This window comes from Anolis sagrei, chromosome Y (assembly GCF_037176765.1).
Source record: "Anolis sagrei isolate rAnoSag1 chromosome Y, rAnoSag1.mat, whole genome shotgun sequence".
NCBI classification, from domain to species: Eukaryota; Metazoa; Chordata; class Lepidosauria; order Squamata; family Dactyloidae; genus Anolis; species Anolis sagrei.
Window position 1 is genome coordinate 64,909,944 of NC_090035.1, and position 288,358 is coordinate 65,198,301.

Below are 288,358 nucleotides of genomic sequence, written 5' to 3' on the forward strand. Positions count from 1 at the left end.
ATTCTGTCTGTATTTTCATCTACCTTATTGTCATACATGCCTAATAGGAATATTTCTGCTTCCCATGGCAATTGTATTTTTAACATATTTTGGATCTCCTTCTGTATTTTCCTCCAGTATTCTTTTGCTTTGTCACATGTCCACCACATGTGGTAATAGGAGCCTTCTTTTACTTTACATTTCCAGCATGTTGTACATGTATTATTGTAATTTTTCCCCAATTTGTTCGCTGTCATATACCATCTTTGTGATATTCTAACCCAATTTTCTCTCAGATCCGTTGCATACATATATTTTATTCTCTTTTTCCAAATTTTCTCCCATTCTTCTTTTTTAATGTTTCTCCCGATATTCTTGTTCCATCTTTTCATATAGTTTTTATGTTCTTTGGCTTCCATAGTTCATTCTAATAATTTTTTATATATCTTTGTTATTAATTTATTTTCCGTTTCCATAATTTTATCCCAATTTTTTTCTTGTGTGAATCCTACTTTTTTTATCTAATTTATATTTCTCTTTTATTTGCCAATATTGTAGCCAAGAAATTTTTTGATCTATAGTGTTTAGTTCATGTTGTGATTTTAGTATTAACTCTCCTTGCTCTTTTTTCAATATATCCCTATAGACTGGCCATACATTCCATCCCATGTAATTTTTCTGTCCCGCTTCTAATGGCGATAACCAGAGTGGTGTTTTACTGTATAATTTCTTTTTATATTTCTCCCAAATTTTTAGAATTCATCAGCTGTTTATAGTGATTTTTAGAGATTCATCAGCTGTTTATGGTGATTGTGTTGATGTGAATACTGTGTGTTGTCGGGTAAGTAAGTTTAAAGATGTTGAGGAGGGAAAATCTGACTTGCATGACAAACAAAGAGTTGGACATCCTGTGACAGCAACCACCAAGTTTCACTAGTAAAATGTTGACAGATTGATTGTCGTATCACTCAGAGAGAAATTTCAAGCATAATCAGCATTTCACAAGAACATGTGGGTCACATTATTGCTTTGCTTGGCTATCAGAAGATCTGTGCAGAAATAGAGTGTTGACTTCTTCTGTGATGGTTTCAGAAAACTTGTTCATCGTTGGCAGAAATGTATCCAATTGTCTAGTGATTATGTGGAAAAGTGAATAGTGGTAGTTAAAGAGCACATTCTAGGGATTATCTCTGCATTTGATTTATTAAAATATTTCCATCCAAAACCAAGTAATGAATGTGGAGGCATTAGTTTTCATTCAACTCTCGTATTTATTTCCACTGTCTTTTCATTTGAACTTGGTCATGTAATGTGGTCCCCTGCAGGCCGTAGCACAGTGGCAGATTGCATAAATGTGCTCTGAATACAGAAAAGCTTATTTTGGAATGAGTCAGACCACTACAGTATTCATTGTCTCCATAGACTGGCAGCAATTCTCTAGCTCAGTGTTTCTCAGCCTTCCTAATGCTGCGACCCCTTAATATAGTTCCTCATGATGTGGTGACCCCCAACCATAAAATTATTTTGTTGCTACTTCCTAACTGCAATTTTGCTACTGTTATGGATGGAAATGTAAATATCTGATATGCAGGATGTATTTTCCTTCACTGGACCAAATTTGTCACAAATACCGGATACGCCCAAATTTGAATATTGGTGGGTTTGGAGGAGAGTTGTCATTTGGGAGTTGTAGTTGCAGGGATGTATAGTTAACCTACAATCAGAGAGCATTTTGAACTCCACCAGCAATAGAATTGAACCAAATTTGGCACACAGAACTCCCATGACCAAGAAAAAATACTGGAAGGGTTTGATGGGCATTGACCTTGAGTTTTGGAGTTGTAGTTCACCTACATCCAAAGAACATTGTGGACTCAAACTATGATGGATCAGGACCAAACATGGCATAAATGCTCAAAATGCCCATATGGGAACACTGGTGGAGTTTGAGGGAAATAAACCTTGACATTTGGGAGTTGTAGTTGCTGGGATTTATAGTTTACCTAAAACCAAAGAGCATTCTGAACTCCACCAACAATAGAATTGGGTCAAACTTGGCACAAATATTCAGTATGTCCAAAATGTCAACACTGGTGGAGTTTGGGGAAAATAGACTTGACATTTGGGAGTGGTAGTTGCTGGGATTTATAGTTCACCTACAAGCAAAGAGTATTCGGAACCCCACCAAACTTCCCACACATAACCCTCATAACCAACAGAAAATACTGTGTTTTCTGATGGTCTTTGTCAACTCCTCTGACACCCCCCTCACAACTCATCCAGGGGTCCCAACCCCCAGGTTGAGAAACGCTGATGTACAGTGTTCAGAAGATAGTTTACCATGCCTCCTTATGGGCAGCATTACAAATGTTATCTATGGTGGTGCTGAAACTGAAGTTCTGAAAACTTTTACCATATGGAAAAATGAGGTGAATGCTATCATATGGCGAAACCCTCCAATACTATAGACTCGTGAAGAATACTTGGTTTCAAAGATGTGGCAGGATTAGGACTATAATGGCCTGGATAAAAGTGTTTTGCGTGATCAATGTGTGCCTTTTCTGGACCTATTTATAAACTCTTCATTGGAGTCCATGTCAATATATTCCAAATTATGCAATGGATGGAAGCTCTTCTACATTAGCACTCTATCTCTTTTTATCAATGTTATTTTTTCAACTGATCTACCTACAGAGGCAGGGCTTGTGCCAGGCTTGAGTGGGCACTTTGTGTAGTGCCCCCAATTTGTTTCTTTATGGTGCCACTGCTGACAGGTCTTCATTGCACTACAGGATGGGGAAATGAAGATGGGCGTCTTCCCAGAACCAAATAAGAGTGGTGTGTCTGCTTGGCCCAAACAGAAAGTGCCACACTGCTGCCAACCATAGCATTTGGCAGCGTGCTTCGACCTAGCAGGGAAGTGATAGCCTGGCTTGGTCTTGCCAGGATGTGCAGTTCCTGGGAACTGTAGAGTGCTGAGTCTCTCCAGAACTTTCTGACTTTGCTGCTCTGTCTCATTCTTCACATTCCCTGTTCAACTGCCTTTTCCACAAATATGGCCAAAAGGAATGAAGGAACATGTAGAGCAGAGTTTCTCAAATGGTGCTCCTCCAGATATTTTGGACTTCAGCTCCCACAATTCTTAACAGCTGGTAAACTGGTTGGAATTTCTGGGAGCTGAAATCCTAGAGTTGAAGGCACACAACAAGCATTTCAGAAATGTCCCCATCTTTTGGTAGGCTTCTAAAAACATGGTCACAATTCATATGAATCAATTATACTAAAGGTTTTTGTGACTGAGGTGCAATTGCTAGTGGGGATGTGCTGAGCAGTAGGCTTTGATAAATAGTTGATTTGGCAAAACAGTAAAAATAAAGTCAGCTCTCCACATTGGTTGGATTTGGGGTCAGGACCTCTATGAAAATGAAAAACTGTGAATGATACCCCACTTTAATATCAGGGCATAAATAGTGCTATAAATAGGCACTACATTGTTTTTTTCCAAAATGCAGCTAGGAATTTTTTTTTCTTTCACCATCCTCCACTTTTCTTATAGTTTCTATTTGGGTAGCTAATCTATGCATAAGTCTGAATGAATTTTATTGTGATTGGCTTGCCCTAGAGTTGAAGGCACACAATAAGCAATTCAGAAGTGGCTTCTACAAGTAAATGTGGCCACCATTCAAATCAATCAGTTCTACTGAAGCTTTTTGTGATGGAGGTGCAATTGCTAGTGGGGATGTACCGAACTGGCCCAGTGATTCATGAGGGTTGGAAGGGTACATTGGCTAAAGTGTTCTGATTACCCAGGAGAGAAGAATTTACATGCCCAAGAAGCCAGCAGACACCCTTACACTCTCACCAAGAAGAAATGCTGAAATCTTGTTCCTGTTAAAACAAGGGGCTCTGGGTGGTGCAACGGGTTAAACCATTGAGCTGCTGAACTTGCTGACCTGAAGGTTGGCAGTACAAATCTACAGGATGAAATGAGCTCCCACGGTTAGCCCCAGCTCTTGCCTACGTATCAGGTAGAAAACATGCAAATGTGAGTAGATCAATAGGTATCGCCTTGGCGGGAAGGCACACAGGCACTCCAAGCAGTTATGCTGGCCGCTTAACAAGGAGGGCTCTATGGACAACACAGGCTTCTCAGCTTGGAAATGGGAGATGAACACCTCCCCCAGAGCTGAAGTTGAGCACTGCCTCCAGAAGCCAGAAATGAAAGGGGAACCTTTTGCCTTTGTCTGTGAATTTCTGTTCACTGTCTGTGAATTTCTGTTCATTGTATCAAGGCATTGAATATTTGCCTGTGTTTGTGTTTGTATATATGCTGTAATCAGTTCCGAGTCCCCTTGGGGAGATAGGGCAGAATATAAGTATTATTATTATCTTTATTTTTACCATTTAGAAGTACTTTACCACTTACTCTTTTATGAATTGCTAGGGTTCATGTGTATTGTGGAGGCAGGATTCTCAGGACTCATCTACAGATACAAAAATCTGAGGCCAGTCTGGAGCAGAAATGTACCAGATTGATCCATGGAGCTGTTCAGACACTCCTTTCCTACTAACAGAGATAGCAGGAATAAATCCAGATGATTTAATTGGTTCAGCTCAACTGTTAACTGTCCTGTTGCCTCTGTAGCTGCAGCAGCTGGCAGGAGAGCTGCAATGGGGACCTTGCTACCAAGACCGGAAAAGTGGATGGCAGCACTGGCCTTGTGGACAGCAGACTGGTTCACTTTGAAGCTGGTGTGCTGTCCGCACTCAATATAAAGGTGGGGCTGCTCTGGAGTTTTAGGTAGATTCCAGAGCATTCCCTAACTTTGCTTAATGCAGGTTTAAACCTGCTTGGCATGGTTTATCCCCTTGTTAAGTATTGGAAATCCCTGGACATTGTCTAGATATCCAAGGTTGTATTCGGTCCAGCCTACCTGGATCTCCACGTTCCCCCATACACTCCAGGTCGAGTGCTGAGATCTAGCGGAGGGATCCTCATTACTACTTGAGCCCTTTCCAACATGTACTTGGATAGGACCAGAGAAGCCTCCATCTCAGGAGCAGCATCAGAACTTGGAATTCCCTCCAAGAAGAATTAAGAGCTGCCCTGTCCCTATTAAGCTTCCGGAAAAGGGATCAAGACATTTCTATTTAAGAAGGCCTTTAACTGAGTCACTGGAGGATAGGATGGAGTTTAATGCCTGTATATAGGGGGCTTATTCAGGGGAGGCGGTAATTGATTTTATTGAATATATGCTTTTAACATGTTTTTACCTTTGTATCTATATTTTAATGTTTGGATTGTGTGTTAATACGTTGTATGCCACTTTGAATCCACTTGCAGGGAAAGGCAGTTTACAAATATCTTAAATAAATAAAACATTTGGGTCCACTTTGAATTTACATAGATGTTTGCATTATAGACAGCCATGGCTTGAGGTGTGCCAGGTAAGTTCCTGTTCTTCAAAATGTACTACTAGACTGTTGCTGCATTTCTTGTCCTCTAGCCATCTCTCTTTGGTCCCTGGAAGCAAAATCCCTGAGTAGGTACCTGCTGTTGGTCTATATGTTGTGCTTTTGTGCCTATCTATATATAGGTGACTTCGGATACACAGGTGTCTTGTTATTAGTCAAGTTCAAGTTCAAGTTCAAGTTCACTTTATTACGGTCAATGACTAGCTCATCTGTTATTAGTCAAAATGGAGAATTTTGTCATTTAAACTCTTGGTTGCTGACAGTAGAGTAATTATATTTTCCCCTGTTATATTTTTTCAAAAATATGGCATTTAAAACAAGCAATCCAAACTATTACCAATTGAGATAATGCATCAGACAGAGAAAAGAGAACCAAATAAAGATGGAGCCTAAGCAGTAAGGCTGGAAAATAGAGCAATTCAGAGAAAGCCTGTAAAATGAGTGCAAACTAGAGGAAGAATTTGGAATTGGGCAGAAGGGATGGTTACACTGGGTAGGTGATCTCTCTTTTCAGTGATTGAAAGGTATGGATCAAATGTTGATTTATTTCAATCATGGTATGTTGACACACCATTCTTGATTTAATGATTTTTCTTTGGTTGGAACAACTAACAAGTTTTACTGCTTTTATCTCTGGCAAATAATGCAGCCATGAACATGAGGACTGTCCCTTTACTAAACAAGGCAATGTTTTACATGTGATCTTTGGAGCCTCCTCCTGATTTTCTGGTTTTGGTTTGTGCTATCTGTGTTCCATTTTGAAGGTGAATCAAATACGGTCATCATTGGATGGGGGCAGTCCATCTTTCAGAAGGTCGGTGTTTCATGCCATCTGAAGGTTGCATTTGATGCTGGACCAGCTGCCATTCACACATTGCCAATTTTGTATTTGGTCATCAAGTCAAGTGTACGAAAGTCATGTGGATGTATGTAGCAGCTCATAGCAAGTTTCTTTCTGTGGATAATGGTTCAGAGAGCATAATCCCAAACCTTGGCTTCTCTGTCTTGTATATCACTGATGTTCCTGGGATGGAAGGTAGGGTATTTTAGATGGAGGGTTTTATGGTGGGGTTGGAGGTTCAGGTTCCTATCTGGTTTGGAATGATCTTGGGACTGTTGGTGGCTCAGTTTCTTATCTTGGTAGAATTGATCACAAAAAGAATGATGTACACAATCAGAAATGTAAGGCCAATCCCTAATGCAGTGTGAGCCAGGTTGCGTGCCAGCCTTGAATTCTTCTGAGCAGATATCTTGTTTCCAACACGATTGGCTTCTTGAGTCTGGGGAGATAAAAAACAAGATAGGTAGTGGATTAGGAGACCTGGGGAATGGGAAAGCTGAATAACATCTCTGGCTGGGAGAGATACACAACGATGCACAATAAATCCTATTGACTCGGCTGTATGACATTTGCTACCAGCAAACCCATTGGCCTAAACTGAAACCTTTGCCTTAAGCTTCTAGAAATCCCCAGACTATGGGACTTGCTTTCAAGGAATAGATCAGGGGAGAAAAGTCCAAGGGGCTGTGGCGTAGTTGGCTAGGAGTCAGCTGCATTCAATCACCATTGACTGAAAGGTCATGAGTTCGAAACCAGCCCGAGTCGGAGTAAGCTCCCAACCATTTGTCTAGCTTGCTGTCAACCTTTGCAGCCCGAAAGACAGTTGCATCTGTCAAGTAGGAAATTTAGGTTCCACTTATGCAGGGAGGCTAATGTAACTAATTTAGGATGCCATAAAAATCTCCAGCAGGGGGTGAAAGAATGAGGAAGTACTCCATCAAGAACTCGATGTCACAAGTGGATTGTAAAGCAACAGCTCCCCTGGTGGCCGGAATTTGAGCATACCCTCATGAAGCTTAAATTGCCTCTCTGCTTGTTTATATATGTGCAATTCTATTGTCAATGTTTTAGTGGAAGTTGACCATAGTGACATACCTTTGGTGTACTTTGACCAACTTCCTTGTGTGATCAGAGTTTGCCAAAGTCCATCAGAAAACACAGTATTTTCTTTTGGTCATGGGGTTCTGCGTAGGAAGTTAGGCCCAATTCTATCATTGGTGGAGTTCAGAATGCTCTTTGATTGTAGGTGAACTATAAATCCCAGCAACTACAACTCCCAAATGTCAGGGTCTATTTCCCCCAAACTCCAACAGTGTTCACTTTTGGGCACATTGAGCATTTGTGCCAAGTTTGGTCCAGATCCATCACTGATGAGTCCACAGTGCTTTCTGGATGTAGGTGAACTACCACTCCCAAACTCAAGGTCAATGCCCACCAAATTCTTCCAGTATTTTCTGTTGGTCATGGGAGTTCTGTGTGCCAAGTTTGGTTCAATTCAATCATTAGTGGAGTTCAGAATGCTCTCTGATTGTAGGTGAACTATAAATTCCAGCAACTATAACTCCTAAATGACATAATCAACCCCTCCCAACCCCACCAGTATTCAAATTTGGGCATATTGAGTATTTGTGCCAAATTTGATCCTGTGAAGGAAAATACATCCTGCATATCAGATATTTACATTCTGATTCATAACAGTAGCAAAATTACGGTTATGAAGTAGCAATGAAAATTATTTTATACATAGTTTTATTTTATATGTATTTGGGGGTCACCACAACATGAGGAACTGTATTAAGGGGCTGTGGCATTAGGAAGGTTGAAAATACATCCTGCATATCAGATATTTACATTATGATTCATAACAATAGCAAAATTACAGTTATTTTTTTTATAAATGCTGTTTATTGAGTTTTAAACATATACATAATAAAAGTAAAAGTAAGTACAAAGAAAAAAGAAATACAAACATACACGATACATAATAGAACACTTCCTTCCGAGCAAAATTACACTTATAGCAATGAAAATAATATTATAATTGGCGGTCACCACAACATGAGGAACTGTATTAAGGGGTCGTGGCATTAGGAAGGTTGACAACCACTGTGCTAAACAATTTCAACAGGAAAAAATGCTTCTCTGATATTGTTTTGAATCCAGTTTTGAAAGTCAAAGGCTTCACCTTGGAGCAAATATTCTTAGAGCTAACATTTGGGAAGTTACATTAATTGCCTCATTGTCTTATATAGTTAAGAAGGAATAGCTCCACATTTCACCTTGACATGGAAACAGCCCTTTAGCTAAGATTTCTGCCTTGATGTTCAAACAGGAAATTATCTTCTTTTTCTGTGTGAGCTTGAATGGCAAGCTGTGAGAAACTCTGGTTGCTCGTTGATGCATATCTCCAGGGAAGCCCCCTGTGTGCTAGACTTTGGTCTCAAGAACCAAGGGTCTGGGACAATACTGAACGTAAACCGTATCACTTCCTGTTTTACAAAAATGTTCATGAAGAAAGGCTTTTAATAATATTCTGCATTGGGTTTTTTTTAAAGAGGTTTGTTTTAAGAATGCTTTTACTTCCATTTATGGCTTTCTTATCTCTTAACTTTTCCATGTGAATGCTTATCTGTGCTTGCTAAGATCAGTTACTTCACTGAATCCCAAGGATGCAGTAAAGCGGGTAGAATATAAAGAAAACAAAATAATAATAATAATAATAATAATACTTTATTTGTACTCCGCTACCATCTCCCCAAGGGACTCGGTGCGGCTTACATGAGGCCGAGCCCACAATACTTAAATTAAAGCAATAACACAACAATAAACAATTAAAATAAAACTCATAAACAAAAAAGCAATGACAATAACAGTAATACAACACACATTTTAAAATCTATGGCTGGGCCAAATGCAATTAAAAATTTAAAAATAATGCTAGGCATGAACAAGGTAGGAGAGATGTGGCGTTGGTGAAAGCATACAACCAATCCTAAATCAGTGTAAAGTGCATTTAGAGGACATAATTCTGAGGGTTCATTATTCTGGGAAGGCGCACTGGAATAACCATGTTTTCAAGCTCCTTCTAAAGACTGCCAAAGTTGGGGCATGCCTGATGTCCTTGGGGAGTGAGTTCCAGAGTCGAGGGGCCACTACTGAGAAGACCCTCTCCCTCGTTCCCACCAATCGCGCCTGCGATGGGGGTGGGAGCGTGAGCAGGGCCTCTCCAGATGATTGAAGAGATCATGTGGGTTCGTACACAGAAATGCGGTCACACAGGTAACCCACAAGTTGTTTGATTATGGACACTGAATACAAACAATTGTAAAATAAAGTTACATAATATTTTCTGATACTTAAGCCCCTGTCTCTGTGGCTACCTGGTTTCCAACATGTTCAAGAAGATTCCTTTATAGATCTCTTTCATTGTATTTTCCACTAAGATGTCAAGTAACTCTTTTTTTTAACAGACTGATGCCGAAAGCAGGCTTAATACCAGCAGAAAGTGAAGTTCTGCAAATAACTTACATTGAAAAATATGGCTGCCTACCTCTTGGGAGCAAGTTCCATAGTAGTTTAATTTCTATTCTGGCTATAGGATTGCAGTTGAAGGGGAACAACAAATGTAAGAAAATAATAAAGGCACAACTGCCTGCATTACTCAGAGTTACACTAGACTAGTGTAATGCCTCAATGAGAGCCAGTGTCATTTGAGCGTTGGGCTAGATCATGTATGGGTAAACCCAGGCCCCCGGGGGTTTGTGGGCAGATACGGCCCTTTGGGCTCTTTTCTCAGGCCCTTCTATCTTTCACCATCCTATCCTTCCTTCCTTTTCTCTTTCCTTCCTCCATCCCTCCCTCTCTTTTTGCTTTTCTCCCTCCCACCTACCCTTCCAACCTTTAGTCCTTCCTTCCCTCTCTTCATCTCCTTCCTTCCCTTTTGTCTTTCCTTTCTTCCCTCTTTCTGCCTGCCTCCCACCTTCCTTCCTTTCCATCCTTTCATCCTTCCTTCCTTCTCTATATACTCTTTCTTCCTCTCCCACCCATCCTTCCCTCCCTCCCACCCATCCTTCCCTCCCTTTTGTATTTCCTTCTTTCTCTCTTTCCTTCCTTTTTACCTCCCTCCCTTTCCTCCTTTTTTTCCCTTCCAACCTTCCACTCTTATTTATTTATTTATTTATTTATTTACGACATTTATATGCCGCCCTTCTCACCCCAAAGGGGACTCAGAGCAGCTTACAAGTAATATGTAAATACAATATATTATATTATTAGCATAGTACAATATTAGTATTCTGTATTACTTTATTGTACTGTACCATTATACTGTAATATTATTAGTAATATTACATGTAATATAAAATATATAATTATAATATCATATTATTAGTATTATATTGTATTACATTATAATATTATCAATATTATCAATATTATATTATTTATATTATATTATATTATATTATATTATATTATATTATATTATATTATTAGTACAGCACAGAAGACATGGTGAGACTGTCTTCCTGGCGTTCTCTCTCCACTCTGGTCCCAGAGCAGCAGTTGGTGCTGTGGGTGCTGATGACACCCTTTCATTCTTCCTTCCTTCCCTCTTTCCTCCCTCTCTCCCCCTTTCACCTCCCTCCCTCCCTTCTCTTCTGTCTTTCATTCCCTCCCTCTTTTATACTAGCAAGGGAAGCATCTGGCATGTCAGATTTTCACAGGGCCCTTCTATAGGCAGGCTCCATCCCTCTTTTTGTCTTCCTCCATCAAATTTCTGGTAGTGGTAGAGCAAGAGCTCCTTGAGGAAAAACTCATCTTCTGCTAGATGTGTGACTAGCTCCCTTTCCCCTATATCCCTCATTCATCATGTGCATGGAAAGACAAGTAATCCATACACATACAGGTAAAAAAGAGATTGAACAAGGGGTACTCAACCTGTCTCCATCATTGTGGAACTGACTATTTTCCAGTGTTTCTGTAATGTGAGTGAACAGAGTTGCAGTCCCAACTAGAATAGGCCCATTGAATCACTTGTTGAATGGTGAGTCAAAATGTAAGTGAATTCACTTTTTTCAGTGTTCACACTGTTATTATTTATTGTCACACTGTTACTATTTAATTGTCTTTTAACTTTTGTACTGCACTTTTTAAACATGTCTAGTGTGGATTGTTAGCTACCTTGAGTTCCCAAAGGGAGAAAGGTGGGGCATAAATAATAATAGTAATAATAATAGTCATAATAATAATAATAATAATAATAGGAGGAGGATAATAATAATAAAATATATGAGGATTTACAGATTGAACTGCAAAGACTCTGGCACAAGCCAGTAAAGGTGATCCCAGTGGTGATCAGCTCATTGGGTGCAGTTCCTAAAGACCTTGACCTGCACTTAAAAACAATCAGCACTGACAAAATTACCATCTGTCAGCTGCAAATGGTCACCCTATTCAGATCTGCATGCATTATTCACCAAGACATCACAGAGTCCAAGACATTTGGGAAGTGTCTGATGTGTGATGGAATACAAAAGCCAGCATAGTGATCTTGTTTGCTGTGAACTAATCTTGTTGTGTATCTAATAATAATAATAATAATAATAATAATAATAATAATAAACAGGATTGCAGAGAAACAACTGGAAAAGTTGACATGATATGAGGATTTAAAACTCAAACTGCAAAGACTCTGCAAACCAGTATAGGTGGACCCAGTGGTGATCGGCACACTGGGTGCAGTGCCTAAAGACCTTGGCCTGCACTTAAACACAATCGGCGGTGACAAAATTACCATCTGCCAGCTGCAGAAGGCCACCTTACTGGGATTTGCATGCATTATTTGTCGATACATCACACAGTCCTAGACAGTTGGGAAGTGTCCAACGTGTGATCCAATTCAACAGCCAGCACAGTGTCTGCTGTGGACTCATCTTGTTGTGTTTCAAATAATAATAATATAACCATTAGCTCAATTCATTAGTCAGACAATGGCCCAAACAGTACAAAGTTTTTTATATAAGGGAAATCACAAACCTATAAAACACCGGAACCCTCGGTGGCACAGTGGGTTGAACCACTGAGCTGCTGAACTTGTTGACCAAAAGGTCATCAGTTCAAAACTGGAGTGTGTTCCCGCTGTAAACCCCAGCTTCTGCCAACCTAGCAGTTCAAAAACATGCAAATGTGAGTAGATCAATAGGTACTCCTCTGGCAGGAAAGTAACAGCACTCCATGCAGTCATGCCAGCCACATGACCTTGGAGGTGTCTACGGACAACACCAGCTCTTTGGCTTAGAAATGGAGATGAGCACCAACCCCCAGAGTCAGACACATTTCCCCTTAATGTCAGGGGAAAAGGTTTACCTAACTAAAACACTAACAGAACTCAAACCCATATTTCACTTTACTATCTTTTGTTACACTGTCTAAAAGTCATGAACCCCTTTTGTGAAATGTAATAAACACCAGCAATCCCACAACGAATGCCTTGCATCAGAGAGCACGAGTGCATGTGAAACCATAAAAACACATTCTATCAAAGGCTGACCAAGATTGAGAAAGTCACAGATCACATGTGTCAAATACAGAAACTGTGTCGGCAGCTTAGTGGCCATTTTAGTTTTTTTTTTTGTGTGTGTGATGTCTACCCAGTACTGAATTTTGTTTCAGTGCATTGTGTTTGTGTGTGCAGGAAGGCGGAGGACTCCACCATGTGAGAAATATTCTGAAAATATTTCTGAAAAGTGGGTTTCTATTTCAAGTGGGGAGGCTGGGAATTGAGCCAAAACCAGAAAAAAACCCTCAGAAACACCCAGAAAAAAGTATCGTAAGAAATTTCAGCACAATAACAATTTATTTCCTACTAGCTGTATCTGCCACGCATTGCTGTGGCCAACCTTCCCTCCCTCAGAATTCCCCCCCCCTCTCCTCCTTCTTTCCCTTTTTTCTTTCCTTCTCTCCTTCCTTCCCTTCCTCTTCCCCTCCTTCTCTCCCTTTTCTTTCCCCTTTCTCTCTCCCCATTCTTCCTTCTCTACATATTCTTGGGCTGCAACTCCCAGCAGTCCTCCTTATCGATCTATCTACCTACTACCTATCTCTATCTAATCTATCTATGTGAAGGATTGCTGGGAGTTGCAGTCCAGGAATAGGAAATTAGAAATATGCAGGGATTGGGATGCTCTCAAAGAAATCCAAGGAGAAGAAAGCTTGCATCTTGGAAGCAGTGCCTGGTCTAGGGGATGCTGGGAGCTGTAGTCCGGAAGCAAGTGTGGATATGCTATTGTGTGTTTTGTTTGCCAGGGGAATCATTTTTGTACATGCTCTGTAGCATCTTTTTGCTATTTTGGCTTTTTAAGTCCCTTCCACTGTGTTTTTCTGTGTTTTTCTGAGTGATGGTCACCCATTGGCCTGATAGGTGTATTGTGTCCAAATTTGGTGTCAATTTGTCCAGTGGTTTTTGAGTTATGTTAATCCCACAAACTAACATTACATTTTTATTTATATAAATGTCCTAGAACAGGGGTCCTCAAACTAAGGCCCGAGGGCAGGATACGGCCCTTCAAGGTCATTTACCCGGCCCTCACACAGGGTCAACCTAAGTCTGAAACGATTTGAAAGCACACAACAACAACAACAACAACAACAATCCTATCTCATCAGCTAAAAGCAGGCCCACACTTCCCATTGAAATACTAATATGTTTATATTTGTTAAAATTGTTCTTCATTTTAATTATTGTATTGTTTTTAAGTGGGGTTTTTTGCACCACAAATAAGATATGTGCAGTGTGCATAGGAATTCATTCATGCTTTTTTCAAATTATAATCCGGCCCTCTAACAGTTTGAGGGACTGTGACCTGGCCCTCTGTTTAAAAAGTTGGAGGACCCCGTCCTAGGATATACAACATCACTTACCTTAATATTCTACTCTTTTACTGAAATGAGTCCCTAGCATGCTCTGAGAAATCATATTTTGAATGTTAAAGTATGTGAAGCGAGGGGTGCTAGAACATAAGGCGCGTGCACACACTTACCTTTACAGAGTAGACCAAGGCAGCAATCCCTAGAGGAAGACAACAGCAAAGAATAGTGAAGATGGAGTAAGCCATGTAATCAGGTTCAGAGATGGTCTGACCATGGGTGATGACAATGGTCTGAGAAGACTGAAAGCCTGGTTCACTGTTGATTCTTGCACCAGGTGGATTATAATAAGGCTGATACTGGGGTGGCATAGGCCCATCAGAAGCCTTAGAGTATGGAGGTGGATTCAGAACATCAGAAGTATCATCTTCCATACGCGTATACTTTGGATGACTCATGGTGCAGGTTTGCTCTTCTTGCTTGGTCTTTCCTCTTTTCTGAGTTTTCCACAGCCCTCTTCAACTTCACCCTTTGTCTACAGTTGGATGTCTTGACTTTGATGCCTTCTTTGCCTTCCTTCTTTGATGAAACTCAGGAGCCAACAAGGGCAGCTCTTCTTCCCCGGGATGCTTTCTTTTGCAATGCAACTGTTCTGTTTAAGAGCTCAAGGGACTCTGAAAGACTGCTGTGGCTTGTGAACAGAATGATTTCACTGTGCTTCGCAGCCTGGAGGAATGAGGGGGTAGAATGAGGAATTAGGCAATGAGTAACTCTGACCAACATGTTTGTACTGGTTGGGGGAACTCCTGCAAGAGCTTAATACACAGACAGGCATTTATCTTCCACCACATCACAGCTAGGCCAACTTAATCCTGTAATTTTGCCAAGGATAATTTTGTATATCTTGTCTTTTCTGTAGTTGAAGGCTTATCACTGCTTCCTGCATGCATTGGCCCTTTTAAGGGTAATTTCTGGTTGAAACACACCAAGAAGTTTGCAGTTTGTTCTAGGACATACTAGAAAAACACCCCTGCCCATTGTCCTACAATGTCAGTTCTTGAACAGAGGCTCTTAGCAATGTAAAACATGAAAAAATAGTAAACTTTGTCCAGTTTTCATGCAGCCTTAGTGCTAATGTGGCACTTAAATAGCTGCTTTGAGAGTTGGAGGTCAGCTGTGACCAGCAGTGCTGTGGAATTTGGAGAGGCACGAATGGAGGGAGAAAGAGAGAAACGTGCCAAGAGGAAGGCCAACTATGACAGAGACCACCTTCCTCCTGGAAACCAATGCCCTTACTGCAGGAGAAGATGCAGATCAAAAATAGGGCTCCACGGTCACCTACGGACCCACCAGCACACTGATCTTGGAAGACTATCCTACTTGGACAATGAGGGATTGCCTAAGTAAGTAAGTAAGTAAGTAAGTAAGTAAGTAAGTAAGTTTGAGGGCCCTTCCACATTTTGTCAATTGGGAGTTGTAGTTGCTGGGATTTATAGTTCACCTACAATCAAAGAGCATTCTGAACCCCGCCAATGATAGAATTGGGCCAAACTTCCCACACAGAAACCACATGAACAACAGAAAATACTGTGTTTTCTGATGGTCTTTGGTGATCCTTCTGACACCTCCTCGCAACCCCTTCAGGGCTCCCAACTCCCAGGTTGGGAAATGCTGTCCTAAATCATCTTGCTTCATCCTGCCTTCTGTCCATCCTTGACCATTGAAAAGCCACTGCAGCCCCCCAACAGGGCTTGACATCTGCCTAGGGATGGAAGTTTTGGATGGAGTTCAATTGACTTGTGATTATCAACCTTCCATTCCATCCTAAGCAAATAATAATAATAATCATAATCATAAAAGCCGGAAAAAGTTACATTGAATGAACATGCCAAACTTCTCTGGGACTTCTGGATTCAGACAGACAGAGTTTTGGAGCATAATACTCCTGACCTCACAATCGTGTTAAAAAACAAATTATGGCTTGTCGATGTTGCAATCCCAGGTGATAGCAGGATTGCAGAGAACAACTGGAAAAGCTGACACGATATGATGAATTAAAAATTGAACTGCATAGACTCTGGCACAAACCAGTAAAGGTGGTCCCAGTGGTGATTGGCACACTGGGTGCAGTGCCTAAAGACCTTGGCCTGCACTTAAACACAATCAGCGCTGACAAAATTGCCAGCTGCCAGCTGCAGAAGGCCACCTTACTGGGATCTGCGCATTATTCGCCAATACATCACACAGTCCTAGACACTTGGGAAGTGTCTGATATGTAATCCAATTCAACAGTCAGCAGAGTGTCTGCTGTGGACTCATCTTGTTGTGTTTCAAATAATAATAATAATAATAATTATTATTATTATTATTATTTATATCCCACCACAATCTCCCTGAAGAGATTTGGGCGTACACTTAAACCTAAGTTATATTACTTAGGGTTAAGATGCTTAAAGGAGGCAGTTGTGAGACCGATATGTACTAACAAGATTCTAACCATTATGTATAACTTAGTATCTTATCCTTCCTTGCTAAGATACCAAAGTAACTTAGGGCCCTGCCACACAGCCCTATATCCTAGAATATCAAGGCAGAAAATCCCACATTATCTGAGTGCGGACTCAGAGCCCTTCCAGACAGCCATATAATCCGGAATATCAAGGCAGAAAATCCCACAATATCTTCTTTGAACTGGGTTATTTTAGTCCACACTGTCATATATTGTTCAAAGCAAAAAATGTGGGTTTTTATTCAGCGGCAATGACACTGTTCTTCTTGTTCAGATCAATTGCAACAAGGGTAACAAGAAAGGAGGGCTCTTCCATTATCTCCTTGTTTATGAGTTTCCTATAGACTTCTGACTGACTGTTTTTGGAGGAGAATTTTGGACATGTTCCTAACCTGCTTATAAACCTCTGGAAGTGACAGATTCTTATCTGGCATTATGCAAAAGATCTGTTCTTATCATGGCTGTTACAAAATATGTTTTTCCAAACCCAGGGTCAAAGACTGTGCTGTTTGCATTTTTTTTAAAAAAAATTACCAATCACAAAGCTCTGGGATAAAGGTGGGGAAGTGATGCTACGAGATGACAAATGAGGATTTGTCAAAAAGGAACTGTTTTTCCCCACCCCCAGATGTGGCAAGTCCGGATCTTTTCAGGTCAAACCTGAGACTTTGAATCATTACAAGCCAAAGTGTACAACTTTCAATAGTATCTTTATAGACCTATAAGAGAGATAATAATTGTGTATTCAGAGGGCTATTACATACTGGTCCCCAAGAAGAAAATTCTGACCATTCAACAGCCCACTGTGAAGAATTTGCATAGCACTTTGCAGATAAAGTCACTCAGATCCAAACTGACTTGGATGCTGTTATTGATATAGTTCCAATGGATGTAGCCCTTGCTCATGCTTGTCCAGTGTTGATGGATACCTTTCAATTTGTGCAGCCTGGGGATATGGACAGAATCCTTGGAGAGGTAAGCGCTACCACATGTATTCTAGATCCTTGCCCTTCCTGGCTGATCAAACAGGCCAGAGGAGGATTGGCAGAGTGGGTGAAGGTGGTGGTCAATGCCTCCTTGGAACAAGACAAAATTCCAACTTGCTTAAAGGAGGCAGTTGTGAGACCGATATTTAAAAAGCCACCCCTGAACCCCTCTATAATGGACAACTATCGTCCAGTGTCCAACCTTCCCTTTCTGAGCAAGGTTTTGGAGCAGAGAGCTAGACAGGGGAATGTGTCCCTGTTGGTTCTCCCAGACTCCTCAGCAGCTTTTGACACCACTGACCATGGTGTCCTTCTAGATCAGTCTTTCTCAACCTGGGGGTCAGGACCCCTGGTTGCCAAAAGACCATTAGAAAACACAGTATTTTCTGTTAGTCATGGGGGTTCTCTGTGGGAAGTTTGGCCCAATTCTATCATTGGTGGAGCTCAGAATGCTCTTTGATTGTAGGTGAACTATAAATCCCAGCAATTCCAACTCCCAATTGCCAAGGTCTATTTTCCCCAAACTCCACTAGTGTTCACATTTGGGCATATTGAGTATTTGTGCCAAGTTTGGTTCAGATCCATCATTGTTTGAGTCCACAGTGCTCTCTGGATATAGGTGGACTACAACTCCAAGACTCAAGGTCAATGCCCACCAAACCCAGTATTTTCTGTTGGTCATGGGAGTTCTGTATGCCAAGTTTGGTTCAATTCTATCGTTGGTGGAGTTCAGAATGCACTTTGGTTGGGGATGAACTATTTTTTTTTTGTCGTGTCTATAAATCCCAGCAACTACAAATCTCAAATGACAAAATCAATCCTCCCAACTCCACAAGTATTCTAATTAGGGCATATCGGGTTTTTGTGCCAAATTTGGTCCAGCAAATGAAAATACATCCTGCATATCAGATATTGACATTACAATTCATAACAGTAGCAAAATTACAGTTATGGAGTAAGAATGAAAATAATTTTATGGTTGGGGGTCACCACAACATGAAGAACTGCATTAAGGGGTTGCGGCGTTTGGAAGATTGAGAAACACTATTCTAGATCATCTCACTGGGATGGGACTGGAAGGCACTGTTTCACAATTGTCCCATTCCTTCCTGGAGGCCCAGAAAGTGAGTTCTGTTTTGTCCCCATTCTGTTTAACATATACATGAAACCACTGGAAGAGGTCATCTGGAGTTTTAGAGTGTGGTGAAACCTATATTGACACTCAGCTCTATTAATCCTTCCCACCTAAATCCAAGGAAACTGTCCGGACCCCAGACCAGCATCTGCCATCATAGAATCATAGAGTTGGAAGAGACCTCATGGATCACCCTGTCCAACCACCTGCCAAGAAGCGGGACAATCGTGTTCAAAGCATCCCCAACAGATGGCCATCCAGCCTATTTAAAAGCCTCCATAGAAGGAGCATCCACCATACTACGGGGCAGAGAGTTCCAGAGGTGGTTCTGCCAGCTTCTTCCCCTGAAATAGAGCCCATAACATCTGGCATTGGTAGAGTCATAGAACCACAGATTTGGAAGAGACCTCGTGGGCCATCCACTCCGACCCCCTGCCAAGAAGCAGGAAAATTATATTCAAAGCACCCCGACAGATGGCCATCCAGCCTATTTAAAAGCCTCCATAGAGGGAGCCTCCACAACACTCCGGGGCAGAGAGTTCCACTGCTGAACAGCTCTCACAGAAAGTTCTTCCTAGTGTTCAGGTGGAATCTCCTTTCTTGTAGTTTGAAGCCATTGTTCTACATCCTAGTCTCCAGGGCAGCAGAAAACAAGCTTGCTCCCTCCTCCCTATGACTTCCTCTCACGTATTTATACATGGCTATCATGTCTCCTCTGAGCCTTCTCTTCTTCAGGTTAAACATGCCCAGCTCCCCAAACTGCTCCTCATAGGGCTTGTTCTCCAGACCCTTGATCATTTTAGTGGCCCTCCTCTGGACACATTCCAGCTTGTCAACATTTCCCTTCAATTGTGGTGCCCAGAATTGGATACAGTATTCCAGATGTGGTCTAACCAAGGCAGAATAGAGGGATAGCATGACTTCCCTAGATCTAGACACAATATTCCTATTAATGCAGGCCAAATTCCCGTTGGCTCCCCCCCCCCCCCCCCCAGCTGCATCATATTGTTGGCTCATGTTTAACTTGTTGTCCATGAGGACTCCAAGATCTTTTTCACACGTACCCCTCTTGAGCCATTCATCCCCCATTCTGTATCTTTGCATTTCATTTTTTCTGCCTAGACTCCCATTGATGCAGGCCAAAATCCCATTGGCTTTTTTTGCCACCACATTCTATGTTCCTATAATATGAGTTGTGCAGCTTTCGATGACTTTCCTTTTACCTTTATCAACAGTTGAATGTCCTTTTAATTTGAGTTCAGCTATTCTATTATTGTTATTTGATACAAAACAAGATAAGTACACAGCAAACAAGATCACTATACTGGCTTTTGTATTAAATCACACATCGGACTCTTCCGAAGTGTCTAGGACTGTGTGATATATCCGCGAATAATGCATCCAGATCCAAGTAGGATGATCTTTTGCAGCTGACGGATGGCTCTTTTCGTTCTGGATTGTGTCTTCTTTGACAACTAAAGAAATGTATAAACAGATACTTAGGAAATAGAAGTCGGTACCAGGTGGGAGATAAGAACAGAGAAACATATAATGGGGCTGCAGCCCATAAGTTGGTAGATTTTGAGCTTCCATAAACTAGATATAATTTTAAAGATGAAAATCACATCCAAGAAGAAGATTTTAGTATGGTAACATCCCCTCTACTGATTATTATGGTATGTGAACATTAATATACATGTGTGAAGATATATGAGCTTTTAGCAATGGTATGATGTAGGTGTAAATAAATAGCTGTTACAGTTCTGATAATTTTTAAAAGAAAATATATAAATATCTAGCTGTTGTTATGCTGACTTTATGCTGGCTTTGGAAAATTCCCTAGTGCTTTATTCTGCACAGAGAGAAATAAAAGTGAGGCGGATCTCCACTTTGGTGTCTTTTTCATTGGGCTAAACCAGGCATGGGCAAACTTCGGCCCTCTGGGTGTTTTGGACTTCAACTCCCACAATTCCTAACAGCCTACTGGCTGTTAGGAATTGTGGGAGTTGAAGTCCAAAACACCCAGAGGGCTGAAGTTTGCCCATGCCTGGGTTAAACGCACCGCGCCAAATAAAAGGTGATTTTTGACATCAGTAGTAGTTTAGTGGGTGGTTTTGTTAGATGTAATGTGTGTTATATGCTTTGTTTTTGAATTGTATTTGTGTCTGGTTAGCTTTTCTCAAATGTTGTTTTATATGCCAAAACCTTTTTTGGGATGATGCCCTCAGAGAGGACCCCCCAAAGCCTGTTAATATTATTGAATGTGATAGGTTCAATCTCAGTAACAGTTGCTTAAACTATGCCATTGAAATAAAAAGAATGTCTAACAACTAAGTAGATAAGTAAAAAATAGGGAGCTGGTGTGGTTAAACGTTGTCAAGAGACGTTGCCCAGTATGTTTGGCTTTTCATATTTAGCGCAGAGCTCAGAAAACATACTTTTTACTCTTTTTATCAAGTCAGAAGCAACTTGAGAAACTGCAAGTTGCTTCTGGTGTGAGAGAATTTGCCGTCTGCAGAGATGTTGCCCATGGGACATCCGGATGTGTTACCATGCTGTGGGAGGCTTTTCTCATGTCCCTTCATGGAAGCTAGAGCTGACAAACAGGAGCTCACCTGATTTGACCCGCTGATCTTCAAGTCAGCAGTTTAACCGGCACAAAGGATTTAACCAAATGGTTCTCAACCTGGGGGTCACTAGGTGTTTTGTCCCTACAACTCCCAAAAATCCCAGCTAGTTAACCAGCTGTTAGGATTTCTGGTAGTTGAAGGCCAAAACATCTGGGGACCCACACGCTGAGAACCATTGGGTTAAACCCTTTGTGCTGGTTAAACTGCTGACCTGAAGGTTGGTGGGTCAAATCAGGTGAGCTCCTGTTTGTCAGCTCTAGCTTCCATGAAGGAACATGAGAAAAGGCTCCCACAGCATGGTAACACATCAGGGTGTCCCCTGGGCAACGTCTCTGCAGACAGCCAATTCTCTCACACCATAAGCGACTTGCAGTTTCTCAAGTTGTTTTGGACACGATAAAAAAGGGTAAAAAGTATGTTTTCTGAGCTGTGCACTAAATATGAAAAGCCAAACATAGTCCAGTTTTTGACATCTTTTGGAAGGACTTCTTCAAAGAATAGATTGGGCCATTAGCCCCAAAGGACATTGTCTGTTTTGAGCAGATTTTCCCAGCTCTATTCTTAACACTTTCCCAAACCACTATTTTTAACAGCACATGGAAATTTATCTAAACAAGGCAAGTTTTCTAAGTTCTGTTTTAAACAGAAAAAATAGTCAAACTTTATTTTATTACATATCAAAGCACTGATTTTAACAGACACAAAAAACCGAATTAATAAATCTCTGCTTTTAATGAGTTGCTCAGAGATGATGATGATGATAATGATGATAGGCCTAGATGATAAGACTAGCAACAAAAATGGCAATGCTATCTGTGCAGGCCAGTTAAATTTCATGGAGCTTACAACTATAACATGCTGGGAATCTAACATATCACAATGATGTTTTCAGGATCTTCTTCAGGGGTGAAGAAAGGAGAAAAAGACAAGGTGGTGAGGAGAGATAAGATTATAACCTTCGCAGGCATGACTTGTGGGGATGAGAGACAGGGCCTTCTCAGTGGTGGCTCCTTGGCTGTGGAACTTCCTAGTGGGATTTGATCAGTCCCTTTCCTCCTGTCATTTTGCAAACAAGAGAAACTTGGCTTTGGGAGCAAGCATTTGGCCCAGTATAATTGATGCAGTGGGTTAAACCACTGAGCTGCTGAAAAGTCTGAAAAGTCGCAGGTTTTCTGAAAAGTCGCAGGTTTTCTGAAAAGTCGCAGGTTTGAATCCGGGTAGTGGTGTGATTCCGGGTAGTGGTGTGAGCTCCTGCTGTTGGCCACAGCTTCTGCTAACCTAGCTGTTCAAAAACATGCTAATGTGAGTAGATCAATAGATACTGCTCCAGCAGGAAGGTAACGACACTGCATGCAGTCATGCTGGCCACATGACCTTGGAGGTGTCTACAGACAATGCCGGCTCTTTAGCTTAGAAATGGAGATGAACACCAACCTCCATAGTCAGACATGACTTAACTTAATTTACATAATTATCTGTGCAATACAGATGTGTAATCAACATCTGGTCTGAATTTGGATCATGTGATTTTAATGTTTTTAATTTTTATACTTAATGTTTTAATGTCCTATTATCTTATGGTGAACTTGTCCTATTGCATTTTATGCTTAGTCATATGCTGTTTGATTTATGATTTGGTTTATATATGTAAGGCATTGAATTTTGCCATTATTTTTTGTAAACTGGTTTGAGTCCCCACAGGGGCGAGAAAAGCGGTATATAAATACTATAAATAAATAAATCTCCAACTCCCAAGCAGTGCAATGGCCATATTGGTGTTCTCCTAAACATGGATGCTGCCTGGTTGTCGTTGTTGAATGTTGAGTCAGGAGCCATTAAGTACCAGGCTTGCCACTTTCAACAAATGGACAGATGTATGCTTAATCCATATATATCACCAACAGAATTCTACCTATAATATGTAGAAAAGTATACTGGAGGTGCAGTAATCATGGTACAGGCTAAGAAGAAAAGAGTCCCTGTTTTCACATGTTTCTGAGAAGGTGGACAGACAAAAGGAAGTCTGGAAACTTAGGTCGGAAAAGAGATGGCTGGTGGAAGGACCAGGAAGGATCAGTGGTCAGAGTAAAGAGAAGAGAGTGGGCAGAGAGGAAAGATGCACCTAGCATGGGCTGATCTAACCATATAGCATCATTTCATAGTCTGTGATTGTAATTATTTTGTGAAAATAAGTCCCCAAAAATGAAAGAATGCATGTTGCAGTCCAAAAAAGGACTTTCTCAAGCTTTGTCATCTTTACAGAAGGGTAATAATATAGTTCCATTGACAATGCCAAGCCAATTAATAACTGTGCTGTTCACTCATCAAATATACCAGTGTTCCTACTTGCTCTTTGACACCAGTTGGGTTGCCTGCACCTGCTGTATTATTTTAGTCTGAGATATATACGTATTTGACGTTTATCACTTGTCACCAGTTTTTAAAGATAGTCCTATATGATATCAAATGCAAGGCTTGGCAGCATACATGTCCCGTTTCTGGTCCTTTTGCCTCCTGATGCGTTTAACATGTTGGAACAGCCTGCTGCATGCCCCTTTGCTGAACAATTCCAAGAGCAGGATGACAAACCAGCATTCTTCAGACTTGTACCTTGGAGGAGCAGGATCTTCTTGCTATGAATGTTAAAGGGCGCATCCTCAGTCTACCCTTTTAGCAACAGTCATTTTCAAGAGGAGGTACACAATCAAAGCCATGACCCCAAACAACACGGCTAAGTTGGCATAAAACAGTGCTCGCCTGGAGTTTGTTCGTGCAACTGTGGTGTCCCCAGCACCGACGGCAGCACGTGTCTGGAAAGGAAGAGAGAAACACATGATGGAGTCAAGAAAAAACAGAAACTGGAGGAGATTTCTGGCAGGAAGAAATGGGGCTGCTTGTGTCATCTAATCATGGCCTAAATTATATTGCTTTGACAAGAGTATGCCTATTAAATCAATTAGATTTCTCTGTTTTGACTCACAATGCAACAATTGGTTGAATTGGATAGTATAGTCAGATTTATTAGGCACTAGCCATCCCCTGCCACAAGCTGCTGTGGCCCAGTCTGTGTATGTGTGTTTTGTGTGTGTATATGTGTGTGTCTGTGTATATATATATCTGGTTTTGCGCATGCGTTGTAATGTATATTTGGGGGGGGGGGGGGGTGGCTTTTAAAGTCTCTTCTGCTGTGTTTTTCAGTGTTTTTATGAGTGATGGTCGCTTGTTGGCCTGATAGGTGTATTGTATCCAAATTTAGTGTCTATTCATCCAGTGGTTTTTGTGTTAGGTTAATCCCACAAACTAACATTACATTTTTATTTATATCGATTTACCTAATAATAAGTCTAGGCTGAATTGGCACTGAACTGGCACTAAGGCTCTAACTCAGGGCAGTTCCAGACATCCCTTTATCCCAAAATTATCTACATTAAAAAAATACGGATTTTTTTGGAGTCTGTCCGCACCCACCTAAGAAAGCATGCACTTTCTAGGGTGGGTGTCCACACGTTCTGTCGGGACTAGCCCAAGAGAATGTGTGGAGGCCCTACCCCACTCTCCCAAAGCCCCCAGATCACTTAGAAAACTAAGAAAAACGTACGTAGCCTCCATTAAAAGCCCCGGCAAGCTCTCTTGGTGCATAGAAATGACGTGCTAGGAGGGGGGGGGGAGCGATTTTCTTCCCTCCTCCCCTCCCCTTCTCTCCTGGTGCATCATTTCTACATGTCGGGAGAGCTTGCCAGGGCTTCTAATGGAGGCTATATAAGTTTTTCTTAGTTTTCTAAGGGATCTAAGGGCTTGGGAGGAGGGAGGTGAGTATTCTCACAGTTTACCGGGTTTATTTAGCCCAGTAAATTGTGAAAATACTGTCTAGACTGCAGTATTCTGCAGTCCAGACCTGAAAATAATACATTTATCCTGTGCCTTCCAAGAAGGCGTGGAATAAATGCACTATCAAATTAATTCACAACAAACCAGGGTTTTCCTGGTTTGTAATGAATTAATGTGGGACTGTCCAGAATGTTCCTGCAATAAAGGGCCTGTCTAGATGGGCCCTGAGTTTTACTGCTGTTGCATTATTGCCCTGGTTTGACCCTTTTATTTGACTCTTCATATTTAAATATGTATGACAGGGTAGAGTTGAGTTGGATGAGCCCTGTGAGTCTAATATGAATTCATTGGTTTGGACTTTAAACTTTGGCATAGCAGCAAACAAGCTGGTTTCTTATACGAAATGACAACCCTTCAGTTCTTTGAAGATAGTAATTGTATCCAACAGTTGTATCCATCATCAAGCCATTTCTTTTGCATGGTAAATATGCCCACTTACCTCAACCTATGTTCTTCATAGGCCTAGTTTCTAGAGCAGTGCTTCCCCAGATGTTTTGGCCTTCAATTCCCTAACAGATGGTAAACTGGAAATAGTAAACTGGCTGAGATTTTTGGGAGTTGTAGGTCAAAACACCTGGGAACCCAAAGGTTGAGAACCACTGTTCTAGAGGCTTTCCCATCTTCTGCATTCTTCTGAGGAAATCTTAACTTTTCCAAGCAAGGCCCTGATCAAAGACAATCTGGAAATAGAAGTGTATGACAAATGGGGAAAGAGAGCAGTGGTACTACCTGAGCCAATTTGGAACTCATTATTCATTACTGCTGGATAATTGCCTAACATATTGCATGCCTGGTGAGAAATGGTGATTCCAGAAACTTTGAGAGTTCAATGTCTGCCAAAGGTTGCATTAAAAATTAGACCACTCAGGAGTATAATGAGTGCTGCAGAGATTGGAATGCCATTTGACCATGAAAACAGGGAAGATTCTAGATTGAAGGGTGGGGAAAATGGCCTAACCAGGTGATCCAGCAACTTCCAGATTCCTTCTTTATATTGCAGTGTCACATGTACACAAACTTTATCCAAGATAGTGGCATCTCTTACATGGCAACACTACTCAGAGGCAAACCGATAAGAGATATTCGAGGAAAACCACTGATCAAAGTACTGGCGGTTCCCAAGTTACAGACATCTGACTTACAAAGCACCCCTAGTTAAGACAACAGGAAGTGAGAGAAATCTACCCTTAGAAAGGGAAATCCACTCCTGAAAGAATTATCATGGGGAAAAGGTGTCTCCACTGAAGCTTTCTCACCAATCCTTGTTGCCACAAGAAGTCAATTTTTTCAACATCCAATTCTCACAGGGACAGAAAGTGCAACAAAATCTTCGAAGAAGAGGCACAGACAGCAACACAAATGCCACAGGGAGGTTAACCTTTTTCTGTGCTATCCAAAGCTCTCTCTCACACACACATGGCTGGAACTACACTTAAACTATTTATATGTTCTGACTTACATACAAACCTACGGAACTCAGAGACTGCCTGTACTTATTTTAGGTGGAGAAATGGTGGAGTGGACGTTCATAGGTTAGGAGTTGGGCTTGGAGCAAACCTTCCTTGCTTCAAGAAAAATAGCACTTCGATCCTAGGGTTTAGGATGCATATGTTCACCAACCAAACTATAGGGTTGCACTCAATCTTCCTTGAAATGAAAACCTAAGCAGGAGCAGGCTTTATGAGTAAGCCAATGGAGAGTCACCAGGGAAAACTAGGCATTTCCAGGTAGGTCCATGACCATTTACAGCAGTGGTTCTCAACCTGGGGTCCCCAGATGTTTTTGGCCTTCAACTCCCAGAAATCCTAACAGCTGGTAAACTGGCTGGGATTTCTGGGAGATGTAGGCCAAAAACATCTGGACCCCAGGTTGAGAACCACTGATTTACAGCAATGGTTCCCAATCCGTGGGCTGCGAGACCTAAAATAAGGTCAGTGGCTCTAGATTATTAAAATGGTTTTCTGTGGGTGAGCAGATGGTGACTTCTGGATGGCATATGTTCTGTATCAGAAACTAGAGCTGATGTGCTCTATCTAAAGTTATTTTCTGAATCAGCACTCCAAATAACTAAATCAAATCTAAAGTTGACCAAAAACAGATTTGTAACTCTTTTGGTACTAATGTTGAAGAGTGGTCCCTGGTCAAAAAAGGTTAGGAACCACTGAGTTAGAGCTCACAAGACTGTGTAAGGTGGCCTGACTCACTGCAAATGAGAATCACTATACTCTAGTGATTCTCAATCTGTGGGTCCCCAGATGTTTTGGCTTTCAACTCCCAGAAATAAAACACCTAGTAAACTGACTGGTATTTCTGGGAGTTGTAGGCCAAAACACCTGGGGACCCACACATTGAGAACCACAACTCTATATTGTAGCTTGGCTAAAACACTAAAGGGGATTCTGAGAGATGAAAATGACCATCACCAGGGCTACCTGGAAGGAGTTCATGATGGTGTCCTACAAAATAGCACCTGCTCGGTTTGTGTGTGTACCATTGAGCCCTGCCCCAACCCAAGCATCCTGCTTGCCAGAGCGCCTTCCACTTCCACATGCAAGTGACAAAACCTTCTATGAGGTATTTTGTTGCCACCTCAACTTTTTCAGAGACACAGCTGATGAATTAAATAATCAGTTGTGTAATGAAATGCATTTCAAGCTTAAACCTTGTCAGAAACCTAGCTAGATGGGACTGTCTAGCTAAAAACCTGTACAGAAGTGCTCTCAACCTGTGGGTCCCCAGGTGTTTTGGCCTTCAACTCCCAGAAATCCTAACAGTTGGTAAACTGGCTGGGATTTCTGGGAGTTGTAGGCCAAAACACCTGCCGACCCACAGGTTGAGAAGCACCGCTGTACAGCCTTCCCCGAACAGCCAAGTCATTCTACCATACAAATGGTACATGGGCAAGAGATATTTTCCAGCTAGAAAAGCAAAGAAAACCATCAGGAAATTTCCTGCTACAGCCCTGGGCACCAGAAACCCATTGTGTATTCACAGTTTTTTAACAATAAAAACACTGTACTGTTCCATTATCCGGGTGGACTCCAAACGGAGGCCTAGATAGAAAAGGAAGATACCAAAAGACTCTTGCTTGAATTTACTGCAACACTCAACCAGCTAATCAACTCTCAACAAAGGATTCCCCCAGGCAGGAAGAAACCACAACTTGAAAACTGCTAGGCCATTAAATGCTTATCAAGGTGGCCAATTGACACAGCCACACCTACCTCCAACAGACAAGAGTTCTTTGTCCCACCCTGGACATTCCATAGATATATAAACCCAATTTTCCTAGTTTCCAACAGATCTCACAATTTCTGAGGATGCCTGCCATAGATGCAGGCAAAACATCAGGAGAGAATGCTTATGGAATATGGCCATACAGCCCAAAAAACTTACAGCAACTCAGTGATTCCAACCATGAAAGTCTTTGACAATACATCAGACAGCTAACCCTGCAGATGGCTTAGTTGTGGCCATTTTCTGCACCCCACCCCCATTTTGTTTTTGTTTTTTTCTTGCCAACAGACCACTTCCTCAAACACAGGGGAACTCCAGACAAGAAACAATCAGGAACACATAATCATCTCTCAACAAAGATGTGGCTTCTTACTTCTCAGGCAGTAACAAGCCACACCTAAAAACTGTCAGGCCATCAAATACTAATCAAGGTGGCCAACTGAAACATTCACACCTAACTCCAACAGACAAGAGTTCTTTCTCCCACCCTGGACCTTCCAAAGATGTATACACCCAATGTTCCTAGTTTCCAACAAACTTCACAACCTCTGAGGATGCCTGCTAGAGATGCAGGTGAAACGTCAGGAGAGAATGCTTCTAGAACATGGCCATTAAGCCTGAAAACCCTACGACAAGCCAGACCACTTCCTGTAGCAATCCTCTTCACACTTAAGGCTCAGGAAGGAAACCTCAAATGAAATCCAAAAATCTAGAGTATATCCTCTGCATGTTTAACTACATCCTTCTCCAACACATATTTTTCTCAAAGCTGGGGAAAAGTAGGTTATCACAAGGGGTTCTACCGCAATGGCTTGCAGCTGAGGCAAGTAAATGCTCTAGCTAAGTTAGCATAAATTTATTTATTTATTTATTTACGACATTTATATGCCTGGTCTTATCACCCCGAAGGGAACTCAGAGCGGCTTACAAGATATATATATATATATATATACACACACACACACACACACACACACAAACATATACATACAATATATTATATTATTAGCATAGTAAAATATCAGTATTATATATTACTATATTGTACTGTACCATTATATTGTAATATTCTTAGTAATATTACATGCAATATAAAATATATAATTATGATATCATAAAAGAAAGGCAGCAAAGGGAGTTTCTCTTCTCTTTTTTTAGTTTGCAGTGACACTGCCTCTTCCTGGCAAACACAGACACTTACCAGCATAGAATAAACAAAGGCAACAATGCCCAAAGGAACACAGCAACAAAGCATGGTAAAGATGGAGTAGGCCAGGTAATCAGGTACATAGGTAGGCTGGACCGGTGTGATGAAGACGGCCTGCGGCGGATGAAAGAGCACTCCCTCGCTGGGTCCTACCACCCCTGGTGAACTGTAATAAGGTGGACACTGACTCGGCAGAGGAGGCACTGCCCCATAACCCATAGGTGGTGGGGCTGGCCCCGAAGGAGGTTTCAGTAGATCAGGTTCTTCATAAAGCTGATATTCGGAGTATGGAGGTGGAGTGTCTTCGGTCTTCTCATTATTTGGGTGACTCATCATGCAGGTCTCTTCTCCTCCTGCCTTTCTTTCTCTCTCTTTGCAGCTCTGCAAGTGCAGTGTTCCTTTCCTTTTTCACTTCTTCATCATTCTCTTTTCAGCTGCCTGCATTAGCTTTGAGTTCCCTGCTTTTTCTCCTTTTTTTTTGCCCTCTTAGTCCTTTTCCTTTCCTTCCTGCACTACCCAGATGATCGCTCACAATATTCTTTTGGCTCAAAGCTTCCCTTGCAAATCAGGCTACTCTGTTCTGCTTCTCTGCAGAAGGGATGTGGTTAAGAACTGCTTTGGCTCATGAGCAAAACTACTGGGCATTACATCAGAGAGAGAAAAATGACTGGGTAGAATTTAAAAGCTGGCAATCAATAAAACCCCGATGAGCTGCTGGATGTTCTGTTTTCTCAGTCTCTCTCTCTCTCTCCTTTGCCCATCCTTTGTTGCCTTCTTCCTCCCCTGGTGCATTCCTCTGCCTGCTGAAGCTCCTTTTTTCAATTTAGATGCTTGCTTTATAATGCAGGTCACTCCAGTCTTCTGTACTTAAGGGACTACGGTATTATTTATTGCTCTTGATTTAGGCAGAATGACATCACTGTGTCTTAAAGTCGGGAAGAATGACTCAGGTGGAATAAGGAATCCACCAATGAAATCCTCAGATGAATACCTACTTACCTAGGTGATCCCTCGTAGCTCAAGGATGATGGTCTTCCAGATGTAGTGTCTTGGTGGTGGGTACATAGGTGGCTGTGAAGCCCTATTCTTGATCTGCATGTTCTGCTGGAAACATTAGTTTCCAAGAGGAAGGCGGTCCCAGTCAGGGTTGGCTTGATGCGCCTTCCTCTTGGCATGTTTCCCCCTTTCCCCCTCCATTTGGTCCTCCAAGGACCAAGGCAGTGACATCTCCAGCCCATCCCTTGTTTGGGTATCAGCCAGCACGTCAATGACTTAAATCAAGAAATAGTTTTCTATAAAGCCCTAAACGACTCCGGCCCTGTTTACCTCTCCGAACGTATTCTCCCCTATGAACCATCAAGATTACTAAGATCATCTGGAGAGGCCCTGCTCTCGGTCCCACCAGCCTCGCAAGCGTGGCTGGTGGGGACGAGGGACAGGGCCTTCTCGGTGGTGGCCCCACGACTCTGGAACTCTCTCCCTCTGGAGGCCAGAACCGCCCCATCCATCCTAACATTTAGGAAACGGGTGAAGACGTGGCTGTGGAGTCAGGCCTTCGAGGAATGAGACAACACCATAGGACTCTGGATGGAAGTGGATATAGATCCATCCTATTAGGACGACTGACCACTGTAGTTTTATATTTAGTGTTTTTAAAGTTGTTTTGTAATTTGTGATATATGATATTTTAATGAATGTATATGTTTTTATGGCTGTAAACCGGGCTGAGTCCCTCGACAAGGTTGAGAAGCTCGGTATACAAAACTGTGAAATAAATAAATAATAAATAAAATCTACAGAGACACTTGCTGGAACACCCCAGCAAGCGAGAGTCCAAAAGTGGCAAGCTCAAACCCAGAACCTCAATCAATGGCTGATACCAAATGAGAGACTCCTCCCTGGGCACACAGAAAACTGAGCGACTTGGAAGGCGCTGAACAGACTCTGCACCACGAGATGCAGAGCCAATCCTAAGAAATTGGGCTACAAAGTGGAATCCATGACATGCAAGTGTGGAGAAGAGCAAACCACAGACCACCTGCTGCAATGCAACCTGAGCCCTGCTATATGCACAATGGAGAACCTCCTTGCGGCAACACCAGAGGCACTCCAAGTGGCCAGCTACTGGTCAAAGGACATTTAATCAGCTACCAAGCTTACAAATTCTGTGTTTTTGTCTGATAGTTTGTTTGTTTTTGTTAAAAATGTAATACAACTGTCTGGTTGCTGATGACACGATAAAAAAATAAATACCCTCCATTTGTGCCTCTTTTAATTTCGCAGCACTGCTGGTCACAGCTGACCTCCAGTTAGAGCACTCAAGGGCCAGGGCTTTCCAGTTCTCTGTGTCTATGCCACAGTTTTTAAGGTTGGCTTTAAGCCCATCTTTCAATCTCTTTTCCTATCCATCAACATTCTGTTTCTCATTCTTGAGTTTGGAGTATAGTAACTGTTTTGGGAGACGGTGATCAGGCATTTGGACAATTGTGAAACTGAATCCCATCATCCTCATCAGAATCATTGACACTTTCACTCTGTGATTCCAGCTGAGTCACAACATTGGAATTGGCTGGTGACTGTAGGAAAAGCACTTTGGTTTTCTCAATGATCAATTAGAGGCCGAGCTTCTCATATGCTTCTACAAAGATGTTTAGAGTGGCTTGTAGGTCTTCTTCTGAATGTGCACAGATGATGTTGTCATCAGCATACTGGAGTTCTATAACAGATGTTGTTGTGACCTTGGTTTTGACTTTCAGTCTGCTGAGGTTAATATTAGTATATTGATACCGGATGTATCTGTTTTGCAAGAAAAGATTGTTGGATTGACATTCTACACTGCCAGATAATTCAGGTTGTCAGAACAGAAAATCCACATTATCTGATTTGAGCTGGATTAGCTTAGTCTACACTGCTGCTTTATAATCCAGTTCAAAGCAGGTAATATGGATTTTATACAGCTGTGTAGAAGGGGCCTATGATATCACGCCAGGACTTTCTCTCACCTGCAGAATTCTGGGAAATGTAGTTTGGGAAGGCAAGGACCTCTGAGAATTCAAAAGATCTATCCCTAAACTACATTTCCCAGAATTCTGCAGGTGGCAGAAATGTGGGGCTGCCCACTTAAAAACCCTGGTGTGATAATGAGGTTAGAGCAGTGGTTCCCAACCTGTGGGCCACGGCCCACTGGTGGGCCGCAAGACCTAAAATATGGGCCGCGAGACATGTGGGGAAAAATGGTGCTGGGGGTGTGTGCTGCCGTTGGAGGAGAGTGAGAGAGAGAAGGAGAGGGAGAGAAGAAAGAAAGGAAGGAAGGAGACAGCATGTTGGCCTTGCCAGCACTTTCTCAACTTTGGAGGGCTTCCTGGGCTATGGTGGAGAAGACTAATCCGGTGGCAATTTTCTGCAATACAGTTTTCTGAATCAGCAGCACAAATAACCAAACCAAATCTAAAGTTGACCAAAAACTGATTTGTAACCCTTTTGGTACTAATGTTGGAGAGTGGACCATGGTCAAAGTGGTCCCTGATCAAAATGGTCCTTGGTAAAGTCATTCCTGATTTAAAAAAAAAAAGGTTGGGTTAGAGGATCTGATTCTGGAGTCTGACTTCAGAGCTCACTGACTTGAGCCAGGCACTCTCTCTCAGGACCCTTTCAGACAGGCCCTATGTCTCTGGATCTGGTCCCTGATTTGCTGTTTATCCCAGATTATCTGGTAGCGAGGACTCATATAATTCAGTTGATTGTAGTGATGTCACGAGACATCATCTCACCAAAGCGGGAGTGAAGGAAGTGAAAAGAGAGCTGCGAGGGAATATTTGTTGCTTTTCCCCATCATAGTGAGTTGTAAAACTGGAGTCTTCTTTCCATGACCAAAGATAGCATCCTATTTAGCACAAGAAGTTCAGCTTGCTAAAAAAACATGATGAAATCCTGTCTCAGAGATTGGTGTTGCTTCAGCAGATGGAGAGTCATCGAGGAGACAAAGAAGCTGAAAAGACATGGCAAACGCAAGAAGGTGATGCAGCTCATAAAAGAAATGTAGTACTTTTAGCTGATATCGAAGCAGCAGAGAAGAAGCTACACTCACGAGAACACTTACTTATCCACCCTGATATTGTTAATCTTGAGACTCTTTACTGGGCAAAAGTAGAAGAAGCAATTCCAAAATGGGAGCCATTTTTTTTAAGACGGACACAAGCCCCTGTTGGTGTTAAAACTGTTAAGTTGGCAAAGCAGGACGCAAGTCCCCAAAAAGGATCAGCACCAAGAAAGCAAAAATCTGACTGGGGTCTTGAGGAGGATTTGCACAGGCCTCCAAATATTGGGTCATAAAGTGGCTTTGTTAAATATTTGTTTGATAAGCACCAATAATTCTCAAAGTGTGTTTAGTAGTTCTTCCCCAAAGAGCTATTGTCTATGTGGAAGTGACTTTCAGATCAAACATGGATGAAACACTACAGGAGGAGAATTCAGCTGTTCATCTGCTCTGCTGAGATGGAGAAATAATGTGAACTCTGTTACTCATACTATAATTCAGTTTAAAGCAAAAAACCTGGGATCGGATCCTGAGATATAGGGCCTGTCTGGAAGAGCCCTCAGTGGGCCCTTCCACACAGCCCTATATCCCTGCCCTTCTCACCCTGAAAGGGACTCAGAGCGGCTTCACAGAACAGACATATGGCAAATATTCAATGCCAATTATGCAATTAACAAGGACAGACAACATGAACAGAGGTATAGGCCGTTTGTCCAGTCTTATTTCTGGCATCTAGGAGGCTGTGCTCTACTCTGGCCACGGGGGTGCTGTCGCTCCATCTTCCATGTTGATGAGCTTTCCTCCGATGATGTCCTTAAGGCAGCCTTTATTACCTCCCCACTAAAAGCAATACCTATTTTTCTACTCGCATTTCTGCTTTCGACCTGCTAGGTGGGCAGGTGAGCTGGGGCTAATGGCGAGTGCTCACCCCGTCCCAAGCTTGAACTGCCAATCTTCCTATCGGCAGGATTTTTCTGCAGCACAGCGATTTAGCTTGCTGTGGTAAGCCCAGCCCCTGAAAGTCTTCAACAACGCATTCCAATTAAATTCATAGGAGGTTAAAGGCAGAGGTTTTCCCCTGACATTAACTCCAGTCGTGCCCAACTCTGGGCATTGATGCTCATCTCCATTTCTAAGCCGAAGAGCCAGCGTTTTTCGTAGACACCTCCAAGGTCATGTGGCTGGCATGACTGCATGCAGTGCTGTTACCTTCCCGCTGGAGAGGTACCTATTGATCTACTCACATTTGCATATTTTCAAAGTGCTAGATTGGCAGAAGCTGGGGCTAACAGTGAGAGCTTACATCGCTCCCCGGATTCGAACCTGCAACCTTTTGGTCAGCAAATTCAGTAGCTCAGCGGTTTAACCCACTGCACCACCGGGGGCTCCCATCATGGAAGGTGAAGGTTACATTTTACTTTTTAGGGTGATTAGAAATGATTGTGTGGCTGTTTTTTTTCAATGGAGCTACATCTTATTTGATAAAATTCATATTATTGGTGGGGTGTGTGTGTGTGTCTAATTTTTGATATTGTCTGTGTTAAAACTGCAAGAATTATAATGAAATCACTTGATGAATGATAGTCTAGCTTTACTTTAAACTGTCCTTAAAACATCAGGAGAACGTTCTCACGTCTTTTTAATGTTCCCTAATTCTTCTACAGAGCATCAATTAGTTAACATGATTCTAATTGTCGAAGGCTTTCATGGCTGGAATCACTAGGTTCTTGTGGGTTTTTTCGGGCTATAAGGCCATGTACTAGAGGCATTTTCTCCTGACATTTCGCCTGCATCTATGGCAAGCACTACCTCTGAGGATGCTTGCCATAGATGCAGGCGAAATGTCAGGAGAAAATGCCTCTAGAACATGGCCATATAGCCTGAAAAAACCCACAAGAACCTAGTGATTCTAATTATTATAGGTGGGAAAAAATAATTAATTATTTAATTAAAGAGCCTCATTAATTTTAAAACCATTTATGATAGGTGGAAACATGTTGATAAACTGATACCTTGTAGAAGAATTGGGGAGTATTAAAAGTACATGGAAGTGTTCTGATATTCATTGCAAAAACTTGAAATGTAAACTGTCCAAATGGCCCAAAAGTTCCTGTCCAAAAATTACTGTTCCTATAATTAATCTGTTTGTATAAACATATCCTTGCCTGTATCAAAAGATCTCTGAACAGGGAATAATGAATGAAACATTTTGAAAAAGAGAAGTTATTATAGATGTTAGAAAGGTCTACATTTAATTTACCTTGACTCTGAGAAAGATTTTGATTTTTCAGATTAGGATAATTTTCCATTCATTAATACAGAAGCTGCGCAAAGAGCCAGTGATAGACTTTTCTGTGGTCTACTTTATGAATGTATAGTAAATATGAATTGGTTGCGACATTTAATGGCTTATGAGTGCAGTCCATTAAACTGTTTCCTGTAGGTCAATTTAGTATTCTATAACAGTTCAATAAGAAATAAATTGCAGCTAGAAAGTGCAATTGGCAATAGCAACACTGAAATATTCACCAAGACACTGGCTTTTAAAGCATCCATAAAGCTATCTGTGCTCTCTCATTTATTCCATGTGAAGTTATTCAATAGCCAGTGCCAATTGTCAATGAATACATCTGGACTAATCATTGTTACAGACTGATGCAACCATTTTAAGTGCACTGATATGAACTATAGGTAAAGGTAACGGTTTTCCCCTGTCATTAAGTCCAGTCATGTCTGACTCTGGGCGTTGGCGCTCATCTCAATTTCTAAGCCGAAGAGCTTGAGTTGTCCGTAGACACCTCTAAGGTCATGTGGCCGGCATGACTGCATGGAGCACTATTACCTTCCCGTTGGAGCGGTACCTATTGATCTATTCACATTTGCATGTTTTCGAACTGCTGGGTCGGCAGAAGCTAGGGCTAACAGTGAGAGCTCACACCGCTCTCCGGATTCTAACCTGCGACCATTTGGTCAGCAATTTCAGCAGCTCAGCGCTTTAACCCACTGTGCCACCAGGGACCACCGATATGAACTATGGGCCCATCTATACTGCTGTATAATTAGATTTGCATTATATGGTTAGTGTAGACCAGGCATGGGGAAACTTCGCCCCTCCAGGTGTTTTCAACTTCAACTCCCACAATTCCTAACAGCCTTCCCAAAACGAAGAGGACGGGCAAAGAGATCTTCAGCCTTCTCTGCAAAAGGGGTTCCTAAGACCATCAGAAATATGTATTTTCTGATGGTCTTTGGTGACCCCTCTGAACCCTCCCTCGCAACCCCCCCCCCCCCAGGGTGAGAAATGCTACACAAAAGCCAGTTTAAAACTGGTTGCTGACTTCTGCAGAATTCTGGGGCTTGTAGTTTAGGGGGCCTTTAAACTGCTCAGCCTGAGAAGTCCTGGACCTCACTAAACTACAAACCTCAGAAGTCTGCTGGAGGCAGCAACCGGTTTTAAAAGCAGTGATCTATAGAACATGGGCATTAATTTCCCCTTGGTTTTTGCATACTTTCAGTTAAAGAGAGTTGTATAGGCCAAATTCTTACATCAAAGTGTGCAAGGTTTTACCTGCTTCTTTCATTTTAAGATAAATGTCAAGCACTAGAGTGCTGCTGTGGTCATTTACTTTTTTTTGAATTATAAATTTTTATTTGAGAAAAACATACAGTTATATAAACATATACTATACATTTCCCTCTCTCTTATTTACATTCACCCCTGTGCTCCCCTTCTCCAGAGGACTTTTCTTCTAAAGTCCCACCAAAAATTCAATTCTTCATTTGGAGGTAAATTTCCATCTTCTTTTTCCAATAGTTTTTCTAGAAATTTTCTCCAAATACTTTCAGTCATTTTTTCACATAATCTCTTCTTTACTTTTAAGTTTGATGCTAGCTTATCATTCAGTGCCATTTTCCAGACTTCTTTATACCATTCATTATTCTGTATTTTCATTTCCCCTTTCCAATATTTTGCAATTAATAATCTAGCAATTATTTTGCAATTAATAATCTAGAAACATCAGGAGAAATGCCTCTAGAACATGGCTCTATAGCCCGAAAAAACCCACAAGAACCTAATAATCTAGCTGCTGTTAATAGTATGTCTATTAATTCCCCCCTCTTATCTTTCCCATTCTCTTTTCTAATTAAAAGTAATATTTCTACTGGATTCCACCTAATTTTTATATCCATAATATTTTCTATTTCCATTATTCCCAAAACCCTTTTACATATTTGCAATCCCACCACATATGCATGTAGGTTCCAATTTCTTGGCACCTTCGCCAACATTTTTCATTATTATTCTTATTTATAATGTTTAACATTCTCGGTGTTAAATACCATTTCCAAATTAATTTATAATAATTTTCTGTTATTCTAATTGACATGTTTTTCATTGTCTCGCTTTCCATATCTCTTCCCATTCTTTTTCAGTTATCTTTATGCCTACTTCCTCCTCCCATAATTCTCTTAATGTTAATCTTTTCTTTTTCCTGTGTCTTTAATTAGTATTTAAGAAGTATTTATATATTGTCGAAGGATTTCATGGCCAGAATCACTGGGTTATTGTAGGTTTTTCAGGCCATGTTCTAGAGGCATTCTCTCTTGATGTTTCGCCTGCATCTATGGCAAGCATCCTCAGAGGTACTGAGGTCACTACCTCTGAGGATACTTGCCATAGATGCAGGCGAAACGTCAGGAGAGAATGCCTCTAGAACATGGCCATATAGCCCGAAAAAACCTACAACAACCCAGTATTTATATATTTTATGTATTTTACTGTGGTCATTTACTGTCTACTCATGGGAGGATATAGGAGAGCCTGGCTGAAATTCTGCAGCATTGAGAGGCGAACTCTCTTACATTCCAGTGAATTGGTGGATCTCCAGGAGTCTCACCTTTCTTCTTCTTCTTCTCCTGGTTGCAACATTACAGCTAGGGTATGCACTGCTTGGTTACCTTATGGCTATGGAAGTATCCTCAAGGATTGAGAGCAGATTTGGGGATGGGCAAATTAACCAGGTATATACATGAGCATAGCTTATGTTTACCACTGGGACCAACAGCAAGCTAACATTGCACAATCAAAACCTGGGGTGGGGGTGGTGTAGCATTCCAGAGAGCACTTGGATATTCCAGGATTTGGAAAAGCTCAGATATAAACCAGTCCTCGTCTAGGTGCCACAATAAATCTGTCTGCTTTACGATGGCTCAATACTCTGCTTGTTTTTGCTGTACCTGGAACATGTAGCTAAACTATTCCTAATTTAGAATAAACAGTACAATCTTTTGAAAGCTTTACTTCCAATACTTCTCAGCAACAGGTACTATGCACTAGGTTGTTCTTTTGGCTTTACTGATCCCTTGTTCAGCTTGGTGAAGAGAAGACTGAGGGGTGACATGATGCATTCTTAAAGCACCCCAAGGGCTTTCACAGAGAGGAGGATGCAATATGTTTTTTCTGCTGCCCTAGAGGATAGGTAGTAAAGGTAAAATTTTCCCCTGACATGAAGTCCATTTGTGTCCGACTCAGGGAGTTGGTGCTCTTCTCCATTTCTTAGCTGAAGAGCCGGCATTGTCCGTAGACACCTCCTAGATCATGTGTCCAGCATGACTGCATGGAGCTCCATTACCTTCCTGCCGGAGTGGTATCTATTGATCTACTCACATTTGCATGTTTTCTTTTTTTTTTTAATAGTAAATTTTAAATAACATTTCTATTCATTTAGTTACCATTTTGTTTTACAATTTATATAGTTGCTACCTGTCCTCTGCCACATGTTGCTGTGACCCAGCCTGTGTATATGTGTTCTGTGTGTATATATATGTGTATATGTGTGTATATATGTATTTGTGTGTGCATGTGGTTTTGCACATGCGTTGTAATGTATTTTTTGTTTTTTGGCTTTTTAAGTTCCTTCCAGTGTGATCATCACTTGTTGGCCTGATAGGTGTATTGTGTCCAAATTTGGTGTCAATTCGTCTAGTGGTTTTTGAGTTATGTTAAACCCACAAACGAACATTACATTTATATTTATATAGATTTCTTTTCCTTTCACCCCATTTTGCTACCTGCTGTGCTCCCCATCTCTGGGGTCCTTTTTTTCCTTATGATCCCATCAGAACCTAATTTCTTCTGATGGGGATTGGTTCCCATCTTCTTTCTTTAATGTTTCTTCAACATTTTCCCCCAAATACTTTCAAAATCATTATACTTCCTTAGGTCTTTTTTTAACCTTTAGATTACATCTTAATTTATCATTTATTGCTAATTTCCAAATTTTCTTATACCATTCTTCTATCTTAATTTCCACCTCTCCTTTCTATTTTTTTGCTATTAGTAGCCTTATAGCCGTTAACAACATTGTCACATTCTTTTCATTTTCATTCCATTCATCTGTATTTTAAATAGATAACAGTATAATATTTGCATGTTTTCGAACTGCTAGGTTGGCAGAAGCTGGGGCTAACAGCGGGAGCTCACACCGCTCCCCAGATTCAAACCTGCAACCTTTTAGTTAGCAAGTTCAGCAGCTCAGTGGTTTAACCCACTGTGCCACCAGTGGCTCCTAGAAGATAGGATCAAATGTAATGTTTTGACATTACAGAAGAGTCGATTTCAATTGAACATTTGAAAGAACTGCTTGACAGTAAGAACAGGTTGGCACTAGACCCAATTGCCCAGAGGGGTGGTGGCAGTGCCTCAATCTCTGGATGTCTTCAAAAAGACAGTTTAGCTAGAGATCCTGCATTGAGCAGAGGTTGGGCTTGATGCTTTAATTATGGAGAAAGAGCGTCTTAATGAAATCAAGAACTTCCCTCCCTTTACAATTTCCTGCATAAATGATGGAAAGAAGGCTCCTTGATGAAATTTAAAAATCCAATTCCCTTATAATTTCCTACCATGAGTCACTATGAGGCTACCGAAAAAAGTAAATGAGTACTCTCGTCTTCCTTCACTGCACCATATTGCCCCATTTCAATGTTTTCTTTCCTATCCATTCGACCATCTACCCACCCAACAAGGCTCTCACAGGCTTACCATTTTAGAGAAAAGGAAGGCGATGCTACCCAAGAGGAAGCAACAAAAATATGCAGCAGTAAAGGAGTAGCCCAGAAGGAAGAGGGACCAACCAAGGGCACGATGGTATCCTTGAAGTGACTAGCTTGACTCTGAAGGAGCTGGGGGTGGTGACGGCCGACAGGGAGCTCTGACATGAGCTGATCCAGGAGGTCACGAAGAGTCGGAAGTGACTGAACGAATAAACAACAAAGGAGTATCCCATAGAGTCCAGTTCCTCACTGTCGTCAATGATGTGGTGACAGTGGCCTGGGGAGATGCAAGGCTTTCCTGTTGGTGAAATCCAAGTAGGTTATCATGGTACTTTGATGGTACTTTTATGGCTTGCAGAGAGGTATCACTTAGCTCATGGATAGCAGGAGGTTTGGGCATATCGGATTCATTGTTAGGGTGGTTTTCAGAGTAAGAGGGTGGATTCTGATAGTCAGCAGGCACATCTTCTATAAACTTCTCATACTTTGGTTGGCTCATTGTGCAGCTCTGCAGTCTTCTCACATTTTCAGTCCTGCCAGGTTTGGCCATTTCCTTCTTCCTTTGCTCTCCTGGTGATTCCAGGTAGCTACTGGGATCCATGCTCTCTCACCTCAGTTGTCCCTTCAGTATCTTTCCCTGGACTTGCTCCCTGTGCGGTGCATTTCCTTGCAGCTGGATTTATCTTCCTGCTTACAGTAGAGTCTCACTTATCCAACATAAACGGGCCAGCAGAACGTTGGATAAGAGAAAATGTTGGATAATAAGGACAGATTAAGAAAAAGCCTATTACACATCAAATTACATTTTGATTTTACAAATTAAGCACCAAAACATCATGTTTTACAACAAATTGACAGAAAAAGCAGTCAAAAGGAAAAGACATTATGTACTGTAGTAATTACTGTATTTACGAAGATAGCACCAACAGCTTGAAACTGTATTGAAACAGCTATGGATCTGGGCAGGAGGCAGACTGTGCTGGATAATACAGAATGTTGGATGAGTGAAGGTTGGATAAGCAAGACTCTATTGAACGGGGGGTTGAATGAAAAGTAATGCCTCCATCTTTGTTACTTGGGTTTGGATAGGAATATTTTAATAAATCAAACACAGAAATAATCCTTAGAATGTGATCTTTAACTACCACTATTCACTTTCCCACATAAACACCAGACAATTGGATATATTTCTGCTAATGATGAACAGGTTTTCTGAAGCTGTCATGAAAGAAGTCGACACTCTGTTTCCTCAACCAGCATCTCACAATTCCCTCAACGTCTTCATCAGAAGCATAATGATGACTCTGCAGATCTTCTTTAATTATCGGGAACGGATGGAAGTCAGATAGTGCTAAATCTGGACTGTATGCAGGATGTCATACAGTGGTGAGATCCAGTCTGAAGTTTGAAGTCTGTGTGCTTTCATTTCAGGCATCAGCATCCTGGGTACCCATCGTGCACAGATCTTCCAATAGCCAAGAAAAGCAATAATGTGACCCACACATTCTTGTGAAATGCCAATTATGCTTGAAATTTCTCTCTGAGGGATACGATGATAATCCTGAATCAATCTGTCAACCTTTTGCTTGTGAAACCCAGTGGTTGCTGTCACAGGATGTCCAACTCTTTTTTTTGTCATGCAAGTCAGATGTTCCCTCCTCAACATCTTTAAACTTAATCGCCCAATGATGCACAGTACTCACACCAACACAATCACCAACAGCTTGCATTCTCTGATAAATCTCCTTTGGAGTGACATCTTCTGCTGTCAAGAATTCAATGACTGCACGTTGCTTAAGTTGCATTGACCGACCATCTGCGCAGGGTTCCATACTTCACACTTTAACAACACAACTGTTCAATGCTAAGACTTCCTGCCAAAATGAATCTGCAGAGGAGAGTCTACTGAACAAGCCATTACCTGCTGCATACCAGTACTGCCATCTGTTGAGGAGTTACGAAGGTGGAGGCATTACTTTTCATTAAACCGTCATAGGTAGTCTTTTCCAATTTACCACTTCCAGTTCTATTGTGATGAGATGTTGGCTTATCACTGAACTGCTTCATGCACAATGTCTGGCAATTGATCTAAACTTCAAATCTATCACTAGGTCAAAGTTTCAAACCCCCAGATATAGCTTTAGAATGGTGGTTCTCAACCTGTGAGTTCCCAGATGTTTTGGCCTTAAACACCCAGAAATCTTGACAGTTGGTAAACTGGCTTGGATTTCTGGGAGTTGTAGGCCAAAACACCTGGGGACCCACAGGTTGAGAAGCACTGCTTTAGATGAAGCACTCTACAGCTCACAAGTTCAGTGTATCTGGACAAGAAAACATATAATACTGATGTGCAATAGTCCCCACCACATCCCTTTATGAGGAGGTTCAGTCAGGAAGGCATTAGTACATTACTTCTTTATTTTGTGGATTAGTTAGGAGGTCTCTTCAGGTGATGAATCTCAGGGCTCAGCTGCTGAGACACCAAAAGCAAAGTGTAAAACTGACATCACTATGATAATACTCAAAGCAATGAAAAAGAGCCCCACTCCAAGGGCTGTGTGGGCCAAGTTGCGTGCCAGACTGGAATACTTCTGCGCAGCTGTGAAGTCTCCCAAGCGGTTGGCTTTCCGGGTCTGTAGAGAAATAAAAATAAAGAATGACTTTGTGAGTATTTGGCAAGAAGATATGGGTAGTTCTAAGGAGTTGTGAAGCAGTCATGCTTTTGTTGGATAAACACATGTATACACCAATGAATAAAAAAAACTTTGTCTTAATATTTTAATTACTTTTCACTAACTGTCTTGTTGACTATGTGAGTTCAAAAAAATACAGCAACATTTGTGAATTGAGCATTGTGCTGCTCTGATATAAACATACATTGACCATGGAGACATTTGCCTGGATACTTGCATACTCATTACCAATGTGTATGTTTACCCTAGTCAGGTAGATAAGAACTGTCCATAAAGCAAAATCTGGAAACGTTACTTTTGGATCATGGCTCCCAGAATTGCCCAGCTACTGATTCAGGGGTCCTGGGAGCTGCAGTCCCAAAAAAGTAACCTTCCCAAATTCTGTTGTGAAGGTTGAAATTGCTGGACTTAGTAAAGGTAAAGATTTCCCCTTGACGTTAAGTTTAGTCATGTCTGATTCTGGGGTGGTGATGCTCATCTCCATTTCTAAGCCGAAGAGCCAGCGTTGTCCATAGACACCTCCTAAGTCATGTGGTCAGCATGACTACATGGAGAGCCATTACACTTTGAAAGCATTATCAACAGCCACAACAACAAAACCAGGAGCATTAATTGTTCCTTCTTTCTTGGCATCCTGGCCATCCTTGAATAGCCCAAAGCGACTATCCGCCAAATTGTGGCCTCTGAAGTCCCTTGGAGCACCTGACCCTCTATTTTGGAGGGAGCATGTGTCATTTTCTGACCCATCCCCTACTCAAAATAGATCATTACAATTGCCAGGTAATGAAATTGGTGGTGTCATTTATCATGTTGGGTGCATCAATATGGCCCAGGGGGATGCAGAGGAAAAAAATGCCTTACGCCCAAAAGGATACCAGCCAACTATTTTCATTTTGGAAAAAGAGAAAATAAAACATGAGTTTATATGTGTAACCACAATGGCAACTTTGGGGTCCACTGGCCAAAAATTAGAACTAATCACCTTTAGCAATGTTTGAGAGCTCCTCTAGATGTAGCAAATGGGTTGGAGGAGGTTACAGTATTTATTTATTGCTGGAGTTTTTGAACGTTTTAAAACGTGACAAAACAATGTTACTGTGGACTCTTTTCTGGTGATTCCTGGCACCAACTGCAACATTTGTTCCCATCCTCTAAGGCAGGGGTCCTCAAACTAAGGCCCGGGGGCCGGATGCGGCCCTCCAAGGTCATTTACCCGGCCCTCGCTCAGGGACAACCTAAGTCTGAAACTACTTGAAAGCAAACAATAACAACAACAATCCTATCTCATCAGCCAAAAGCAGACCCACACTTTCCATTGAAATACTAATAAGTTTATATTTGTTAACATTGTTCTTAATTTTAATTATTGTATTGTTTTTAAATGTTTTTTGCACTACAAATAAGATAGAAATTCATTCATTTTTTTCCTGAATTATAATCTGGCCCTCCAACAGTTTGAGGGACTGTGACCTGGCCCTCTGTTTAAAAAGTTTGGGGACCCCTGCTCTAAGGACTTTATTCCTAATTCTGATATATTTCGCAACAATGTCTTCCATTCTTTTTTTCTCTCTTTGATTTTTTTTAAAGAAAAACTATTACAGTCATTGTTAATATCATGGGATTTGAGTGGATAAAAACTCAATATGCATCTCTCTGATTCAGATATAGATTTTAAAAAGTAGCATTTTCCAAATGGAGTCACTATTGTTTTTTTCCCATTGTTTGCATACACATCTCTAACTCCCAAATGAGCCCCATTCTTTTAAATTCATCAAATTTTGACTCTGGTATTATTTGATATAGTTTTGAAGCTCGCCATTTTGTTTCATTTATGCTGTTATTACAATACGTTTGAAATAGAGTTGCTACCTGTTCTGTTTAATTTGGCCTGAAAGGAATTTATTTGCATTTGTTGCAAACATGATGGAGCTATTGGTTCAAGTCTATTTTTAAGTTCTTCTGATTGACATTTTCTAGATATGAATGAATTACTCTAACTGGAGGTCAGCTATGACCAGCAGTGCTGCAGAATTTGAAGAGGTGCGAATGGAGGGCAAAAGGAAGAAACGTGCCAAGAGGAAGACGCGTCAAGCCAACCCTGACCCACCTTCCACCTGGAAACTGATGCCCTCACTGTGGAAGAATATGCAGAGCAAGAATACTCCACAGCCACCTAGAGACCCACTGCCAGGACACTACACTTGGAGGACCATCATCCTTGGTCTATGAGGGATCACCCAATTAAGTAAGTAATTGGTTCAAGTCTACTTGTAAGTTGTTTTGATGACATTTTATAGATATAATTTAAATATTTATTTTAATCTACTTATTTGATTTTTTTGTTCTTAACTGTATTATTATAACTCTATTGTACCCTGCTATCTCTAGAAGGCCACGACGTCCGGGTGGGCTGGCACTTGTACATTTGGTATGAGAGAGAAAAAAAGAGAGAAGAAATTCGGAAATCACTTTGTAAGATCTTCATTATTAAAAACTAGCTGTACCCGCCACGGGTTGTTTTGGCCAACATTCCCTTCCCCCTTCTCTCCTCCTTGCGTTCTCTCTCTCTTTCCTTCCTTCCCTCCCTCCCTCTTTCCTTCCTTCCTTCCCCTTTTTTCTTTCATTCTCTCCTTCTCTTCCTCTTCCCTTCCTTCACCACCTCTTTTTCTTTCACTTCCTCTTCTTCCCCTTTCTTACTTCTCTACCTATTCTTGCACTGCAACTCCCAGCAGTCCTCCTGATCAATCTATCTATTTACCTACCTATCTATCTCTATCTAATCCATCTATCTGGAGGATTGCTGGGCGTTGCAGTCCAGTAATAGGAAATTGGAAATATGTAGGAATTGGGATGCTCTCAAAAAAAATCCGAGAAGAAAGCTTGCAGCTTGGAAGCAGTGCATTTGGATCACCCTCCTCTCCTAAAGGGCCTGGTGTAGGGGATGCTGGGAGCTGTAGTCCAGAAGAGAGTGTGGATATTCTATTGTGTGCATTGTTTGCCGGGGTGAGTTATTTTTGCACATGCGTTGTAGCATCTTTTTGCTTTTTTGGCCCATTAGGTCCCTTCTGTTGTGTTTTTCAATGTTTTCATGAGTGATGGTCACTTGTTGGCCTGATAGGTGTATTGTGTCCAAATTTGGTGTCAATTCATCCAGTGGTTTTTGAGTTAACAAACATTACATTTTATTTATATAGATTTGGCAGAAATATAAAAAACTACTTCTAATTCTAAAACCCTGCTATGGCAATCCCCCATGGAGGCCAACCAAAGAATGCTATTAGGTTGGTCTAGATGACCAACCTATAAAGATCTATTGACAAAGGGCTCATTCACTCTGAAAACACATGAGGAAGTTAAACAAAACTTTGCCAGCACAGGCTCCATTATTTACAAATTAAGGAGTACTATAATAAAGATAAACAACTGGGTTTAATCAGAGAGGAATTTTGGGATAAAATTTTAGAAAGTGAAAAAACGACTATCACAAAAATTTATAATAAATTATTAGTGTGGTCAACAGAAGGGGAAACAGTGAAAGCCTGCATGATTAAATGGGCAGAAAACTTGAGAAGAACAGTACCACTATCAGATTGGGAACTAATTTGGAATAAAAAACTAAAATATACATATGCCGCAGACCTGAAGGAAAATTTGCTAAAGATGTTCCACTGCTGGTACATCACACAGAGGAAATTAAGTCTAATGTATAAAAATACGCAAAAGAACTGCTGGAAATGTAATGATCAAGAGGGTAATTTTTTTCACATGTAGTGGACTTGTAAAGAAGCAAAAAAAAAATTGAGAGGTGATACATGTGGGATGTCAACACATTTTAAAGAAAAAAAATCCTTAAAAAATGGACTATTACCTATTAGGAATAACCGACTCAGACCTATCATTAAATTTAAATTATGATATTCTGTTTACTTATCTGACCACAGCTGCTAGGATTAGTTATGCAAAATACTGGAAGCAAAAGGAAACACCGGATATAGACGAATGGTTATACAAAGTAAGCAAGATTAAAGACATGGACAAAGTAATCTTATTATTAAGAAGAATTTGTGAAGTCCAATTGCTTCCTACCACCCCAGGCAGGAAGCAGCCAGGCTTTGAAGCTGCAAGGCCTTGCAATGCTAATTAAGCTGGCCAATTGCAACATTCACACTTGCCTCCAACAGACAAGAGTTCTTTCTCCCACCCTGGACATATATAAACCTCACTTGCCTAGTTTCCAACAGACCTCATAACCTCTGAGGATGCCTGCCAAGTGAAATGTCAGGAGAAAATGCTTCTGGGACATGGCCAGATAGCCCAGAAAACTCACAGCAACCTATTATTATTATGTTTAATTCTATTTTGGCATCTCAGTCAGGGATAAAAGGGGAATAATAATAAATATTAGATGAACAGATTGGTCCAAGGTAGAGGAATGCAAAAAAGATGAGAAAATAAAAGAACCATTAAAAGACAATGTTTTTAATGGAGAAATAAGAAGAATAGATTCATTTCACTCTAAAGAAAAGAGTTTCTCACCCATTATTCAGAACACTATAGAACAGACAAGTTTATAGCCGCAAAGGACTAGATAGAAGTCACCAGTTTCTCTCTCTTTTCCTTTATGATTATTAACTCTTTCCTCTCTTCGCTTCCCCCCCCCCCTACTTTTCTTTTGCATTATTGTTCTCCCACTTTATAGGTATATGAAAATATCCCTTCTTGTCCTCTTTTTACCCCTAATAAAACACTATTGGAAAATGGAATTATAACTCTATTGTACCCTTCCCTGAACTTTGGGGAGAGACAGATAAGAAATGATAAATTAGAACTAGCAGCAGCAACAACAGATTTATCTTTTTTTCAAAAAAAAAAAAAAAAAAGGAGAAAATTTGCCCTAACCTGTATATTTTTGTATTAATGTGGGCCAGTGTAAGGGAACGGGAAAGGACCATTTTTTTACTCCTATCCCTGTAGGTCGCATCAATGTGTTGTGGTGAACAGAAGCAGAAATGATATAATTACCATTTTAAAGTCCAAAATAGATGCTAGAGGTATGAGTTTACGTGCAGCGAGAAAGCAAAATGGTTGCATTTTTGGACAATTTCCTAGCATTTGGGTAAGAAAAGCAGAAATAAATAAAGAGAATGGTTTTTAAGGGGAAGGCATTGGAAGCCACCAAGGAACACTGTCACAAATCCCCAACCCTGTTGCTTATGACTGACTTTGGCCCAATCCATTCTTAAAGTGCTGCTAGAGCTTTCTACAGGATCTTTTCCACATTGAAATTTCATCTTGAGTACACTACACAGTGACTCTTTCCGTATCTCAACTCCATGAAACAATACATGTGATAATCTATATAAATAAAATGTAATGTTTGTTTGTGGGATTAATATAACTCAAAAACCACTGGATGAATTGACACAAAATTTGGACACAATACACTTATTAGGCCAATGAGTGACCATCACTCATAAAAACACTGAAAAATACAACAGAAGAGACTTTGAAAGCCAAAAAACAAAAAAAACCATTACAACAATGCGCAAAACCACATATAAACACACACACATATATACACATATACACAAATACACATATACACACATATATACACACATAACACATATACACAGACTGAGCCACAGCAACGTGTGGCAGGGGTTGGCTAGTAATCTATCTAAATAAAATGTAATGTTCATTTGTGGGATTAACATAACTCAAAAACCACTGGACGAATTGGCACGAAATTTGGACACAATACACCTATTAGGCCAATGAATGACCATCACTCATAAAAACACAACAGAATGGACTTAAAAAGGCCAAAAGGCAAAAAGATGCTATAATGCACAACTCCCCCTGGCAACCAAAACACACAAGAGCATATCCAGACTACAACTCCCAGCATCCCCTAGACCAGGCCCTTTAGGAGAGGAGGATGATCCAAATGCACTGCTCCCAAGATGAAAGCTTTTTCCTCCTTAGATTTCTTTGAGAGCATCCCAATCCCTGCGTATTTCCAATTTCCTATTCCTGGACTGCAACTCCCAGCAATCCTCCAGATAGATACGATAGATAGATATATTAGATAGATAGAGATAGGTAGGTAGATAGATTGATCAGAAGGACTGTTGGGAGTTGCAGTGCAAGAATAGGTAGAGAAGGAAGAAAGGGGAGAAAGAAGAAGGGAAAGAAAAGGGGAGGAAGGAAGGGAAGAGGAAGAGAAGGAAGGAAGGAGAGAAGGAAAGAAAAAAAAGGGAAGGAAGGAGAGGAAGAAAGGAGGAGAGAAAGTGAGAGGAAAGGTTGGCCACAGCAATCAGTGGCGGGTACAGCTAGTATATTAATTAAAATAGCTATTACTTAGTTTTCCTTGCACAGTCGCCTAACTAGCCTGTCTGTTGTTGGGCTTCTTTTTGTCCTCATAGCTCAGCATGCCCCACTTTCAACTAGAGTCTCACCAGTACAGAGTAATACACAGCAGCGATGCCCAGGGGTATACAGCAGCAGATCGATGTAAATATGGAGTAGATCAGGTAATCAGGTGCCTCAGTGGGCTGGATGCTTGGGATGATGATAGAGTGTGGAGGTTGTGCAGATGGGCCTGGACTGAATCCTGGACCAGGTGGAATATAGTAAGGCTGGTACTGGGGTGGCATCGGCAGAGTTGTCCCATAGCCCAAGGCAGGCGCTGATCCGGGTAGAGGTTGTAGTGAATCAGGCATTGTGAAGGGCTGCTTTCCATACATGGGAAGTAGATCCTTGGTCTAGGTTTTCTCTCCTCTCCTTTGTAGTTAGGAGTTTCTACTCCTTTTTCAGTTCTCTGTCTTCCTTTTTTCTTGTCTACTAAGCTGTTGTGTTGCCCAGTTTCACTCTTTCTGTGTTATATGCTGAGTTTTTCACCTTCTTTCTTCTACAGTGCTCAACCAGCTACTTCAAATCTTCATTTCGGTGGATGCTTCCTTTAGCTTCTTCTCCACCTAATCTCTCTTGGAAAGGTGGACTTCTCTGTCCTTCACAGCCTCAGACCGGCTCTAGGACTGATTGAATTACTACTTTGGCCTTCACAGCCCAGGAGAAGTGACCAAGATATGGAATGAGGCAATGAATAACCCAGGCAAACAGACTGATTTGGGGGTAGCAACCGAGATAAGGGAACAAGATATTTCTGAGGAGCCAAGACCTATTATCTCACTGTCACAATCCTTAGTATTGTTGTTGTGTGCCTTCTAGTTGTTTCAAACGTATAGCAGCCCTAAAGAAAACATACAATGGGCTTTTTTGGCCCATGAGAACAGGGCCTTTGTCTCCCTCTGAGGCTGAGTGTGTCCTGTTTAAGGTCAGTCAATGGGTTTTCATGGCTGAGGAGGAATTTATGTTCAGGTCTCTAGAGTTGAAGCTCGGTGCTCCAACTACTAAGCTCTATTGACTCTAATTCTCACTATGTATGGGGAAAACATATTCAATCACTCTACTCTTTGTCACTTTCACCATTTTACAACTGAGAGCAGGCTCAAGCTTCTGAATTTTTAAAAAAGTGCTCACAGAAAAGGTTACAGGTTAACAAAGTAGATTCCTGGTCACATGGTACCAAAGGCAATAATAACTTGGAAAGAATAAGTAAATGTTCCTTATTGTTGTTGCTGTTGTTGGGTGCCTTCAAACTACTTCCACTTTTGGCAACTCCAAGGTGAAACTGTAACATGGTTTTCTTGGCAAGATTTCTTCAGAAGAGACTTGCCTTTGATTTCCTTTGATGCTAAGAGTATGACTTGTCTTGGTCAGATCACATCTGGAATCACACTGTGTCCAATTCTGGACACTGCAATTGAAGGGAGATGTTGACAAGCAGGAATGTGTCCAGAGGAGGGTGATTAAAATGATCAAGGGTCTGGATAACAAGCCCTATGAGGAGTGGCTCAAAGAGCTGGGCATGTTTAGCCTGCAGAAGAGAAGGCTGAGAGGAGACATGATGAGGGCCATGTATAAATATGTGAGGGGCAATCATATGGAGGAGGGAGCAAGCTTGTTTTCTGCATCCCGGGGACTACAACTCGGAACAATGGCTTCAAACTATAGGAAAGAAGATTCCACCTGAACATTAGGAAGAACTTTCTAAGTGTGAGAGCTGTTCAGTGGAACTCTGTGCCCTGGAGTGTAGTGGAGGCTCCTTCTTTGGAGGCTTTTAAGCGGAGCCTGGATGGCCATCTCCCGGGGGTGCTTTCAATGTGATTTTCCTGCTTCTTGGAAGGGGCTTGGACTGGATGGCCCACAGGTTTCTGATTCCAGGTGTGGTCTGACCAAGGCAGAATAGAGCGGTAGCATGACTTCCCTGGATCGATAGACACTAAACTCCTATTTATGCAGACCAAAATATCATTGGCTTTTGTTGTTGTTGCTGCATGCCATTGTTGGCTCATGTTTAACTTGCTGTCCACAAGGACTCCAAGATCTTTTTCACACACACTGCTGTTGTCCTCCATTCTGTATCTTTGCATTTCATTTTTTCTGCCTAAAATGAATGTCTTGGTTTTTTAAAAATCACTCAGCACTCAACTATAACAGTCTAAATCTAAATGAATACAGTTATCTGAGGAATCTGTTGAAAGACATGGGCTCAGTCCCTGAAAACCTGAACATTAAAGGTTAACCGGCACATACTGAGATGGGGTGGGAGTGGAGAAGCCTTGGGAATTCCCTAGACCCACATCCTGTCTCTGTTTGTCTTTAGTTCCTTCCACTGGCAGGGTTTATCTGCCTTATGCTGTTAAGCATGCGTGCTTTAGTTCAGGAAGGCATCTGTCAACAATGTAAAAGAATTAAATCTTCCATCTGGTCAATAGCTATTTATGCCCAAAAGCCATTTTGAAAAAAAGAATAGCACACTTCATTTGATATTTATATACTGAAATAACCCTGTCTTTAACTGATGGAAAAATGGTGGCAGTAGAGACAGTGGTTCATTTAAGGTTAGCATTTGGCTTTCCAGATGTTGTGGTGAGGTGGGGAATCCAAATGATCTCCATTGCTGATCAGGGCTGATGAGACTTGTAGGTCAACAACATCTGGGGAGCCATAAATAGTCCACCTCTGATTTCAGCGTATGCTAGGAAGAAGAATCATTATTTCATATTGCTATTTGTTAATACTTTCACTTGCTTCTTTTGCCCTTTATTTTATGAAAAAGAATCCTATTTCAATAATTGTAACTATGAAAGATTTAATCTATGTGGAGCAGATGGTAATGATGTCCCGCACTGTGGCTAATATCTGCTTTTAGTCTCCTTGTGGAGAGAAAAAGTGGGGGTATAAATAAACATAAACATAATAATAACAATTATTATTATTATTATTAAGCACAATACTCACATCACAATCATGGAAAAAATGAACTATGGATCGTCGATGTTTCAATCACAAACAACAGCAGGATTGACAAGAAGCAACTGGAAAAGCTTACACCAGCATTTCACAACCTGGGGGTTGGGACCCCTGGGTGGGGGTCACTAGGGGGTATCAGAAGGGTTGCCAAAGAGCATCAAAAAACATTTTCTGTTGGCCATGGGGGTTCAGTGTGGGAAGCTGGTGGAGTTCAGAATGCTTTTTGATTGCAGGTGAACTATAAATCCCAGCAACTACAACTCCTAAATGACAAAATCAACCTCTCTCTCCCCCCAACCCCACAAGTATCCAAATTTAGATGTACCAGGTATTTGTGCCAAATTTGATCCAGTGAATGAAAATACATCCTGCATATCGGATATTTACATTACAATTCATAACAGTAGCAAAATTACAGTGGTGAAGTAGCAACAAAAATAATTTTATGGTTGGGGGTCACCACAGCATCCTACTTGGATCTGCATGCATTATTCACCAATACATCACACAGTCCTAGACACTTGGGAAGTGTCTGACGTGTGATTTAATAAAAAAGCTAGTATAGTGATCTTGTTTGCTGTGTACATATCTTGTTGTGTATCAAATAACAATAATAGAACAGCTGGTTTCAAATTAAAAGGGCATTCAGCTCTTGACATATGTGAAAGGAAAGTCATCAAAAGTTGCACAACTCATATTATAGGGACATACGAGAATATAGGGACATATGTAGAATGCAGCAAAAAAAGCCAATGGGATTTTGCTCTGCATCATTGGAGTCTAGTATTTAGATCCAGGGAAGTCACGCTACCCCTCTATTCTGCCTTGGTTAGACCACATCTGGAATACTGTGTCCAATTCTGGCCACCACAATTGAAAAGAGATGTTGACAAGCTGGAATGTGCACAGAGGAGGGCAATAAAAATGATCAAGGGTCTGGAGAATAAGTCCTATGAGGAGCGGCTTAAAGAGCTGGGCAAGTTTTGCTTACAGAAGAGAAGGCAGAGAGGAGACATGATAACCATGTATAAATATATGAGAAGAAGTCATATGGAGGAGGGAACAAGCTTGTTTTCTGCTTCCATGAAGACTAGGACGTGGAACAATGGCTTCAAACTACAAGAAAGGAGATTCCATCTGAACATTAGGAAGAACTTCCTGACTGTGAGAGCTGTTTAGCAGTGGAACTCTCTGCCCTGGAGTGTAGTGGAGGCTCCTTCTTTGGAGGCTTTTAAACAGAGGCTGGATGGCCATCTGTCAGGGGTGTTTTGAATGTGATTTTCCTGCTTCTTGACAGGGGGTTGGACTGGATAGCCCATGAGGTCTCTTCCAACTTTATGATTCTATGAATGTGAGAAACATGAAGTCAGACAGACATAGTAAAACAAGAAATGAAATATATAAATATTGCTGTACTTGGGATGAGCAAGCTAAAGTGAACAAGAATGGGACACCTTGAGTCAGAGAGTAACAATGTTTTACTCAGGAAATGAAAATCTGAGAAGAAATAGGGTGGCAGTAATAAACGGAAGAGAGATGCAGCAAAAGGAGTCAAAGGATCAAATAATATCATAAGATATCAATATCACTGTAATCCAAGTTAATGCTTGAACTACAGAGGAAGAAGAAACTGAAAGATTCTGTGCTGGAACCCAGGAGGAAATTGATCATAGTTTGGCTTCAGATGAAGAAATCAAGCAGGAGAGTTTCTGACTTAATATTGTCAGGACAACCATTTTTTCATTGCAAACACATTTTAAGTAATTTGTTTGAAACTAATGAGCATGCAGAAGAGTTTTCCAACCAGTCATGAGTCTATCAGATGGTGTTATTATCAACAATTAATGAGTTTCCTATGCAAATATAACATAGGGGTGTTTGGCCAATGCTTTGATGAGATCAAGTTAAATTATATCCACAGTATACCTACCATCCACTAATCCAATAATGTAATCAAAAAAGATAAAGAGCTGTCTGGCAGCATTTTTAAAAAGATGCCCTTGTTAATGATTGCTCTGTAATCTGGTCACAAATCTCGAGGTGACTCGGGCAAGTTGCTGAGCCATTGAGTAAATCTCAATCTCTCTTTCTCTCACTCTCGTCAATCCATTCACCTTAGAAAACATGTTGATCTAGGAAAACGATAAATGCATCCTAGTAAAAAAATAGATTCTGGCATGTAAGTGCAAAGATTGGGTTGCTCAATAGTAGAACTACAGGAATTTGATTCAATTCCTGGACATTGCTAAAAGATTTCAAAAAGCAGGGCTGGGATTAACCTTTGCCTCTTGGAGATAACACTGAGATAAATAAAATTGCTCTCTGCTTTTGCACTAGGGAGCTCTATAGAAAACTGAATGTTTTGCTACCTTGTTGAGGGTCATGGCTTGAAGAGAGGAAGGCATGGAAGTCTGCACTTCCAGAAAGATCCCAGAAGAGATACTACATTACTGCAAGAACTGCATTATATTAAAGGTCCCATTAGAAATCTGATAGGAAGGAAAAGTATGTTCTGGGATACTAATGAACATCAGCAACACAGTGTGGATCCAAATCTCTCTGGCCACATCTCTGCCACCATGTGACATGATTTTATCACAAGGGCCCACATTGGGGTGAATCCATAGGCTCACAGCAGGGGACATGGAGAAGCTGGTGCTCCGTGCACCACATCGCCTGCCTTACCTCCTTCTTCATACCACCGGGGGGGGGGGGGGGGGAGCATTGCTGCCCAGCTTCTCCCCATTGAAAGCAAGGCAACACAGGAAGGCTCCTGTGTTGTCACAGTAGTGGTGGGGTTCACCTCCCTTTTTGGCATGGAGCCTGGCCGGGAAGTCCCTTTATGTTGTGTGAAGAGCTAGCTCCGTACCAAAAAGGGAGGTGAACAGCATATGACAGGGGAAAAGCTCCATCTGATGAGGTGGTAAAAGACCTTATCCAGTGAGTGGGGGGAAAGTGGGGAAAAGCAGATGGAACCACCTTATTTCATTCCCTACCATTGATGTCCATGCTCTGGGATGGTCATCCCTCCCATGTTTTTTCCTCATCTTTCTCTGCGTGTTGTCGAGTGCTAAGCAACTCCTAAGTATGTCGTATGGATTTTGTTTCCATATGCTGCGGAAACAGAGTCCCACTGAAGGTGCCCTTACGTCATGTGATGGGTCCCATGGGACTCTGTTTCCAAAGCAAATGGAAACAAAGGCCAGATTTTCATTTATAAGGGAATAGATCAATAAAGAAATATAAACAGAAACAAGCATTCATTGAGATATGGAAAGATGATTGAAACTGCAATGAGTCAGACACTGAGCATTGGATTAATTCAATAAAAAATTAAACATATTAGGACCAGAGAAACACAAGGGAAAATGGGTTGTTGTAGGTTTTTCCGGGCTATATGGCCATGTTCTAGAGGCATTTTCTCCTGACGTTTCGCCTGCATCTATGGCAAGCATCCTCAGAGGTAGTGAGGTCTGTTGGAAGTAGGAAAATGGGTTTATATATCTGTGGAATGACCAGGGTGGGACAAGGGAAAATATTGGCCAAATGGTACAGAACCCCACTTCAATTAGCCCATATAACCAAATCATTATCAAAGCTATGTTAGCACAAATGCAACGAAATCGGCTCTTTTATACATATGTAACAAGATTAAAATTAATAATAAAATAAATAAAGAGATAGAAGAAGTATTAGGGTGAAAAGTAGAGCTGAATAAAAAGGTTTTTGTATTCAGAAAATTGAGAGCAAGAGCAGCACAAATAAATGAGCAGATACCATAAAACATATGATAGAAGCGGTCTAAGCAACAGTAGCCTGTGGCTGGAAAAAGCAGGAAAAATGGGAATTAAAAAAATGGTTTGAATACTTAACAGACTGTAAGCCGCAGGATTATATTTTTGAAAGGAGCTTGAAACAGGTGTATTTCAAAGGGAAAAGAAAATATAAAGAACTAAATCACATTCTCTTCACAACTGATCATTTCAAATTGAAGTTACAACTGTTCCCAGTGGATGGGGGGAAAGAAAAACATTAGACACAAGAGGTAGGTAAGTGTCGAACTGGGACTGTTTTTTTTGTCATGTCAGGAGTGACTTGAGAAACTGCAAGTCGCTTCTGGTGTGAGAGAATTGGCTGTCTGCAAGGACATTTCCCAGGGGACGCCCGGATGTTTTGATGCTTTTACCATCTTTGTGAGAGGCTTCTCTCATGTCCCCACATGAGGAGCTGGAGCTGATAGAGGGAGCTCATCTATGCTCTCCCCAGATTCGAACCTGTGACCTGTCGGTCTTCAGTCCTGCTGGCACAGGGGTTTAACCCACTACACCACCGGGGGCTCCTTACTGGGACTGGTAAGGATAATGCAAGTAAGATGCATTGTATTGAGAAAAATGTAAGTGGAATTTCATTATTGAGATTTGTATTACCCTACTTGTGTTCACAATTAATAATAATAATAATAATAATAATAATAATAATAATAATAATAATGGAAAAAAAGTCCAGACTATGTAGAATGAGGTCCTTAATGTGGCCTTCAAACCTCTCAATGCCCATGTGTCAGGCCTGCTTTTAAAATTCGGGAGCACCATGTGAATGATAGAGACAAATGTTCCACCCCTTATGTTTTCTCACAACCTCCCTTTGCCATTTCCCCAAAGTTATCTTGAGGAGGACATTTTATTTACCATGTCAGAAGTGAATTGGGTACAGTTATAATGTATTTTAAAACAAAGTTAAAAACTTGGCATTATACTAAATGTCTTTTGACCATAAGATGGCTACTTGGAGTGCCTTTGGTGTCGCTGTGAGAAGATCCTCCATTGTGCATGTGGCAGGGTTCAGGTTGCATTGTAGGTGGTCTGTGGTTTGCTTTTCTCCACATTTGCATGTCGTGGACTCCACTTTGTAGCCCCATTTATTAAAATTGTCTCTGCATCTTGTGGCGCCAGAGCACAGCCTTTTCAGCACTTTCCAGGTCATCCAATCTTCTTTGTGCCCAGGAGGGTGTCTCTCATCTGGAATCAGCCACTGATTGAGATTCTGGGTTTTGGCCTGCCACCTTTGGACTCTTGTTTGCTGTGATGTTCCTGCAAGTGTCCCTGTAGATCTTAGGAAGCAGTTTCTTGATGTAAGGCACTGGCTTGCTAGCTGATATCTGAAGAGAGGATGGGCCAGAGATGTCAATGGCTTGGTCCTTTCATTACAGGTGGACATAATTTGCCCCATATCAGAATAAATCCAAGAACGGGTTTTTTTGTTTTGTTTTTCTTAATTAATCTCAGACAGCCACTCAACCAGCTCCAGTTTAAACAATGCCTAGGAAAGTTATTTTTGGTCTCTTATTCCTAGAATCTCATGTTTGCTGCTCATATTGACTGAGGAATTCAGTCAACATGGGGCAGGGGGGGGGGGAATTCCAAACTCTGGAAACTGTGATTAGCAGATATTTGTCATCTTAGTGTCCTTGATAGACTGGAACTGTGACCCTTGGCAGGGATCAAACAGATATAATCTGTAAACTGGGACACAATAGGTTAAATGTTAACTGAATCCTATTGCTAACTCCCAGTTAAAGCAAGCCCATCAAGTAAACTGTTGAATTGGGAGTCAGTACATAGGTACAGTCCACTGATTCTATGTGCGAAATTTGCCGCAATTCTATTGTTGGTGGGGTTCAGAATGCTCTTTGATTTTTTGGTGAACTATAAATCCCAGCAACTACAACTCCCAAATGTCAAGGTCTATTTCCCCCAAACTCCACCAGGGTTCCCATATGGCATATTGAGTATCCGTGCCAAGCTTGTCTAGATCCATCGTTACTTGAGTCCACAGTGCTCTCTGGATGTAGATGAACTACAACTCCAAAACTCAAGGTCAATGCCCATCAAACCCTTACAGTATTTTCTCTTGGTCATGGGAGTTCTGTGTGCCAAGTTTGGTTTGATTTCATCGTTGGTGGAGTTCAGAATGTTCTTTGATTGTAGGTGAACTATAAATCCCAGCAACTACAACTCCCAAATTACAAAATCAACCCCACACAACCGCACCAGTATGCAAATTTGGGTGTAATGGGTATTTGTTCTGAACTTGGTCCAGTGAATGAAAATACATCCTGCATATCAGATATTGACATTACGATTCATAATACAGTCACTTATCGCGGGGGTTACGTTCCAGGACCTCTTGCAATAAGTGAAAAACCATGATGTAGGGATGCTATATTTATTTTAATATTTATACATTATTTTAGTAGTTATACACTATTTTAAGTCTTTATAAACCTAAAATAAAGTGAAGGAAAGGAAGGAAAGACCCTTCAAGGCTGGAGGGAGGGAGAACTGAGGAGGGAAAGCGCCTCAGAAAGCGATGGCGGCAAAAATCCACGTAATAGCAAAAATGCTGCAATATATATTTTAAATTAGCCGTCCCCTGCCACACATTGCTGTGGCCCAGTCTGTGTTTTGTGTGTGTATATATGTGTCTATGTGTGTGTATATATGTGCACATATTTGTGTATTTGTGTGTTTATATGTGTACATGTATATTGTGTATATGTGTGTGCTTGTCAATATGCATATTTGTGTGTATATATATGTGAATATCTATATGTGTGTGTGTATGTATATGTATGTGTGTGTATATGTGTATATTTGTATGTGTTTGTGCATATAAATATGTGTGTGTATGAATGTGTGCATGTGCATATGTATATGAGTGTATGTGTATATGTATATATTGTGTATGTTTTGGGTTTTTAAGTCTGTTCTGCTGGGGTTTTGTGCCTGTGTTTATGGGTGATGGACACTCGTTGGACTGTTAGGTGTATTGTGTCCAAATTTCGTGTCAATTCATCCAGTGGTTTTTGAGTTATGTCAATCCCACAAACAAACCTTATATTTTTATTTATATAGATTAATATTTATTGAAAACCACGAAATAGCGAGTCCACTAAAAGTGAACCGTGAAGTAGCGAGGGAACACTGTAGTACAAAATTACAGTTATGAATTAGCAACGAAAATTATTTTATGGTTGGGGGTCACCACAACATGAGGAACTGTATTAAGGGGTCACAGCATTAGGAAGGCTGAGAAACACTGTACTAGACATTTGGTTCATTATCATATTAAAATCAGAACAGAATGCAATTTCTACCCCATTCCTTCTGTATTCTCTTCATTACAAAAGTGGCTGCTTTAAAGGCACTTTCAAAAGAGCACAAATAACCTATCATTTGACCCTGCAAAGAGGAGCAGAATTTTGAAGAAGGCCAGTTCAAGCAACTCACACAAACAAAAGATTAACCAGGCATTCCCCTTTCCCATAAGTAAACACGAAGAGTAAGGGTTATGGGGGATGCAGTCAGAGGGTTTGTTCTTGCACCATTGGAACGCATACTCATTTTCAATTTATATATGCATTTTGCTTGTTTAAAGATATGTCTGTGCTGTCCACTCAAATTGTTCTTGGGCTGTTTACATGAAAAAGACAGCATATAAAAGACAAAACCATAAAAGCCAGATGCGGCAGAGAGCAAGTAAACATAATAAAACTGGGGCTGCTCCCAGAAATACACAAATTCTAAACTCTGAAACTGTTTGGGAAATGTTAAACTTGAGGAATTAACAACTCCCAATAATGCTCAGAGAATATGTTTATTGCTCAGTTCTTGTGGGTTTTTTTGGGCTATATGGCCATGTTCTAGAGGCATTTCTCCTGACGTTTCGCCTGCATCTATGGCAAGCATCCTCAGAGGTGAGGTCAGACCTCACCTCTGAGGATGCTTGCCATAGATGCAGGCGAAACGTCAGGAGAAATGCCTCTAGAACATGGCCATATAGCCCGAAAAAACCCACAAGAACTGAGTGATTCCAGCCATGAAAGCCTTCGACAATATGTTTATGGTTGAGGGATTCTGAGAGTTACGGTATTGGTGATCCCAATTAATGGAGACCCATTGAATGAATGGGATCTTCATATGCGTGGACTCAAATATTCAACATTGGAACTTTAGTTGAGACTAGCCATACAATTCAGTCGGGTTTTTTTTTTTTTTAAAAATGGTTCTACTGAGGGTTCAGGTTTGAATCAATCTGAGATCCATTGAGTTATCTTGTGATACGGTAATTTATTTGGCACTGGACCTCTCTGAGGGTGCATCTATATTGTAGAAGTAATGCAGTTTGACACTACTTGAACTGCTATGACTCAAGTAGTGTCAATCTGCATTACTTCTATAGATGCACTCTATATGCCCAATGGTTGGAGAGGGGTCGGCAGGTCTCAGAACAATGGGTGTAAGAATGACTCGTGATGGAGTTAAATCTTTCCCAACTTGATTCGGAGAGGAGACATGATAGCCATGTTTAAATATGTGAGGAGAAGCCATAGGGAGGAGGAATAGGCTTGTTTTCTGCTGCCTTGGAGACTAGGACAAAGACCAATGGCTTCAAACTACAGGAAAGGAAATTCCACATGAACATTAGGAAGAACTTCCTCACTGTGAGAGCTGTTCAGCAGTGGAACTCTCTGCTCCAGGATGTGGTGAAGACTCCTTTTTTGGAGGCTGGATGGTCATCTGTCAGGGGTGCTTTGAATGCGATTTTCCTGCTTCTTGGCAGAATGGGGTTGGACTGGACTGGATAGTCCACGAGGTCTCTTCCAACTCTATAATTCTATGATTCTATGAAATAAGCTAGTCTAAAAATTCCATCCTCTCCAATTAACAGGGGATGATGGGTGCAACAGTAAAACACATCTGGATGTCAGTTTGAGGAAAGTTGTTCTATCCACTACATTAGTTGGTTTCCTTCATGTCAGACATTTTTCTCTCTCTTTCCATAACAATTGTCTATCTAGTTACTATCATCCTAAAAAGTAAATAAAGTTCATTTTTCAAGGTTTTGGCATGTGGCTCCACTGCATGACACAAACCAAATGGTGTTGCAATATCTAAACAAAGTCAGCTTTTTATTGCTTTGGGGAAAATCCTTGCTCAATCCCCTAATTAAAGTTCTCAGCCCTACTATGCAAATGATCTGCCCTATGCGCAAGATCACGAAGAGGCTAAGTGAGTCATTGTTTCCTTTGTGATGTGTGCTCCTTTCTCCACGGGGGAGGCCTTGAAATGTAAAACTGTTGATATCAAGAAAATAAAGGGTCACAGAACTTTAGAGATAACGCTCTTATCCACAATTGCAGGCACTTGTTCCCCGGCGAGACCAACAGAAACTCATGGCTGTAAAGGCAAATGTGTCTGCTGGAGTTGAAGGTTTAATTGTATAAGGATCATACCCTCCAACATTTCACTGGGGAAAGAGACAGTCAAAAAGATGTGGTAAGGCAAGGCAAGAGCAAAAGTGATGAATGAGGAAGAAAACAATATGTATGGATTGAATTTAGGGCAAGTCAAAGTCTCTCCCTTTCTCTGCTCTCCTTTCTGTTGAATTAATTGTGTTTTTTTCCCCTCGTGTCAGGAGCGACTTGAGAAACTGCAAGTCACTTCTGGTGTGAGAGAATTGGCCGTCTGCAAGGACATTGCCCAGGGGACACCCGGATGTATTGATATTTTGCCATCCTTGTGGGAGGCTTCTCTCATGTCCCCGCATGGAGAGCTGGAACCGATAAAGGGAGCTCATCCGCCTCTCCCCGGATTCGAACCTGCAACCTGTCGGTCTTCAGTCCTGCCGGCACAGGGGTTTAACCCACTGAGCCACCGGGGGCTCCTAATTAATTGTGTAAGGTAAAGGTAAAGGTTTTCCCATGAAATTAAGTCCAGTCGTGTCCGACTCTGGGGGTTGCTGCTCATCTCCATTTCTAAGCCAATGAGCCGGCGTTGTCCGTAGACACTTCCAAGGTCATGTGACCAGTATGAGTGCATGGAGCGCTGTTACGTTCCCGCTGGAGTGGTACCCATTGATCTACTCACATTTGCATGTTTTCGAACTGCTAGGTTGTCAGAAGCTGGGGCTGATAGCAGGAGCTCACGTCACTCCCCAGATTAGAACCTACGACCTTTCAGTAAACAAGTTCAGCAGCTCAGTGGTTTAACCCACTGCTCCACCAGGGGCTCCTGTGTAAACTACTTTTTCAGTTTGTCCCCGGTGGCACCTATCAGCTCCAGCTCCTCATGTGGAGACATGAGAGAAGCCTCCCACAAGGATGGTAAAAACATATGGGCGCCACCTGGGCAACGTCCTTGCAGATGGCCAATTCTCTCACACAGAAGCGACTTGCAGTTTCTCAAGTCACTCCTGACACGACAAAAAAAGAAGTTCAAACTCAATTTGCAGTGTGCAGTAAGTTAAAGAGGATAAAGGGAGAAGCTGAGAAAATAGGACATTTTAAAACACCCGGAAAAAAAATGAAATGATAGAGAATTAATCAGAATTCTCCCTGTCAAATTCGAAAGTTATTCTGTATTAATAGGAGATGTCACAAGAGTGGTCCATGCTCTTGTTACATCTCGAATAGACTAGTGCAACACACTCTACATGGGGTTGTTTTCGAAGACTGTTTGAAAGCTTCAAATAGTCCAACGAGAGGCAGCCAGACTCCTCACCAGAGCAGCATAAAGGGAGCACACAACCCCCCTGTTAGGTCAGCTCCACTGGCTGCCTGTCTGCTGCCAAAAACAATTCAAAAGCCTGGCTTTATCCTATAAAGCCCTAAATGGTTCCAGCCCTGCTTACCTGTCTGAACATAGTTCTCAACCTGACGGTCATGGCCCCTGGGGGGGGGGGTTACGAAGGGGGTGTCAGAGGGGTCACCAAGACCATCAGAAAACACAATATTTTCTGTTGGTCATGGGGGTTCTCTGTGGGAAGTTTATCCCAATTCTGTCATTGGTGGGGTTCAGAATGCTCTTTGATTGTAGGTGAACTCTAAATCCCATCAATTACAGCACCCAAATATCAAGGTCTATTTTCCCAAAACTTTATCAGTGTTCACATTTATGCATATTGAGTATTTGTGTCAAGTTTGGTCTAGATCCATCATTGTTTGCATCCACAGTACTCTCCAGATGTAGGTGAACTACAACTCCAACATCTGGAGTGAATGCTTCTGGAACATGGCCATACAGCCCGAAAAACTCACAACAACCCAGTGATTCCAGCCATGAAAGCCTTTGACAATACAGAAATTAAATAGTTTGCTCTTCTTTCTATATGGCTTGTAAAGCTATAGTTTTTCTGCAGTGGGAATGAGAGCAAAAAATGTCAGTCAAAAATGTGTGGCTTTCAACTTACATTGAAGTCCAGCAGGAAATAAGTGGTTTGTTTCTCGAACAAGCCATGCTTGGGACCAGAAATCCTAGCATGTGAACAGGAAACTATTTCCCCAAAATTCACAAGCACAGACAAGCAGAATGTGGTTTCCTGTTGTCAGCTTTTGAATCAGCTGCTACATTCTGAATCAACGGTTAACATTTCTCTTTAACTTTCTCTGAGCAGAAGTGATTCTCTCATGTAACAGCAGAGGGAGACAGGAGGCAGGCTTTTGCTAAACTACTTTTCTCCTGGCGCTCCTATGAAGAATTTGTATTCACTTTTTAAAATTGGTTATAAAATCATAGAATCATAGAGTTGGAAGAGACCTCATGGGCCATCCAGTCCAACCCCCTGCCAAGAAGCAGGAAAATTACATACAACGCACCCCTGACAGATGGCCATCCAGCCTCTGTTTAAAAACTTCCAAAGAAGGAGCTTCTATCAAACTCTGGAGCAGAGAGTTCCACAGCTCAACAGTTCTCACAGCCAGGAAGTTCTTCCTCATGGAATCTCCTTTCTTGTAGTTTGAAGCCACTGTAGTTTGAAGTTTAGTCTCCAGGGAAGCAGAAAACAAGTTCGCTCCTTCCTCCCTATTACTTCCTCTCATATATTTATACATGGCTATCATGACTCACCTCAGCTTTCTCTTCTTCAGGCTAAATGTGCCCAGCTCTTTAAGCTGCTCCTCATAGGGCTTGTTCTCCAGACCCTTGATTATTTTAGTTGCCCTCCTCTGAACACATTCCAGCTTGTCAATATCTCTCTTGCCCATGGGAGTTCTGTGTACCCAGTTTGATTCAATTCCATCATTGGTGGAGTTCAGAATGCTCTTTGATTTTAGGTTAACTATAAATCCACCAGTATTCAGTTTTCAGCATATTGGGTATTTTTGCCAAATGAAAATATATCCTGCATATCAGATAGTTACATTATGATTCATAACAGTAGCAAAATTACAGTTATGAAGTAGCAGAGAAAATAATTTTATGGTTGGGGAGTCACCACAACATCAGGAACAGTATCAAAGGGTCGCGGAATTAGAAAGGATGAGAAACAGGGCCCTACATTAAGGCATTGAAGATTTATTTGTATTTATTATTTATTTCAAATATCTGTATCCTGCCCTTCTCTACCTCCGAAAAGGGACTCAGGGAGGCTTGGGCATCAGAAAGAAATATTATTTTACTTTCTCTTCAACATATCTGCTGCATCTAAGATATGGCAGTACAGTATTATTGGCTAAGCATGATAGCACTGATAGAGAGAAAACCAAATGAAATGAGACTTTCATATTAGCTACTGGTTTCTGAAAGCAGGGGAGCTGTTTGTGCTCAAAGCCATGGGAACAAAAGTTAGGGCTAAATGCCAATTTTTGGTAGCCACACTGATGTTTCTACAGGTTGTCAGGACTCAGAATAAAACTCAGGTGCCCCCTGCCCCCTTGCTGCCCTGTCCTAACCTCTAGATGCCACTCTGTCTTCCAATACTGGTATTTGGAGACAACTTCCTTCCCTTTGTAGCGCCTACCTTATCTATCCCCAGTTGCTCACATCTAGCTCTTGTTCAAGAGTTCCCTTGTCTCCCTCAAAAAAGAAACACAAAAGCTAAATAATTTACCTCATCTGGGACTCTGTTGTCTCTTTCCTCTGACTCCACCCATCCAAATGGTATCTGCCATCCACAAAGTTTTGAAGGGAGCTGGGGAAGTAGAACACAACGGAGTAGTAAATGAGCATGTTCCTGGAAATGCTATTTTTACTTGCAAGGCTGAATACAATGGAGAGAGCAGATGCTAGAAACAAGTGCCTCACAAACACAAATATTTAGAAAAGAAGAAGCCAGATAAAGAAGGGTCAAAGTGGTGATGATGTTGGAAATGCAGTAATGTTTAGCTTTAAAAAGTGAAGCAGTAAGCTGTAGTAATACGGTTAGGTAATTTGAATGACTTGAAGCATCCTCCATCTATGTCTGCCTACCCTGACCCCTCTGTTATGTCAGCTAATACTTAGAAGGATGCTTCTCCATGTCTTCTTCTTCCCATGAGTTTTGATGCTTCGGGTCCAATTTATCTTTGAGATCACATCTCCTTCTATGAAGTGGCGTGGGCTTTGTTGTGGTCTCCACTTGCGGCTCCATTACTTAAGATTGGCTCTGCATCTCATGGCGCCAGAACGCAACCTGTTCAGTGCCTTCCAGGTTGCCCAGTCTTCTGTGTGCCCAGGTGGCGGCAGATTATAGGAGCTAGAAGGCAGCAGATTACAAGAGCTGTCTTCAGAGGCCTGTAGGCAGTTTATGACACTGTAAACCATTGCAGAAAAACTTCTAATATCACATAGGACTACTACTTCACCTGCTTCATAGGAAATCTGCTACAAAACAAGAACTTTTTGTTGAATTTCAGGGCCAGAGAAGCAGATAGTGAAAACAGAAGAATGGCCTGGTCTCAAGGAAGTGTGCTTGCTCCATCAGTGTTTAATATCTACACAAATGATCAGTCATTTCCAGAAGGGACAGAGAGTTTAATCTATGCTGATGATTGCGCCATCACCTCTCAAGCCGGGAGCTTTGAAATGGTTGAACAGAAGCTATGAAACTCTAGGTGCTCTTACTGACTATTAAAGGGCAAACCAGCTGATTCCTAATCCATCTAAAACACAGATGTGTGCTTTCCGTTGTAAGAACAGACAAGCATCTTGAGCTCTGAGGATTACCTGGGAAGGAATCCCACTGGAGCATTGCAGCACACCCAAATACATAGAAGTTATTTATTTATTTTATTTCGGGCACTTCTACCCCACCCTTCTCAACCCCATGGGGGGGGGGGCGGGTGGGACTCAGGGCAGCTTACAACCTGATTCAGAAAGTTACCCTGGACCGTGCTCTGACCTACAAGAAGTACTGCTTGAATATCAAGCAAAAGGTGGGTGCTAGAAACAATATCATATGAAAGCTGACTGGCACAACCTGGGGATCACCACCAGGCACAGTGAAGATATCTGCCCTTGCACTTTGCTACTCTGCTGCTTAGTACACATGCCAGTGTGGAATACATTTCACTACGTTAAAACAGTGGATTAATGAAACTGTTAATGAAACATGCTGCATTATCACAGGATGTATATGCCCCACACCACTGGAGAAATTATACTGTTTCCCAACAGATGTACCATCTGGCATCTGTTGGGAAGTAGCAGCCAATAATGAAAGGATCAAGGCATCGACACCTTAATCAATAAAATGGCTGTTATGTTGGTTGAGTGGGTTTCCATGCTGTCATATTTGATTTACGTCAAGGGAAAGTGGGAACATGCCACCTTATCACAATTTCCCAGTCGTAGGGCACTTCAGCCTCTTTTCAAGCATGGAGGGGCACTTGAGCTCATCAGATGAGTTACATTTCTTCTGGCTCTCATACATAGCCCTCTGTGACTTAAAAGAGGCAGAGGTGTCCTGAAAAGGGGCAATTGACTTCATCACATTTAGAAATTTCCCTCTTGTACGATACTTCAGCCTCTTTTTAAGCATGGAAAGGCATGAAACATATCACATGTTCCTGGGCTGAAAAGAGGCAGAAATGTTTTGAACGGACGGAACTCTGAACATGGGCCAACAATTGTGTTCAGAACCGCTGTCTCTTATCACACTTTACTCCCATGTTTACAACTGAAAAACAGGTGTGATGGGAACTATCAAAAGTTTCCCATCCTGTTTCATTACCCAAACATCAGCAGTCTCTATTTCCAATGGGGTTTGATGCATAACCATAGGATCCCATAGAAAGAAATGGTTTTAACCTGGATCACTGTCTCTTGTATCATATGGGGTTTGATACAGAACCATAGGATACCATGAAAGGAGGGGTTTAAAACTGGTGTCAGTCTCCTGTAATGAAAGGGGCTTTCGGCAGGGCAAGGGATCTCTTGGTTTTTGGATATTGTTGGTTCTTTTGATTCAAAACAAAAAGGTAATACTGACCTTGTGATTAATGTAAGATGAATCTGTAGGAAGACAAAGGTGCTTGTTTATAAAGCTATTGTCCTCCCAACCCAAGAGATTTGCAGGATTTTTCAGAGACAACACTGATGGAATCATTCCAGGAGTTGAGTGTGACATTTGTATAGCAATATGCCTGTGAAACGCAGACTGTCTACAAACATCACATTCAACTCTGGGAATGATTCCATCAGCCTTGCCTCCAAAAAATCCTGAAAATCTCTTGGGAAGACAGGCGGACAAATGACAGTATGCTTGGAAGAAGCAAAGACCATCAGCATTGAAGTGATGCTCCTAAATGGTTCAGGACCTGCTTATCTTCGTGACCGCATCCTCCCCTACGAGCCCACACGGTCCTTAAGATCTTTCGGGGATGCTCTTCTCTCGCTCCCATCCCTGTCTCAGGCGTGGTTGGTGGGGATGTGAGAAAGGGCATTCTCAGTGGTGGCCCCTTATCTCTGGAACTCCCCCCCCCCCCCCCGGGAGATTAGGCTGGTACCCTCCCTATCCACATTCCGTAAGGAATTAAAGACATGGATGTTTTGTTGTACATTCGACTGACAGCTCCTTTAAGAGATGGTCTCTAACCATGACCTGAATTCAAATTCCTATGTTTGATTACTATACTTTTAAGTAATCTGAAATGATCCTGTTTAATTGCACTATTCCTATGCTACTATATGTTCTATCCACCTTATTGACCAGCCTATCCTTTAACTCATTTTGTATACTGGCCTCCTATTCCCCCAAAAAATGAGTCTAAAGGTTATCCCTGTTGTCGAAGGCTTTTCATGGCCAGAATCACTGGGTTGTTGTAGGTTTTTCGGGCTATATGGCCATGGTCTAGAGGCATTCTCTCCTGATGTTTCGCCTGCATCTATGGCAAGCATCCTCAGAGGTAGTGAGGACCTCACTACCTCTGAGGATGCTTGCCATAGATGCAAGCAAAACGTCAGGAGAGAATGCCTCTAGACCATGGCCATATAGCCTGAAAAACCTACAACAACCCAGTTATCCCTGTTGTTGCTTATGATGTTTGTTTATTACTGCTTATGCTGTTTTTATTCTATTTTAATATGTTATTGTTATGTTTTTAATTGTATGTTGCCTTGGGCTTGGCCCCATGTAAGCCCCCCGAGTCCCCTCCAGGAGATGAAGGTGGGGTAGAAAAATAAACTTCTTCTTCTTCTTCTTCTTCTTCTTCTTCTTCTTCTTCTTCTTCTTCTTCTTCCTCCTCCTCCTCCTCCTCCTCCTCCTCCTCCTCCTCCTCCTCCTCCTCCTCCTCCTCCTATACCATCAACTCCACTGGACTAGCCATACTGTCCAAATGCCCAATCATCATCTCCCAAAACAGTTAATATAATCCCAAACTCAAGAACGGGAAACGTAATGTTGGTGGACAGGAAAAGAGATTTATAGACAGTTTTAAAGCCCACCTTAAAAACTGTGGCATAGTCACTGCGAACTGGGAAACCCTCGCCCTTGAGCACTCTAGCTGGAGGTCAACTGTGACCAGCAGTGCTGTGGAATTCAAAGAGGCACAAATTGAGGGCAAAAGGGAGAAACATGCCAAGAGGAAGGCGCGTCAAGCCATCCCTGTCCAGGACTGCCTTCCATCTGGAAACCAATTTCCTCACTGCGGAAGAACATGCAGATCAAAAATAGGGCTCCATAGCCACCTACGAACCCACTGCCAAGACACCAGACTTGGAGGACCATCATCCTCAGGCTACGAGGGATCATCTAAGTAAGTAAGTAAGATGAATATATTGCCAGCTCTTAAATTTCCATGTGTGAGTGTGATGGGGAGGCAGAACTTGAAACGGGACTGCTGGTGATATAAGAGGGCCAATTCTCTACTCTTAAAGGGATGGCCACCTATGCTTTTCCCTTTCGATGTGATGAGGTGGGTGATCTCTACCACATCTTCTAGCCACTTCACTCTCCAATTAAGGCATTATTATGAGGTGAGAAACAGTCAACTGTTGAGGAAATATGGAGTGGAGCGGGGAGCAGACTATGTAAGTGTCCTCTTTGCCCTAATGAACAAGACCCTACTATAGTTCAGTCAGCTTCTGTTCATCTCTATGGGTGGGTTGGCATCTTGTTCCTAGCCAGCAAAATGTTTGGGCATACTTCCAGTAGTGTTTCATGTCTCACAGGTCTGAGTGGAACATTTCCAAGGAAGAATGTGACCATTGCATTAGGCACGTCTTTGTGCCTAAGGGGGAGACAGGAGGGTCATGTCTCTTCGGGATGTGTGGAAACTATTTAAAACCACAATAACAGCAACAGATAAACTTTATGACCACAGATTGGGAAAGTACAAAGGGGAAAAAGGAAGTTAGTGTTGTTTATAAGCAGAGTGAAGGAAACTATAAGAGGCAAGGAGGTTTCCTTTAAAACAGATGGGTGGGGAACATGTTCAGCATGTTCCAAAGTAATTAGGCTAATTACTCCCCCCAAATTACGTAGGACAATTATAGTTACATCTTAAATTAACCTTTCCCCATTTGTCCATTTGTTAAACATAGCAAGGTAGAAAGTGGGAATAGAAAATAAAAGAAAAAAGTTTGCAAGACAAAGACTGTAAGAAAGTGGAAGCAGAAGAATTAGAACAAAGATAGGTTAAATACCTAGAATATAATCACATAAAGAAGATGAAAATACCTACCTAGGAGTGGATGGAAGTGAAACCATTTCCTCCCATATTTTTATGTGGATTTTTCTTTTTCCAAATATTTTTTATTATTCTTTTCTCTTCTTTCTTCTTCTTTTATTTTCTTTCTCTTTTTTCTATGCCTTTTAACCCTTTTATTTATCAAAAATGTAAAACTTTGCTATATGGCATTAATAAAAATATTTTTTTAAAAACATAGCCATAAATGGCTACCATTATTTTCTTTTCCAAGGAGTGTTCTTTTCCAAAGAGTGGTAAAAAGTGCTTTCCATCTTCTTGCTGCATGGACAAAAGACCACAAGCCAACAATTCAAAGCAAAACATGAGCCAGCACTTGAATTATGAGGAATCCTTCATCTTCATTCTGCGACATTATACTTCTGAAACATTACAACTAAAAAGGTACAGTTACATCACAAAAATGGCGTGACACAATGTGTTAAACCCTTGTGCCAGCAGGACTGCTGAGCGAAAGGTCTGCAGTTCAAATCCAGGGAGCAGGGAGAGCTCCTGTTTGTCAGCTCCAGCTTCTCATGCGGGGACATGAGAGAAGCCTCCCAAAGGATGGTAAAACATCCAGGCATCCCTTGGGCAACATCCCTGCAGAAGGCCAATTCTCTTACACCAGAAGCGACTTGCATTTTCTCAAGTCACTCCTGACATGAAAAAAAAGGTAAAGGTTTTCCACTGACATAAGCAATTCACAGTTACTCAAGTCGCTCCTGACATGAAAAAAATAATCAGAAGATATCTTTTGTTTTAGTGTAATCTTGTTTTCTTTAGATATCTCCCATAACTGCCTTAAACTCTGCAACATTCAAGTTGTCTCCCTGCTCTTGTCCCAGCAAAATGATAGGATTGCCACTTTTCCTCAGATTCACTTGTGGACAAACTCAAGGAGAGCTCTATTTCCCCCTTTTTACAGTACAAAGCTTTGACCCTGACTCTTGGTCAACTGAAGGGATCCTTTCTGAACCTTTTGTCCAACTTATTATTTTGTGTCCCAGGTCTCTCACTCCTTTTCCAATGTTTGGGAATCTCCCAAGGCAGCTGCCTTTGTGACGGACCCAGAGAGGTCAGCCCTGGGGATGTGGGATCACTTGGTAAGGTGAGGATTTGGCAAAAAAAAAAGGGCCACAGGGCAGGCAACAATGTCTTTTGGATCACTAGTTCCCAACAGAGAAAGCACAGGCAGCATCAAAGAACTCTTGGCAATGGATGCAGGAGACAAGCTATGGGACTGAAATGCTGGAGTGGAGGAGGGCAAGGCAGTAGGCTAACCATCAACCAAAATAGCAGCTTGAAACAGATGGAATGCAAGAGTGGATAAGGTAAAGGTTTCCCCTGACATTGAGTCTAGTTGTGGGGTGGTGCTCATCTCCATTTCTAAGCCAAAGAGCTGGCATTGTCCATAGACACCTCCAAGGTCATGTGGCCAGCATGATTGCTTGGAGCGCCATTACCTTCCTGCTAGGTTGACAGTAGCTAACAGCAGAACCCATAACTTTGCTCTTCGCTGGAGCCTACAACTTTGCTCTTACCCTGATCAAACACCCTCCCACTAGCTCTTCCAGGTAATGTAATAAGAAAACTTATCTTCAGAGCATTCTGATGAAACATACAGTATGTATATGTGTATAAATCTAGGCTATTAGTATCCCACATAAATTCCCCAAATTGTAGTGGAGATGCAAAATTTGTATTTCCCCAATAAGCATGCATATCTAGGGGAGGGGAGGGGGTGAAAAGAAAACTTGCCAGTATGGAAACCCTCTTCATCAAAGAGTTACCCTTCCCATTACAATGATCTCATTCAAATTGATGCCCTTGCGTGAAACAATGAACATTATTGACTTAATGTCAGTTTCCCCCTGACATTAAGTCTAGCCGTGTCTGACTCTGGGAGTTAGTACCCATCTCCATTTCTAAGCCGAAGAGCCGTGGTTGTTTGTAGACACCTCCAAGGTCATGTGGTCGGCATGATGGCAAGTTTCTTCCAGAAGGTCAGGAGGGAGGGGACAGGTCTAACTTCATTAGAGAGGGAGGTCCACAGTTGAAAGGTCACCACGGAGAAGGCCCTGTCTCTCATCCCGACCAAATGCAACTGTGATGGCGGTGGAGCCGAGAACAGGGCGTCCCCAGATGATCTTAAAGTCCTTGATGGTTTGTAGCGGGAGATGCATTCAGTCAGGTAAACTGGGCTGGAACCATTTAGGGCTTTATAGGTTAAAACCAGCACTTTGAATTGTGCTCAGAAGCTAATAGGCAGCCAGTGGAGCTGGCGTAACAAGGGAGTTGTGCGCTACCTGTACCCTGCTCCCATGAGCAACCTGGCTGCTGAGCATTGGACTAACTGAAGTTTCTGAATAGTCTTCAAAGGCAACCCCACGTAGAGTGAGTTGCAGTAATCTATTCAGGATATAACCAGAGCGTGGACCACCGTGGCCAAGTCAGACCTCCCAAGATACAGATATTCTTTGTCTAAATAGTCCTATGAAATACATGAGATCACCAGGTGACTTGAAGGCACATACACACCCAATGATGGCAGTTAACCTTGAAAAGAGAATTAGAACTAGTTCTGATGGCTATGCAACCCTTCAAGTAACAGGACCAGTATGTCACTGCTTATATAAAAAGCTGGAGCAGGTAGGCCTATGGTCTAATCCAACATGGCTCTTCTTATTTTCTTACTGGACTCTTGGGAACCGGCAAAGTTGGAACGAAAAATTCTATCTTTCGCATAACACTCCATTGTGTGTTCTTGTGGGACAAGGGATTGGACTAGTTGGGCATTTGAATAGGCCGATGTTTTGTGATTCTATGATTTTGCAACATCCAGGTTGGCAAGCATAACCTAATGTCGCATTGGCTACTGTAACTACAGCAGCAGCAGAAGAGGTAGCATAAAAATAGGTCATGGATGCTGCTTGGACAGATTTTCCCCCAACAGAGACATCTGTTCATCTCCTTTTACTACTGTTACTGAAATACAGCAAGCCTGGCTCATCATATTTTGAAATATGAGAAGGACACAAGACATTACATTTTTTTTAAATTCCTAAAGCTGCTTGACTATTATCTCAACAGAAACAGGAGGTTGAGGTGCAAAGAGCATTTGCAGAGCATGTCCAAAAAGCTAGGGTGCTCTTTGAACTCTACAGTTTGCTTCTAAATTAGGAAAAGGAAATGTAGCCAGAGTTTGGAGACTTGACTTCATTCCAGTCCTGAATATTTGGTGCCGAATTTATTTACAAGGGCTGTTTTTTCCTTGCGTCACTGAAGTCCCTATGACATTGTCCCCATACAATTGGGTGTGTATGCAGGGACAGGACAATAAGATCAAGAATACAAAGTGAAGGGGGAAAAACAATACAGGATGTTTCTGTCTCTTGACAAAGACCATAGTGTAGTCAGTGCTTTATTTATCTTCACTGTCCCCTGTTCCATGTTTACCTTGCTCAGAGAAGCAGATAATGGTTTTCCAACCTGTTTCTGCATCCAAGCTCAAAAGAGGATCTTCATTACCTGGAAAGATGAGACCAGATGCTTGCATCATAATCATCTCCCCATTGTTTCCTGAGACTTTGGTCCAAATAACATCCATCCCTAAAGGATCCCATTTGGAATTTGCCTACGTGTATTCTAGTGGGTAGAACTGGGGAATGTTGTTTTTTTAAAATCCTTGATGGGAAACCACCCTTCTAAGTTGAGCACACAACCTGCACTTGTAGGGTGGTTGAACAATAAGAGAAACTGCAAGTCGCTTCTGGTGTGCGAGAATTGGCTGTCTGCAAGGACATTGCCCAGGGGACACCCAGATGTTTCAGCACTCTGTGTGAGGCTTCTCTCATGTCCCCACATGAGAATCTGGAGCTAACAAATGGGAGCTCATCCCACTCCTTGGATTCAAACTGCTGAACCTTTGGTCAGCGGTCCTGCCGGCACAAGGGTTTAACCTGTTGTGCAAGTGGAGACACCTAGTACTCTTGCTGATTTGACCATATTGCTTCATCTCATGCTCAAAAAAATCTGTTTAGCAAGCAAGTGAACATGAGGATAGATCACTCTCTGGAGTGACACCACAAGTTTATTTATTTATTTATTTATCTATTTATTTATTTGTCATGTCAGGAGTGACTTGAGAAACTGCAAGTTGCTTCTGGTGTGAGACAATTGGTCATCTGCAAGGACGTTGCCCAGGGGATGCCCAGATGTTTTGATGTTTTATTATCCTTGTGGGAGGCTTCTCTCATGTTCCCGCATGAGGAGCTGGAGCTGATAGATGTAGGAGATGTAAATAATGTAACTCATTCTCCCTTTCAATTACTGAAGTGCACCCTGAATTCGGCACCCTGGAGAATTCCACTCTGCCAAGATCTGAAAAGTCTGAGTCTTCATTTAGAACCTAAAGCTCCTTTAAACCCCTTGGGTTTCTCCTCTCAGCTCAATCAAGATGCAGCCATGTTATTTCCTACAGTTAACAAATTACACTGTTCTTGTCTCATTTAGAAGAGGCTTAGCTAATGTATTATCGAAGGCTTTCATGACTGGAATCACTGGGTTGTTGTAGGTTTTTCGGGCTGTATGGCCATGTTCTAGAAGCATTCTTTCCTGACGTTTTGCCTGCATCTTTGGCAGGCATCCTCAGAATTTGTGAGGTCTGTTCGAAACTAGGTAAATTGGGTTTATATATCTGTAGTAAGTCTAGGGTGGAAGAAAGAACTATTGTCTGTTGGAGGTAGGTGTGAATGTTTCAATCCTGGCTATGGGATCAGAAGTTCACAGAATAGACTGTTTTATTGTTGAAGACAAGATTCCTAACCTTTTTTTTAAAACCTGGAACCACTTCACCAGGGACCACTCTCCAACATTAGTACCAAAAGGGTTATAAGTCTGTTTTTGGTCAACTTTAGATTCAGTTTGGTTATTTGGGATGCTGATTCAAAAAACTGCACTGGATAGACCACATCAGCGCTAGTTTCCAATACAGAACGTATGCCATCCAGTAGACGTCATCTGCTCACCCACAGAAAACTATATTTAATAAGCCTTGGCACTATAAAAGGGTTTCATGAGACCAGTCACTTTCGTGCAATGGTGTAGTAATGGTGAGGCCATGGACTATATTTTAGTTCTTGCGGACCACTGGTGGTCCATGGACAACAGGTTGGGAACCACTGCTTTAGTGAATATAGGCCTGTGGAACATTTCACAGTTTCACCATCCACAGTGACCTGCTTTTATCTGCACATCATTCCAGTGAATGATCTTTGTTCTTGTGTTACTAGAGAAGAAGAAAACCTTTTGTAGTTGAATATAATTTTGGGATTTTAGGCACATTTTTTGAGCCCCAGAAACCTCCATGATATGTTCTTCTTAGCACCGCCATGACCTGAAAAAGAAAAACTTGAAGGTACATCAAAATAAGATCTCTTGTTGTTAGATTTGCAGATTTGTGCCATTGGGATGAATGATGCTCTTACAGTTTTCTCCCTTTAGTGTTTTTCAGAGTACTGTTAGACTGGCTGGTCTGATAGTATCACCACCATGTATGCATGCCACCACAAACATCCAAAGTAGGCCATGGTCAGGAAACATGACATGGGGTTACAAGGATTGCAATGGCCAGAAATTTAATTGTGATCAGGGATAATCAAATGTCTTTCTAAAAATGAGTTTTGTCTTCCAACCTTGTCTTTCCTGCACTCCACTTTATTTGCATGAAGATCCTATTTCCCTGCAAATGTGAACCCTTTAGAGATAAGGATCTATTTCTTATATAAGCAACTACCCAAATGTCAATGATGGAGAAAGTTTGTCCAAGAGTCTTGGAGTCCCAGTCATATGAGCTTTTAAAAATATGAAATTGCCTACAAATACTGGATAGATGTAGGTAAAGGTTTTCTGCCTAACTCTGGGGGTTGGTGCTCATTTCCATTTCTAAGCCAAAGAGCTGGTGTTGTCCATAGACACCTCCAAGATCATGTGGCCTGCCTGACTGCATGGAGCGCCGTTACCTTCCTGACAGAGTGGTACCTATTGATCTAATTACATTTGCATGTTTTTGAACTGCTAGGTTGGCAGAAGCTGGGGTTAACAGTGGGAGCTCATGCTGCTCCCCAGATTTGAACCTGCAACCTTTCAATCAGCAAGTTCAGCAGCTCAGCGGTTTAACCAATTGTGCGACCGGGATACCTAAGAGTAAACACATTGAAATCAATGGGGATTTAATTAGTCATTACTAACTGTTCCTATTGATTTCAATGGGAACACTGTAGGGATGGCCTCAAACTTCCTATCCTCCGCTGTGCACAGAAAACATATACTTTAAATAGAATAGTATTACATGAGCCAGTATACACAATGTTACCATTACAAAATAGCCTTGACAGTTCAACAAATGGGAGGGTTCTTTGATCTTATAATTTTATTGCCTTTGACATAAACAGGAAATAGGGAGGAAAATGAACAAAATCATCTGCAGATCAAAAGTCATGCGACAATTCATCATTCTTGGAAGCTGGTGGAATAAAGGAACCTTTTGCTTGGTTATTCTTGTCACACATGCCGCATTCGATAATATATCTTTTATTCTAATACTGACAATTCCATCACATCCTTCCAATATTGAGTGATTCCGATCTAGTCTGACAATCTCATGAAAGAAATCCAGAATCGTATCAGTCTGAAATCATATTACACCAGGAACACATCCTCATATACAAAAAAGCCCACTTCTCAATTTTTTATGTCTTGAGGAAAAATAGATATACTCAATAACCTTGAAGATCATGCTTGTTGAATTTGGGAGATGGCTTGCTTCTGAGACCTTTTGATGTGTTCCTGATGCTTCAAGGCAATATAGTCATAAAAAAGCATTTTAAAGTGTTGCAAAATTGCTTCAGATGGATGGTATCCTGTTCGGTTTTTATAATTCAGTTATAAAGAGATGCAACCTTGTATCTAGAGATGCAACCTTGTAAAGGTTGGCATCTACATTTACAATGGTGAAACCATTGCTATGATCACTAAAGTTACCCAAAACCTTTAAAAGCCACACAGCTGCCAACCAAAGGAGTCCCATGAATCAGAGAGCAAGGCACTAAAGAATGATGCTTTCAGTCCAGTCCCACCCGCAAGATGCAATTTGATGAACAGATATGGCAGGACACTATAATGGCTGCAAATGTGTGGATCGGCATTCTCTGTTATATACACATGTCAGTTAAAAAATAGATAATTACTGCATTCCAGTTATGAGGTTTGTCCCACCAGGTTTCAGTGATGCTAATTATATCCCATTTGCTATGTTATATTAGATGTTATAATATAATATATTATATTAAGGCAGTGACTCAGAGAGCAATGGAAAGAAGGATGTGTGATGTGACAAGATCATGTCAGAAACAAAAGAGCTTTTGTCAAAGAACTGGGGTACATGGTGTGGTCAATGAGATCTATGAGGCAAAAAGAAGATTGGCAGGGTATATAGCATGAACAAAAGACAACTGATGGACATGGCGACTAATGAACTAGATACCAAGAGACAACAAGTAGCCCTTGGGCAAAAATCAAACCAGATGGGATGAACCAATGGTTAAGCTATTCAGCCATAAATGGAAAAGAAAAACACAGAATCGTATATTTTGACAAATGGTAGATTTGCGTGAAGCCCAAAGGAGTGGATCAACAACAAATAGAATAGAATAGAATTAAGAGTTCAAGTTCATCTTGTTTCCCAAGGTTAACTTGGTGGGCTATTCTCTTCTAATAAACTTTGGACTATCCAAATACAGTCTCCTTCCCCAGACAGCTCAGTTTAAAGCCCTCTTGATAATAAGCTCTTAACAAAAATATTCCTGAGGTACAAGCCATTCTTTGACAGCCCAACTTCATTAAACCTCAAGCAATGGTTCAGCAAGCCAAATTGTTCCTGGCACATGATTTTCCTTAACTTCAGTTTTTCTGTTGTTCATGTCATTTTCTGAGATCTTTTGCTAGTTTGTGCAAATCTTTAAATAGGTAAAATAAAATAAACACAATACACTTTTGAGCATTACATGCACAAGAAAAAAGTGCCGGATCTTTGGAGCTGTTGTTATTCCTTCCATTCCTGTTCAAATTACTATAACATCAATGTGTTGCTCAGAAAATTAGTAGAATGAGCATTTTTGCATCACAATAAGTAATGGATCAGGAGGTCAACATTTCTATGTCCCCTTACCTCTGGCAGAAGACTATGGTGGCTGGAAGCACCCATGGCAGTGATTCTGAATTTTTAAGTGGCACTCCAAGTTGTGGTACATATTTAAGTGTGATAGGATGTGAAAAGCACCTTTCGCTCCCAACTGAAGTGGGATAGGATGTAAATAGCACCCCTTCCTAACTGAACTGAGTCCCCAATCACCACTGACTCAACTAATATAAAGTAATTGTTAAGGTTTGCAACAGCACACAAAATGATCAGCAGGTGAATGTGTAAAAAGGCCAAAAATTCTGGAAACAAATTACTAGGGTAATCCAAGAAATATTAGACAAGAATAAACTTCATGCCAGAATTCACACTACTAGGACTGTTGGATGATCAGATAAAAAGGACCATGAGAGAATCTTATATGGTTAATAATGGAAAAAGACAGAAACATCAACTATAGAAGACTGGACAGTCAAGATGTGGAAATTATTAGATACTAGTCGTCCCCTGTCACACATTGCAGTGGCCCAGTTTGGCGATCTGGAAAATAAAGTAATGAGAAAGTGTTGATTTCTAATATATGTAATTTCTTTATGCCTGTGGGTAAACAGTATTTCTTGTTATTTCTTTGTGAGTGTTGATGAAGAGATTGTCTGGTTTGCCTACTCTGGAACATGCAACATAAAATTGTCCTTCTTTAGGGGTCACTTTCAAATCTATTATACTATATCTGTCATGTGCATGTGTGCGCGCGTGTGTGTGAATCATATGTATCTATGTCAGGAGAGAAACGTCAGGAGAGAATGCCTCTAGGCCATGGCCATATAGCCCGAAAAAACCTACAACAACCCAGTGATTCCAGCCATGAAAGCCTTCGACAATACATATGTATCTATCTTTAGCTATGGCTGGATGGCTCTTTGTCAGGAGGGCTTTGATTATGTTTTCTTGCTCTGGTGAAGAGAATTGAACTGAATGGCCTTAAGGTAGCATTTTTCAACCTAGGGGGCAAGATCCCTGGGGGGGGGGGGTCGTGAGGGGGTGTCAGAAGGGTTGCCAAAGACCACCAGAAAACACAGTATTTTCTGTTGGTCATGGGGGTTCTGTGTGGGAAATTTGCCCCAATTCTATCATTTGTGGGGTTCAGAATGCTCTTTGATTGCAGGTGAACTATAAATCCCACTAACTACAATTCCCAAATGTCAAGGTCTACTTACCCCAAACTCCATCTGTGTTCGTATTTGAGCATATGGAGTATTCATGCCAAGTTTGGTCTAGATCCTTCATTGTTTAGTGCTCTCTGGATGTAAGTGAACTACAACTCCAAAACTCAAGGTCAATGCCCACCAAAACCTTCTAGTGTTTTATGTTGGTAATGGGAGTCCTGTGTGCCAAGTTTGGTTCACTTCCATCATTGGTAGAGTTCAGAATGCTCTTTAACTGTAGGTGAACTATAAATTCCAGAAATTACCATTCCCAAATGACAAAATCAATTTTTTTAGTGATGGTCACTCCTTGGCTTAGTAGTTGTCATGTGGCCAAATTTGGTGGCAATTAGTCTAACGGTTTTTGAGTTATGATGTCACTCAAAACGAACAGAGCGCGCGCGCACACACACACACACAAATTTGCAATGTTTTTGAAGGACACATGCTTAGAACACTGGAAACCATTTTATCAATATATATCTGAGGGAAAAGTAAACACTTTATGTACAGGTTTGTGTACAGACATAAAACATTGGGATATTCACCTGTAAATGTTTAAACAAGCAGAAATAAACAATTGATTGGATAGAAAGTGAAAGAAAAATGTTAAATTTATAGAGAAACTGGAAAAAGAGAAACTGGAAATCCCCATTTAAAACTAATTTATGTATAGTTTAGTAGTTTTAGAATTAAAGATAGAGTAGAGATAAGAGGGAGACAAAAGAAATTGCAACTTTCTCAGTGTGTGTACGTGTCCACCGCTGATGGCTAGAGGGTGCATGTGAGTAAAGTAGAAACTTAGTAGACTTGTATAACCTTGTGATTTCTTGTAAATCAGGTGATTTCAGGGAAACAGACTCTTAGTAAAAACTCTTGTGTACATGCACTGGGAAAGGTGGGATATAAATATAGAATATATATATATATATATATAGAGAGAGAGAGAGAGAGAGAGCGAGAGAGAGAGAGCGAGAGAGAGCGAGAGCGAGAGAGAGAGCTATAAACTTAATTACTGACTAAAGTGGGGGGGAGGGGTTGGCAATTTCTTTTTCCATCAAAGCTGGGCTGTCACCTTCAGCCAAAATAAAACTAATTGAAACTGTGGCTGTTGGTCTGTCATCTCTTTTTCCAGTGAATTTTCAGTTTCCACTACAGAGATGTATATTTGTTAGGTAATCATTGTTTAAGTATGTTTATGCTTATGTAATCAAAAGTTTTGTTGCTTTTCTTTTTGTGTTTTAAATTTTATAAAAAATTAAAAAGTTGGAAAAACACACAGAGACATCAGCCAGAGAAAACCCGATGGGAATGGAGTAGTGAGACATCCTACTGGAGAACATGGCTGTCTGTTTGAAGCTGAAGAAGAGTTCATCAGCCGACTTGGAAGTCTGACTTGGCAATGGTGGTTACAACCCATATAGATTACTGCTACACGCTCTATGTGGGGTTGTTTTTGAAGACTGTTTGGATGTTTCAACTGGTCCAGCGAGCAACAGCCAGGTTGCTCACTGGAGAGGCGTTCAGGAAGCACACAACCCCCTGTTACGTCAGCTCCACTGTCTGCCAGTCTGCTACCAAGCACAATTTAGCCTAGAAAGCCCTAAATGGGTCTGACCCAGGCTACGTGTCTGAACATATCTTCCCCTACGAACCAGCTCAGAGACTGAGATCATCTGGGGAGGCCCTGCTCTCTGTCCCACCTTCCTCGCAAGAGCAGCTAGTGGGGGCGAGAGACAGAGCCTTCTCAGTGGTGGCTCCTCGGTTGTGGCACTTCCTCCCTAGTGACCTCAGATCAATCGCCTCCCTATTACCCTTCAGGAAGAGAGACAAAACCTGGTTCTGGGAGCAGGCTTTCAAAAAATAGTGCAGTGCAGTAATCAATGTGGAATTATGTGCAATTGATCATGAAATGGCCTTAGACCAGTGGTTCTCAACCAGGGATCCCCAGATGTTTTTGGCCTTCAACTGCCAGAAATCCTAACAGCTGGTAAACTGGCTGGGATTTCTGGGAGTTGTAGGCCAAAAGCATCTGGGGATCCCAGGTTGAGAGCCACTGCCTTAGACCTTGAACTCTGGATACATTTAACTTTGAATATATTTTAATCATGTTTATTATGCTGTAATTTTAATTCATAGAATCATAGAATCATAGAATTCAAAACATTTTAGGTGAATTTTGTAAGTTTTGAGGCACACTGTGTCAGTGCCATTTGTAAGATGCCCTGAGTCCCCTCCGGGGTAGAGAAAGGCGGGGTATTAATAAGGTCAATATATAAATAATTCTCCAGTTCAGACCTCACTTGCAGATTTTACATAGAAAATTGTTTACATGACCATTGATGACCAAGAATGTAGAAAAAAGGTAGCCTATAGAAATGTTCATTTGAAAATGTATATGTTCAAGAACACCCACAGACCACGTCCCCTCCTTTTCTAATAGGACATGTTTATATTCAGTAGTTTCCCTTGTCTTCTCCCCACCCAGCCTAGCTTCCTCTTTCAGACTTCTTCATGCTTCAGCCTTCTTTTCGATATTTCCTGCTTCAACCCTATTCTTTCCCCTCCTATAATTATTTCCTGCCACAGTACCGAGTTGGGAGGAGGAAAGGAAAAGTAAGATGGGCAGGTGGGTAGAAGAGAAGCTTTATAAACAGCCCAGGATAACCTGTCCCCAACTGCTGGTGCTGAGAGGCAAGGACACCCAGTACATCCACCCTACTTTGTATGATGGGACCAGAGAGATTCCTCATTTTAATTTTTGCAGCAGGTAAGACAAATGGCTCAAAAGGTCCCTGTTCACAGAAGGTGGTGGCTTTCAGCTCTGTTGAGGCTACAGCCTCCCCTTTAATTAATCTATCCCGGGTTTCTATTTATTAGTTTAATGTTGTCTTCTTCAATACAGTGCTTTCGGTGACAACCTTTCTCACTCCCATATGTACTTTTGTGAGGTTGTAGTCTATGGACACCATGCTGGATAAAGGTGATTTAAGTAAAATACGGTTCCCTAGCATACTGGGGAAAGAATGCCACTCATCCACATCAGAGTGAGAGGTACAGATAAAAGGACTTGACTGTTTAGTGGGAGCCAAACATTTATGTTCCATATTTTTCTTCTTTCCTAGGAAGTGTCTACTGTTCAAGAGAAGCTCTGGAGATTATCCCAAGCAGTGGGGAAGTGGAGCTGGGCAATAAGATGTATTTCTTATGCAAAGGTGAACATTAATAACCATGGAGGGTATGTACAGGGATGCATATCAACAGGAGCCAGTGGAATATTTTTGCCATTGTCTGATGAACTCAGATGAAGGCAAATATTTTCTTGTACAAGGTCCTGGATTCAGCCTGGGGATGGAGTTTGACATTTCTGGTTTGTGTTTGTGTCTGTAGCTTCTCACGTTTCCAAACTTAAATCTATTTTTGGCATCAGTTTACACTTTTATAAAACCACTCTGCTTGAAAATGCGTTATGTATTCCTATATGCATTTCTCCAAACAGATGCACCAAGGTTTGCAAATTTGCCTAAACAAAGTTTGCAATAAATGCATATGCCAAAAGCATATAGGCAAAATTGCATCCCAGGGTGCATATATTTGGAGAAATGTATAGGGATGTGCATAGCATGTTAAGTGTTACTGTTTTGGTAATATTGAACGAAATGAGAATTATGAAAGATAGCATCAACAGTAATAACGTTTATATATATATATTGTTCAGATATTTATCCAGGGTGTATGAATTAGGTGAGTTCACATTAAGGTAGAAACAAATTTCACTTCACCTTAGCATAATTAGAAAATGCAGAAATTAGGGGTTTTGAGTGCAAAATGTTGCAGAGCTATTGGGAAGCTCTGGCACAGGTTTGGAATGATTCTGCCAATTACTGGAATGTACAAGGAATGCTAAGTTGATGTGGCTATTCAAAAGTTTGAGAATATTGCAAAACATGGATTTCCATTACAAAAGGTATGTGTGTGTATGTATGTATATATATATATATATATATATATATAATAACGTAATATGATATATTGTATATACATATAACATTTATAATATTATAATGTTATACAATATAATAGTACTAATAATAAGATATTACAATTATATATTTTATATTACATGTAATATTACTAATAATATTACAATATAATGGTATAGTACAATATAGTGATATATAATACCGATATTGCACTATGCTAATAAAATAATATATTGTATGTATATATATCTTTTAAGCTGCTCTGAGTCCCCTTCAGGGTGAGAAGGGTGGCATATAAATGTCATAAATAAATAAATAATACATACAATGATAACAATATCTTTTGCACAAGTTTGGAGCTCATTCCAGACCACAGGGTTCAGAATTAACAAAGCTGGTAGACCACTGAACTAACTCAGTGGTTCTCAATCTGTGGGGTCCCCAGATGTTTGGGCCTTCAACTCTCAGAAATCCTAACAGCTGGTAAACTGGCTTGGATTTCTGGGAGTTGTAGGCCAAAACACTTGGGAACCCACAGGTTGAGAAACACTAATCTAACTTAACAAAAAAACCAAGCTTCCTACAATGCAATCCTATTACCTGCCCCTACCCCCCAGCCCTAATTATTCTTATTTGACTGATATTCTGCTTCAACAAGGAAAAAAGTGTCCAAATATGTTTGAAAATGTAGCTTAATTTACTGCACATTTTATAAACACTCATCAGTGGTCAGGCTGGTTGGGGCTGATGAGAGCTGGAGTCTACAAATTATGAATTATCCGTTTTATGAATTATCCATTTTGAGAAATTGGGGAATGATACTTTGTGATGTCACAGTTTCTCAGCCCATCAATTTTCACCCTTTTTATTCTATATCAACAGAAATTGCTTTTCTCTGCACTCTAATTATATGTAAACAGTAATATAATGAGTGTTACTTGGAGAGGTAGAGTGGTTTCTGTTTTTATGTGTACCTTTAGAGCAATGGTCCAAGCACAGGTGTGCATATATATGTATCACAACAACCTTACGTTGATGCTCTTTGTGAAGATAGATTCTCGTTGTGCACATGGTTTGTACATGTGTTTTCAACATCATGCATGAACTATAGCCAATCCCTAGTCACAACAGTGTAGACAAGGTAACTCCCTCAAGTTATTTAAGGTTTCAGCTCCCATATATCCCAGCCAGCATAGTCAACAATCAGGTGTTTTGGAAGACCCTTGGTATTTCTATGAAACATTAACCATATCCTCATGTAAGACTCTATTTTCTATTTTTACCTGTCTGTCATCTATCTGGACAGTATGGGGTAGTGGGTTGGAAAGTTGGATTCCAGGAGGCCGAGGGCCCTTCCACACAGCCATATAACCCTGAATGTCAAGGCAGATAATTCCTAATATCTGCTTTAAACTGGATTATCTGAGTCCACACTGCCATATAATCCAGTTCAATGTGCATTTTATACAGCTATGTGGAAGGGGCCTGACATTCATCCATAAAAAACCTCCTGCATGATTTTCAGCATACATGCTATGAATACATCTTTCTGGAAAAATATATACAAAAGGTTCACCATGAGTTAGGGGGAAGATGCAGAAATTTATTTATTTATTTATTTATTTACGACATTTATATGCCGCCCTTCTCACCTCGAAGGGGACTCGGAGCGGCTTACAAGGTATACATTAAATACAATATATTATATTATTAGCATAGTACAATATCAGCATTAAACATTGCTATATTGCACCATACCATTATATCGTAATATTATTAATAATATTACATGTAATATAAATATATAATTATAATATCATATTATTATTATTATTATTATTAATATTATTATTATATTGCATTACATTATTTATTTATCGTGCCATCAGCATTATTATTACATTATAGTAATGAGGACTTTGCCCCTCCAACTAAAATTGTCTTCATTATCCAAATTTACAGTATTGTAGAGAGTGAGCAACTGAAATGCATTCACACAAAGAAATCTTATATTTGTTATGTTGACATTGTCTCAGTAGCTTTACCTTTCTCCTGGAGCCTCTGGTGGTGCAATGAGTTAAACCCTTGTGCCAGCAGGACTGCTGACACAAAAGGTCAGCATTTTGAATCTGGAGAGCAGGGTGAGCTCCTGTCTGTCAGCAAGAGCTTCTCATGCGGGGACATGAGAGAAGCCTCCCACATGATGGTAAAAAAATCTGGGTGTCCCCTGGGCAATGTCCTTGAAAATGGCAAATTCTCTCACACCAGAAGTGACTTGCAGTTTCTCAAGTTGCTCCTGACCTGGAAAAAACCTTTCCCCTTTCTATCTGTAAACTGTATTTCTGACAACTCAACTAATGTTGTAAATCACTGCAACACTAGACATTTAGGGACTTGAAGGAATATTTCATGGGGGAGAGGGGAGAATTCATATATAAAGAGCAATGTCTATGTGTCCCCCACCTTACACTCTGACTCAACTTGAAAGCACTTAACATCTATCTATCTTTCTCTCTCTTATTATTTATCATGGTTTGGTTTTGTGAAAGGCAATACTGTCATTAAGAACCTTTCTGTTTATCTGATGAATTATTTGTTTATTATTATTTTCTGTTTCCAACCAGACTGGGCAATTTGTCATTCTCCCTTTCTTTTCCTTTAATACATTATCCTCTGCTTGACAGTAAGAAGAGGCGGGGAGGCCACATTGACATGGATTGACCCCGAAGGCACTGACATCAATGAGGATTCAGAGCCATACAAAGAGGTGCTGGTTGACGAACTCTCAAAAGGTCTGGAGATGACCCTGACAGACCCTAAACAGGAAGGAATCTTCACATGCAAAGGCGATTTTGAGTCTGGAGGGACTACTACTGTCCAGATCAGAATCCATGTGATCCGTAAGTGTCAGTGATGTCCCATTGGGAACTAATTCATATTCTGTGGGTGTGAAGGAGCGTAAAATTACTGCCACCAATTTGTGAGGAAAGCTGGGCAATGATCAATATCAGCTTAGGAGCTGGTTTATAAAGGGACTATTATTTGCAGAAGTATTTATTCATTTGATAGCGTAGCGTTTACTGTTCCTGGTTTGGTTTTACTTCTTATGCAGGGCTGTTTGTCTTAGAAGAAACTGCATCAGGCAAGGCTTGAGGAAAACAGTAACAAATTTATTTAACAGGAGTATAACATATTCAATTGTTTCTTCACAAGAGGCACAAATCTTAGTTGGTTACATCTATAATGGTTCTTGATTAACTCTGGGAAGGGCTCTTCCTTCCACTAAACAGGTTTCAAACAGTTTCTTTAAAAAGAATGATTCTTTTACAAATGGGTACAGGCACACGCTACCCTTGCTTTATGATGGTTCATTTAACATAAATAAGTTACCTGACTTATCTAACTATATTGGCTCACAACCAAACCCTGATTCTTAATATTAAAGAATCAGTCTTTCCTATAGTTCTCTAACTATAGGATTCCTGCTGGTTTTCCACACACCACAGGATCAACTACCTCTCCTGTAACTCTTTGGTCACAGACTAGTTCCCTGAATCTCCCACCCAGAGATTTCAGTGTTCTCTGTAGCTCACCGGCTTACAGACTCTTCCCTGATTCTCCCACTAGAGAAATCAGTCCTTCCTGCAACTCTAATGGTCACCGACTGCCTATTTCAAACAGCCGTGCAGCTATGTGACAGTTGGCTCCACCCCCATTGCTATGGCAACTTAGGCCAAGCCAGCCACCATCTCTAACAAAATATAATCCTACATACTTACCATTTATTAACTACTGTTTAAACAACACATAACCATAGGAATAAAAATACACATCGTCACAGTGGGTAACACAGATCTCAGTGAAACATGAAATTCCTGTGTATAATAATGCCTAAAATGGATTGTAGTTTATGAGCAGGGTAAATCCGAAACCACATTCTTCAAACCATAGTTTAATTGATTTATTATTTGTGCAATCTATTTCTATTAAGCCTTTCTCCCAACATGTATTCTTAGGAGATACTCTGCATTGTTTTGTGTCCAGCAAAAGTGTGGTTAAAGGGGAGGGGACAGGACAGTGGTCATTTCTGCTCCCATAAGAACTCTGCTACACCAAATGAAAATTTCCTCCCTTCTTCAAATTTCTTACATTGCAGAGAGTGAAAGTCTTTTCCATTTGGAATTTGTAGATTTGATTGCTCCTTTCCACTGGGTAGCTAAACCACCCCTGAAAGTATTGAAATGCTAGAAATCTTTGGACTGGAGGAAAGTTTCATTAGGGAGGAGGGAGAATTTTTTCTTTGGGGAGCAAATATGTCATCCTTTCCCCATGGTTCAGTGTTGTCAAAATTGTGTCCCTCCAGGTGTTTTGGATCTTAGCTCCCAGAATGCCTAGCCATTGGAATAACTGGCTAGGGCTTCTGGGTGTTGGAAACCCAAACATCTGGAGGGCTACAGGTTTGATACCTCTGCCATAACTACATCCAAGAATCAAGGAAACTTGCAATTCAGGAAAACTTCTGATTTACTTCTTCATTTTCTCATCTATTATAGACACTCTTGGATATAAAACAGCTTGTTGTTTATTCATTCAGTCACTTCTGACTTTTCATGGCCTCATGGACCAGCCGACGTCAGAGCTCCCTGTCAGCCGTGGCCACCCCCAGCTCCTGGATGCCATCCATCCATCTTGCCCTTGTTTGGCCCCTCTTCCTTTTTCCTTCCATTTTCCCAAGTATCATTGTCTCTCTTCTCTAAAACAACTTGGCAGGGTGCAAAAACAGGAAAATCATGGGTGTGGAGGGTCATGGTGTGTGTGGGATGGGATGGGAGGAGGGATGTATCTGTCTTAGGTACAGTCTATGGCAGGGGTCCTCAAACTTTTTAAACAGAGGGCCAGGTCACAGTCCCTCAAACTGTTGGAGGGCCGAATTATAATTTGTAAAAAAAAAAAATTGGAATGAATTCCTATGCACATTGCACATATCTTATTTGTAGTGCAAAATACACTTAAAATAATATAATAATTAAAATGAATATCAATTTTAACCAATATAAACTTATTAGTATTTCAATGGGAAGTGTGGGCCTGCTTTTGGCTGATGAGATAGGATGTTCAATGTATTGTCGAAGGCTTTCATGGCCGGGTTGTTGTAGGTTTTTTAGTGAGGTGACTCACTACCTCTGAGGATTCTTGCCACAGATGCAGGTGAAACATCAGGAGAGAATGCCTCATGAACATGGCCATATAGCCCGAAAAAACCTACAACAACCCAGATGGGATGTTGTTGTTGTTGTTGTTGTTGTTGTGTGCTTTCAAGTCATTTCAGACTTAGGTTGACCCTGAGTGAGGGCCAGATAAATGTCCTTGGAGGGGTGTATCCAGCCCCCGGGCCTTAGTTTGAGGACCCCTGGTCAATGGTATTTAAATCCATTTGACTTTGGCTTGTTGTCAATATTATATTTTATTAAATACTAACATACAAGTGAATATACGCATAATATGTGTAGTATACTTTGTGTGTATATTTGTTATGGCTTTCCCCAATTACAATCTGGTTAAAGATACTTGGAAATGGACTCTAGATTAGTGTAATCAATGTTTGGTATGGAGAGGATCTTTTTAGTCCATTACATTTCTTGTTAGAAAGATCAGATCTCAGTTTAAGTGTCATACCTTTTTTTTAGGAATGTTGGAAATTGCCTCTAATTCTCATTATAATCTATAGAGAAACCCACATTCGTGACCAAATTGGAGCCTGTGAAGATTGTTCCTGAGGGTACAAGTGTTGATTTCAATTGCCAGGCTGCTGGGATCCCACCACCAACTATCAGATGGATATTTGGAAATCAGGACCTCAGTGCTACCGAAGATGGTAAGTGGGGAAATTCAAAGTATCCATAGTTTGAGAGTGGGGAACGTATTGGAGTTGGCCAATGGACTGGATCCCAATCCATCTGGGACAACCTTCCTCATTCCCTTTCATTGTGTGGCAGTTCTTGCTGTTGTCACCAAAATTTGACTGCAATGACAGCATCATTGCAGTCAAATTGCAGGAGAGTACCAGAAATCCCAGCTGAATCATAGGGAGCATCTACATTATAGAATGAATAGTTTGACATCACTTTAACTGTTATGACTCAAGGCTATGGAATAATGGGAATTGCAATTTTACAAGGACTTTAGCCTTTTATGTCAGAGTATTTGTTCCTTGCCAAACTGCATCTATCAGGGTTTTATGGCATTGAACCGTGGCAGCTAAACCTTGGTGTTAAACCGGATTAATTCTACAGTATAGATGCATCCAAAGAATCCTATCAGTGCACAGGAGACAGCGGGGGCACCTACACTGTTAAATCCATACAGTTTTCACCACTTTAACTACATTTCTCATAATTCCATAGTATTGATCCATGGCAGTTAAAGTTATGTCCAACTGCGTGAATTCAACAGTGTGGATGCAACCCGAGTCTTCTTGCATTCCAAAAAAAGGAAAGGCATGAGACTACTTTGTTTCTGTGGTATTGATAGTGTTTGGTAGCAGTTTGCCAAAAGTGGTGGCAAATGATGCCACACAATGGACCGGAAAAGGACTACGAACAGTTCACATAGTGTCCATTTCTGCTTACTCTCACAAGTTGCCAGTCAGCATGACTCCTCCTCCTCCTCCTCCTCCTCCTCCTCCTCCTCCTCCTCCTCCTCTGTCTATGTCTTCATCTTCTATTTATTTATATCCTGCTGTTTCTCCCAACATTGGGACTCAAGGAAGTTTACATTTTTTTAAAAAAGCAATACTATGGAAAACTTGCAAATAGGGAATCTCCTCCATTCTGGTTGGCAGGACGAATCTCTGTTGAACATGGGACACTGATGATAAAGGAAACCAGACCTGCAGATGCCGGTGTCTACACCTGTGAAGCCAGGATTGAAGAACGGAATGAAGTGACTTCTACAAATGTTTCCCTCAATGTTCAATGTAAGATCTGCATTTAAATCTTTGTTCTGTGTGTTTTAATATATGTTTTATAGAAATACATTTTAATTTGTGTATTTTATAGAAATATGTATTAATATGTGTGGTTTATAGAATGTTTGCAATGATTATTGTTTTAACTATGTTGTAACCCACCTTGAGAAGAGACAGGTAAGAAATAAAATTATTATTATGTGATACACAACAAGATTAATACACAGCAAACAAGATCATTATGCTGGCTTTTGCATTCGATCACATGTTGGACACTTCTAGATACTTGGACTGTGTGATGTATTGACGAATAATGCATGCAGATCTGAGTAGGGTAGCCATCTGCATCTTACAGATGGTAATTTTGTATTTAAGTGCAGGTCAGTGTCTTTAGGCAGTGCACCGAGTGTGCTGCTCACCACTGGGACCACTTTGACTGGCTTGTGCCAGAGTCTTTGCAGTTCAATCTTTAAATCCTCATATCTAAAGACTGAGCTGGCACAACCCGGTCAAGCCAATTAAAATCATCATCATTATCTATTTTGGTGTTACAGTAGTTTAATTATCCTTTATCACTCTCTGCTCCATTCTATGGAATCCAGGAGGGTATCTTGTGAAACCAGAGCTCTCTGGTGGAAACTACAAAAACACAAATCCTAGAAGTCTGTAGCATTGAGCCGTGACAGTTAATGTGGTGTCAAACTGCTACAATTCTGCAAGTGTGGATACAATCTTAGTGTTGTGACAAATTGAGAGTATTGGTCTGTACTGGCAGACCAACATGGTACATCTGATATTGAGTTAGATATTATCTATCTATCTATCTATCTATCTATCTATCTATCTATTTATTTATTTATTTGAAGTATTTATACCCCGTCCTTCTCATCCCAAAGGGGACTCAGATCAGATCACAGAACACATATATGGCAAACCTCCAATGCTATTATATATTGAACACTAGGAAGAACTTCCTGATTGTGAGAGCTGTTCAGCAGTGGAACTCTCTGCCCCAAAGTGTGGTGGAGGCTCCTTCTTTGGAAGCTTTTAAGCAGAGGCTGGATTGTCATCTGTTGGGAGTGCTTTGAATGCAATTTTCCTGCTTCTTGGAAGGGGGTTGGTCTGGATGGCCCACAAGGTCTCTTCCAACTCAATGATTCTATGATTAAGACAGAGATAGAAGTATATATAAGTTTCCCCATCTTTGGCATCTTGGGGGGTGTGCTCTGCTCCGACCACAGGGGGTTACTGTCACTCCATCTTCCCTGCTGATGAGCTTCCTCCATGATTGAATCTCCGGTATTTTTCTGGCATTTCATTTTGAGTGCCTTAAATACCTCCCCACTTTAAAAAAAGTGGTATCTATTTATCTATTCACATTGCTGTTTTTTAAATTCCTAGGTTGGCAGAAGCTGGGCTAAAGGCCAGGAGCTCCCCTCGATTCAGGCTTCAAACTGTCAATCTTTTCATTGGCAAGATTTACTCCAGCTGGCTGTTAACCTGCTGTGCTAAAGCCTGGCCGTGGGTTTGGGATGAACAAAACAATGACATTTGGGAAACATAGAATGATAGAGAAGGTTATTAAGTGTTAGTGATTTGGATGAACATCTGGCATAAGATTATCTCTACTGATATGATATAGGGCACAAATGGCTACCCATGTGTTTTCTTGTGTACCTTAAAATATATGATTTTTGATAATAGTATTTTGTTTTCTAGTACATTATTTCTTCCTAGTGCTATGCATTTTCATCTTGTTTAAAGACTATATGTGATCCGAGAAATGGCAGGAAAAGGAGCAGAAGCTGCAGAGATACAATAAGATGTGAGTTTATCTGAGCAAAACTAATGATAACCCGGTTTGCTTTTTTTCAGTCACTCCAAGGATAGAACTCCCCACAGGTGAATCCTTTGTCACCCAGATTGGGAATCCCTCTCATTTCAACTTCACCATCCTATCCAACCCCTTGCCGGATGTCTCCATTTCCTGGAAGGGGAAGGTCTTTGAGGATGCTGACATCAAAAAGGCAGTAGAAAGTCGAGATAAATATATGTACTTCTTTGAGGTGAGTGAGACATGGCACACCTTAGTTTAGGCCCCACCCCTGTGTTAGAGCCATATTCACTAGGGCTGGGCGGTTTCGTTTCGTTAATTCGTAATTCGTTATTAATTCGTTAATTTTTTTAATTACAAAACGATAACGAACCATTCTGGAGCAATTTTTTTTAAAAAAAAAACAAATTTTTAAACACGTTTTGTAAATGCTTCGTATTTCGTTATTGTATTCGTTTCGTTATTGTTTTGAGGTCGTTTCGTTATTATTTCCGCATGTCTGGGGCAAGTTTTTTGTTTAATTAGTGAAAAAAAATTATAATATCACACCAACAGTCAACAACAGAGGGAGAGGAAAGCTTCAGAAGTTTTTGGAGGTTTTTTAGCGTATTTTGCGGTCGCGTCCGCCATTAACGAATCGATTCGTTATTGTTTCGGAAATCGATTCGTTAATGTTTTGTAATTTTTTTCACATTTACGAAATTTCGTAAATATCGAACTTTTTAAAAGGAAAATTTTGTAATTATTTTAAATAACGAAACGCAAAACCCCCCAAAAAACGAATCGATTTTAGAAACAATTTTTTCCGTTGTTACCCAGGCCTAATATTCACCTATAACAAAAAATACACACATATGCCTATTTTGATGTTTACTACATTCTCATTCAATGGCAGGCGTGGGAAGATAGTGAGGTAGCATCTGTTCTATGGTCAATGCTGCTGCCTACAAATGCAGGTGGCTTCCTGATAGTGGCAGTTGCTGATCCAAGCCAACCATACACCTGTGTATGACTATTTTTGCTCACTTGGGACAGTGGTTTCCCTTTCCTTCCTCTGCAGTGGCTGAAGCCATCCCTTGGACCACCATAAAAAAGCTGAAGTCCCCCTTCCAGAAAGTCCACATTTAGAAGAGATTAGGGAATCACAGATATCTTTAGCTCTATCCCTATAGCCAGATGCAAAACGATCGTGGATAACAAGTTAAATATGAGCCAACAATGTCATGCTAAAAAAGTCAATGGAATTTTTGGCCTGCATAAATAAGAGTACCCTGTCTAGAACCAGAGAAGTCATGCTACCCCTCTATGTCAGACCACGCTTGAAATACCGTGTCCTATTCTGGGCACCATAATTGAAGGGAGATGTTGGCAAGCTGGAATATATCCAGAGGAGAGCAACTAAAATGATCAAGGGTCTGGAGAACAAGCCCTATGAGGAGCGGCTTAAAGAGCTGGGCATGTTTAGCCTGCAGGAGAGAAGGCTGAGAAGAGACATGATAGCCATGTATAAATTTGAGGGGAAGTCATAGGGAGGAGGGAGCAAGCTTGTTTTCTGCTGTCCTGGAGACTAGAACGCAAAACAATGGCTTCAAACTACAGGAAAGGAGATTCCATCTGAAAATTAGGAAGAACTTCCTAACTGTGAGAGCTGTTCAGCAGTGGAATTCTCTGCCCCGGAGTGGTGGAGACTCCTTCTTTGGAGGCTTTTAAGCAGGCTGGATAGCCATCTGTCAGGGGTTCTTTGAATGTGATTGACCTGCTTCTTGGCAGGGGGTTGGACTGGATGGCCTTCAAGGTCTCTTCCAACTCTATGATTCTATGATTACATCAGCTGCTGAGACTTCCAGAAATCCCTGGCACATCTCAGTGGAAGGTGTAATTTCCTTTCATCTTTTTGTCTTTATTAAATATTCCAAATTCATTTCCCTCTTTATTACTACCCTTGGCTTGTTTATATGATACACCCATATGTTTGGTTATTTTTATATTCCTGTTCCCTCAGTTATATATATTAGGTTTTCTAAGGCTTTCATGACTGGAATCACTGGCTTGCTGTGAGTTTTCTGGGCTGTATGGCCATGTTCCAGAAGCATTCTCTCCTGATATTTCACCCACATCTATGGCAGGCACCCTCGGAGGTTGTGAGGTCTGTTGAAATAGATATATAAACCCCACTTGCCTAGTCATAGTCATAGTTTGATGAGGCACCAACACTCTGTGGCAGAGAAGGCTTAAGGCCTTGCAAAATTTCAACTTCTATAATTTCATGGCATTCAGCCACATCAGTTAAAGTGGTGACAAGCTGCATTAATTCTACAGTGTTGATGTCCTGAGCATGTGCAACTTGAACTCTGGTCTTCAGCATCGTAGTCCAATGTTCAAACTACCAAGCTACTAATGGTTGCTGTACTGAGGGTAAAGACTGTAAAACTCTGTTAACCCCTCGATATTCTATTTTCCTCTTGGCTTGTGCTGTTCCCAAAATAGTACAAGATGTCATCACAGAGAAGGACATTATGGTTTTTTTCCCCCAATGGTTTGATTTCAGTTCACTCCAGCTTCACAAGAAGATATTTCAGAGATCTTTATAACAGCTACCAATGAAGTGGGAAGGACAGAGAAGTCGGTTGCTCTTCAAGAAGGTGAGCTAAAACTTCCCATCTTTATTTGTTGGGGAAGGATTCCAGATGTTTACTTTGAAATTTAAACAAGAAAGGGAAACATACAATTTCTAGATGTATCATCATTCCTACTTCTGCTATTGTCCATCCTTTTCCCAGTCTCAATATTTCAAATTTACATCATACAAATTACCAATAGCATTAGAAACAGTGAAAAATACAACAATTAAAAAGATCAACAAAAACAAAGAACACAGTGCATAAAAGGCCATTTCTCCTGAACAACCAGACCTAAAAGGCTTGTCAAACAAAAAGATTTTTGCCTGTTCTGCATGGCACCTCCCATCTCCTCTTTGTTGGCTAGGTCTGGTGGTATTTGCAGCACAGCAACATCCCAATTTGAAGTAATTTTAATGTAAACACCTTCCCCAGAGAACCTTGGAGATTATGGCTCAAGGTGTAGGTATCTATGAATCTCTAGAGATTACTATCTACTGCTCCCCAACTGTGATTTTTAGTATATGTTAGTAAAAGTTAAATTGATACAATATATCAAGGACTAGAACTCCCAACACCCCTTATTGTTGGAAGAATGCTATGTCTGTTATGTAGTGGGGTTTCGTCAGACAGCCAGCTGAATATTCCAAAGCTGTCAGATCCCATCTGATCAGACCGGGTTAGAACTCGGATGGGAAATTGCCAATGAATACCAGGTGCTGTTGGTTATATTTCAGTGACAGGAACTGGCAAAGCCACCACTTGAATATTCCTTGTCTAAGGAAAACCAAATTTGACAAGTAACTTGAAGAAGTTGGGTGGTATGAAACTGGGGGCCCTTCCAGACAGTACCTTTATCCCAGGAGCTTCCGCAGCAAACAGGAGGATGGCCAGACATCGTTCCCTGTAAACGCGGAAGCAATCACTGTAAAAGGCAAAAAAACACGAGATTTCCAGGTGTGGGAATATCACAGTTTTGAGCCAAATACGCAGATTTTGGCATGTCTGTATGTCCCTGAACTCAAAAATCATGGAATTTTTAAATCTGGATTTGTTCCCAGGTGTTAGATGTTTGTTCCTGATTGTTCGGTTCCAAAAAAGAAGGTGACAGTTCAGTAGAATGCAAAAACTTTGTTTTTGTGCCAGAAACTTCATGAAATGTCTGGCATGCACAGTTTCTCTGGTCAGGACAATGAATATAACTTTTGCAGTGATTCACATCTCTGCATATCCATATTGGGAGCCTCCAGTGGCACAATGGGTGCCAGCAGGAGTGAAGACTAACAGGTCAGAGGTTCGAGTCCAGGGAGAACACGGATGAGCTCCCTCTGTCAGCTCCAGCTTCCCTTGCGGGGACATGAGAGAAGCCTCCCACAAGGATGATAAAACATCAAAACATCTGGGTGTCCCCTGGGAAACATCCTTGCAGATAGCCAATTTTCTCACACCAGAAGTGACTTGCAGTTTCTCAAGTTGCTCCTGACATGAAAAAATATATATCCACATCTTGAGGTTTTTTTAAAAAACTGCTGAAATTTCTGGCAGAAGTCCTGTGGCTGCCATCTTGGGAGTGTCTAAATCTCGCAGGAAAGCATCCAGTCTGGACAATGGAGGCAAAAATCCCAGGACCAACAAGTCTGTATGCAGACCTTTTCTGAAGTCCCGAGATTTTCTGCCTCTGTTTAAAACCCATGATTTAGTGCTGCCTGGAAGCGCCCTGGGAAATATAAAAGCCAAAACGTAGCAGAAAGAAGAAAACTGCATCACAAATGTAGCTCCACTACAGAAACTGCTGGAGAGTCCAAGGGATGAATGTTTGGCACCAATGTTATCCTCTTTTCCCAGGGAAGAGATTTTTGCCAAGAAGTTGCCTTTTGCTGAGAAAGGAAAATACCAAAATCAGGAATATTCCCAAATGTTCTTGCCCTTGGTGAGGAAAGGTATTTTGACACATTGGGGCACCCCATCTAAAGGACTTTCATCTGCTATGGGCCCATGGGCCCATACACAGTACAGAATTATAGTGCTAATATTCCACTTTAATTGTAAGGGTTCAATGCTATCCTGGTTTGGCAATTGAATGGAAGATTCGAATCCGGGGAGAGCGCGGAGGAGCTCCCTCTATCAGCTCCAGCTCCTCATGTGGGGACATGAGAGAAGCCTCCCACAAGGATGATAAAAACATCAAAACATCCGGGTGTCCCCTGGGCAACGTCCTTGCAGATGGCCAATTCTCTCACACTAGAAGCAACTTGCTCCTGACACGACAAAAAATAAAAATAAAAATAAGCAACAGTGCAAAAACAATTGCGCAAACAACAAGGAATAGGGTTTCTTTTCAGAATGAGGGAAACTTTCATAACACTTTTTGCAAAAATGTCCACAAATAGGAAAACTCTTTTAAAAAGCAGTAGGCAAGTAAAGGTAGGAGAATAATTTAAGTATATCATTCTCACACTTGAGTATAAGTAAGTAAATACATTTTTTCTAGTAGGAAGATAGCTTTCTAAGATGTTAGGTTCTGTACAGAGCTGGAAACAGGGCCTTTTTTCTCATTTGCATTTGCAAACAGTGGTTCTTCTCTTGTTCCAGACACTCCAGACAAGGCTTTGGGCATAGGTGCCCTCCTGGCCATTGTGTTGGCAATCCTCTTAGTCATCTTGCTAGTGGTGGATGCCTGTTGCTACTACAAACGCCGGCGCGGCTTGCTGATGTACTGCAGAAACAATATCCTAGACAAAAATGCATCCAGGACAACTGTTGAAAACAATGGGTGAGTTAATATGGAGGCATCAAAAAAGCCAATGGAAGAAAGGATAATGACTGGTAATTTCATGTTGTCCTTCTTTGCAAGGGTGTAGGGTTGCCATATGTCCCTTATCATAAGGTATGCTTCTTATCTGAGGACTGGAAAGTTTGTCCTTCTGGGTTGCAAAGCATCCCTTATTATGAGGGTTGGGAAAGCTTCCCTTTACACAGAACAAGATGCCAAAAATCCTACATTTTGGGGCATGGAACTTTCATAAAGGTAAGTATACGTCATGTAATTTGTATGGTCAAAATATTTATTTTACAGAGAAATATATAGGTAAATAAACTTGTTAATAGCTACTTCTGATTGTCAGCCCTGCATGTCATGAATTTTGACTGTCCTCTATTATTATTTTGAAAAACCGACGCCACTACAAGGGTGCCCTACTCCTCATCTCACTCTCATGCTGAATGCTTCCATCTCAAATGTTTACTGGATTTTATGCAAGTGAGGCGGTTTTATCATGAGTCTTTTACAACCTGTATCATCTCACCCCGGGTGGCACAATGGGTTAACCCAGGCATGGGCAAACTTGGGTCCTTCGGGTGTTTTGGACTTCAACTCCCACGATTCCTAACAGCCTGTAGGTTGTTAGGAATTATAGGAGCTGAAGTCCAAAACACCCAGAGGGCCCAAGTTTGCCCATGCCTGGGTTAAACCCTTGTGCTGGCAGGACTGCTGACCAACAGATCAGTGGTTTGAATCCGGGGAAAGCGGGTTGAGCTCCCTCTGTTAGCTCCAGCTCCCCATGTGGGGACATGGGAGAAGCCTCCCACAAGGATGGTTAAACATCAAGTATGTGGGTGTCCCCTGGACAAAGTCCTTGCAGAAGGCCAATTTCTTGAAAAAAAATCTCCTCAAACTTGAATCACAGTAACAAACTATAAAGGGTTCTTGAAGCACCTTTGAGAACGATGCTTGCAGGATAAAGTTTTGCAGGCCCAATCTACTTCATCAGATACATATAGTCTAAGTCTGCAAAAGCTTACACTACAATCACCATAAGCCTTGGAAATCACCAACATAACAGCCACTTGGAGCTACAATGTTTTCTGGCAGCAACAACAGTGACAAGGAAAGTCAGGTGACAGTCCAACCAGGCCAAATTGGTTTTGACCCAGAGTCTGCTCCACTGTATGTTAGGCATAGTTCTCAATCTTTTTAGTAGCAAATGTAATATCCAGCAGAAAGAAACTGATTAATGTACTTTCTGATCAAACTCTTTTATTTCATGTTTATCCCCTTCTTTCTATAGGAAGATGCTTTCAAAGTCTGGAAAGAGCACCGTGGTGAATGTTTCTGGTATTGAAGCCTAATGAGTACAGAGTAATGACCTTGGATTAAGAAATTATGAGGTTGTCTAGTGAAGTATGACTGGATTAATGGGAAATGGGAAAAGAAACCAAAAGCTTCTCCTGTGCCATGTGGTCCTTTACACCCTCCATCCTTACTAAAAACCACTTGCAGGTTCTCTTTCATTACAAGTAATATCAGGCAGAATCCATGGCATGCTAAATTTTGCTATCATCAACAGCCGCAGTATTTCAGATATCAAAATAGTTCATTATCCAATCCTCAGATGTTCCCTGCTTTTAAAGCATAAACCTTCATGTGGACATTTATGGCTAGAATCCTGTTGATGGCATACATAAGCATAATTCCCAATTTCATTTGTGTATATATAGTTTTGGACATGATAGAAGAAGGTGTCCTGTTGATGTGGAGATATTGGAAATATAAATATTTATACGTATATTATATGTACATGGGAAACACTGAAATGTAAGAAAAACCAGGTTCTCTCTGTATTAGAAAGCCAAGCTGACAGGACGAAAAGGATGGCGAAGGATCTGTGTCCTAGGCACAGGCAAGGGGGGGGGGGTGAACATTCCAGGAGGAGGTACATAAGAACGGCCTAGTACCGACAGAGGTAAAAAGTAAGAACTGGTGCTCCCTCCCTCCCTCCTGACAAGTTAAAGTAGGCCCCTTGATGGATCTGTGTAAGCTGAATCCTAGTATCTCTAATTTGCTGTAAGCTGCTCTTTAAAGAAAATACGGAGACATGCCTCATGCATGTAGAAAGATATATTTTGATATTTCTGTGATGCTTAAGTGACATAGTGATGGTGTTAATGTATGTAGGAGCATGTTTCTTTGTTTGCCTGCATTTGAAGATGTATAAAAGGGAAAGTCGATGCCTTTATCCTCACTCTGGTTTGCTTTTGGAGAAGATTCCACGCCAGGGTCTCAGCTGAAAATAAAACCATACCTTTTCTGCCTCAACAAAGTATTGCTCTTGGTATTATCTCTCCTATCAGCCATAACACTGTATCTCCTTGTGCAATACTCTTACAACAGCAGCTGTCTTGATTTGACTCTGCAGCGATATTCTCATGGCTACCAGATATTGTATGTTCTGACTACCCATGTGCACCCAGGGAAAAAAGAGTTATGCTTGGGGAAGCTAATATATGCCCATGCTTTCCTCTGCAGCTAATCAGTAGCTGAGAGAACTAAATAATGCCAATGAAACCCCTAGCTGCTGTTGTATAACCAGGAAGGCAAGGAGAAAGACGAAACAGTCAATAATAGGTAAATATCCTACACCACGCAGTTTAGGGATTCCAAGATTTAACTCACATGACAATGTATTTATTGTTATTCCATCTCTTTTTGACCTGTGATCTACATGGAGGAACACCACAAAATGGAATGGCCTGAAAATTATAAATGGAATAACTCTTGCAATAATCTAATAATAAACAAAAGTATGGAGCAATGGAAATGATTTCATATTAAAGAGAAATGTGGATTGAACAAGTGTTTCATTCAGTGATGGCTTGTCCACAACCATGGATGCATCCCCATGCCCATCAGTTATTTGGGGATCTTTTCAGATTTCTTTTGAAAGTTAATCTTGAAATAAACCATTATGTAGAAATTGAATCGTGTGCTGGATGTGAGAAGAGAATATCAATAGTCAACAGCGATCTGTTTACCAGAGTTGGAAGGCCATCATACTCAGCCAACTGAGAAGACAACACTAGACAACATCCACTACTTGTGTTCAAAGGATACATAGGCAAATGGAGGGCTAGACCACAATATGGAGCAGATAAAGAAATGAGAAACCACAATGCCTAGGCTTGAGCAAGCTGCTCAGGAATCTCTTCCAATCCAGCAGAATGTGATAATAGAAACAAGTGATTGCTACAGTGCCTGGCTCTGGTAAAGTGGATCAAAGAATACTCCACCAACCTCCTCACTCAGGACCCTGGCTACTCAATAAGACCTGCGCCCAATAGCAATGGGTTCCAATTCTGCTGTTGTCCTGGTGCAGGCCACCAGATGATTGCAGCTTGAGCAATGACCCCTCTGCAATATTCTTGGTTGCCACAACAGAAGTGTTGTCTCATCTGCTGTGTCTGACTTCTCTGCTGCCCCTACCCCATTCACTGGGTGGCTGGAGCTGTGTGTGTAGTAAGGTGGCTGCAAGGGACACATCTGCACACTCAGGAACAGCTGACACCACTGCTATTACATTTCCACCACAAAGGGGGCCAGAAACATCTGGACTGCCCACCCACATCACTATCATCACTATCATCACTATCAGCTGCATTTTCGTGGAGATGCTCATCATATGCAGTTGAACACTCAAAGTGTATCAACTCAAGGGTGGGATGCGAGCCAACAGGCAAGTTGCAGGCAGGATACACTAAAGAGACAGCACAGATCTTGGGTGGTGCAGGCATGGGCTATGCATCAGGCCCAAATGTATTCTGATCTAAGATGCCGTTCCCAATGACTACCTGCATAGGGGGCATACATTCTATATGGGATTTAAGTGCAGTTCATATGGGGCACAGTGTTTTGAAATGAAGTATGACTTGGTTCAATGCAGAAAGCCAGAACTAATTCAAAATCCACTGCTGGGGAAGAGTTCTATAGATACCATAGCCTGCTCAAAAAGAGAACTGAATGGATTCTAGAGAAGTAATTCCCAGGGCCCTGCCACACAGCCATATAACCCAGAATATCAAGGCAGGAAATGCCACAATATCTGCTTTGAACGGGGATATTTGAGTCCACAATGCCACATATTCCAGTTAAAAGCAGATAATATGGAATTTTATTCAGCTGTGTGGAAGGGGCCCCAGAGAAGTATTCCAGGTGTTTTGGACTTCAACTCTCAGCAGCTCCAGACACTTTGGTGAATAGCCAGACAATCTGGGAGACAAACTCCAAAACACCCAGAAGACCAGAGTTTGGGAATCACTGTTCTAGAGCAAATCAAGACTAAACTCTTCCTAGAAGCCAGGAAAACTGGACTGAGGCTCTCATATTTTGCCTGCATTTCCCCAGCTCTTATGTTTTAAATCACTCTTCATGATACCTTGAGAATGTTTTTGTTTCGGGGAGGGGGAGCAAACTACTACTACTACTACTACTACTACTACTAACTTTATTTATACCCCGCCACCATCTCCCCGATGGGGACTCAGGGCAGCTTACATGAGGCCAAGCCCAAACAACAAATTACAGCAAATAAAACTGAAAACAAGAAACATAATTACATAAAACATATGAATGCATAAAAATATAAAATTACAGTAAACACAATCACAGTGACAATGGGCAGGCTACATGTAATGATTAAAAGAAGAGCTAATTAAAAACGGATTAAAAACTCGGGTGAGATAAAGGGGAAACAGGTTATTTGCGGAAGGGGGCTCATTAAAACGGGAGTTGTGCAATCAAACTTTCCCACAAGGGGAGGGGGGATGTAAACAATGACAAAATGTTGAGGCTAAGCAATAATGTGAGGTTGTATACCACTCACCAAAGGAACTACAACTACTAGCTTCTGGAAGTTGTGGAGTAAAAGAGAACATGATGTTATCCTGTGCACCATTTAATGGTTTGGTACCAGCTGTCCAAGGTCACGCTGTAAACATGCCATCCTCATCAGATGCAAACCACTAGCAGCAACAAGCAAATGTTGCTACTAATGCTAGCCATCTGAGGACAAATGTTGCTCCATCTGATTATGTAGTCTGTTAATGATAAGTTCAGCATTTGCTTTGTCAGGAATCCAACAAAAGGTGTACAAAGACTGCATGTTCATTGCATGAGGAAAGAGTGCAGTGGCATCATGACTTTCCAGGAGGGAGTGTTTGACTAAAGGTGGGCACAAGAGGGCATAGAGGTAAGCACAAAAACATGAAGGGACAAACCATTTGGCTCTGTTTTCATAGCGGCCACCCTGTTGGGAAAGAGTATCAGAGAGGAGTCAGACTTCAGATGTCTTTTATATTCCTTCCTGACTCCTTGAAATATGGAGACAGTCCAATGATAATACCACATAGTAGGGAAGAAGTGCCCGTTGTAGCTCATCAGCATGTCTGGTGCTGAAAGGTCCACAGTGGCTTCTAAAACAAGGATGCAGAACTGCCAAGCATTCTACAGAATAGTCATTCTTTGGTTCTCTGGTCCCATGTCGCTACCTGGTAATGCAAAGCTGTTTCCCCAGGTACGCAAACAACTTGTTCTGAGGTGGGATGGGGATAAGAACATTTGGCTGTGCAATTCAAGCAAAAGGTTTAGATGCCAATAACTGTCCTTGACTTGTCCCTGTACCAGTTCTTCTTTCTCCCACTTACACAAACATTTGGTCTGAGTGAAAAACACACCAAAGGAACACAGAAATACCTCTTCTGACTGAAATACTTCAATCCCAGCAAAGGAATCACTGTCAGATCTGACCACATTACAGGTGAGTTTGCGTCTCAATTTGCTCTGAATAGCTAGTTTTACTTTTCTGGCCATTTTGAGCTGCCGGAGGGGGAACAGTAATGGTAAAACCTGATTTTGATGCTGGCATGTTATCCACCAGATCATAGTATTTCCAGCTTATTTTATTTTCACTGTGCAGTCTGATCTGAAATCATTTCCAAGTGAACGTGCTTGTCTCCATGTTTTGGAGAGAGGGGCTTGTCTGAAATAAGTGAGGAAAGTCGATTAACTTTGGAAAACCTGATGCTAACAGAGATGAAAATTGTTACACTTGGTTTGTTCATTTTGGCTGTTTGCATTTTTTTTTTTGGATTCTCCCTGGGGATGTGACTATGGGCCCTTTCACACAGCCATATATCTCAGAATATCTCACATTATCTGAGTTCAAAGCAGAGATTGTGGGATTTTCTGCCTTGATATTCTGGGAGAAAGGGCTGTGTGGAAGGGCTCTCTATGGATTGTCAAGGTGACTATCAAAGGCTTTTCATGGTCAGAATCACTGGGTGGCTGTGAGTTTTCTGGGGTGAATGGCCATGTTCCAGAAGCATTCTCTCCTGATGTTTTACCCATATCTATGGCAGGCATTCTCAGAGGTTGTGAGGTCTGCTGGAAACTAGGCAAGTGAGGTTTATATATGTGTGGAATGTCCAGGGTGGGAGAAAGAACTCTTGTCTGCTTGAGACAAGTGTGAATGTTGCAATTGGCCACCTTGATTAGCACTTAATGGCCTTGCAGCTTCAAAACCTGGCTGGTTGCTTCCAACAAAGGATCCCCCAGGCAGCAACCAGACAGACTTTGAAGCTACAAGGCCATTCGGTGCTAATCAAAGTGGTCAATTGCAACATTCTCACTTGCCTCAAGCAGACAAGAGTTCTTCTCCCACCCTGGACATTATTCCACAGATATGTATATAACCTTACTTGCCTAGTTTCCAACAGACCCCACAACCTCTGAGGATGCCTGCCATAGATGTGGGCAAAATGTCAGGAGGGAATGCTTCTGGAAAATGACCATACAGCTCGGAAATCTCACAGCAACCAGTGACTGCATTTTAAAATTAAGCTCTGTTTCGCTTCTTTCTACAATTGCAAGTCCCTAATATTGACTTGAGATAGATTATAACTATCGGCATTGTATTATGTTGCCTCTTTTCTGAAGAGCTTTGTGTACAGCTTATTTGTGAAAGTTATGGCACACAAATAAGTCGTCAAATAAATATCTGAATTGTGGCAAGATTCTACTTAATGTGTTTAGGCCATTAATGAGAGACATTTCAGTACACATTCCCATTGTCTGATGAAGAATAAAGAGTTTAGGTGTACAATGAAATGTTACTGTGTGACATACTCGCATACTAATTAGCCAGACATTCTCCCTTTGCAGAATCACATAACCAAACCTATCCCATCCTTGCTGTTATCTTACTATGGATATAGTGAAAGTTCTAATCAGCACTCTGGTTTTTCTTTCCCAGGTTTGGCAATTGCATGGAGCCAAAATGAAAAATTTCTTGGTGCTGTTTTTAATTCATGGTAATGTATGAATAGTTCAGATGTGATTTGTGATTATTATTGCTCCTTTTGATCTATGGGAAAACATGGAGTGGAAAAAACTAGTTCTTGCTTTTTTTGTTATGTCAGAAGTGACTTGAGAAACTTCAAGTCACTTCTGGTGTGAGAGAATTGGTCGTCTGCAGAGTTGTTGCCCAGGGGACGCCCGGATGTGTTACCATCATGTAGAAGGCTTCTCTCATGTCCCCACATGGAAAGCTGGAGCCGAAAGCTGGAGCTGGAGCTCACCCCATCTTGTGGATTTGAACTGCAGACTTTCAGGTCAGCAGTTCAGCCAGCATGCGGGTTTAACCCATTGAGCCACCACAACTTCTTAGTTCATGTTATATATCATGAATCGGTCCCCATGTGCCCCCTGGGTAGATTTGGGTGAAATTTCCCCTAATCATTGGCCTAATAATATGTATTTTGGGTTGTATGGTATTTTAAAACAGTTTCTTGAGATGTTAGAAGTGTCATTTAAGACGGACTTACTTGATGCAGGGAGAGACAAGGCGATTTCCTGTGAGATCTAAGGTGCATATATGATGTATAATTGAATGTATTTTTAAATAGTGTTTTGATTTTTTTAATGCTTGTAGTTATTTTTTGATCTAATGTTTTTGTTCTATATGGTTATAAACAAACTCAACTCCAATTTGAGACAGAAAGGTGGGATATAACCGCATTGAGTTGTCTAATCAGGCTGAAAAATGCAGTATAGAAATAAAGCAAATAAATAAATATAAGGCAAGCATGCAAGCAAAAGATTGCAATACTAGCCAAACATTATTATACGTAAGGTAAAGATAAAGGTTTCTCCTGACATTAAGACTAGCCATGTCCAACTCTGGGGGTTGGTGCTCATCTCCATTTCTAAGCCGAAAAGCTGGCATTGTCCGTAGACACCTCCAAGGTCATGTGGTCAGCATGAATGCATGGAGGGTTGTTACCTTCCTGCAGAAGCGGTACCTATTGATCTGCTCACATTTGCATGTTTTTGAATGGCTAGGTTGGCAGAAGCTGGGCCTAACAGCAGGAGCTCACCCCATTCCCCGGATCAAAACCACCAACCTTTTGGTCAGTAAGTTCAGCAGCTCAGCGGTTTAACCTACTGTGCCACTATACATAACCTCCTACTATTCAGACCTTTTTGTTTACATAGGCCTTCAAGGCCAATCATGTTGGGAATTTTCGAGTAATATATCAGGGATGCTAGCTGGACCTAATATTGTTTCAAATGTACATTTTGTTAACTAAGTTTGGAAGAAAGAAAATGTTAGGCAAAGAGAGGTCAGCAAATGACCATGGGTTTGGGCAGATAGAAGGAACTGACCAATACATTTCTTGTGTTTCTCCATTTTAGGTTCCCTGTGTCATGGAAATCCTTTGAGCATACACCCTGAAAACCTGGTGACCTGGAAAGGATCCTGTGTGTTGATTCCATGCCAGATCAATGAAACATTTCACTTTGCTTATCTTCCCCTTGCTAGTGTAGTTTGGTCTTTTCGCCCTTCTTCGGCTGATGTGTTGTTCGACTACAATGTTCAACCATTGTTTAATAGCTCCAAAACTTTGGAGGACCATGTAAACCTAATAAGTCCTAACTTTCAAGGGCGGGTGAGGTTTGTAGGAGATCTAGCCAAAAGAGACTGCAGTCTGATGATTACTGATCTCCGCATGAATGACAGTGGCACATATCAAGCAAAAGTAACCATTTTGGATGAAAACCTTACAAGAGATATTTTGTACCGGAGTGCAAAAATTCATGTTAGAGGTAAACATTTTGCAGATTTGGTTTTTTTTTTTTTTGGCATCTTATATATGAAGATGACAAAATCTGGTCCATTCTTAAACTTGTTTTTGTATACTCAGCACACAGGATCTTCCTAAGTCCTAAGACCTTCATAACATTTTATTTTGGGACAGTTGTTGGTACATGCCTTCAAGTCAATTTTGGCTTATGTCAGGCACTAATAAGAGACCTCCAGTACCGCCAGTCACCAATTGCCTTGCATAGATACTGCAAACTCATGACTGTGGCTTCTTTGACCCAATCCATTTTGGAACAGTCTCCCTCTTTTCCCACTTCATTCCACTATGATCTTTTCTGATTATTTCATGATATTTCATGATATACCCATGATATACTCATTCATTTGTTTTTTTAACAGTCCATGGAATCTGCAGAATTAATTTGAAGCATCACTTTTCAGATCCCCCCACCCCACGTCAGGAGTGACCTGCGAAACAGCAAGTTGCTTCTGGTGTGAGAGAATTGGCTGTCTGCAAGGACGTTGCCCAGGGGATGCCTGGATTTTTTTTGTTTACCATCCTTGTAGGAGGCATCTCTCATGTCCCCACATGGGGAGCTGGAGCTGGCAGAGGGAGCTCAATCGTATTCTCCCCGCATTCGAACCTGCGACCTGTCAGTTTTCAGTCCTGTCGGCACAAGGGGTTAAAGGGAAAATTTCCTGACCAATGTTATGCATAAATGTGATTGGAATCCTATTTTTAATGCATGCATAAATTACTCTACAGAAATAGAACATCGGTTATGCAATAAGATCACAAGAGTTGTACAGCACAATCACATGATTCTACATGTGGAGAATTATATAACCTCAATGAAGGATCTCAGCAAATGTATTAAAAAGTAACTATTGAGGTCATTCAGTCATTCTAAATCAATGGTTCCCAACGTGTGGTCCCTGGACCACCAGTGGTCCACAAGAACAAAAATATGGTCAGCAGCCTCACCATTATTGCACCGTTGCCTCGAAACTATGTGGCAACGAGAGCAACTGGTCTTGCAAAACCCTCTTATAGTGCCAAGGCAATGGGGATGTCAGGATGACTACCCACAGAAGATCACTATTACCACATCAGCTCTAGATTATTAAATATGGTTTTTTGTGGGTGAGCAGATGGTGACTACTGGATGGCATATGTTCTTTATCAGAAAATAGAGCTGATGTGGTCCATCCAATGCAATTTCCTGAGTCAGCACCCCAAATAACCAAATTAGATCTAAAGTTGACCAAAAACTGATTCATAATCCTTTTGGTACTAATGTTGGAGAGTAGTCCCTGGTCAAGTGGTCCCTGGTCAAAAAAAGGTTGGGGAACCACTGTTCTAATTTTTTTTTGTCGTGTCAGGAGAGACTTGAGAAACTGCAAGTCGCTCTGGTGTGAGAGAATTGGCCATCTGCAAGGACGTTGCCCAGGGGACGCCCGAATGATTTGATGTTTTATCATCCTTGTGGGAGGCTTCTCTCATGTCCCCGCATGAGGAGCTGGAGCTGGTATAGGGAGCTCATCTGCCTCTCCCCGGATTCGAACCTGCGACCTGTCAATCTTCAGTCCTGCTGGCATAGGGGTTTAATCCACTGCGCCACCGGGGGCTCCTTGTTCTAAATTGAGGCCATACTAAGAAGTCATGTAGAACAGCCCCAAATTTACCAAATGTTTCATTTTCTCACTTTCCCCAAAACATGTACCAATATTCTCCCTTTTATCTTCTGGATTCAGAGACCCCACCAGAACCCAAGATGGAAGCTAGAGGCATGGAAACCCAAGGATTGTGGAAGATGATGGTGATCTGTTCAGTTTCTTACCATTGCCCCGACGAGCCAATTATGTTGATTCTTCATGGCTTAGAGAAGCACCATCAAGACTGGAACAATGTAAACAGGACAATCCAGACAATAGTGAGTTTTGAACCAACATGGGAAGATGAGGGGAAAAAGGTGATATGCTTGCTGACTAACAAGGATGGGTCACACAAATCCAAGACAACGTTGGAGCTGGATGTGAAACGTGAGTGTGATGTGGGTGTGATATTTTGAATGGGATTAACTGAAAAGATAGTGGCTGAAATCATGCTGTTGTGTAAATGCACATATTTCTGGGTTATATGTATGTATGTGTTCCTTTGGACAGGGCATAAAGAACTATTGAATTACCTCAATATCTGTGTAGATTTTACTACCATTGGCCATGGTATATTTTGCTGGACTACTTCTGTGGCGGGGGTAGATGTAGGGACAGGGGATACAGTGATATTTTCCGTTTATTTGATTCATAAAGTGGCATTGGAGCATTTCTACTGGATCAGAAGGGGATTGTGTGTGTAGAGGGGTGTTCTTCTAAGATTTGAAGTTCCCCCTGTGCCTATCAATTTTTATATTTTAAATATAGATTTTATGTGAAGCTGAGATAATCAGAAGATCTGGGATTAGGTTTCAGTCATCTGTTGATGACACTGAACTCTATTTTTTCATGCCATCTGTTGATCAATATAGATGTAAGGGGAGGGGGAGTAGGATAATATCCCCAACTGGCTTATCTCAGAGGTATAGATCCCACCAATCAACAACAAGTTCACAACTTAAGCCCATGTTTCTATTCACCCAACCAAACTATGAAATGTAAGAAAAGTAAGGAGAACAGTTAAGGCCGGGCTTTAGCACAGCAGGTTAATTACCAGCTGCAGTAAATCTTGCCAGACAAATGATTGAGAGTTCAAAGTCTGGATCAAGGTGAGCTCCTGACCTTCAGCCCAGCTTCCTGCCCAACTAGCAGATCGAAAACAGAAATGTGAGTAGATAAATAGGTACTGTTTTAAAGTGGGGAGGTATTTAGGCACAGCAATTCTATCAAAAAGGAGGAAGTTTACAAACAAAAATGCTTGTCAGCAGGGAAGATGGAGCAACAGCACCTCCCTGTGGCTGGAACTGAGCACAGCATCCAAGTTGCCGAAAGATGGGAAAAGCCTATATATACCTCTATCTATGTTGTCTGTCTTCTCATTGTATAATCGGCATTGAATGTTTGATGTATATGTGTTTATTTATTTATTTATTTATTTATTTATTTATTTACAGTATTTCTACTTCACCCTTCTCTCCCTGCAGGGTACTCAGGGCGGATTACAATACACATAGGCATGACAATCGTTCAATGCCATAGACATACAACACATATAGACAGACACAGAGGCAAGTTAACATTCCAGCTTTCCAGCTTTGTGAGGGTATGCTCGATTACGGCCACAGGGGGACCTGTCGCTTCACTGTCCACTTGTGACACCGAGTCCTTGATGGAATACTTCCTCATTCTTATGCACTCTTTTGGAAGGTTTTATGGTGTCGTAAATTAGTTAAATTAGCCTCCACGCATTAAGCGGTACATAAATTTACTATTTGACAGATGCAACTGTCTTTTGGGCTGCATAGGTCAACAGCAAGCTAGATTATTAATGGTTGGGAGCTCACTCCATCCCGGGTTGGTTTCGAAATCATGATTTCTTGGTCAATAACGATTTAATGCAGCTGGCTACTAACTAGCTGTGCCACAGCCCAGTGCTGTGTGTTCTGTGATTCGCTCTGTCCCCTTTGGGATGAGAAGGGAGGACTCTAAATACTGTAAATAAATAAATAAACAAATAGTATATTGTGAGAAGCAGATGACTCGATCAAGTGTGCACTAAAAGTACTGTATGGTTTAATCTCAGTTGGGTCAGGCTGTTATGAAACAGTGATTGGATTTTATGGTGAGGATAAGAGCCAAGGAGTCAAGACTGATTAATAACAAAAGACAAGTTCCGTTGTTAGGACCAAGCAATAAAGTCAGTCCTAAATGGAATTGCACTACTCCTGAAAGTTTGGGATTTCATAGTTCTTGACCCAGTCTTGTAACTTGAAGTCTTGGGGGATCTAGGCTTTTTCTATTACCTTCTGGTTTGTCAGCTCTTATCATTCCTGGATATGGATAGTGGGAGCACAGTGATAGCATGAGATGAAGACTAGTGCAAAATATGTTAATTAAATACATTTCAAATATTAATTTACATAGATTTTTCTCTATTTTATTTACTGGTTCTTAAGCATGTTTCCACATGTACATATATTCACTGTGATACTGTTATGATCTATATACTCCCTAAAGAAATGCATTGATTTGGTTTTCCAGATAGTCCCCTGGGTGTCCAGCTTGTTCTTCTAAATGATCTACCCATAAAGGAAGGAGATAATGTCAGACTGAACTGCTCCGTGAGCAGAAGTCTACCTGATGACAACTGGTACAACTGGGCCAAGTCAGATTCCCATACTGTGGAACTTAGGTACAGTGGTCCAAAACTACTCACCTTCCTTGCATCACCTGGACCAGCAACTTCTTATGAATGTGAAGCATGCAACTGGCTTGGCTGTAATTCATCTCAAGCAGTCACTGTGGATGTTCACTGTGAGTAATGCAATTTAGTTCTTGGATACTTATTACCACTGGCAGTTAGAGCATGTTAATGGCAGAGGCAAATATTTTATGGGGGTGCATCAATAGGTGGAATTTTACATCAGAGAGACTTCCTAAGATGTATAATAAAGGCAGTTCTAGTAAATGTTGGAAATGGGATGACAATGTCGGGACATTTTATCATATGTGGATGTCTTACAGAAAGACCTGGAAATATTGGACTCCCCGATGAGGCTGGAATAAATGGTTAATGTTAAATTCACAATGAGACCAGAACTTTATTTGTTGAGAATGCTGCATGGCCATCTTGAAAGAACATCTGGAAGATTATTACAACATATGATAACTGCAGCAATAATTGCTTCTGCTCAGAGATGGAAGGAACCAGTTACTCCAACTCAAGAGGAATGGCTGATGAAGATCTGTGAACTAGCTGAGATGGACAAACTGACTATGCCAATTAAAGAGAAACCTCTGATCTAATTCAGAAAGATTGGGACTTGTTTATTACCTTTTGACAACAACTATGGGGACAATTATTCATTGTAGGATTTATGAATGAGACGAATGGTAACAAATGTAGAAGCATGGTCAAGGGTGGAGAATAATAGGAATAATAAGAGATAAAAACCATCAGACAATGAGTGTGAGGTTCATAGAAGTATTTTCTTGTTTGTTTGTTCACTTAGTTTGTGTGTGTATATGTGTGTTGCTGTGTGTTTTGTTTCTGTTTTTGTGTTTTGATGGGGTTAGTAGTAGTATGTGTTGGAGCTGTTTGTAATTTGTAATGTAGATTTCAAAGTATGTATGTATGTGTGTTTAAAATGCAATGCTATGTGCCGAGAGTATTCCTGTGTGGAAAGAGTTAACTGTATCATGGAGGGAACGGCATTCCTAGAGAGGTCATAAATCAAAGTGTATAGAACAATGGATGCAGTGTTGTGCGTTGTACGTCATACGTCACTCTGGAATGCAGGAGGTGTGGACTAGTGCTGATAACAGCGTGTTCTGTGTGCTCGCGATGTAGCTACCAGATGGAGAGGAAGCAGTTTTACGATGTGCTAATGTTTATAGTTGTAAATAAAGTAGTTTATAGCCTTAAGGTGACTGTGATCATGTTCCCTTGCCTTGCTGTGCTGCCGATGTCACTGACAGTTTGTAGAATGTAGCTGTGAAGCTTTTGTATTATATATCACAAATTCTTGCTTATTATTGCCATTCTATAATGTTCTTTCTTTTTCAAATAAAAACATTACCTGTATTTTCTGGTGTATAAAGCAACTGAGAAGTATAAGATGATCCCCAAATTTTCCAGTTAAAACATAGGGTTTGGGATATACTCACCTTATAAGACTACCCCTCTTCCAACGCACACCAAATACAAATTTTAAAACATCAGATTTGATTCCAATATGGTAATTTTCCTATTGCCGTACCTTCTTCTCTGCCTCTCAGATCTGTCAAATGTTCCCCTGTGCCACTTCACTGCAGTCCTCAGGAGTGAGATCTGAGAGGCATAGAAGAAGGTATGGTAATAGGATACAAGGGCAGGCCACACAGGTGAAAGAGGCCTGTTTTTCTGGGGACAGTGCCGCTCTATCTCTTTTTGCCATACCCCAGGCATCCCGGATGGTGGCAGCTTGTTCCGCCCTTCACTTATACCTTCCCGGTGAGGCGCCCCCTCATCGGTCATCGGGACCATGTTAAATTACTTCTTTTTGTGAATCCTGGTGAGTGGATTTTCTTCTACCATACTTGTTCAGCACCGGCCTTGCTGCTTTCATACGGTCACTGCATATGGTGGGGATCTAGCTACAGCTGTTTTTCAGCATCTGATCTATAAGACGACACCTGCATATAAGACAACTCCCAACTTTTGAGAATTTTTTTGGGTTAAAAAGTAGTCTTGTACGCCAGAAAATACAGTAAACAAGTAAAGCCAAGACCGGTTTATTAAAAAACATACAGGATAATCTTATCAGTGCTATCAGAAGTTCAGGTTGATCTAACAAGTGAACATTCATCAAGATTATTGTATGCTGCAGACATCTTTATTTCCATCTGATAAAGCCACCCCTGATTGTCCAATGGCTTAGGAACCATAGCACAGTCACTGAAAAGCAGAACACATGGATTTTTTAAAATAGTGAATGTATTTTGATTGCTGAAAAGTAAATATACTACAGTTCACTGTAGTGTATGTACCAGCAGTTCCAAACTGACCTTGGAGATTAAGATAGTCTGGGGAGGTGATGCTTTTGGTTCCGCCTTCTTCCCAGGTGCGACCAGAGGCGGCCCTAGGTAATTTTCAATTGTAAGTAAACAGTATTTTGGCGCCCCCCCCCAACCAATCATTGATATATATTTTCTGTTTATCGTGGGAGTTCTGTGTGCCATATTTGGTTCAATTCCATCATTGGTGGAGTTGATAATGCTCTTTGATTGTAGGTGAACTATACATCTCAGTAACTACAACTCGCATATGTCAAGGGCTAGGCGAGGCTCAAGGGCTTGGCTCCTTCAGGAAGAGGATCACCCAGCAGCGAGGCAAGGAAGCCGAGGCTCCCGCCGGACTGCTAGAGCTGTTGTGAGCTGAGGGGGTGCTCCTTAAGTGGTGGTCGAGGGGCATTTACAGAGGTGCCTCTGTGCCCCTGGCAAAAAAAAGTGTTCTGCGACTGCTTACTTTGCGTAATGGATGAGCCGCCCCTGGGTGCGACTGGTGGGAACAAGAGACAGGGCCTTCTCAGTAGTGGCCCCTCAGCTGTGGAAATCCCTCTCCAGCAACATTAGATTAGCCCCCCCCCCCCGGCCTCCAGAAGGCAAGTGAAAACCTGGCTTTGGTATCAAGCTTTTGGAGAATAGTGCAGTGCAATAACAGATATGGAATATGTACAATGCCTATGGAATGGCCTTGGACTACAATTATGGATGGCATGGTTTTAATATTGAATGTAATGTTTTTAAATGCTTAATATGTATTAATTTAATTTTAATTTTAGTGTTATTGGAATTGTATGTGTTCTAAGGCATTGGATAATTGCCTATATGTAAGCTACCTTTAGTCCTCTTTGGGGTAGAGAAAGGCAGGGTATAAATAGGGCAAATAAATAAATAACCCTCAAGAACTAATGAAAGAAAGACCTCTCCTCAAATTAATGGAATTTGTTTGTACTTTGTAAGCACTGAAAGAGTGAATTGTGAGAAAGAGAGGCAGCAAATGGTGGGTGGTGGTGGTGGTGGGGAAGTATACATTATTATTTTGACCTTACAGCAATGAAATCATCCTGGATCACATGTCTTAATTATATGTTTCTTTGTCATTTAGTTGATTCCATATGAAAGTGTCTCATTTTGATGTTTTGTTTTTGACCTACAGTTGCCCCCAAGGAGGTAAACATTTGGAAAGGAGCACCAGAGTATATTATTGAAGGCAGTGTTGTACAGCTGAGGTGTCAAGTGGGAATGGCAAACCCACGTAATTTTACCTATACCTGGTACCATGAAGGGCAACAGCTGAATGCTTCTGATGAAATACTCATCTTTCCAGAAATCGCTTTTCAACAGTTTGGCAATTACTGGTGTGAAGTCAGTAACAGTGTGGGCACGGACATCTCACCTAGAGTCCTGCTTGATGTTATTTGTGAGTCAGAAACAGAGAGCTGCTAGAATGGGCAGATGATAAAATTTAAGATCCCAATTTTGCTCTAACTCAGGAGGGCCAAGTGTAAAGGAAGTTGAGACCATGACCTACTGATTCCTTTAGCAGCAGTACTGTTGTTCCTGGTATAACAAGAAGGGATGTAATATCAGTTTGGGGTTTTAGCTCAAAGACAGTCATTTTCCATTTTTGGAAGTTAACATAGGCAAATGGAGCAAAGGGGATAGGTTCAGCACCTTGGATAGTTCACTTCAGGAATACAGTTAGGAACACATTTTCCATTTTTGGAAGTTAACATAGGTACATAGTAAAGGTAAAGGTTTCCCACTGACATGAAGTCCAGTCGTGTCCGACTCTGGGGTGTGGTGCTCACCTCCATTTCTAAGCCGAAGAGCCGGCGTTGTCCGTAAACACCTCCAAGGTCATGTGGCCGGAATTACTGCATGGAGCGCTGTTACCTTCCCGCCGGAGCAGGGCTCAACATAGATACATGGAGCAAGGGAATAGGTTCAGCACCTTGGATAGCTCACTTCAGCTTGCTTTAAAATTTAGGGCCAATGTTTTCCATTTTTGGAAGTTAACATAGGTACACGGAACAAGGAAATAGGTTCAGCACTTGGATAGCTCACTTCAGGTTGGTTAAATTTTATGACCTCATCAGGCGAGGTAAATTTTGGTGGCCACACCAGTTCCTTTTTAGTTTTGTGATGGGCCCTACTGGCTCCCATTCCATGATGTGCAGCTACTTCCAGCAGGGCTCCATCAGAAAACTAAATGCCACTGTAACGGCAACATGGGAGGCTTCCCGTGTTATATTGGGATCTATGGGGGGAAGCCAGGCAATGCGGGGATGGGGTGATGAGTTCCACATACCCAGAAGGCACCCCCAGATCCTGCAAGATGTGTGGTGATTCCAGCGGCACATATGATAAGGTCCATAGTGTAGACCCATTGCTGGCTAACATAAATACTCTAAATCCCATCAAGGCACCAGATCCTGTCTGATCATGGAAGCCAAGCAGTATCAGCCCTGCTTAGTAACTGGATGGGAGACCACTAATGAATAGCAGGTGCCATCGGCTACATTTTAGAAGGAGGAACTGCCAGAACCCCCTCTGAGTATTTGCTGCATAAGAAAACTCTTTGAAATTCATAGGGTTTCCATAAATCACTAGGCACCTTGAAGGCAAATCCTCATATAACACAATGTCATGAGCACCAATGTCTGTTTTTGTATTCTTCCAATTATTATTATCCGGAACATCTTGGTTCAGATTCAGTCAGCTACAACGAAGTCTTGATTCAACTCAAACATTTGCCAAATCTATCAAAGTCAATCTGGACAAAGTTTAGTTTCAGAATTTATTTAAATCTGAGGTACACTCTCACTAAGAGTGTAAGAAGGAATGTGAAGAAAGCAAGAAACTGTAGGAAGACATAGAACTTGCAAGAAACACAAGATAAACCTCTAGCCTGAAAAAAAAAAGATTCAAATACACCTATCAGGAATGGTGACCTATTTTGGAGGTGGACAATATGTAGCCTCTCCAGGTCTAAATGGTTGATTGTTCACAGATATCAAAATAATGCACCAGGTGGCAACTGAGTGGTAGTTGTACAAAGAATGGAAGTCCAGAGAGTTATATGTGGAAAGGGAAAGTAATCTACTTGCTTCTGACCATTCATTTCTTTATTTCAGGTGACCAGTGTTACAAAACGACATTGAGCATAAAACTCAATTCTCGTGCTTCCTGGAAAGGATCCTGTGTATGGATTCCATGCTATATCAATGAAACTCCTCATACTGTCATTTCTATTTCTGTACTGTGGCATTTTGAACCTGATATTTTGGAGGACGATAATGATCACCTGTTATATGACAGCTCCAAAACACCAATGGACCAGGTGAACCTAACATCTTCACGCTTTCAGGGGAGAGTACACTTTATAGGGAATCTTACCCTTGCGAATTGCAGCTTGATGATTACCCAGCTCCAGACAAAGGACAGTGGCACATACCATGCAAGAGTACTTGCTTCAATTACAAGCTATCCTTGGCCACTCAAAAGATTTATGATTGTTCCAGTAAATGTTACAGGTAAGAGCACGGTAGGGCTGTTACGATTTTCTCACATTGCATATAAGAGTTGCTTTTCAGTCATGACCCTCAGATTTTCCTTTCACAGTATTATCCTGAAACTCGATGTTCACAAATTTCAGAACAGAACTATGCCAGGTTGATATTGCAAACAGATAATTATTTCCTTCCACTTTGATGTTTAGAGAAAAGAGTAAATCCTATAATAATAATAATAATAATAATAATAATAATAATAATAAATACTGTCAGCTGCAAAAGGCCACTCTACTCAAATCTGCACACATTATTCACCAATATATCACACTTAGGAAGTGTCTGACATGTGATACAATACAACAGCCAGCATAGTGATCTTGTTTGCTGTGTACTAATCTTGTTGTGTATTAAATAACAACAACAACAACAACAACAACAACAACAACAACAACAATTATTTATACCTCGCCACCATCTCCCCTAAGGTGACTCGGAGTGGCTAACATGAGGCTAAGGCCAAGAATTACAATACAGCAAAGTAAAATACAGCAAACAGATAATAAACATCAAAGTAATATGTAAACAATAACAGATATACAATAAACAACACAAAATAAAATGGTGGAGAAATAAAACCACAGGGGGCGGGCCAAATGCACAGAATAAAATTGATAAACCCCTGGGTGAAATAAGTAAATGGAGTAGTGCGTGTCTGAGGGGAGAACTCAGAAGGAGCAAACAATGGGGTTAACCTTCACTAATGGATGAGAGAAAGTGCATCAATATGACAGATCTGTATTGGGGCAGACATGGTATGGGGGTATGTGTTCATTTGTCAAAGGCAAACCATAAGAGCCAGGTTTTTAGGCCTTTCTTAAAGGCTGCCGGGGTGGAGGCTTGCCTAATCTCACTAGGTAGCGAGTTCCAAAACCAAGGGGCCACAGCGGAGAAGGCTGTCTCCCTCGTCCCCAAAAGCTGTGCTTGTGATGGATGTGGGAGAGAGAAGGAGGGTCTCCCCAGTGGATCGAAGAGATCGTGCAGGTTCATAGAAGGAAATGCGGTTGTGAAGGTAGGTGGGTCCCAAACCATTCAGGGCTTTGTAGGTGATAACCTGCACCTTGAATTGGGACTGGAAAATGAATCCTATTCCTAACAGATCTTAAGAAATCACAAGGTGTGTGCATGTGTTTGTGTGGAGCTCCCAAATCATCTAAAGTGGAAAGAATTGTCTTCAATGGCTATTAGTACCATAAGCATAGGATGCCCATGGTAGGCTCTGCTGACCCGTTTTGAGTTCTCTAGAGCTCCAGAGTGTTACAGTGTGCCACCATAGCTGCCATTTTAGATGATTCAAAATGATAATGTGACCAATTCCATCTCATTTCAGTCCATGCTGTGAATCTGTTTTGGTGGCTTTGTCAGGATGGAGAGCTACTCTCAACAGCATGATGCAGTCCCTTCAAGGGTACTTCAAGTTTGTGTGTGTGTTGGTGTCTTGAGGATTCAGGGTCCAAAAGGACCCCTCCCAAAGGGGTCCATGTGCTTTTCATGCTACCCTTACTTTATTTGGAATGTAATAAGAGAATAATGGATGCTAAAAGTATGACCAAGCATGACAGCAAGAAAGTAACCTTGTTTCCAGTCCTGAGAGAATAATGGGTAATAACAACAATAATGTTTCAGAATAAATGAACAAAATAAAATTACATCTTCCCTGCAACTTTTCCTAGTAAATATAGTATTTGTTTTGGCAACACTAATGTATCCGGTGAACTGCTGAACTTGCTGACCAAAAGGTCACCCGTTTGAATCTGGGGAGTGGGGTGAGCTCCCACTGTTAGGCCCAGCTTCTGTCAACCAAGCAGTTAAAACATGCAAGTGTGAGTTGATTAATAGATAGCACTCCGGCGGGAAAGTGATGGTGCTCCATGCAGACATGTCAGCCACATGACCTTGGAGGTGTCTAAGGACAACGCCAGCTCTTTGGCTTAGAAATGGAGATTAGCACCACCTCCCAGAGTCGGACACGACTGGACTTAATGTCAGGGGAAAACCTTTACCTTTACTACTATATCAGAATATGCCAAAAGACAAGGCTAGATATTATGAAATGTTGACCTTGAGGTAAACACTTTTTTATTGTGGACAGAATTCAGGAGAAGTCTTTGTAAAATAGATAATTTCTTTCTTCATTCTCCTCCAAAACATTGACTTTTATTTTTCCTTCTCTGGGTGCAGAAACACTTCCAGAACCCAAGATAGAAACTGTGCCGGTGAAAATTGAAGAACGGAAGACAGCTAAAGTGATCTGTTCGGCACCTTACCATTGTCCAGAGGAGAATATGACTTTGACTCTCAGTGGCTTGGAGGAAGATCGTTTGTCTTCACAAGACACAACCATTGAAAATGGAGTGATCCGCACAGTGTTGAATTTTGAACCCAGTTTTGGGGACCATGGGAGAGTGCTGAAATGTCTTCTAAAGAGTGAGACTGGGTCACAGAGATCCAGGAATACGATGAAGCTAGATGTGCAATGTAAGTAAACAGTGGAGAAGAAACCCATCCAGCCTGAGTCCCTTGTTGGCCTTCATATATTGTTGGGCTGTAACTCACATCATTTTTCATCATTAGCTCTTCTGGCTCCAGTGTCTGGAAGGTCCAGAACAACAACATTTGGAGAGTTGCAGTTTCCTTATACTTGAATTAGACACATTGTGAATAGGAATAAGTACTAGGCTTGAGCCCAGATCCATTTTTAGCCATTCCCTTCAGCCAATCTGGCTTCTTTGGTTTGATCCGGTATCTGTAACGACAAGGGCCCAACCATCATGGATTCCCATCTATACCGGGACCACATGGCAGTCGATCATGGCTCCTCCCCATTCAGAATCACAGTTGAATATTTTGGAGTTTCCTTTATTTTCCTGGCTATTTTTATTTAGTAGGACTGACTGGGAGTTGGGGACCTGCGGGATGGTGGATGGGGTGCACACACATGCATTTGGGGGCTTGGAGAGCCACACTTTTAGCTTTTTTTCCTCCTTCCCTTCCTCTCCATAAGGTGTGGTATCTTAACTCAGATGCTTTTTTAAATCCAGGTCCCCTCCCCCCACCACCATAATGGGCTGGATAGGGTGCTTTCTTAACTCCATTGCTGAAGCCCAGGCTCACTTGAAGGGAAAAAAGGAAAAGCTCCGAGAGGAAAGGGGAATACCAACCTTTATTTGCTCCATAATGCCAGCATTCTCATGTTTGACAGTTGGTCTTGTACCATTTCCAAATAAATTTTCTTTCTAAGTCTTTCTACTTCCCCATTTTAATTTTCTTAACTCACTTCCTTATTTCCTCTATTGTTTGTTTTGTGAGAGGGCCTTCTTTGCCATTTATTTTGTAGTGTTCTTACGATATATTCATCATCTTTTATCATCAATGTATATACTGCTTTTGCTAATCAGACTTATTGCTGCTATTCAAACTGGCACTTTAAGGATTATATATTAATATAATAAGTTATAGTATTAATATATTACTGATGTGCTATGTGTATATAATATATTGTATACACATATAATATAGATAATAATATTATAATGTAATACAATATAATACTAATAATAATACAAGAATTATTTATTTTATATTACATATTATATTACTAATAATATTACAGTATAGTGGTATAGTACAGTATAGTTATATATAATACTAATATGATGTTGTGCTAATAATATAATATATTGTATATACATATAATATTGATATTATTATAATGTAATACGATATAATACTAATAATAATACAATATAATAATGATATATTTCATATTGCATGCAATATTACTAATAATATTACAGTATAGTGGTGTAGTACAATATGGGAATGTATGTTACTAATATTGTGCTATCCTAATAATATAATATGTTGTATTTACATATAATTTGTAAGCCACTCTAAGTCCCCTTCAGGGTGAGAAGGCAGCATATAAATGTCATAAATAAATAAATAAATTGACTCCAGCAATACATGGAGGGAGAGTTGCCAGATGTTCAAGCTGGGTTTAGAAAAGGCAGATGAACGAGAGACCAGATTGCCAATATCCGCTGGATAATGGAGAAAGGCAGGGAGTTTCAGAAAAACATCTACTTCTGCTTCATTGACTATTCTAAAGCCTTTGACTGTGTGGATCATAATAAATTGTGGCAAGTTCTTGGTGGGATGGGCATCCCAAGCCACCTTGTCTCTCTCCTGAGGAATCTGTACAAGGACCAAGTAGCAACAGTCAGAACTGACCACGGAACAACAGACTGGTTCAAGATTGGGAAAGGCATACGGCAAGGCTGCATCCTCTCACCCAACCTCTTTAACTTGTATGCAGAACACATCATGCGATGTGCGGGGCTGGATGAATGCAAAGCTGGGGTGAAAATTGCTGGAAGAAACATTAACAACCTCAGATATGCAGATGACACCACTCTGATGGCCGAAAGCGAGGAGGAGCTGAGGAGCCTTCTAAACAAGGTGAAAGAAGAAAGCGCAAAAGCCGGGTTGCAGCTAAATGTCAAAAAAACCAAGATTATGGCAACAAGAATGATTGACAACTGGAAAATAGAGGGAGAAACCGTGGAGGCCGTGACAGACTTTGTATTTCTAGGTGCAAAGATTACTGCAGATGCAGACTGTAGCCAGGAAATCAGAAGACGCTTACTTCTTGGGAGGAGAGCAATGTCCAGTCTCGATAAAATAGTGAAGAGTAGAGACATCAGACTGGCAACAAAGATCCGCCTAGTCAAAGCCATGGTATTCCTTGTAGTAACCTACGGATGTGAGAGCTGGACCTTAGGGAAGGCTGAGCGAAGGAAGATCGATGCTTTTGAGCTGTGGTGTTGGAGGAAAGTGCTGAGAGTACCTTGGACTGCGAGAAGATCCAACCAGTCCATCCTCCAGGAAATAAAGCCCGACTGCTCACTGGAGGGAAAGATACTAGAGACAAAGTTGAAGTACTTTGGCCACATCATGAGGAGACAGGAAAGCCTAGAGAAGACAATTATGCTGGGGAAAGTAGAAGGCAAAAGGAAGAGGGGCCGACCAAGGGCAAGATGGATGGATGGCATCCTTGAAGTGACTGGACTGACCTTGAGGGAGCTGGGGGTGGTAACGGCCGACAGGGAGCTCTGGCGTAGGCTGGTCCATGAGGTCACGAGGAGTCGGAGACGACTGAACGAATGAACAACAACATCAACTTGTCCCATTTGACTCAATGCTGAATTCAAATCTCCATTTAGAAATGTGAAACTTTTCAGGATAACTTGAAATTTACAAAGTGGCGAGCCAGGCTTTAAACCAGCCGCTGCAGAAAATCTTGATGATCGAAAGGTTGACAGTTCAAGCCTGGGTTGGGGTGGGCTCCCAACCCTCAGCTCAGCTTCTGCTCACCTAGCAGTTTGAAAACAGTAATTGAGTAGATAAATAGGTACTGCTTTGGTGGGGAGGTAATAAAAAGGCACCCATATGGACATGCTAGAGATTTGATCATAAGAGCATCTAAAGACAACAAAGCTCCTTGGCATGGAAGATGGAGAGACAGCACCCCCCGTGGCCGGAGATGCATAGCCTCCAGATGCCGGAGATGGAAAAAGATGGGAAACATTTACTTCTGATTATGTACTGTCTGTCTTTGTTCATTATATCACAGCATTGAATGTTTGCTGAATATGTGTACTGTAATCCTCCCTGAGTCACCCCGGGAAGACAGGGTGGAATATAAATAAAGTATATTATTATATTATATTTGTGAGCCATGCAGCAGAGGATCACAGACCCAGCTGGTCTTGTCAGCCATCTGGTCACCATCTGATGAATAGCCATCTAGATTTCAGACCCTCTGAGAAAATGTTCTTGGACATCTGGGTGAATACAACCAGAGCCATCTCTTGCATTCCAAATCCCAGAACACTGCTACTCTTTCCTGTCTGCCCAAGGTCCCATCAATACCCTTTAAGGAAAAAATATGCATTCATTCAGACTTGGCAGTTCCAAATATGATGCAGAGAGGGTGCCTTTAATTCTCTCTCGCTAAATATCACTTGCCCAAAGCTGATATATGAATTTCAGGAGAGGCCTATGTAGGTGATGGGATAAAATATGCATGTTGCTTAGGGATGTAAACAACATCCTTGACAAGAAAAGATGTTTTAACACACCAAGGCAACTATAAAAAAAGATGGTCAACTTTCACTAAGGTTTTGCCCCAGGTGAGAGCAAAAAGACCAGCACCTTTCTAATTTGATATGGCTTGCAGGTGTGGCTTTTCATTGTTCATGTGTTCTAGGATTTTCCGTGTCCTTGGACAATGGCTCTTTGATATATTCTTTTTCTTCCTCTTACCTGTAGACGCTCCCAGGGGTGTAATAGCTTTGCCTGAAACCAAAGATGTAGTCATGATGGGCCAGTCCCTTCAGCTGAGATGTGAAGTGGAAAAGGCTAACCCCCAGGAACTGACTTATGCATGGTATAAAAAAGAGCAAGAGCTGGTTTCGGAAGGTGTTTCGTTGATCATAAGCAAAGCAAGCAGAAAGCACAGTGGCATTTACCATTGCAATGCAACCAATAAGATGGGCACATCAAGATCTTCAGAGATTGAATTAAGTTATTTCTGCAGGTAAGAAAATGGGAAAATAACCTCATCCCAAAAGGGTTTGCAAGTTTTATTCTCTCCTCTCTCTCTCTGCTTTGCACCAATAGACCAAAATGACAAAGAGTTCCATTTTCTTCTTCCTAGCTCATCACAGCCCAAAGACTGCTACCTTAAAGTGTGGAGCCAATAGTGCCTAGTGGTAAGCTGGAAGAGCTAGCCTGCATGAATGGAAGTTTTTGTTTGTTTGTGTGTTATATTATGTGAGTAGAGCATAATACAGGGCAATGTTTTTCCTGATCTTAAAAGGCAGCTTTCAAACAATGCTATGACCACTTACTAGCCAGGAGCAAAAAATGTGGACAGAGACAACACTGAACTGCTTTTCTGAAGTCAGGAAAAAAAATGTTTATATTGTTCCCCAAATGTGAATGGCATCCTGCTTTAGGCACTTGTCTTTTGAGAGTAACTTTGAATCCTGGTTTGGGAAAAATGAAAGATATATATAAAATGAAGGATGGATTAATGAACTTATCAGTTGACAACCATTTGTGTACATTGTGTGGCGTATGTAAAATAAACCACGTGTAGTTCACATTTGATCAGCCCACACACTACCTTGCCAGAGAAAGAAAATATGCCAAGCAGGTGAACAGTAAAGAACAAGTAGTTTACTCTTCTTAATTCAGAACAACATATATGTACAATGTGATCAGTTGCATCAACTCACATAATGTCCTTTTTATGAGAGAATTAAAATAGTATTTCCTTGTCCATGTGGATAAACTCCTTCAGCAGCTCATGAAACAACCTCTTTCTCTTTCTGTTTCCCTCTTCAAACTGTCTCTTTCTAAGCACCTGCATAGCTCAAGCCTGAACAAAAATGTAACAGTATCCAAAAGTCCCAGGCTCACCATCTCCCCAGGCATAACCCAATCAGCCTCATGCATCTTATTTTACAGTTGACACACACACACATTAGCTGATTCCTTGCATGCTCCAACACACCCCATCTACTAAACTCTAGTTACACTTCTCTCTCTCTCTCTCTCTCTCTGTTTGTGTGTGTGTATAAAAATCAGATTTACTTCATGGCATTAATGAGGACTGTCTTCCCAGGTCACCAACCTGTGGTGCTCCGAACCAAACACTACAACATAATATGGATTTTCTCTCTGGGCAGCTTTTCTAACATATTTAAATACTATGTAAGATACTATAGTATCAGGAAGAGAGGAACAAAACAAAGCCTTCTCTCATTGCCAATTACCTGGTAGGATGGTGGCCATGGCCATGCCCATGATTACAACAACAACTGGAAATTGCGATCCAACAGCAATGGATCCGGGAGCCAATTTTCTGTTCCTGGGATTTCATTCAGGGTGACATAGGACCCATTTATACAGAGCAAATAACTTGAGCTGGGGGTGGTGTACTCTGTGGTATCCAAATGACACATAAAGCTAATTCCTGGCAACTCTGTTTAAGGCAGTCTTGTTCTGCATTAATATCCACATGGGGACTGCTTCAGTGCTTCCCTTACTTTGAGACAGTGTAAACAGTTGGACTAGTTCCAATTCAGAGCTCGATGCTGCTGCTTAAATGCTCTTCCCGCCTTCCCTGGGCATTCAAGTTAGGCTGGCACTTTTGCAAGCATTGTAAAAGTCAATGAGTAAAGAGCAGGAGCATTTTGGAGTTCTGTGGCCAGTGCCACCACTATGACAGCAAAAAGATGACAATGGAAAGGGTGGCTATCCAGCAAGACAAAATCGAGTGGATTCCCTACTGCAGAAGCATAGAGGTGGTGAATGCAAATATCCTCCCACTCTGGATCAGCCCTAGGGTATTAGCTCATGTAGGTGTGCCCATAGACACTCAAAAATGTCAAAGAAACAGAATTGGAAGCGTAATTCTTATGCTTTTGAAACCCATAGTATCCTTTAAAAATCAGATAAGTAGAACAAAGTGGAACTGAAACAACTGGAAGATTTTATGGCTAGGAAAGATTTAGAGGAGTCAAGGGTCCCTAAAACAGACTTGGGAGCCATCTGCATCCCCATGACCACACTTTGTTTACTATTGCTTCTCCAGCAACCTATTCCCAAAGTGAATTGCCTCTTCTGGAGGGCCAGAAAAAAATGGGAATTCAAAGAGGATGAAGTAGTCGAGAACAACAAAGATGGTCATTGGAGACTTCATAGGGTTGTCCTTTGCCAACCCCTTTCCTTGTGCTTGCTTAATGTTATGGCTAGTTGATATTTATAAAGCTTCTTTCTTCCCACCTTTCATGGAAAATATGGACCTTGGAGACTTACTTTCAGAAGGCTCAATGTATAGAAGAAAGCAGCATATCAGGGCCTCTAAGCAGATTCTGGACGTTTCCGATGGGAGGATTCAGAAGAAGCCCAAGAGGAAAAGGAAGGAGAACCAAAACATTCTTCACACCAGATTGATTCTTCCTTTCCTTACATTTTCATGTCAAAGTTACTTTGTTTCCATTGCTTATTATCAATTCATTAAAGTTTGTGTGCTTTAAAAAATGAAACGAGAAGTAATATTTCTGCATTGATGCAGGTGGTATGATGGTAAAAACAGAACTAAGTGAAAACATAATTTCATAAAAGAAATTATCTACCTCTTTTCAGGTGTAAACTCTATCACTGGAATTCTGCAGGTGTATACTCATGTGCAAGTTCCCCTATAGAAGCAGTTAGACATTTTTGTCTGAAATCTCCATATTCAGAAATTAAATTTTGCTAGGCAACCCCAATCAGGGATTTCTTTATTGCTGTGCAGAATTTCCCCAAGGAAGAATATAAAATATACATCTTGATGGGGCAAGATATACATCATGAAGAAGAAGAGGAAGAGGAGGGAGAAGAGGAAGGAGAGAAATGAAAATCAAAATAAAAAACAAGATATTTAGATGTGTGACTGTGGCCACCAAAAGTCTGTCCCTAAAAGATTTTTGCCTGCAAATCATGCAAATTACTTCAGGGCCAGTAATTCTCCACCTTCCTCTTCTTGTGCACATATTTTGAGCTTTAAAAAGGGAACTGCTGTCTGATGCTTTCATTTAACAATACACCAAATCAGAGATTTCTTCATATTCAACTTGATAGCAAGGCAGTTTCCTAAATTCTGGCATTTAAAGGTAAGGTGGCATTTTCTACTATGGACAGGCTGGCTTTTCCATTCCAAACTTTGTTTTTATCAGAGAGCAAAACTATGCAGTCAAGCTCAAAACCAACTTCTATGTATATCACGGACTGCCAAAAAGAAAAAAAAATGAGTCAAGGAGCAAATCTCCCTAGAAGCCCAAGTAATCAAATCTGGGCTTTCACCTTTTGGATATATCATGAGAAAACATGCCTCCTTAGAAAAGATAGTGATGCTTAATAAGATTGAATATAAATTAAAAAAAATAAAAAAACTTTTTTTATATGCACCGCTCCATCTCCCCTAGGGGACTCAGGGCTGTTTCCACAGACAAACATGAAACATATAGAGTAGCCATTAAAATATAAAGGCTGTAGGAAAAGAGAAAGACCACATTACAGATAGATTGGTCCAATCCATTTGCAGGATCTGAGAGGGCTGTTGATGATAGGGATAAAGGAAATAACTCTGTATATTCCATGCAGATGTATCAGCATTTTGGTTTTGTGCATAGATAGAGAAAGAATGATATATTGATAAATAAATAGATTTTGACTTGCTTAAAGTCAACCATAAGCAATGCAGCTCCTTGTTAGGTCACAGCCTAAAGGACATGACATGAAAAAGAAGAAAAAAATGAGTAGCACTGTTTATTTATTTATTTATTTATTTCGGTTGCTTCTACCCTGCCCTTTTCACCGGGGGGGGGGGGGGGGGGGGCCCTCAGGGCGGCTTACAAAAGCAAGGCACAATTCGATGCCCGCATTACATAACAGCAAAGGACAATAACATAAGTTAACAAAACAGCAATTTTAGCAATAACAACAATTAACAGAAAACAATAATTATTATCGGCAAAAACAACCATAAAACCAGTAAAAGCAATCAAAGCAATAAAACCAATACAAACCTCATTGATGGTCAGCGTTTCACAGTCTCATAGTTTAAGTTCCAATTTCCACAAATTGTCGGTCCTATCCATCTGGTTTCCATATCTAATTGTCAGGATGCCCAAAGGCCTGGTCCCACAACCACGTCTTTACCTTTCTCTGGAAGGCAAGGAGGGATGTTGATGCCCTGATTTTGTTACAGGAAAACTGAATCTTCTAGCAGGCCACCATTCCTATGTGTGTGTCCCGAAAACAAATCCTCTTGCTTCAATGAGACTCAATAAGTTAGTTTGGTTTCAGTCCCAGTGTAGTTATTCTGCTAGTTTTAAGATGATTGTATATTCTTGCATGTAGTAATGGAGTTGGGTACATAAAGATGATGAAGGGGACACCATCATTGTTTTGTGTTGTGCTACTTTTGAATGTTAAGCCATCTTAAATTAGGAGACAATCATAGAATCATAGAATCAAAGAGTTGGAAAAGACCTCATGGGCCATCCAGTCCAACCCCCTGCCAAGAAGCAGGAATATTGCATTCAAATCACCCCTTACAGATGGCCATCCAGCTTCTGTTTAAAAGCTTCCAAAGAAGGAGCCTCCACCACACTCCGGGGCAGAGAGTTCCACTGCTGAACGGCTCTCACAGTCAGGAAGTTCTTCCTCATGTTCAGATGGCATCTCCTTTCTTGTAGTTTGAAGCCATTGTTCCACGCCCTAGTCTCCAAGGAAGCAGAAAACAAGCTTGCTCCCTCCTCCCTGTGGCTTCCTCTCACATATTTATATATGGCTATTATATCTCCTCTCAGCCTTCTCTTCTTCAGGCTAAACATGCCCAGCTCCTTAAGCCGCTCCTCATAGGGCTTGTTCTCCAGACCCTTGATCATTTTAGTTGCCCTCCTCTGGACACATTCCAGCTTGTCAATATCTCTCTTGAATTGTGGTGCTCAGAATTGGACACAATATTCCAGGTGTGGTCTAACCAAGGTGGAATAGAGGGGTAGCATTACTTCCCTAGATCTAGACACTATGCTCCTATTGATGCAGGCCAAAATCCCATTGGCTTTTTTTGCTGCCACATCACATTGTTGGCTCATGTTTAACTTGTTGTCCATGAGGACTCCAAGATCTTTTTCACATGTACTGCTCTTGAGCCCCCATTCTGTATCTTTGCATTTCATTTTTTCTGCCTAAGTGGAGTATCTTGCATTTGTCACTGTTGAACTTCATTTTGTTAGTTTTGGCCCATCTCTCTAATGTGTCAAGATCGTTTTGAATCCTGCTCCTGTTGTCTGGAGTATTGTCTATCCTTCCCAATTTGGTGTCATCTGCAAACTTGATTCCATGCAGTTGTATCAGCATTTTGGTTTTGTGCATAGATAGAAAGAAAGATAGATAGATAAATAAATAGATTTTGACTTGCTTAAAGTCAATCACAAGCAATGCAGCTCCTTGTTAGGTCACAGCCTAAAGGAAATGACAAGAAAAAGAAGAAAAACAATAAGTAGCACTGTTTACTGTTACAAGGAAAACTGAATTTTCTAGCAGGCCACCATTCCTATGTGTGTCCACTGAAAACAAATCTTGGTTCAGTGAAACTCAATAAGTTAGTTTGGTTTCAGTCCCAGTGTAGTCATTCTGCTAGTTTTAAGATGATTGTATATTCTTGTGTGTAGTGATAGAGTTGGGTACATAAAGATGATGAAGGGAACACCATCATTGTTTTGTGTTGTGCTATTTTTGAATGTTAAGCCATCTTAAATTAGGAGATAATTGGATATTCTTGTTTCTGGTGATGGAGTTTGGTATGCTTTGTGTACTGTCATGGAGTCTAACTATTTATCAATCATTCAAAGAACTACTGCTTGGTGCTTCTACTAGCAAAAGTTCCTTTTGGGCACCACACCCCTCTTTGCTCTCTTATTCACATCACTTTGTATGGAAATCAGTTTTACCAAAAATACCTCAGCCTGAACCACAGAGACCTAGCCAGGCTTGACTTTGCTGAAACAGATGTACTGCTTGGTGCCTCTACAAGATGGTGAAAAGGGAAGTTAATGTGACAGATATAGGACCTTTATGCTCCTGGCTTTTTTTTACTTGAATAGCTTCACAACTTGTAGGTTTCCACAGAATTTGCCAAGAAGGGTTTGTACTACACTCAGAAAAGGCGCTATCTGGTTAATCCCTCAAGCTCACCTCTAGCTACATCACAGTTTACATTTCTTGAAAGACATACATTTTTATTAATTTTTTTGGAGACTCCATCCATGATTTGCAGGACAAGGAGTACCCGGTGGTGTAATGGGTTAAACCCTGTGCTTGCAGGGCTGCTGACCAAAAGTTCAGTGGTTTGAAGCCAGTGAGTGGGGTGAGCTCCCATCTGTCAGCTCCAGCTTCTCATGCGGGGACATGAGTGAAGCCTCACACAGGATAGTAAAACATCCGGGCGTTCCCTGGGCAACATTCTTGCAGACCGACAATTCTCTCACATGAGACACAACTTACAGTTTTTCAAGAAACTCCTGACATGGAAAAAAATGCAGGACAATGTGGCAATTCTATTCTTAGCCTTGTCAAGGTGTAGTGGTCTTGCTGTTGTCTCTTTGGGTGAATATTCTCAATATTCCTAGTGTAATGCAAACTTGGTGTGGTCCTCACACACCAATCTCTCCATCAAAAAGTGTAAGTTTTTTGCCGTGTCCTGAAGATGAATTTCCAAATTTGGAAGGCTGACTTGTGTGAACCACTATAACTTGCCTTTTTTTGTGGACAATGTAATATAAGAGTATCAGCATGCAATAAGTACTAAACAGGAATATTTACACACAAAAATACCTTTTTATTCTGTACTGGAAATTATTTTCATGATTAATTTTTGTGTGTTTCTATAAATATGCAAGCTTTTAAATAACCTTTTTTTTGCATGGAGCGTTAAACGTTGGGAACATTGGATGGCCTGCTTGCTTCTTTGTGAGCAAACAGCGTGTTGTTTATAGTCTGCATTGTTTGAGGGCCAAGCTTCACAAAATAAAGAGACACCAGAGACTTCTTAAAAAATAAATTGTGCAAGCACGACAAACATGACTCATTTTCCTAATTGATCCAATCTGCCAACCCTAGTTTGTACCCTAATAATTGATCTATGCTTCAGAATTGCATTTACTATTAAAATTCGTTTGACTCAGAAGCAGTTCTGCTTACCCCCCAACTCCTGCTGACTATATACCTGTGATCCATAAAGCACATTCCAACAATTTGGTGGTAATCTCTTATGTGATAGGTAATGACATAAATATAAGTCAAAGGTTTTAATCATTTTTCTCTTTTCCCCAGGTTTGGCTCATGCATGGATGTATAATGTGGTGCTTCCTTTGGATGTTCTTCTTTGAGGGTAATTCCCCCACTACAGTCTATGTGTGTGTCAGAAAAAGTAATTTTGGTTACTGATGTAGTTATTTTAAGCTCACAGACCACTTCAGTTTACATGCAACCTTTGAGAACCAGCATGGTGTAATGTTTAGAGTAGGGGTCCTCAAACTTTTCAAACAGAGGGCCAGGACACAGTCTCTCAAATTGTTGGAGGGCCAGATTATAATTTGAAGAAAAAAAAGAATGAATTCCTATGCACACTGCACATATCTTATTTGTAGTGCAAAAAACACTTACAAACAATACAATAATTAAAATGAAGAACAATTCTAACAAATATAAACTTGTTAGTATTTCAGTGGTACGTGTAGGTATGCTTTTGGCTGATGAGATAGGATTGTTGTTGTTGTGTGCTCTCAAGACTTAGGTTGACCATGAGCAAGGGCCAGGTAAATCACCTTGGAGGGCTGTATTCGGCCCTCTGGCCTTAGTTTGAGGACCCCTGGTTTAGAGCATTGGGCTATGATGCTGAATTCCTTCTTGACCTTGGGTAAACCACACTCAGCCTTGAAGTAAGGCAATGGCAAAGTAAATCATGACAATAAAACCCTGTAGTAGGTTTACCTTTGCATTGCCATAGGTTGGAAATTAATCGAAGGCACACAACAACAATAGTCTCAGACATTGAGATCATCCCAAGCATTAATGGTAGAATAAGAACAGGAAAATCTGGTGCTTTTGCTTTCCCTGGCATAACCATGTTTTTAAAAAATCTCAAACTTTTGGAACCCCAGATATGAAGGGGATTACAATCCCTGGGTTCCCGAGCCTTGTTCTGTTTGGTATTCAAACCAGCTGTCTCCGCAGATTCTAAGTCAGAGGAAAGCCCAAGTTTTGCCAAATCTACGCTAATCTAAATGGTCAGAGTATATGTGGCCTGAAGCAGCATGGCTTGTCCATGGTTATCCAGTGGGGTTCCATGGCCAAGCAAAAATATGAATCTGCTTCTCCCATAGTTCTAGTGCAACACTCAAGCTAGTACACTATGCTAGCTCTCAAAATGTTAGCTAATACTTAAATATGAGCTGAACCAAAATTGTTCTTGTCTGAAATAGTGAAATTCTAGAGATACATCTATTCCCAGAACAGAAAGGAGCATGCCTAGGTACTGCAGATAAGTAATGTTGCAGGTGGAAGAAAACATCTAGCAGTTCTAATAAAGCATTAACATAGAGGTAAAATATATGTGAGAAAATTTAATTCCAGACTTTTAAGAATTGCACATTCAAAGAGGCTTCCACAGACAGGTGAAAGAAAACCTTATGTTTGGATTGCTCTGAGTTTTCTGGGCTGTATGGGCATGTTCCAGAAGAGTTCTTTCCCAACGTTTCACCCACATCTATGGCAGGCATCCTCACATATAAAAACCCCACTTGCCTAGTTTCCAACACACCTCACAACCTCTGAGGATGCCTCATAGATGTGGGCAAAACGTCAGGAGAAAATGCTTCTGGAACATACCCATACAGCTTGGAAAACTCACAGAAACCCAGTGATTCCGGCCATGAAAGCCTTTGGCAACCTCATATTTCTTCTAATCTAAATACAAGAGCAAAAATGAAGGATCAAGAAACCTGTCTGAAAAGTACTTCCCACCTCTCCAGGATAATTTCTGCAAAGAATGATTAATCGGGTTTATTTGCCAGCCAGTCATACAGGGTCACAATTTGAGAAAATAAAAAAAACTGAAAACATCAATGAGAGGGAAATTTTAAGAAGAAAGAGGAATATCAAAACAAAAGCAGATGCTTGAAGACATAATCTGATGCAGCTCTGAGGAATTGTTCATTCATACTTCTTTGGATTTTAAACCTTTTGCGTGTGACAACACCTTCCAACTTCAGGGCAATATGGGGAGCAGGCTTCAGGGCAATATGGGGAGCAGGACTGATATAAGTGTGCTCTTTTGTTTTCCTTAATTCTTTTGCTAAAAATGGTTAGCTAAGTGGAACATATTTTTGAAGATAAGATTGTAAAGATAACCTCAGTGAGAGCAATTGGTTTCATGTTGTATGTTTGTATGTTTTACAAAAGGAATTACTAAAACTTTATCAGATGGGATTAACAAGCCACTATAAAAATGGTGATGGTTTCCCCTGACAATAAGTCTAGTTGGGGTGGTGGTGCTCATCTCAATTTCTAAGCCGAAGAGCTGGCATTGTCCGTAGACACCTCCATGGCCAGCATGACTGCGTGGAGAGCTGTTACCTTCTTGCAAAATCAGTACCTATTGATATACTCACACTTGAAGGTTTTCAAACTGCTAGGTTGGCAGAAGCTGGGCCTAGCAGTGGGAGCTCACCCTGCTCCCTGGATTTGAATCAAAAACCTTTTGGTCAGCAAGTTCAGCAGATCAGCAGTTTAACCTGCTGCACCCCAGGGGGTCCTTTTTAAGCCAGCATGCCTACTGTTTATTAATTACTGGTTGTCCCCACAATGATTTAGTGAGTATTACAGGGTAACCCTGTGTTAAGGAAAACCAGGAGAAAAGCCCAGAATGACTCTGTAGCTTCAGGGCAATATGGGGAGCAGGACAGTGTCCAATTTGACCAGTCTGGTGTCTGCACAGGTCACTGTTGCTATCTCCTTTTCCATACACTCATTTATGAAGGCGAAATCAGGGAGAGAGTTCAGGTCTGTGTGACCACCTTCAGCACTGCCTGATAGCTCCAGAGCTCCTGGGAGCTCCTGGACACCAAGGGTACTTCTTGCTGACACCAGTGTGGTGTTTGCAATGGTCAGAAGCTCTCATAGAACTCTGTATCTCTTTGGTAGGACAGATGGTGACACAGACAGTAAGCAAATGGTACAACAGGGCCAATGTAGTTTTGGTTCAACTGGATCATCTGGACTCTAATTGCCGGCACAGGTTCATACCTTATGGGTGTGGAATCAGTCCAGAGCATTTATGACTCCAGATTTACTGACCAAAATAGAGGATACCTACCTAAATTTCCTTTGGGTGGGAGAACATTGTGAAGACCTACTCATTCTTTTTTTGTTTGCTTGTTTTCTGGTTAAAATGTCTCATAAGCTTTGTCATTGCAGGTGTTTTATGTGTTGACAATCCATTAGTCATCAGCCCCAATATCCTGATGGCTTGGAAGGGATCCTGTGTATTGATTCCATGCCAGATTGAGTTAAGACATCCTATCACTAAACTCAACAACATCTCTCTGATATGGTGGTATAACCCTGTTTGGATTCCTAGCCTGGAAGAGTTTAATGGCACCATGTTGTACAATGGCTCTACAACTTCAGTAAACTATACAAACCCAGCAAGTCCCCTCTTTCAAGATCGGGTGAGGTTCACTGGGGATTTACACAATGGAAACTGTAGCTTGAAGATTTCTCAAGTCCAGGAAAGTGATACTGGTATATTTGGAGCAAGACTTTATGGCTTTGTTCAACACAGACCTAAAATACTAAAGTGGTTTCTCAACACTACTATTACTGTTTCTGGTAAGAACCTTTTGGATATTCTCTTCTTGCCTTCTCACACCATACATCCTTTTTGTGTGCTTGCAATAAAGTTTGAACTGGTGATTTTCTATACTGGAATAATAGTTTTCATTATGTATCTTCATGAGGAGTACTCATAGGGTTTTCTTAAAGTGAAGATTATGTTCACATCTACACTGAGCATTTAATGCAATTTAAAATAGTTTCAAAGTAGTATTGAAGGAAATGATTTTATTGTGCAGATAAACCTGCAGGACTGAAGACTGACAGGTTGGAGGCTTGTATCCGAGGAGAGTGCAGATGAGCTCCCTCTGTCAGCTCCAGCTCTCCATGTGGGGACATGAGAGAAGCCTCCCACAAGGATGGTAAAAAATCAAAAACATCCAGGCATTCCCTGGGTAACGTCATTGCAGGCGGCCAATTCTCTCACACCAGAAGCGACTTGCAGATTCTCAAATTGCTCCTGACACACACACACACACATGCACAAAATGGGCAGATAATTGCATAGGAAATCCTGGAACCACTTTGAGGCGAGGATGTGATGACACAAATCAAAGAGCACTGGTGCACATTTCAGACTTTGGATTATGCACTTCTGTGTGAGTTTGTTGTCTAGCTATGACAGTTTGAATCTGGCTTCGAACTGTATTAAATAATTAGTGTAGACAAGGCCTGATTTTTTGAAGGACTCCCAGTGTTGGGAAGGGAAAACAGATCTCAAGCTATGGAAATAATCACTGCACCGATGTATGTTTGTACTCTTTTTCGGCATATGTTAGTTTTTAAAATTTTCTTGATATATTTTTCTTTATTTTTCCCAATAAATGGGGAAATGATCAAGTCGGAAGGTGCTGTGTTTTTTAACTTTGAATATATTTTAATAGTTTTTAACTGGGAATTTTAAAATAATGTTTATGTTGTAAACCACTTTGAGTCTCCTACATATTTACATATTTAATCCTGACCAAATGTTTGCATATTTGTATATTTTAAATTGTATGCTGATGCTTTAATGTTAAGCTGCTTTGAGTCTCCTGCAGGAGAAACCAACGTATAAATACTACTACTACTACTACTAATAATAATAATAATATGTTTTTTTTTAAAAAAAAAAACAGTAGTTCAGCATGTTCCCTTTATCTTCTGTTTTCAGACTTGCCTCCAAGACCCAAAATAACATTTAACCCCCAGCAAATCCAAGAAAAAACGACAACTTGTGTGACTTGTTCTGTTTCCTACCATTGTCCTGATGAACCAGTAATGGTGATTCTCACTGGCTTGGAAAAGGGGCTCATGATTGCTCAAAAAGTTATTGAAAGGGACAGAGTGGTCCAAACAGAGCTGACATTCACGCCAACTTGGAAGGACCACAGGAAGCAGCTGACGTGTCTGCTAAAAAGCCATAATGGGATAGAAATTTCTCAGCATACTGTGGAACTGGATGTGAAGTGTAAGTATCTCTCTAGTGGGGAAGGAGGAAGTAGAACCCCTGAGACTCTTTGAAAGAACTTTCTGTTTGAAAGAAGTGCAGGAACACCCAATGCTTATCCCATTGTGAATGGCAAATGCTGGTTCCATTCATTTCAAAGGCAGCTACTTGGATTAATTTGTATGTTGCTTACAATCAAATAGTTGGAAGACACCATGAGGACCATCTGATCTAACCCCTTGCTATGCAGGGTTAATTTAAATAACTTGTATATAGTTTAATCTAATTAATTATATGGGAGTATGCATAAGATAATAGATAGGAAGGGATCATGTGCAGTGTTTTCAGGTGATACCTCATGTGCAGCTACTATGTGAAAAGTGGCATTTCCACAGTTTAGTGAGAAAGAGAATGCCTCTTCTATTAAGCCTCAGAATATTTCTAGCTTTAAAAAATATCATATTGATTTGATTCTAAGATGCCATTGATTGTAAGAAGCATAATAAGATTAAGAGTTAACGGACAACAACCATTGGTTGAGTTGGATGACGTTTTTTAACTTGATGTATTGCTTTTTATATGTTTTTATTTTTATTTTTTAACATATTTTATTATGTTATAAACACAAATCAATAAGCCAAATTCCAAGTGTTACACATATAAATCCTGAGTAATTCAACAAATATTAAAGACATTATGCTAATTTACACTGGTGTAGATTACCTGTTTCCCACCCTCCCTCCCTCCTCAACCACAGTATATTTCTACTAATCTTGTTGATCCAGCCACTGGTAAAGTCTATGTATTTTTTTCTTTGATGTGATAGTTATTTATTGTATATGTTGTTTTATGATATTTATTGTATTACATTGAATTCTTGCTGTTAGCCATTCTGAGTCCCTCCACGGAGGGAGAGAAGAACGGGATTCAAAAGTTCCAAATAGTAATAATAATAATAATAATAATAATAATAATATAATTTCAGTACCACCAACACAATGAGTGCATAAATGAATGTGTGTGTGTGTGTGTGTGTGTGTGTGTGTATCTCACACCTATGATTGAAAATTTCAATCCATTTTTAGAAGTGTTTATATGGTGGAAAGTGTGTGTTTAGTTACTTTAAATAATCCACCATCCAATTAGGTGAAAATTGGATGATCCTGTTTAAAATCAAGGGTCTTACATCCATTTGCTTCCTCATTTTTGTACAAGATATTTTAATTTATTTTCTGTACATTATCTTGTTCCAGATGCTCCTCAGGGAGTTCAGTTGACTGCTACTCCTAGCATCACAGTCAGAGAAGGGATGAAACTGTCTCTCAAGTGCTTGGTCAAAAGCAGTAACCCAGCTGTGTCTTACCAATGGAAGAAGAATAATGCCATCACAAACAATACTGATGATAAAATTGAATTCAGTTCAGTGCAAGAAGAACATTCTGGCCGCTATAAATGTACAGCTCAAAATGAACTTGGAGATGTTGAGTCAAATGAACTGAGTATAGATGTTCAATGTGAGTTGATTCACTGGTCTGTTGGATGATGTCTCTTGACCCATCGGTTACTAAGTATGCATCGATAACACATTAACTGCCATGGCTCAATACTATAGAATCCTGAGTTTTATAATTTGTTGAATCACCAACACTATTTGACAGAACAATTTGCTACTGAGCATAATTCAAAGTGCTGGCTTTAGTCTATAAGGTCCTAAATGGTTCTGGCCCAGTTTACCTGTCTGAATGCATCTCCCCCTATGAACCATCTCAGAGATTAAGATTTTCTGAGGAGGCCCCGCTCAAAGTCCTGCCTCCTTTGCAGGCACGGTTGGTGGGGACGAGAGACAGGGCCTTCTCTGTGGTGGCCCTTCGGCTGTGGAACTCACTCCCCAGCAAAATTAGATCAGTGCCCTCCCTCTTGACCTTCAAAAAGAAAGTGAAGACATGGCTGTGGGACCAAACCTTTGGACGGTAAAGCAATGCAGTTCTAGAAATGCATATGGAGTATGTGCAATTGACAACTGGAATGGCTCCGGAATACGATTTTGGACTATGTGGTTTTAAATGTTATTACTAAGATGTTTCAGTTCTAAGTTTTTAATGTAATTGTTTATCTTAATTTATTGTTTTTATATGGCATTGAATCATTGCCTCTCTCTAAGGCTGCTCTGAGTCTCCTTTGGGGGGAGAAGGGCAGGGTGCAAATATGGTAAATAAATAAATAAGTCCTTGTAAAACTATATTTCTCATGAAGCTGCAGCATTGAGCCATGGCAGTTAAAGTGGTGTTAACCTGCATTCATTCTACAGTGTAATTTCACCCTACAATCTCTGATGTTGGCCTCATCTGTTTTTCAGTTTTGCTGAAGGCTCTTTCATATACGCCTTTTCATTTAAGCAATAGAGAACTATAATTAATAAAGGGCAGAAAGCAGAGAATCATAGTTTGCATTCTGTATTGTTGTTGTTCATTCGTTCAGTTGCTTCCGACTCATGAACCAGCACACACCAGAGCTCCCTGTCGGCAGTCACCACTCCCTGCTCCTTCAAGGTCAAGCCAATCACTTCAAGGATGCCATCCATCCATCTTGCCCTTGGTTGGCCCCTCTTCCTTTTTCCTTCCATTTCCCCCAGCATAATTGTCTTCTCTAAGCTTTCCTGTCTTCTTATGATGTGGCCAAAGTACTTCATCTTTGCCTATAATATCCTTCCCTCCAGTGAGCAGTCAGGCTTTATTTCTTGAAGTATGGACTGGTTGGATCTTCGGCCATCAAAGTGGTATCATCTGCACATCTAAGGTTGTTATTGTTTCTTCCAGCAATTTTTACCCCAGCCTTGCATTCTTCAAGCCCCACACATCACATGATATGTTCTGCATACAAGTTGGGTGAGAGTATATAACCCTGCCGTACGCCTTTCCAAATCTTGAACCAGTCTGTTGTTCCATGTCAGTTCTTACTGTTGCTTCTTGGTCCTTATAGAGATTCCTCAGGAAAGAGACAAGGTGATTTGGTATGCCCATCCCACCAAGAACTTGCCATAATTTATTATGATCCACACAGTCAAAGGCTTTAGAATAGTCAATGAAACAGAAATAGATGTTTTTCTGAAACTCCCTGCCTTTCTCCATTATCCAGTGGATATTGGCAATTTGATCTCTCCTTCCTCTGCCTTTTCTGAACCCAGCTTGTACATCTGGCAACTCTCTCTCCATGTATTACTGGAGTTTTCCTTGCAGGATCTTGAGCATTACCTTACTGGCATGAGAAATAAGGGCCACTGTACAAAGGTTTGAGCAGTCTTCAGCATTTTCATTTTTTGGTATGGGGATATAAGTTGATTTTTTCCTGTCTGATGGCAATTCTTTTGTTTTCCATATTTGCTGGCATATGGCATGTATCACCTTGACAGCATCATCTTTCAGGATTTTAAACAATTTAGCTGTATTCTGTATTAGCATTAATATTTTCCAGTTTTTAAATAAGCTGCCTCTCCCGGAAGACTAAAATTACAGGTGGAAAAATAGCAAAAATTATTTGCCATGTCCCCTGGTGTGTGAAAGAGCTTTAAAAGTAATAATAATAATCATTTAATTCAAATAATCATCATCAATAAAAAAAACTGGGTGGGGTTGCATGGGGAAGGTACCTGTAGGTGAGAGCAACTGTGGGCTTCCTGGGACACTCTAAATTCCATCTTTCTTTTTATTCACTCAGATCCACCCAAAGAGCCCAAAGTTCAATGCCCATCATGTGGAAACTTCAAGGAGAAGAGCCTAGTGGTCTTACAATGCTCTTCAAAAGGCAATCCTCCCATCCGTCGCTATGAATGGTTCAAACGTAGTGAACCATCTAAAATCAGCATGCAGAAGGAGCTGCGTTTTGAGAAAATCCAGCCCAGCGATTCCAACACCTATTTTTGCAAAGCCTACAATGGCATTGGTGATTCGACATCTCTTCCTTTCATGCTGGATGTTCAGTGTAAGTAAGCACAGGTTCTGGAGGTAAAGGGTTTATAGCTATCATGTGGGACTTGCAGTCTTGCAAATGGTTTTGGACTACAACAGCCATCATCCTTGACCATTGGCCATGTTGGCTGGTGAATTTTCTCAGCAGCAATTTAGTGTCAAGATATATTACAGTCATAATGCAAAGTATTTGTGACTAGGTCTGGAATGAACACCCACAATCCATTAACATTACAATGTACCGGTACTTGGTATTGGTGGAGACAAAAATTGTTGGAGCTGGCTGCTCCCTTTGAAGTGCGAGGTGGCAATTCAGAGAAGGAAAATGCAGCAAGCCCAAACTCATGGGGAGAAGGAATAAGAGTATCATCTCAGAGGGAAACACATGGATGCCATTAAGAGGATTCTCTGTCTGAGTGATCTTTAAAGCCTTTAACTATTCTTACTCAAGGATTTCAAAGTGTAAGTAAGTAAGTAAAAGTGTGAATTGAATTTTTGAAATGGTCCTCAAATTTTTAGAAGACTCCACTATGGAGAAAAGGCATCCATCTTTATCCAGGGGACATCCGGTTGTTTATCTTTATCCCAAAGGCTCTTTCCTGTTCCTCTCAAGTGCAATATACATTTGCTATAATGTTATAATACAAATAAACATATTTATGTGATTTTTTTCCAGATGGCCCCAAGAATGTCCGGATTGCTCTTTTAAATCCCTTTCCCATAAAGGAAGACGATACTATCACATTTAACTGTTCTGTGGGCAGCAGTAACCCCAAAACAAACAAATACAAGTTGTTTAACTCAGATGTGGCTGTGAAGTCAAATATGATGTCAAACCTAATAACCTTCCCTGCAAAAGCTGGACCCATCACTTATTACAAATGTGAAGCATGCAATGATATTGCTTGTACTCAGTCTTCAGCAATCGCTGTGGATGTACACTGTGAGTAATTCTATTTGATATCCCAATTGTATCATTTGGAAATGCAACAAGTTTATAGGGAATTGGGGAGATCATGGGAGGACAGTTGTATCCATGCAGTATTCAATGCACGGGGCTATATAGCTTCACTGTCCTTTAACATAACAATTTTGGAGTAATAGAATAAATACAGCTGGCATAGTTAACTCGGATAGTCAAGTTTGGAAAAATGGAGCCTTTTTATTATCAGACTATTTGTACAGAAATGAAACACTATAACTGGCATTCTGTTAGTGATAGATGCATTTAACATGCATATTTCCTTTTTTTGGAAGCTGTAGAGGCTAATATCCACTTTCTCCTTCTGCAAGACCTAAACACCACTTCCAGTCTCAGACACCCATGCATACATGCATTCCTTGCCTCATGAAGTAGGTTTGGAGGAGCATCTCCTTTTAAACAGAGGCTGGATGGCCATCTGTCAGGGGTGATTTGAATGCAATATTCCTGCTTCTTGGCAGGGGGTTGGACTGGATGGCCCATGAGGTCTCTTCCAACTCTTTGATTCTATGATTCTATGATCTGGTTAATTATGTCTCCATATTCCGCCATCACCAATACATTTTAATTTACATAGTTGGTGGCTATATCTCATTAGGCCAGTGGTTCATAACCTTTGGTAATCCAGGTGTTTTGGACTTCAGTTCCCACAATTCTTGACAGCTGGAAACCTGGCTGGGATTTCTGGAAGTCCAAAAACAACTGGAGGACCAAAGGATGGGAACCACTGCCTTAAGCAGATGCAAAATAATTGCAGTAGCACTGGCACTTGGTAGATCTTCTCGGTCAACACTAATGTAATTATTTCACATTTGGCTATAAGAACATAAGTACATCTCCAATGTTGCCCATGCTGCACGAGGCATGGAATAGTTCTGGGCATTGGGCAGTGCTTCGAAATTCATATGGTAAGTTTGGTAGGTGTGTTATATGGACTTTATTGCATGAAAGAAGCAAATAGGTACAGAAGCCATGTTCATCCTGTTGCTGATCTGTGATTAACTCATCCTCCACTATTGACAAGCAAAACCAATCAATAGTTGCCTATTTCCCTTTGTTCCCATCAACTATTTGGGATGAGATTATTTCACTGCTGTGCTTGAAATGCTGGCACTAAAGTGACATCAAAAGATGGGATCCTTCTCCATTCCCTCACTGCTCTTCATTATTCCTGAGGCATTTTTTTATTTTTAGTATTACAGTCCACAAATTAGGAATAAAGATAGGCTCGTTCTTAAACTGAATTTTGTAAAGTTGGGACAGGCATATTTTTTAAGTGTATCTCAAACCAAATGTGTATATTTTTCAGTTTTGGATAGCATAGGGATTAACAACCTTGTGATGTTGTTTTGCTGCCTGTGCCCCTGTTCAGAAGATTTCACTTCATTTTCTGTCCCGGTGATAATTGGATTTTGAAAAATTTGGCTTGTGGTGAAAACAAGGATTGGTGAGAAAGTTTCAGTTGAGGCACCTTTTCCCCCATAATTATTCCAGGAGTAAATTACCCTTCTGAGGGGTAGATTTCTCTCACATCTTATTGTCTCACCCCCATTCTTAGCTATGAATCATTTGTAAATCAGATGTTTGTAACTCGGGATTGACTGGGTCCAATTTGGACCAATTTGCTGTTCACACAGGTCACTGTTGCCATCACACTTTCACTACACTCAACTCTGGGACTGCCTGTATTTCATTTAATCATTCAATCAACTACCAAGCTTACAAACTTTGCGGTTTGTTTGTTTGTTAAAAATGCAGTACAACTGTTTGGTCTGCTCCTGACATGATAATTTTTTTGTTATTGATCATACCTGCAATAATAACAATTATTATTATTATTATTATTATTATTATTATTACCTTTATTTATACCATGCCTTTCTCCCCATGGGGTCTTAAAGTAGCTAAAATTCCCACACTTTAGTTAAAAAACAATTAAATAGTATAGCATGATAAAAACAGATTAAAATAAAATAAATGAAATACACTGAAAATAGCCTTTAAAACTCACAGTCCCACCCCCCAATCTCCCCAGAATCTTGCCCCTTATCTTTCCCCTGTTGACAGAAGAAGGTCTTGACCTGCTTGTGGAAGGCTAGCAGGGATGAGGCCATCCTGGTCTCTCCTGGGAGCAGTCACCGAAAAGATCCTCTTGTGTATTCCCACCAAATATGCTTGAATGGGTCCTGGGGCAGAGAGAAGCCCCTCTCCAGTACATCATAGATGTCTACCATATTCATAGAAAGTGTTATAGCCCTTCAGATAACCTGGACTGGAGCCATATAGGACTTTGTAGGTCAAAACTGGCACTTTGAAATGTGCCCGGAAAAGTGTTGGCAACTAGTAGAGCTGTTGCAACAGCGGAGTTGTATACACCCTATAGCCATCCCCATTTAGCAGTCTGGTTGCTGCTCTTTGGACCAACTGAAGTTTCTGAGCACTTTTTAAAAGCATGTAAAGTGCATTACAGTAGTCCAGTTGTGATGTTACCAATTGCAGCAGAAGTACGATAGGGCAGGTTTATGAGCTATGTGGAAGCATGAGTAATGCAACTGTAAATTGGCAAATTGGTTCAGTTATGTGACCAAAGAGACATGGGATATCGAGAGTGTTCATGCCAGTGTGCAGCTGCATGAACACAGGTGATTGCATGACTTCTGTGGAACAGTGGCTTTGCGAGATAAAGTCTTATGGCTCTGTCTAGTGTAGGTCTGCATGCAGAACTGCTGTACTATGTTGAGCCATACGAAAATGTAGCTAATGGTCTCCAAGTGCTTTAATAATGTTGTGGATCACAAAGGTTTTCAATACTGTCTAGCAAAACTGTGGACATTTTTTTTAAAAAAAGCCTTATGTGAAACATTGATCCATGGTTTTACCACAGTGGAATCATATTGTTTTGGGAAGGAAGATTCAAGACTCAGGACAAGTGAGTGTCTCTATGTGATTTTTTGTTGTTGATTTGTTCCCACAGTTGCTCCCAAGGACGTAAGAGCTGTACGGCAGCCATCAGGACTGATTGATGAAGGCTCCACTGTGAATCTGAGTTGTGAAGTGGGAAGAGCAAATCCCCAGGAGCTCACCTATATATGGTACAAAGATACAGATGAGGTAGTGTCTGAAATGCGCATACTGACCATCCAGCAAGTGACTTCAAGAGCTTCTGGCAATTACCACTGCAAAGCCAAGAACAGTGTGGACGTAGTATCCTCCTCAGCTGTTTTGCTGGATGTCCGTTGTGAGTAAGAAAACGAGAGAATTTTGATGTGTGTGCATGTGCGTGTACATTTAAGGACTTCATCTGATGGAGCTGGGGGAAAAAGGGGGACTGTGGGGAAAATCATCTTCTTTGTGTGGGGACTCATCTTCTTTGCATGGTGTTCCATTTACCTTTATTTAAATCCTATTATTAATCCCAATTATAATAGGGCCATTCAGTCAGTCAGTTAGTCAATCAAACCTATGTGAACTGATCATTCAAGAACCTCTGGTGCAGGTCTCCTCTAGTTGAAACTAACCAATTCATCTCACTCTGTAGTCTTGTGGAGAACATAAAAGACAATTGCTTAGTTCAATAGCTCTTTCTTTTCTTTCTGGCAGATGGGCCCCGTGACGTCCACGTATCCCTGAATCTCCAGGAAGCCATCATCGAGGGAAAAGATGTTTTCCTGCAGTGTAAAAACACTGCCAATCCTTCAGCAAATATTTATAAGTGGTACTGGAATGGAGAAGAGATGGCTCAGAAGAATACTCCAGTCCTTGAACTCCGGAAAGTCCAAGTTGGGCAGTCAGGAGATTATTCTTGCCAAGTGTCAAATCAAGTTGCGGAGGGGCAGTCACAGCCTTTGGCCCTTATTGTATCCTGTGAGTAATTCATAGCAACAGAAGGTTAACATTCTTTGTTTAGGACCTGTAATGTTTGAGATTATAATGAATTTAAGCTGTTATGCCTTATTGATATAGCTATATTGTAAAGCCATATCGATCCAATTCATTGAAAGTGATAGATATTATGTATGCACTTGTAGCTTCAGAGCAAATGGGAATGCGAATAGAGTTAGGTATGAACTGTTAACTTGAGATGGTATAGCTTATCTTTCAAAAAAAGGTGTTGAGTTTTATCTTGGGAGAAAAAATATCCTGGGACTCAAGGCTGTTCCTTGACTAAAAATGTTGTAAGCTTGGAGTAGTCTACAGTCCTGAAAATTATAGCCTATGGTAATCTGTACTGTACTTTTGAACAAAGTTCTTCTATCTTCAAGATGGACTTATTTTGGAATTAGCCAAGGTCTGTGGCTGGCACAGGGCCAGAACTATTTCAGCACAAAGATATCGTATGTGCACTTTGTACAGAATAAATCCTGAACTGTTATGATTTTTGACAGTTCAGAATTTTCCTTCACTCCCAGTGACACAGGCCCTATACTTTAAGTGGGCAAGAGTTTGCTCCATGATGTTTACATGACACACAGGATTATTCATCCCTCAATGTGGGGCACCTGCAGAATTTGGAGAGGTGTTGGGGATTGCCCTTTTCTTCCCCCAAGTTGTGTGAGAATGCCTAATGAAGTTTTACCCCACATTAGGTAAAGTTGGGAAATGCTCCCAAACTTTTGCAAAGCTCCAAGGCAACCCCACACTTTGGGGAGCTGTTAACAATTGGACTGGGTCCAATTTTGAACTGATTTTATTGTATGTATGGACCAATGCTGCCACTCTGTGCTCCACAGTGTGAAGAAAATGGGGTGGTACTTACATGTGTCTTTTTTGTTTGTTGCTGTAGCAGTGGCCACTGGCCACGCAATTCCAAAGGGCTTAAGGCCACAGGTGGGTGTTTTCACTAATGTCATTAAAGGAACCCAGATAACTTGGAGGGAGAGGGGGATTTTGACACCTACCTTCCCCACAAGTTGTGAACACGCCTTTAATGGCAACCAAAAAATGACATAGACAAGAATGGGCATCCCATCACCATCGTGGGATAGTGGCACACAGTGTAGCTTCCCTCAGGACTGAGCTGGAGGACTGCCACTTCACACTGGCCCTGCATAAAGTATCCCAAATTGATGTGCCCTTTGAGAGAAATCTGTAAGGTAGAGAGGAAAAAAAGTAATAACTTTAAGTCTAATTGTATTTTAAAAGTAACTTTCCAAGGTCTTGGGGAGACCCCTATTGGTGAAAGTGCAATGAGGAACCAAGTGCATAGAACCAGCACAAACTTGTACAGAGTTTCTTGGGAGCAGGAATAAAGCTTTTCACGGTTATATCCAGGACTCACAAACTGTGCCCACTTTTGCTTTTGTATCATACAGATAGCAGAGCTACAGTGCTGAAACGTTCCTTGATTGGTTTGGGCACAGTTCTTGCCGTGATTGCATTGCTGGGATTGCTGGCCTACGTCCTGTGGAGAAGGTAAGTGATGGTTTGGAAGATGTGCTAAGTGAGAGTGTTGGGAGGACTAAAGATAGAGCTGTCTATAGCTGTACTTAATTTAAACTAAATAAAATACAGGGTGAGGCAGCATAACTTCCTTTTTACAAAACTTAATAAAACCCATTTTATGAATCAGATTTTTTTTATTTGTTTAATAATGTAGGCGCATACCTAAAGTTTTGTTTTACGTAGTTTTGAAGATCAAATTAGGTAGGTGACGTCCCCCATTCTCTATTCTCCATACACTGAGTAAACGATTTCTGGCATTTGTCATGACTCTTGCCAGCATAGCAGGTGTTGTTGGCAATTTCTTCCTGGATGTTGGTCTTCAAATCTTGTAGGGTCCTTGGACAGTTCACATAAACACAGGATTTCAAGAAAACCCCATAGAAAAAGATCATAAGGGGGCAAATCTGGAGAGCGGGCTGGCCACACCAAATCTGCTCAAAAAGTGGGCCTCAATGGCAAAATTACGCTCCTCACTGTTCCAAAGCATGATGGTGACTGAACTTTATACTCCCGCCTCTCAAACGAGACCACTAGCTCTCCGCTACGTCTTCAACGACTGAATGACGTGCATTTTAAAAAAGGAAGGTATGCTGCCTCACCCTGTATAATGCTATAATGGGGAATTATATAGGTAAAGGTAAAGGATTTCCCCTGACATTAAGTTCAGTGATGTCCAACTCTGGGAGGTGGTGCTCATCTCAATTTCTAAGCTAAAGAGGCGGCGTTTTCCATATACAATTCCAAGGTCATGTGTCTGGCATGACTGCATGGAGCACCGTTACCTTCCCGCCAGATCAGTACCTATGGATCTACTCACATTTGCATGTTTTTGAATTGCTAGGTTGGCAGAAGCTGGGGCTAACAGAAGGAGCTCACCCTGCTCCCCAGATTTGAACCGGGAATTATATAGCATGGAATATATTCTATGGAGACCGCTCCTCCTGTCTTCCTCAATGCTAGTCATGGACAAGTCATCCCATTTCCAATGCTGAAAATTTTCTCTATAGTAGAAAAGAGCTTATTGTGCCCCAGGGTTTGCTTGTGGCCTTGGTAGAGCATTTGCTTTACAAAATTCCTTTTCCTGAGGGAAACTAAAATAGACAAACTAATGGTTGGTATGAAGCAATACAGCAGCCTGTCTCTTTAAAACCTTGCTTGACTTTGTGACTAAGGTGACTCTCCTAATGAATGCTTGCACTCTAAAATGCAGCAGTTACACAATGGGGCATCAAAAATGAACTTTAGTGAATTTCTTCACAAACTAACCAGCAGGAATATAATGTCTTTTTTTTTTCATTGCAGGAAGAAAAATATTGATTCAGACACTGATGGAACACAGAGATCTGGCTCATTTTTTGTAAAGAAGGTTAAGTACTTTATTGGTTCAACTAACTTCAGGACAATATTGGGAGAGGAAGGTTGTGAGCTGAGCTGATTGCAAACAGAGTTTTGTTTTTTGTTTTTTTTTGGTCAGGAGCGACTTGAGAAACTGCAAGTTGCTTCTGATGTGAGAGAATTGGTTGTCTGCAAGGACATTGCTCAGGGGACGCCCGGATGTTTTGATGTTTTACCATCCTTGTGGGAGACTTCTCTCATATCCCCGCATGGGGAGCTGGAGCTGACAGAGGGAGCCCATCCGAGCTCTCCTCGGATTTGAACCACTGACCTATCAGTCAGCAGTCCTGCCAGCACAAGGGTTTAACCCATTGCACCACCGGGGGCTCCGCAAACAGAAGTGGGACTCAGTCCACTTGAAGCTCTTGGACTGTAACTCCCAGCGGGATTAACCAGTCTCGCCTATGGGGATGAATACTGGGAGCAGCAGTCCAACAGTATCTGGGGGTCTGCTGCAATCTCACACCAGACCTAACAGTGCACATGTATGCTTGTCTGCCCAGAAAAAAAGGCACACACCAATTTTATCTCTGACATTGCTGCACTCATGGAAGTCCCACAATTTGCCAAGGATGGAGCAAGAATGGTCTTGTAATGCCAAGAGTGGAAGACCTCCCTTCCTGTTAAGCCAAGCTCATATTTTATTAGATAGAATTACTCCATGCTTTCCAGTGTAAAACTCATAATATGGTGTACAAAATAGATGCACCAACTATACAAGGAGATGAGTATAAAAACTCAAACCAAACGACCACGAGCTAAATCATGCTTTGAATCAAGGGCTTGTTGCATTGTTTTCCTTGCTAGGAAGTTGTTGACATCATATGCTAGAAAGGATGTAGACTATTAAAATGTGAATGTGGTGATATATGATATCTTAATATAACAACAACTCTGTAAGCTACCTATTTTCTTTAATTTGTACGTTGCCCTTCCTTCAGATTGGTTAATGATAAATATGTGAACTCTGTGTACATAAAATTAAACCTACCTCCCTCTCTCCTGGCAGAAGAGTAAATGCCATTTTGTTTCCTAGGCCAAGGGACAAAAACTGTGCAATAATAACAACAGAGAGAATGAAGTGAGAGCAGATGGCTCTGTTGGATTCCTGAACCAGGGTTCGGAAGGTTCCGTTACGTATGCGACTGTCCAGTTCCGTTCCAACTTTCCTGATGATCGCGTGGTTTATGCTAGGTATAATTATGCTTGGCAAGGTAGAAGACCATAGGAAAAGAATAAGTCCCAGTTGGATAGACTCAATCAAGGAAGCCACGGTCCCAAGTCTACAAGACCTAAGCAAATATGTTGATGACAGGGGACTTTATGGCATAATGCTGACCTCCTGCTCCATTACTGTGATCAGGGACAGTGGCAAATTTGTAGCACAATGGCCCTCAATTATTGCACCTCAGCAGGAGTTCACCTTGCTCACAGCACTCATCAGGAAGCCACATGTGATAATAAATAGTTTATTGCTGAAGATACATATAAAAAGGGTGAAACACCAAAAGCAAACGGAAGGGTAAAGATCCAAGAGTTAATAAAGAATCAAGTCTCAAAGGCAATAATCCAAACAGCTCAAAGGTGTTTCAGAGAAGAGGAATCCCCAGAATCCAACATGAGGGTAAATCAAGGATGCAAGGATTAAAACATGAACATGAATCCCCCCCCCAAAAAAATATATATCAATAATAATAATTAAAAAAAACAAGGAACAAAACATGACCATGAATCGAAAGGTATATCCATAGAACAAGGAGCAAAACATGAGCATGAACAAAGACCTGAGCGAGTTATGAGACAGCAGTTCTTCACTTAGAATCATAGAGTTGTAAGAGACCTCATGGTGCATCCAGTCCAACCCCCTGCCAAGAAGCAGGAAAAGTACATTCAAAGCACCCCTGACAGATGGCCATCCAGCCTCTGTTTAAAAGCCTCCAAAGAAGGAGCCTCCACCACTACTTGAGTAGTGATGTTGCTTGATCTAAAATCCCAACAGAGCTCTCCCTAATTTAAGGACTGCAAAACATAAACACATTTCTTTGACCTTGAGGGGCCTGCTTCAACCTCTTTTTCTCATGGATTCTTTCTGACTTCCTGTACTGGAATCTTTTCCCCCCCAGAAGCAGACTGGTATCTCTGTCTATCTCTGCTCCCTTGGATGAGCTCATGCTATCCTCTTCTCCATGCCTGTTCCACCTACACACTGCCTCAGAAACAGCATCTTGCTCTAAACCCCCCTCTGTTTCCTCATCTACAGAATCACCAGGCCCTGAAACTCCAATCTCCTCATCTTCATCTGGCTGAACCACAACATCAATATTATAAATTTCCAAACACTGCATAATCGCAAGGCTTTAATGATCTAGAATATTCTGTGGCAACACTTCTAGTTGGGTGGTATACTTCTGCCTTCCCATACTTCTGCTGTTCTTGATTTTTTTAATTAAGAAAATAAAATAGTTTCAATTACAGTCTCAATGGAGCAACCTACATAAAGTAAAATGTTGACATAGACAAATGATCTATTTTACCCCCTGAGGCCATTGCCAAATAATTCTACACACTTCTTCTAATATCTTTCTAATCATAATTTTTTGATTCCTTGTAGTATCAATCAACCAAAAACGGCTGTTGAACCCTCAGATGCAAGTGACATCTACAGCATGGTAAAGAAACCTGGACACTCCACAAAGGTACGTATTTGGTTTACTAAATATTGTGGGTAGCATCACAGTTCCTGTGACCTCCTGCTTCCTGTGTTCTGCAAAGAGCTGAAATGGATCGGTGGTTCATGAGGAAGAGAGGTGTGAAGTCCATCCTGATGGACATTTTGACATTATACTGTGGTTTTAGTCACTTACATTGACAACACCAGTTATACATGAATTGGGAAACCTTCTCCAACCCATCACCCTTCAGGCATTCAACTCTCATCATCCCTGGTCAACTCACAGGCTGGTGGTGATTAAGAGAGTAGCAATTCCGCCTTTCTGGTATTGGGCTGGAGAAGACTGACTTACACTTTGATGAGATGCAGTGTTAAATCTGCATATTTCTACCCTGCAGAGAGCACTGAACATTGCACCAACTCTCTATTTAGCAGTGAAAGTTTAACCACTATTGTCTTATTTTTAATATTGAGGTTTTCAGTGGATAATCCACAATATTTGTCTCTATTGTCTCAAATTTGATCTGACAGTGGCATCCTTTCTCTATTTTTTGAAAGTGTGATATTGATTGGTGGTGGCACAAAAATAGTGTGGAAATCCTTAATGCATATAGTAGAACTTCATTGAATTGTGAAAATCCTACTTCCAGGCTTTGTGAATGTACCTTCTTTCTCAGATGTTGCAGAAAGAAGTCAGGGAGACACTGTAAGAGAAGGTATTTAGTACCTCCTTCTAAAACATCTCCCTGCCTCTAGAAAGCAGCTTTCTCTAGAACATGCTGCTGCAGCTAATTACTACCCTATATTTTTTGCTGGAGCTCAGTGAAGGCAATGACATTATTCTTCTCCCTGATACTATTGAATTGCTGTTCAAATTCTCCCCCAGCCAGTAAATGGTTGTAACAGTAATGAAAGCTGCTATTTTGAGGGGAATGGGAGAGAATGGGGAATTGCATGGATATGTTTTGCCCACACAATGTATAATCCTGCTCATGATATAATAACAAAATTTTATTTATATTCCACTCTTTCTCCCCGAGGGGATTCAGGGTGGATTACAACATACACAGATAGGCAAACATTCAGTGCCTTTAATACAATGAAATAACAATGACACATAAATACATACAACAAGGTAAAGGCTTCCACTTTCATCTACATCTTCTGGAGATGGTGCTCACACTGGCCATGGAGAGGTGCTCTTTTTCCATTTCCAAACTGAGGAGCCTGTTGTGTTGCCAGCATGGTTGCGTGAGCGCCTTTATTACTTTCCCACCTAAGCGGTATCTATTGATCTACTCACATTTGCATGTTTTTGAACGGTTAGGTTGGCAGGAGCTAGGGCTAACAGCGGGAGCTCATCCCGACCCATGGCTTTGAACTGCCAAACTTCAGGTCAGCAGATTCAGCAGTACAAGAGTTTAACCCACTGCGCAAACTATGAAATATGCTTCCAGTCTCAGGATTATGGGGTGATGTTGAAAAATAGCTATTTTATAGTCAGAAATATTTTCTGTTCAGTCCCTGAATTAGATCATACCAGCCCCTTTTTGCAACCCATTGGGTTCCATAGTTGGTCCTAGCTGTTCTGCTGTGCAGATGCTATTTCTCCTCTGCTCTTTCTGCCTGCATACTTTTGATAGATTATTAATAATAATAATAATAATAATAATAATAACAATAACTTTATTTTTATGCCTCACCTCCATCTCCCCAAAGGGACTTGAGGCGGCTTACATGGGGACGAGCCTGGACAAACATAGATTAAAAACACAATGCAATGCAATAAAATAAACACATCATAATAACACAGATTAATGATATATTGGATTGTTGTAAGAGTTAGTGCAAGGATTAACTCCTGGAGCTTTTATAAGCTTACTTCTTTTAAGAATCCCTGCTAACCTTTCTGCACTTTGGGTCAATTTCTGAGAAGCAGAATAACTATATCTTAATCTCATTCACAAGATTAAGGTTTCTTCATTTTTTAACTGGCTTGAAGGATTTCTTAAAATGCCATTATTGTTGTCTACTGAGATGGCAGGATGACAACTACTATACAAAAGATGTGCCTCCTTCATGTCAGCATTTCCACCCATACTGCAAGATAATGCAGGTCTAGGAAATTAAAATGTCAGAAATCAGGAATAGGCACAGAAATAATATGTGGCATCAGAAAAATGAAGTCTAGTACAAACTATGAATGAAACAATGAAAATGGATCCAATTTCTATTTATTTTTTACTCCTTGCATTCATAGTATTCAATATTTAATTTTGTCTGCAAAAACTCAAAAATGATGATAATACATAAAATGCTGCACTGATTCAGTTTCCTCTTTTTGATGTACTTTGTGAGTGTAAATTACAAGAAACTGGCATCCTTAAAATAAAATAATTTGTCTAAAAAGGATGAACATGCGTTTCCTTTTCACGGCCCAGATAGAATCTGCAGAGCGGAACAGGGTCCCAGTGGCCCCAGCCATTCGCATCTTTGCCTGTTACATTTGTGATCTTTCAATTTTGAATGGCAGTCGTGCTTTTATTAGTTGTGTGAGAAAAAGTAATTCAATGGATAAAGATTTTTTCACCATACAGAGATGGAGGAAGGCTTTATAATTCCTCTTGATGATGTCATGTTATGTGCCTTCAAGGCAACGTGGATTTATGGCCATCTTATCGTAGGGTCTTCTTTGGGTTGTGGTTAGCACTTTGTAACCATCAGCTACAGAAAATCTTGCCGACCAGAAGGTTGGCAGTTCAAGCTTCGGGTGGGGTGAGCTCCTGCTATCAGGCCAGCTTCTGCTTAAAAAAACAATGTGAGTAGATAAATAGGTACTGCTGTTAGCAGGGAGGTAAAAGGCGCTCCTGAAGGCATGCTGGCAATTTGTTCAGGAAGGAGGCATCCATGGACAGCAAGCTCCTCGGCGTGGAGAAATGGAGCAGCAGCACATCCCCATGGCCAAGTCGAGCACAGGCTTCAGATGCTGGAAATGAAAAAGAGGGGAAGCCTTGCCTCTGTCTATCTTTGATTATTATTGTCTGTCTTTGATTATTATTATTATTATTATTATTATTATTATTATTATTATTTACTGACACAAAACACAGTATGTCGCAGCAAACAAGATCTATATGCTGGATTTCGTATCACAAAATCACAAGTTGAACACTTCTCAAGCGTCTAGGATTGTGTGATGTATTTTTGAATGATGTGTGAAGATCCAAGTAAGGTGGCCTTTTTCAGTTGAAAGATTGTGATTCTGTCAATGTTTATTGTTTCCAAATGCCGGCTGAGGTCTTTTGGCACGGCACCCAGTGTGCCAATTACCACTGTGACCACCTGTCCTGGTTTATGCCAGAGCCTTTGCAGTTCGATTTTGAGGTCCTGATAACGGCTGAGTTTTTCCTGTTGTTTTTCCTCAATACAACTTTCACCTGGTATGGCGACATCAATAATCCAAACTTTTTTCTTTTCCACAATTGTGATGTCTGGTGTATTGTGTTCCAAAACTTTGTCAGTCTGGATTCAAAAGTCCCACAGTATTTTTGTGTGTTCATTTTCCACTACCGTTGTGGGTTTATGATCACAACAATTCTTTACTGCTGGTAAGTGGTACTTGTGACATAAGTCCCAGTGAATCATTTGGGTCAAAGAGATGTGCCTTTGTTTGTAGTCCGTCTGTGCGATTTTCTTGCAGCAGCTGAGGAGATGATCAATGGTTTCATCAGCTTCTTTGCACAGTCTGCATTTTGGGTCATCAGCTGATTTTTCAATTCTGGTCTTAATTGCATTTGATGGCTTGCTCCTGGGCTGCAAGAATCAGGCCTTCTGTCTCCTTCTTCAGGGTTCCATTCATGAGCCATAACCAGGTCTTCTCTTTATCAACTTTTCCTTCAATTTTGTCAAGGAACTGCCCATGCAATACTTTGTTGTGCCAGCTGTCAGCTCTGGTTTGTAGTGCAGTTTTCTTGTACTGGTTCTTTGTCTGCTGTGCTTTGAGAAGTTTTCGATTATTGACTTCAGTTAAAGCAGGTTCTTGGCTTTAATATTATTATTATTATTATTATTATTGCCATTATTTTCCTCTGAGGTTGGAAGACTTCATCTAAGACCAGCCAGTAGTTTTCTTTGAACAGAAATTGGACCATTATCTTCCAAAATCCTAGTCCAATTCTCAAACCATTATCTGACATGGTCTCTCCTCTGTTAAGTGCCTATGTACAGTCAGTTCCATGGATTCTATATCCATGGGTCCAAAAATCCATGGTTTGAAGATTTTCCAGAAAAAAATATTCCCAAAAGCAAACCCCAAACTTGCAATTTTATTATACCACTGTATATAATGAGACTTGAGCAGCCACGGATTTTGGTATCCGTGGGGTGTCCTGAAACCGAAACCCCTGTGGATGCCATGGGCCCATGCTAATGAAAATTTTGGAGAACTCGAAAAATTTTGTCAAGATACAAAAGAATTGGAAATATGTGAATTTTAAGTAGTCCTCATACAGTTAAATGAAAAAATCTGTAAGTTTCCCAAAACACAAAATGCTGTCTCGTTGAAAAGTAAAAACTGATAGAAACATGAAAAATTATTTTTCTGCTTTTCTTAAACTAGAACATTGTTGGTCATCAGTTTTGCAAGGAAATACATTGTCTGCTAATGCTAATATTATCACAAGGAGATAAAAGAACCCCTCAGTCCAGAAATTGTACGTTTTGTCAATATAGATTCTACCATAGTAATAGTATGTGAATAGCATCTGACACAAATAACTGTTCATATTACTTATACTACTATTGAAACTAAATTTACCATGTAACATGAAGCTTTTCAAAATTCTATTGTTTAGCATACACATGGATGTTAGACTGCAACTCCCACCAGTTCTAGCCAACACAGCCAATAGGACACCTGATGAGAGTTATCTTTTGGGCTGCTACATGCTTTGTCTTTGTGATCTAGAAGCAGCCAATATTTGAGAAAATTTGCTATCTGACAAACAGCAGGGGTCAGTATATGACAAAATCATTTTCACTTGCAATAAAAAACATGTTACATTTTTTATTTGATTCATTCATTGACCCATTCTGAGTAGTTAAATCTAAAAATCTGAAGTGAACGCATATGTTTTTATCATGTCAGAAGTAACTTCTGGTGAGAGTGAATTGGCTGTCTCCAAGGACGTTGCCCGGGGACACCTGGATGTTTTACCATGCTGTGGGAGGCTTCATTCATGTCCCTGTCTGATAAGCTAGAGCTGACAGGTGGGAGCTCACCCTGCTCCCCATATTCAAACCACTGACCTTTTGGTCAGCAGTCCTGCTGGCACAAAGGTTTAAACCCATTGCACCACTGCAAGGCACAAACAGAAGCAGTCTTCTGGAGCCAGGGTTCCACAAAAAACATGTTGGCGCTTAGTGAAACACTATGGATGCATCTACACTGTGGAAGTAATACAGTTTGATACCACATTAACTGCCATGTCTCAATGTGGTGGAATCATGGGAGTTGTAGTTTTACAAGGTCTTTAGCTTTCAATGCCTAAAAGAGAATAGGGCAGCAGGCATATGATGTTTTCAAACAGGATTGATAGGCGACTATGAACTGGTGGTCCATCTTTGGTCTTCATTAGCAGCCCTTTGGCTTTTTTTAAAGATCCAGGATTCACTTTTAGACACAGTATCCATTAGGGGATTTGCATTTCAATAGTAATACCATCTATTTGTAAGGTAGTGATTGATGACAGCTGATGGCTCCCATATTAATAGGATAGCAAATCCACTCCAGGTTTTAAAGAGGTATGCAATTTACTGAAGCTGTGTAGACATAAGCTGTGTAAAATATGTTTAAGGATTTTAAAAAAAACTTTAATGGGGGATACTGTGAAACTGATTTAATTCATCATTCTTGCCACTAAACTATTGTTTTTCCTCTAAATGTATTTAGAGAGACACCAAGCATGACTATGAGAATGTGGACAAGATGGAAGAAGAACTACACTACTCTTCCTTGGTGAACCTGGCACCACGACCTGGTCCTACCTATGTAAACTCAGAGACAGAGTCTGAATCAGAGGACAGCATTCAGTACGCTTCACTGAAGCATTGAACTTCTTGACAGTCACTGGTCTCATATGTTTTTCCCACAAGAAGGATTATCAGTGGGTTAGAGTTCATATTTGCTGTTATGTGTCACTTCTGAGCTTGAGAGTGTTTGACTCATCCAAAGCCACTTATCTTGCATTGTGGTTTTTGCAACGCAGAAAATTTTGAGAGAGAGAAAGGAGAGATGATATGACTGTATCCAGAGACAATCAAGACTTGGCCTAAGATATCTGCTGTCCTATCATAGACAATAGAAGATGTGTGGTTCCTGGGAATGCTGAGCTCTGTGCAATTTGCTGAAGCACGTCATGATCCAATGGGAAAGATCCATCTTCCTTACTCAGTCCAATGGGAAGGATATGCTGTTGCCCTCATCCTTCTCAACAAGCTAATCTATACTGTAGGAACATTAGAAAGTAAAATGATATCCATTAGATGGCCACCTATACCAATCTGATTTATGTTGACCAGGAAGAAATCTTCAGGAAGAACTTCCTGACTGTGAGAGCTGTTCAGCAGTGGAACTCTCTGCCCCGGAGTGTTGTAGAGGCTCCTTCTTTGGAAGCTTTTAAACAAAGGCTGGATGGCCATCTGTCGGGGGTGCTTTGAATGCAATTTTCCTGCTTCTTGGCAGGTTGTTGGACTGGATGGCCCATGGGGTCTCTTCCACCTCTATGATTCTGTAAGTCACAGGTTGGGCATGGGATCTTCTTCCAGTCCTGTATATGCCTGAATTCTACTCAACTTACAAATACCTTCAGCCTAGCTCCTCCTAGGCTGTGTCCAACATCCTGGAGAAGCTAAGGGCCTGTCCAGACAGTATTTTTTATCCCAGGAGCTTCTGCAGCAAACAGGAGGGTGGCCAGATGCTGATCCCTGTAAACACCATAGCAATGGCTACCAAAGGCAAAAAGGTTCAGGAATATCCTGGTTTTGAGCCAAATATCTGCATATTCACATGTTTGTATGTCCCTGCAATCGGAAATCACTAGATTTTTTAAATTGAGGTTTGTTCCGAGGTTTTAGATGCTTGTTCCTGATTGGTTGGTTTCTAAAAAGAAGGTGACAGTTGAGTAGAACATGAAAACTTTGTTTGTGTGTCAGAAACTTTATCAAACATGTGGAGGGCAGATTTTCTCTGGCAAGACAAAGTTGTGGCCCTTTAGTCAACACTATATATCTTTTCACAAGAAGAACAATCAGGAATAGCCATGTACAACCCAGGAACAGCACCCTTTTGCTTGATGCCACAAGTACACAACCAAATCTGTCTGGAAAGATGGCCAGACAGCCAGGATCTAAAAAGTATCAATAATAACAAAGTTCTCTTTCTGGCTTGAATTTGTGTGTTCCTGTTTGAGTGCTGACTTGGGCAGAAGTGGTCCTACCCCATAAACTTTGTGTGGCAAATACTTAATATCTGGAGGGCACAATTTTTCTGGCCAGGACAAAGAATGGAACTTTTGTAGTGATTCGCTGCAGTGATTCTCTGCAAATCCGCATATTGAGGGATTTTTTTTTTTAAAAAAAACTGTTAAAGTTTCTGTTGGAAGTCCCACAGCAGCTGTCTTGGGAGTCTCTGAATCTCACAACAACACTTCAAGTCTGGACAATGGAGGCAGAAATCCCAGGACCAACAGGTCTTTATGTGGACCTCTTCTTAAGTCCTGGGACTTTTTGCCCCTGTTTAAAACCTGTGATTTTGTACTGTCTGGAAGCACTGCTAAAACCCGGCAACAAACCTGGGTTTGTTTCCAGGTTTTAGATGTTTGTTTCTGATTGGTCAGTTCCTAAAAAGAAGACGACCATTGAGTAGAACACGAAAACTTTGTTTGTGTGCCAGAAACTTCATGAAACATGTGAAAGGAATGGTTTCTCCAGCCCGGAGAAAGACTGTAATTTTTGCAGTGCTTCACATATTCACATATCTTCATCTTGGGTTTTTTTTTTAAGTTTCCCCAGACGTCCTGCAGTGGCCATCTTGGGAGCCTTTAAAATTTGCAACAAAGCATGAAGTCTGTACGATGGAGGCAGAAATCCTGGGGCCAACAGATCTGTATGTGGATCTCTTTTAAAGTCCCAGGATTTTTTTTGCCCTTCACTAAATCCTGAGATTTGCTGCTGTCTGAAACAGTCCTAAGATATTTATTTTATTACATTTCTAACAGAACAAAGCAAACAAACAGACAAAATACAAAATTTGTGAGTTTGGTAGTTGATTAAATGTCCTTTGACCAGTATCTGGCCACTTGGAGTGCTTCTGGTGTTGCTGCAAGAAGGTCCTCCATTGTGCATGCGGCAGGGCTCAGGTTGCATTGCAGCAGGTACAAGTGGTTTGCTCCTCTCCACACTCGCATGTCGAGGATTCCACTTTGTAGCCCCATTTCTGAAGATTGGCTCTGCATCTCGTGGTGCCAGAGTGCAGTCTGTTCAGCGCCTTCCAAGTCGCCCAGTCCTCTGTGTGCTCAGGGGGGAGTCTCTCATTTGGTATCAGCCATTGGTTGAGGTTCAGGGTTTGAGCCTGCCACTTTTGGACTCTCGCTTGCTGAGGTGTTCCAGCGAGTGTCTCTGTAGATCTTAGAAAACGATGTCTAGATTTAAGTCATTGACGTGCTGGCTGATACCCAAACAGGGGATGAGCTGGAGATGTCTCTGCTTTGGTCCTTTCACTATTGGCTGCTACTTCCCTGCGGATATCAGGTGGTGCAATACCGGCTAAGCAGTGTAATTTCTCCAGTGGTGTAGGGAGCAGACACCCCGTGATAATGCAGCATGTCTCATTAAGAGCCACATCCACTGTTTTAGTGTGGTGAGATGTGTTCCACACTGGGCATGCATACTCAGCAGCAGAGTAGCACAGCGCAAGGGCAGATGTCTTCACTGTATCTGGTTGTGATCCCCAGGTTGTGATCCCCAGTCCTAAGATACCAGCTCAGCAATAGTACTTCTCTTTTGCCATTGGGATGCATTGTTCCCTTGTAGAAATACAGGAACTTCACTTATAACAAACTGGCTCAGCATTTGTTTGCAACAGAGGTGATCAACTTTGCAAAGTGGGGGGGGGGGGGGGGAGATTTGCTCCCCACTCTTGATAACACACTGTACTCATCTTTTAAGCTTTTATATGAGCACCATCATATTTGCCAAAGCTGCAAACAGAACTTCCTGCTATTATTTCTAATGCAGTTCCATTGAGCATGCCAAACTTTGACTTTCTACCTGTAAATCAGATTCTCTCCAACTGACGTGTTCTCCTTAATCTAGGTTTGTAGTGCTATGAGCCCTCGTTTTCCAAAAGCCAATAAAAACATCTGGTTCTAAACATTATTATTCCATGTTTATCTTTGTATTTTCTCTGTACTACAGTGTGATTGTTCTGACATCATGACTATTCATGGAGTTTGCTTTCAACTCCAGCTATACTATCGATTGAACAAACAGTAATAACCCATGTTTTGCAAAGCATTCCCTCAGCAGCAGTCTTTCTTCATAGTAACCAAATGCATTCTGTGTCTCATTTAACAGAAATGGAAATGATTTGAAAGGCAACTCTGCTGTATATATATATATATATATATATATATATATATATATATTATATTACATATTTTTCTTCTGATAATTCTAATAAGCATGTTTATTTATTGTTAGTTACATTTACATCTCATCTTTCCTCCAATGAAGTATGTATTACTACTTCATTATTTCTCTTTCGAACAGCAACCTTGTGGAGTAGAATCATAGAATCATAGAGTTGGAAAAGACCTCGTGGGCCATCCAGTCCAATCCCCTGCCAAGGAGCAGGAAAATGGCATTCAAAGCACCCCTGACAGATGGCCATCCAACCTCTGTTTAAAAGCTTCCAAAGAAGGAGCCTCCACCACACTCCGGGGCAGAGAGTTCCACTGCTGAATGGCTCTCACAGTCAGGAAGTTCTTCCTAATGTTCAGATGGTATCTTCTTTCTTGTAGTTTGAAGCCATTGTTCCACGTCCTAGTCTCCAGGGTAGATCACGTTTAGACAGAGTGGCTGGCATAAGGTCAGCCTGTGGGTGTTAGTTTGGACTAGGATCTAGATCAGTAGTTCTCAACCTTTTTTGACCAGGAACCACTTGATTAGAGACCACTTGACCAAGGACCACTATAACCGGGGACCACTCTCCAACATTAGTACCAAAAGGATTACAAATGGGTTTTTGGTCAACTTTGGATTCCTTTTGGTTATTTGGGGTGCTGGTTCAGAATATTTCATTGGATAGACCACATCAGCTCTAGTTCCTGGTACAGAAGCCACCCAGTAGTCGCCATCTGCTCACCCACAGAAAACCATATTTAATAATCTAGAGCTGATGTGGTAGTAGTGATTTTTCATGAGTAGTAAGCCTCTTTCTTCCTGACATCCCCATTGCCTTGGCACTATAAGAGCATTTCGCGAGATCAGTTGTCACATGGTTTCGAAGCAATGGTGAGGCCATATACCATATTTTTGTTCTTGGGGACCACTGGTGGTTCACGGAGTACAGGTTGAGAACCATTTACCTAGATTTTGTAACAACTATTATAATAATTATTACACAGATTCCTTATCTAGTTGTAATCCTCAGAATATTAATGTAAGGTTGGGTCTTCTTTCCATCAAAAGTTATATTGCTGGTTTTCATGTATATACACAAAAATATGCATATGATTGAAAAATAAGTTGCACTTTGACCAAAGATTGTTCTGAATTTCCAAGTGACTAGACATTTCAACTAATTAACTTTTAATGAGGTTTTAAAACATTGTAACCTCTGTATTGTTTTAATTGGTTTTGGAGGCTGAGAGGTGATACTGAAGCACATTAGTCAGATAAGACAGACAGACACAGAGAACACAAAGCATCCCAGCCTCTAAATGGTGCTCTAAACTGCCATCTTATATTTGGCTTTAGCAAAATCTGAAACTTTTTGGTATTGTAGAATTTCCATTGAATATTCCTGCCATTTTATGGTGTTGCATAATACATTTTCTTCCCAAAATACTCAACAATGAAATCACTACCAGTCAGAGCAAACCATTCTAGAATGAGATGGCAAAAGGTCATAGTGCAGTGCACTGCAGCTCTATATGAATTAATGTATTGCAAAGCATATGATGCCCAACCTTAACTGTATTAAATTTAATCAGATTTAAAGAGAGGGAAGGAGTTCTTTTTTATTTTCTTTGGTGGTGGTGGGGAGGGGAGAGGAGTGGGAAGTTTAATTTTCTGTTCACTTTCAGGAACTTCACCAACCATGCCTATTTTACTGTCACAACATCATTTGTCTGTGTTTCTTAGGCAACAGACATCTTTCACAACACTGCTAGCTAGTCTTCTTCTGAAGCCCTTCAACACTTCTGCATTTTGAACGTGAGAGCTTGAGTCACAATATTTTTAAAAAAATAGAGACATTAATGAGTTCCAGGAAGCTCGAGAATTGGCACAGGTGGACACATTTAACAAAAATGCAAAACAGACACTTTTTCTTTTGACCTATGTTTACCTGGAAGTTCTTCCTAATGTTGAGATGGAATCTCCTTTCCTATAATTTGAACCCATTGCTCCTAGTCCTAGTTTCAAAGACAGCAGAAGACAAGACTGCTCCTTCTTCCTTATGACTCCCTTTCACATATTTATACATGTACTAGCCATCCCCTGCCATGCGTTGCTGTGGCCCAGTCTGTGAATATGTGTTTTGTGTGTGTATGTACACGTTTGTATATATTTATGTATATGTGTATATATGTGGTTATGCACATGTGTTGTAATGTATTTTTTATTTTCTGGTTTTTAAGTCCCTTCTGCTATGTTTTTCAGTGTTTTTATGAGTGATGGTCACTCGTTGGCCTGATAGGTGTATTGCGTCCAAATTTGGTGTCAATTCGTCCAGTAGTTTTTGAGTTATGTTAATCCCACAAATGAACATTATGTTTTTATTTATATAGATTGTTGAAGGCTTTCATGGGTTGTTGTAGACTTTTTGGGCTGTATGGCCATGTTCTAGAAGGACCTCACAACCTCTGAGGTCCTTCTAAAAAATGGCCATACAGCCCAAAATGGATGCAGGCAAAACGTCAGGAAAGAATGCTTCAAGAACATGGCCATACAGCCTGAGAAGCCTACAACAACCATTTATACATGGCTATAATGTCTCCTCTCAACCTTCTCTTCTGCAGGGTAAACATAGGCAGACGCTCCTCATAGGGCATGGTGTCCAGACCTTTGATTATTTTAGTTGTCCTTCTCTGGACACCTTCCAGCTTGTCAATATCTTTTTTGAACTGTGGTGCCCAGAATTGGACACAGTATTTATTTATTTACCACATTTATACAGGTTGGCAACAATTTGGTGCCCTATAAAACAATCGATTAAAATAGACAATTATATTAAAAGCAAAAAATTAAAAACATCTTGGCAGCAACCTTTAAACACCACCCAGTCCAAATTCGTACTCCAGGGCCATTCTAATTGTTGCATTGTACAAATTCCATATCAGTCTCATAAAATGATAGAATCATAGAGTTGGAAGAGACCTCATGAGCCATTCAGTCTAACCTGCTGCAAAGAAGCAGGAAAATCCTATTCAAAACACTCCTAACAGATGGTCATCCAGCTTCTGTTTAAAAGCCGCCAAAGAAGGAGCCTCCACTTCACTCTGGGGCAGAGAGTTCCACTGCGGAACAGCTCTCACAGTTAGGAAGTTCTTCCTAATGTTCACGTGGAATCTCCTTTCTTGTAGGTTGAAACCATTGTTCCACATCCTAGTCTCCAGGGTAGCAGAAAACAAATTTGCTACCTCCTCCCTATGACGACTCCTTACATATTTACACATGGCCACGTCTCCTCTCAGCCTGCATCAATTCACTGATCAAAGGCCTAGTCCCAAAGCCATGCCTTTACTTTTTTCTGAAGGCCAAGAGGGAGATCACTGATTTAATTTCCCTGGGGCGAGAGTTCCATAGCTGAGGGGCCACCACTGAGATCTCAGGAGATCTTAACCTCTGTGATGGTTCATAGGGGGAGAAGTGTTTGGACAGGTAAGTAATTCAGGTGAGGTCTGATCAAAGCAGAATACAAAGGCACAATGACTTTCCTTGATCTAGTCACTACACTCCTTTTGATACAGCCCAAAATCCCATTGGCTTTTTAAGCTGCTGCATCACACTGTTGGCCCATGTTCAACTTGTTGTCCACTGAGACTCCAATATCTTTCTCACAGGGGCTGTTGTCGAGCCAGGCATCACTCATCATATATCTTTGTATTTCATTTTTTTTCTGCCTGAGTGTAGTATTTTACATTTGTCCTTGCTGAAATTCATTTTGTTAGTTTTGACCCAGCTCTCTAATCTTTTAAGGTCATTTTGAATTCTGATCCTGTCCTCTGGAGTATTAACTATCCCTCCTAATTTGGTGTCCTTAGATGTCCTAAGCCTAGTCTGTGTTGTCTCCCCCCACCCCAAATGGTGACTTCTGTCCATTGCTGGATTTTTATTTATCAAGGCCCATGTAGGACCCAAAATACTCTTCATATGCCCAGGAGATATGATAGTCATTTATTTTAAGTTATTTAGAAGATTTGGGGCGGTATCAGTGTATTTTGGTAATAGTGCAGTTGTCCAAGTTCTGCTTGGTTGAGAAAGATGAGTGGGCCATAACCACTCCAAAATTCAGAATGTGTCTTTCTTTTAGGTGTTTGGCATCTATTACTCAGCGAAATAAGCAGTGTATTAGCTGCTCACTCCCATGACTTTTCCCCCAGAAACTGACCTCAGATTTGATATCATGGTTCTAAAAAGGGTTTTGAGAATACATCTCTCAGTCTCTTTTTGTGGGCATTATTTTGCATCAGTCAACCAAGAAAAGCTTTATTTGATTATAAGGATCATCTTCCTACAGTGTGATGGCACGCCCGAGCCTTTGGGAAAAACTATAGTGTCTGGCTTTACTCAGGGGCTATCTGTATACCTTCTGTTATGATTCAGACCCTTAACACACAGAGGCACTTTAGGCAAGGTGAAAAGATAACCAGAATGAGTTTACTGAAAACAAGATGAATAAAGAGTTAAATTCACCTGAGACTATTATAAGGTAACTTAAAACACTACATTACAAAGGAGCCTTTGCTGGCTTTAGTCATCTCTCTGGAGACTTCTGCCTCTGGTGCAAAGCGATGGTTTACAAGCTGTTGCTTATAAGCTGTCTCAATCCTCTTTCTTGTGAAGCTTTAGCTGGTCAAAAGCTTCTGTTGTCGCTGGGACTGGTGGTATAAAAATACTGCTGACTGCAGGTGCTAAGGATGCCTATTTTGAATTGCTTGGGTCTAGGATTACGAGACAATACCCTAGTCTCTGTAGCTCTGCTGCAGAAAAACAAGGAGTCAAGCAAAAGAGCTCTATACAGGCAAATGGAATAGACCAACTAAGGCTGGCCTCTAGGGAGTTTTTATGCTCCACCCAAAACTGATACAAAGGAAGGTATCTACACTATTGGGAAAACCTATAAACAGGGGGAACTGAAGCAGAGGAGAGGAAAAGGCAGAGATAAGACTTCACAAACAACCTTCCACACAGAGAAGAGTTAGCGATATCTGTTGGGCCCTGCTGATGTTTTGGATTATATTTCAATGAGATGCTTTATTATTTCCTTTATGGGTGGAAGCATTTATGCAAGAGAAGCACATTTTGGTCCAAAGCGTATGATTGTTCTTTTTCTGAACTAAAGCTACTAGTGGTCTCTCAGCTAACACAATTATTGATAGGAAACTATGATCATTTTCATTTCATTTCATTAAGAGGCCCTCTTCCTTTAAACAAGTCCTGACCTTTCAGGTACTTTATTGGCTAATGTGAGCATGTTTACCTTGGTGCCACTCAGCGGCAAGGCATACCAATCTCATCTGCAGTAAACAAGTTAACCTGTGCAAGAAGGTATTTTGTTGCTGGGGAACCCAGTTAAATGTGGTGTGGCAAAATGGTTTTCACACTGTGGAGCATGCTTACTGGGAGCTCACCTGAAGTTGCAGTTTCTCAAGTCGCTCCTGACATGGAAAAAAACAACAAACCTTACTTAGTTACTTAGGCAATCCCTCATTGTCTGAGTACGTTGGATTTACAAGTGTAGGGTCTTAGTAGTGGCTCCATAAATGGCTGTGGAGTCCTATTCTCGATCTGCATGTTCTTCCACAGTGAGGAACATCAGTTTCCAGGTGGAAGGCAGTCCCTTCCACCTGGAAACCAATAGATTGGCACGTCTTCCTCTTGGCACGTTTCTCTGTTTCACCCTCCATTTGAGCCTCTTCAAATTCTGCAGCACTGCTGGTCACAGCTGATCTCCAGATAGAGCGCTCAAGGGCCAGGGCTTCTCAGTTCTCTATGTCTATGCCACAGTTTATAAGGTTAGCTTTAAGTCCATATTTAAATCTCTTTTCCTGTCCACCAACATTTTCTTTTCTGTTCTTGAGTTGGGAGTAGAGTAACTGCTTTGGTAGATGGTGATAGGGCATTTGGACAACGTGGCCAGTCCAGCGGAGTTGATGGCATAGGAGCATTGCTTCAATGTTAGTAGTCTTTCCTTCTTCCAGCATGCTGACATTTGTCCACCACAAGAGATTTGCAGGATTTTTGGAGGCTCTGATGGAATCATGTCCTTTATCAATAACAGTGTGATACAGATATTGGGATTATTTTCCATATTAGCATCATGATGAGACCATTTAGCATTATGTTTATTAACATTTGTGAAAAATGACATGACAAGACACTTGTGTTGTCAAGCAGAGGCATTATTTTTCCCCCCTCTTTTGGTTGATGTTCTTTAGAAAATAAACTTTCCAGTGGTTACTGGAGTGTATATCCTTCCTGATTCTCTTAAGCCTTAACGGAAGCAACATCATATGGCCCACCCATCATTCAAACAAATATTTTTTTAAAAGTAAGTGAAAGGGTCTGCTTGGTATCGACATAGGGTGGATGATCAAAATGTGAAAAAATCATTTCTGAAAGATAAGCTGAGGAATCAGGCTCAGAAGTTATTTGCCAGTTATATATTAATTTTATTGGAGTCATTTTTCTTACTTTTAAGTAATAATTTTCCAAAACGAATAATTAGAAATCTGTATTAAAACCTATAACATTAACATAAATTGTTGAATTTTTTCATGTAAGGAGTGAGTTGAGAAACTGCAGGTCACTTCTGGTGTGAGAGAATTGGCTGTCTGCAAGGATGTTGCCCAGGGGACACCCAGATGTTTTACATCCTGTGGGAGCTTTCTCTCATGTCCCTGCATGACAAGCTGGAGCTGACAGATAGGAGCTCACCCCGCTCCTGGCTTTGAATGACTCACCTTTTTGTCAGTAGTCTTGTTGGCACAAGGGTTTAACCCACTGCACCACCGGAGTTTCCTATAAATTGTTGGTGTACAGTAAGAATTACAAATTCAGATTTTTTTTCATGTCAGGAGCGATTTGAGAAACTGCAAGTTGCTTCTGATGTGAGAAAATTGGCTGTCTACAAGGACATTGCCCAGGTGACGCCCAGATATTTTGATGTTTTACCATCCTTGTGGGAGGCTTCTCTCATGCCCCCGCATGGGAAGCTAGAGCTGACAGAGGGAGCTCATTCATGCGCAAATAATTCAGATAATCCCATCACACTGATACTTTGCTGTAGATGTGTTATTTCACATCTGCAATTATTCCCTTTGTGGATCTGTCTGCCAGCTCTAGGCTAGATGCATCACGTCTTCGTTGTCGAAAAGATCACTGCATTTATCACACAACTTGGGCCTGTGTATGTCACCATCAAGATCTTGGGCCAAAAATGTGAGCTTTAAAAAACTAACCTTTTCACATTTTGACCTGTGCTCCCAATTTTACCTCAAAAGTAATTCAGCTAGAAAACGTCAAAGAGATCTGTTCCTGTTTTCCATTCCTCTTTCCTGTCACCCTCATCAATCCAAGTGTATTCAGGAGCCCAATGGGCCATTAATAATGCCTGCTTTTGCAGGCTTACCGGGAAGTTTATGACTTTATTGCCTTGGTACAAGGTCATCCTCACTGAACAATCTTTCATGGCCCATTTCACCTTGATTACTGCTTGCTCCTTGCTTTTTACATCCATTCCTTATTCTATCACACAACTACTTTGCACTAAACCAAATACATCCTTAATACTGCAAGCTGCTGCAGAATGGACAAAGGAAACTGGTAGGAGAGGGGCAAATGTCTTGGACTCAACCTACACTCTGATTCCTGATGCTATGGGAACCTTGAAGATCATCTCCTTGGTTGTCTATGGGATCACCTTCCTTCTAGGGCTGCCCTCCAATGTCCTAGCTCTCTATGTCTTTTATTGTCGTGCCAAGGTACGTGTGACACCCAACCTCATCTACATGATCAACCTGTGCCTCTCTGACCTAGTCTTTGTTCTCATCCTACCCCTGAAGATGCTAGCAGTGTGGAAAGGGAACTGGACCCTGCCAGGCTTCCTCTGTGCTCTTTACAATATAATCCACTTTGGCACAATCTATGCCAGTGTCTGTTTTCTGACTGTTGTCAGCGTGGGACGCTTTCTGGGAGTTGTTTTCCCTATCCAGTATCAGATTTACAAGAATCCTTGTTACTCGTGTCTAGTTTCTCTGGGAATATGGAGCATAGTAGGATTCCATGGGATTCTTCTCTTTGTCCTGGAGAACACCAAGGATCTTAGTCCCAGACTCTTTGCTGATGACACCTGGACTTGCTATAGCAACTTTACTGACCAGCAGTTGGCCTTGTTGCTTCCTATTCGGCTGGAGCTGTCTGTAGTACTGTTCTTCCTCCCCTTGGGCATCACTTTTTTCTGCTATGCTGCCTGCATCCGGGTCCTGGTTGGATCACATCTCCATGTGCAGAAGAAGCGCCGTGCCGTGCGGGTGGCAGTGGCCACTCTCCTCCTCTTTGTCCTCTGCTTTGGCCCTTACAACATCTCCCATGTTGTGGGCTTCATCCTTGGAGAAGATCTCTGGTGGCGTAGTGTGACTCTCCTCCCAAGTGCCTGCAATGCTTTCCTGGATCCTCTTGTATTCTACTTCCTATCTACTGCTGTGGATGATGGGATAATCCAAGTGTGGCGATCCCTGAAGGAAAAATGTAGTTCCCTCAGGATGAAAATTTCTTTGACCCATGGAAAACAAGGAAACCAACAAAAAGCTTTGAGCATTGCCTGAGCGATTGAAAATTCTCTTCTTTTACCATTCTGTCTCACTTTTGTGGTCTTACAATATATAGTAAAGTAATCATACAGCTGTCACTTTGTAAAGGAGATTAGGTAAGATGTCAAGAGGAACAACAATGAATTATAACGAACATGGATGTAACATGTTTGAAGATCATCATCTTAATAACTGAATGAGGTGAGGAACCAGGCCAAAAGAAGATGCAGTCTTAGAACTACAGGTTTTCTTTATCGCAGTAACCATCTGTTGTATTGGAAGACTAAATTGACAATTGGGTAAGACAAAGAAAAAAGGATTTGTTGTTAATTTTCACACATGTTATATGAGCGGCTCATGGATTCATGGAGGATCTTTTGGATGACGTATTAGTTCATGGAGGAACTCTTGGATGACATATTAGTTCAAAATAAATTTGGGGCCAAATGTCACATTATGTGGGGGATCTATAGTTGAATCTTTAGGAAGGAAGGAGAGAAGGAAGGAAGGATATGTACCAAATAAGAACTGAAGCATTATCTTGCAATGTAAAGAGGAATAACCCTAAGGGAACCTGAGAACATTCAACAAAACTATGTCTACTTCTGGAACTAAATGAAAAAGAAGGTCTTACTGTAAGCTTTTTATGTAATCAAGGGCTAAGATGACCATCATTACTATGTGATCAACTATGTGTTAAATGATAGTGGGTTGTGTATGAGTGTGGGTTCTATACATGGAGATCCAAACTATAGAGGGTGCTTCATTTTTCAGAAAAGCCATTGCTATTCAGCATGATCTTTATGGAATGAAATGATCTGTCCCAAATATGCAGTTGTTTGCATGGGACAGCAATTGTGCTGGGGGTGGTGCAGGTGGTGCCATTCTTTTATGTCAGTAGAGCAGTGAATCCTCCCCAGCTTTCACTAACATTTATGTCATTTTCTTCAACATGTGATGGCTCCAAGGTGGAGATAGATAATGTCACCAAGGTGCTAAGCTCTCCCTTTCAAAAGGGAGAGCCTCCTTCTTTGGAGGCTTTTAAGCAGAGGCTGAATGGACATCTCTCATGGGTGCTCTGAATGCGATTTTCCTGTTTCTTGGCAGGTGGTTGGACTGGATAGCCCATGAAGTCTCTTCCAACTCTCTCCCAATGATTCTATGATCCTATGAATGCCTTTAAAAAGTGTCTATCCTATTATTCTGCTTTGCTCAGAAGGAAAAGACAGGATGAGACACTGAAGTTTGGAGAAAGAAATGCTGCTAGAGATCCAAAAAACAAAAACAAAACTTCAGTATGAAGCAGTCCTGTTAGCTGTGCCAGATATTCATCTCGATCCATCCGCCATCATCCATAATATTCTGTAGATAACAGATATTTTCAGTCCTCATTTACCTTCCTTTGGGTTTTTTTTTCCTTTTTGAAAAAAGTAGCTTGCAAACTTGGTCAAAGAGGTTATAAATTATGTACTATACATACATACTGTGACTCTAAAGCTCTACAATTCAGCAAGGGCAGCATTCTATGATTTTTGCCAATTGCACTACAGAAGAGTCTCACTTATCCAACATAAAAGGGCTGGCAGACTGTTGGATAAGCGAAACTGTTGGATAATAAGAAGGGGTCAAGGAAAAGTCTATTGAGCGTCAAATTATATTATGATTTTACAAATTCAGCACCAAAACATCATGTTTTACAACAAATCGACAGAAAAAGCAGTTCAATACACGGTAACGTTATGTAGTAATTACTGTATTTATGAATTTAGCACCCAAACATCACAATATATTGAAACAGCTGTGGATCTGGATGGGAGGCAGATTGCATTGGATAATACAGAGCGTTGGATGAGCGAAGGTTGGATAAGTGAGACTCTACTGTACTTCTCAAAATTTCCAGCTGAGAAAACAGCCCATTTCTTTATAATGCAGTTTTCCTTCATCTCTGTTTTAACAAATGTGTGTCCTACATTCTAATCACTAAGGTTGAGTCATTTTGTAATTTTAAAAAATGAATAAAGGAGAGTTTGCAAGTTGACAACAATGTTTACAATATGGAAAATATTTCTTCGGTGGTTTAGTGATAATTGGTGTGCTAAGAACTCAAATGTTGAATGCAAGACAGGCCACCTACTGCATCTTATGTTGCAAACATATTGACTGCACATTCATTCTCTCTCTCCCTGCCTCCCAAGCATGGTTCTCTAGGTCCCACCCCCATGGCAAGCTGGATTTGTGGGGGCATGAGAGAGGGTCTTCTTGGTGGCTGCCCCTCAACTCTGGAACTCCCTGCCATTCTGTAGCAGGTTAGAAGCTTTCTTTTCAGGCAGACATTTCAAGATTAAAGGTTTTACGACCAAGCCAAAGGGTGCTGTGTTTTATGTAGTTTGGTGGGTTTATTGGTTTTAACTGTGTATTTTTAATATTTCTATTAGGCATGGGTAGGTACAGTCGTTATCTTCTAAAATCATTATTATTTTGGAAAAAATTACCTTTTGAACCAATTTTGAGCCATGCAGGAATAGCAGGAGGAGTAATTTATTTATTTATTATTTATTTATTTACCTTACTTATATATACCGCTGTTCTCAGCCCGAAGGCGACTCACAGCGGTTCACAACAAATACGAACAGCAAATATTCAGTGCTACAGTATAGAAACAGTTAACAACCTAACACATTACACAATTAATAAACAGTTACTACAATACCCATTCACTGTCATCTCGTCATCAAAAACATGTTCCAGATTCGTCATCCATTGTTCCATTCCAGTGTTCATTAACCAATCATTGCACTAATTATTGCACTAATTCCGAATTTAAACTACTTACCCATTGTTCGGAATTATTTTCGGATGTCTCCCACTGTTATTTTGATTTTTAGAACAATTAAGCAACTTTGGCAAAGCCTTGTGATTTCCATTCTTGAAGGCCACATTTTAAAATCTCGCAGTTTCCCTTCTCTGTTAGTTTTAAAATCTCGCGGTTTCCCTTCCCCGGCTGGTGGTGAACACGGCGCTGAAGAGGGACAAGGTGGGCGTGGCTAAGAACAGCTCTTCCTGAAGGCCACGCTCCCAGTGACCTTCAGGAAGAGCTGTCACTTAGCCAGGCCCACCTCGTCCCTCTTCATTGCCGCCAGGGAAGGGATACTGTGGGATTTTAAAACTGCTTAAAATCTCGCAGTTTCCCTTCTCTGGTGGTGAGCTGCCATGCAGAGGGACGCGGTGGGCATGGCTAAGCACAGCTCTCCTTGAAGGTCACTGGGGGTGTGGCCTTCAAGGAGAGCTGTGCTTAGCCATGCCCACCTCGTCCCTCTGCATGGCAGCTCGCCACCAGAGAAGGGAAACCGTGAGATTTTAAAACTAACAGGGAAGGGAAACTGCGAGATTTTAAAACTAACAGGGAAGGGAAACTGCGAGATTTTAAAACTGTTTGTTTAGGCTGACTTTGTCAAAGTTACTTAATGGTTCTGGAGGGAGGGAGGGGCACCTTCCATTAACGAAGCAAACAAAGTGATTCGGATTTCCTGCTATTTCTGATCTTTTTTTCAAGAAAATTGCAGAAATCATTTTAAAATCGAGTCGCCAGTGCCCCCTATATACAAAACAAGTTTAGAACCATTTTTTTTCTTGATCGCCCAAGCCTAATTTCTATGTTTCATTCTATTTTAATGTTTATATGTGTTAGGCTTTAATTCACACATTGTTATGGATTTTCATGTTAGCTGCTTTGAATCTCCTTTGGCAGGAGCTACAAATAAGATGGAAGCTACAGTTCAGCAACATCAAGAGAACTACAGCTTCCACACACCTGCTTTAAAGGTGTGCTGTTCCTATACATTGCAGCCTTATGTTTACCTCCTTCCCTTATTATAAATTTAGTGAAGGGGAAATTGAAAATATGATGATGTCACCCTTCGGTGGTCTCCCTTGCCTAGCATTGAATAAGAGTACCTAAAAATACACAACCTGTGATGATGTAATATTGCAGACTTCTCCAACATGACGCATAATAAGGAGGAAGAAGAAGATGGGTTTCTCAGAAGCTACAGTGCTGATGGGAATGGGGTGGTTTTAGTCTGAACTTTGAAGGATTTACCCAAGGTGCAAGTCCTATATTGGTGGTAAGAATCCTGCCTATTCCAACTGGTTTATTGGGGATGTATGGATGTCCCTGATTGGCTTTTACTCTGTGTATTAGTAACTAAATGGTAGCTGTTACTCATAGTTAGCCATTTTCCCCATAATATATTGTTATGGAGTTTCATGAATTTGACTGTAAAGCTCATACATGCAAACCCTTGTACATACTGTTGCACCCCAGGCCTGAAAACACCTATGACCACATCATCACTCAAGAGTCCAGAATATAAGCAAACAGTTTGTTGTAAAAATGTGTAACAGTATATGGAAAAAATCAGGAATAAAGAAAGAAGATGCATAATCCAAAAAGGGTTAGGTGATAATGAAACAGGAATCCAAATGTCTCATACAGATCTAACGGTAACGCAGTCCAGGAATAGACAAAAATCACAAATACAGCTTAAGTCCACAAGCAAAAGATATACTTAGTTAAACCTGAGCAGGAATAATAATAATAATAATAATAATAATAATAATAATAAAACAAGAACATAGAAAACTTCCAAGATTTTAAAATCCAAAACCAAGGTTTGACTTGAAACAAGAACCAGAGAACTCAGGCCTAGCTTCTCACTTGAATGCTACATTGCCTGAACCTTAGGAAAACAACTTGCTATCTAATAGAAACCCATGAAATAATTCTGTTTTCCCTGAATTTTCTCCACAACTTTCCCATGTAATTGCTCTGACCTACGGTGCTTATTTTCTGCTCTGATTTGTAAATAAAGACTTTTGTTGATCTCTGTAGCTCCATGTTTTTTTCCCTGGGAGAACACTTAGCTCTTTACCCAACTCCTTATCTAATGTTGCAGTTTCTGGCACCTCTGACTGACCTTGAAGCCCTGCATTTTCCGAATCAGGTTTCTCACAGAGAGAACCACCATTTCCCTGACTTGAATCTTCATCACTTTGTGACCCAGGAAATCCCATAGGAAATCCCACAATCTTCTCTAAATCATTCAGATGAACCTGAATTTCTTTTTGTCAGGTCAAACAGCAGGCGTTATGTTTAACACACATACATTTGAGCATAATGCAGCATGGGAGAATCCCACTGAGCTGAGTGGAATATTATTTCCCCAAAAAATGCAGTTGACAAGCTTGTGTAAATAAGATCCAGATTTGCAAATGTTATGGCGAGTATACAGAGAATGACTGTGAATCAGGGTTGGCAACATTATGTTGCCACCCAAAAGTGAAACTTGTGTTAAGTGGCAGCACCATGTGCTAAATGTATTATACATTAATTTTCCCATCCCAATCTTTTATCCTAACTTTGAAATAGGTTAGTCTGACAGGTGTTACAATAAGAATGTTATATTATGGAGAAGCTGGGCTTTGTCCTGATATACAATGTGTTTTGAGCAGAAGGGGGTCAATACAAACATGTGCAATGACTCATAGGGCGGTGTAGACACAGGCTCAAGTATCGGAGTTAGGAAGTGGATTAAACCCAACCAGTTCTATTGTGCCTACACAATCACACCAGGAACCGGTTTGAGGATGGGATGTTGGCCAATGGCCACAGTATCTACTGGCTGCAGATTGGAACTGAATCCAGAAATGGTTATTTCTTATCCAGTGAACTGAGATGCGCTGATGCACATTTCCATGTTCATTCGTGATCAGCACTAGACTGTGGCAGGGCACAGAACACTGTCATGGGACCTAAAAGAATCCTCCACTTTGTGCGACTGTGAAGCAGAACAGACAACTCTGCATCTGTGTGCTTGTCCGCAATGTCCTGCCTCATGTACACAGGAAGAATTGTTTGAGGCTTCAGACAATGCGGTCACTGTTGCCCGTTTTGGGTCAAATGATATTTATCTGCATGTATTCCTTCTATTATTTTATACTAATTTATGCAATGCTTTTGATACAAAATAAATAAATAATGGGAATGATATGGTTTCCTTTATCGGGGAGTAACTGTTTTCCTTCTGGCCAGGTGATTCAGTGTTTTTAAACATGCGACAGCAGTATGGTGTCCTGACAAGCACCCCACATTTCATTCTCAAATTCTAACCTTGCATGCACTGTACTTTTCTGGCTTATTGTAGACTTTCAGGTAAGTTTTTTCCCCACTGTTTTTGGCTTAATGTGGCAGCACATATTGGGGATGTATGTTTTGTGTACATCATTCTCTCAAGCGGTTTTTGGACTGTATTATAGTGTCAATGTAGAACTGCTCAGAAATCTTGAAAGAATGGGAAAAGTGGTCTGTCTACAAGCAGATATATAAAACAGTTATTTATTTGTTTATTTGCTAGCTTTACCCGCCACGCGTTGCTGTGGCCAACCTTCTCTCCCTCTTTCTTACTTTCTTTCAGTCCTTCCTTCATTTCCTTTGCTTCTTTCCTTTCTTCCTTCTCTACCTGTTTACTTCCTTCCTTATCTTTTTGCTCCCATCCTTCCTTCTCTTTCTTTCTTTCCTTCCCTCCGTCTTTCTCTCCTTCTTTGTCTTCTTCCTTTGCTCCGTCTTTCCTCCCTTCCCTTTTTCTTTCCTTCTCTCATCCTTCCTTCTCTTACTCTTTCCTTCCTCCTCCCTTTTTATTTTCCTTCCTCTTTCCCTCCTTTCTTCCCTCTCTATCTCTTTCCTTCCTTCCTTCACTCTTGACCTCCAGACTTCCTTTTCTTTCTTTCTTTTCTTCCCTCCCTTTCTCTTCTTCCTTTGCTTTTTTCCCTCTCTTCCCCTCCCCAAATTTCCCTTCCTTCCTTCCTTCCTTCCTTCCTTCCTTCCTTCCTTCCTTTTGACACCTTCCCTTCCCCTTCCCTTTCTTCTTGTTTTCTATCTTTCTTTCCTTTCATCCTTCCTTCCTTTCTCCCTTCTTTCCCATCCTCCTTCTCTCTCTGTATTCTTTCTTTCCTACCTTTCTTCTTTCATATACCTTCTCAACTTCCCTCCCTCCCTCCCTTCCTTCCTTCCTTTCTCCGTTCGCGCAGCATCCTGGCCCCCAGCGAGCAGGCCACGTTCTAGAACTACAGTTCCCAGAGTGCATTGCGTGTGTACTTCCTCCCCTGGGCACTGCGCATGCTCAGTTTGTTTTTGTAATTGTGAGTTTGTTGAAATGTTGTTTGGAATTTTGATTTGCGTTGTGCATACCTTGTGGGTTGAGGTATGTGCACGGCAAATTTGGTGAGTTTTCGTCAGGGGGTTTTCGCGTTTTGCTGTCCCGTTGAACACCCTTTCCAGTTTTATATATATAGATTTATTTACAGTATTTATATTCCCCCCTTCTCACCCTGCAGGGGACTCAGGGAAGATTACAATGGACATATATATATATAGCAAGCATTCAATACCAGTTAGACATACAACATATATAGACAGACACAGAGGCAATTAACATTCCAGCTGTGCCCAAGCTTTTCCAGCTTCATGAGGGTATGCTCGATTCTGTCTTGATTCTGGTCACAGGGGGAGCTGCCGCTTCACTGTCTATTGTTACACCGAGTCCTTTGATGGGGTACTACCTCATTCTTCTGCATGCTGCTGGAAGGTTATATGGTGTCATAAATTAGTTAAATTAGCCTCCCTACATAAAGTGGTACCTAAATGTCTTACTTGACAGATGCAACTATCTTTCAGTCTGCATAGGTCAACAGTAAGCTAGACTAATGGCTGGAAACTCACTCCGATCCGGTCTGGCTTTGAGCTCATCACCTCTCGGTCAGTAGTAATTTTTTTAAAATATTTTATTAATTTTCTAACATATACATCGAAAGAGTGAGAACAAAGCTTTAGAGAAAGTTCAGAAAAACATAGAAAGAAAAAGAAACACACACTACACAACCCTATACTAAACACATCATACTAAATAAAATTGACTTCCATTTCACACTTCAGTTTTTTGAGTCCATTATTTCCCTTTTACTATCTACAGTTCCTCTTGTTCTCTTCTTCTTTTGTCATACTCACAAAAGAGGGCCCAATTGGTCCTCTTTATCAACTTGCCCGTATTCTTTTTCAGGTAAAATGTCAAAGTATCCATGTCTCTTATTTCTCTTATCTTCTCCAACCATGAATCAATTTCTGGGATTATTTCCTGTTTCCAGACACTAGCAAAAGTTATTCTTGCTGCCGTTGTTATATATGTGAACAACCTATCCTCATTTTCATTGAGCTTTAAATCTTGGTCGGTAAAACCTAGTAAGTAATATTCAGGTTTCTTTTTGAAAGATTTCTTCAATATTTTTTGTACCTCCACATGTATTTGAGCCCAATATTTCGTAGATTCCTTACAGGTCCACCACATGTGGTAGAAGGAGCCTATCTGTTGACATCCCTTCCAACACTTATTTGACATATTCCCATACATTTGGGCCAATTTTTCAGGTGTAGTATACCATCTGTGGAACATCTTTATCCAATTCTCTTTCAAGTCCATCGCATATGTGTATTTTAACTTCCTGTTCCACATTTGTTCCCACTCCCTAAAGTGGATAGGTCTTCTTAAGTTCTCCGCCCACCTGATCATACAGTTTTTAACTTGCTCCGTTTCTGTTGCCCAGTACAATCATTTTCTATACACAGCTGTTATTATTTTCTTTTTCATATTTAGTATTTTATCCCAAAAAGTTTCTTCCAGTTCAAAATTTATTTTTCTATCTTGTTTATAATAATCTTTCATTTGAAGATAGTGTAGCCAAGTGAGGTTTTTATACTTTTCTTTTAATTGTTCAAATGGTTTGATCTCCTGTGTCCCCTTAATTAATATATCTCTGTAAGTAGGCCATTCTCTCCAACCCAACAGTCTTCTTTGATGGGCTTCCATTGGGGATACCCATAATGGTATTTTTTTATAAAAATAGTCTTTATATTTCTGCCATACACGCAGTAAAGATGATCTTACAAAATGATTGCCAAAATTCTTTTCTTTAGATTCTCTATTGTACCAAACATATGCGTGCCATCCCACTCGCAAGTCAAAGCCCTCTAGATTTAAACATTGTTCTTTATCAAGTAACATCCATTCCTTGATCCAAAGAAGAGCACATGCTTCGTGGTATATTTTTAGGTCTGGGAAATCCAGGCCTCCTCTTGTCTTACTATCTATTAAGTTCAAATATTTTATTCTTGGCCTTTTCCCAGCCCACACAAATTTTAAAAGTTCTTTATTCCATTTTTGGAAAAGAGATTGACTCCTAACAATAGGAATATTCTGAAATAAAAATAGCATTCTAGGCAATTGTAAAGAAGCGTTAATCCCACCGCTTGTCAACAAAATTATGTGAGGAAGTATTAATCTTCTTTATAGCCACTAATATTCTGTGAGGAACCTTCTTTTAGATATCAATTAAGCTGCCACCAATATGTTTAGAGTCGCTGGTTTAGGTCTCTGTTTATCTTTAGTTGTGTTGTGAGGTGACTTTGGTAGTGTGGAATGCACCAAGCATGACAGCAATCGAGGAGGCAGGTTTGAAATATAAAGAGAACAAGTTTTATTGTTAACAGAATGTAATTGTTGCAGTTTTGAGAATTTGAACTTGGCACAAGGCTTGATGTTACAAAATGGCTGGTTTGAGATACATGCTTCTGATGATACAATTCTACAAACTTCTTCTTAGTGAAGTGCTTATACTACTTCAGAGTTCCCTATTGTGAATGTCCACACTGTTTGCCCTATACTCGGAACAAACCACTGATCACCAGTCTTTCCTTACTGGCAATCCTGAAGACCCCCTCTGTTAGATTCTTTTAACCTAAGCAATCTAACAAGGTAACACCTTCAGCTCTCTTGCTGAAGAAATATTCACAAATTCTAGGAACTACTGAATTCTCACAGCTTCACAACAGAGCCCTAACTGGCTATCCTCTTCCCCGGGTCTCTTCCACCGGACTGGAGCTTAACTGCCACTTTCAAACCTTTTCCTCCTTAAGCTCCGCCCACCTCCTCTGAGGCTTTGTCTTGTCACCATGGCAACCTATCCCTCACAGCTAGGCCATGGCAATAAATGTAGTACATAAATACAGTTTAAATACAGTATAATAAACACTCTATAATAAACATTTCTCTACAGCAATATATTCATTTTAATCAAAGAGATTCTACCCAGTAGGGAAAGTTTTAAATATCTCCATTTTTGAAGGTCCCTTTGAATCTTTGTCCAAGTCATTTCATAGTTATTCTTTAACAACTGATTATTTTTTTGCTGTAATCCATATTCCCAGATATTTCGTCTTCTTTACTATCTCCAGACCTGTGACTTCTTGTATTTTTATTTGTTTCGCCTCCCTCACATTCTTTGTTATAATTTTTGATTTTCCTTTATTCAGTTTAAGACCTGCTACCTTTCCGTATTCATTGAGTTTCTGTAGCCAATATTGAGTATTCTTGACTGGGTCTTCTACAATACCTAGCAGATCATCAGCGAAAGCTCTTATTTTATATTCATATTTTCCAACTTTTGCCCCCTTAATATTTTCATCCTCCTTTATTTCTCTCATCAATGGCTCTAGGGCCATTATAAAAATAAGTGGAGATAGGGGGCAACCTTGTCTAGTACCTTTAGTTATAGGAAATTCTTCCGTCAATTGTCCATTTATCCTTAGCTTTCCTTTTTGTAAATTATATATGGCATTAATTGCATTGTTGAAATTTGTTCCCATGTCCAATTCTTGAATCAATATTTTGAAGAAGTCCCAGTTTAAGTTATCAAAAGCTTTTTCTGCATCAATGAATAGCATAGCAAATTCTTTTTGATGATTAGATTCATAATACTCCAATAAATCTATAACTGTACGGACATTGTCCTTCATCGATCTCTTCGGGAGAAATCCTGTCTGTTCCTCCCCAATCCAATCATTTAAAAATTCTTTAAGCCGTGTTGCCAAAATATTTGTGAAAATCTTGTAATCTACGTTCACCAAGGAGATAGGCCTATAGTTTTTAATCTCTGTCTCCGGAGTACCTTCTTTATGAATCAAAACCACTTCCGCCTCCTTCCATGTATCTGGGATTTTTTGAAAAAACATTGCCTCGTTTAGGACCTTTTTCATAATAGGTATTAAAGATTGCTTAAATACCTTATAAAATCCTGCTGAGTATCCATCTGGTCCTGGTGCCTTGTCGGCATCTATTTTGCTTATTGCCTGCTCAATCTCTTCAACCGTAATTTCTTTATTTAACTTCTCCCTAATTTCCTCTGTAATCTTTTGAAATTTCCTTTTACCTATATATTTCATAATCTCTTCTTTGTCAATATTTTTTTTAGCATAAAGTTGTCCATAAAATTTCTTAAATTCCTCAATTATTTCATTATCCGTCGTTAACACCTTATCTCCAATCTTTATTCTTGTTATGTGTTTAGTTTGTTTCTTCTTCCTTACTTGTCTTGCGAGCCATTTCCCTGATCTATTAGCATTCTCAAATGACTGTTGCTTCAGGAATTTTAATTGTCTAGCTTGATATTCAAGGTCTAACTCATCTCTTTCTTGCTTTAACCTTTTTAGTTCCTTAGTTAAAGTTTTCTTATCCGTTTTTTTTTCAGTTCAGTTTCCTTTATTTTTATTTTTTCCACTATGTCTCTCATTTTTTTGTTTCTCTCCCTATTTTTCTTTGCTCCTTGCTGAATCAAGTGGCCTCGTAACACCGCTTTCAGTGCATCCCACACAATTTGTGGGTTCATTTCTTCTGTATCATTGAAGTTTAAATACTCTTGAATTAATTTTTTATAAACTTCTCTGTCTTCTTCTTTTTTAACTGAGTTCTCATCAAATCTCCATTTCCTCTGTTGTTTTCTATGGTTTATTATTACTTCTATTGGACTATGGTCCGATAGATCTCTTGAGAGTATATTTATTTGTGAAATCTTAGTAGATAATTGCCTTGTGGCCCATGCCATGTCAATTCTTGACCAAGACTGGTGTCTAAATGAGTAGAAGGTATAATCACGTTTCGCTTCATTTCTGCTTCTCCAGATATCCTCTAGTTCAAACTCCTTTTGAAGATCAAATTTTTTTTGGGGAAGCCTAGCATTGCCCCCTTTTCTTTTCTTTAGACTTTTATCTTTTTGAATGTTCATTACCCCATTAAAATCACCAATCAGCATAAGTTCATCAAAATCCGTTTCCTTAAGTTTAGAGTTCAGATAATCTGCAAAATTTGCCTTTGAGTCATTTGGTGCGTAGATATTACAAATTAAGATTTTTACATTTCCCATTGTAATTTTAACTGCCAAACATCTTCCCTCTAAGTCTTTAAATGCCAGTTCTGATGGTATATTTTCTTTCACGTATGTCACCACACCCCTTTTTTTCTTTTCACAAGGTGAGTAATATGTTTGTCCCAATTTTTTATTTGTTAGGTAAGCCACATGTTTATGAGAGATGTGTGTTTCCTGTAATGTTATGATGTCGTATTTTTATCTTCTTAATTTATCAAATACCTTTTTGCGCTTCTGGGGAGAATTCAGACCATTAATGTTGTTTGAAAAACATTTTATTTGCATTTCCTCCATTTTAATCATTCTTATTCAAGTCCAATCCCATATCACCAATATCCAGTTGCGCCAATCCAATTGCCATTTCATCTGATCCACAAGCACCTTCACTTAGCTCCTGAAGTGGTGTTTTTCGACTTTCGTAACTTTTAGAGGGTGATCCGTAACTTTTTGGCGAGAAGTGTCTCGCTTTCTTAGGTTGATTGCCTTGACTAGGGGTTACGTCTTTTCTTTCTCCTTTTCTATCTCTTTGTTGCTCTTCTTCTTGTTCTTGTTCTTTCATTAAATTTTCGTAAAAATTCTTCGCTTTCTGTTCTGATGTTAACCAAAATCTTTCCTCTTTATACGTCACCATCACCCCTTCCACTCTCTCCCACCTGAACCTAATTCCACGCTTCTTCAATTCATTGGTAAGGAAATAATATTTCCTTCTTCTGTTTAATGTTGCTTGGGGGAATTCTTTAAGTACTGCAATTTTTGTTTCTTTGTAAAAAATTGGATCTCTGTTACTCTTATACAAAACGTCATCTCTTGTTGTTCGTCTAGAAAACTGTACGATTACATCTCTCGACGTCTTATTTTTCCTGGCATACAGAGAGGAAATTCTATAAATCTGGTCAACCTCTTGTTCGATCTCATCTTCTTCGCACCTCAGACTCTTGGCCAACAATTCACACATGATTTTTCTAATGTCTTCATTCTTTTCTTCTATAATATTTCGAAATCGCAATTGGTAATCCATTTGTCTCTGGAGAGTTTTTTCCTGTTCCAATTCTAGCTTTTCATTTTGTTTTTCCAGACCTTTGATCTTTTTCAAGATCTGGGATTGGACCTCTTCGTTCTTTTCCTTACTACTCTTCAATTCTTTCACCTCCCCATATAAATGGGTAATATCTTTTTTCATTTGTGCATATTCTTCTTTCACTTCTGTCTTAAGTTTCTTAAATTCTTCTGTCATAGCCTTATAATTTTCTTCTTGTTTATTAAAGTGTTCTTCTTGTTTGTCTGTCATTTCCTTCTTTAGAGCCTTTATTTCTTTCAGTATATTCTCCATCTTTGGGTTGATATCTAATGATCCTCTTCTAGCGTAGGTACGTATATCTCTTTCTTTCTCTGTGTTAGCCTTCGTTGTCATCTGTCACTTGGCTTCCAGACTTCTAAGTAGTTAATGTCGTGTTACTTATTAAATTTTAATTAGTCTATATTTCAGCACGTATAATTATAATCTATTAATTCATTAATTTCAATATGTCAAACTTCCACTATATCCAGTTCATAGATTAAATTTCGAATTTAATCTAAAAGAGAGAATATATATATATAATTTTGTATTAATAATAACCTTTGTTGAGGAAGCTTTTAAAAAAATGCAGTTAAGAATTAAAAAGATCAAATTAGTCCTCTAATTAATTAGTTAATCAACGGCACTCACTTAATTATGTATTACTCAAAATTTATAGTTAATCAATTCATATAATATTTAGTAATTGCTAATTAATAATTCACTTAATAATTATCAATTAATTTATACTGCCGTGGATATTTATCAGTTAATTTAAACTACTGTAGGTAATATTATAATTTATTCAATTTGATCCCGTCTGGAAGGTCACTCTCTTTCTTCTCTGTCTTTTACTCTTGCGCTATCGATAACCTCCACCCGATGGCACACTCGCTCTTCCTGCTTCTCTCCTATCCTCCCGTCTGCCTCTCTTCCTCGCTCCCTGAAGAAACGTCTGCTTCTCTTCCTCGCTCTTCTTTTTCTTTATCGTCTGCTTCTCTTCCTAGCTGCGTCTACTTCTCTTCCTCGCTCCTCACTTGGTACGTCTGCTTCTCGTCCTCGTTTTCACCAACCTTCTATCTTTATTTTAACTCTTTATTTCTTGCCTTTCTTGCCTCTCTGCAGCGTCTTTTCTCTATGACCTTTGGGGCTTTTCTGATTTCCTGTTTCCTGTTTCCGTCTTCCGCCCTCTCCAGTTCACTTCCGCCCTTAAGCTTCAGGCCCTCTATGGCTCGTCACCACCTCCTTCTTCGCTGACCTCACTTCCTTCTTCCGGTCTTCGGCCTCCAGTCTCCCAGATTGTTTATGAAGAAGGGCGGCTCGTAGACCAAACAATATGGCTCCAAGGTCAATAATACAACTTTCTTTTCGAGGCTTTTCAAGGCTTCTAATATACTTCCTTAGTAATTATATTTATTATCTTGATTATTTCTTCCGTAATGTTTTATATTAATTGTGCCAAATGTTGCTGTGCCAAATATTTAAGCTAATTTAGCTTTTTCTTGGACTTTCATTTCCCGGCTCGTAAATATCCCTCTTTTCTCGTTTTCCTTCCTTCGTTCTTCCAAATTCCGTCCCTTCCCGCTTCCCACTTCAAAGGGTAAAGGAGGGGATATAGATCTCCTTTTTCTCCTTATTTTCCGGTATCTCTTAATCACCTTTCTTCGTTCCAAAGTCCACAAATTTGAATTTAAAGGATTTCTCCTATTACCTGGTGTGAAATCTTCTTAAGGGACTTGCACCCCTCCCCCGTGGGTTTCTTCTATTCTTTTCTTATTGAAAGTGGGATGGCGGCAGTTAAGGCGAGCTCGATATCAGCGGCTCGCTCCCTGCGGGGCGGATGTCTCCCGGTATAGCACGGGCCCTCTCGACCCCCCCTCCTTGAGGGAAGGAAGATCTTTGGGGTCTACGTGCCAAATTCGGGCTCACAACACCTTTGCACTCAATCCGGCACAAGGTGTGGAGTGTCTAGCACCCCTAAGCCGCCACACCGCTGGTCCGTCGCCGAGAGCTCTCTCTCAGCGCGGCTGTCCTGTCGCCATTACCCACCGGAAGTGGGTCGGTCAGTAGTAATTTAATGCAGCTGGCTCCCAGATAGCTGTGCCACAGCCCAGTCCAGTTGATATTTGTTTATAAACACATAATTGTTGGTTGTTATATACCTTCCACTTTTCAATGTGTGACAAGACTATCATTCGGGGTTTTGTTTGGCAAGATTAATTAGAAGAAAGATTTTTTGTTACCTCCCTGTTAGCATGAGAGCATGATTTCCCAATGGGTTTTCGCAGTTGAGTGGTGTCCCGCAGTTGTAGTCCAACACTCCGATCATTACATTATACTGACTCTTTATATGAACACGCAGATACTTAAACTGAATTTGCAAAAAATAAAATAAAATAAAAATAAAAATGCCCTTCTAAAGAAAAAGAAAAAAATTCCCTCGAAAACCCAATTACATTTCTACTATTGCTTTCCCAATGTTTTGGACTTCAAGCTCTCCACAATCCCCAGGCAGCATGAAAGGATTGTCTTTATAGTACGTGCTTCACACCAAGACCTAGTGATCTTTTTCCTCTTTCAAAATATCATCATTACAGTTGTTGTAAACCTGCTTCCTTATTTGGTTTAAAACCTCAAATGGTGTGGTCAGCAGACCTCTGGGATGTTTCCTGGCGCATGGGTTTGCAAAGCACCTTAAGATTGCTGGGAGACCAATAATTGCAGAAGTAACTTGTGATTCTATCTTGCTATGGCAAGAATTTAGTTTTGGGATTCTGGGAGGATGCCCCCTTTAGTCCTAAAGTATGAATAGACCTATATTTTGTCTTGGGAAGAACTTGGAAACATACTAGTTTAGGCTCCAACATCCAGAATACCAGTCAGCATGGCCACTAGGTTTGAGTATTTGGGTTTGGGTATTCTGGGAATTATAATCCAAAAGGAAACTGGAAAATTCCAATTTGGGATCATATTCCCCCCAACTATAATGTTTGCCATTGATGACCGTGGCACAATAAGTGCTGAACAGGCTCAGAGCCACAGGTAAGTATAATTTCACACTACTGAATTATAGTCCTATGGTTCCACTTTAATTACCATGGTTCCAATCTATCGAATTCTGGGATTTGAAGTTTATGTAGTACTAGCTGTCCCCTGCCACGTGTTGCTGTGGCCCAGTCTGTGTATATATGTGTGTTTGCATGTGTGTGGTTTTGTGCATGTGTTGTAATGTAATTTTTGTGGTTGTTTTGCTTTCTAAGTCTCTTCTGCTGTGTTTTTCAGTGTTTTTATGAGTGATGGACACTCGTTTGCCTGATAGGTATATTGTGTCCAAATTTGGTGTCAATTTGTCCAGTGGTTTTTGAGTTATGTTAATCCCACAAACGAATATTACATTTTTATTTATATAGATTTGAATTTTAAGCCATAGAATCTAGTACCTACCCAAACTGCAAATCCCAGACTTCTCTAGCAGCCCTAGCAGTTGCAATTGAAAATGGTGCCAAGGTATTGTGAAAGAATCACAGGCTGAGGGACTATAATTGCTGAGCCTTTTTTTTCTGGCTGACAGTGACACAAAAGGCTTTAGGTTGAGTGACAGATGAATATTGGACCTTGTAGCAGACTTAGGCAAAGGTGGTAAAACCATTCCTCCTGGTGACCCTGTGTGGGCTGCACTATTGCTCTAAGTTTTGTTTGTTTGTTTCCCTTGTACACCACTTTTCTCACCTTGGGGAGGACTCAAAGTAGTTTCTAACATATTTATGGCAAAATTTAATCCCTCACATACATATAAAACTTAACATAAAAAAACAATAACTAATAAATATCAATTAGATCATTAAAACATAACAACATTTGGACATTAAAACATGGAGTTAAAAAAATATTACTATAAACATTAAAATCACATAATCCAAAAATCGTAGTCCAGGCCATTCCAAATATCAATTGCACATAATCCCAGATTATTCCTTGTATTTCTTACAGTCCCAAAGCTTGGTCCCATAGCCAAGTTTTAATTTTTTTCTGAATGCTAGGAGGGAAGGTGCTGATCTTATTTCATTGGAGAGAGAGTTCCATAGTCGAGGAGCCACCACCAAAAAGGCCCTGTCTCTCATCCCCAACAGTCGCACCTGTGAGGGAGGTGGGACGGAGAGCAGGACCTCCCTGGATGATCTTAACATCAGAGATGGTTTATAGGAGATACGTTTGGACAGGTAAGCTTATTTCTCTGCTTATTTTTTTTCCATTTTTTTCCTTATGAAGGTATGTGTCTCTGGGTGTGTATCCTTGTGGTAGAAATGAAAGCATGTGAGAAAGCTGATGAAATGTAATACAGTAGAGTTTTGCTTATCCAACTTTTGCTCATCCAACATTTTGTATTATCCAATGCAGTCTGCCTCCCACCTGGATCTACAGCAGTTTCAATACATTGTGATGTTTTGGTGCTCAATTTGTAAATACAGTAATTACTACATAACGTTACCGTGTACTGAACTGCTTTTTCTGTCGATTTATTGTAAAACACGATATTTTGGTGCTTAATTTGTAAAATCATAATGTAATTTGATGTTTAATAGGCTTTTCCTTAATCCCTCTTTATTATCCAACATTTTTGCTTATCCAGCGTTCTGCAGGCCCGTTTATGTTGGATAAGTAAGATTCTTACTTAGTTTAAAGCTGTTTGGGGCTTCTTATCACCGAAGGAAATCTCTTGGGAAGACGGATTGATAAATGTCAGCATGTGGAAGAAGCAAAGACCACCAGCACTGAAGCGATGATCTTTCACCATCAACTTTGCTGGACTAGCCATTTTGTCGGAATGTCCAATCACCATTTCCCAAAGCAGTTACTCTACTCTCAACTTAAGAATGGAAAACGGAATGCTGGTGGACAGGAAAAGAGATTTAAAGATGGACTTAAAGCCAACTTTAAAAACGATGGCATAGACAACGAGAACTGGGAAGCTCTGACCCTTGAACATTCTAACTGGAGGTCAGCTGTGACCAACAGTGCTGTGGAGTTTCAAGAGGCATAAATAGAGGGCAAAGGGGAGAAATGTGTCAAGAGGAAGGCTCTGCAAGCGAACCCTGACTGGGACCACTTTCCATCTGGAAACTGATGTGCTCACTGTGAAATAATATCTTGAATGTGATGAATTCCCACTTTTTTAGGCCCAGGGAAAGCTCAGAAAGCTCAGAAAGTAGGCCCAGAAAGTTCAGCAGCCATTTTATGAGATGGTGCAAGGAGGCCATCTTAGAGTACCCATTTCCTAGAGGGGGCGGAGCTTAGGAGCTTAGGAGCAGTCTGGAGGGAAATGTAGGGAGCTTTGTAACTGGCTGGGAGAGAGTGGGTGGAGCTTAGCTGGAGAGCAGAGGAAAAAAGGCTTGAAGTAGGGGCATTTAAAAATCTGACAGCTCAGTTAGGGTTTGGTGTTTAAAGAAGCAGTCAGGGTCTGGTGTTTGAAGAGTGGAGAGGGTTTGTGTGTTAGGAGAAGAGAAGTCAGAGAAGCCAAGAGTTGGTCAGTTAGTAAAGATAGATAGCTATTAGGGAGAATAGCTAGTGTAGAGTAAAGATATTTCCCAGGGAAAGGACTGTCTGGAGTTTTAAGGAAGTCTAGTCAGAAGGAAGTCTGCTAGATTCCTGAGGGAATGGAGAGTTGTTTAGAAACTAAGCCTTGAACTATTTTTAAAGTAACCATACATTTTTACTCATTTTTGTAATCGCAAAGCTAAAGTGCCTGTATTGTTGAAGTCTCAAATAAACAACTTTATTCTTTGTTTAACAACAACTGTCTCAAAGTGTCTCTGTCTATAGAAATACTATTCCATTATCTGGGGAACAAAATATGAAGATTGGTGGCAGCAAACTACTAGAAGGTTTTCATTGTTATTTACCTCAGAGTTCAGAGTCCTGAGTGCGAATCCAACACCACACAGTTTACTTGAAACCTCTAGCTAAACCAGAAGCTAAATATTCCTTAAAGTGTGGTGGTTGCCAGTGATCACAGAACTTTACCTCAGAAAATAGTGTGTTGGTGGCAAAGTTTCAGCAGCCCCAAACACTTAATTGTATTTATTTACTAATCTTTTACATTTTTGGTGAGCAGCGTTTGGGATTATGTAAATATTCTTTACAATTGGTGATACAGCGGTGGGATCTCCAAACAAAGGGTGATCCTCTCCACGTGGTAGAGGTTCTCTCCTCGTAACCTCCCATTCTCATCACAATTTGTTTAGCAAGTGGTGGGATTAATAAAGACCCTCCTGCCAGAAGAATTTTGGGTTTGCCCTGAATGTGTGGATTTAGAAATTCAGAAATAATTCTTTTACATTGGTCAAGAATAGGTCTTTACAGTCACCTAGGGAACCACCACCGAGACCCTACATTTGGAAGACAATCATACTCTGACACAAGGGATCACCGATGATGACACTCACATAAATATGGGTAATTGGAGTGGGCTATAGGCTTCAGAAAAGGGCCAAAATGTCCTAAAGGCACAAAATCCCATTAGATCTGACAGCTAAGCAGGGTTAGTTTGGTTGGTTTTTGGATGGGCAACCGTAGACAAACACCAGGTGCAATTGGCAATATTTCTTAGGAAGAACCTAGCAAACCCACTTCTGAGTATCCCCTGTATAAGAAAATGCTCCAAAATTCATGTGGTTGCCATAACTCAGCAAGTGTCACAGATTTCAGGGTTACCTGGTGTTTGTGGGAGGCCACAAAACAAGGACCCAAGACTGCATATGGCCCATTGGCTACACTTCCCCATTCAGGTTCCATATGTCAAATAGAATTCGATATCTCCCCTTGAACGCTAAACAACTACCAGATTTCCTTCATCATACGTTGTGACAATGAAGTCAGACACTTGAAATGAAGGAATTAAACAACTTTGTTCATGCAGTTAACTATGTATTCTCACGTACACAGTTAAAGTAAAGGTAAAGGTTTCCCCTGACATTGAGTCTAGTCATATAGGGTGGTGCTTCGGCTTCTAAGCCAAAGAGCTGCCATTGTCCGTAGACATCTCCAAGGTCACATGGCCAGCATGACTGCATGGAGCACCATTACCTTCCTGCAGAAGTGTTACCTATTGATCTACTCACATTTGCATGTTTTTGAACTGCTAGGTTGGCAGAAGCTGGGGCTAACAGCGGGAGCTCACCTCGCTCCCTGGATTCAAATCGCCAACCTTTCAGTCAGCAAGTTCAGCAGCTCAGTGGTTTAACCTGCTGTGCCACAGGTGGTCCCAGGTACACAGTAGAAGTATATAATATTAGGTTTCTGGTAGTGTTTCTTTCTCTTAGCTGGATGCTTACTTTCTTGCCTATGGACTGATGTTCTCAAGTCTGACTTCCCTTCTTGTTCCTCCTGTTCTTGCCGTTTTATTGTAGTCAAATAATCATAGCTGGTAGACCCCATATTTCTCTACTTATAAGACATATTTATTTGTTTTTTTAATAAATAAATAATTTTCAATCTTGCCTTTATTCAGTCCATGGCTCAACAAGTTGAAAAAAGTGCAACTTATAAAAGAACCCAATTAGGACAAAAGCAGTAAAAACCCAGCTAAACAATTATATATATACAAAGTTAAATAAGTCTAAAACATATTTAAAACATATTAAAAAGCTACAAGTACAACATATCGCTTGAACAAAATCTTCCTGCATTAAAATGTTTAACCAAAGTCTTAAAATGTTTTTTTTTTTTGCTAATAAGGAGAAAACACCCCCCACTCCATTTACTAAAGACAGTAACCATTCAAAGTACTCATCTCATATACAAAACCATCAAGAGAGTATGTGTTGCTGAAGGCTTTCATGGCCAGAATCACTGGGTTGCTGCAAGTTTTCCAGGCTGTAAGGCCATGTTCCAGAAGCATTCTCTCCTGACGTTTCGCCCACATCTATCGCAGGCATCCTCAGAGGTTGAGGGATCTGTTGGAAACTAGGCAAGTGAGGTTTATATATCTGTGGAATGTCAAGGGTGGAGAAATAACTCTTGTCTGCTTGAGGCAGGTGTGAATGTTGCAAATGGCCACCTTGATTAGCATTAAATGGCCTTGTGGCTTCAATGCCAGACTGGTTGCTGCCTGGGGGAACCCTTTGTTGGGAGGTGTTAGCTAGCCCTGATTGATTCTTGTCTGGAATTTCCCTGCTTTTTTGCATGTTACTCTTTATTTACTGTTCTGATTTTCTAGTTTTTTAAATACTGGTAGCCAGATTTTGTTCATTTTCATGGTTTCCTCCTTTCTGTTGAAATTGTCCACATGCTTGTGGATTTCAATGGCTTCTGGTACAAAGCCAATAAGAGGCAGAAATTGTAACTCTTAGGCCAAAAGCTTTCTCACAAGACAACCACTGATGGAAAATGAGACCTTCATATCCTGAGAACCTTATCATTGGATTAATGCAGTCTTAGGCATTTTTGACATTTGTTTTTGTTTAATTCTTTATTAATGTCTTTATCACATCTCAAGGGAAGTGCAGGGCTTTCTATCTCATATCATACAGGCACATATTGTACTATACACCACCCCTGTGAAGAAGTGTGGGCTAAGAGAGCTGACTTGAAATCACCTATGAACTTCATGGTTCACTTTAATTACTGTTTTCTAGGCCTGGGTAACAACGGAAAAATTTGTTTCTAAACTCGTTTCATTTTTAGGGGTCCATCGCATTTCGTTTTTTAAAAGAATTCCAAAATTTTCCTTTTAAAAATTTCAAAATTTACGAAATTTCGTATAATTACGAATCGATTCGTTAATGGCGGACGCGATTGTGCAATATGCTAAAAAAAACCTCCAAATGGGACAGGGGGAACTTCTGAAGCTTCCCTCTCCCTCTGTTGTTGACTTTTGGTGTGATAAAACAAACATCAACTATAAAACTTGCACCAGACATGCGGAAATAATTACAAAATAATTACGAAATAATTACGAAATAATTACGAAATAATTTCGAAATAATAACGAAACAATTACGAAATAAATTGAAAAAATTGTTTCGAATCTAATTTACTCCTCACACTATTCCTGCATGGCTCAATATTGGATCGTAAGCTAATTTAAATACGAATTAATAACGAATTATGAAATTAACGAACGAAACCGCCTAAGCCTACTGTTTTCCTCTAAACACTCTCTCACACAGCTTTCATTTACAAAACAAATGAGCAATAGCTTATGAAAATCATAACAATATATATAACACATTGTAATAATTCACATTGCTGTTAAAATACTACAAACAAGGTCATAGTCCGGGCTTCTTGGTCATCTATCCCCTGCCCCATGGACATTTTTCTTCCACTTTTTTTCATTTCTGAAGTGACTTGAAAAACTGCAAGTCGTTCTGGTGTGAGAGAATTGGCCGTCAAGGGATGCTTGGGTATTTTTGATATTTTATCATCCTTGTGGGAGGCTTCTCTCATATACCTGAAAAGGGTGCCAGAGCTGACAGAGGGAGCTCATCTGCGCTCTCCCTGGATTCGAACCTCCGACCTGCTGGCACAAAGGATTAACCTATTGCACCACTGGGGACTTCTCCAACTGAATATGTGTCTCTGCCTGATCCAACTCTCTCAAGCCAACAGATCTATGTGTGCTCTGTTTGGCCACAGGAAGTAAAAAATCCGATGCTGAATTTGGTTTAAGAAATGTTGAGACTGATCAGAGAGTCCTAAAAAAATGGCCATTGAGCCTTTCCCAATTTGCCCAACTGACTCAAAACAAGTTGATATAACACAGTAAGTAGCTTGTTCTGCAGAAATTAGCTAATAAAGTTTCCAGGGATTGTTGTTGTTGTTGTTGTTGTTGTTGTTTATTCATTCAGTATTTTCTGACTCTTTGTGACCTCCTGGACCATCCCCCAGCTCCTTCAAAGTCATGCCAGTCACTTCAAGGATACCATCCATTCATCTTGCCCTTGGTCGGCCCCTCTTCCTTTTACCTCCCATTTTCCCCAGCATCATTATCTTCTCCAAACTTTCCTGTCTTCTCATTCAGGGATTTTAACTTTTCAATATTTCTTAAAAGATATGGGAAGAGATGGAGAGACGGCTTTTACAAATGAGACGTGTCCAGTATTGTGAGCTATTCTATGGCAAGCACACTCAGTTTTGTTGAAGACCAGTTAGACCTGGCAAGTGATTCATCTGAATAAGTATTGTGTTCACAGCATAACACCACCCACAGGATCTTCCTTCCAGTTTGTAAGGGATCCTTGGCAAACAGACTAACATGGAAAGAGTTCTTTAAAGGAAGAAACCCCCTGACAGATACAATCTTCTCTTTGTTGACTGTAAAAAGACTCCAGAGAATTACTAGTCATTCAAGGCAACAGGAGCCAGATTTCTCATTCAATGCATGTTTTCAAATGTTACATTTACATAGAGAAGTCAGTACATTAGGCAGCTCTCGGATTTGAATGTTTGTTTGACAGTTTCTTTCAAGTGTGCTCTTGAGCAAAGATGAACAAAAAGCAGATTGGTTAAACACTGGTATATCCTTTGATGAACTGCAGAAGATTAGATGGGCTTTTGGATGCACAATAGTTTAAAAATATCTCTCATAGCAAGAAATCTTTTCATTCTTATTATATCACAGAAATTCTGAAGCAGTAGATCCCAGTAAGGAAAAACTGAGAGTGCTACTCAAAGCTCATTTAGACAGTATCTTTATCCCAGAAGCTTCCACAGCAAACAGGAGGGTGGCCAGACGCCGTTCCCTGCAAACACAAAAGCAATCGCTACAAAAGGCAAAAAACGCAAGAGTTCCAGATGCGGGAATATCGCAGTTTTGAGCCAAATATCCACATCTTCGAATATCTGTATATTCCTGCATTAGAATCAAGGGTCCCCTGTTTCTCTGGATCACCAGTTTTTGTACATCATAAAAAGCAATACTTTCCAGTCATAATAAATATATGGAAATCATGGGATTTTTTATCTAGATTTTTTCCTAATTGGTCAGTTCCTAAAAAGATGACACTTGAGTAGAAGGCAAAAACTTTGTGTGTCAGAAAGTTCATGAAACATGTGGGGGGCACAGTGGAGCTTTGCAATTATCCGCATATCCAGACCTCCACGTATCCGAATATTTGAATCTTGGGGGGGGGGGGGGGGGGGTTGGTTTTTTTTAAAACCTGCCAAGGTTCCTGGTGGAAGTTCCACAGTGGCCATCTTGGGAGCCTCTAAATCTCACATCAAAGCATCAAGTCTGGACAACTGAGGAAGAAATCCCGAGACCAACAGGTCTGTATGTGGACCTCTTCTGAAGTCCCAGGATTTTTTGCCCCTGTGATTCGGTGCTGTCTGGAAGTGCCCTCAGTTTTGACACTGAAAACATATGCCTAGCTAAAAAAGTTCTTTAATATTAAGAGAGTGTCTGTCTCTAAATAGTGGGTCCCAGGGTTCTACTAACAGACCACAACATAGATCTCAAAGCCCTTAATGTTGCTTTGGAGTCCAGATATCTTGCATTGTTTCTGGAACATTTTATGGAGGAATTAAGTCTCAGATATCCCAGATCTTGTATAAGGAGTAGGTGTGCTGGACCCAGCCAGCATATTTGAGACAGATGCCCGACCAGCTTCTTCATCTTTAGTTTCTGCATTTGGAGCCTTGCAACAAATCCGACAACATGGAGACCTAATACTTGAACATATGCGGAGCCAGAAGTCAGTAAAGGTTCGACGGATAGTGGCAGAAGAGAAGAAGAAGATCACAGGGTCCAGGGTGGTGTTGAGGGAAGTGAGAAAAAAGGTCTCCACTCTCCAGTCAGGATTCTTACCTTCAATAAAACCCACAATGTGGGATATATTGTAGGGAGCAAATGCCAGGGAGAAGTTAAGAACAGTGGCCAAGGCTAAGGCCACAGCCCTTTGCTTCTTCTGGGGTTTGATGTTAGGCATGGAGGTCAGGATGCGGATCACACTGATGTAACAGAAAAGGGTAATGATAAAAGGGATGAAGAAGAGGACAATGCAGAGCTCTAGCCGGAAAGGGAGGACGATTCTTAGCTGCTTTTCAGTGAAGTTGTCATAACACGTTCCGTTGGAACCACTTTTCTTTGCAGTCCTGTCAGAGTATTCTACCCCATAGACAATACTTAAGCAGTGGGAGCAGGCTAGAAACCAAATGAAGAGGCTGGCCATTTTTGCATAGGTTGGCCTGCGGTTTAACTTGTGCTTGACAGGGTGGGCAATGCATAGATAGCGCTCCACGCTGACTCCCATGAGGAAGAGGGTGCTGAGGTAGATGCTGCTGTAGAAGATGAAGTTGGCCACTGGGCAAAGAAAGTCAGGGAGAGGCCAAGTGTTGTCTAAGGCAATCTCTGCCATCTTGACAGGCAAAATGATTAGAAGGAAGAGGTCGGATATGGTCAAATTGAGCAGAAGGATGTCAATGGGTACTGGCTTCTCGGTCACTTTCTTCAGGAATGAATAGCAGGCCAGGAGGTTGGATGGGAGTCCAGTCACAAAGGCAAAGATGTAAACACCAAGGACCACATTTTTATCAGCCATCCTCTCAGAGTCTGGAAGTGAAAGGAGATAACATTAGAAAGCAGAATATCAAGCATGTTGCTTCTCAAGGAAAACAATGAATAGAAGGATATTCTGGTAGTTCTTCTTGTCTCACCTTCTCAGATAGTGTATCTCCAGATGTGTTGGAAAACAACTTCCACAATTACTAGCCAATTAGCTAATTGACAAAGAATCATAGAATCATAGAGTTGGAAGAGACCTCATGAGCCATCCAGTCCAACCCCCTGCCAAGAAGCAGGAATATTGCATTCAAAGTACCCCTGACAGATGGCCATCCAGCCTCTGTTTAAAAGCTTCCAAAGAAGGAGCCTCCACCACACTCTGGGGCAGAGAGTTCCACTGTTGTACGGCTCTCACAGTCAGGAAGTTCTTCCTCATGTTCAGATGGAATCTCCTTTCTTGTAGTTTGAAGCCATTGTTCTGCGTCCTAGTCTCCAGGGAAGCAGAAAACAAGCCTGCTCCCTCCTCCCTGTGACTTCCTCTCACATATTTGTACATGGCTATCATATCTCCTCTCAGCCTTCTCTTCTTCAGGCTAAACATGCCCAGCTCCTTAAGCCACTCCTCATAGGGCTTGTTCTCCAGACCCTTGACATGTTGATTAAGGGTGCATTTACACTGTAGAATGAATGCTGTTTGACATTCATTCACAAGGAGCCCCCAGTGGCACAATCAGTTAAACCTTTGTGCTGACAGGACTGATGACCAACAGGTTACAGGTTTGAATCCATGGAGAGTGCGGATGAGCTCCCTCTGTCAGCTCCAACTCCCCATGCAAGAACATGAGAGAAGCCTCCCATAAGGATGGCAAAACATCAAAACATCCAGGCATATCCTGGGCAATGTCCTTGCAGAGAGCCAATTCTCTCACACCAGAAGCCACTTGTAGTTTCTCAAGTCGCCCCTGACACTACAAATTGGGTATTACAGTAACATCCCAAGAAGTGAGAGATTCTGTGTATGGGGAGAACAAACAGTGGAAGATATTGAACATTTCTTAATTGACTGTCCAGCATATGCTGAACTGTGATACAGATATTTACATCCAATATTGTCCGACTGCAGGTTTCCCCAACAGAAATGACCTTCTGACATTCCTCTTGGAAGGACAAGAAAGATCCACCATAATCAGAGTAAGCCTTTTTATTCTGAAAGCTATCAAGAAAAGAGCACATTTCCTGAAAGAAGAACAAGGAAAATAAGATTCTGACTGTAAATAGAAGGTTAGCTGCTGTTCTCTCCTTTTTGCCTTGTATTTTATTCGTGTTGTATTTTGAAATGGTCATATGACTAGTCAAATAATAAGTAAATAAATAAATAAATAAATAAATTATTAAGTCGCTCCTGACACACACACAAATCACTTTGACAACCATGGTTCAGTGCTATGGGACCTTGGGATCTATAGTTTGGTGATACACAAAAACTCTTTGACAGAGAATACTCATGACCTTGTAAAACTACAATTCCAATGATTCCATAACATTGAGTCATGGTAGTTACATTGGTGTCACCCTTAGATGACAGCATTTATCATATCTAGAGAATGCATAGTTGGAGATGACTTTAAATATTATCATCCCTGACAATAGCTGGAAATGATGGAAGCTCACTTCAGAGAATGGGAGGAAGCCTGAAATCTAAGGGCTCATGGCTGAGAAACCAGAATTGGGGTCTACTCAATATAACTGTGATGTCTGCATGAATGTTTTGAGTTCTATGTGAGCTCCAATTGTGATTTGGGAAACACTCAAATATTTCCTTGTACCTTAGTGCTCTGGGTGAAGATAGATCCTTATGAACAACCTGTCTTTCAAGGACTTCTAATCAAGGAATCCTTGTTTCTCTGGAACACCAATTTGTACATCATAAAAAGCAATAATTTCCAGTCATAATAAATATAGGGTTTATAACTCTGTGTCAGTGTGGTAGCGCTAGGTTTAGACATGAACATAAGATGACCACATTTCCTAGAGAGCCCCTGGTGGTGCAGCGGGTTACACCACTGAGCTGCTGAACTTGCTGACCATAAGGTCAGTGGTTTGAATCTGGGGAGCGAAGTCAGTTCCCGCTGTTAGCCCCAGATTATGCCAATCTATCAGTTCAAAAACATGCAAATGTGAGTAGATCAATAGGTACCACTTCTAAGGGAAGGTAATGGCACTCCATGCAGTCATGTCAGCCACATGACCTAGGAAGTGTCTACAGACAATGCTGGCTCTTCAGCTTAGAAATGGAGATGAGCATCAACCCCCAGAGTTGGACATGACTAGACTTAGTGTCAGGGGAAACCCTTAACCTTTTACATTTCCTTGAACTTCATGTCTATTAAATATACAGTTAAACAGTAAGATCTGTCCATTAAAAATGGATTGTGATTGTCTATCTTTCCAAACTTGGAATAAAAGTCTTGTTGCAACAGTAAAAGCACAAAGAATCAAACGACATTAATTCTCAACTAATTGTCACTTCATGTAAACATAATTTAAAATTATCCAGCCTGAGATTTAGTTCAGCCTCTAAAGGAGTGAACTGAATACTACCCCAAAATAGCTTCAACACATCAACTGCCCCATGCTTTAACATAACCTAAACACAAATTGGCCATCGATAATTAATTTGTTCCAACTCTATCAACTGCTTCTCAGCGGGAGTTAGTTCTGTGCCTTGGATGAAATGCCTTCCTTATGGCTGTCATCTAAAATCACAATAAAGACTCACTCACCACTGATTTTCAAAGGCGAAAAACTTTTGCAATTCTACCTGCTTTGATTCAGAACCATTATCAAATTTTAATTTTGTGTGCCATGTCATTTGAGCTTTCCTTTGCGTAGTACAAAAGATATCTTTTGAAAGAGTCACTCGGAAACGACAAACCTCTTCTCCAAGTTGTCCCTCTAAGGCAGTGGTTCTCAACCTGTGGGTCCCCAGATGTTTTGACCTTCAACTCCCAGAAATCACAACATTTGGTAAACTGGGATTTCTGAGAGTTGTAAGCCAAAACACCTGGGGACCACAGGTTGAGAACCACTGCTCTAAGGCTTTCACCCCTTCCTCAAGCTATGAGGAGTGGATTCCGTTCTGACTACTTTACAAGAAATATTTTCTTAATATTTCCCCCCTAAAGATCACATCAATTCATGCACCATTTTTCCAGCTTACTTGTATTGTAGTAGAATGCTCACTCTGTTCAATCACCAAAAAATTCCCGAGATGGTCCCGTGACAACTCTCAATTTGATCCTCGCACAGCATGCAGTTGGATTTTATGAACTTACAGAAATGATGCCTGGTTACATGGAATAGATAGTCTTGGAGGAAGTGAGGTCAACAGTTGAAAAAGGAACCTATTACCCATGGAAACAGTTTCACCTGGGAAATGACTTCAGAGAGTGGGAGGAAGTTGGTGATGCTGCAGAACACCAGTATTGTGCAAAGTTACCACAAAAGCCAAGCACAACCCCCTTCTTAAGTTGAAAACACTTCCCATGTCTTTTGTCCTGATGCTCATAATAAGGAACCTTTATTCCTATAGTCATTACTGAAGGAACAATCAAGAGAGTGTTCCTAATAATGTTCCAAAAGGAAATTAATACTTGTTCATTACTAGGGCTGTGTGATGAATTCGCTCTACCTAAGGCTCCCTATCTGCACTTCCTGGAATTGCGCATGAATACTGTAACAATAATGTGCTATGTGGAATCTATTGATTTCTTCATATATATACTTGGCAATGTATGCATTTTTAAATTATAAAGAAAAATGCACACAACTTAAAATGCAAGCAAAAGTGCTTTAATAACTGGATGCATTTATCTAAAATTACAGTCAATTGAAAAAAAAATTCGAGCAAGATGCTCAGGTTCTTCCGTACATATGTATGTGGGGGATACATGTAGAAATGAGACAGAAGGCAAACATACGCTTAATGAAGTTAATCCCAAAAGGATCTAAAGCATCATAACACATCTTGGATCTAACGTCTTCTGTATTCCTGGCCTGCACTTGCTTATGGAGTGCAGATATAGTCTGTCCTACTTCGGGTCCTTCCACACAGCTCTATATCCCAGAATATCAAGTCCAAAAATCCCACAATATCTGCTTTGTACTGCGTTATCTGAGTCGACACTCGGGGCGCTTCCACACAGCCCTTTATCCCAGGAGCATTCAAGTTTAAAAAACATGGATGTTCCTGGGTCACTATCCACGCACACCCCAGAAAGCATGTGCTTTCTGGGGTGGGTGTCCAGATGTTCTTCCGGGACTGGTTCAGAAGAACACCTGGGGACTCAACCCCCCTCCCCTAAAGCCCTAAAACCTCTTTTAAAAGTAAGGAAAACTTACCCAGCCTCCAGTAGACTGTTGCCGGAGCTCTCCCGGCATGTAAAAATGATGCACCAGGAGAGCATGGGGAGGGAGTGATTCCCCCCTCCCCCCACTCTCATAGCACTACATTTCTACATGCCGGGAGAGCTCCAGCAACACTCTACTGTAGGCCAGGTAAGTTTTCCTTACTTTTAAAACTGGAAAACTGTGGGAATGGTGTCTGGACTGCAGTCCAGATACTGGAAGTAGTGGGCTTATCCTTCACCTTCCAAGAAGGCATGGAATAAATCCACTATCTAATTAATCTGGCACAAACCAGGGTTTTCCTGGTTTGTGGTGAATTAATTGCGGGTTGTCCAGAACGTCATTTGGACAGCCCCCTTTTTATTGTGGAATTTTCCACAATAAAGGAGCTGTCTGGATGTGCCCTCAGATAATATGGGATTTTCTGCCTTGATATTCTGAGATATAAGGCTGTGTGGAAGGGTCCCTGGAGGAGGCCTCCTCAACTGAACAAGGGGAAGAGATCACAATAATAGGTTTCACTAAGAGCCAGAGGAAGCTGGCAGCCCTTCCCTGGAAGTATAGCCTGGACCGTTCTTTGTAAAACTTCAAGACCAGAAACAGGAGGCTAAGAAACTTCAGCCTTTATGATGTTGGATATTGAAACCACAGCAACAAAATACCAGAAGAAGCCTTGGTCTGATTTAAAAGAATACTCGTAGGGCCCTTCCACATAGCCCTATATTCCAGAATATCAAGGCAGAAAATCTCACATTATCTGAGTGTGGACTCAGATAATCCAGTTCAAAGCACATATTGTGGAATTTTATGCCTTGATATTCTGGGATATAGGGCTGGGTGGAATGGCCCTTATGGTTCTTGCAGACAGACCCTATATCCCAGCATCTGATCCAAGGTTTGCTACTTAAATCTCACACTGTCACTGGGATAAGATTCTGGGACAAAGGGCCTGTCTGGAAGGGCCCTTAGACAATTAGGTCAGCTATGCTTATTTGCAACTTTTATAAAATAGCATAATCAAGGCCATTTAGTTGCTGCTTTTTTCGTTTCTGGAGCAACTTGAGAAATTGCAAGTCGCTTTTGGTGTGAGAGAATTGGCCATCTGTAAGGATGTTGCCTAGAGGCTGCCCGGATGTTTTACCATCCTGTGGGAGACTTCTCCCATGTCCCCGCATGAGAAGCTGGAGCTGACAGACAGGAGCTCACCCACTCCCTGGATTCAAACCCTCAACCTTTGTCCTGCCGGCACAAGGGTTTAACATATTATCCCACCTGGATCTCCAGTTGCTACTAAAAACCAGCACCAAAATATGTGTGATTGTGATATTCTTTGTTCTCTTATTCCAGAACTCTGGTTGGCTCATGGGGTTGTTTTCTTTGATGACTCAGTTAGTGGCATTTGACTCCACTCAGACTGCTATTTGTTCTTGGACTCTGTATTACCTTGATCACATTTCTGTTCTCGCTAACATTCTATGTGTCTCCTTGGATTACTTTATGTCTGTGTTGTTTATGCACTAGAATTACAGGTGGTCTAGGATCGTAGATAGGGCATAAATACCCTAAAGGTAAATAACCCATCTTATCTTGGACACTAAACAGGGTTAACCCTAGTTAGTACTTGGATGGTAAACCTCCAACCAATACCAGAGGCTGTAGGCTATATTCCAGAAGAAGAAACTAACAAAACCACTTCTGAGTATTTCTTGCCAAAGAAAACCCTATGAAATCCATAAGTCAACAGGAGACTTGAAGGCACACACACACACAGGATTTAAGTACTCGATAGCGCATTTACTATCATTAATAAGAATAAGATACTGCATTCCCTGAGCTCTACATCCAGACTCAAATCACCCTAAACCTGTTCTGATTTGCTACCCAACTTTGTCAGTTGCTTTTAACATTGTGATTTTTTATGCTTATATTGTCTTGTTAATTTTATGTTTATGTTGTTTACTTTGTATGCATTGATGATGTTACTTGGAAACCGCTCTGAGTCCCCTCTGGGAGATCGAGCAGTATATAAATAAAGTTTTGTTGTTGTTGTCCCAATTTTTCCTTCTTCATCCCACTTTTCTTTCCTCTTGCTCCAATGGCTGCAAGTGAGTTCGAAGTGCAAAAGCAGCTATAAAAGTGTGACAACAAAGGATTAATTAGGATAGTTGGAAAGCGTGCCAGGGCCTTAAAGCACGCTTGCATGCTCACCTCCTTTAGGACAACACTTCCTACACTTTTGGTCTTGTAACAGACACTTTCTCTTCCTTCTGTTTCTTTATACATGCGGCTTTCTCAGTCAGTCGTCCCCTTAGCTGGCCTATGAGGGATAGATGATGAATCATTATCTGTGGGTCTCAGTTGGTCTCATTTGCCATTTCTACTCATGTTGTAGTCATTTTAGGTCATTGTTTTTTCTACCTCTGAGTGCTAATACTTCACTTTCTCCTTCCCTGACACACACACAATATGGGATGTGTCTGCAGGCTTAGGGAACTCCTAAGATTTGCAGAAGTACAAAAATACTTCTGAGAAATGCTAACAGTAAATGCAATGTCAAAATAGTCCAAATAAGGACTGAGCATTCACAAAACCACTGACAAAAGAACAGGACTGCTGATTGGTTTAACATCCATGTTGCAGCAAGCTTCATTTTAAGAGACTTCAATAGTACAACATATGCAGTAAAGCCACTCCCCATTTTGCTGCTTTTCACCAAATACCATCCCTATTCCCATTTTATCCTTTTCTCATTTCAGATTGAGCAACCTGGCTTTTATTTCCACATGCAAATTTCATGAACATTTTCCATATGTACTTTTATTATTTGTTTATTTGGGGCAATTATATCCCATCCTTCTCAACCTGGCCATGGGATTGTGTATGGGAAGTTTGGTCCAATTCTATCATTGGTGGGGATCGGAATGCTCTTTGATTGTAGGTGTATGCTCTTTGGTGAACTATAAATCCCAGCAACTGTAACTCCCAAATGACAAAATCAATCCCCCCACAACCCCACCAGTACTCAAATTTGGGTGTATCGGGTATTTGTGACAAATTTGGTCCAGTGAATGAAAATACATCCTGCATATCCGATATTTACATTAAAGATTCATAACTGTAGCAAAATTACAGTTCTGAAGTAGCAACAAAAATAATTTTATGTTTGGTGGTCACCACAACATAGGGAAATATATTAAGGAGTCGTGGCATTAGGAAGGTTGAGAAACACTGATCTAGAAACTTCTCTTTATAATCCTAAAATGGAAGTGTAAATACTTCCTCTTCGTTGTCTGAAATTCAATCCAATATGCTGCCACCATCTGTGAGGTACTAGGTTATGCTGCCATCACTTAATAAGGGTTTCCTATTCAGTTTATTAATGGATTTCCCTGCTTTCAAATAGATTCACTGCTACCACTCTGTACTGTTTCTTTTGGTGTGTAGCGAGGTTTTTTCCCCCTTTGAAATAGTACACTAAGGGTTGAGTGACTAAAACAACAACAAGTTTATTTGGAATATGGAAGGATCTTAATGGTTTCAGAGTTCTCTTCTCCTGAGGTATAAAGCTTCACGAGTTACAGTTTCAACAAATCTTAACATAACTTTAGGATGTCTTTTACTTCACCAACTAGTTCTTTAGTTGTTACACTTCTAAATATGTTTCCTTATTTGACAGATTAACTATGGTCAGCCAATGCCCTTGTCTCCCTTCAGCTTCCTGCTGAAATAAAGATTCCCAGTGGGATTTCTTCTCCTATTAGCACACAGCTAAACCACAAACCTAAATAAGTCCCCTTGACTTATTCAAATAACTCAGGCTAAAAGCCTTCCCTTAGTTTGGTTCACCACACATTTAAACCACCTTCCCTTTGGCTCGATGACCAAAGGACTGAAGCCTCAAAATGTCTGCTTCTGGTAAGTGCAGTTGGCTCCACCCCTTTCTCCATGGCAACCTAACTCAGAGTGCTGAGCTTGGTCCCATCCCCCTAGTTCTGCCATTTATAAATGGTTAACCCTTTATGTACATCCATAACTGTCTTTTACCTCCTGAACACATACATATAATAATATTCAACCATCTAATTGTGTGTATGTGTGTGTGTGTGTATATATATACACACACATATACATACAATCATATTTAACTGTAGAGACACATATACAAAACTACGCTTAACTTACAATTAAAAATCAATGCTTCATCAGATTACTTTTCCGAAGGACTTTATCAAACCTAGGATTCCTGTGCAATTGTGGGATTTTTAGTTTGGTAAGAATGACCTTGTAGAGATCCCAAAGGTACTCACAACACCCCAAATCTAGACCTACCTCTAAGTATAAATGGTGTCAGGGATCAATGTATACTTGGAGAATTTTCCACCTGTGTAACTCAAATGTCTTGGGCATACACCTCCTGCTCCATGAAAGTTCATTGCCAAGGAATGGATTCCTCTGCCCCATCTGACTTCTTCAGCCCAGTGAATCAGGGATTAACAATAGGCCTGGGTAACAACGGAAAAAATTGTTTCTAAAATCGATTCGTTTTTTGGGGTTTTTTACGTTTCGATATTTAAAAGAATTCCGAATTTTTTTTAAAAAAAACGTTCGATATTTACGAAATTTCGTAAATGGTAAAAAAATTACAAAACAATAACGAAACAATAACGAATCGATTCGTTAATGGCGGACGCGACCGCGCAATACGCTAAAAGACCTCCAAATGGGACACGGGGAACTTCTGAAGCTTCCTTCTCCCTCTGTTGTTGACTGTTGGTGTGATATTATAATTTTTTTTCACTAATTAAACAAAAAACAACTATAAAACTTGCCCCAGACATGCGGAAATAATAACGAAACGACCTCAAACCAATAACGAAACGAATACATAACGAAATACGAAGCATTTACGAAACGAATTGAAAAATTCATTTCGTTTTTAAGCTGCTCCAGAATGGTTCGTTATCGCTTCGTTAACAAAAAAAATAACGAATTTTTAACGAATTACGAATTAACGAAACGAAACCGCCCAGCCCTAATTAACAAGTATAAAGGATGTGAATTCTATTATAAGAAACACTGGGTAATTATACATAACAGAGCTCCAGAGAAGTGAAAAGAAATCTTGCTGCACAAAACATATGCCCTTTTCCAACTATTGTGGATTTGAATATTTATGAATCTGACCAAAGTGTTCTTTCTAGAAATTTCTAGATCCCATAGTGCAATCTATTGCTGTCATGCTGGAGGACCTAGGAATCTCTAGCTCAGTTATTAACAGTGGGCTTTGTGCACTGTATTACAGCGCCACACAGTGGCCTGAATTCTATTGTTTAATTTCAGCTAAAGTAAACCCGACCAAGTAACAACAGTAAGAACAGAAACCACAGAATAACAGACTGCTTCTAAATTGGGAAAGGAATACAACAGGACTGTATACTCTCACCATACCTATTCAACTTGTATGCAGAACACATCATGCGATGTGCAAGGCTTGATGGATCCAAACCTGGAGTTAAAACTGCTGGTAGAAACATTAACAACCTTAGCTATGCAGATGATACCACTTTGATGGCTGAAAGTGAGGAGTTGCTGAGGAGCCTTCTAACCAAGGTGAAAGAAGAAGGTGCAAAAGCTGGGTTGGAGTTAAATGAGTCCCCCTAGGGGTGAGAACGGTGGTAAATAAATACTGTAAATAAATAAATATAAAAAACCAATATTATGGCAACCAGACTGATTGATAACTGGCAAATAGAGGAAGAAAAAGTGGAAACAGTGACAGACTTTGTATTTCTAGGTGTAAAGATTACTGCAGATGCAGACTCCAGCCAGGAAATCAGAAGATGTATACTTCTTGGGATGAGAGCAGCAACCAATCTCGATAAAATGGTGAAAAGCGGAGACATCATACTGGCAACAAAGATCCACGTTGTTAATGCAATGGTATTCCCCGTAGTAACTTATGGAGTTGGACCATAAGGAAGGCTGAACAAAGGAAGATAGACACTTTTGAACTGTAGTGCTGGAGGAAAATTCTGAGAGTGCGTTGGACCGTAAGAAGATCAAAATAGTTGATACTCCAGGAAATAAAAGCCTAACTGCTCACTGGAGGTAAAGATGAAGTACTTTGGCCACATAATTAGAAGACAGGAAAGCTTGGAGAAGATAATGTTGCTGGGGCGGGGGGGGGGGGGGAGGAAGAAAAAGGAAAAGGGGCCGACCAAGGGCAAGATGGATGGATGACATCCTTGAAGTGACTGGCTTGACCTTGAAGGAGCTGGGGGAGGTGACAGCTGACAGGGAGCTCTGGCATAGGCTGGTCCTTGAAGTCGGGCCCGTAGCGAGGGGGGGGGGTTAGGGGTTCAACCCCCCCCGAAATGTTTCAGATTTTTTTTAAAAAAACCTGGTTTACTCATGAATTTTAACTGGCTAACCAAATCCCCATGCTAAGTCTATGAGATGCAAAAAATCAAGAGTCCCTCCAGAACTGCAAGCACTATCTCAAGCAAATATTAGCAATTTATTCACACTGTCATTACTTGCAGCAATAGCCAATGTAGTTGTTCTGGTACAGCTGTTCCAGGAGCTCCAACTTTATTTACTTTGTATTAAATGTTTGCTTGCAGTCCTAGGTTTCAGGGACTCTGCAGATAGGTGGCTTCTTTGGTTGCAGTCATAGGGCAAGTCACGTGTCCATCATTGTTAAGTTTTGGTTCTGCCCCTTGCTCAGGGCAATTGGGAAGGGAAGGAAGCCATTTTTAGTTAGTCTCAGCAAGGTAAGCTTATGTATAGTATGTGTGCAAGCTTCCCGTGTACAAAAGCTTCAACCCTTAAGACCTTCCGGGGGAGAAAGGTCTTAAGAGTCTCCAAAGAATTTCCAGGAAAACAGCCCTAAAGACCAAAGAACTCCAGCTGGAGAACATCTACTGCCTTGCTGGTAGGTCCACTCGGCGTTCGAGACACAGTTCGACCCGGTAGCGGAGCCCACATCAGTAAGGGTTAGAGTACAGTCAGCCTGGGAGAAGTTAAAAAGGGGATTTTCCTTTAAAGAAGAAGTTATTGAAGACAGTTGCCTGTCCTTCGTGGGCAAGATTAGGAATTCACCAGTTGCCTAAAAGCTTGGAATCATTTACTTAACTTTACTGAAGACAAGAGAAGTTTCTGTTTGATTGTTCATTAATAAAAGACTTTGTTGTACTTCTCAAGCCATCTAAAGACTGTTTGTGGTGGAAACCTCTGAGAACTTCTCTTTGGGCCCCCTGGCTTACCGCTGGGCAAAGGTTGCACATCCTGTTATAAAGACAATTATTTACAGCCCCAGCGCGCAACAGAACAGTAGTGAAGCAACCAAGTTGGGGCGGGGGGGATGTTGAATGCTCTCATTAAGGAGGCCAGACTTGGTGGAGGTGGTTGACAAGGGCGGAGCTGCAGGCTATTGAAGGCTGCTCTGCCCCTGCTGTGCTCTTTGCTTCAGCGTGAGCTAGGAGGCAGGTTTCACCCCCCCTGCAAAATTTTCAACCCCCTCCCCCGAAAATTTCAACTCCTCCCGAATTTTTTTTCTGGCTACGGCCCTGCTTGAAGTCATGAAGAGTCAGAAGCGACTGAACGAATAAACAACAACAACAACAACAACAACAAAGTAAACCCAGTAGATTAAATGTTTAATGCTTACTGGATATACAGGGAAATTTGATAGATTAAATGCGTCTGCCTTAGCTGGAGTTAATAACAGCATGTGGCCCAACATGTGACAGATCAAGCATCCTGAACAATATCACAAACACAGAGTGAAATTCAATATGACAGATTCTTGGAGGCACAATAAAGTTGCCAAGTGACCAAAAAACAAAACATTTTCATGATCTACATTTATTAAACTTTTTATCATTATCACCACAAATTTAAACTACAGAAATCACTAGGTTACTTGTGGCCTTCCACAAAGTTTGCAAAAACTAGCCACCACCAAACCAGAATTGAGAAGTGACATTTCCAGCTAACCTCAATAAGTTCTGAGTGTTTCTTCTTGGCTCATTATACTTTTTTTAGTTCCTTTCCTGTAGACAACCCAGTATTACACAATTTAGGAATGCAATCTATTTACAGATATTTTGATACATCTTATTGAAACTGATCATATCAATAAAAGCAAGCTTATAAACTGATATTTAATAATCATTTCATAATTGCAGTTCTTCTGCTTCATAAAATCAAATACAGGGGGTTCATCAAGCTGGCATGTTACAGCAAAAAAACACTCAAGTCTTCTGATACCTTAACATTTGGCCAAAACTTTCATGGATGACAACATTTGAAGTGATGTAAAAGAAGGCAGCTTGAAGAAAAAGTAACTTTGCTTTTTGACATTTTAAAACACTTGATTTATTCAATATCCCACTTCCCCACTCCCCATTAATACTTTAAGTTGTCCAAAGTAGCATAACTTAGGACAACTTCAAAACAGATACAACTACATGTACAGCAATAAAATACAATTAATCAATGATAATACAGTATTAAAAACATGCAATGATTTAATAACAATTTATCTATACATGGGGGCAATCTGCATTTCTTTCCACTAAATCCATATTTCAGAAGTCAATGGTATAGATATATGTGGTTTAACAATAAACTGCACATTTGATACAGGAGGCTGAAAGACAGATCGCATGGCAATCTGAACTAGAATAAACCCATTCAATCAACTGTTGGAGTAATGCAATGGGTTAAACCCCTGTGCCAGCAGGATTGCTGACCCAAAGGTCAATGGTTTGAATCTGGGGAGCAAGGTGAGCTCCCATCTGTCAGCTCCAGCTTCTCATGTGGGGACATGAGAGAAGCCTCCCACAGGAAGGTAAAACATCCAGGCATCCCTGGGCAACGTCCTTGCAGACAGTCAATTCTCTCACATCAGAAGCGAGTTGCAGTTTTTCAAGTTGCTTCTTACACCAAAAAAAAAAAAAAATTCAACTGTTGAATGGTGAATCAATATACAGATCAATCTCATTTATTCTACTCAATAATAACAGGATTTAGGTCGTTTTATAGTAACAGTCTCTTTGTCTATCTTCTCTTTATTTTACTCTTTAGCCTAAGCTAGAAAGGCACTTGGAAAGTACTCAATAAATTCAATTTGGGTGAAAATGGATATGGAGCAATGGATTTTTAAACTATAAGAAAAGAGGAGCTACATAAACATTAAGAAGACATACCTGGTAGTAAGAGCTTTTCAATAATGGAAAATATGGTATTGATTTGTAGCTGATATGTGGAAGTTTTTAAACAGAGAATGGGTGGCTATCTTTTGGGAGTACTTCGGCTGTGTATTTCTGCATGGCAAGGGGTTAGACTGGAAGGCCCTTATGGTCTTGTCTATCTCTATGATGGCGTGAATCATTTCAATTTCTTGTTTATGGTTTTTGACAAAGCAATCAGTACCTCTAGTTTGAAGCAAGTTCCAAAGAATTAAGGAGAAATTCTTTGGAATTGTAATGTGCTTCCTCCAGAGCACATTATAGAGAATTGGCTAGAAGGCCTGATCATTGGAGCATGTCCAGCGATAGTAAAATAACTGACATATCTCTGCTGATCTCTCCAATAACATGGAAATTTCTGTCTTTGAGGAAGTCCACTGAAACATTGGGATTAGGAGGTTTCATTAGAAAATGTAACTACAGAGAAATAGCTCTAGAGTTACAGTTGGAGTTATAGTTGGTGGATCTGCAGTGGCGCAATGAGTTAAACCCTTGTGCCACTGAACTGCTGACCTGAAGGTTGGCTGAACTGTTGACCTGAAGGTCAATAGTTTGATCCATGAGATAGGGTGAACTCCCATTTGCAAACTCCAGTTCCTTACCAACCAAGCAGTTTGAAAACATGTAATTTGCGTAGATAAATAGGTACCACTTCAGCAGGAAAAGGCAAAGAAACACTCCAAACAATCTTGTCAAGAAGCTGACAACGCAGACTCCTCAGCTTGAAATATGGATGAGAGAAACTTCCCAGAGCTAGGGATAAAGCACCACCTGCAGAAAGCCAAAAATGAAAAGGAGAAGCCTCTGTCTTTGTTTGTGTTTGTGTGTTTCATTTGTATATTATTGTAAAGGCATTGAATGTTTGGCTATGTATGTAAATGCTGCAATTTGCTTTGAGACCCCTAAGGGAGAAGGGCAGTATAATAACTACGCAGATGGCAGTACGATCAATCACACCATCTGACACCAATTAATAATAACTTCTTTATGATATGGCACCAATCAGTAACTGGACAGGGGGCAAACAGATCCCACCAACTGTCCTTCCTTTAAAATAAAAGAATTCACTGGCACATATATAGCGTTTGAGGGGATGATTCTCTATTTAAATTTTCGCTGCTACCATACACTAAATGAACAGGAACCCTCTAGCTGGTTAAACTATTCAAAAGGCTTTTTAGACCACCAAGTACTGTGTCTTTTAAACGGCTTCTTTGAAGGAAAACAGGTGAGGTTGAATTAAAAGGAAAAGGGACTAAATCCACAAAGGTACACTGGATTCAGGCTTAAGTTTCAAAAATAACAAGGAAAGTTTATTGAATAAAGTACAGAATAAAGAGAATGCAGTTTACTAAGCTTGGCTGTTACAGATAAAATGTTTTGGTTCTTAAAAGCGTAACGGTTGCATGAGAATGGTCTTTTCTTTGTTACAAATATAAAAACCCAGCTATTCCTTCTCTAAATAGCTGTACCCAGTTTGCCACAGCTCACTTGGCTGGCAAACTTCAGGCAAACTGCCTATTCTAATCACGAACTCCTAAAACTGTAATCCTGCTCTAACTCTAACATCAACCAGACTGACTGACTAAAAACAGCTTCTTTCTTTCCCTCCAAACAGGCTAACTCCGCCCCCCTTTAACAAACCAATCCTGGCTGTTTCCAGGCTGGCTCAGGCCTAGGCCACTCCCCCTCTCTGAACTGGAGTTTTCCCTAAACTAAGATGGCTCCTGCCACCCTCTGCCAGGCCCTCTAAGCTGAAACTAACTAGCCTGCCTCTCCTAGGCCCTGCCACCCCGGCTGGCAAGGTAAGGGATCTTCACAGGCGGAATATAAATAAAGATTATTATTGTATTGTCGAAGGCTTTCATGGCTGGAATCACTAGGTTCTTGTGGGTTTTTTCGGGCTATAGGGCCATGTTCTAGAGGCATTTCTCCTGACGTTTTGCCTGCATCTATGGCAAGCATCCTCACCTCTGAGGATGCTTGCCATAGATGCAGGCGAAACGTCAGGAGAAATGGCTCTAAAACATGGCCCTACAGCCCGAAAAAACCCACAAGAACCTAAAGATTATTATTATTATTATTATTATTATTATTATTATTATTAGCCATCCCCTGCCACATGTTGCTGTGGCCCAGTCTGTGTATATGTGTTTTGTGTGTATATATGCATATATGTGTGTGTATATATTTGTGTATATGTGTATATATGTGGTTTTGTGCATGCATTGTAATGTAGTATTTGTTTTTTGTCTTTTTAAGTCTCTTCTGCTGTGTTTTTATGAGTGATGGTCACTCGTTGGCCTGAGAGGCGTCTTGTGTCCAAATTTGGTGTCAATTCGCCCAGTGGTTTTTGAGTTATGTTAATCCCACAAACAAACATAACATTTTTTTTATATAAATGATGATGATGATGATGATGATTATGACAGAAAACACAGTATGTCACAGGAAACAAGATATATATGCTGGATTTTGTATTACAAAATCACAAGTCAATCACTTCCCAAGCATCTAGGACTGTGTTATGATGGGTGCCACCTTTTCGTGGTGGGGGGCTTAACTGCTCCAAGGATGCTGAGAGCTGTGCTGGAGGTAGTGTAACTACCAGCAGGTACAACCAAGTCAGAGAGGTCTCAGCTAAGGAGCGGAACTAAGAGCATCTAACCCATTAACACTATAGAGAAACAAACCAAAACGAAATCTATAATGGCTCGGTCGTCACCCAGGATAAAAAGGACCGTGGTGGATACTGCTGATTCTGGACATCCATCAACAAGTGGGCTACAGAATCAAAATACAAATGAATAATCACAGAAGTGGCAGAAATATAGGTAAAGGTTTTCTCCTGACATTAAGTCCAGTCATGTCCGACTCTGGGGTGTGGTGCTCATCTCAATTTCTAAGCCGTAGAGCCGGCGTTGCCAATAGGCACCTCCAAGGTCATGTGGCCGGCATGACTGCATGGAGTGCCGTTGCCTTCCTGCTGGAGCAGTACCCACTGATCTACTCATATTTGCATGTTTTTGAACTGCTAGGTTGGCAGAAGCTGGGGCTGACAACGGAAGCTCACGTCACTCCCCGGATTCGAACCTGCGCCCTTTTGGTCAATAAGCTCAGCAGCTCAGCGGTTTAACCACTGCACTACCAGGGGCCAGGAAACTGCACAATTGTTGTTGTTGTTGTTATTATTATTATTATTATTATTATTATTATTATTATTATAGCTACATGTGAGGTGTCTCGTAATGCAGGATCCTAGACTGTAAAGTTTGAGTTGACTGGTGATATGCAGTCTAACTATAAATAAGGCAAGCATTGTTCCTCTTTAGCTGGAGGTTCCTTCTCCAATTCTGATGAAAAACCACATAAGCGAAGTAACAAAAGGATGTAGATTTACCCAACGGGGGAACTCTCAAATATCATTAATGATGGAGCAACATCTGTAGAACCTAATGTGACCAACACTGACAAATACATCCTGCAATAGAAAACCCCAGGGTGAAGTTGTGAAGGTTGGCAACTGATGTCCATTCTCCAGTGTATGCAAATGGCAAACTAGCCAACTGTGGTGCTTTTAACAACAGCACTAGCTGGTATGGAGATATCGGCTAGGTCTTATTGTCATCAGTTGGCAATTGCAGTAGAATTGGGCAGTTTTTGCATCTGGACACAACTGTCACTCCATAGCTGTTTCAGATGGCAATTTATGAGGTCTTTAGTCTTCTCTGACAAAGAGTGCTGGTGCCTCACCAAACTACAAATTCCACATTTCCTTAACATTACAGTTAAAGTGGTGTCAAACTGCATTCACTGTAGAGTGTAGATCAGGCATGGGTGAACTTTGGCCCTCCAGGTGTTTTGGACTTCAACTTCCACAATTCTTAACACCTAGTAGGCTGTTAGGAATTGTGGGAGTTGGAAGTCTAAAACAGCCAGAGGACCAAAGTTTGCCCATGTTTGGTGTGGATGCACCAAGTTGTCTCTGCATGTTAAGACTTCTTTAACACACCATGTGGAGAAAACATTTTCTTTTGAAAACCAACTCCTTTAAGACTCAATAATGGTGACAACAGATAAGAAGATCCAGGATTTGGTTTTAACCTAACTTTGAAGACTTAATATATTGGACCATATAGGGCACTTCTTCCTGAGGAATCATGTCTGGGATATCCCAGATTTTGTTTAAGGAGTAGCTGTGCTGGATCTAGCCAACATATTTGAAACAGATGCCTAGGCATCTCCTTCCCCTTTGCCATTTGCATTTGGCGTGTTGCAGCAAATCCGAAAATCTGGGGATCTAATACTTGAGCGGATGTGGAGCCAGTAGTTAGTAACATCTTGACGGATGGTGGCAGAAGAGAAGAAGAAGATCACAGGGTCCAGAATGGTGTTGAGGGAGGTGAAAACAAAGGTCTCCATTCTCCAGGTAGAATTCTTACCTTCAATAAAACCCACAAGGTGAGATATATTGTAGGGAGCAAATGCCAATGAGAAAATAAGGACAGTGGCCAAAGCTAAGGCCACAGCCCGTTGCTTCTTCTGGGGTTTGATGTTGGGCATGGAGGACAGGATGCGGATCACACGGATGTAGCAGAAAAGGGTAATGATGAAAGGGATTAAGAAAAGAACAATGCAGACCTCCAAGCGAGTAGTGAGGACAATTTGGAGCTGGCTAGTAGGGAAGTTATTATAACACGTGGAGTTGGGGCCATCTTTCTTTGCAGTCCTGTCAGAGTATTCTATCCCATAGGCAATGCCTAAGCAGTGGGAGCAGGCTAGAAACCAGAAGAAGAGGCTGGCCACTTTTGTATAAGTTGGCCTGTGGTTTAACTTGTGCTTAACTGGATAAGCAATGCATAGATAGCGCTCCACGCTGACTCCCATGAGGAAGAGGGTGCTAAGGTAAATACTGCTGTGGAAGATGAAGAGGGCCAGAGGGCAAAGAAAGTCAGGGAGAGGCCAAGTGTTGTCTAAGGCAACCTCCACCATCTTGACAGGCAAAATGATTAGATGGAAGAGGTCGGATATGGTCAAGTTGAGCAGAAGGATGTCTATGGGGAGTGCCTTCTCACGCACTTTCTTCAGGAACGAGTAGAAGGCCAGGAAATTGATAGGAAGTCCCGTAAGAAAGACAAAGATGTACACAGCAAGAACAACAACTTTCCGGGTCATCTTCTGTAGACCTGGAAGTGAAAAGAGACAACATTAGAAAGAAAAATAGCAAGAAGCAAAAAAAAAAAAAAAGCACTTGTTATATTTTAAAATTACCCTTTGACCATATTTGAAGGGATTCTGCAAATATAATTAATTGACCAGGGCACTGGGTATTCTTTGTTACTGATTCCTCAGATTCTGTTGTTTTTCTTTGAAGTCTTCTTCTTCTTCTTCTTCTTGTAAGCACCATTTTTGTTTTTGTTATGTGCGTTCCAGACATATTTGGTTCAAGGCAATTCTAAGGTAAACTTAACCTGTTGTTTTCTTGGCAAGATTTATCAAGAGATGCTTTGCTACTATCTTACTTACTTACTTACTTATCTTGAGGGAGGATGACATGCTCAAGCTCAACTACTGGGTTTCCATGACTGGTCTCTGCGAGGATGTTGCCCAGGGGATGCCTGGATGTTTGATGTTTTACCATCCTTGTGGGAGGCTTCTTTCATGTCCCCGCAAGGGGAGCTGGAGCTGACAGAGGGAGCTCAGCCTACTCTCCTCAGATTTGAACCGCTGATCTGTTGGTCAACAGTCCTGCTGGCACAAGGGTTTAGCCCATTCAGTAGGTAAAAGGCTACTATTGTGTACTGTTTTAAAAGTCATATGTAGGAAGGAGATTTGTTTCGAGCAATGGTTCCCAACCTTTTTTGACCAGGGATCACTTTAACCAGGTACCTGTCTCCAACATTAGTACCAAAAGGGTTACGAATCGGTTTTTGGTCAACTTTAGATTCGGTTTGGCTATTTGGGATGCTGATTCAGAAAATTGCATTAGATAGACCACATCAGCTCTAGTTTCTGATACAGAACATCTGCCATCCAGTAGTTGCCATCTGCTTGCCCACAGATAACCATATTTAATACTCTAGAGCTGATATGATAGTAGTAATCTTTCATAGGTGGTCAGTCTCTCCCCTCCTGGCATCTCCGTTGCCTCAGCACTATAAGAGGGTTTTGTGAGACCAGTCGCTCTCGTTGCCATGTGGTTTTAAGGCAATGGTATAGTAATGGTGAGGCTGCAGATCATATTTTCATTCTTGCAGATCACTTGTAGTCCATGGACCAGAGTTTGGGAAACACTGCCCTTGAAATGCTGCAGTATTTACAGTAATTACCCTCAAAATGCTGCAGTATTTACAGTACTGATTATGAGGCCATGAATAAGTAGACCCAGATATTTTAATCAATATTTTCACAGAAATTCTTGACTTATACACAGATAAACATATCAATAACCTTAATTGTAACTTTTTAATCAGGAGCATTTTGTCAGTATATATCATATCAATTCCTGCAGCATTTTAAATCCTTACTTATATTGTAGTTGATTGCTTGCCCTGCTTGATCTTCAAAGATGGTCCTATTTCAAATCTTCTGGAGATGATACTTGGACAGGATTGGATTTTCTCTCCCCAAAGTAACTGATGTCTGTCTGGTTATATGACAGAGGATGTCCTTATGTTTTGGAAAAAGTGAGTTCATCAGTTTAAAAAGAAAATTATGACCAATAGCACCAACTGTTGTTACACTATTATGCAAACTTACTATGAAAACCAGGTCCTAAGCTATAATGATTTCATGTGTTTCTTCTAGGAAACATCATACTACGGAACTATTATTTCCACATATGCAGACGTAAGAACCTTTTAAAAGACACACAAAATCATTTTCTCGCATGGCTGCATGCTTCCAAAAATTGCATACAATTGAAAAAAGCACAGGCTTCCAGGTATCCATGCAAAGATTAAAGTGGCATAACAATGGGACAAAGGGAGCTGAAAGTGCAAAAATGCGAACCTGAGTGAGATGGTGCCATTGTGGACCTAATTCATCCTAATTTATGACATGGATGACACATCTACTTTATTTTTTCCTGTGGGATGCAGATATTGCATTCCCTGAGCCCAGGATACAGTTCTCCATTGCTTTGAACAGGCAAACTGTATGGGCTGAATAAACTACGTGTTGCTTTTGATATCTTAGAAGGGGTAGTTACACTTGAATGGAATGGGCAAGATACAAAGCTGCATGGGTAAGCAGAATTTTCAGGCTGGGCATGGCCCCAAGGCAATTTTTGTGGCCCTTGATTCTTCCAAGCTTCCTGGACTGCATTGTGAACTGCCTCTGATGAAAGTGGCTAGAACTACTTGTTGTGTTATAAGACAGTAATTATAGACTCCAAAAGTTGGAAATGCCCTCACTGGACATCTTGTAAAACTTGTAAAATAACAATATTTTTTTCAAAAGAAAAAAAAACTTGCAGTAAGATGAAAAGCAATGTATATTTCCACTTTATTTATATTTGAAATGTTTTTGCCTACTTTTTCTAATTGCAAAGTCTTTTATTTTTGGGAGTCCCTTTTGGTGGAACCTGGTTCAGTTGCATCAGGTTTTCACTGCCCAAAGTATCTGAAGTGTCCACCTAATTATATGACAGAGCGTGTCCTTATGGTACATTTTGGAGTGAGTCCATGAGCTTAGAAAGGAACTTATGACTAGTATCAACAACTGTTGCGCCACTGTGAAAGCCAACTCTGATGTTTTTCTTAGCTATAATGATTTCATATGTCTCTTCTTCTAGTAAACATCTTATTTCCACAGTACATAAGGAGAGTGATGAATGAAAAATAACACAGGGGACTCAGTCCAAACACTGGGATAACATTTAGTGGTAAATCCATCCATTCATTCATTCAAAGGGGATCAGTTATTGTAGTTATCATTACCAGTTTGGGCCTAGTAGTGATATATTATTATATTATTGTATCAACATTTGTTTTTGTTCTTTTATTTCCTACCTTCTGTGTAGGAAATATATATTCTTATTGCCCTTGGTTTATTTTCAGAGATATACTGTAGTAGAATCATAAAATTGGTATAAACCCCAAGGGCCATCCTATTATTATTATTATTATTATTATTATTATTAATATCCTGCTTTTTCTCCCCAAAGAGGACTCAAAGTTGAAGCCTCATGCCACACAAGAACACACAATCAACACACGCACACACTCACACATCCCCAAACAGATGGCCATCTAGCCTCTGTTCAAAACCTCCTGAGAAGGAGGAAAAACCTCCCGGATAGACTGAGATCCGATATCACAAATGTAACTTCATATTGTCCTCTGATATGACCAACAAACTTACCTGAAATGCCAGAAGTCACCTTGAGTGATAGAGGAGAAGTTTGTTATGCTGATGATCAGAGCATCAAAAGATAATGTTTCCAGTCTTTTCCTGCCAGCAATCTGTTGTAGGATGAGGAACTACCAGGACTCCCAGTTCCTGATCTGCATTTCAACTGACCAGGAACACCTCTGTCAGGCCCGTAGCCAGGATTTTGTTTCGGGGGGGGGGGGGGGGCTGAGTCTGAGTGAAAGAGGGTCTGCCCTAGCAAACCTTTTGTATCATTACCCCAATACCCCCATGCATATGGGATATATTGAGCATGGTGATCAGATCATGATATGAATAAACATAACAGTTTAAATAATGTACCAGTAAGGCTTTCTCACGGACAACCATCAGAATTTCGAGGGGGGGGGAGCCCCCCAAGCCCCCCCCCCCACCAGCTACATGCCTGACCTCTGTATTCTTAATTCACTTCAGACATGATAAATAAGTGCCTCAAATGTATTCCTCAAATAATGAAGAAGCAGTTCAGAAATATAGGTGCACTTATAAAAGAATTCCTCCTCTTTTTACTCCCCATAGTAAAAGACAGAAAGGCGGACAAACTTTGCCAGGCCCAATCAGTTAATTTCTCAAATGCTTTCCTTTCTTTGTGGCCATTGGTTTCTGATTTGAGATTGAGTTTGACTAGCTTTATTTTAAAAAACTAAATGGGGAAAGTTTAATTTAGCCTTACTAGGTAAGCATACTTTTATTCTGAAGTACTGAGTATGGGAAACAGTGTAAACCAGTAATGTTGAACGTATAGCCCTCCAGGTGTTTTGGACATAAGCTTCCAGAATTCCTGGTCATTTGACAAGATGGGTAGGGCTTCTGGAAGTTGAAGACCCAAACATCGGGAGGCCCACAAGTTTGACACCTCTGGTGTAAACACCATAGCCCAAGTCCACATGTTACTCCCAAGTTGAGAAAGACCACTGAATAGATGGGAATTTGAAAAGTCAATACAAATCTTCCATTAATGAAACAAGTCTACCCTAGATGAGGTTATCATTGGATTTAGGTCTACAAACACAATGAGATTTGACCGACATCCTATTAGTGTCATACACAAGAGTAAGTCAGTGATATGCCTGCAGACATCTCTTTCTGTTTGATGTGATATTCCCTTCCTCCATCCAGACCAACTGTAGAGTCACTGCTGTCCCACCCCATGGTGACACTATGCTTGGTAGATCATAATGAGAAACTGCATCTGTGTCTTTGCAGCCACATGCAAAGACTTCTGAAGGATATCTGTGGATCTTAGCAGAGGATGCAATCATTTCGTATCAGCTGTGGAGACATAGCCAGATGCTTCTCCAGTTCCCTAATCCATTCTGTTTGCTAGACACAAAATGGCCATGGGGTCGGTCAGGGCTGAAGTGACTTCTGGATAGACTTAGGAAGAGTCAGTGGATCATCACCTGTAGAGAACTTCTATAAGCAGAAATACTACATGTCTCTGGACTGCACAGAATTATGTCCCTTATCCTACTCTTAGTTTTGTTGACATCATATTTCAGAAACAAAGAGATGCATTATGCCCATTATCTTCTGCCAGAACTACGGTATCTATTACATCCAATTATGTTCCATTAATGAAATAGTGACTTTTTATTATATGCTTTTTAAAAGGAGCATCAGTAGCTACATTTGCTTTTCGAAACTTCTTGTGTTCCAACCTTCTCTCAAAAATAAATCGATTCATCTCAAAGGGGGAAAAGACTCAGAACCTTCATAAAAAGATCCAGTGATTTAAAACTATCATCCAAAATCAAGCATATGCATTGGAAGTATAAGGAAAGGGAAGCATTTTATTCAGTACTGCTGGTTTTGGAGGAAGTTGGTAAATCAACCTACTCTTTAAAAATAGAATCAGAAAATAAGAAACATTGCTAGTCACGATCAGTGGATCTCAATCTTCCTAATGCTGCAACCCCTTAATACAGTTCCTCATGTTGTGGTGATCCCTCAACCATAAAATTATTTTAGTTGCTACTTCATAACTGTAATGTTGCTATTGTTATGAATTATAATGTAAATATCTAATATGCATGATGCATTTTTTTCACTGGACCAAATACACCCAAATTTGAATACTGGTGGGTTTGGGGGGATTGATTTTGTGATTTGGGAGTAGTAGTTGCTGGGATTTACAGTTAACCTACAATCAAAGAGCATTCTGAACTCCACCAATGATGGAATTGAACCACACTTGGCACACAGAACTCCCATGACCAACAGAAAATACTGTAAGGGTTTGGTGGGCATTGACCTTGAGTTTTGGAGTTGTAGTTCACCTATATCCAGAGAGCACTGTGGACTCAGGAAATGATGGATCTGGACCAAACTTGGCAGGAATACTTAATATGCCCAAATGTGAACACTGATGGAGTTTGGAGAAAATAGACCTTGACATTGGGAGTTTTAGGTGCTGGGATTTATGGTTGACCTACAATCAAAGAGCATTCTGAACCCCACCAATGATGGAATTGAACCAAACTTGGCACACAGAACTCCCATGACCAACACAAAATACTGGAAGGGTTTGGTAGTTGTAGTTCACCTACATCCAGAGAGCACTGTGAACTCAAACTATTTATTTATTTATTTATTTATTTAGAACCTTTATATACCGGTCTTCTCGACCTCCAGAGAGGGACTCAGGCCTGTTTACAATGATGGATCTGGACCAAACTTGGCATGAATACTCAATATACCAAAATGTGAACACTGGTGGAGTTTGGGGAAAACAGACCTTGACATTTGGGAGTTGTGATTGCTGGGATTTATAGTTCACCTACAATCAAAGAACATTCTGAATGCCACCAACGATAGAATTGGGCTAAACTTCTTTGGCAACCCCTCTGACACTCCCCTCGTGAACCCCCAAGGGGTTGTGACCCCCAGGTTGAGAAATGCTGATTTACATAAAAATCGCTTGCAGGGAAGGAGAAAAATTTAAAGAAAAAGTAAAAGGTAAAGACAACTCTCTCTCTCTCTCTCTCTCTCTCTCTCTCTATATATATATATATATAATCACATCAGCTCCCCATATGGAGCTCTAGTGCTTGACACCTGGTATCCGTATATCATCAAAAGAGGAAGAGAATGATTTTCTGAGAAACTGAGGATTTGGTGTGAAGTATTTTATACTAGTGAGACTCATTCTAAAGAAAGAAAAGACAATAGTATCCTATCTACACATGATGTGTTGGGCTTAGTGAGAAAAGTAGCTTTTCTTTCATATACTACTTAGTCAATCACAGCTTGGAGATGAGGAGCAGAGATTGCTGCTCAAAGCCATGAGCCAGGAGGGTTATCTCCCTTGTATCAATGCGCTTTAGCATAACCCTGCACCATATGTGAATATATAAATCCCTGGAACTGTCACTTAACTGTTGATTGTCTCAGGTTGTTCAGTTCTCAGTTACAGTCTTTCAGGACCCTGGATAAGGAACATGGTTGGAATAACCCTTCCACTCAAGAATGCCTAAAATGCTTGTTTCCATTCACGTGCTCTGTAACATCACTCCCTGCACTATGCACATTTGTTTAATTTTTGAATGCAATTTGAATGACCAGGGCCCCAACCCTGGTAATAAGAAAGAGAGAAGAGCTTAGGCTATCAAATTAGGAAATTACCTACCAACAGTGGGATGGCTCCACTCATTGCAGGTACAAAGCCCTCAGTGTGTTCTTTGACAGTCTTTGACATGCTGCTGCCTCAAAATGTGATGGAGTCTCTTTCTCTGGGGTTTTTTTAAACAGAAGCTGGATGACAGTGTGTCAGGAGTGCTTGAATTGGCTATTTCTGCATGGTAGAAGAGTTGGACTGGATGGTTTTGGTGGTCTCTATGAGTCTAATATTGTAAAGTCATCAGCATCATGATTTTCACATTAATTTTCATAATTGTAATCATCACCACCACTAAGCAAAGAAAGGGAAAAAAATAAGTGTCTTTCCCTTTGTACCCCAAAGAGAGATGCATAGGCACCATGTGAGCTTGCCTGAGAAGAGAGATCCATAAACAGGAACCACAACCAAAAAGTCTCTACTTGTGGTCTTCAGCTCAGAAGTTAACTTCAAATCAATGGTCAGGTGAGATGCTGCTGCGATAATCTCACGCTCCAGGGCAGGTCTAAATTACCTACTAAGGAAATTCCTGAACTACTGTTCCCAGAACGAACTAAAAATCAAGTATGTGAAATCTAAAGTTTTGGTATTTGAAAAAGAATTTTCCCTCTGCCACTGGTCTCTTGACGGGCATACCCTAGAACAGGTCAGAAGTTTCCACCATCTGGGGCTCCTTTTTCACCACAGACTGTGCTGGTCTACTCATATTGCTTCCATTACCCTCAAGGTTCAAGCAAGCAGTTCTGCCATTTTGCGTTTTACTGTTACTGAAGGCAGCGGGGGGTGGGGGCAGTTCATTCTTTCAGCAAGTCTTCAATGCTAAGATAGCTTCCCAGCTGCTGTATATTTCCAGCATTTGGATTGGGCGGCCTAACATCAAAAATAAACCAACAGCAAACACAGTTTTTAAGGGCCCCTTTCCAGCTCCCCAGATGTCTGCGTCTTATTACTTGAATCCAGAGAAGCACCCCTATCAATAAGAGCCTGGTGAGGGGCACTTAAATATTGGATCAAGATTTTTAGTTTGGGGTCAGGTTTGATGCACCACTTAGCTCAGGATAAGTACATAAGCAGTTGGTTTAAGTTCAATTCTAAATGTGGAGAAGTAGAGGGAACCTTCTACCACATGTGGCAGTCATGTAAAAAAACAAAACGTTTTTGGAAGGAAATACAGGAAAATTTACAAAAAATATTAAAAGTTAACATACCATTCAAACCAGAAATATTTTTATTGGGAATAACTGAACAAAAAACGGATAATAACATAGATAAACTCCTTTTCTCATCAACAACCACTGCTAGAATATGCTACATGAGATTATGGAGAAAAGGTGAATTACCTAAAATTGAAGATTGGAATAAAAAGATTATGGACATAAGAAACATGGATAGAATAACCTATTTATTACAAAAATATAAAGGGAAAATAGAGAAAGAGACAGATTGGACTTTGATAACAGAACACTTAAAGCAAAAATAAAAATAGGATAAATGGAAAAATAGGAATTTCTTACACACCAAACAGGAGAAGAAAGGGGAAAGAAGAAAAGAAGAACCAGAAAGACCGTAATGAGAGAAAAGGAAGAATCCCTTCTCGAAGTAGCTCAGAAAGAGGACCGAAGACTTCACCACTTTCCCTCTCTCACTCCTCTCACATATATATAATTCTCCCCTTTTCCCTATTTTTTCATTTCCCTTCCTTTCTCGCTACCTTGTTTTTCTTCTTCTTCCTTTTTTTTCTTACTTTTTATTTTCTTTTCTCTTTTCTTCTTCTCTCTCTATATTGGATTTTAAAGTCTCTCTTTTAACAATATGTACAATGAAAATACCTAATAAAGATTATTTAAAAAAAGAGATCAATTCTAAGAAAGCTTCCTCCATTGGCCTTTCCGCATCCCTCCTAACTCATCTGGGTTTTGACATGCCACTCACATCAATCAAACAGAGACTGTGGGACATTGCCTTTTGTGAGCTGCACTCTCGCTCTTATGTATCTTGCTCTCCTAGTGCCCTGTCCATATATTATGTTGGGCCTTTTCATACAGCAAACTATCTAAAGAACTTGATAGTAGCCAAATACTGCTGCCTATTTTCCAAAGCAAGGTGCAATGTGCTCCCATTGGAATTGCTGCATGGGAGATTTGCAAGTGCCCCATATAATGAAAGACTCTGCCGATGTAACAAACAGGAAGTAGAGTGCATTTACCACATTCTACTGTCATGCAGTTTCTATGAACAGGCCCGAGCAGACATAATCAACCCCCTACTAAGGAATTTACCAACAAGTTCAGTGAAATTTTATGTGAAGTTTCTACTTAGTAACAACCTTCCCCACGTGACCTTGGCGGTTGCCAAGTTTTTTTCTGAGGTAGCCAGAATTAGACATTTCCCAATTTTAGACACAGGCTGAAACACACCGACACTTCTTGTAGTCTTTTACCTATGTTTTAGCCAACATGTATTTTAAGCAGTTTTTACTGTTTGCAAATTTTATCCAACTGGATGTTCTTAATCCCATTACTTGTATAACTTGTATGCTACTGTAACAAAGGTCTTTGGACCATAATAAAATGTATGTGTGAGAGTGGGACTAATTTTTCCTTCAATAACTTGATTCGCAAACTATAAGTATGCATACACACATGGAACTGTACCACAAAAGTTCTGGTCAGTTTTCTCCCAGAAGTCACATCAGATGTATTTAAATACTTGCTTGGTGAACTTCTCCAAACAATTACAACTTTTGAAGGAATTGAGTTCCCAAGCTCTGTGTGCTATCTCTCCATTTTAGCCATTTACTCTGGGAATAAACTTCTCTGCAATTTCAATTAGATGAAATGGAGGAGGGATGTTTATAGTGCCTAAACCTCTTCCTAAACAAATAGTTCAGGAAAAGGCTGGGCTTACAGGATACACAGCTCTTTGAATCATGAGCACTTAAGAGCCATTGAGTCACTACCAATAGTCTCAGAAGTAACTAAACGGCATGTCCCACCCTTCACTCCCCACTAAGTGGTCATAGGTATCTAATACATCAATGGAGACAATATCCTCTATGCTGATGATTGTTCCAGGAATTAAGTTAGCATTTCCCTTCTCATGGCTTAACAACACCTCTACTTTCCATTGATCTGCCCCTTAATTGGCAACTTTATAGATTAATATATTTAGAAGAGACCACAATGCCCATCCAATCCAACTCTCATATCATACAACATCTTTGCATGTTCTACAGCTCTGGGAAGATAGTTTTTTGTGTCAAGAGGAACTTGTAAAACTGCAAGTCACTTCAGTCATGAGAGAATTAGCCATCTGCAAGGATTTTGCCCAGAGGTTGATGCCCCGGATATTTTGATGTTTTATCATCCTTGTGGGAGGCTTCTCTCATGTCCCCGCATGGGGAGTTGGAGCTGACAGAGGGAGATCATCCATGCTCTCCCCAGATTCAAATCTCCAACCTGTTGGTCTTCAGTTCTTCAGGCACAAGGGTTTAACCCATTGTGTCACCAGGGTCTCCTGGGAAGAAAGTGAACTTCTCTGAGATATTTATCTTCCTTTACTATAAATTAAAACGATGAAACTTCGCATTACTTTGGAAATGTGTGCATTTGTCTCTGTCTTTCAGAATATTTATTTATTTATTTATTTATTACTTGCACTTATTTACCGCCACTCTCAGCCCAGGGGGCGACTCGTGGCGGTGAACAACAACATAGAAAAGACAATTTACAGTAATCAGAACAATACATAACATGCTACTACTACTTGACATATACTTATACTAAAAATCCGCTTCGTCATATCATGGGTCATAGTCAGTCTCATAGTCGTGGTCCATTCCGGTCATCATTGCCAAGATATAGCACTCAGTTAAAGGCCAACTCGAAGAGCCATGTTTTCAGGCTCTTACGAAAGGCCATAAGGGAGGGCGCCTGTCTAACTTCAGCAGGGAGGGCGTTCCACAGTTTAATAAGTTTCAAGAGCAACTTGGTGGTTTTAGGTGTAGAGTTAGGTTCATCCCAAGACAAATAAACAAGATGATGCCTGCTCCCTTTCCATATCAGCCCTTGAATCTTTCTGCAGCACTACATATAGGGCAGAGTTTTCCGCTGCTTAGTGCAAGGGCAATTCAACTGTCACAAGTTAAGGGGCTACACTACCAATCATGTCTTGTTTTGTTATTTTACTATGCAAATTTACCATGTTATTTATTTTTTTACCATATTTATATACTGCCTCTCTCAGCCCAAATTGCATCTAACATCTATCACCTAGGCCTGGGTAACAACGGAAAAATTTGTTTCTAAACTCGTTTCGTTTTTAGGGGTCCATTGCATTTCGTTTTTTAAAAGAATTCCAAAATTTTCCTTTTAAAAATTTCGAAATTTATGAAATTTCGTATAATTACGAATCGATTCGTTAATGGCGGCTGCGATTGCGCAATATGCTAAAAAAAATCTCCAAATGAGACAGGGGGAACTTCTGAAGCTTCCCTCTCCCTCTGTTGTTGACTGTTGGTGTGATAAAACAAACAACAACTATAAAACTTGCACCAGACATGCGAAAATAATTACGAAATAATTACGAAATAATTACGAAATAATTTCGAAATAATAATTACGAAATAATTACGAAATAAATTGAAAAAATTGTTTCGAATCTAATTTACTCCTCACACTATTCCTGCATGGCTCAATATTGGATCGTAAGCTAATTTAAATACGAATTAATAACGAATTACGAAATTAACGAATGAAACCACCTAAGCCTACTATCACCATAATGTCAAGAAACATTTATCTACACCAATATTTTGTCATGCAATGTCCTTCTGTGAAATGTTGCACTCTGTCATCCAGTGATGATTGGCAACATCCATTTTTATAACATCTACATCACTGCAATTCTATACATCACTATTATGTTATTCAAAAATTAACCCAATAATTATCTTTAGTCTTTTGCATTTTAGAATACAGAATACAATAATGTATTATTCATATTATTTTAGTCTTCAAATCCTGTTATGATAATCTTCTGATTTTTTAAACTCCATAAAAGGTTTCCATTCTTCATGCAGTTTCTGTGGGTTAGCTTGTTGTAAAATTAAAGTTAATTTGTCCATTTCAGCCATTTCAAAAACTTTTGTAATTCCGCCATCTGTCATTGGTATAGTTTGTTGCTTCCATAATTTTGCATATACAGTTCTTGTTGCTATTGTCATACAGAGGAAGATTCTTTCTTGGTGTTTTGGTATTTGCTTGCCTAAGGTTTCCCCTTGACATTAAGTCTAGTTGGGAGGGTGGTGCTCATCTCCATTTCTAAACCGAAGAGCCGGTGTTGTCTGTAGATGCCACCAAGGTCATGTGCCCGGTATGACTGCATGGAGCACCGTTATCTTCCTGCCAGAGCTTGTCGAATTGTCTTAATAAAAAGGTTTCTGGTTTCAGTGACTTAGCATGAGCTTTAAAGCAGCTATCTAGGCATCTTGTGTACTGTAAAGCCTGCAGTGGATTAACTGTTCCACTGACATGGTCGTCTCCACCTGCCAAGTTCTTCTCCAAGATACTTGGTTCCATTCTCCCTCTGGTTTGTGTGTGAGCTGCACTGAAGATCCTCATCTGACCACAGAGCTGAATTTTGAATTTCTGAAGCTCAGGTGTCTTTTGAGAAAAGAGTAGAAGGGAAAAGCAGGCGGAAGAAAAGGAGCCAAAATTATTAGCAAAGAGATGTGCAAAGGCAGCACAGTTTTTAATCTTTTGATGAAGACAGGAGCTCCTCTCATCTTGAGACAACCTCTCAAGGATTCTCCAAGCCCCATTAGTGATGTCTTCCCTCCAGCATGAGACAGAAGCATGATATATGCCCTCCTTCCCTCTCTCCTCTCTCTTGTCGGATTTATTGCATTTTTTTTGTAAACACAAATGTATTGAACTGCTGTGTTTCCAAAAAGGAGAGGCTGGTTCGTCAAGAAGATGTAGGAGTTGATATAGTTTGCAAGGTAGCATGGACCTAAGCCATATAAAGCTTTATAGACAACTACCTGCATTTTGAATAGTATGAAGAAAAAGACTGGCACAAAGTGGATCTATTGTAATGGCACATTATATGGTCCCTGAACCCTGCTCTGTCCAACATTGCAACAAAGTTAAAATAATAGATAGAACTTTCAAATTGTAAGCATAGAAATAAACATAAACACATAAAAACTTAAACAACATAAGATGTAAAAACATTTCCCCTCCAACATAAATAGGAAAAAGTGATTGTGAGCTCATTAAGGATTCACAACATCGATCAATGCTGTTCTGCTAACATTCCCATTACTAGAAGAAATTATCTTAGGGTGAATTATTTCCAAAGAATTCTCTGAGTACTTGTATATTTATAGCATTCTAAGTAAATGGACAGTATTTGGTTGCAATCCTAGGATTTTGCAATAGCGTCTTGTTTGTTGCTTTTTTTAAATCGCTGCATTATTCCTGGAAGTGGCCAAGGAATGCATCAATACTATAGCCTGAGTCTAACCTGAATTTCATAACACTTCAAGTCACCTCTTCTTCCTCCTTCCTGATTCACTTTCACTTGTTTGTATCAGATTGAGACATGATTTTGAGACTTTCTTAACCAGAGCCAGTTTTATTTGGTAGAGATTATAGGAAATTTGAAGGAATGATAATCCAAAGAGAGAGTAAAGAAGACAATGAAAAAGACAAAAATACAATAAGTGCTATTTATAAATTATTACTGGAAGAACAACAGAAACAAGACCATCTTATAGAACTATGGGAACTAGACTAAGGAAACATTTGGAACATGTGTATTTAAAAATATGTCTATAAGAATTAAGGAAAATTATTATAAAATAATATGGAGGTGGTATTTAACTCCAGTTAGACTAAATCAGATAGATAAATACTCAAATCAATGTTGGAGAAGTTGCCAGGAAGTGGGTTCATACATTCATATGTGGTGGTCCTGCAATTTTTTTTTAAATTGGGGAACAGTATTTAAAGAAATAAGAGCAGTAATAAAAATAGTTTAAAATGTACCAGAAATCACATTGTTATCAATATATGATATGATACTATTACAAGAAGAAAAAGAATTGAAATCTAGTTTATTAATGGCAGCAAGAGCAATAGTTGCAAGAATCTACCTTATAGACTTCCTTGAGTTCACTGGAGTAAGATAGAATATAAATGTAAGTATTAAGAAGTAGAAGATATTTAAGGGGATTTAATTTTAAGTACATGCGTATAGATCTATGTTGCCTCTGTGAAGAAGAGTGGGCTTCTTTGAAATAGAAGGGAAGTCATATCAAGCATATGACACACAGAAATTTATCTGTTAGAGTACACTCATAAAAACACACAATAATTTTCTCCATGGAAAATCCAAATACCCTTATTGTAACCCTCTAAGGAAAGATTGCATTTGTTTTTGCTTTGAAAATAATTATCACAACATTTGGGGAAGAGGCCAGCAATTCCACTAAAGGCCACAAACTATGTAAACGGTTGTCTGTGTGTATTGGGCCAAAGATGAAAGCCCCTCTGACGTGGGGACTCTTAATGTCCGGGTCAATGACTTCTGCAGAAGATACACTGATGAGTGAGAACAACAGTGCTAGCTCAAATGTGGAGTGGGAGGGTATGAGAGATTTTTTTTCTTTTCCATTGAAAGAGACACAGAATAACCTTAAGAATGCATGTTTCAAGCTGCTTTGCATCTGTCATAAACATAAGATAAGGGATGCTAATGTGATAAGGTACTTACAACAATCCTTTATTCCCTTGATACAAAAGCCAGATCCAAAGGACTCTCACGGCCCTTTCACACAAGCCCAAAACCTGGAAGGAACTATTTTTTTAAAACCCAGCTCCTCCTGGGCTTTTGTCTCCATACCCTCTCACAACCCTGGGCTTTCCCTTGTGGGGTGGCTAGATGGTTGACCTGGGATGACACCCAGACCTCCTCCAGCCATCAAATTTCTCCTCCAAACTTATCCAAGGGGCCTGCTGGCAGTGCAGGCCCCCATAGGGAGTACTCCTGATTTGTGAAAATGACACATCTGGAGGGACCTTAAGGTCCAGATCTTTGCAGGTGTTGAATTAATCCAGAGTTAACTGGAAAATTCCAGTTTACTCCAAGTTAATCTGGGTTAACCTAAGGTGTTTGGACACCTCAGGTTAAGGTATGATGGGTCATGGGTTTTGGGCCTGTGTGGAAGGGTCCTCAGCTCCACTCCTCCACCCCTGCTCAGTGTGCTTTTACTATTTCTCCTCCCCCCCACCACATTTATCTCTTTCATTTCTCTTCTTCCACCACACCCTTCACTCCTCCCTTCTAATTAACCATCAGCACACACTTCATCTGTCAGGTTTTACAATGTATTGTAATGTAATATCTCTGAGTCATGCACTGCTATTGGGCTTCTATTGGAAATGCTGAGTCGTGCATTAACTATATATAGAACATTATTTGGGGAATGTGTTCTGGCCTAGTCCAGGTGATTGTGAATGATGTAATCCTGGGTTTGAGTTGAGTCAATGAGTTGGGAACCAATCAGTGATTGCTATGTGTAAATGAATTGTATACAAGGAAGTCATGTACAGTGTATATTTCTCCTTGTGCTGTGATGTTGTTCATCGAAGGCTATATGTAATTAAAATAACCTGTCTGCTAAGACAAGATATAACTGCATGCTGTGGTAAGTTTGTAATATCATCTAGACTGGGGGAAAGACAATGGTAAAACTGACAATGGCTGGGCATGTGCTCAAGTGTCTGTAAAAGGTTTCAGAGTGACTACAGGCTGTGGAAGCAGTTGACTGAAAATACTGTGCAGGAAGAAGCTACTGGAAAGCGCTGAAGTTGTGCAACTGATCTGCTGCTGAATTGTGAAGTTAATCTCTCTTAAAGGAACATACTCCTTCCAATTACTGGATGTGACCTTCCACACTCTCCCACTTATAGAAGGTGAGTGGGCCAAATGCTTTTGGGGAGCATCTTTTCATAGTTGCTGCTGTCCATTACTTCTTTTTATTGACCAAATTATAATAATCCTAATTAGCCACAAATAGCATAGCCATTAGGGATTATGGGAGCTGACTCTAAGATGAACCCATCACAGGATTTTCTGGGGCTGATAATATGTGACTTCCCAGGGTCGCCCAGTGGGTTTTCATGGTCAAACAGGGGTTCAAATTCTGGTCTCCAGAGCTGTAGTCCAACACCCCAACCATGCTGGTGTTACTGACTATACTTTCAGAAATAAGACTGTATAATTTTCAGGCATGCTTTGCCCTATAACCAAACAAAAAGCCCCCCAAACATATGAAAACACACATAAATTTCCATCCTCATTCCCACAAGCATTCCAGAATCCATGCTAACTCCCCAGTTTTTCTGTATTCCTTCCCAAAATGGTGATACACATATATATCATCACCTGTTGTGCTTTTGAGAGAGGAAACTGAGTTGTTGGTGGAGTGTGTCTCTGGCACTTGAGTTGGTCAAAGGGGAAACATGGACTGTGCCCATCCTAAAGTTGTCCTCCTCTGCCTATAGCTGTTGAATGTCAACTCCCATAACTCTTCACTACTGGCTTTCACTGACTTTAGAAGACCCAAATATGTGTGAATATTAAGCTCTTACAGTCATGGGTCTGGTTGGACAAACTCAGTTTTGCTTTCTTTCATGGTCAACTTGGTTGCTTTGCTTCTCAAATTCATTCCAACCCACATATGAAGAATTATGCAAATGCTGATAAAATCTTATCAAAAACCAGGAAACACAATCATCACCCAGCCCTGAATGAAATATTCAGGGGAAAAAAAAACTTTGATAAATGTGTGGTTTTCAGTGGAAGAGTAAATACTGTATTTATAGGCATGCCACAGTTACTTTTGTCCAGCACTTTCAGACAACAGGAATGCAAATTATAAGAAACTAGCGGTCCCCTGCAGGCGTTGCTGTGGCCCAGTCTGGTAATCTGGAAAATAAAGTAATGAGAAAGTGTTGGTTTCTAATCTATGTAATGTCTTTCTGCATGTGGGCAGAAAGTTTTTTTCAGGGGGATTTCGGGGGGGGGGGGGGCGGGGGGCTGAGTCTGAGTGAAAGAGGGTCTACCCTAGCAAACCTTTTGTATCATTACCTCAATACCCCCATGCATATGGGATATATTGAGTATGGTGAGCAGATCATGATATGAATAAACATAACAGTTTAAATAATGCACCAGTAAGGCCTTTTCGCGAACCACCATGAGAATTTCGGGGGGGGGGGGGTGAAGCCCCTCAAGCCCCCCCCCCTCCCCCGCTACATGCCTGCTTGTGGGTAAACAGTATTTCTTGCTATTTCTTTGCCAGTGTTGATGTGGAGATTGTCTGGTTTGCCTACTCTGGAACATGCAACATATCATTGCCCTTCTTTAAGGGTCCATTTCAAATCTAGGATACTATATCTCTCTGTGTGTAAATCATATCTATCTATCTATATCTATGGCTGGATGGCTCTTTGTCGAGAGGGCTTTGATTATGTTTTCTTGCACTGATGAAGAGAGTTGGATTGGATGGCCTTAAGTATTTTCTGTTGATCATGGGGGTTCTGTGTGGGAAGTTTGCCCCGATTCTGTCATTCGTGGGATTCAGAATGCTCTTTGATTATAGGTGAACTGTGAATCCCAGTGACTACAACTCCCAAATGTCAAGGTCTATTTTCCCCAAACTCCATCTGTGATCATATTTGGGCGTATTGAGTGCTTGTGCCAAGTTTGGTCCAGATCCATCATTGTTTGAGTCCACAGTACTCTCTAGATGTAGGTGAATAACAACTCCCAAACTCAAGGTCAATGCCCACCAAACCCAATATTTTCTGTTGGTCATGGGAGTTCTGTGTGCCAAGTTTGGTGCAATTCCATCATTGATGGAGTTCAGAATGCTCTTTGATTCCAGGTGAACTATAAATCCCAAGGACTACAACTCCCAAATGACAAAATCATAATTTTTGAGTGATGGTCACTCCTTGTGTTGTGAGACATTTTGTTGCCAAATTTGGTGTGATTTCGTTCATTTGTAATTTTGTTTTTAAGGTACTCATTATGCACAGAGCATTTATATATATATAGATGTAGGTAGATTTCAAATGTGACCATAAGGGTCACTCTATTAGGCATGACATTTTGCAGATGTTAAACATAAATAAATGAAACCATGGATACCAGTCCCACACTGGTAGGTAACTCTGCAAATTTTATTGCTGAGTTGAGAAGATGAGGTAAATTCCTCATTGTTTAAAAAATGGACTCTGCCACCTTCTCAACTCAGCAATAAAATTTGCAGTTTTACCTACCAGTGTAATTTACCAAAATGACTAAAGCATCTTTGTGTATGCAATATGACCCATTGAAAATTAACTATCCAAATGTTAAGCCAGCATGGTAGAATAGTTTGATTGCTGGACTATGACTTTAGAGAGCAGGGTTCAAATGCCATGGAAACCCACAATCGACTTTGTTCAAGTTGCACTGTCTCAGTTTCAGGGAAAGGCAAAACCAAACTTTCTGAACAAAGCTTGCAAGAAAACCCCAGGACAGGGTTGCCTTACGGTTGCCAGAGGTCAGAAATGACTTGAAAGCACTCAACAACAACATCAATTAAAGTAGACCAATTGAACTTGTAGAGTTTACATCGCTGTGGACCTTCCAAGTTGCTGTTGATTAATTGGGTGTCTCCTGTTTGGGAACAAACAGATTGAGGCCACACTCAGTGACAGTTTAATTCCACAATGATGCGTGACATTAACATAGTATTTTCAGGTGTTTAAATTGCCTCATGTGTATTATCTAGGTGTACAGTGCCAAAGGTAGGGAAGCTCTTCCAGTCTGATGGCCGAAATTAATTTCAGAGACGCTCTCAAGGGTTCATTCTAGCCATAGTAAAAATAACAGGGCAGATCCTCTCTGTTAGCAAGTACAGTAGAGTCTCACTTAGCCAACATAAACCAGCTGGCAGAAAGTTGGATATTAAGGAGGGATTAAGGAAAAGCCTATTAAATGTCAAAATATATTATGATTTTACAAATTAAGCACCAGAACATCATGTTTTACAACAAATCAGCAGAAAAAGCAATTTAATACACTGAAACATTATGTAGTAATTACTGTATTCACGAATTTAGCACCAAAGCATTGCAATGTATTGAAACAGCTGTGGATCTTGGTGGGAGGCAGACTGTGTTGGATAATACAAATGTTGGATGAGTGAAGGTTGGATAAGCGAGACTATACTGTAAAGCCAAAGAAGGACATTCCGGCCTTTTAGAATGGAGTGGTTTTCCAGTGACAATTGCTATCTATGCATAACATCATAAACTATAATTTTGTCCTCAAAACTCACCTTTAACTTATGCATCAGTTGAGTTATACAAGATTATACAAAAGGTACTTCATGATGAAACTTCATAGTCACTATGGGCAATATTTTACCTTGCTAAATCGTCACCTTTCAGTATTTATCTAGGCTAGGCTTGTCAGATGCAATTTTCCATCAAGGCAATACTGAAAGCCTTACCAGTATGGTAAAACCTACCAGAATGTGGGCTTCTAAGGCCCTAAAGCAGGGGTCCTCAAATGTTTTAAACAGAGGGCCAGGTCACAGTCCCTCAAACTGTTGGAGGGCTGGATTATAATTTGAAAAAAAAACAAAACAAGAATGAATTCCTATGTACTAGGCTTGTTTGATCAAAAAATGGTTCAAAACTCATTTCAGATGTAGGGGGTGCTGGTAGTTCTAGGGGGTGCTGGTGGTTCAATTCGAAAGTCAATTCCGATTTTCACAAACAAAAATGTTCAAAACTTTTTGAAAATTCAGAGACTTCCGAATTCTTCCTTAATGGTTTGAAAGTGTTATTTTCTGTTTCATTGGGTGTGTTGCAATCCAGAGCAGGGAATGAGGCCCTAAGATAACTATCCACCACACTTGGCTGTGAAAAACAATCCTTTTTTATTGAAGAAAAATGGTTACAAAATAAAGGAAAAATGCAAGTCAAAAGCCACAGCAAAATGAGCAAACATGAATTTAAATGGACAAAGCAAAACCAAAAGCCTCACTGGGAAATACTGGAATCTGTTAGCAATCCACTAACCGTACTTGATATCCTAGAAATCTTCCCAAACTATGGCCAGGGAACCGGGAGAACTGCCAAGGTCTTCATCAATTCTGAAACGATGCCTGAACTGAGACAATCAGCCCGGCGTATTGCAATTAAAACTCAAGAATTGGTTCCGTGAACCGCCCTTCTGTTTTGAAGCCAATGTTTTTAATTCTTGAATTCGGGAGGATCGATGCAAACTGAGTGATTTACTTCTGTCTTCCCAAATTTGGCCCCTTCTGTTGTCATTACAGTTAACAGGAGCAGAAGGGAGGGAAAGTTCAAGGTCTCCCTCTGAAACATTCTCATGAACACTGGTACTTTCATTTTCCAAATCTACAGAAGTTCCTTCCTCACTAATTTCAGGAACATTGGCATTTTCCAAACCTACAGCAGTTTCTTCCTCACTAATTTCAGGAGCATTGGCATCAAAAGGTACATTTCCACTAGCATCAGTAAATATACTTTCATTAGCATAAGGAGGAACAAACAGAGAATCAGGTTCAAGTTCAAACTCAGGTTGAACCCCAACAGGGTGGTCTTTACTTTGAAAGTAGTTGTTTTACTCCAGAAGCGGGGGTGGGGTGGGGTGGGAGGGAGCAAAGGGGAGGAAATTCATCCACTCTGGTTTAAAACAGTTCCCAGGCTCGAGACAGAAGCGAAAGGAGAGGAGAGGGAGGAAATTCATCCACTCTGGTTTAAAACGGCTTCCCATGCTTGAGCCGAGGCCAGGGATCAGAGGCGGGGAAACGCTGAATCATTTCTGACTCACTTACTGCTTCGTAATAGAAATGGCGGAAAAAGCTTCGGAAGGGCAAAGGGACTTCCGGTTTCCTTAAAACCTTTGAAATTGCATCAAAAAGCAATTGCCCCTTAACCCCTGAAATAACGAGACAGACAACAAAGGTATGGATTCAAATTGGGCAACATTTATTGAATGTTACCTATTTAACTTCACCTGAACTAAACTAAGTGTCAAGGAACTTGGTGGCAAGCTGAGGCAGCGTCCCCAGCTACTGAGTGTGTGATGTCAGTGTGCCCTGGATCCCCAACCAGGCAACCTGAAGGTAAAAGTCTGGAGAAGCCTGTCCAATTATTGATCTCAGCTTCTCTCTTAACTGGGCCAATGGATGTCCCCTCACCCATTTGTTGACTTCTAGGTGAGTGTTTGATGTACAGTGCCCCCCACCCTTGATGGGTGCCATGTGTATACCTCCATGTCAGTGTTTTCCTGAACTATTTATGCCACAGATTGGGGGCAAATGTCCATTTCGCCCCCATCCCCCACCAAGCCCCTCAAAACTTCCTGAATGCCTAACTGCAAATCAGCTAAAAATTGTGCGTTACCCAAATCCGTTAAATGTACCCCATCAGAACGATAAAACTGTGCCTTGTCATGCGTGATGTCCTTATGTGGAATGTAAGACCCCCTGCCCCGTGCTAAAGCCGTGCGCATGGCCCGGTTCACACGCTTTCTGGCCTTCTCGAGCTTCCTGACATCACCGCCTCCTGGCCACCGAAGGCGTGGAATAATGGCCGACCAAGCGATGTGAACCCGGGGCCATGCCTGCCAGATCTTCAAAATGTCAGCACGGGCTTGAAGATACAAGGCCCTGCCGTTAAGCAGGCCAAGATCGTTACCTCCAATATGGAGCACCAAAACATCAGGAGTGGGCCTGCTCCTGTCCTCGAACAACAAGGGAACCAAACCGTCCCAACGAAGGCCCCGAACACCCTTCCACTCGACCAATGCAGTGGAAGCGCAACCCAGATGCTGGCCAAAGGACGAGTTCCTGGCGTATCTCTCCGCCCAGTGGACATAGCTATGCCCACAAACAAGGATTCTCCATCTATGCGCCAGCCTGGCAAACTCTGAAAAAGAAACAACAAACTCACACAAGTACCGAGCGAACATAACGCCTATAAGCGTCTGATTTCCACCTGCCTATTGATTTGATGGCCTCCTCATTGAAACCCAATTGTGCTGCCGAAGATGCTGCTCCAATTCGAAAGGAGTGAGTGCCAAATTTATGAGAACCCAACCCCAGCATCTTCAGCGCCCTGTCAGTAATGGCCCAAAACTGGTATTTTGTGAGGGGAGTGGAATCCTGATGACAAAACAAATACCCTCCCGCCTGAGTCCTGACTTGAAAGAACTGTACCATAGCCGAAACAGGGCAAAGCTCAGGGTCACTGCATCTGGCTAACGTAACTATAGCGCCCCTGGCTTGCTGGTCCGTCTTGGACGAACGTACTAAAATTTGGAGGGTGTCATGTGTAAGTTTTATATCCGACAACACCAATGCCCGCTGAGAGACATCCCTCTTTGACATGGCAACTAACTCACTTATCCTGAGAGCAGCGAAAAAGGCCGTCAAGGCCGCCGCATGGAATAACCGCTGCTCATACTCGGACTGACACACCCTGGGCCACGTTCCCTTCAATCCCTTTAAAATTGTGGGAGACAAAGGTTCCCTTTTATCTTGCGATGGACCCCGTTGGCGTGCCCAACCCGCAATGATCTTATGGAGGCGGAAATCGTTTGTGGGATCCGAAAAAACCCTGCGCTTTTGACCAGTAGGCCAACGCCGACAGCTGGGACTTAATAGTGTGCGGCGCTAGGCCCCTTCTGTGTGAGTACACACCGAATTGCGCCAAATGATCGTAAGGAATCGGTACTGTAGACGGTAACTGATAAAACTGTCTAAAATCATGAAACTCCTCCACCACCCTCAGGTAAGACTTCCGTGAACTTGGGGCTAATGCTAAAGCCATACCCATTACCGCCTCGTCCCTCCAACCTGCCAAAGATGGCCTGGCATACGCTGTGGATGAACGTCGGCGTTGGGCGCGAGTTGTCTGAAGCGCTCCATCTGCATACGAGATAGAGCGTCAGCCAAAGAATTGTCTATACCCGCTATGTGAAAGGCTTTAAACAAGATGTTATGCCTCAAGCAATGCAACGTAAATTGCCTGAGCGCCCCCATCACCCTGTTGGATTTGGAAGTCAACGTGTTGATAACCTGAACGGTCGCAAGGTTATCGCACCAAAAATGAACAGTCGAATTGGCAAAGGCCTTAACCCATACTGTAACAGCAACAAGTATGGGAAAAAATTCCAAAAACGTTAAATCTGCTGTAATCCCCTGCGTGTGCCAACTGTCCGGCCAGACTTCGGCGCACCAGTGTCCCTGAAAAAACACCCCAAAACCAACTGCCCCTGAAGCATCGGACGCCACTTTAAGAGCGTCCTGCAGCCTTAACTCCTGCCTCCAGAATGAAACTCCATTAAAACCATCCAAGAATTCCATCCAGATGGACAGATCCTCTCTAACTGAACAAGTAACCCTAATCCTGTGATGGGGCATTTTAACTCCTGAAATGGCATTACAAAGCCTACGTAAAAAAGCTCTCCCCGGGGCAACCACCCTACAAGCAAAATTTAAATGGCCAATTAACTCCTGAAATTCTTTTAAAGTGGCCTTTCTACGGCCCAAAAACTGCTGAACCCGGCCCGTCAAGTCTGCCACTTTACAAGGGGGCAACCTGGAATATTGCTGAACCGTATCCAATTCAATCCCCAAAAAAGTCAAAACCTTTGCTGGGCCCTCTGTCTTTTCCTCCGCCAAGGGAACCCCTAACTCCTGTGCCAGCCCCTGAAATGACTCGAGCAACCCCTTGCAGTTGCCCGACCCGGAACGCCCCACAAAAAGGAAATCATCCAAATAATGGGTGACTCCAGACATTCCTGATTTGGTCCTAACGGCCCAATCCAAAAAGGTGCTAAATTGCTCAAAGGCCGCACAGGAAATGGAGCACCCCATGGGAAGAGCTCTGTCCATGTAGAAAAAACCCCCAAATTGAAACCCCAGCAGCTCAAAATCCGCCGGATGAACGGGAAGCAAACGAAATGCCGACTTAATGTCGCATTTCGCCAGCTCAGCCCCAAGCCCAAACCGACGAACCAGCTGCACGGCCGAATCAAACGATGCGTAATGAACGGAGCATTGCTCATCTGGGATCGCATCATTCACCGACCTGCCCTTGGGATAGGACAAGTGATGAATGAGGCGGTATTCCCCCTGGGTTTTCTTGGGCACTATCCCCAAAGGTGATACCCGCAACATCGGCGTTGGTGGCGCCATAAATGGGCCCAAAACTCTGCCCTCTAAAACTTCCTTATCTATCTTACGCTGAACTAACTCCTCCATCCCAATAACAGATTTCAAATTTGGGGATAAAGTTTGAAACCGAGGACCTAACGCCGGAATACGAAAACCCTCCGAAAAACCTTCCCATAGGTATTTGGCCGACCCCCTATTTGGGTACTTATCTAACCAAATCTTCAACTGATCTAACTTAATTGGGCTGGGGCCCTTTTGGAACTGGGGCCTGTCCTGAGGGCTTTTTAACAAATTGGGTGTCCCTAGTATTCCCTCTCGCAGCTCTCCCTTTAGGGCAATTTCTGGACGGGTGCGTGCCATAACAGATTGCACACGAGTGGGCATATCGGCATCCCCTACGTGAACAGGCTCCCTGAGCAACAAATTCCCAACATAGAGGCTTTTGTCGCTGAGACTGCTGCTGGGGAGCCCCCTGCCGAAAGGGCTGCCCTGCCTTATTCTGAATAGTGTGCCCACTATCTGCTTTCAAGGCAGAGGAAGCCCTAGATGGGTTCATCACCTCAATCCAAATTTGATCATCAATTAAATCCCAACGCTTGTCAGGATGGGAAGCCGCCTCGGTTCTAAACCGCATATCATATTCCAGCCAAGCGTTAGGAGGGCCACTGACGTAAGCTTTATTAATGATATTCTGATACTGCCACAAAGCCGTAGCCCTTTCCGGGGCAGCATCAGAAAGCAGGTTGGCATACATTGTGAAACAAGGGAGCCAATTTTCCCAATTCTGCTCAACCTTGCGCTTCTTGATCTTCTCCTTACTGTCCTCGTCTAACTCCTCCTTCTCTTTCTTATCTATATCCCGAAAGTATAAAGAAAAGATATCCACATATTCGTTTCTTAATATCTTTTCCATTGTTTTTGATGCCAAATGGGAACCCAAACCCGAAAGGCTAACAGTAGGCGTCGCCTGCGGAGGCCATTTTGCCGTCCCCCAAAATTTGTTTGCTTCCCCCGTTCTGGCCGCCTCTAAGGTGACAGTAACTGGTTTAACCACCTGCGCGTTGGCATCATCCTTATTTTCACCTATCTTGGGGTCCAAACCACCCTCAGACGGAATCCCAACTGCAACATGTGACTGCGTCCCCACTACCGATTGAGCCCGCCCCTGGCCCCATGGCCAAGTGAGTGAGGCAGAAGTAGATGCTGATGTGAGTGTGGGACTTGCAGATGTGAGTGTGGTGCAAGTACCTGCTGGGACAGCCGTCACCAACTGCTCGCGCCCTGCTACATCGACAGCAGCAACACTCAACCCGACCGACTGAGTGGACCCGGCCACAGCACTAGACGTGGAGGCCAATGCCGTGGGCTGACTGGGTCCGGCCACAGCAGCCGCTGAGGAGCCAGACGAAGCCTGCACAGACGGATGACCTTCGGGGCTGGTGATGGTCTGCACAGCCGAAGAGCCCCCTGCAGCCCCCGAAACCGCCAGTTGTTCAGGACGCCAGACCGCCCTTTCCGCCCCCGCGGCTGAGGTCGATTCTATAATAGAAACGCCCGGCGAGTGGAGCCCGAACCAGCCCCACCCAAACCGACCCCCCTATTTTGCTCTATTTGGTTGACACGCAGAAGAAGGGCCTCCAGATCTTCCATAGACACCCCCTCTTCATCCGAAGACGACCCATCCTGCCGTAAAGGGCGCTTGTGACCCGTCTTCTCCGCGGGACCCTTCCCCTTAGGGCCCCCCTTGTTCTTCTTCGATGGCATCCTACAAAATAAAAGGGGTAGAATGCCAGTGAGAGCCTGCTCCACACACCGAGCGCTGACACCCCCCTGGCAACACCCCTCCCGTGATCCTAAAGCGCCCACAGCACCACCTCAACCTAGAATCAAAGAGTTGGAAGAGACACACCGTGCCTATCCTTACCCCCTTATAAATGCTAGCATTCTTATTGAGGCATTACTCAACTCAAGCTTATGGTGCCTATGGTGCTTTAGAATCATAGAATCAAAGAGTTGGATGAGGCACCGTGTGGCAACCCCTCTCCTGCTTACAGAATAATAGAATCAAAGAGTTGGAGGAGGCACCGTGAGCCATCACTCTCACCTGCTTACAGGATAATAGAATCATAGAATCAAAGAGTTGAAAAGGCACCCTGCGCCATCACCCTCTCCTGCTCACAGGACCTTAGAGACCCCATGCACTTAATTGTGCTCAGATTTTAAACTGCAGTTGTCTAATATTGGTTGCCATGATCAAGAAGGAGTGTTTTGTTATGTCCCCGATCTAGCAGGAGTACGCACTGCTGAATTGTGTAGTCTGCAGCCACAGCTGCAATATTTCCTTTATTTTATTTACTCCCTTAATTCATTTCAGTTGTATGTGTGACCAAAGTAGATCATGTGAAGACATAAAACCAACAACCTCCTGCACCCTTAAACAACCCCTTTAATAATAAATTTCAGACCACGAGGCATTAACAGCCTGATGCCTAACTAACATCAGCCATAAGGTGAGGAGAGGGTATGAGGTTACCCCTAACACTTGGAAGGGGGGGGGGGGAGGTTGAGTGAGGTAAACCCATGCCCATCAAAGTCAAAAGAAACCCTTCCCTCAACTAAGTAATCCTTGGAGTTTACAGATTTATTCTTTACTTTATGTGTATGCTCATTACCCCTCTATTCAAAATGACAGGGATCAAACTACACCCTCCTGGTTCCGAGGGCAGCGCACTGTCCCTAAGCCACACTGAGGAATCAAGGCACAGACGCAAAAAAGGCTCACAAGCCTATGCCCCCCAAACTGCGTCACCAATGTTCCCAAGAGGGCGGCTATACTGAAAATCCGGCCCTAAAATGGCGGCCGTTCCCGCCAAACATCCCCACAAAATCAAAATGGCGCTGAGAACGTTAGCTTCCGAAAAATTGCACGCCATCCCAAAGCGCCCTCACAAAGCGCCCGGCGCGAGCGCGCAGGAGGCGCCCAGAGGGAGCCATCCGTCATCGTGTTCCCTCCTGGCCACGCTGCGCGCCCGGGGCACGCTGCTCGCCTCCGCTCGTGCAGCCATATTCCCCCGCGCCCTCGCGGAAGGGCGAACAAACACAAAGGCCGGCGGCCGCGGCGGCTGCAACCCAGCGCAAACCGCGCGCCTCACAACTCGCGGGCCAGCCGGCTTTAAAGACCGGACGGCGATGGATACAGCGGCCGCCGATCCCACGCCCTGCACGCTGCTTCAGAGGCAAGGCTCCACGTCGGCTCCCCCAGGGAAGGAGAAGCAGCGCCTTTCCTCCCGACTAGCTTCAAGACCGACCTGGAGCTCTTCTAGACACGTCTTGTCTCTCCGAAAGTCAGACAAGACTGAAGGAGGGGAGCTGGCTCACGAGGTAAGCCAGCCCCCGCCCCTTTTCCAGGAGGTTCTAACTGGAACCTCCCATTCTCTCTCTTCAGGGGGTGGGGCAAATCGCTCTCCCCACCAACTGTGTTGGTGTGGAGAGTCCCATCTTTTTGAATTTATTCCTAATTACGAAGATTCCGACCGAACCTAACCATGCCTACTATGCACACTGCACATATCTTATTAGTAGTAAAAAAAACACTTAAAAACAATACAGTAATTAAAATGAAGAACAATTTTAACAAACACAAACTTATTAGTATGTCAATGGGAAGTGTGGGCCTGCTTTTGGCTGATGAGATAGGATTGTTGTTGTAGTTGTGTGCTTTCAAGTTGTTTCAGACTTAGGTTGATCCTGAGCGAGGGCCGGGTATATCACCTTGGAGGGCTGTATCTGGCCCCCGGGCCTTAGTTTGATGGCCCCTGCCCTAAAGGGTCACCTCCACAGTGCAATGGAGGAGCAAAATAAGGCATGATAGAGGCAGCACATAGGTGTGAAGGTTGCTGGGATTCTATCACTGAAAATGGAGAAGCCTTGTTGTGAGAAACTGCAATAAAATTTATCCTCCTACAATATAAATTTGATTACATGGTCTTCATAACTTCAAGACACATAACGAATTTTGAAAGACAATTTGCTGAGAGTGGGACTTAACTATTACTAAGTACCGTATTTTCTGGCATATTAGATGACTTATAAAAACTGGAAAATCTTATGAAAAGTCGGGGGTCGTCTTGTACTCCGGGTATAAATTAAAATAATAATAATTAAAAGAAAAGAATAAAATGTCCCTTAGTGGCGTGGTCTGAGGAGGGAGGGAGGAGGAGGAAGGCAGAGGGAGAGGGCATGGGGAGGAGTGGCAGGCTGTATTGCCATGGAGACCAGCGGGGGGTGATGGCCCGCTGGGCTTTCTATGCAGTCCCCGCCGCTCTCCCCACTCTCCTTTCAAGGACCTCTTCTACCTTCACCACTCACCTCCTCTGAAGGCCACTGGGCTTGCCTAGGCCCAAGGAAGTGCCTCTGGACGACGAATTCCAGCAGCCCTGGGCGGCAGTGTGCCTTGAATATGTTTGCCATTCTGGATATGTTCGCTGAGGCATTCTGGGATCTGTACCTCCCTGACTCCTACGGCTCCCAGAATGCGTCAGCGAGCACATCCAAGGCACACAGCTGCCCAGGGCTGCTGGGAATTGTCATCTGGAGGTGCAAGGAAGTGCCTCCGGATTACTCCCAGCAGCCCCAGGTGGCAATGTGCCTTGGATGTGCTTGCTGAAGCATTCAGGGAGCAGTAATTCCCTGACTCCTCAGCTCCCAGAATGCCTCAACGAGCACATCCAAGGCACGCGGCCACCTGGGTCTGCTAGCAGTCCTCATCCGGAGGTGCTTCCTTGAGCCTAGGCAAGCCTAGTGGCCTTCGGAGGAGGAGATCCTTGAAAGGAGAGCAGCGGGGCTGTCGGGACATAATGTTGGGAGAGGGGTAGTCTTAAACAGCGAGTATACCCCTGTATTTTATCTTTAAAAGTTGGGGGTTGTTTTATACCCCCAGTCACCTAGTATGCCAGAAAATACAGTCAGTATCTGTGCATTCATTTAACACCTTTTACCCATGGAGTGGAAAAAAGAGGGAAAGAATTTGAAAGTAGTGAATTAGGAGGACATCTGACTCCAAACGAAGATTAGGCACTTTGTGGGTGGCACCCAGAGCACAACACTGAAATCAAATGCCTTCTCCGCCTCTTCTTACATCCCAGAGTTTGTTTCCCTGTTCAAAAAAAAATCCTCTCCGGCCACATGAGGAGACCAGCCAGCTTCCTGCTGCTGTCGCTGTGTGTTCCTTATCCTATCAAGGCACACTGACAAGGAATGATAGCCACTTCTGCTGCACTAGACGTACAGTCTTCAGCTCCACTTCGAGGCATGGGAGTCAAGTGAAGCCTCTCAACTTCTGGAAGGACTTGCTGGCTCCATCTAGGAAGAAATCCCTCCCTTTGTAGAGCGGGCCACAAAGCTGAGGAGAAGGGTGAGAAAAAGAAGCTGTTTTTTCTTGGAGCTGGCTTATAATAAGGGGATTTTGAAGGAGCCTGTACATTGGTTATTCTTAAATGTGACAGATGACAGCTTTATGGCTACTGGGCTTGGTGTGGCAAAAGTTGTTCTAGGATGGGAATCAATTATTCAGTTCCACAAAAAGTGTGTTCTGCTGTGTGCTCTGCTATGTCAAGAGTACGTAGATGCACTGAGCTTATCTGATGTTATTTAAATGGTAAAAATAGTGTGTGTGTGTCTGTACATGTGAAAGCAAGAGAGAGTAAGAAAGAGATGGGGAGAGAAATGGGAAGAAATGACTGAATGGCAAGGTTGAGCACCCATAGCAGTCCTTGGATCCAGTATTTTCTCATTGGCACCTGGGAAAAGGGGCACACAGATTGCTAAAATGCCAAAAAACAAAAGTACAAAAATTAGAAGTCCACTTTTAGGTTTCTCTTTAAAGGAGAATGTACTATGTTAAATAGAAGCTATTTACAAGAAAATTCCAGGAAAAGCAAGCCAGCCTCCCCACAGTTATGTTACTAAAGAAAAGTCCAGGAAGTCCAGCAAGAACCCAAGGATGTGAAAATAATCCTTGAGAACCCCATGGGTTTCCAGAGTTCACTTTGCCCCACACTGAATACAGGAATTAGGGACATTACACCTTTTCCCACATGCTATGAGCCCAATGAAAATCCCCTGTTTTCCCCAGAACAAAAGCTATTATTGGCACCAATCTTTAAGGTAAAGGTTTCCCCCTGACATTAAGTCTAGTCGAGTTCGACTCTGGGGGTTGGTGCTCATCTCCATTTCTAAGCCAAAGAGCTGGTGTTGTCTGTAGAAACCTCTTAAGGTCAGGTGGCCAGCATGACTGCATGGAGTGTCGTTACCTCCCCGCAGAAGCAGTACCTATTGATCTACTCACATTTGCTGGAGCTAACAGTGGGAGCTTACCCCACTCCCCGGATTCGAACCGCCGACCTTTTGGTCAGCAAATTCAGTTTAACCCCTGCGCCACCAGGGGCTCCTATCAATGTATCAGAGATGAAATATTATCTACGGTTGGCATGCACTGCATATAGTTGATGTCATCTATCCATATACACACAAACACATCAACATATTGCTGGATGTGCACATGGGTAAAGGGGCGCAATGAGTTAAATCCTTGTGTCAGCAGGACTGCTGACCAAAAGGTCAGCATTTTGAATCTGGGGAACGGGGTGAGATCCCATCTGTCAGCTCCAGCTTCTCAAGCAGGGACATGAGAGAAGCCTCCCACAAGATGGTAAAACATCTGGGCATCCCTTGAGCAACGTTGTTGCAGACAGCCAATTCTCTCACACCAGAAGTAACTCCTGACATGAAAAAAAGGGAGTAAACACAAACTGTAGTGTAATGGTTAGTGTGTCTGACTCAGTCTGGGAAAAGGCAGACTGCAATCCGTATACAGTTAGGAAGCCACACATATGTTTTTACTTATTTTTAATCCGGAAGTTATGAACTAATATTCCCAGGAACAGAAGGGATGAGAGTGCCTAGAATTGAGACACTTTCGGGTGGTCACTTTCTCTAGAGGGAAAATGCCAAAGAAACTGTGAAGCAGTGAGATAATAGTACATAAGAGATGTAATTCTTCCATAATTTCATTCTTGAAAGGCACAAGGAGCATTTTTGTCATTTTCTTCCTGTTGGGAGAAAGTATTTCAAAACTGCACAACAATATTTTCCAAGCAGAAAAGGCTGTTCACCACACAGAAAATGTTGATATCTATGCAAAACAATCACATTCAAATTGGGAATGGAGCAAGTCCTGAATTGCAAATAGTCTTCAAGAACTGCACAGTTTCCAAACACTTTCTTGCAGTGGGAAGAAGTTGATAAAAGAAGACATACATTCCTATATCGCACTGCTACTCGTCTGTTCCAAATCACCTCATTCCAAAGTTGAAGGTTTTTTGGGTTTTTTTTTTTGCAGGGGTGGTTTCATATTTCAGTTATCCACACATGTTGGAAGACATCTTCTATAACAGTTGCATCTTATGTTCTCTAGTATTGTGTCCTTCATCCCTGGCCAAGGTGTGGAAGACACCAGGGCCAGAACTCTGTTAGTTTGATTTACATGTAAAAGTTGTCTTACAAGATAAAGGTAAAGGTTTCCCCTAGTTGTGTCCGACTCTGGGGTGTGGTGCTCATTTCCATTTCTAAGCTGAAGAGCCGGTGTTGTCCATAGACACCTCCAAGGACATGTGGCCATCATGCCTGCATGGAGTGCCGTTACCTTCCCACAGAAGCGGTATCGATTGATCTACTCACATTTGCATATTTTCGAACTCTTAGGTTGGCAGAAGCTGGGCCTAACAATGGGAGCTCACCTCAGTCCCTGGTTTCGAACCACCACCTTTTCAGTCAGCAAGTTCAGCAGCTCAATGGTTTAACCGGGTAGCCCTTAAGTTGTCTTATAGATGTAGTTATATTTTTGAGGTTATATTTAGGGGAGCTTCTTACAAATGTCATCATTTCATATGGGCCAAAATCCTATTGTTAATCCTAATTAGTGAAGGGCTATCAAATCAATTGAAGTTACTTACAAAATGACTCTTTATGTAGCATTTGATTTGATAGGTCTATTCTAGTTGGAACTAAGCAACGGGATTTGGTGCCTCCAGTGTGCCACGTTATTCCCTATGATTGTAGAAACAGCTACTGTGCATTGCCTGCTGTACAGCAAGATAATAAACAGACACACTGGCAGCTATGAAGCTGATTTACTCAATGTTGATACCAAGCAGAAGGGTGAAGTAGCACAATCACTATGTAACTATGCCATTATAGTTTGCCTTTGTTGCTGTGCATCTCCAAGTCATTTTAAACTACAGTGAAATTATGGAATTTTCTTGGTTAAGGTTTTTTCAAAAAGGGGTTATCTTTGCCTTCTTCGGTGACTAAGGGATTTATCAGACTAGTGCTTTAAAGCAGGTGGATCCACATTTTTGCTGTTTTCTGCCCCTTGCAGAATTCTGGAAATGTAGTTTGGGAGGGCAAAGACCTCTGTAGCTGAGAATTCCAAAGGCACCATTCTGCAGGCAGCAGAAGGCAATGTGGGGCAGCCTGCTTTAAAATGCTAGTCTGATAAAGCCATTACAGATTGTGCCATGTCTAGTACATGGATGAGCAGGGATCCAAACTCTAGTCTTCATAGTCCAGTGCTATAACTCAGCATTTTTCAACCTGGGGGTTGGGATCCCAGGTGTAAGAGGGGGGTGTAAGAGGGGGTCAACAAAGACCGTCAGAAAACACAGTATTTTCTGTTATTCATGGGGGTCTGTGTGCCAAGTTTGGTTCGATTCCGTCATTGTTGGAGTTCAGAATGCTCTTTGATTGTAGGTGAACTATAAATCCCAGCAATTACAACTCCCAAATGTCAAGGTCTATTTTCTCCAAAGTCCACCAGTGTTCACATTTGGGCATCTTGCGAATTCATGTCAAGTTTGGTCTGGATCCATCATTGTTTGAGTCCATAGTGTTCTCTGGATGTAGGCGAGCAACGACTCCCAAACTCAAGGTCAATGCCAACCAAACCCTTCCAGTATTTCCTCTTGGTCATGGGAGTTCTGTGTGCCAAGTTTGGTTCAATTCCATCATTGGTGGAGTTCAGAATGCTCTTTGATTGTAGGTGAACTATAAATCCCAGCAACTACAACTCCCAAATGATAAAATCAATTCCCCCTCCAAAACCACCAGTATTCAAATGTGGACATGTGTGCCAAATTTGGTCCAGTGAATGAAAATACATCCTGCATATCAGGTATTTACATTACAATTCATAACAGTAGCAAAATTACAGTTATGAAGTAGCAACAAAGATAATTTTAAGGTTGGGGGTTACTACAACATGTGGAACTGTATTAAGAGGTCTCAGCATTAGGAAGGTTGAGAAGCACTGCTCTAATTGCTATACCACCCTGCTTTACCTTACACAAGAAAAATAGAATTTGGGGCCACATCAGCTTTTGTTGTTGTTGTTGTCAGTCGCTGACTACTGCAGCAAGAATGGAAAATGAGTGCTTTCTCTGCCCAGTTGCTGGAACAGAGACTCTGTGGGCTTGAAGCATTCCCTCCTTGTCCTCAGCAGCTACCTGGTAAGGTTAAATCTGCCTGCATCGTGGAGATAAACCTGACCATGGCTTTCTGCTTCTTGTACCAGAAGTGGCAAACAGATTTCTACTGTCTCGTAAAAGAGGATGTACTCCATATTACCATATGACCTTTGTGGTGCCGTATTATTTTGCAAAGCTAGCACATGCTGCCCCATCTTCCACCAACGTGAAAAAAAATCAAATGTTTTCACTTTATTGTGGCACAGCACAATACAGCTCACCACCTCATAAAAACAACATCTGGCTTATGTCTATTGCAGTTGGACTGTAATTCAGTGGGGGAAAGTGAGATATTTTGTAATGAGTGCATAGTTTAAATCGGTCAATTTGCCAACATCTCTTGATTGTAAAGATGGAATTGTAGTACGTTTCCCAATGTTAAAGGGGTCTTTCTGCAGCCTTGTAAGTCTAGAGATCCATGTGGATCTCTCCGATTTGACAGTTAGTGAACCCTGCTCCTGACTATAGGCTTTTGACTGAGTTTTTGAGCACCAGAAACCTCTGCAAGGGTTGTCATAAATTAGAAGTCACCTGAAGGAACACAACAACAAGAGCAATTTAAAGAGCATGTCCAGGTCTTTGCAACTGCTACCACAGCATCAAATGGTGAAGGGAAACAACTATTCCCCATCGATTCTGTTATGTAAATATTGGCATCTAATACTTTCTACATATTTCTATATGAGTATATATTGGAGCCCCCAGTGGTGCAGTGGGTTAAACCGCTGAGCTGCTGAGCTTGTTGATCGAAAGGTTGCAGGTTTGAATCCAGGGAGCGGCGTGAGTTTCTGTTGTAAGCCCCAACTTCTGCCAACCTAGCAGTTCGAAAACATACAAATGTGAGTAGATCAAGAGGTACCACTCCGGCAGAAAGGTAATGGCACTCCATGTAGAAAGTAATGGCCGACCATATGACCTTGGAGGTGTTTAAGGACAACGCCGGCTCTTCGGGTTAGAAATGGAGATGAGCACCAACCCTCAGGCACAACTGGACTTAATGTCGGGGGAAAACCATTATCTTTACCTATATTTCCAGGAAACGTATTGTCTTTAAATAGATATATGCTGCCCAGTTATTGATCATCTATTGTTGATATTGAATATCGGGTAGAGGATCAAGCAGTAGTCCAGATGCTGTTAGACTGTGGCCAAAATCCAGATAATGACTAACCACCTTATCACATTGAGAAATTTCCCAGTTGTAGGACACTTCGGCCTCTTTTCAAGCATGGAGAGGCAATGAGCTCATCACATGAGTTATATTACTTCCAGAGATCATGCATAGCCCACAGTCATTAACCATCAACAAATGTCATTAGCCATAACGATAGACAACCTACAAGCTTAAGTTTTGGACCTGGCTTGTGGCTTCAAAGCTTGTGGACCTGCAAAATTAGTTTTCATTGAAGTTGAAGAATGGCAGCATTAACTATCACAGAATTCTGATTGAAGTTTAGTTAATACTTTAAATACACTTACCATTTGTATTTAGAGTTCCATGGCAGTTATCATTTTATTTGCCTTAGCTCTAAAGCATGAAGATCACAAGAAACTGTCATGCATTCTCTTGTTGATAAATCACAAATTTCCTAAGGTATTTTCATATTATTCATATTATTACAATTATTCAATAATAATAATAATAATAATAATAATAATAATAATAATGATTAGAAACACAACAAGATTAGTACACAGCAAACAAGATCACTATGCTGGCTTTTGTATTCGATCACACATCAGACACTTCCCAAGTGTCTAGGACTATGTGACGTATCTGCGAATAATGCGTGCAGATCCAAGTAGGGTGGCCTTTTGCAGCTGACAGATGGTGATTTTGTCAGTGCTTATTATTTTTAAGTGCAGGCCAAGGTCTTTAGGCACTGTACCCAGTGTGTCGATCACCGCTGGGACCACCTTTACTGGCTTGTGCCAGAGTCTTTGCAGTTCATTCTTTAAATCCTCATATTGTGTAAGCTTTTCCAGTTGCTTCTCATCAATTCTGTTGTCACTTGGGATTGTAACATCGATGATCCATACTTAGTTTTTTTCCATGATCGTGAGGTCAGGAATATGTCAGTCTGAATTCAGAAGTCCCATGTTCATTTTGTGTAACTTTTTCAGACATATGATCCCACCAGTTCTTTGTCACAGTCAGAAGGTATTCGTGGCACAAGTTCCCTGTGGATCATCTGAGCAACAGCATTATGCCTCTGCTTGTAGTCCGTCTGCGTGATCTTCTAGCAGTAGCTGTGGATGTGATCCATTATTTCATCTGCTTCATTTCAGAGTCTCCACTTACTACTACTACTACTACTACTACTATTACAGTTTCTTAGTGATTTCTTCCTCAATACTTCAACTGTCCTTTTATTTTTTTCTCTTTCATGGATGTCATGCTCTTTGGAAGCTTGTTCCATGTTAATGGCATTTTAGGCTTCCAACATATGAATACTGAAGTGGGGAGGAGGCAATCAGGATTTTAGATGGCCAAAACAGTTTGGGAAGCACTGACCTAGATTATTGATTTTATCCAGGACCACCCAGAGCTCAGTCTTGCCTAAGAGTTGAATAATGTGCTGTGGGATAATGGAGATCTGCTGTGAAGTTATCCAGCATGGTGGAGTTTGTGATATTAAAAGTGGCATTTGCATACATTGATAGAGTCTAAAAGGTGAAGCATACTTTGATCTCTGTCCTTTTGTTCAACCGTCATGGCTGGTTCCATGTCAATTCCAACCACTTCCCTAAGAGGAAAAGAGCACTCACGCAAATCTGGCAGATGGCATGAACTGTAGGGTGCTAGGAAGATTATTTTGCATGCCCATGCCACCATTATGATCAGGCATGTCTTCTGGTTAGAGTGGCTTGTTTGTTTCAACAGATAATATCACACAACCAAGATCCCTACTAATTTATGGCAACATTATTTCCATCTTTTCAAAATATAGTATCTATATATTCAAAACAGGCATGAATTTTCTTTGGCAAAGCATTGATGGACTGTAATCAGCCTTATCAGATACTTATTTGATGTTGTTGGTTATATCTTTGTTTATTATCTTTTACTGTTCCACTATTTTTTCTTCTTAGTTTCTGAGTGCCTTCATTTTTTCAAAAACAGCATCTAAATATTCAAAGCTGGCACAACACATTTTCTTTGGCAAAGCATGGATGGACTTTAGCCAACTTTATCAGATACATATCTGATGTCTTTGTGTAATAAACCAGTGTCGGTCGGCTGTGATGGACTGGATGAGGGATAATAAGTTGAAATGATATCCAGTAGGCCTGGGTAACAACAGAAAAATTTGTTTCTAAAATCGATTTGTATTTGGGGGTTTTTTTTGTTTCGATATTTAAAATAATTACAAAATTTTCCTTTTAAAAAGTTCGATATTTACAAATGTGAAAAAAATTACAAAACATTAACGAATCGATTTCCGAAACAATAACGAATCAATTCGTTAATGGCGGACGCGACCGCGAAATATGCTAAAAAAACTCCAAAAACTTCTGAAGCTTCCCTCTCCCTCTGTTGTTGACTGTTGGTGTGATATTACAATTTTTTTTCACTAATTAAACAAAAAACTTGCCCCAGACATGCGGAAATAATAACGAAATGACCTCAGAACAATAACGAAACGAACACAATAACGAAATACGAAGCATTTACAAAACATGTTTAAAAATTCGTTTTTTAAAAAAATTGCTCCAGAATGGTTCGTTATCGTTTTGTAATTGGAAAAATTAACAAATTATTAACGAATTATGAATTAACGAAACAAAACCGCCCAGCCCTAATATCCAGACAAGACAAAGGTACTCCTGGTCGGTCAGAAGGCAGATCAAGGTGTGGGCTTACAGCCTGGGTTGGAAGGGGTCACACTCCTCCCCAAGACACAGGTTTTCAGTCTGGGGTGCTCCTGGATTCAGTGCTGACCCTGGAACCCCAGGTGTCAGTAGTAGCCAGGAGTGCCTTTGCACAATTAAAACTTGTGCAACTGCTGCGCCCATACCTTGAGATGCCAGATCTGGTCATGGTAGTCCACGCCTTAGGCACATCCTGCTTGGACTACTGCAACACTCTCTACATGGGGCTGCCTTTGAAGATATTTCAGAAGCTTCAATTGGTTCAGAGATCAGCGGCCAGATTGCTAACAGGAGCTCCATACAGGGAGAGATCCACTCCCATGTTGCGGCAGCTCCACTGGCTCGGGTCCAGGCTATTTGACCAATCACATCTCCTCTTACAAACCAGCCCAGGCACTGCAGTCACTGGAGGAGGCCCTGCTCTTGGTCCCACCCCCATCCCAAGCATGGCTGGTGGGAATGAGAGAGAGGGCCTTCTCCATGATTGCACCCACCTCTGGAACTCCCTCTCTAAAGAAATAAAGCTGCCCCTCCCTCCTCTCCTTTAAAAAACAACTGAAGACCTACTTCTGCTTACTAGCTTATGGAGAGGAGGAGGATTAGATGGTTTGTGAACCTTTGCTGGTTGCTGTACACTAATGTGGATGTTTTGTTTACATTTGTGTTAGTATAGAATTTTGCCTGATTATGTGTAGTTTAATTTATTGATGTCAGGTTTAATTGATTGATGTTAGGTCTTATTTTGATGTTAGGCTTTAATGTTACTTTTATATGTGGGGGTTTTCTGGGATTTTATGTTTATATTGTGTGTTTAATGTAGGCATTGAATGTTTGCCATTGTTATGCTGAAATCCACCAATTCACCTCGGGGAGATAGGGCAGAATACAAATAATGTTTATTATTATTAATATTATTATATCTTATAATGTTCAACTATTTTTTTAGTTTCTTCTTTGCCCTGAGGAATGGTGGTTTCCTTGTTGTTGGCCAGGCTGTAGAGCTACCTGATATTGACTCTTCTCCCTCAAATAGCTTGGATAGCTCCTTTCAAGCTCAAACTAGGGACCTAGTGCCAGCAGTCTCCGGTGAAAGGGAAGATGCGTAGGATGCCTCATGCTGCCCTGTATGGCCTCCTTCCTTCTTTCCCCTATCACATGGTAGGGATGGGACAGCATGCATTGGCCCTGTCAACGTTTCCCCCATCATATGAGGAAAAGGGGAGGAAAGTGTAAGTAGCTCTGCTGGAGCTACCCAAAAAGCACTACAAGAGGAATGTGAGCGAGGCCTGCCATGCATATATGTGCATGTTGTAATCCACTCTGAATACCCTCAGTGAGATAGAGTGGAATATAAATAAATAAAGAAATTATTATTATTATTATTATTATTATTATTACCTGATGGTGTTCAACAGGCCCTGTCCAAGTCATGGCTAAAAGCAGCAAAACAAGGCTATTTTGCCCTGTGTAGTCATAGAACCCAGCCTGAACTGACCATCCTACTGACATGAAAATAACCAACCAACACTGCAGTCCTCCATCCCACCCACCCAGTCATTCCTCATTACCTTTAATGGTACTCTAACATGCATATATTTAACAGGTGAATCCTAGCAGGAAGATAAACTCTGTTTGCTAATTCCCTCTCTCTCATGTTATAAAAGAGAGGCTACCATTCACATGGCTGAGCACTGGCTTTGCATCTCCCTGGTTCAATTACTGGTATTTCAGTGCATTCAGTGCATATTATAAATGATAATAAAAGGATTCTGTATGGCATCCTGGCAAGTAAATTGAGACTAGAAACAGGTAGACCAGACTGGGAAATTGACTGGAATCTATTCGTTGGGTTTACTATAGCTGGGACCTTTAAAGAGCCAGCATTGTGTAGTAGATTGAGCATTGGACTATGAATCTTGCTCAACTATGGAATCTCATTGAGTGGCCTTGAGCAAATCACATTCTCTCGGCCTCAGAGAAAGGCAATCCTTTCTGAATTATTCTTTCTGTTGTATGCTCATTTTAGGGGGTACATGTACAGCGTATAATTAATGCAGTTTGACACCACTTGCCTTAGCTGAATGCTATAGAATCCTGGGATTATAGTTTGTTGAGACACAAGGACTCTATAAAAGAGATGGCTAAAGACCATGGAAAACTATAACTCCTATGATTCTATAGCATTGAGTCATGGCAGTTCTAGTGGTGCCAAACTGCATTAATTCTACACTCTAGATGTATCCTGAGAAGGGTTTTTGCAGCTTTTGATAGCATGATATTTTCCAAATATTTACTGCCCAGTTATTTCTCAGTAGCAGTCAGGATTTGAGAGGGCCAAGCATTTTGCAACCAACTTTTGACAGTTGTGTGACAGCTGAGCTACCAAAGCACACAGTTAAGTCTCAAGCTCATTTCATTCTTTCATTTACAAAGGGCATTCCTACACATGTTTACGTGGAACTAAACCTCTCAGACATCAACACTAGTTCATTCATTGGTGTTGATACTTCTATTGCTTTGCAATTGGAGTGTGTCCACCTTCCATGCAAAGATTTAACGTCTTGAGAAATGGTATAGTTATCTGGTGAACAACATCTTTAGCAACTCACATTAAAACATTTTAAATATGGATTTCAGAAAAAAGCAAAATTAAGATCAGCCGTTTATAGTACTAGAAACAACCAACAATCTCATTAACTTGAGCTTTATTTTGATGTCTTTTAAAGAGAAACCTTAAAATTACTTCATAGTCAGGATAAAAAAACCCCCTCTGAGATTGGGTTTGTTAATCCCAGCCTAATGAATGCTTTGAATTGGTAACTCTAAAAGGTTTAGATGTATACTTGAATTCATCCATGCCCATAGTGCCAGCTAACTGCTGACCTGAAAGTTGGTGGTTTGAATCCATGAGACAGGGTGAGCTCCTGTCTGTCAACTATAGCTTCCTGTGCAGGGACATGAGAGAAGCCTCTCACAGGATGGTAAAACATCCAATCATCCCTTGGACAACATCCTTGCAGACAGCCAGTTCTCTCATGCCAGAAGTGACTTGCAGTTTCTCACGTCCCTTCTCATACAATAAAAAAAAATCCATGTTCATTATCCTATCAGAAGCATATTTGTAAGTTCCTTTACAGAAGTTTTGGAATATTTTAGTCCAATACCAAAAGGCTATATTCAGTCTAAGATTGCCAAAGCAAAGTCTCACAAGTAGACTGCTGCTTGTTATCATATACAGCCATACCTCACTTACTAAAGCCTCTGAAAAAGCACCTTCTTTATTTTGTAAAGGCATTTTATACTCCCTACCCTTGTATTCTTTGTCCTACACTTGATCAAGTCAAAAGGCTAAGAAACATGTTCTGTATTGGTAGTTATTTTTAGCAGCATTTAGTCTAGGAGATTAGTGAGAAAGAGCTGGTGAAGCAGAACATTTTGGTGTAGTAAACAATGCAATAAACAAAGCTGGAGGAAAGTGAGATTCTCTGTAGTTGAGCTTTCTGTATTTATACATGTTGACCTACAACAAGCAAGATGAGCAGCAATTGCCTCCAGAATCTACCAGAGAGGAAAAAAGAGAACATTCCCAGGAAGTTTCATATATATATATATATATATATATATATATATATATATATATGGAGCCCCGGTGGCGCAGTGGGTTAAAGTGCTGAGCTGCTGAGCTTGTTGACCGAAAGGTCACAGGTTAAATTCCAGGGAGCGGCGTGAGCTTCCGCTGTCAGCCCTAGCTTCTGCCAACCTAGCAGTTTGAAAACATGGAAATGTGAGCAGAGCAATAGGTACCGCTCCGGCGGGAAGGTAACGGCGCTCCATGCAGTCATGCCGGCCACATGACCTTGGAGGTGTCTATGGACAATGCCAGCTCTTTGGCTTAGAAATGGAGATTAGTACCACAACCCAGAGTTTGTTTACTCATATGTGGCTTACCTGAGCTGTTGTTTCATTTCATGTGTGCATATTGTTAGTTTTGAAGAAAACACTTGTTGAAAGATGTTAAACTGCTCTCCTTTGGGAGCTGTGTATGTATGTAGGAACCCAACCTTATTATTTCCATGTTGGGTTGCTGTAGGTTTTTTGGGCTATATGGCCATGTTCTAGAAGCATTCTCTTCTGATGTTTCGCCTGCATTTATGGCAAGCATCCTCAGAGGTTGTGAGGTCAAAAAACCTACAACAACCCAGTGATTCCAGCCATGAAAGCCTTCAACGATACATATTTCCATGGTATTTCTGCTTCTGATATCCAATTATCTGTTGAAGAAATAATGTCCAGGAAGATATTTACCAGTACTTTTTAAAGAAGTCTACCTATATATTTCAGTTGGGTACAACTGAATTTGACTATGGCTAATTTTGTTTTTTTGGAGAAGATACAAATACTTGCAATTTACTCTTCACAACATGGGATTTAAAAATCTATATGCAAAAGAAATCCAACGAGACACTATTTTCAGTCCATAGTAATAGTAGGATGGCATGCTGTCTTCTTCTCCAGCAGGTGAAAATGGCAACAGGCAGTTAAAATACCATGCTCTGCCAAGCATCTAAAAACAGCAACAGGCCATGTACTCTGGAACAATTTTTACAAGCAGGATTTGAGCCAGGATCAGAGAAAAGAGCGCTATTACCAGTCCATTTACATTCAAGCTCCTGGTTTTTCACTTTCCCCCCAGGGAATGTATTAAGTTCTCAGTCTATGATTTATTCTTCCAAGGCACTAATGGATAAATAATTCCCTCACTTGGGTGGCAGTCCTTGCCTCTTTCAACCACACTATTCAGAATGGAAACAAGCACGTTGCTGGCAGAAAGATGCATTTGTGAGATGTGCAAGAGCACAAAGGGACGTATACAGAACAGTAGAAACACAGGTGCATAATATCAAAACTTGGACTAGTTATTCTTCAGGGCAAGCATCCTTTAGAACAGTCCAAGTCAAATAGTGGCCAGTGGCCTGGTTTCAGTCTGTTAGCCAATGGGTATCAAGATGGTGCCAGTCCCTGGCACATCAGGAGAAGGAAACCATTGGTCTCTTGTATCAGGCAGCCAGAGGCGGCCCTAGGTAATTTTCAACGGTAAGCAAACAGTATTTTGCCCCCCCCCCCCCAACCAATCCCTGATATATATTTTCTGTTCATCGTGGGAGTTCTGTGTGCCATATTTGGTTCAATTCCATCATTGGTGGAGTTCAGAGTGCTCTTTGATTGTAGCTGAACTATACATCCCAGTAACTACAACTCGCATATGTCAAGGTCTATTTTCCCCCAAGAGTGCTTCAAGAGCGCCCCTGGGCAAAATCAACTATACTGCAAATGCTTACTTTGCGTAATGGGTTGAGCCGCCCCTGCAGGCAGCTTAAGGAGTACTGCCCTACATAGCTTATGATGCTGTAATCCTCAATTTAGGACATTTTAAGGCTGTTGTGAAAGGAGGTATCCCATTTTTTTTTTTTTGCATAAGACTGTTGCCCTAGGTGTGCAAGGGTGAAGCTCTTTCTGACCACTGTGTGAATGAATCCAAGTGTTATCCCACTTTTTTTGCCAGAAATTAAAGAAGCAGTTTTTAATCCTTGTTTGGGGGTGCAACTATTTATTTGACCCACTTGGGCAGCCAAGGCATTATTGAGCACATGCACACTCTACCTATTCAACTTGTATGAATAACATATCATGCGATATGTGGGGTCTAATGAATACAAGGTTGGAATTAAAATTGCTGGATGAAATATTAGATATGCAGATGATATCATATTGATGGCTGAAAGCGAGGAGGAGCTGAGGAGCCTTCTAACCAAGTGGGTTGCATTTAAACATCAAAAACACCAAGATTATGGCAACCAGACGGATTGATAACTGGCAAATAGAGGGAGAAAATGTGGAGGCAGTGGCCAACTTTGTATTTCTAGGCACAAAGAATACTGCAGACACAGACTGCAGCCAGAAAATCAGAAGATGTTTACTTCTTGGGAGGAGAGCAATGACCAATCTCGATAAAATAGTGAAGAGGAGAGGCATCACACTGGGAACAAAGATTTGTATAGTTAAACCAATGGTATTCCCCATAGTAATCTAAGTATGCGAGAGCTGGACCATAAGGAAGGCTGAGCGAAGTAAGATAGATGCTTTGGAACTGTGGTGTGGGAGCAAAATTCAGAGAGTGCCTTGGACCGCAAGAATATCCAACCAGTCCATACTTCAGGAAATAAAGGCCGACTGCTCACTGGAGGGAAGGATATTAGAGACAAAGATGAAATACTTTGGCCACATAATGAGAAGACAGGAAAGCTTGGAGAAGAGAATGATGCTAGGGAAAATTGAAGGAAAAAGGAAGAGGGGGCGACCAAGGGCAAGATGGATGGATGATATCCTTGAAGTGACTGGCTTAACCTTGAAGGAGCCGGGGGTGGCCACGGCTGACAGGGAGCTCTGGCATAGGCTGGTCAATGAGGTCAAAAAGACTCAGAAGCGACTGAACAAATACGCTACAACAAAAAGTTAAAGAGTGACCAGGGCTGAAGCTGTTCTCTACCCACCCCCACATCTGGAGGAAATAATAACTCAGTCTGGTGTAGTAGTTTTAATGTTGTGTTTGAATCCTCACTGAGCCATGGAAACTCACTGAGTGCTAATGGGACAATCTCCGAGGTAGATAAGACTCCCTCCCACCCAAACAAATAGTATTAATAAAACCCTCTGACACATTTACCTTAGGGTTGCCATAAATAACAATGTTGGGGTAGTTCATATATGGTTCAGTTTCTCATGATAGCCTCACTGGCTCTGTCTGAACCATATTGCTGTAATGCATCCTATGTGGAGTTGCCTTTGAAAAGTGTCCAGATACTTCAACAGACCCAAAATACTGACTCCTGATTATTCTCTGGGCCTGGCTAAAGGGAATCTTTGCTCTAATAGCTAAACTGGCTGCAAGTCTGCCACAGGGCACATGTCCAAATGCTGATGATTATCCATAAAGCCCTCAACTGCCTGGGTCCAAGCTATTTGAAGCATTGCATCTCCTTTTATGAACCTATTAGAGCTCTCTTTCCCACTTGTTTGATAAGAACACAGAGGCCCTTTCCACATTGCCCTATATCCCAGGATCTGATCCCAGATTATCTTCTTTAAACTGGATTATATAGGAGTTTCCACTGCCAGGAAATATGGAATAAACAGATAATCTGGGATATTTTTTTTGGCCATGTCAGGAGCGACTTGAGAAACTGCAAATTGCTTCTAATGTGAGAGAATTGTCTGTCTGCAAGGACGTTGCCCAGGGGATACCTGGATGTTTTGATGGTTTACCATCCTTGTGGGAAGCTACTTTCATGTCCCCGCATGTTGAGTTGGAGCTGGAGAGGTTGTGAGGATGCTTGCCACAGATGCAGGCAAAACGTCAGGAGAGAATGCTTCTAGAACATGGTCATACAGTCCAAAAAACCTACAACAACCCAGTGATTCGGGCCATGAAAGTTTTCAACAATACATTTTACTTCACTGTCTTCAGACGCAGACCACTGTCTTGAAGAGACACCATTTTCACATTTCTCTCAGGCAATGAACTACCAACACCCAAATATTGATTTTGTTTCCCTTCTTGGGCCTCCTTTGTCCTGATAAAACCATCCGGTGCCCAGCTGTTACTCACCTGCCTTGAGCAAGAGAAAGGATGCAGCTTAGGTCTTTCCCATTGGCCCAGCCAAGGGACCATAACAAGCTCATTAAAGCATGATGAAGGCCAGGACTCTCCGTTATCATCTTAACTGCACAACTTTATGATGGTTATATAATATGCAGAGGCAACAGAAGCTTGCAGCATGAGATCGTATATGACTACTCGTGCTTATGTAAGATGTGTGGGAGGTTAGGTTGACTTGCCCTGAGACTCCCGTCCTTCTCAAGAGGCTCCTTCACACTGTCCGTTTATAGTGCTATAATTCTAGTTTTATCTGCCATGCTTCCATCTCATGGAGCATTGGACTGACAATTTAGGGGGAGTACTGATGATTTGACAAACTATAGATATCAGAATTGGGATTTGGATGGGAAAGTAAAAGGTGGGTGTGTGGTCAGCTGGGTCAGGTGGTCATATATGTCACCAGATCATTCCCATCATGGAAGGGTAGCTCTTTTGCTTGCAGACACATTTGGAAAAGGCAGTGTCCTCCTTTTGGGGGGCAGGATTCAATATTTGTACTCAAGACTTCACATACATACCGTTGCATACATTGACAAATTGCCATTTTACCTCTCCTGCTCTACTGGCTTGACTTTATATAAGCATAGGCAGACAAACTGAAATACAGGGAAACAGAGAAAAGCTACAGAATTAAGAAAAAATAATATATGCACATGTGGCAGCAGCAATCCTCCTACAAAAATACCCACCAGTTCTGCAGATGCATGACAAGATATAAACAGTTATGGTGAACATGTACACACTCTTTGTGGCAATGTGTGTGGCTATGTAATGGGGGGGGGGTATGTAGTTTTCCAATCTGATTTCAATTAAGTTAAAACAGGTGTGTGTACAGGGGTCAATCCATGGCAAGGATACTCCATATTGGAGCGAGAATATATCCCTTGTGTAGATTCAGCTTCTGTCAATGTTAGGGCTGTCCAACAGTTAGGCTTGGTGGCCTTGCTTTGACAAAACACAGCTGTCCATGAATGAGTTTATTATTAGAGGGAATGATAGGAATCATGTTTTGGGGATTATCTTATTACTAAGGATGTACCTAAAATTCCTCCCTTAATTTGGAATTTGCAATTATCATATATATTTGAGTATAAGATGAGTTTTTCAGCTTTTTTTAAGGCTGAAAAAGCCCCCCGCCCCTTCTTGGCTTGAGTCAACGCGTTATTTATTATTTTACTCTATTTATTATTATTATTACATCTATTATTTTACTTGATTTATTATTGTTATTATTGCATTTCTGCTTTATTATTATTAATATTACATTTATTATTTTACTCTCATTAATATTGGAAGGATACGTAAACAAAGTTCAGTTCAGCATGGTTTTCCATTTTCTTGTATCTTTCTCTTTTCTCTGCATTATTTATTGGAACAATGCCGCAGAAAAACTCCATATTTTTGTAAGAGAAAAAGCTTTGAGGAAACTGAAGGGCAGATTTTGCTGAGGCCATAATAAGAAGTGCTAGAATAGGAAGCAGAGCAGAATTGTACAAGTTGTAACATTGGAGCGGTTTGTAGAAGTTTTTTTTCTGCTTAAACTAGAATTTGGGACCAACAGAACAGAGTGCAGCACCAGCCCATTTTTACTATCCAATAAAGAAAAGATGGTATAAGTGTGTTCATCTGTATTTAGTTGCTCTGCCACCTGTAAGGTTGAAAATCAGTTAACATCTTGGAATGCATCTACAGTGTAGAATCAATGCAGTTTGACACCATTTCAACTTCCACAATTTGATGCTATAGAAAAATGAAAGTTATAGTTTGGTGAGGCACCATAACTATTTGACAGAAAAGTCTAAAAGTCTTGTTAAACTACCAACTCCTATTGTGCTGTCAGGCACTGGGCCTATAGCATTTGGCTTTTGAAGAGGACGTGCTCTTTGTGCCCAGCGGGAAGCCGGGGTGCCTCGAGTGAGAGGCCCTAAGGATTTTCCTATACAGAGTCCTTAGAAGCTTGAAAGGTTTAACAAAGTCCTTTATTATTGCTTAAGTCTTCAACAAACAATCAAATATTTCTTAGATCTTCAACAAATTAAACAAATGCTTCAAGGCTTTGAATCAACTGGTGGCTTTCTTAATCTTGTCCACAAGGGACAGGCAACTGGCTTCGTGAACTGTTTCTTTTCTTTAAGAGGAAAACTCTTTTTGACCCCTCCTTGGGCAATCTACTTTCTAAACTTTGCAGATGTGGGCTCTACTCCTGGCTCCAAACTGCTTCTTGGGTCCCAAGTAGACCTACCAGTTAAGGCTTTGTAGATTCTCCAGCTGGAGTCCTTTGGAACTGTTTTCCCCCAGAATTTTCCCCGGATGCTATTTCCCCCAGATGCTGTGAGAAACGAAACTTCTCTACAGGTAGAGCTAATCCACATCCTGTAGCTAAGCTTTCCAATGCAAGACTGACCTAAAATGGCTCCCTCTCCTCTCAGAGCCCTGGGGAAAGGGGCGGAACAAAAACTTAACCATGATTGATGGGTCATTGGCCCTATAATTGCAAACCAAGGGAAGCCACCTTATTGCAAAATGCATGGAACCTTGGAATACATGCAAACACCCAATAGAAAGAAAATGAAGTAGGAGCTCCTGGTAGAGCCGTACCAGCACACCTATGATTACATAGCTTGGAACCATGGTACTTAAAGTGCTACCAAACTGTGCTGATTCTACAATATAGATGGACCCATAGTCTTCTCATTTTGTTAAACTACAGCTTGCAACATCCCTCACCACAAGGTAGGACTGCTGGATATTGCAATGTATGGATAGCTCTGTGGTTTCTATCTCTTCTGTGTTTTAAACCAGACTTTGGTCCTCTGGGTGCTGTGATTTCTATAATCCTTGGTTATGCTGATTGGGGATTTTGGGAGCTGAAGTCTCCAAACTATTGAAAGGGGCAAAAGTCTTTCATCTCTGATATAATATCAGTGGGTTGGGTCCAGATTCATTCCTGCATTGAGCAGGCCTTTTGAAACGAATGAGGCTTGCAATTTCAATAAATATTCTTCAAGGAAGGCAAGTGTTGGATTTTATCTCATCTGGTAAAGTGTGAATTCATTGGAAACAACAAATATAACAACAAAAATGAGATACAATCACTGAAATAAAAGGAATCCTTCACTCATTTGGCTATGTGCCATTTAGAAGCACTTCTGCCTTTCAGCTTAAGAAGAATTCACTTCTGGAAATGTGTTTGAAAAACAGAGTTCGTTCAGGTCAATGTGCATGCAAATTAGAACCAGAATTAGAAAACCATAAACAAGAGATAATGTAATATAAGGTACTATGCACGTGTCACCTCTACTGTCTCCTTTCCTGCTAAGATAAGTGAAATGGAAGAGATAATAGTTTTCCTTGGTGTAATGCTCATATGATAGCACTATATGTGTGTGTGTGTGTGTGTGTGTGTGTGTGTATTGAGAGAGAGAGAGAGAGAGAGGGAGGGAGGGAGGGAGGGTGGGTTTCACATACACAGGTACCTCATATTAGGTAGCACATCTTAGCCAGCTCTACTTACACATTATCTAACCATAAAACAATCCAGTAAGATAAATCAATATTTGTTAACTTATATATTGCAATGGGAGCGGGGAATGAGATTTCAATGATTACTTTGCCTAAGGCATCTAGCAAGTTCAAGGCAGTGGCAAGAGTTTGTTTTATTAGGCTCACCAATTGCTTTAATCTGAATTTTTACAAAAATATTCTTCCACTTTTCTGGCCACTGATGTTGTGAAAACATTAATAGTTTTAAAAAAGGCTTCTATGATATTTCTTAAAACTGCCTTATTTGTTTCTGTAGTATGTTGTACTGTAGTATGAATGCAACTCTCTTGAAGTAAAGGTAGGGAACAAACATTTTGTTCTCAGCAGGAAACTAAAAATCAGGACCTAAAGTTGTTTCAAGAGAATTAAATGCCCCCGTCCCGTAACAGAAAAATTGTGGGTTGTTGTGAGTTTTTCTGGGCTGTACGGCCATGTTCCAGAAGCACTCTGGAATGTAGTATGTTGCATTCATGCACCATTCCACCATTTCTTCCTTAACTTATGATGCTAAAGAGTGTCGATGTCTAACAAAACTATACAACCCAGGATTTCATGGGTCAGTGCTGCAGAATCCTGGAATTTGTAGGTTGGTGGGGCACCAGAACTCTTTGGCAGAGAAGGCTAAAGACCTTGTAAAAATACAACTCCCAGGATTCCATAGCATTGAGCATGGAAGTTAAATTGGCGTCAAACTGCATTAATTCTACAGTGTAGATGCAGTAAGAGAGAGTGTGACATGTACAAGGTCACCCAGTGAATTTGAACTAGCATTGTACTAGGATTCTGCTATCCAGAATCCTAGTACAATGCTTAAATCACTTGATTACGGTCCATGGACCCACAGTTGACAAATAAATAACATACAGGAGTTTACAGATCCCTCATTTGCAGCTCCATACATATGTGTCCTTCACCTTTCCCATGCTGCCATTGAGTATTTTGGTTTAGAATAGGAGCGCGGGAGAACATGGAGAAATGGGAAACCAGTACGGGGAACTGGGAAGTCAGTTTGAACAAGTTGTGTTTTCTATTAATATCATTTTTTCCTTTCTCTTTGCAGAAGCCCAAAGGGTCGCTATGACACCGGATAACTCGGTTGTCCTTGCTGTTTACATCTTTGCCTTCTTGGCTGGACTCCCTGCCAATCTCCTGGCCTTCTACACATTCCTGGTGAAAGTGCGCAAGAAGGCAGCCCCCATAGACATCCTTTTGTTCAACTTGACTGTATCTGATGTGATCCTTCTGCTCTTCCTGCCCTTCAAGATGGTGGAGGCTGCCTCGGGCATGACTTGGCCTTTGCCGGACTTCCTCTGCCCACTTACTGGATTCTGTTACTATAGCAGCATCTACATCAGCACCCTGTTTCTCACAGCGATCAGTGTGGAGCGCTACTTAGGTGTTGCCCATCCCATAAAGTACAAGTTGCATCGTAAACCCATCTATGCAGTAGTGGCCAGCTTTTTCTTCTGGTTGCTTGCCTGTTCCCACTGTAGCATTGTCTACATTGTCCAGTACCAGGTGTTGGACATCAACGAGACTGTCCCCATCCTAAAAAATGTCTCCAAATGCTATGAAAAATTCTCCCCCAGACAGCTTCACATTCTTCTGCCTGTCCGACTGGAACTCTGTGTTTCTCTCTTCTTGGTCCCTTTCTTTGTCTCCCTCTTCTGCTATGTCAACTTAATCCGCATCCTGACCTCCTTACCAAACATTCAAGCCCGCAGGAAGCAACGGGCCGTGGGCCTGGCAGTGGTGACATTGCTCAATTTTGCCATCTGCTTCGCTCCCTACAACATCTCCCACATTGTGGGTTTCATTCAGAATGACAGCCCTGATTGGAGAGTCTATGCTTTGCTCCTCAGCACCCTCAACGCTTCCTTAGACCCAGCAATCTTCTACTTCTCCTCCACAGCCATCCAGAGAACTTTTTCTGATTGTTTTGCTGGTATGGGTTGCAAGCTGCAGGCCTTGATGCCCACATGCTACCAACTTTGTTTGCCTTGCTGTGAGACAGAAACGGATGGCAATGCAGTTGACAAGTCCTCTCTATCGCGTATGGGGGAGAGGCCTTCAGAAAGGCTTGGGAGAGATAGGTAGTACTTGAAGAGTTTTGTTTGACATCACGTCCTGGGGGTGAAAAAAGTTGTCTGTATGGGGTAATGGAAAATTTATTCCTAACAACTCTTAGTAACTACAAGTCCTTCACAGGGTTTCAGACTAGCTCCCAAGCAAGGTCTGCATGGGGTCTACTCCACATCTGTTGCAACTCTTCTTATGGTTGGCCTAAGTGATGAGTTTCAACTAACACTAAATGTAGCGAATCACTTCGCTTTGACAGAAATGTTTTATGTGGTCCAAAAACCACCCAGTCTTCCTAAAGCCTGGCACCAGAAGATGCAGAGCCAACCTTAAGAAATGGAGCTACAAAGTAGAGTTCACAACATGCAAGTGTGGAGAAGAGCAAACCACAGACCACCTATTACAATGCAGTCTGAGCCATGCCAAATGCACAATGGAGGACCTTCTTATAGCAACACCAGAGGCACTCCAAGTGGCCAGCTACAGGTCAAAGGACATCTTGTATAATGCCAAGTTTTTTTTTACTTTGTTTGTGTTTTTAAATACATTACAACTGTACCCTCAATTTGCATCTGACACGATAAATAAATAATTCCCCAAAGCCTGAGAAAGATCTGAGCAAGGAAGCTACCAACTGGAACTGGCCAATTCAATTACCAACTAGCCCATTTGTTTCCGATGCACAATTGATTTCATAGCTGATGCCTCACACAGTTCAGCCTTCATCTGCTTATGGAATCATAGCAACACTGCTGGGATCCAATGTGAACCATTTCAGGATTTGAACCCTTGGCATTGACCTACTGTTGCAATAAAGGACAAATTATGCCTACTTTTTTTGCCATCCACTCTTGTAGGCTGATTTGCTTTTGATGCGTACCAGGAAATTCAAAGTTCAGACTTTCTGTTCCAGTAAAACTCTGCCATTTGATTAAGTCAATAGGAGGCCTGTTATCATTTATACAAACTGGCTGGTTAAATAGGTTTGAAATATCAAGCAAAAGAAAACACAGCACTCTGGCATTAAAGATATCAGGAAGGGACTCTTGCTGACAGTATTAATACAGAATAAGTTTTTATTGTAGAGACAAACAAACCTATGGTTACCTTTTGTTTTATTAGCATGGGCTGTTCACTCTTACCAAGAAAAGGTTTCTAAGAGATTCTATCTCTCCTGCCTGGCAATTTGATTAATGGCGCAATTAATTGCCAACTTGCAGGAGTGGGTAAGGTAGCCACCTGCTCACAGTAACTTTTGTGGACTCAACATATTTCCCAAGTTCTGTCCACAACAGCAAGAGGACATCTATTTTATGGGTTTTCTTCATTTTTTTTCTTTTGGGGAAGACATAGCTATTTGTTGACATTTCTGTCAAAGTAGATCTGGGAATGACAATGCATAGCCTTCCAGATATTTTGGAGTTCCTCATAATCCCTTGCTAGAGATTTTAGGTGGCTAGACCTGATGGAAGCTACCATCTTAAAAAAATACCTGTTCACACCTAACAATGTATATTGACTAATTGCATAGTCTGAGCATTTATCCAAAATCCATTGGGTACCCAATTATCGTAAACCGAGGTGAGTGAATGGGTGGACTCCCATATATTGTTAGAGTGCGTCAGCTCACCCCGTCAACAGAAAAGTATGATAGGTCTTATAGGCCAACAGCATTCCAGGTTTCTCAACCTGGAAGTCGGGACCCCTGTGGGGATCGTGAGGGAGTGTCAGTGGGGTTGCCAAAGACCATTAAAAATACAGTATTTTCGGTTGGTTATTGGGATTCTGTGTGGGAAGTTTGACCCACTACTATCATTGATGGGTTTCAGAATGCTCTTTGATTGTAGGTGAACTATAAATTCCAGCAACTACAACTCCCAAATATCAAAGTCTATTTCCCCCAAACATAACCAGTGCTCACATTTGAGTAGTCATGCCAAGTTTGGTCCAGATCTATCATTGTTTGAGTCCACAGTGCTCTCTGGATGTAGGTGAACTACAATTCCAAAACTCAAAGTCAATGCCCACCAAACCCTTCCAGTACTTTCTATTGGTCATGGTTCAATTCCATCATTGGTGGAGTTCAGAATGCTCTTTGAATGTAGATTAACTATAAATCTCTGCAACTACAACTCCCAAATGACAAAATCAAAATTACAGTTATGAAGTAGCAACGAAAATAATGTTATAGTTGGGGGTCACCAAGACATGAGGAACTGTATTAAGGGGTTACGGTATTAGGAAGGTTGAGAAACACTGCTCTAGAGTGAGGGTGGGCAACTTTGCAAGACTAAAGGGTTGTCCACTAGAAGACTTTGGGAAGCCATACTTCTCCATTAACACCTGATTTTGCAAAATATTCATTCTACCTACAAATAACTTCAAGGGGGCATATTTATTTTGTTTCTGGGAGCATTTTAGGACAAGGGAAGTCATTTTTAACAATGGGAAATGAAGAGAAGTCACTTCCTTCTTCAAAAAAGACCTAATCTAGGTTTAGGTTTGACCAATGGAAGTAGCCCTCACATCTCCTGGGGAGCATTTGGAGCATATTTCATTTTATTGCAATTTTTTTGTCACCTATCAAGCTCAGTGGACCACCAAACATGGCAGGAATGTACTCCACACCCTCTGGAGTTTAGCAGGTCAGGCATCTCTCACCTCTGGCTTAAGGAGTTTGGTAAGCAGTGGAGTTTAACACACTCAGCAAATTTTAGATCTGTGGTCCCCAAACTTTGGTGGCTTGAACTGACAATGCTTCCAGAAGCCCTTGCTAGCTTAATCAACAGCCAGGGATTCTGGGAATTGTAGTCCAAAACATCTGGAGAATCAATGTTTGGGAACCACTGTTCTAGGTGAATCAGAAAATCAGAAAGTTTGCTTGTTCAGAGAACGTTATTTCCACCCCACAGTATAAAATTGTAATGGTCATTAGCCCAGAGTTTTCCAGCATTTTTCCTAATGTCTCATTCATTCTTTTTAAACTATTCAAACAATATGATTAGGACGAAAGATCCTTCATTATACTGTCATAAACATAAACTCTTAGGCTTTGATATTTTGTAAGCTGCCAAGTGTATTAAACACTGTGGGACTTTTTCTGGAATAAGGACATGCAGTGTTAGACTCTGAGGAATTTTTTGTGATATGTGGATTGATGGTTCATAAATTGTTTTGTTAAAAAGCAGCATGTTCTAGAGATAATGAGGCCTTTGAGAAAGAGAGAGGTCGCCTCTTCTTCTGAAATGAATTGCCTACAAATACAATGGGATACATGGAACAACATGTCCAATGTGTTCATCAATAAACTCACATATTTATTATCCCAGTATTTGTTTTTCATTTTTTATCATGCAGTGGTGGAAGGGCTTCTCAACAAGTAACTGAAGTGGTCTTTACTTGAACTGTGTCCTTAGTGTCAAACACTGTGGATCCTTTTGAAAAGATCCATATAGTAGGTTTATATAGGAGACCTTCTAGTCATATGGTCCAAGATCTGGGAAGAGAGTCAGTATGACACAGTGGATTGAGCACTGGGCTATGACTCTGGAGACCATCACTTGCAGATGATACTCTGCTACTCCTTTCCACCTAATTCCAAGGAAGTCCCCGGATCCTGGACTTGTGCCTGGCCACTGTGATGGACTGGATAAGGGCTAACAAGCTGAAACTTAATCCTGACAAGACAGAGGTCCTCCTGGTCAGTCGTGCAGCCGATCTGGTATTGGGAGGCAACCTGTGTTCGATGGGGTTACACTCCCCCTGAGGACACAGGTACACAGTTTGGGGGTCCTCCTGGACTCAGCTCTGACATTTAATGCTCAAGTGTTGGTGGTGGCTGGGAGGGCCTTCACACAAAGCTTGTGCACCAGCTGCGACCATACCCCGAGAAGTCTAACTTGGCCATGGTGGTCCATGCCTTAGTTACCTCCAGATTCAACTACTGCAATGTGCTCTATGTGAGGTTGCCTTTGAAAATGGCCTGGAAATTACAATTGATACAAAAGTGGGTGGCCAGGTTGCTAACAGGAGTGAATTATATGGAATGGACAATTCCCCTATTAAAACAGCTCCACTGGCTGCTGATAAGTTTCCAGTCCCAATTCAAGGTGCAGGTTATCACCTAGAAAGTCATAAATGGTTTAAGTCCAGCCTATCTTCGCAATCACATCTTCCACTATGAACCTGTGCAAGCTTTAAGATCTACTGGGGAGGCCCTTCTCTCACTTCCACCTCCATCACAAGCACGGTTGGTGAAGACAAGGGAAAGGGCCTTCTCGGTGGTGCCCCCCCCCCCCCCGGAACTCCCTTTCCAGAGAGATTAGATTAGCACCCACTCTGTCCACCTTCCGGGAATACCTGAAAAGTTGGTTGTTCCATTGTGTCTTTGGTTAATCGGTTCAACAACAGACTTGGCCCTTCTAGCCCTAACTTAATATCTGGCTTTTGCACTTTATTACCAGCCCCTCCCTTGTAGTATATTGCACAGGCTCTCATCCTGCCCTTTCAGCTCTGAACACGCCCACTGTTCTCAGCTACTGGTTATTGGTTGTTGATGAGCGTATATTTTTATGATGTTTTATATGTTTTTTTCTTTTCTTTATGTGTTCAATTTAGTGTAATACAATGTATTTTTGGTGCTATATTTTAATTTTGTTTTACTGAGCCTGGTCCCCATGTAAGCCACCTTGAGTCTCTTTGGGGAGATGGGGCCAGAAATAAAAATAAAATAATAATAATAATAATAATAATAATAATAATAATAATTGATTCCCCGCTTGACTATGGAAACACACTGTTTAAACCTGGGTGAGACACAAACTCCCAGTGCCAGGAAAACCCATGAAAGAGTTTGCTTTTAAACTTGGAAATGACTTGAAATGCACAGCAACATATTTGGGAAACACTACTACAGTCCCACTTGAACAAAACATAAGAGTAGCGAATGTTACCCATAAAATGGTTGCCTAGTCTGCTTGAAAGATTTTTGTATAAAACCTACCTGTGACCTACATTGGGGCATACGTTGCTTCAGATTCTGTTTCCTGTTTGGAAAGGAGAAACTGGGTCAATGACACCATTTCCATGTAACTGGGTTAGCATTTTAATTAATCTCAGAAGGCAGGGAAGAAAACGAGTTATGAACACAGACATACACATTCACTCCCTGGAGAAACGCAGAGTTAATGGATAATAAAAGCCAAGCCATACCTGTTGCATTTGAAGACGGATTCAGGAGGGACCCAACACCTTCATTCTCTCAATATATATTAGTGGGAGTATTGTAAAAGTTACTTTTTCTAGCCTGCCACTTGCAGAATCCCTCAGCCCACATAATTAGCAGTTGCCCCATTTATTCAACTAGGACCCATGCTAATTTTTAGGTTCAGGGGAGTTTTAGTCTAAAAGTAACTTTTCTAGTCTCTGGATCTAGACTAAGGCCTAATATTGATATTGGAGGTGACCCCCCCTCCCCTTTGCAGGACTCTGTAAAAGATTGTTCAAAACCAAGGAATTCACAGTTTTACCAAGGACACCAGGTTGGAATAATCCCATAATCCCCTATCTCTCCCCCATGTGGGAACCTAAGGCTCTTTCCATGACCCCATGGGCCCACATGGCAATGCCCCTGTAATCCACACTTTATGGACTTTTCTATGAACTTTTAGAAACTTTTTCCTCCCCAAACCTCATGAACTTCCACTATGATTTTTAGACTTTCAATGGACTTTTGGTGGGTGGGATGGGTTGGTATGATTTCTTTTCCCCTCTTTATGAATGTATACCTTATGAATCCCATATATGTCTATATAAAATATGAAATGTCACCTTTTCATGAACCCAGCCACACATGGGCTCCGGGAGACTTCCTCTCCCCTCCTGGGCCAGATAAGCCCCCAAACAAAAAAAGTACTCAACAGAAACTCATGCATGAATAATAGGACAGTGGGCACTATCTTTCAGACATCAGAGTTTGCCCATCTGGGGGATGTGCCCCATGGCAAATTCAATCATTCCTCACCACAGGGGACAGCCTGCCTAAAGAGGCTATTGATGTCCCCACAGTCTCCTTCTGTGTTGACATTCCTCAGGCCGATACCAAAAGTCAGATACTATCAATCAAGCCATATCCCTGACCCAAGGATTTCAAAAGGGTCTGCCTTTTGGTCAGACAAAAAAATGTATATTGCCACATTCAAAGACAATAGAAGAGCCGGCTTGAAGACTGTCAAAGTTATCGCGGGTGATTATCCATACATTGAGTCACTTAATCCATTAATTTCTTCATTGTTTCCTGCCTGTACCACTTCCATTGGGCAAGAGGCCGAAGTGGTGCTGACTTGCCAATTGGATGAGGCGCGCCTAAGCCGGCTATGCCTCTCCTCCAGCTGATGACACCATCCAATCAGCTCAAATCCGACAAGAGGGGTGGGAGCGAGAAATTCTAATTTGACAGGTCTGTATTTCTATAAAATTGTACTGTTCTGCTTTGCAAAACATGTCAGCTTTTGGCAAGGGGTTGCAGCTTGACATCCGTACCAGCTGGGACGAAATAAAGGCAACTCGGTGGCATTTTCTTCAACTTGGTGAGACTTTTATTGGAAAATCAGGGAAAACTCTGTTGGGTGTTTATTTTCTCACCAGGGCTGAAAGGTCTCTCTTTGATGGGTCTGCCCAGTCTCTGCCTCCTGGCAAAGACCCCTAAATTCTTGCTTGATATCAATATTATAATTTCTGACCTACATGTGTTTGTGTGTGTGTGTGTGTGTATGTGCGCATGTGAGGGAGAGAGAGATTTTGTAGTCTAAATCAACAAAGTTTGGCGATCCAATATGGAGAAAAAAATCTGCTGCCCTTTAAAACTGCTTGCTCTTTGCTTGTGCCTTACATGCATATTTGTAAAGATAGCTCATGCTACAAAAATTCCATAAACTCATGCTGCTCTTTCTCACTGAAAGGAAGCCAAACTCCTGCAGTCCTATCTCTGGGACTTTTCACTGCTTATAACTACACCCATAACTCTAGGCAGTGATACACAATTGTCTGGAGATTCAAGTCTGTACCGCACCAGTACAGTCACTGGCTAAATGTCATGAGCATATTCTATTGACAAGCTTGGATGGGTACTTATAAAAACCACTTCCTGAATTCCCCAGGAAGCATTATTCTGGGTGTTCTTGCCCAAAAGTGGGAGAGGAGTTGACTTTCCCAAGCTTTGAGTATCATTATAGGGTCAAATGGCTAAGCCTGGGTACGTGGCAGCAACAACTTTGTATATGTTTCTGCCTCGTTCCTAGCTTCAAGTACATCGTGTATATAAAGAGAAATGGGAACCCTCAGTCAGTCCATTTCTCTTTATGTACATCATGTACATAAAGAGAAATCAGAACTCTCAGTCAGAAAGAATTTAGTCTACAAAGCCTGAGATCCAAGGTGAAACAGGGCCCCCACAGTACATGATTTAATTTAAATTGGATATATCTATATGTGTTGTTGTCGAGATGATTTGTATAATTGTTGTGAGCCGCTCTCTCCCTCGGGGAGATAGGGTGGGATACAAATAAAAATTATTATTATCAAAGGCTTTTCATGGCTGGAATCATTGGATTGCTGTGAGTTTTCAGGGCTGTATGGCCATGTTCCAGAAGCATTCACTCCTGATGTTTCACCTGTATCTATGCCAGGCATCCTCAAAGGTTGTGAGGTCTGTTGGAAACTAGACAAGTGATGTTTATATATTTGTGGAATGTTTAGGATAAGAGAAAGAACTCTTGTCTGTTTGAGGCAGGTGTGAACGTTGCAATTGGCCACCTTGGTTAGCATCAAAAAGCCTTGCAGCTTGAAAGCATGGCTGGTTGCTGCCTGACGGAATCCTTTGTTGGGATGTGTTAGCTGGCCCTGAATTCCTGTGTGGAATTCCCATTTTTTCTGAGTGTTGCTTTTTATTTACTGCCCTAATTTTAGAGTTTTTAAATACTGGTTTCCTCTTTTCTGTTCAAATTGTCCATTCTAACAACCACTATGTCAGACTACTAATAATATTGCAATATAGTGGTATAGTACAATATAGTAATATAATATAATATAATACTAATATTGTGCTATGCTAATAATTATAATATATTGCATGTACATATAATATTACTCATAATATTGTAATACAATATAATACTAATAATAATACAATATAATAATATAATAATTATATATTTTATATTACATGTAATATTACTAATAATATTGCAGTATAGTGGTAAAGTACGATATAGTAATATATAATACTAATATTGTGCTATGCTAATAATTACAATATATTGTATGTACATATAATATTGCTCATAATATTGTAATACAATATAATAATACAGTATGATAATTGTGCTGGCAGGACTGAAGACCAACAGGTCAGAGGTCTGAATCTGGGGAAACCATGGATGAGCTCCCTCTTTCAGCTCTAGCTCTCCATGTGGGGACATGAGAGAAGCCACCCACAAGGATGGAAAAAATACCAAACACCCAGGCATCCCCTGGGCAACGTCCTTGCAGACAGTCAATTCTCTCACACCAGAAGTGACTTGCAGTTTCGCAAGTCGTTTCTTACATGAAAAAAAATCATGTTTACACTAAAACCTAGAACAGTTTCCCCATTTCACTGACACTGGAGCATCAGCCATTCCTGCCTACAACTGAATAAAGCTCACGGTCCTTTCACATCAAAATACACTTTGAAAATTACATTTCAATTCCATAACCACCTGCTATAACATGCCAGGTAAAAAATGACATAATTTAGATCACAGTGTCCTTGTTGGTCAATAACTGAAAGTAAGGAATAATTTCCAATGTTCTGCAACTAACCTAGAAATCTTTAAACAGATCTAGTAGATATACATTATGATTTCCCCTGCGGACTATCTTGTGTCTGCAATGCATGATGAAGACACAAGGAGGCACTAATGTATTGCATCTCAGCAAAGAACCCACAAAAGTGTGTGTGCATATGCAAGGGTATTGCTCACAACTTAGTGGGATGAGGAAAGATTCCATAAAAAAAATCCAGAAGTGTTTTCATTTGGTGCAAAAAATAAAGACCTTCTGACCGTCTCAAAGAAAAGGGAAACTGTGCATACTGGTCAGATTGAATAATGAAGAGGAAACAAAATTCAGTATCGCCAAAAAGTCTCACGTATGTTGAACTACAGCTCCCATGAGGTCCAAAAGGCCAGACTGGTTACTGTGGTTAATGGATGCTATCCAAACACATCTGCCATGGAAAAAATACATAGGTTTCCCATGTTTTTATACTCATAAATAGAAATTAGAATCAGAAAGCAAGGCATTATTATCAGAAAGCAAGGCATTATGAATAAAGCAAGGCAACCTGCACCCAATTCAAGGTGTAGGTTTTGACCTACAAAGCCCTGAACGGTTTGGGACCTGCCTACCTGTGCAACCGCATCTCCGTCTACGAACCCACACAATCTCTTCGATCTTCCAGAGAGGCCCTTCTCTTGCTCCCACCCTCATCGCAAGCGCGACTTGTGGGGAGGAGAGAGAGGGCCTTCTCTGTGGTGGCCCCACGTCTCTGGAATTCGCTCCCCAGAAATATTAGGCAAGCCTCCCACCCTGGTTATCTTCAGGAGAAGCCTGAAAACTTGGCTATTCCAATGTGCCTTCAATGATTGAATGTAAGACACTCCCTGACCAAACTCTGCATAAAATGATCTCAGAAGCGCTTTATTTTATGGTACACGCAATTAAATCCTACCTCATCTCCGGATCCCCTCTCTGATATTTTACATTGTCCTATCTCCCAGTGTTTTAAAATTTTATCTTTGAATTTGGCCCTGCCCAGTGTGTCCATTTGTGTTTTAATGTTTGAGTTTATATTGCTGTGTCACTTATTTATATTGGTTTTGCATCTTATGTTATTTTATTTTCTGATTTTCTGTTGTGTTTTTGTGTTATATTGTGTTTATTGTATTGACAGGCGTGGTCTCATGTAAGCCACCCTGAGTCCCCTTGGGGAGATGGAAGTGGGGTATAAATAAAGTTATTACTATTATTACTATTATTATTATTATTATTATTATTATTATTTATTAGCATGTTTAAATTGCTCTTTGTAAATCAGTGATCTTGCAGGTCACACACTCTCAACCTCCCAGATTTCTAATCTTACTCTCAGACATCATAAACACCTGGTATCATCATCATCATTATGCCACCTTTCCTCCAAAAGACAACTTGCAATTTAAAACGTGAGCAATACACCTAAAACCCTAAAAAGCAAACATGAAAATGTATGCAACTAAAAGTCTCCCATAATGCTTTCTTAACCCCATTGCTGACACCCAGGGGGGAAAAAAGGAAAGGATCCCAGGAATGGAAAGAGCAGCCTCATAAGTTCCCATTGCTGCCAATGGGTCGGATATAGTTGTATTTTTCAGCTATGGACCAAAAATGGCTATCTGGCTTCACACCCATTTTCAGGAGGCACATGAAAACAGATACGGAGGTCTACCGGAATGCAGCCAGCAGAAACAGATCGTGGTTCAGCCGAAATGCACAAGCCTTATATGCATGAATCATAGAATCATAGAATCAAAGAGTTGGAAGAGACCTCATGGGCCATCCAGTCCAACCCCCTGCCAAGAAGCAGGAATATTGCATTCAAATCACCCCTGACAGATGGCCATCCAGCCTCTGCTTAAAAGCTTCCAAAGAAGGAGCCTCCACCACACTCCGGGGCAGAGAGTTCCACTGCTGAACGGCTCTCACCGTCAGGAAGTTCTTCCTAATGTTCAGATGGAGGGCAAACCCTATACATAGAAGGAGCCACTACCACACTGGGGTTCTGCAGTGGAACTCTCTACCCTGAAGTGTGATGGAGGCTCCTTCTATAGAAGCTTTTAAACAGAGGCTGGATGGCTATCCATTGGGGGTGCTTTGAATGCGATTGTCCTGCTTCTTGGCAAGGGGTTGGACTGGATGGCCCATGAGGTCTCTTTCAAATATGTGATTCTATGAATTGAGGTAAATAAAATGTACTGCTCCAAATTCAGAAATTGCATTTTTAGAACATAAGTAAGTAGTAAAGAGTGACAAGCAGAGAAGTAGCAAATGTTGAATACTGCAGACATCAGAGCTTCACATTTTCCTCATTGTCCTAAAATGGCATACCATCTGAACCTAAGAGAACATTTGTGTGTTTTGTGATAATATGTTTTAATGTATGTATTTTGTGTTACTTAGTTTATGGTGATGGGATTGGGGAACTGCCCCAGGAGAGCCAAGTAACATTGTTCTTGTTCTTGTTGTTGTTGTTGTTGTTGTTGTTGTTTAGTGGTACATAACCACCTACTACAACACGCCAGGTTAAAAAAAATGACATTTGGGGAAAATATCTGGAGGCTGCTGTGGTCACTACCCTGTCCCTTTTTAAAAATTGGGACTCAAGTAGTTTTGTTGTTGTGTGCCTTCAAGTCATGTTTGATGATGGCCATGATGTGAAATTATCAGGGGATTTTCTTTTTAAAAAAAATATTTTTATTGCATTTATTCAATTTAACATAAACACATTAAGTAAACATACCTTTATCACTAAATTATTCCTATACTCTATAACTACTACATATTCCAACTAACTATAAATCAATTCAGACTTCTCTCAATTTACAAAACAAAATAATAATAATTAGAATCTGACCAATCCTTATAATCAAGTCACTCATTCTTCACTCTCCAAATGCAATATAATCGTAACATATATACAACATGCAAATTCTAAACATGTCCCATCCTTCAATCTTATTCTGTTTTGGAAGCATAATGATGAGCACTCTTTGAATACTGATGATGGTCCATTCCTGTTGTTTCTCTTTGATACTTTTTTTCCCTCCCTCTTCCCCTTCCCCTTAGTTTGTGCCCCCTCCACCAGGACCAACCAACTCATGTTGTTTCACTATTCCAAAATATCATTGTTTCTCTTGCTGGCTTATACCCTTTTCCCTCATTAAACACATACTCGATAAATTTTCCCCATATTTTCCAAAAGTCTGTTTGTTTACATATTCCCTTTTTAATTTTAATATTGCAAGTTAGCTGATCATTAATCGCTATATTCCAAATTTCCCTATACCATTCTTCTAATTGAATTTCTTTTTTTTCCTTCCAATTTTTTGCTATCAACAATTTAGCTGCTTTTTTCACCACAGTGCTCCCCTCCACCCGTCTCAAGCCACCATTCTTACATTTCATCTGTCCAAAATTTCATTTCTTCATGTGACGGTAATTTTCCTTCCTTATTTTTTAATCCATTTACCACAAATCTTACCACTGTGGTAAAAAAAGGAAAAAAAGAGAAAAGGGGGGGGAAATGTCAGAGCAAAACAACAAAACAACGTGTTAAAGAGGTTGATGTACAAAATGTAATAGTATGTAATAAATGTGATAAATCAATAAAAAATTATTAAAAAAACAATTTAGCTGCTGTTATCAAATTAGAAACCAATTTTTTCTCCTCTTGTACGGGAATTATATTATCATTTATAAGTAATAAAGCTAATTTTGGTGTAATCTCAGTCTCTATTTTTATTATTGCTCTTATTTCTTTGAATATGCTTTCCCAATTTTTTTGTAAAATGTAACATGACCACCACATATGAAGATACATCCCTATTTCCTGACAACCTCTCCAACACTGATTTGAATATTTTTATCAATCTGATTTAATCTAATAGGGGTTAGATACCACCTCCATATCATTTTGTAGTAATTTTCTTTAATTCTGATAGACATATTTTTTAGTATTCTCATATTCCATATGTTTGCCCATTCTTGATTATTCATTTTTCCCCCTATACTTGACAAGGATTTTCTTGACAAGATATGTTTAAAGCATATCTTCAATTTCCTTCCTCTTAAGATTTTTTAAAATTGTGATGGAAGTGACTTGAGAAACTGCAAGTCGCTTCCGGTGTGAGAGAATTGTCTGTCTGCAGAGACGTTGCCCAGAGGATGCCCGGATGTGTTACCATCCTGTGGGAGGTTTTTCTCATGCCCACACATGCAAAGCTGGAGCTGATAAATGGGAGCTCATCCTGAACCACCGACCTTGAGATTTAACTCATTGCACTGCCAAGGCTCCTCCTCTTAGGATGAGAGAGTGTGTCTTGCCACCCAATGAGTTTCCCTGTCTGAGCAGGAGTTGAAACCTAGCCTCTCAAAATTGCAATGTTCAAAACCACAGACCATGCTGGCTTTATATTCCCCCCACCTTTGTAAAGGGTGAAGGGGGGGGGCTTCTTTGTGGGCTGTTTCCAAGCTGAGCAACTGATATCTACACAGACATAGCTGAGGCCTCTGCAGCTCAGTTTTATGGGAGCTACTCCAGGTTTTACAGGAGCAATCAAAGGTGCTGAATCTATTTTGGATCGTTCCCATAAAATACTCCTGTAAAAGCTGCTCCTGGTTTTACAGGGGCATTTTATGGGAATTATCCAAGGTGCTGAAGCCTTATTCCCAAAATAGTCTCAGTTATGTTGGATAGCTCCTATAAAATCTGGAGTAGTTCCCATAAAAAGTGTGGATGGATTCACCATTCTGAAATAATGGAACTGCCAACTGCCTCTGTTTCCAAGGCTGGCTTTCTCCTTGGACTAAGATGAGAACACATTTTTATTAGGTAAGCTTTGGGCAGCCAATTCTCTGCTGAGAAAGGGGCTTCCTATCCTACTCACTGATGTCTTTTAAATGGTTACTGTTATGTTTGTGATCTAAAGGTGTATCCAATCATTGAAGTAGTGGTTTTCTTTAGAGAGTACTGGTTCCTCACCAAACTACAAAACCCAGAATCCTATAGCATTGAGCTACGGCAATAAACGTGGCTCCAAACTTCATTAATTCTACAGCGTTGATGCATCTTTAGTGTATTTTAATATTTGAATCTTTCTGTGTTTTAATTATATTCTATTTAACCTTATATTTCCCAAGCCTCTTTTGGGGGATAAAGCTAGGATATAAATAGCAAAGGTAAAGGTTTCCCCTGACATGAAGTCTAGTTGTGTCCGACTCTAGGAGGTGGTGCACATTTCCATTTCTAAGCTGAAGAGCCGGCGTTGTCCATAGACACCTCCAAGGTCATGTGGGCCGCATGACTGTATGGAGTGCCTTACCTTCCCGCAGAAGCGGTACCTATTGATCTTCTCACATTTGCATGTTTTCAAACTGCTAGGTTGGCAGAAGCTGGGCCTAACAGTGGGAGCTCACCTCGCTCCCCGGATTCAAACCACCAACCTTTTGGTCAGCAAGTTCAGCAGCTCAAACTGCTGCACCACCAGGGGGGCTCTTAGGATATAAATACGGTACACTAAATAAGTTAAAACAACAACAGGGGAGATATCATCTAATACTCTGCCTGGGAAAGTAAAATGTCTTGGGCCAGTCCTGTGTATTGGTTTTTACAAGTATATTGTACCAGCCTTTTATAACCTGGTGCTTTCCAGAAGTATTGAACTACAAATCCCATCACATTCAACCAACATGTCAAATCCTTCCGGTCCCACAAAGCCCTGAATGGTTTGGGACCCACCTACCTTCATGACCATATTTCTGTCCATGCTCCTACACGATCCCTTTGATCATCGGGGGAGGGCCTTCTCTGTGGTGGCCCCTAGAACTCACTACCCAGTGAGATTAGGCAAGCACCCACTTTGGCAGCCTTCATGAATAGCCTAAAAACTTGGCTTTTTTGGTGTGCCTTCAAGATTGAACTACAAGTCGCTTACCTTTGACCAACTCAGCACATAATGTCTTTCGATGCACTTTAGATCACCCTTCAGTGAATTAAATCCCATTGTTTGTCCCCTCCGAACTTCCCATCAGATACATTACCCTGCTCGTCCATCTCACCCAGGGTTTTAAAATCCTATCCGTTGTATTCGGCCCTGCCCACTTGGTTCAATGTTTTGTTATTTTGTTCATACTCTGTGTTTATTTTGTATTATCTCTTTTTTATTGATTTTATTATTGTGTTTATTTGATGTATTATCATAAGAATCTTATCATAAGATAATACATCAAATAAACACAATAAAATCTTATGAGATTTTTGGCTCTGTTATAATTTGTTGGACTTGGCCTCATGTTAGCTGCACCGAGTCCCCTTGGGGAGATGGAGGCTGGGTATAAATAAAATTATTATTATTATTATTATTATTATTATTATTATTATTATTAAATGGGAGGCATAGTCAGTTAAATGTTTTGAAAATACCAGGTTGGAAATGGTTGTCTGAAAAGATGTTATGTCACTCTGAACCTGGCCTTCACACATTGATGATGATGCTCATATTGAGTCTAGAAAGAAGAATTAATTGGCCATCCTGCTCCAATTTAAACTACTTCCCTGTACGTGACCAGTATGGTCAATAAAACGGGGGCAATGGTATAGAGAACACTGGTTTCCTTGTTATTTCTCTCCCCCACCCACACTTCCTGTTCATTTGAAAGTTATTAGTAATGGTAGAAGGAACAAGCTTATGAAAAGGTGGTGGTGGGGGGGGATAAAGTTTAATCCAATTAGTCAAAACCTCAAGATAAAAGATATTATTTATTAGGGGTGAGCTAGCAGGGTTGGTCTCAGGCCTGGCATTGGAGTCCCAGCGGCTCATAGTGCTGGGGGACTTCAATGTCCATGCAGAGACCACTCTTTCAGGAGCGGCTCAGGACTTCATGGCCGCCATGGCAAACATGGGGCTGTCCCAACGAGTATCTGGCCCTACCCACTGTGCTGGACACACACTTGACCTGGTTTTCTGTCAGGGATGGGAAGATAGTGGCGGTGTGGAGGAGCTGTCCATCGCTCCTTTGCCATGGACCGACCACCACCTGATCAGGTTTAGACTCTCTGCAACTCCTAACCTTCGCAGGGGTGGTGGACCCACTAGGATGGTCCGCCCCAGGAGGCTTATGGATCCAGATGGATTCCTGACGGCTCTTGGGGAGTTTCCCGCTACCTTGGTAGGTGATTCTGTCGATGCTCTGGTCGCTCATTGGAATAGTGAGCTGACTAGGGCAATAGACATGATCGCTCCGGAGCGCCCCCTCCTAAGCAACCGAGCTAAACCATCCCCTTGGTTCACCGAGGAGTTGGCGGCAAGGAAGCGAATGAAGAGGTGGCTAGAGAGCGTGTGGCGGAAAGAGCCTAACGAGTCAAACCGAACACGCCTATGCCTTTATTTAAGGGCATATGGCGTGGCAATAGAGGCTGCTCAAAAGTCTTTCTATTCAGCCAATATTGCGTCCGCAAAGAACCGTCCGGCAGAGCTGTTTCGAGTAGTCAGAGGGTTGTTGAATCCCACCTCGAGTGGGTCTCCTGACGATTCGGCAGCGCGCTGTGAAGCTTTTGCTCAGTACTTTACGGACAAAGTCGCTTTGATCCGTTCGGGCTTTGACACCATATTAACGGCAGTCTCTGAGGATGTAACACGAGCACCTGCTTGTCCAATTTTGATGGATTCGTTTCAATCTGTTCAACTCGAGGATGTCGACAGGATTCTTGGGGAAGCGAGGCCAACCACATGCATCCTAGACCCCTGCCCATCCTGGCTGGTAAAGGAAGCCAGAGGGGGTTTGGCAGAGTGGGTAAAGGTGGTGGTTAATGCCTCCCTTCGGGAAGGCATCATTCCAGCCAGCTTAAAACAAGCTGTTATAAAACCGCTGTTGAACAAACCATCACTGGACCCCACTCAATTCGTCAACTATCGGCCAGTATCCAATCTCCCCTATTTGGGCAAAGTCCTGGAACGTGTGGTGGCCTCGCAACTCCAGGAGTTCCTGGTAGACACGGATTATCTAGATCCTGCACAGTCTGGTTTTAGGCCGGGGCATGGTACGGAGACAGCCTTGGTCGCCTTAGTGGATGATCTGCGCAGGGAACTGGACAGGGGGAGTGTGTCCCTGTTGGTTCTGCTGGACCTCTCTTCGGCCTTCGATACCGTCGATCACGGTATCCTTCTGGGTCGTCTCGCGGGAATGGGCCTTGGGGGTACTGCTCTGCAGTGGCTCCAGTCCTTTCTCGAGGGGCGTTCCCAGATGGTGTCATTAGGGGACACCTGCTCGACTCCGCGGCCATTGTACTGTGGGGTCCCGCAGGGGTCTGTACTGTCCCCTATGTTATTCAACATATACATGAAGCCATTGGGAGAGATCATCCGGAGTTTCGGGGTACGGTGTCACCTGTACGCAGATGATGTCCAACTCTGTCACTCCTTTCCACCTGCTACTAAGGAGGCTGTTGAAGTCCTGAACCGGTGCTTGGCCGCTGTAACGGACTGGATGAGGGACAACAGATTGAAACTAAATCCAGACAAGACAGAGGTACTCCTGGTCAGTCGAAAGGCCGAACAGGGTATAGGGTTACAGCCTGTGCTGGACGGGGTTACACTCCCCCTGAAGGCGCAGGTTCGCAGCTTGGGAGTGACCCTGGACTCATCGCTGAGCCTGGAACCCCAGGTCTCGGCGGTGGTCAGGGGAACTTTTGCACAACTAAAACTCGTGCGCCAGCTGCGCCCGTACCTTGGGAAGTCTGACTTGGCCACGGTAGTCCACGCTCTGGTTACATCCCGTTTAGACTACTGCAACGCTCTCTACGTGGGGTTGCCTCTGAAGACTGCCTGGAAGCTTCAATCAGTCCAACGTGCGGCAGCCAGATTGTTAACAGGAGCAGGGTACAGAGACCACACGACCCCTCTGTTACGCCAGCTCCACTGGCTGCCGATCAGCTTCCGGGCACAATTCAAAGTGCTGGTGTTGACCTATAAAGCCCTAAACGGCTCTGGCCCAGTTTACCTGTCCGAACGGATTCTCCCCTATGAGCCATCAAGGCTACTAAGATCTTCCGGGGGGGCCCTGCTCTCGGTCCCACCACCCTCACAATCACGGTTGGTGGGGACGAGAGACAGGGCCTTCTCGGTGGTGGCTCCCCGGCTTTGGAACTCCCTCCCATTAGAGGTTAGATCTGCCCCCTCCCTCCTGACGTTCAGGAAATCGTTAAAAACATGGCTCTGGGATGCGGCATTCAAAGACTGAACCTGGAACCTTCCCTGTGATGGATTATGATGAACTGCGACTATGAATATGATTATGACCATGACTGGATTGACGATTTGGCGTAGGAAACTGTGATGATGTAATGATGATTTTATTGTACTGAGTTATACGATTTTAATATGTAATGAGTTGTATTTGCTGTTTTATCTGTTTTATCTGATTGTATTTGATATGTTTTGTAAACCGACCTGAGTCCCTCGTCGAGGTTGAGAAGGCCGGTATAGAAATTCTCTAAATAAATAAATAAATAAATAAAAAGAGAAAGTGGTACACGAGTATGGCATGGGAGCAGGTGCTGGGGCATGAAAATAAGACAGACTTGGGATGGAATTAACTGAATTGCTAAAGGTCTCAATAAATGAACCAGAATCCCTTGGATCTTCCAGTCAAGCATAAATTCATCCATATAGGTCCACCATAGCTCACTTTAAGGTGGGGTTGCTATGTTCATTGCCTTAGCAACCAGAGGAGGTTGACTAAAGTGATCAAGGGTCTGGAGAACAAGTCCCACGAGGAGCGGCTTAAAGAGCTGGTCATGTTTAGCCTTCAAAAGAGAAAGCTGAGAGAAGACATGATGGCCATGTATAAATATGTGAGAGGAAGTCATAGGGAGGAGGGAGCAAGCTTGTTTTCACTACCCTGGAGACTAGGATGTGGAGCAATGGCTTCAAACTACAGGAAAGGAGATTCCACCTGAACATTAGGAAGAACTTCCTGACTGTGAGAGCTGTTCAGCAGTAGAACTCTCTGCCCCGAAGTATGGTGGAGGCTCCTTCTTTGAAGGCTTTTAAACAGAGGCTGGATGGGTTGCTGTAGGTTTTTTGGGCTGTATGGCCATGTTCTAGAGGTATTCTGTCCTGACATTTCGCTTGTATCTATGACAGGCATCCTCAGATATTGTGAGGTCGCTTGCAACTAGGGAAATGGGGTTTATATATATGTGGAATGTCCAGGGTAGGAGAAAGAACTCTTCTCTGTTTGAGATAGGTGTGAATATTTCAATTGGCCATCCCGATTAGCACTTGGTTGCCTGACAGTTTTTAGGTGTGCCCTGTTACTACCTGGGGGAATTCTTTGTTGAGAGGTGATTGTTTCTTGTCTGGAGTTCCCCTGTATTTGAGTGTTTTTTATTTACTGTTACAATTTTAGAGGTTTTTTTTTTTAATACTGGTAGCCAGATTTTGTTCATTTTCATGGTTTCTTCCTTTCTGTTGAAATTGTCCACATGCTTGTGGATTTCAGTGGCTTCTCTGTGTAGCCTGACGTGGTAGTAGTTAGAGTGGTCCAGCATTTCTGTGTTCTCAAATATTATGCTATGTCGAGGTTGGTTCATCAGGTGCTCTGCTATGGCTGACTTCTCTGGTTGAATGTGTTTTTCCTGCTTCTTAACAAAGGGTTGGACTGGATGGCCCATGAGGTCTCTTCCAACTCAATGATCATGGCCATACAGCCCAAAAAACCTCATCTATGGCAGGCATCCTCAGAGGATGTGAGGTCTTAGGAAGCTATTTCTTGGTTGAAGTTATTGGCATGCTGGCTGATATCAGAACAGGGGATGGGCTGGAGATGTCACTATTTTGGTCCTTTCATTGCTGGCTGCTGCTTCCTGGTGGATATCAGGGTATAAACAGTATAATTTCTCCCGTGGTGCTGGGCATATTAACTAATTAACTAACTAACTCATTAATTAACATGGTTCTTGCAATTCACATAATATATCCTTTTCTGGTTCTTTTTTTTTTTGTACTGTTTGTTTGAGTTATAATTTTTGTTCTTTTGAAAACAAAATTAAATGTACTTATTACAAGAAAAAAAAACTATCCTCAAGATTGGGTTGTTGTAGGTTTTTTCAGGCTGTATGGCCATGTTCTAGAGACATTCTCTCCTGACGTTTTACCGGCATCTATGGCAAGCATCCTCAGAGGTAGTGAGATCTGTTGGAGCTAGGAAAAAGGGTTTATATATCTGTGGAATGACCAGGGTGGGACAAAGGACTCTTGTCTGCTGGAGCTAGGTGTGAATGTTTCAGCTGACCACCTTGATTAGCATTTGATGGCCTGGCAGTGCCTGGAGCAATCTTTTGTTGAGAGGTGATTAGATGTCCCAGATCGTTTTCCCTCTGTTGTTTTGCTGCTGCAATTTTGAGTTTTATCCCCAGGATTCTATAGCACTGAGCTATGATAATTTAAGTGGCATCAAACTGCATTAAATCAACTATGTAAATCAGGCATGGGCAAACTTCGGTACTCCAGGTGTCTTGGACTTCAACTCCCACAATTCCTAATCATCTCAGGCCCTTTCATTTCCCCCCTCTGCAGACTAATTCAACCAGAGAAGTCAGCCATAGTAGAGCAACCTGGACACAGTATATTATTTGAGAACACAGAAATGCTGCACCGCTCCAACAACCACCATGTCAGACTACACAGAGAAGTCATTGAAATCCACAAGCATGTAGACAATTTCAACTGAAAGGAGGAAACCATGAAAATGAACAAAATCTGGCTATCAGTATTTAAAAACCTCTAAAATCAGGACAGTAAGTAAAGAATAACAGACTGAAAACAGGGGAATTCCAGACAGGAAGCCATTAGGGCCAGGTAACACTTTCCAACAAAGGATTCCCCCAGGCAAGAAGCAGCCAGACTTTGAAGCTGGAAGGCTATTCAATGCTAACCAAGGTGGACGATTGCAACATTCACACTTGCCTCCAACAGATAAGAGTTCTTTCTCCCACCCTGGACACTATTCCACATAATAATAATAATAGTAATAATAATAACTTTAGTTTTGTATCCCACCACCATCTCTTTGAAGGGATTCAGGGTAAGATTAAAATATAACACAATAAAAAATTTGCAAATACAAACATCATAAAACAAAACTATCAACAAATAGCCAAAAACCTAAATGTAGTGGTCATATAGTAAGCTAAGAGGCAAGGCAGGGGCTTGTGCAATGCAGTTGCAAGGACAGGGCTGGTGAAAAAGTGCAGGAGCCAGATGATAAATTGGGCTAGAAGGGTGAAGTCAATTACAGTCATACAACTATAGGACAGGGACAGTGGTAAACTGAGTTGTAGCTGGAGGGGCCAAAAGATATATACCCCAATTATTAAGTTTCCAACAGACATCACTTCTGCCATAGATGTGGTTGAAACAGCATGTCAGAATGCTTCTGGAATATGGCCATAAATCCCAGGAAACTCAGAGAAACCCTATTATTATTATTATTATTATTATTATTATTATTATTAGAAACACAACAAGATTAGTACACCGCAAACAAGATCACTATGCTGGTTATTGTATTGGATCACACATCAGACACTTCCCAAGTGTCTAGGACTATGTGATGTATCGGCGAATAATGCATGCAGATCCCAGTAGGGTTAAGTAGCCTTATTATTATTATTATTATTATTATTATTATTATTATTATTATTATTTACACCAGTGGTAGCTAGTGGCTTCCACGTGAATGGAGCAGTGAATCCATGGTTAAATCCTGATCTCAAAGGCTCTCGGGCTATTTAAAGAAAGGGAAAGCGTTCAGAACCTTGGAGAGCTTCTATGAGGTTCCAGTCTTGTACTACAGCCCTGGCATTGAAATCCCCAATGATTGTGGAAATTCATGGTGTTAACTTGGGAAAATCACACTCTCTCGGCCAATATGAGCTCAAAACAGTGATCCAAGTTGTGACCTGCTTCCTCACATAAAAGTAGTGTTTCTCATCCTGGGGGTTGGGACCCCTGTGGGGGTCACGAGGGGGTGTCAGAGGAGATGCCAAAGACCATCAGAAAACAATATTTTCTGTTGGTCATGGCGGTTCTGTGTGGGAAGTTTGGCACATTTCTATCATTGGTGGAGTTCAGAATGCTCTTTGATTGTTGGTGAACTATACATTCCAGCAACCACAACTCCCAAATGTCAAGGTCTATATTCCCCAAACTCCACCAGGGTTCACATTTGGGAATATTGAGTATTCGTGCTAAGTTTGGTCCAGATCCATCATTGTTTGAGTCCACAGTGCTCTCTGGATGTAGATGAACTACAACTCCAAAACTCAAGATCAATGCCCACCAAACCCTTACAGTATTTTCTGTTGATCATGGGAGATCTGTGTGCCAAGTTTGGTTTGATTCCATCATTAGTGGAGTTCAGAATGCACTTTGATTGTAGGTGAACTATAAATCCCAGCAACCACAACTCCGAAATGTCAAGGTCTATTTCCCCCAAACTCCACCAGTGATCCCATTTGGTAAAATTGAGTATCTGTGCAAAGTTTGGTCCAGATCCATCATTGTTTGAGTCCAAAGTGCTCACTGGATGTAGTTGAACTACAACTCCAAAAACTCAAGGTCAATGCCCACCAAACCCTTCCAGTATTTTCTGTTGGTCATGGGAGTTCTATGTGCCAAGTATGGTTCAATTCCATAGTTGTTGGAGTTCGGAATGCTCTTTGCTTGTAGGTGAACTATAAATCCCAGCAACTACAACTCCCCAATGACAAAAATCAATCCCAACCCCACCCCACTAGTATTCAAATATTGGGTGTATTGGGTATTTGTGCCCAATTTGGTCCAGTGAATGAAAATACATCCTGTACATCAGATATTTACATTATGATTCATAACAGTAGCAAAATTAGTTATGAAGTAGCAACAAAAATAATTTTATGGTTGGTGGTCCCAACAACATGAGGGAACTGTATTAAGGGGTTAGGAAGGTTGAGAAACAGTGCCTTAAAGGCTCACTTGACTCCTTTATAGTATCTAGTAAAGAATTGCTGGAGTCATGCAGGAGGCACGCTCTAGGGTCGTGAACAGAAGCCCCCCCCCTCCAAAGGCAGCCATGTGATAGCTCCTCTTGAGGCCCCGCCCACTCACCTTCTAGCCCCGCCCCTTGGGAGATCTATTGGGTGGAGGGTGACCGGGCTCTCCATTCCAATTCTGTGATACACTCAGTAGGATTGGATAGAGGAGGAGAAGCAAGGATCCTGGAAAAGATCAAAGAAGAGAGATCCACTTTCC

General features: G+C 41.1%; 8 protein-coding genes and 4 long non-coding RNA genes across 14 annotated transcripts; 7 read left to right on the plus strand and 5 right to left on the minus strand.

Annotated features, from left to right (window-relative positions):
- Positions 1–5,620: 5,620 nt before the first annotated feature.
- Positions 5,621–14,996, minus strand: LOC132780245 (uncharacterized). The gene is made up of 2 exons (XR_010908830.1): positions 14,332–14,996; positions 5,621–6,734 (listed from the first exon to the last, which is right to left on the minus strand). It is a non-coding gene; the product is annotated as an uncharacterized lncRNA (long non-coding RNA).
- A 2,370-nt stretch (positions 14,997–17,366) lies between these two features.
- On the plus strand, positions 17,367–100,789 carry LOC137095478 (neural cell adhesion molecule 2-like). Of its 2 annotated transcripts, XM_067462202.1 has the most exons (10): positions 17,367–17,642; positions 45,510–45,777; positions 83,385–83,474; positions 86,927–87,142; positions 89,971–90,117; positions 91,084–91,218; positions 93,085–93,275; positions 95,592–95,685; positions 98,254–98,434; positions 99,729–100,789. In XM_067462202.1, exons 3-10 carry the CDS (start codon positions 83,456–83,458, stop codon positions 99,787–99,789), a joined length of 1,044 nt encoding a protein of 347 aa, XP_067318303.1. In that variant the 5' UTR covers positions 17,367–17,642; positions 45,510–45,777; positions 83,385–83,455; the 3' UTR covers positions 99,790–100,789. The 2 variants fall into 2 exon arrangements, with proteins under 2 accessions (XP_067318303.1, XP_067318302.1); XM_067462201.1 differs by lacking the exons at positions 17,367–17,642; positions 45,510–45,777 and adding an exon at positions 82,788–83,029.
- Positions 21,994–30,630, minus strand: LOC137095479 (proline rich transmembrane protein 1B-like). The gene is made up of 2 exons (XM_067462203.1): positions 29,745–30,630; positions 21,994–24,228 (listed from the first exon to the last, which is right to left on the minus strand). Exons 1-2 carry the CDS (start codon positions 30,084–30,086, stop codon positions 24,076–24,078), a joined length of 495 nt encoding a protein of 164 aa, XP_067318304.1. The 5' UTR covers positions 30,087–30,630; the 3' UTR covers positions 21,994–24,075.
- On the minus strand, positions 43,240–66,102 carry LOC137095480 (uncharacterized). The gene is made up of 2 exons (XR_010908855.1): positions 65,802–66,102; positions 43,240–43,472 (listed from the first exon to the last, which is right to left on the minus strand). It is a non-coding gene; the product is annotated as an uncharacterized lncRNA (long non-coding RNA).
- Positions 100,790–103,584: 2,795 nt separating the features above from the next.
- LOC137095213 (uncharacterized) lies at positions 103,585–107,545 on the plus strand. 2 transcript variants are annotated; one of them, XR_010908807.1, is made up of 4 exons: positions 103,585–103,682; positions 104,117–104,249; positions 105,744–105,801; positions 107,186–107,545. It is a non-coding gene; the product is annotated as an uncharacterized lncRNA (long non-coding RNA). The 2 variants fall into 2 exon arrangements; XR_010908808.1 differs by lacking the exon at positions 103,585–103,682 and adding an exon at positions 103,922–104,006.
- A 19-nt stretch (positions 107,546–107,564) lies between these two features.
- LOC137095214 (B-cell receptor CD22-like) lies at positions 107,565–126,955 on the plus strand. The gene is made up of 9 exons (XM_067461613.1): positions 107,565–107,596; positions 109,350–109,637; positions 111,792–112,064; positions 115,450–115,713; positions 117,431–117,829; positions 120,047–120,343; positions 124,199–124,466; positions 124,587–124,641; positions 126,749–126,955. The coding sequence occupies exons 2-8, from the start codon at positions 109,370–109,372 to the stop codon at positions 124,630–124,632; spliced, it is 1,815 nt and encodes a 604-aa protein (XP_067317714.1). The 5' UTR covers positions 107,565–107,596; positions 109,350–109,369; the 3' UTR covers positions 124,633–124,641; positions 126,749–126,955.
- A 583-nt stretch (positions 126,956–127,538) lies between these two features.
- On the plus strand, positions 127,539–157,938 carry LOC137095361 (B-cell receptor CD22-like). Its single transcript, XM_067461954.1, has 14 exons — positions 127,539–127,593; positions 131,822–131,879; positions 134,966–135,379; positions 136,536–136,832; positions 138,065–138,325; positions 140,526–140,789; positions 141,453–141,719; positions 144,733–144,996; positions 145,359–145,622; positions 147,071–147,170; positions 148,503–148,566; positions 149,632–149,789; positions 151,207–151,291; positions 157,217–157,938. Exons 2-14 carry the CDS (start codon positions 131,831–131,833, stop codon positions 157,376–157,378), a joined length of 2,649 nt encoding a protein of 882 aa, XP_067318055.1. The 5' UTR covers positions 127,539–127,593; positions 131,822–131,830; the 3' UTR covers positions 157,379–157,938.
- Positions 157,939–167,830: 9,892 nt separating this feature from the next.
- On the plus strand, positions 167,831–169,598 carry LOC132781401 (free fatty acid receptor 2-like). Its single transcript, XM_060785639.2, has one exon. It carries the CDS (start codon positions 168,414–168,416, stop codon positions 169,596–169,598), a length of 1,185 nt encoding a protein of 394 aa, XP_060641622.2. The 5' UTR covers positions 167,831–168,413.
- A 14,634-nt stretch (positions 169,599–184,232) lies between these two features.
- LOC137095697 (uncharacterized) lies at positions 184,233–188,708 on the plus strand. Its single transcript, XR_010908877.1, has 3 exons — positions 184,233–184,296; positions 186,990–187,169; positions 187,580–188,708. It is a non-coding gene; the product is annotated as an uncharacterized lncRNA (long non-coding RNA).
- A 5,385-nt stretch (positions 188,709–194,093) lies between these two features.
- Positions 194,094–198,811, minus strand: LOC132781403 (free fatty acid receptor 2-like). Its single transcript, XM_060785645.2, has 2 exons — positions 198,672–198,811; positions 194,094–195,499 (listed from the first exon to the last, which is right to left on the minus strand). Exon 2 carries the CDS (start codon positions 195,486–195,488, stop codon positions 194,472–194,474), a length of 1,017 nt encoding a protein of 338 aa, XP_060641628.2. The 5' UTR covers positions 195,489–195,499; positions 198,672–198,811; the 3' UTR covers positions 194,094–194,471.
- Positions 198,812–213,345: 14,534 nt separating this feature from the next.
- Positions 213,346–214,287, minus strand: LOC132781405 (free fatty acid receptor 2-like). The gene has a single exon (XM_060785650.2). It carries the CDS (start codon positions 214,285–214,287, stop codon positions 213,346–213,348), a length of 942 nt encoding a protein of 313 aa, XP_060641633.2.
- Positions 214,288–264,209: 49,922 nt separating this feature from the next.
- On the plus strand, positions 264,210–266,025 carry LOC132781409 (free fatty acid receptor 2). Its single transcript, XM_060785665.2, has one exon. It carries the CDS (start codon positions 264,210–264,212, stop codon positions 265,227–265,229), a length of 1,020 nt encoding a protein of 339 aa, XP_060641648.1. The 3' UTR covers positions 265,230–266,025.
- Positions 266,026–288,358: the final 22,333 nt, after the last annotated feature.

Bases quoted from the DNA above. Each gene is read 5' to 3' on its own strand.
- LOC137095479 (XM_067462203.1), bottom strand. From the start codon at position 30,086: ATGATGAGTCACCCAAATAATGAGAAGACCGAAGACACTCCACCTCCA. The intron at 24,229-29,744 runs GTAAGTGTCTGT...CTTCCTTTCCAG, and splicing joins CCTTTGTTTATTCTATGCTG to ACACGTGCTGCCGTCGGTGC.
- LOC137095478 (XM_067462201.1), top strand. From the start codon at position 82,987: ATGATGGGACCAGAGAGATTCCTCATTTTAATTTTTGCAGCAG. The intron at 83,475-86,926 runs GTGAACATTAAT...TCTGCTTGACAG, and splicing joins GATGTATTTCTTATGCAAAG to TAAGAAGAGGCGGGGAGGCC. The intron at 98,435-99,728 runs GTGAGTTAATAT...TTCTTTCTATAG, and splicing joins ACAACTGTTGAAAACAATGG to GAAGATGCTTTCAAAGTCTG.
- LOC137095214 (XM_067461613.1), top strand. From the start codon at position 109,370: ATGGAAGCTAGAGGCATGGAAACCCAAGGATTGTGGAAGATGATGGTG. The intron at 109,638-111,791 runs GTGAGTGTGATG...TTGGTTTTCCAG, and splicing joins GTTGGAGCTGGATGTGAAAC to ATAGTCCCCTGGGTGTCCAG. The intron at 124,467-124,586 runs GTAAGAAAATGG...TCTTCTTCCTAG, and splicing joins GAATTAAGTTATTTCTGCAG to CTCATCACAGCCCAAAGACT.
- LOC137095361 (XM_067461954.1), top strand. From the start codon at position 131,831: ATGCATGGATGTATAATGTGGTGCTTCCTTTGGATGTTCTTCTTTGAG. The intron at 149,790-151,206 runs GTATAATTATGC...GATTCCTTGTAG, and splicing joins GATCGCGTGGTTTATGCTAG to TATCAATCAACCAAAAACGG. The intron at 151,292-157,216 runs GTACGTATTTGG...AAATGTATTTAG, and splicing joins AACCTGGACACTCCACAAAG to AGAGACACCAAGCATGACTA.
- LOC132781401 (XM_060785639.2), top strand. From the start codon at position 168,414: ATGACTTTATTGCCTTGGTACAAGGTCATCCTCACTGAACAATCTTTC.
- LOC132781403 (XM_060785645.2), bottom strand. From the start codon at position 195,488: ATGGCTGATAAAAATGTGGTCCTTGGTGTTTACATCTTTGCCTTTGTG.
- LOC132781405 (XM_060785650.2), bottom strand. From the start codon at position 214,287: ATGACCCGGAAAGTTGTTGTTCTTGCTGTGTACATCTTTGTCTTTCTT.
- LOC132781409 (XM_060785665.2), top strand. From the start codon at position 264,210: ATGACACCGGATAACTCGGTTGTCCTTGCTGTTTACATCTTTGCCTTC.